The 288358-nt window shown below is 39.7% G+C and overlaps 17 protein-coding genes and 3 long non-coding RNA genes across 34 annotated transcripts in view; 8 read left to right on the top strand and 12 right to left on the bottom strand.

Annotated features, from left to right (window-relative positions):
• The window catches only part of LOC117340518 (KH domain-containing protein 3-like), a 6717-nt gene extending 1862 nt beyond the window's left edge, over positions 1-4855 (top strand). The window contains exon 2 of the mRNA XM_033902281.1: positions 3371-4855. Coding sequence (XP_033758172.1) covers positions 3371-4855 — 1485 coding nt within the window. The remainder of the gene's footprint in view (positions 1-3370) is intronic.
• LOC117344980 overlaps positions 1-9145 on the bottom strand; it is a 20241-nt gene extending 11096 nt beyond the window's left edge. Inside the window, exon 1 of the mRNA XM_033907896.1 lies at positions 9043-9145. The gene's annotated coding sequence lies outside the window, so the exon portion shown is untranslated. The remainder of the gene's footprint in view (positions 1-9042) is intronic.
• A 19238-nt stretch (positions 9146-28383) lies between these two features.
• Positions 28384-34096, top strand: LOC117344968 (ankyrin-3-like). Its single transcript, XM_033907877.1, has 3 exons — positions 28384-29516; positions 29852-30056; positions 31057-34096. Exons 1-3 carry the CDS (start codon positions 28454-28456, stop codon positions 31373-31375), a joined length of 1587 nt encoding a protein of 528 aa, XP_033763768.1. The 5' UTR covers positions 28384-28453; the 3' UTR covers positions 31376-34096.
• A 7530-nt stretch (positions 34097-41626) lies between these two features.
• On the bottom strand, positions 41627-47134 carry LOC117344962. Its single transcript, XM_033907866.1, has 2 exons — positions 46332-47134; positions 41627-42277 (listed from the first exon to the last, which is right to left on the bottom strand). Exon 1 carries the CDS (start codon positions 46887-46889, stop codon positions 46350-46352), a length of 540 nt encoding a protein of 179 aa, XP_033763757.1. The 5' UTR covers positions 46890-47134; the 3' UTR covers positions 41627-42277; positions 46332-46349.
• A 25610-nt stretch (positions 47135-72744) lies between these two features.
• On the bottom strand, positions 72745-91888 carry LOC117344957 (N(G),N(G)-dimethylarginine dimethylaminohydrolase 1-like). 2 transcript variants are annotated; one of them, XM_033907850.1, is made up of 6 exons: positions 91566-91888; positions 90889-90988; positions 75914-76113; positions 75622-75753; positions 74470-74622; positions 72745-73370 (listed from the first exon to the last, which is right to left on the bottom strand). In XM_033907850.1, the coding sequence occupies exons 1-5, from the start codon at positions 91842-91844 to the stop codon at positions 74479-74481; spliced, it is 855 nt and encodes a 284-aa protein (XP_033763741.1). In that variant the 5' UTR covers positions 91845-91888; the 3' UTR covers positions 72745-73370; positions 74470-74478. The 2 variants fall into 2 exon arrangements, with proteins under 2 accessions (XP_033763741.1, XP_033763731.1); XM_033907840.1 differs by lacking the exon at positions 74470-74622 and having other exon boundaries at positions 91566-91881.
• Positions 91889-98990: 7102 nt separating this feature from the next.
• LOC117340508 (spore wall protein 2-like) lies at positions 98991-101346 on the bottom strand. The gene is made up of 3 exons (XM_033902271.1): positions 101343-101346; positions 99836-100276; positions 98991-99526 (listed from the first exon to the last, which is right to left on the bottom strand). Exons 1-3 carry the CDS (start codon positions 101344-101346, stop codon positions 98991-98993), a joined length of 981 nt encoding a protein of 326 aa, XP_033758162.1.
• On the bottom strand, positions 100520-120963 carry LOC117344947 (vacuolar protein sorting-associated protein 52 homolog). Its single transcript, XM_033907835.1, has 19 exons — positions 120905-120963; positions 118553-118631; positions 117699-117751; positions 117247-117322; positions 116257-116324; positions 115451-115564; positions 115119-115180; positions 113068-113218; positions 112649-112749; positions 112203-112335; positions 111094-111151; positions 110760-110893; positions 110453-110608; positions 109798-109916; positions 109425-109548; positions 107657-107860; positions 106354-106531; positions 105287-105405; positions 100520-104943 (listed from the first exon to the last, which is right to left on the bottom strand). Exons 1-19 carry the CDS (start codon positions 120938-120940, stop codon positions 104797-104799), a joined length of 2112 nt encoding a protein of 703 aa, XP_033763726.1. The 5' UTR covers positions 120941-120963; the 3' UTR covers positions 100520-104796.
• Positions 120964-121006: 43 nt separating this feature from the next.
• On the top strand, positions 121007-133273 carry LOC117344923 (40S ribosomal protein S18). Its single transcript, XM_033907810.1, has 5 exons — positions 121007-121059; positions 128265-128363; positions 130841-130927; positions 132803-132996; positions 133153-133273. The coding sequence occupies exons 1-5, from the start codon at positions 121057-121059 to the stop codon at positions 133226-133228; spliced, it is 459 nt and encodes a 152-aa protein (XP_033763701.1). The 5' UTR covers positions 121007-121056; the 3' UTR covers positions 133229-133273.
• On the bottom strand, positions 121277-127816 carry LOC117344934. Of its 2 annotated transcripts, XR_004536299.1 has the most exons (5): positions 126943-127814; positions 123287-123417; positions 122259-122366; positions 121843-122079; positions 121277-121467 (listed from the first exon to the last, which is right to left on the bottom strand). XR_004536299.1 is itself a non-coding variant. In XM_033907820.1 (4 exons), coding segments are annotated over exons 1-4 (360 nt in total). In that variant the 5' UTR covers positions 126957-127816; the 3' UTR covers positions 121277-121466. The 2 variants fall into 2 exon arrangements, 1 of the variants encoding a protein (XP_033763711.1); XM_033907820.1 differs by lacking the exon at positions 123287-123417 and having other exon boundaries at positions 126943-127816.
• Positions 133274-140911: 7638 nt separating the features above from the next.
• LOC117344913 (SUN domain-containing ossification factor-like) lies at positions 140912-179788 on the top strand. Its single transcript, XM_033907800.1, has 15 exons — positions 140912-141046; positions 154099-154195; positions 158224-158286; positions 168167-168249; positions 171246-171407; positions 171811-171937; positions 172177-172300; positions 176187-176373; positions 176986-177093; positions 177299-177466; positions 177586-177664; positions 178195-178266; positions 178393-178464; positions 178712-178820; positions 179680-179788. Exons 1-12 carry the CDS (start codon positions 140955-140957, stop codon positions 178201-178203), a joined length of 1299 nt encoding a protein of 432 aa, XP_033763691.1. The 5' UTR covers positions 140912-140954; the 3' UTR covers positions 178204-178266; positions 178393-178464; positions 178712-178820; positions 179680-179788.
• A 3-nt stretch (positions 179789-179791) lies between these two features.
• Positions 179792-201380, top strand: LOC117344905 (SUN domain-containing ossification factor-like). Its single transcript, XM_033907791.1, has 8 exons — positions 179792-179824; positions 179952-180848; positions 181652-182046; positions 186243-186354; positions 191040-191144; positions 193536-193794; positions 193950-194020; positions 194213-201380. Exons 2-8 carry the CDS (start codon positions 180246-180248, stop codon positions 195029-195031), a joined length of 2364 nt encoding a protein of 787 aa, XP_033763682.1. The 5' UTR covers positions 179792-179824; positions 179952-180245; the 3' UTR covers positions 195032-201380.
• LOC117340501 (extensin-like) lies at positions 195554-196564 on the top strand. The gene has a single exon (XM_033902262.1). It carries the CDS (start codon positions 195554-195556, stop codon positions 196562-196564), a length of 1011 nt encoding a protein of 336 aa, XP_033758153.1.
• A 9452-nt stretch (positions 201381-210832) lies between the features above and the next one.
• On the top strand, positions 210833-246843 carry LOC117344863. 7 transcript variants are annotated; one of them, XR_004536280.1, is made up of 20 exons: positions 210834-211365; positions 214405-214468; positions 216011-216122; positions 216483-216542; positions 222581-222707; positions 223909-224057; positions 225535-225567; positions 226937-227007; positions 228051-228264; positions 228738-228817; positions 229299-231166; positions 231380-231414; positions 232738-232803; positions 236969-237094; positions 237691-237770; positions 242314-242441; positions 243001-243127; positions 244115-245585; positions 245742-245819; positions 245898-246843. XR_004536280.1 is itself a non-coding variant. In XM_033907727.1 (18 exons), exons 1-18 carry the CDS (start codon positions 211039-211041, stop codon positions 244246-244248), a joined length of 3801 nt encoding a protein of 1266 aa, XP_033763618.1. In that variant the 5' UTR covers positions 210833-211038; the 3' UTR covers positions 244249-246843. The 7 variants fall into 7 exon arrangements, 5 of the variants coding, with proteins under 5 accessions (XP_033763618.1, XP_033763608.1, XP_033763639.1 ...); XR_004536279.1 differs by having other exon boundaries at positions 244115-245819; XM_033907727.1 differs by lacking the exon at positions 237691-237770 and adding an exon at positions 239887-239966 and having other exon boundaries at positions 210833-211365; positions 244115-246843.
• LOC117344902 lies at positions 213137-213632 on the bottom strand. The gene is made up of 3 exons (XR_004536285.1): positions 213412-213632; positions 213217-213309; positions 213137-213174 (listed from the first exon to the last, which is right to left on the bottom strand). It is a non-coding gene; the product is annotated as an uncharacterized LOC117344902 (long non-coding RNA).
• A 2048-nt stretch (positions 246844-248891) lies between the features above and the next one.
• LOC117344893 (soluble scavenger receptor cysteine-rich domain-containing protein SSC5D-like) lies at positions 248892-255327 on the bottom strand. The gene is made up of 3 exons (XM_033907769.1): positions 255178-255327; positions 252558-252708; positions 248892-250157 (listed from the first exon to the last, which is right to left on the bottom strand). The coding sequence occupies exons 1-3, from the start codon at positions 255202-255204 to the stop codon at positions 249301-249303; spliced, it is 1035 nt and encodes a 344-aa protein (XP_033763660.1). The 5' UTR covers positions 255205-255327; the 3' UTR covers positions 248892-249300.
• A 9226-nt stretch (positions 255328-264553) lies between these two features.
• On the top strand, positions 264554-266243 carry LOC117344858. Its single transcript, XR_004536270.1, has 2 exons — positions 264554-266039; positions 266100-266243. It is a non-coding gene; the product is annotated as an uncharacterized LOC117344858 (long non-coding RNA).
• Positions 265905-269519, bottom strand: LOC117344836. Of its 7 annotated transcripts, none has more exons than XR_004536259.1 (3): positions 269301-269519; positions 266431-268537; positions 265905-266300 (listed from the first exon to the last, which is right to left on the bottom strand). XR_004536259.1 is itself a non-coding variant. In XM_033907677.1 (2 exons), exon 2 carries the CDS (start codon positions 268498-268500, stop codon positions 267457-267459), a length of 1044 nt encoding a protein of 347 aa, XP_033763568.1. In that variant the 5' UTR covers positions 268501-268537; positions 269301-269519; the 3' UTR covers positions 265905-267456. The 7 variants fall into 7 exon arrangements, 1 of the variants encoding a protein (XP_033763568.1); XR_004536266.1 differs by having other exon boundaries at positions 265905-266207; XR_004536267.1 differs by having other exon boundaries at positions 265905-266176.
• Positions 269520-276303: 6784 nt separating this feature from the next.
• LOC117344833 lies at positions 276304-277227 on the bottom strand. The gene is made up of 2 exons (XR_004536252.1): positions 277147-277227; positions 276304-277090 (listed from the first exon to the last, which is right to left on the bottom strand). It is a non-coding gene; the product is annotated as an uncharacterized LOC117344833 (long non-coding RNA).
• Positions 277228-277669: 442 nt separating this feature from the next.
• LOC117344826 lies at positions 277670-281107 on the bottom strand. The gene is made up of 2 exons (XM_033907663.1): positions 280956-281107; positions 277670-279328 (listed from the first exon to the last, which is right to left on the bottom strand). The coding sequence occupies exon 2, from the start codon at positions 279230-279232 to the stop codon at positions 278042-278044; it is 1191 nt and encodes a 396-aa protein (XP_033763554.1). The 5' UTR covers positions 279233-279328; positions 280956-281107; the 3' UTR covers positions 277670-278041.
• Positions 281108-286782: 5675 nt separating this feature from the next.
• LOC117340490 (repetin-like) overlaps positions 286783-288358 on the bottom strand; it is a 2210-nt gene continuing 634 nt past the window's right edge. Inside the window, exon 2 of the mRNA XM_033902253.1 lies at positions 286783-288358. This exon is cut by the window's right edge and continues 527 nt beyond it. Coding sequence (XP_033758144.1) covers positions 286783-288358 — 1576 coding nt within the window.

Raw genomic sequence — 288358 nt, 5'->3', positions numbered from 1 at the left:
AATATACCCATATAGGGATGGGAAAGTACTACCCGGGGTGTAAATATACCCATATAGGAGTGGGAGAGTACTACCCGGGGTGTAAATATACCCATATAGGGGTGGGAGAGTACTACCCGGGGTGTAAATATACCCATATAGGGGTGGGAGAGTACTACCCGGGGTGTAAATATACCCATATAGGGGTGGGAGAGTACTACCCGGGTTGTAAATATACCCATATAGGGGTGGGAGAGTACTACCCGGGGTGTAAATATACCCATATAGGGGTGGGAGAGTACTACCCGGGGTGTAAATATACCCATATAGGGATGGGAGAGTACTACCCGGGGTGTAAATATACATGTACCCATATAGGGGTGGGAGAGTACTACCCGGGGTGTAAATATACCCATAAAGGGGTGGAAAAGTACTGCCCGGGGTGTAAATATACCCATATAGGGGTGGTGGGAGAGTACTACCCGGGGTGTAAATATACCCATACAGGGGTGGGAGAGTACTACCCGGGGTGTAAATATACCCATATAGGAGTGGGAAAGTACTGCCGGGTGTAAATATACCCATATAGGGATGGGAAAGTACTACCCGGGGTGTAAATATACCCATATAGGGGTGGGAGAGTACTACCCGGGGTGTAAATATACCCATATAGGAGTGGGAAAGTACTACCCGGGGTGTAAATATACCCATATAGGGGTGGGAAAGTACTACCCGGGGTGTAAATATACCGATATAGGGGTGGGAGAGTACTACCCGGGGTGTAAATATACCCATATAGGGGTGGGAGAGTACTACCCGGGGTGTAAATATACCCATATAGGGGTGGGAGAGTACTACCCGGGGTGTAAATATACCCATATAGGGGTGGGAAAGTACTACCAGGGGTGTAAATATACCCATATAGGGGTGGGAAAGTACTACCCGGGGTGTAAATATACCCATATAGGAGTGGGAAAGTACTACCCGGGGTGTAAATATACCCATATAGGGGTGGGAAAGTACTACCCGGGGTGTAAATATACCGATATAGGGGTGGGAGAGTACTACCCGGGGTGTAAATATACCCATATAGGGGTGGGAGAGTACTACCCGGGGTGTAAATATACCCATATAGGGGTGGGAAAGTACTACCCGGGGTGTAAATATACCCATATAGGGGTGGGAGAGTACTACCCAGGGTGTAAATATACCCATATAGGGGTGGGAGAGTACTACCCGGGGTGTAAATATACCCATATAGGGATGGGAAAGTACTACCCGGGGTGTAAATATACCCATATAGGAGTGGGAAAGTACTACCCGGGGTGTAAATATACCCATATAGGGGTGGGAAAGTACTACCCGGGGTGTAAATATACCGATATAGGGGTTGGGAGAGTACTACCCGGGGTGTAAATATACCCATATAGGGGTGGGAGAGTACTACCCGGGGTTTAAATATACCCATATAGGGGTGGGAGAGTACTACCCGGGTTGTAAATATACCCATATAGGGGTGGGAGAGTACTACCCGGGGTGTAAATATACCCATATAGGGGTGGGAGAGTACTACCCGGGGTGTAAATATACCCATATAGGGATGGGAGAGTACTACCCGGGGTGTAAATATACATGTACCCATATAGGGGTGGGGAGAGTACTACCCGGGGTGTAAATATACCCATAAAGGGGTGGAAAAGTACTGCCCGGGGTGTAAATATACCCATATAGGGGTGGTGGGAGAGTACTACCCGGGGTGTAAATATACCCATATAGGAGTGGGAAAGTACTGCCGGGTGTAAATATACCCATATAGGGGTGGGAAAGTACTACCCGGGGTGTAAATATACCCATATAGGGGTGGGAAAGTACTGCCGGGGTGTAAATATACCCATATAGGAGTGGGAAAGTACTGCCCGGGGTGTAAATATACCCATATAGGGGTGGGAAAGTACTACCCGGGGTGTAAATATACCCATATAGGGGTGGGAGAGTACTACCCGGGGTGTAAATATACCCATATAGGGGTGGAAAAGAACTACCCGGGGTGTAAATATACCCATATAGGGGTGGGAGAGTACTACCAGGGGTGTAAATATACCCATATAGGGGTAGGAGAGTACTACCCGGGGTGTACATATACCCATATAGGGTGGGAAAGTACTACCCGGGGTGTAAATATACCCATATAGGGGTGGGAGAGTACTACCCGGGGTGTAAATATACCCATATAGGGGTGGGAGAATACTACCCGGGGTGTAAATATACCCATATAGGGGTGGGAAAGTACTACCCGGGGTGTAAATATAACCATATAGGGGTGGGAGAGTACTACCCGGGGTGTAAATATACCCATATAGGGGTGGGAGAGTACTACCCGGGGTGTAAATATACCCATATAGGGGTGGGAAAGTACTACCCGGGGTGTAAATATACCCATATAGGGGTGGGAAAGTACTACCCGGGGTGTAAATATACCCATATAGGGGTGGGAGAGTACTACCCGGGGTGTAAATATACCCATATAGGGGTGGGAAAGTACTACCCGGGGTGTAAATATACCCATATAGGAGTGGGAGAGTACTACCCGGGGTGTAAATATACCCATATAGGGGTGGGAGAGTACTACCCGGGGTGTAAATATACCCATATAGGGGTGGGAAAGTACTACCCATGGTGTAAATATACCCATATAGGGATGGGAGAGTACTACCCGGGGTGTAAATATACCCATACAGGGGTGGGAAAGTACTACCCGGGGTGTAAATATACCCATATAGGGGTGGCAAAGTACTACCCGGGGTGTAAATATACCCATATAGGGGTGGCAAAGTACTAACCGGGGTGTAAATATACCCATATAGGGGTGGGAAAGTACTACCCGGGGTGTAAATATACCCATATAGGGGTGGGAGAGTACTACCAGGGGTGTAAATATACCCATATAGGGGTAGGAGAGTACTACCCGGGGTGTACATATACCCATATAGGGTGGGAAAGTACTACCCGGGGTGTAAATATACCCATATAGGGGTGGGAAAGTACTACCCGGGGTGTAAATATACCCATATAGGGATGGGAAAGTACTACCCGGGGTGTAAATATACCCATATAGGGATGGGAAAGTACTACCCGGGGTGTAAATATACCCACATAGGGGTGGGAAAGTACTACCCGGGGTGTAAATATACCCATATAGGGATGGGAGAGTACTACCCGGGGTGTAAATATACCCATATAGGGGTGGGAAAGTACTACCTGGGGCGTAAATATATCCATATAGGGATGGGAATGTACTATCCGGGTTTTAAATATTCTTATATTGGGCTGGAAAAATATTGCCGCTTAGGTTTTGGTAAGAACATTTTCTTATGCTGTGTTTTCCAACCAGGATCAGCTGAACAAAAGCTGCAACAAACAAGCTCCAACTGGAGTGCGGTATATCACCAACAAACAAGCTCTAATTGGAGTGCAGTATATCACCAACAAACAAGCTCCAATTGGAGTGCGGTATATCACCAACAAACAAGCTCCAACTGGAGTGCAGTATATCACCAACAAACAAGCTCCAACTGGAGTGCAGTATATCACCAACAAACAAGCTCCAACTGGAGTGCGGTATATCGCCAACAAACAAGCTCCAACAGGAGTTCGGTATATCACCAACAAACAAGCTCCAACTGGAGTGCAGTATATCACCAACAAACAAGCTCTAATTGGAGTGCGGTATATCGCCAACAAACAAGCTCCAATTGGAGTGCGGTATATCACCAACAAACAAGCTCCAACTGGAGTGCGGTATATCGCCAACAAACAATCTCTAATTGGAGTGCGGTATATCGCCAACAAACAAGCTCCAATTGGAGTGCAGTATATCGCCAACAAACAAGCTCCAATTGGAGTGCGGTATATCACCAACAAACAAGCTCCAACTGGAGTGCGGTATATCACCAACAAACAAGCTCTAATTGGAGTGCAGTATATCGCCAACAAACAAGCTCCAATTGGAGTGCGGTATATCGCCAACAAACAAGCTCCAATTGGAGTGCGGTATATCACCAACAAACAAGCTCCAATTGGAGTGCAGTATATCGCCAACAAACAAGCTCCAATTGGAGTGCAGTATATCGCCAACAATCAAGCTCCAATTGGAGTGCGGTATATCGCCAACAAACAAGCTCCAATTGGAGTGCAGTATATCGCCAACAAACAAGCTCTAATTGGAGTGCGGTATATCACCAACAAACAAGCTCCAATTGGAGTGCAGTATATCGCCAACAAACAAGCTCCAATTGGAGTGCAGTATATCGCCAACAATCAAGCTCTAATTGGAGTGCGGTTGATCACCAACAAACAAGCTCCAATTGGAGTGCAGTATATCGCCAACAAACAAGCTCCAATTGGAGTGCAGTATATCGCCAACAAACAAGCTCCAATTGGAGTGCAGTATATCACCAACAAACAAGCTCCAATTGGAGTGCGGTATATCGCCAACAAACAAGCTCCAACTGGAGTGCGGCATATCGCCAACAAACAAGCTCCAACTGGAATGCGGCATATCGCCAACAAACAAGCTCCAACTGGAGTGCGGCATATCGCCAACAAACAAGCTCCAATTGGAGTGCGGTATATCGCCAACAAACAAGCTCCAATTGGAGTGCAGTACATCACCAACAAACAAGCTCCAATTGGAGTGCGGTATATCGCCAACAAACAAGCTCTAATTGGAGTGCGGTATATCGCCAACAAACAAGCTCCAACTGGAGTGCGGTATATCACCAACAAACAAGCTCCAATTGGAGTGCGGTATATCGCCAACAAACAAGCTCCAATTGGAGTGCGGTATATCACCAACAATTCTCACGGAAGGTGTTGACAGACAGCATCAGACAGGAAGACCAAGTGTCAATACTTATACGGTGTAGGTCGGTGTTGATGTTAGGAATGAGCGGCTACTGAGAACAGGTACAAAAAGTGTTGATCTTAATCTGATTACCACCATATAGGGAGCATTAACATACATACATTATTGACCTATTTTTTCAGTGTCACAATGCAAACAATGACAATTCGTGGGGGTTAGTATAAAGTTGTCTTAAAATCTCCAAACACTCATATATATATATAATATGCCATTAGGTACAATATATAGGTCAGTACTCACAATAAACCAAGGTCGCGTTAAAAAAACGGCAGTGGAAATAAGGTGAAAAAGATTACCCGGTGTAATTCTATTTTGAACAGTGTCTGGAGCGACGACGTTTTATAACAGGTAGTTCAGTCGAACTATGAAGTCCAAAGATCGACCCCTTCCCCCTCCCATGGAGATAATCGAGACCCCTCCAACCCATGTCAACAGGTGGTACACACTCAGGGGAAATCAGGACCCCTCCCAACCCGTGTCAACAGGCGGTATACACTCAGAGGAAATCAAGACCCCTCCAACCCATGTCAACAGGCGGTACACACTCAGAGGAAATCAAGACCCCTCCAACCCATGTCAACAGGCGGTACACACTCAGAGGAAATCAGGACCCCTCCCAACCCGTGTCAACAGGTGGTACACACTCAGAGGAAATCAGGACCCCTCCAACCCATGTCAACAGGCGGTACACACTCAGAGGAAATCAAGACCCCTCCAACCCATGTCAACAGGCGGTACACACTCAGAGGAAATCAGGACCCCTCCAACCCATGTCACCAGGTGGTACACACTCAGAGGAAATCAGGACCCCTCCAACCCATGTCACCAGGTGGTACACACTCAGAGGAAATCAGGACCCCTCCCAACCCATGTCAACAGGCGGTACACACTCAGAGGAAATCAGGACCCCTCCCAACCCATGTCAACAGGCGGTACACACTCAGAGGAAATCAGGACCCCTCCCAACCCATGTCAACAGGTGGTACACACTCAGGGGAAATCAGGACCCCTCCCAACCCATGTCAACAGGCGGTATACACTCAGAGGAAATCAGGACCCCTCCCAACCAATGTCAACAGGTGGTACACACTCAGAGGAAATCAGGACCCCTCCCAACCCATGTCACCAGGTGGTACACACTCAGGCGAAATAAGGACTATATATTCGTATGTATTTTCACTGGGGCAAACAACTGCAGATATGATATAAGAACGTGAGCACGAGACCTTATACAGAATACAAAATACATTAGTGATCTTCATTTATCGACATTGAACAGATCAATTTATTAAAATGAAATCCCATTTGACATGTTTTCATGACCGATACCCCAAAAATCTGAAACTGTTTACCGGCATGGCGTTGATCAATCACAGCCAAGGTTTGATCTACTTAATATACAGTGATCGATTCAATACCCAAGGTGCGACATTAAAAAGTGTTTAAAACTCCGTCTTTACAGTTTGACTTTTTTGGAATCAATATACACGCACGCATTTATCAAACATTTTCGTTATTGAAGTTTCAATATTTGAAAAGAGAAGCATGACTTTTAAATCGGCCCTACTGGATTGTGACATCATAAAGGTCTCCTGCGAGGAACATTCCTAACCCGTCCACACGTAATGGTGTTAACTCTTCTAGTTATACTTACCTAAGCGATACACGGGTATAACATACGGCAGGAGACACGGTCAGACGGGTATAACATATGGACAGGAGACACGGTCAGACGGGTATAACATATGGACAGGAGACACGGTCAGACGGGTATAACATATGGACGGGAGACACGGTCAGACGAGTATAACATATGGACGGTAGACACGGTCAGACGGGTATAACATATGGACGGGAGACACGGTCAGACGAGTATAACATATGGACAGGAGACACGGTCAGACGGGTATAACATATGGACGGGAGACACGGTCAGACGAGTATAACATATGGACAGGAGACACGGTCAGACGGGTATAACATATGGACGGGAGACACGGTCAGACGGGTATAACATATGGACAGGAGACACGGTCAGACGGGTATAACATATGGACAGGAGACACGGTCAGACGGGTATAACATATGGACAGGAGACAAGGTCAGACGGATATAACATATGGACAGGAGACACGGTCAGACGGGTATAACTTCGGATGGGAGACACGGTCAGACGGGTATAACATATGGACGGGAGACACGGTCAGACGGGTATAACATATGGACGGGAGACACAGTCAGACGGGTATAACATATAGACAGTAGACACGGTCAGACGAGTATAACATATGGACAGTAGACACGGTCAGACGGGTATAACATATGGACGGGAGACACGGTCAGACGAGTATAACATATGGACGGGAGACACGGTCAGACGGGTATAACATATGGACGGGAGACACGGTCAGACGGGTATAACATATGGACCGGAGACACGGTCAGACTTACACTTTACCGTCTCAGACAGACCTATAGGAGTTATATAGAGGACACACCTAAATCTGACACTTTACCGTCTCAGTCAGACCTACAGGAGTTATATAGAGGACACACCTAAATCTGACACTTAACTGTCTCAGACAGGTCTATAGGGGTTATATAGAGGACACACCTAAATCTGACACTTTACCGTCTCAGACAGGCCTATAGGAGTTATATAGAGGACACACCTAAATCTGACACTTTACCGTCTCTGACAGACCTATAGGAGTTATATAGAGGACACACCTAAATCTGACACTTTACCGTCTCAGACAGGCCTATAGGAGTTATATAGAGGACACACCTAAATCTGACACTTTACCGTCTCAGGCGGACCTATAGGGGTTATATAGAGGACACACCTAACTCTGACACTTTACCGTCTCAGACAGACCTATAGGAGTTATATAGAGGACACACCTAAATCTGACACTTTACCGTCTCAGACAGACCTATAGGAGTTATATAGAGGACACACCTAAATCTGACACTTTACCGTCTCAGACACCCTATAGGAGTTATATAGAGGACACACCTAAATCTGAGACTGAACCATCTCTGACAGACTTTGGAGTTATATAGAGGCCATTTTTAAACGTCTCAGACAGTCCTATAGGAGTTATATAGAGGACACACCTAAATCTGACACTTTACCGTCTCAGACAGACCTATAGGAGTTATATAGAAGACACACCTTAATCTGACACTTTACCGTCTCAGACAGGCCTATAGGAGTTATATAGAGGACACACCTAAATCTGACACTTTACCGTCTCAGACAGGCCTATAGGGGTTATATAGAGGACACACCTAAATCTGACACTTTACCGTCTCAGACAGACCTATAGGAGTTATATAGAGGACACACCTAAATCTGACACTTTACCGTCTCAGACAGGCCTATGGGAGTTATATAGAGGACACACCTAAATCTGACACTTTACCGTCTCAGACAGACCTATAGGAATTATATAGAGGACACACCTAAATCTGACACTTTACCGTCTCAGACAGGCCTATAGGAGTTATATGGAGGACACAACTAAATCTGACACTTTACCGTCTCAGACAGGCCTATAGGAGTTATATAGAGGACACACCTAAATCTGACACTTTACCGTCTCAGACAGACCTATAGGAATTATATAGAGGACACACCTAAATCTGACACTTTACCGTCTCAGACAGGCCTATAGGAGTTATATAGAGGACACACCTAAATCTGACACTTTACCGTCTCTGACAGACTTTGGAGTTATATAGAGGCCACATTTAAACGTCTCAGACAGGTCTATAGGGGTTATATAGAGGCCACATTTAAACGTCTCAGACAGACCAAAATGTGTTGCAAATATATGCAAAGGACAAACAAAAACTAACATAATGATTACAAACAAACGAACCTAGATATATAAAAGACACAATAGGGCCGTAATTACAAAGCTGTTGACAACTTCATATAGGTCCCTCCGTAATTAGCCAACTTAACTGTATACAAGGACAACTCGAAGTTATTTTCTCCTTTTAAAATGTCGTTGTCTACTATCGTTATTTAGTCATCACATAGCTTTATGTCTTCTAACGACACACACATGACGCGCTCTTTAGATAGTTGTGATTAATTAGTAGAGTGTTATTACGCCATGTATACTCACCACGCGCGTTACATCCTCGTCACAGTACAAAACCATATACAGATGGTACCTCACCGACACACCGGGCTATTTATGTTTACAAACCATAATGCCAATACTCGATACGAAAGCGCCTTTAATTATTGTTTAAAAATTATACATATATATTGGTAGGTACTGAAAGGCCAGGTAAATGTGCGTGCTTGGGCTTGAGATGTAAGGAAGATCCGCGTAATAAAAAGCTGTATATACAGGTATATTAATTTGTTCTGCCAGGTAACTCGTGCTGACAAGGTCAAGTATTGATGACTGAACACCAAACATTGAATTGATCTTCGAGACTTGAATGATTGTAAGCGTGCAAAGTTTGTGTAAATAGTGACTACCGATACAAACGATTGTGTATCTTTGTAAGTAATATGTTTTTATAACATTTTAACAACTAACAACGATTAATTATCTTGTCAACTATTGAACATCCGGATAGTAATTCGTTAGGCACCAACCTCCAGTGTAACCCTCTCATACTTCCTCTCTATCTGGAGCCTTCCTTTCTGGACTCAATCTGGAGTCCTTTCTGTCTAACACCCCCGCCCTCCAATCTGGACTCTCCCTGTCTGGAACCTCCTTATCTGGAGTACCCTCCAAACTGAACTCTCGATCCTATCTGGACCCTTACCTTTATCCTATCTGAACCTTCCTTTTCGGACCCTCCCTGTCTGGAACCTCCCTGCCTGGACCCTCTTTGCATGTCTAGACCCTCCCTAACCGTATCTTCCCTATCTAGACCCTCCCTAACCGTACCTTCCCTATGTAGACCCTCCATAACCGTACCTTCCCTATGTAGACCCTCCCTAACCGTACCTTCCCTATGTAGACCCTCCCTAACCGTACCTTCCCTATCTAGACCCTCCCTAACCGTACCTTCCCTATGTAGACCCTCCCTAACCGTACCTTCCCTATGTAGACCCTCCCTAACCGTACCTTCCCTATGTAGACCCTCCCTAACCGTACCTTCCTATTTTAGACCTCCCTAACCGTACCTTCCCTATGTAGACCCTCCCTAACCGTACCTTCCTATGTAGACCCTCCCTAACCGTACCTTCCCTATGTAGACCCTCCCTAACCGTACCTCCCCTATGTAGACCCTCCCTAACCGTACCTTCCGTATATGTAGACCCTCCCTAACCGTACCTTCCCTATGTAGACCCTCCCTAACCGTACCTTCCGTATGTAGACCCTCCCTAACCGTACCTTCCCTATGTAGACCCTCCCTAACCGTACCTTCCGTATATGTAGACCCCTCCCTAACCGTACCTTCCCTATGTAGACCCTCCCTAACCGTACCTTCCCTATGTAGACCCTCCCTAACCGTACCTTCCCTATCTAGACCCTCCCTAACCGTACCTTCCCTATGTAGACCCTTCCTATCCGGAAACTTCCGTGTTTGAGAAGGAGACTTTGATATATACAAAAACTAAAACAGAAACGTTCTTTATTGTTGATATTTTCTTAAAGAATCCAATTGGTCTCAGTCTAATCTGGAACCTTCCACCTGGAACCTCCCTATCTGTATCCTCCTTTTCTGGACCCTCCCTATTTGGACCCTCGATTATGGAAATGGCCTCAAGTGGTAATGGACCTCTAGCTTGTGGGAATCGTAAACTTCAGTCTGTGAGCAGCCACGTAACAACTGGGGGAGGACATCGTTACTTAGAGTCTGTTATGACGACCAACAACTCAGGTGATTAATTTGTCCGGGATCACAACCACCGCCGGAAGAGAGTATGACCGACTACTCAATGATTAATTTGTCCGGGATCACAACCACCGCCGGAAGAGAGGATGACCGACTACTCAATGATTAATTCGTCAGGGGCCTCAACCACCGCCGGAATCGAGGATCACCAACAACTCAGTGCTAATATTTGCTGTTATATATTGTTATAGGAAAACCTTCAACGAACAAAATGAATGATCAATTAAAATAATAGATAAATGATTTTATTTCTCAATAAAACGTTCATTTTCTATCAAAGAGACATTACAGGATAGGACCGGTCGGGGGAGTAACACAGGAACAACACCTTCTAACTATGAAAACTAGGTCAGAAATTAGCCACTTAACTAGATAATGTCCACACACGTGACCGTATAGATAATGTCCAAACACGTGACCGTATAGATAATGTCCACACACGTGACCGTATATATAATGTCCACACACGTGTCCGTATAGATAATGTCCACACACGTGTCCGTATAGATAATGTCCACACACGTGACCGTATAGATAATGTCCACACACGTGTCCGTATAGATAATGTCCACACACGTGACCGTATAGATAATGTCCACACACGTGACCGTATAGATAATGTCCACACACGTGTCCGTATATATAATGTCCACACACGTGTCCGTATAGATAATGTCCACACACGTGTCCGTATAGATAATGTCCACACACGTGACCGTATAGATAATGTCCCCACACGTGTCCGTATAGATAATGTCCACACACGTGACCGTATAGATAATGTCCACACACGTGACCGTATAGATAATGTCCACACACGTGTCCGTATATATAATGTCCACACACGTGTCCGTATAGATAATGTCCACACACGTGTCCGTATATATAATGTCCACACACGTGTCCGTATAGATAATGTCCACACATGTGTCCGTATAGATAATGTCAACACACGTGTCCGTATAGATAATGTCCACACACGTGACCGTATAGATAATGTCCACAAACGTGTCCGTATAGATAATGTCCACACACGTGTCCGTATAGATAATGTCCACACACGTGTCCGTATAGATAATGTCCACACACGTGTCCGTGTAGATAATGTCCACACACGTGTCCGTATAGATAATGTCCACACACGTGTCCGTGTAGATAATGTCCACACACGTGTCCGTATAGATAATGTCCACATACGTGTCCGTATTAATAATGTCCACACACGTGTCCGTATAGACAATGTCCATACAAGTGTCCGTATATATAATGTCCACACATGTGTCCGTATAGATAATGTCCACACGTGTCCGTATAGATAATGTCCACACACGTGTCCGTGTAGATAATGTCCACACACGTGTCCGTATAGATAATGTCCACACATGTGTCCGTATATATAATGTCCACACACGTGTCCGTATATATAATGTTCACACACGTGTCCGTATAGATAATACCCACACATGTATCCGTACAGATAATGTATACACATGTGCCCATATAAATAATATCCAAACATGTATCCGTATAGAACATGTGCCATGTGTCTGTATAGGCGCCCCTCTATGTACATGTAGAAAAGAGGGTCCTAAAATTGAATATGTTCATACCCTTAATTAGGAATGGATGATAAATCTCCTGAGTTCTTTGAAATTGACAATAGGGCTCTGATTAATACAACAGTTGGTTATATGGTGGCTTTGATTAATACAACAGTTGGTTATATGGTGGCTCTGATTAATACAACAGTTGGTTATATGGTGTGACAATGCCACAGTACTTGGTTATATACTGCCACAGTGCCACTGATTTGGTCATATAGTGCTACAATACCACAACCTTTGGTTATACATGTATATTGCCACAATGTCACACGATTTGGTAATATAGTGCCATAGAGCCACTAACCCTGGTTTAATAGTTAAAAAGTACAAATGGTGATTTAGTGCCACAATGCCACAACATCTGGTTATAAGGTGCCACATTGCCACTGTAACCCTGGTTTGCAAGTTAGAAAAATTATTTTATGAAATTGATCTGAATTAGTTGAGCAACTAACCGAAACAGCGATAGAACGTTAATAAGGGTTGATGTTCATTTAGTAAAGGAATGTAACATCATTAGCTAGTGTTTCGTATTTTAAAAAACGTTTAACAGTCGTGATGTTTGTAGACAGTGGTCGTCAGACGTTTTATCGGCAGACAAGTGCAGGTTTTACATCAGGATACCAATACAGAGTAGCTTTCCCTGTTTTTAATGACCCCTGGATTTAATAGGCTCTTAAATGAGTTTAGCGTGTTCGTCTCTGGAAACATTCCATTTGATAGTAGGATTGGCTCGATGTTTCGAGCCCCTCGTGAAACACTCTCTTGGCTTTATAGTCCGAGTGCCTTTGTTACTACATGTCCAGCTCAACCAGAGATGTAAGGAGAAGAATAGGAATAAACTTATATTCTATGACACCATCAACTCATCGGGTATTGCTATCAAAATACGTCATAGTAGATTCCCCCGAGAAGTCTGCTGTAGCATGCACCCGATTCCTAGTCACGTGATGTTTTTACGTACCGATGTATCACATTTTGTCCGCTACTCTCTTGGTTTGAATACCTCGTGCCATATCAGAGCGTGCCTGACATGATTAATGACTAACTTGGGTTTACATTGACTTAAGTGTGTTTGGTAATACGTAAATCTTGCTTCGCTCAGTCATTTTACCTAGGACATGTACACAACATGTTAATACAAACAATCCCGGGATATTGGCCAAGTACCCTGGTCACAATATTACCATACTCCTCAAGGTAATAGCTTTACTCATGGTTGGTTTAGGACTTCTTTGCTTAACTCTGACAAATATCGTAATTATTCTCTATCACAAGTTCTGTATGCAGGTAATATCAAAACAGAACTCCGACTAAGTCAGATGTTGGTAACACGAGTATACATCCCCGACTAAGTCAGATGTTGGTAACACGAGTATACATCCCCGACTAAGTCAGATGTTGGTAACACGAGTATACATCCCCGACTAAGTCAGATGTTGGTAACTACATCCCCGACTAAGTCAGATGTTGGTAACACGAGTATACATCCCCGACTAAGTCAGATGTTGGTAACACGAGTATACATCCCCGACTAAGTCAGATGTCGGTAACACGAGTATACATCCCCGACTAAGTCAGATGTCGGTAACACAGTATACATCCCCGACTAAGTCAGATGTCGGTAACACGAGTATACATCCCCGACTAAGTCAGATGTTGGTAACACGAGTATACATCCCCGACTAAGTCAGATGTCGGTAACACAAGTATACATCCCCGACTAAGTCAGATGTTGGTAACACGAGTATACATCCCCGACTAAGTCAGATGTTGGTAACACGAGTATACATCCCCGACTAAGTCAGATGTTGGTAACACGAGTATACATCCCCGACTAAGTCAGATGTTGGTAACACGAGTATACATCCCCGACTAAGTCAGATGTCGGTAACACGAGTATACATCCCCGACTAAGTCAGATGTCGGTAACACGAGTATACATCCCCGACTAAGTCAGATGTCGGTAACACGAGTATACATCCCCGACTAAGTCAGATGTCGGTAACACGAGTATACATCCCCGACTAAGTCAGATGTTGGTAACACGAGTATACATCCCCGACTAAGTCAGATGTTGGTAACACGAGTATACATCCCCGACTAAGTCAGATGTTGGTAACACGAGTATACATCCCCGACTAAGTCAGATGTCGGTAACACGAGTATACATCCCCGACTAAGTCAGATGTTGGTAACACGAGTATACATCCCCGACTAAGTCAGATGTTGGTAACACGAGTATACATCCCCGACTAAGTCAGATGTTGGTAACACTAGTATACATCCCCGACTAAGTCAGATGTTGGTAACACGAGTATACATCCCCGACTAAGTCAGATGTCGGTAACACGAGTATACATCCCCGACTAAGTCAGATGTTGGTAACACGAGTATACATCCCCGACTAAGTCAGATGTCGGTAACACGAGTATACATCCCCGACTAAGTCAGATGTTGGTAACACGAGTATACATCCCCGACTAAGTCAGATGTCGGTAACACGAGTATACATCCCCGACTAAGTCAGATGTTAAGGTAACACGAGTATACATCCCCGACTAAGTCAGATGTCGGTAACACGAGTATACATCCCCGACTAAGTCAGATGTTGGTAACACGAGTATACATCCCCGACTAAGTCAGATGTTGGTAACACGAGTATACATCCCCGACTAAGTCAGATGTCGGTAACACGAGTATACATCCCCGACTAAGTCAGATGTCGGTAACACGAGTATACATCCCCGACTAAGTCAGATGTCGGTAACTACATCCCCGACTAAGTCAGATGTCGGTAACACGAGTATACATCCCCGACTAAGTCAGATGTTGGTAACACGAGTATACATCCCCGACTAAGTCAGATGTCGGTAACACGAGTATACATCCCCGACTAAGTCAGATGTTGGTAACACGAGTATACATCCCCGACTAAGTCAGATGTCGGTAACACGAGTATACATCCCCGACTAAGTCAGATGTCGGTAACACCAGTATACATCCCCGACTAAGTCAGATGTTGGTAACACGAGTATACATCCCCGACTAAGTCAGATGTCGGTAACACGAGTATACATCCCCGACTAAGTCAGATGTCGGTAACACGAGTATACATCCCCGACTAAGTCAGATGTTGGTAACACGAGTATACATCCCCGACTAAGTCAGATGTTGGTAACACGAGTATACATCCCCGACTAAGTCAGATGTCGGTAACTACATCCCCGACTAAGTCAGATGTCGGTAACACGAGTATACATCCCCGACTAAGTCAGATGTTGGTAACACGAGTATACATCCCCGACTAAGTCAGATGTCGGTAACACGAGTATACATCCCCGACTAAGTCAGATGTTGGTAACACGAGTATACATCCCCGACTAAGTCAGATGTCGGTAACACGAGTATACATCCCCGACTAAGTCAGATGTCGGTAACACGAGTATACATCCCCGACTAAGTCAGATGTCGGTAACACGAGTATACATCCCCGACTAAGTCAGATGTTGGTAACACGAGTATACATCCCCGACTAAGTCAGATGTCGGTAACACGAGTATACATCCCCGACTAAGTCAGATGTTGGTAACTACATCCCCGACTAAGTCAGATGTTGGTAACACGAGTATACATCCCCGACTAAGTCAGATGTTGGTAACACGAGTATACATCCCCGACTAAGTCAGATGTTGGTAACACGAGTATACATCCCCGACTAAGTCAGATGTCGGTAACTACATCCCCGACTAAGTCAGATGTTGGTAACACGAGTATACATCCCCGACTAAGTCAGATGTTGGTAACACGAGTATACATCCCCGACTAAGTCAGATGTTGGTAACACGAGTATACATCCCCGACTAAGTCAGATGTTGGTAACACGAGTATACATCCCCGACTAAGTCAGATGTTGGTAACTACATCCCCGACTAAGTCAGATGTCGGTAACACGAGTATACATCCCCGACTAAGTCAGATGTCGGTAACACGAGTATACATCCCCGACTAAGTCAGATGTTGGTAACACGAGTATACATCCCCGACTAAGTCAGATGTTGGTAACACGAGTATACATCCCCGACTAAGTCAGATGTTGGTAACACGAGTATACATCCCCGACTAAGTCAGATGTTGGTAACACGAGTATACATCCCCGACTAAGTCAGATGTCGGTAACACGAGTATACATCCCCGACTAAGTCAGATGTTGGTAACACGAGTATACATCCCCGACTAAGTCAGATGTTGGTAACACGAGTATACATCCCCGACTAAGTCAGATGTTGGTAACACGTGTATACATCCCCGACTAAGTCAGATGTTGGTAACACGAGTATACATCCCCGACTAAGTCAGATGTTGGTAACACGAGTATACATCCCCGACTAAGTCAGATGTTGGTAACTACATCCCCGACTAAGTCAGATGTTGGTAACTACATCCCCGACTAAGTCAGATGTTGGTAACACGAGTATACATCCCCGACTAAGTCAGATGTTGGTAACACGAGTATACATCCCCGACTAAGTCAGATGTTGGTAACACGAGTATACATCCCCGACTAAGTCAGATGTTAGTAACACGAGTATACATCCCCGACTCAGTCAGATGTTGGTAACTACATCCCCGACTAAGTCAGATGTTGGTAACACGAGTATACATCCCCGACTAAGTCAGATGTTGGTAACACGAGTATACATCCCCGACTAAGTCAGATGTTGGTAACACGAGTATACATCCCCGACTAAGTCAGATGTCGGTAACACGAGTATACATCCCCGACTAAGTCAGATGTTGGTAACTACATCCCCGACTAAGTCAGATGTTGGTAACACGAGTATACATCCCCGACTAAGTCAGATGTTGGTAACACAAGTATACATCCCCGACTAAGTCAGATGTCACAGGATTTGTAGTGATGAAGTGTGAGGATTTGTACTGAGGAAGTGTGAGGATTTGTAATGAGGTTGTGTGATGATTTGTAGTGATGAAGTGTGAGGATTTGTACTGATGAACTGTGAGGATTTGTACTGATGAACTGTGAGGATTTGTACTGATGAAGTGTGAGGATTTGTACTGATGAAGTGTGAGGATTTGTACTGAGGAAGTGTGAGGATTTGTACTGATGAAGTGTGAGGATTTGTACTGAGGGAGTGTGAGGATTTGTACTGATGAACTGTGAGGATTTGTACTGATGAACTGTGAGGATTTGTACTGATGAAGTGTGAGGATTTGTACTGATGAAGTGTGAGGATTTGTACTGATGAAGTGTGAGGATTTGTACTGAGGAAGTGTGAGGATTTGTACTGAGGAAGTGTGAGGATTTGTACTGATGAAGTGTGAGGATGTGTAGTGATGAAGTGTGAGGATTTGTACTGATGAAGTGTTAGGATTTGTACTGATGAAGTGTGAGGATTGGTACTGAGGGAGTGTGAGGATTTGTACTGAGGAAGTGTGAGGATTTGTACTGATGAAGTGTGATGATTTGTACTGATGAAGTGTTAGGATTTGTACTGATGATGTGTGAGGATTTGTACTGATGAAGTGTGAGGATTTGTAGTGATGAAGTGTGAGGATTTGTAGTGATGAAGTGTGAGGATTTGTAGTGATGAAGTGTTAGGATTTGTACTGAGGAAGTGTGAGGATTTGTACTGATGAAGTGTGAGGATTTGTAGTGATGAAGTGTTAGGATTTGTAGTGATGAAGTGTGAGGATTTGTACTGAGGAAGTGTGAGGATTTGTACTGAGGGAGTGTGAGGATTTGTACTGATGAACTGTGAGGATTTGTACTGATGAAGTGTGAGGATTTGTAGTGATGAAGAGTGAGGATTTATACTGATGAAGTGTGAGGATTTGTAGTGATGAAGTGTGAGGATTTGTACTGAGGAAGTGTGAGGATTTGTACTGATGAAGTGTGAGGATTTGTAGTGATGAAGTGTGAGGATTTGTACTGATGAAGTGTGAGGATTGTACTGAGGAAGTGTGAGGATTTGTACTGAGGGAGTGTGAGGATTTGTACTGATGAAGTGTGAGGATTTGTAGTGATGAAGTGTTAGGATTTGTAGTGATGAAGTGTGAGGATTTGTACTGAGGAAGTGTGAGGATTTGTACTGAGGGAGTGTGAGGATTTGTACTGATGAACTGTGAGGATTTGTACTGATGAAGTGTGAGGATTTGTAGTGATGAAGAGTGAGGATTTATACTGATGAAGTGTGAGGATTTGTAGTGATGAAGTGTGAGGATTTGTACTGAGGAAGTGTGAGGATTTGTAGTGATGAAGAGTGAGGATTTGTAGTGATGAAGTGTGAGGATTTGTACTGAGGGAGTGTGAGGATTTGTACTGATGAAGTGTGAGGATTTGTACTGATGAAGTGTGAGGGTTTGTAGTGATGAAGTGTGAGGATTTATACTGATGAAGTGTTAGGATTTGTACTGATGAAGTTTGAGGATTTGTACTGATGAAGTGTGAGGATTTGTACTGATGAAGTGTGAGGATTTGTACTGATGAAGTGTGAGGATTTGTACTGATGAAGTGTGAGTATTTGTAGTGATGAAGTGTGAGGATTTGTACTGATGAAGTGTTAGGATTTGTACTGATGAACTGTGAGGATTTGTACTGATGAAGTGTGAGGATTTGTACAGAGGGAGTGTGAGGATTTGTACTGATGAAGTGTGAGGATTTGTACTGATGAAGTGTGAGGATTTGTACTGAGGGAGTGTGAGGATTTGTACTGAGGAAGTGTGAGGATTTGTACTGATGAAGTGTGAGTATTTGTAGTGATGAAGTGTGATGATTTGTAGTGATGAAGTGTGAGGATTTGTACTGATGAAGTGTTAGGATTTGTAGTGATGAAGTGTGAGGATTTGTACTGATGAAGTGTGAGGATTTGTACTGAGGAAGTGTTAGGATTTGTACTGATGAAGTGTGAGGATTTGTACTGATGAAGTGTGAGGATTTGTACTGATGAAGTGTGAGGATTTGTACTGATGAAGTGTGAGGATTTGTTCTGAGGAAGTGTGAGGATTTGTACTGATGAAGTGTGAGGATTTGTACTGATGAAGTGTTAGGATTTGTAGTGATGAAGTGTGAGGATTTGTACTGATGAAGTGTGAGGATTTGTACTGATGAAGTGTGAGGATTTGTACTGATGAAGTGTGAGGATTTGTACTGATGAAGTGTTAGGATTTGTAGTGATGAAGTGTGAGGATTTGTTCTGATGAAGTGTGAGGATTTGTACTGATGAAGTGTGAGGATTTGTACTGATGAAGTGTGAGGATTTGTACTGATGAAGTGTGAGGATGTGTACTGATGAAGTGTGAGGATTTGTACTGAGGGAGTGTGAGGATGTGTACTGATGAAGTGTGAGGATTTGGGCCGGCGTTTTATCTTGATATTGACAATACTTTTACTGGTACCTATTGTAGTAGAGAGGTTTGTCTACTAAGTATCCTACCACCGTTGGTAGCTTTGTCTCGAAAAGTCACAATTAATCACTTTTGGTCATATACAGTGACCTTAGTCTGGATATTACAATGTCCAATACACAATATATATGTGGCTATCGAGTGACTATTCTAATCCCAGTGTTAGTCGTGCGTATCGTTTGGGTCCCACACGAGGAATGATTGATATGTTGTGAGCCTGGTATTGAAGGAGGTACTCAGGGATGTCCTTTTTAAGTCCTACTATTCTCTGACTATATAGGGATATATAAAGTTCATGATATTGTTATGACTGACAGACGGTTCACAGAAAGATATATAGCCGGTAGAGTTGGCATTTCACAGGAAAGAGTACATTCCATTCTGACCGAGGATCTTGCAATGAGAAAGCTTTCGGCCCAATGGGTACCAGGACTTCTGACAGTTGATCAGAAGCACACCAAGCGCACATTATCCAGTGCTAATCTTAGCCCTTTTGAGGAAAATCCTACCAAGTTTCTTCAGAGATTTGTCACTATGGATGAAACATGGGTCCATCATTTAACCCCAGAGGCCAAACAACAATCGAAACAATGGAAGCACCTTGGCTCTCCCCGCCAAAGAAGTCCGATGATGACGTCATACATGCAGTCTATGACTTTCTGAACAGCCAAGAAAAGGAGTTCTATAAAAGTGGTATTGAGGCCCTTAAACACCGCTGGCAAAAGGGTATATATACTGTAGGGGATTATGTTGAAAAACAATACAACACATTATTTTTGTATGTCCGGCAAAATTCAAATCCTTCTATATGAGACTCACAACATATCAATCAGCCCTCGTATATTCATGAAGACTAAATCTGTGTCTAACCAACCCACAGTGAAACACGCTGGGTACAGTATAAGAATATGATCTGCCTAAGGAGTTAAATATAAATATTTCTCCTTAATATATGAATGACAATTCAAAAGAGGCGTCGTTTAAATAGAGTAGTACAGATATTCGAAACATATTGCTGTCGGCGATGTATCATGTACAACAATATTGTACACGGAGGTGATATCAATGAAGCTGGTAATATATACAAGTAAATCGGTATCACTAGTGGTGACATCAACATGTCGTATAAAACATTAGCTGACATCAGTTAGTCATGAGTCTGTCCCGTATCAATAGTTTACTATCGTTTATCGTAGTGTTCATCTCGTAATTCACTAACCAGATTATTGGCGCATGATGTCGGTCTGTTAAAGGAGTGTCAGACGGCCGTGTTGTTTAGTGACAGTGTTTTGGTATTTATTGTTACAGTGTTGTTGTTTGGTGTCAGACGGCCGTGTTGTTTAGTGACAGTGTTTTGGTATTTATTGTTACAGTGTTGTTGTTTGGTGTCAGACGGCCGTGTTGTTTAGTGACAGTGTTTTGGTATTTATTGTAACAGTGTTGTTGTTTGGTGTCAGACGGCCGTGTTGTTTAGTGACAGTGTTTTGGTATTTATTGTAACAGTGTTGTTGTTTGGTGTCAGACAGCTGTGTTGTTTAGTGACAGTGTTTTGGTATTTATTGTAACAGTGTTGTTGTTTGGTGTTAGACAGCTGTGTTGTTTAGTGACAGTGTTTTGGTATTTATTGTAACAGTGTTGTTGTTTGGTGCCAGACAGCTGTGTTGTTTAGTGACAGTGTTTTGGTATTTATTGTAACAGTGTTGTTGTTTGGTGCCAGACAGCTGTGTTGTTTAGTGACAGTGTTTTGGTATTTATTGTAACAGTGTTGTTGTTTGGTGCCAGACAGCTGTGTTGTTTAGTGACAGTGTTTTGGTATTTATTATAACAGTGTTGTTGTTTGGTGTAAGACGGCCGTGTTGTTTAGTGGCAGTGTTTTGATATTAGTTTTATATAGAAATTATTTAATGAGCTGTTTTCGTTCATTTTGATTTTTGTTATCGTTGAGTGTTGTTTTTACTTTTTTGGTTGATTGTTGATTTTTGTTGTTATTTGTGTGTGTGTGTGTGTGTGTTGTTCGATGTAGAATTTTGTGTTGTTGTTTGGTGGCGGTGTTTAGAGCGCATGTGTTTAATGTTGGAGGCTGTTAAAGGTGGTGATGTTTTGTGGTTTTCAGTGTTTATGTAATGTGTCTAGGTGTCTTGTATGTTTGTAATGTGTCGAGGTGTCTTGTATGTTTGTAACCTGTCGATGTGTCTTGTATGTTTGTAGCGTGTCGTGGTGTCTTGCATGTTTGTAATGTGTCGTGGTGTCTTGTATGTTTGTAATGTGTCGATGTGTCTTGTATGTTTGTAACGTGTCGTGGTGTCTTGTATGTTTGTAATGTGTCGAGGTGTCTTGTATGTTTGTAATGTGTCGAAGTGTCTTATATGTTTGTAACCTGTCGATGTGTCTTGTATGTTTGTAACGTGTCGTGGTGTCTTGTCTGTTTGTTATGTGGTTTTCAGTGTTTATGTAATGTGTCTAGGTGTCGTGTATGTTTGTAATGTGTCGAGGTGTCTTGTTATTTGTAATGTGTCGAAGTGTCTTGTATGTTTGTAATGTGTCGAGGTGTCTTGTATGTTTGTAACCTGTCGATGTGTCTATGTTTGTAACGTGTCGTGGTGTCTTGTATGTTTGTAATGTGCCGAGGTGTCTTGTATGTTTGTAATGTGTCGAGGTGTCTTGTATGTTTGTAACGTGTCGTGGTGTCTTGTATGTTTGTAATGTGTCGAGGTGTCTTGTATGTTTGTAATGTGTCGAAGTGTCTTATATGTTTGTAACGTGTCGATGTGTCTTGTATGTTTGTCACGTGTCGTGGTGTCTTGTCTGTTTGTTATGTGTCGAGGTGTCTTGTATGTTTGTAATTTGTCGAGGTGTCTTGTATGTTTGTAATGTGTCGAGGTGTCTTGTATGTTTGCTATGTGTCGATGTGTCTTGTATGTTTGTAATGTGTCGAGGTGTCTTGTATGTTTGTATTCTGTCGATGTGTCTTGTATGTTTGTAATGTGTCGAGGTGTCTTGTATGTTTGTAACGTGTCGTGGTGTCTTTTATGTTTGTAATGTGTCAAGGTGTCTTGTATGTTTGTAATGTGTCGAAGTGTCTTATATGTTTGTAACCTGTCGATGTGTCTTGTATGTTTGTAATGTGTCGAGGTGTCTTGTATGTTTGTAATGTGTCGAGGTGTCTTGTCTGTTTGTTATGTGTCGAGGTGTCTTGTATGTTTGTAATTTGTCGAGGTGTCTTGTATGTTTGTAATGTGTCGAGGTGTCTTGTATGTTTGTTATGTGTCGAGGTGTCTTGTATGTTTGTAACGTGTCGAGGTGTCTTGTATGTTTGTAACGTGTCGTGGTGTCTTGTATGTTTGTTATGTGTCGATGTGTCTTGTATGTTTGTAATTTGTCGAGGTGTCTTGTATGTTTGTAATGTGTCGAGGTGTCTTGTATGTTTGTTATGTGTCGAGGTGTCTTGTATGTTTGTAACGTGTCGAGGTGTCTTGTATGTTTGTAACGTGTCGTGGTGTCTTGTATGTTTGTTATGTGTCGATGTGTCTTGTATGTTTGTAATGTGTCGAGGTGTCTTGTATGTTTGTAACGTGTCGTGGTGTCTTGTATGTTTGTAACCTGTCGATGTGTCTTGTATGTTTGTAATGTGTCGAGGTGTCTTGTATGTTTGTAATGTGTCGAGGTGTCTTGTCTGTTTGTTATGTGTCGAGGTGTCTTGTATGTTTGTAATTTGTCGAGGTGTCTTGTATGTTTGTAATGTGTCGAGGTGTCTTGTATGTTTGTTATGTGTCGAGGTGTCTTGTATGTTTGTAACGTGTCGAGGTGTCTTGTATGTTTGTAACGTGTCGTGGTGTCTTGTATGTTTGTTATGTGTCGATGTGTCTTGTATGTTTGTAATGTGTCGAGGTGTCTTGTATGTTTGTAACGTGTCGTGGTGTCTTGTATGTTTGTTATGTGTCGATGTGGCTTGTATGTTTGTAATGTGTCGAGGTGTCTTGTATGTTTGTAATGTGTCGAGGTGTCTTGTATGTTAGTTATGTGTCGAGGTGTCTTGTATGTTTGCAATGTGTCGAGGTGTCTTGTATGTTTGTTATGTGTAGATGTGTCTTGTATGTTTGTAATGTGTCGAGGTGTCTTGTATGTTTGTTATGTGTCAAGGTGTCTTGTATGATTGTTATATGTAGAGGTGTCTTGTATGTTTGTTATTGTCGACGTGTGATATATTGTTATGATGTGCCGATGTGTCTAATGTAAAGTGGCGGCTTTGTTAGCCAGGGACTTCGTGGATAGGGTGACTAGGGTGTATAGTGATTTATTCAATTGATCTGTAGTTATTAGGGTGTATTAGAGTTAAGGCTATCTCTATAACTTGTGATCTAACCAGGAGGATAGGATTGGTGCGAGAGTGTTTGGTGGGTCGGAGTGGCCGGGAGTCTAGGTGTAGTGAAATATGACAACCTAACCTACCAGGTATCCCGGACAGAGACTCGGTATCCCGGACATAGATACGGTATCCCGGACATAGACACGGTATCCCGGACATAGACACGATATCCCGGACATAGACACGATATCCCGGACATAGACTCGGTATCCCGGACATAGACACGGTATCCCGGACATAGACTCGGTATCCCGGACATAGACACGGTATTCCGGACATAGACTCGATATCCCGGACATAGACTCGGTATCCTGGACATAGACACGGTATCCTGGACATAAACACGGTATCCCGGACATAGACTCGGTATCCCGGACATAGACTCGGTATCCCGGACATAGACACGGTATCCTGGACATAGACACGGTATCCCGGACATAGACTCGGTATCCCGGACATAGACTCGGTATTCCGGACATAGACACGGTATCCTGGACATAGACACGGTATCCCGGACATAGACTCGGTATCCCGGACATAGACTCGGTATTCCGGACATAGACACGGTATCCCGGACATAGACACGGTATCCCGGACATAGACTCGGTATCCTGGACATAGACTCGGTATCCCGGACATAGACACGGTATCCCGGACATAGACACGATATCCCGGACATAGACACGGTATCCCGGACATAGACTCGGTATCCCGGACATAGACACGGTATCCTGGACATAGACTCGGTATCCCGGACATAGACACGGTATCCCGGACATAGACTCGGTATCCCGGACATAGACACGGTATCTCGAACGTTAAATGTCCCTGGTTAAAGGGGCCGTGTGAGATTATAATATCATGTGTACCTAACGAATTCAGTTCAGTTCATTTTATTCTGTGAACCTATCGGTCCGTAAGTGAAAATAACAACATGAGAATACATAAATATTCAACAGTACAATTAGCTGAAAAACGGAGAGTGATCAACATGATATTGTAAGCTCAGTCTGAAAAACGTGTCGGCGACATGAACGTAATTTGGTGAATGTGAAATTCTGAAAAAGAAAACTAGCAGTTATCTGGCTATAGACAACATTTATCTTGATTTTAGAGATCATACGGATAATAACGGTGACGGGTTTACAGACTTACCTGTAATAACGGTGACGGGTTTACAGACTTACCTGTAATAACGGTGACAGGTTTACAGACTTACCTGTAATAACGGTGACGGGTTTACAGACTTACCTGTAATAACGGTGACGGGTTACAGACTTACCTGTAATGACGGTGACGGGTTTACAGACTTACCTGTAATAACGGTGACGGGTTACATACTTACCTGTAATAACGGTGACGGGTTACAGACTTACCTGTAATAACGGTGACGGGTTTACAGACTTACCTGTAATAACGGTGACGGGTTTACAGACTTACCTGTAATAACGGTGACGGGTTACAGACTTACCTGTAATGACGGTGACGGGTTTACAGACTTACCTGTGATAACGGTGACGGGTTTACAGACTTACCTGTAATAACAGTGACGGGTTTACAGACTTACCTGTAATAACGGTGACGGGTCTACTGACTTACCTGTAATAACGGTGACGGGTTTACAGACTTACCTGTAATAACGGTGACGGGTTTACAGACTTACCTGTAATAACGGTGACGGGTTTACAGACTTACATGTAATAACGGTGACGGGTTTACAGACTTACCTGTAATAACGATGACTGGTTTACAGACTTACCTGTAATAACGGTAACGGGTTACAGACTTACCTGTAATAACGATGACTGGTTTACAGACTTACCTGTAATAACGATGACTGGTTTACAGACTTACCTGTAATAACGGTAACGGGTTACAGACTTACCTGTAATAACGATGACTGGTTTACAGACTTACCTGTAATAACGATGACTGGTTTACAGACTTACCTGTAATAACGATGACGGGTTTACAGACTTACCTGTAATAACGATGACTGGTTTACAGACTTACCTATAATAACGGTGACAGGTTTACAGACTTACCTGTAATAACGGTGACGGGTTTACAGACTTGCCTGTAATAACAGTGACGGGTTTACAGACTTACCTGTAATAACGGTGACGGGTTTACAGTCTTACCTGTGATAACGGTACTTACTTGTAATAACGGTGACTGGTTTACAGACTTACCTGTAATAACGGTGACGGGTTTACAGACTTACCTGTAATAACCTGTAATAACGGTGACGGGTTTACAGACTTACCTGTAATAACGGTGACGGGTTTAAAGACTTACCTGTAATAACCTGTAATAACGGTGACGGGTTTACAGACTTACCTGTAATAACGGTGACGGGTTTACAGACTTACCTGTAATAAAGGTGACGGGTTTAAAGACTTACCTGTAATAACGGTGACGGGTTTACAGACTTACCTGTAATAACGATGACTGGTTTACAGACTTACCTGTAATAACGGTGACGGGTTTACAGACTTACCTGTAATAACCTGTAATAACGGTGACGGGTTTACAGACTTACCTGTAATAACCTGTAATAATGGTGACGGGTTTACAGACTTACCTGTAATAACGGTGACGGGTTTAAAGACTTAATTGTAATAACGGTGACGAGTTTACAGACTTACCTGTAATAACGGTGACTGGTTTACAGACTTACCTGTAATAACGATGACGGGTTTACAGACTTACCTGTTATAACGGTGACGGGTTAACAGACTTACCTGTAATAACGGTGACGGGTTAACAGACTTACCTGTAATAACGGTGACGGGTTGACAGACTTACCTGTAATAACGATGACGGGTTTACAGACTTACCTGAGGTTGGTTTGAGTCTGGGTATGAAGATCTTGATCGTTATATTACAGCACAAAACGTTATTAAAGTATTAATAATTTGAGGTTGAATAAGAGCTGCAGTGGGGGTTTAATAGTAAATACAAAAATGTATTCTTGAGAAAGAGATGCTTTTGCCATATTTGGAGCATTTGGGGCGATTGTTCAATGCTATTTTTAGATCTAGTTTTCCCCAGAATCCCAGCCATAATTCTGTATGATACTAGATAAAGATAAGATAAATTTTATTACCAGTGCAGGACCTTTTGATCCTCTATACCGGCCTCCGAAATATGATTATTACAATAAATAAAATCAATAAATTGTGACAACAGTTACAATTCCTATATAATTTCATACTTGTAGTTATATAAAAGTTAGTGCCTTTCCCAATGATTATCTAGTCTGCTTTTGAAAGAATTTACTGTTGGTGCTAGGACAACATGTTCTGGGAGATCGTTCCATATTCTAACAACGCGCAGACCGAAAAAAAAGTGTTTCCTTATATCAAGCCGAGAATGCTGCGGATATAACTTTTTATCATGTCCTCTTGTTCCGTGTCTTTGAACCTCGTCGCTACAGAGCTTGATACAGTCCGGCGCTTTGATATCGCTGATATTGCTAGTCAATTTGTAGACTTCTATCATATCGCCCCTCATCCGTCTGAAAGCGAGTGTGGTAATTTGAGCCTTTTCAGTCTATCGGAATCGAACATGTCCTTAAATCCAGGTAACTGCTTACTGATACTGTCGATTATGGCAGGTACGCTAAGAATTATCGCGGTGTATCTATCGAAAGTTGTTCCGGGACTGGGAACAACGTTCAATTACCCTGTCGACAATTGAAAAACAATATTGAACGTAAATGCAAAAAATATGACACATTAGTAAAGTAAAGTTTTAAGATACAAATACTAACGTATCGTTTGACATAGGTCCGAGCAGAGACCTATTTTAATTTAGTATATAGGTCTCTGGTCCCTGGTAACACGGACTTTTAACTGTAAACAAGTCCTTTATAACAACAATTGTGGACAATCTTTGGAATATTGTAATGCAAGCGAGATAACTCGTATTTATACGTCAACAGGAAAAATCCGGGGGTTAGTCCGTTCACGTTTCGAGTGGCAGTGCTATTTCATAATTCAACTATCTAATTTCTTTTTCTACTAGTTATTGATTTAAAATCTATTTTATTTTATTTCAATCACGTTTTCTTATTCCAATAATGGCATGTCCCTAGTAATAATGATTAGAATGAAGGTCAAACAACAATAAAACCTCCCTTGTAAACATCGTTCGAAATGTAAAGAGACGAGGAGTTCCGAGTAACTAACAGAGGAGAGTTCCACAACAATGACTCACGGCTTAGGATCTAGTCGACATCGATTTCTTCTAAAACGTACGACGTAGATGTAAATGATGGAATCAGAAGACACCGCCGGTGTTATCACGGCCGTTCTCGACGAGGATGTAGAATCGTTGAGGCGCTGTTTGTCCGCGGGATGTCTCCAAGGCGACATAGATAGGGCTCTATGTGAAGCAGCTCTGAAAGGAAACCCAACCATTGTGAACGTTTTATTACAAAATGACAAACCCAAACCTAATTTACGTTTTACAGATACACGCAATCAACGCGCGATTCACTGCGCGTGTATTGGAGGCAATGTAGAAGTGGTGAAGATATTATATCGGGCAGGATCAGCGATCCATGCAGCAGATGAATTGGGACAACATCCTTTACATATTGCTGCCAAACTTGGCCATGTTGATGTGGTACGATATTTGTTGTCAAGAAGTGCACATATTAATTCTAGCAAAACTTTTGAAGTGCATGCAACGCCACTCCATCTTGCCATACAAGCTGGTCAGTTAGGTAGTGTGGAAGCTTTGCTTGATTCCGGCCGAGCGAACCTCAATTGCCGAACCTCCCGTCAAGAGGGCGGTCATACGCCGCTGCATATGGCCGTCATGTGTAAATTTCTAGATGGTATACGATTGTTATGTGATCGAGGAGCAGATGTAAACGCCCGAAACACAGCCGCTGGGAAATCCCCTCTGTATTTGGCCGCTAGCATGGAGGAGTCAGAATTTACTTTGTGTTTACTGGCGGCTGGGGCGGATGTCGATGCAAAAACAACGAAAGGCTGGACACCATTGATGAACGCATCGTGCAGTAACAGACCGGAAAACACCCTAGCGTTGATAGAACACGGCGCCGACGTCAGCTTTTCGGATAATGACAGCGGACTAAATCCAGTTTCCGCGGCCGTCACAGCGGGGGCCGTCCACTCTCTCAGGGTTCTCTTAGCCGCAGGGGCCGACCCGAACACCTGTACATTTACACGAGAGCACCCCCTGTTGACGGCAGCCTCGCTGGGAAACCCTCAGTGTATAAGACTGTTATTGGAGGCGGGGGCAGACATCGACGTGAGAACTCAGAGAGACGCTACTGTATTACACAGGTGTCAGCGATTGAAATGTAGGTCATTAAAAAAATTTGGAATAAAACACGTTATACAAGCGATCAGAACTAATTATATTCTCTAACACATATGAACATGCAATATGTACTTACTCCAATCAGAGATCTATATACTAACTGTTATTGTTATATAAATCTCTGCTCCAATGTAAATTCACTTCGATGCAGCTACAAAAAATAAAAATCGGTCCTTAATAATTCAGGGGGTGGGAGATCTCTCGTCGAGAGCCACTATGACCTTTTGTTTACCTGTATGGCGAGTATTTTTTTTAAGTCCGTCTCGCTATACTATATAGATTTGTTTCATGCCAGCAAACTTGTTTTTTTTTTAGATGGCGAGACACGTGATGAGGTTGTACGTGCGCTGATTGAGGGCGGGGCTAAACTCAACGTTTACAACATGGAAGGATACACACCCCTCCACAACTGCGTCTTCCAGACCACACTCGATAATTTCTCACTGTCAACACTCAAACTAATAGTCATGGCGGGAGCGAGGGTCGACCTTGGCAAACAAAGTAATAAGAAGATCGGAAGGTATGTAGCTCGGACTCAAATACTGTTGGTAATCAATCTGACATCTGGGTTCATATTTTTAGGTCATCTGACCCGAAGGGTCAGGAGGACCTATAGCCATCGTGCTTCATCTGTCGTCGTCCGCTGTGCACCGTCCGCCGTCCGTAAACTTTTCACATTTCAATCTTCTTCTCAAGTTCCACCAGTGGGATTGAGCTGAAACTTGCCAGAAATGTCGGGTCGGTCAGAAATCCAAGATGGCCACCATGGCCAACAGTGCCACTATATACTTGCTACAGAAAATACATACTACAATGATATTAGGGTCTTTAATTTGGAGTCAGATGACCGTTAAGGCCCTTGGGCCTCTTGTTATGAAAGATTTGAAGGAATTTCGAACAGATCTTACGCTAAATATATACTTTCGAAGTTTGGGTTTCTCTTTTTAATCGCTACTACATAATTTAAACAAGTTTTAAGGAAGTTTGGTTGAGCACAGATTTCATGCTTGAGCACTAGCCCTGATCGAACAGCTACAACAACAGGTTGGTCGATAGCATGGACGAATGTAGCAACAGGAAGTAGGAACTACGCATGGGCAAAGATAGTAACAAATGATATGAAAATTTTATCCATAAAACATTTATCAAATAGGGATTATCAACCTGATAAAAAAAGTATTGATGTATATATACGTAGTAAAATTGTTGTGAAATCTCCGTGCCCAGCAAATATAGAAAAAGTTAAAAGATGGGAAAACACGATTGGCTGTAAAAATGCGCTTTCATTTTGTATTCAGATGTCTCGCATAATGTACATAGATATGAATTATGTCGTCATAGATACTTTTTCTATATATAAAGAAAGAAAAACAAAAACAAGAAAACTCGACAACACATCTTTTGTATTTTCTCATCTATACTATAAGTTCATATGTTGAGCGACGGAAGCGGTAAGTCTACATGGCGCTTCTCTTTCTTCCCTCTTATCGGTCTCTGTCACAGTTTTTGTCTCGTTTTAGGTCTGGACTGTTTAGGAATTCACCGTTGTGTTGGTTAGCATGGAATAATTACATAGAGGCTGCCGAGTATCTTGTCCGCTGTGACTGGTACCTGTATGACGAGAATTGGATGTATCTTCCGGGGAAAACTCGAGAGCATGAAACGTTTAACGAGAGAATACGATACATTTCGAACCAGCCCTTCTCACTGACTTCATGCTGTCGCTTAGCAATACGTGAACAACTCCGCCTTTCCTCGAAAGATCGGGAAATTCTTAGTCGTATAAGTCAACTAGAGCTACCAAACCCCATAAAGGACTTCCTTAGTCTACGGGAGTAGTAGGTATCTCAATTTCTAGGAGTCCTCTATCTGCAGGTCGGCGGGGCTTTCAAACACCCCAGACTGAGAGTCCTCAGTTTGCAGGTCGGTGGGGGCTTCCAAACATCCTTGAATGAGTCCTCAGTCTTCAGGAGTATATTGCTGCTGTATGCTGACCGGAGCCCACGGGATATTCCTATAAGCTTTCCCAATTTATGGTGTAGCAAGCTGCATACTGCCATACAATACAATACAATTTCTTCATAGACGAATTTCGGCCACATGGGATAACATAGGTTACACATATATATATGTATGTAGATAAACGGAGAGTAGAGGAGCCACAAACACAGGTTAATGGGCATTATTATTGATATCATATCTTTATCACACATATATATTTATTAGCTCAGCTCATGGATCCACCAGACTGATATTAGTAAGCTATTTTTACACTTCTGAGTGAAAGGGGAAGGTCGTGGATATGTTATATGCATGGTGACACCAACACATAGCCTCAAACAAAACGTGATAGTCTCAAACCAAACATGATAGGCTTGGTAACACAAACATATAATCTCAAACCAAACGTGATAGCCATGGTAACACCAACACATATTCTTAAACCAAACGTGATAGGCTTGGTAACATCAACACATAGTCTTAAACCAAACGTGATAGGCTTGGTAACATCAACATATAGTCTCAAACCAAACGTGATAGGCTTGGTAACATCAACACATAGTCTCAAACCAAACGTGATAGGCTTGGTAACATCAACATATAGCCTCAAACCAAACGTGATAGGCTTGGTAACACCAACACATATTCTTAAACCAAACGTGATAGTCATGGTAACATCAACACATAATCTCAAACCAAACGTGATAGGCTTGGTAACATCAACACATAGTCTCAAACCAAACGTGATAGGCTTGGTAACACCAACATAGTCTCAAACCAAACGTGATAGGCTTGGTAACATCTACACATAGTCTCAAACCAAACGTGATAGGCATGGTAACATCAACACATAGCCTCAAACCAAACGTGATAGGCTTGGTAACACCAACATATAGTCTCAAACCAAACGTGATAGGCATGGTAACATCAACACATAGTCTCAAACCAAACGTGATAGTCTCAAACCAAACGTGATAGGCTTGGTAACATCAACACATATTCTTAAACCAAACGTCATACTCTCAAACCAAACGTGATAGGCTTGGTAACATCAACACATATTCTTAAACCAAACGTGATATTCTCAAACCAAACGTGATAGGCATGGTAACATCAACACATATTCTTAAACCAAACGTGATAGTCTCAAACCAAACGTGATAGGCTTGGTAACATCAACACATATTCTTAAACCAAACGTGATATTCTCAAACCAAACGTGATAGGCATGGTAACATCAACACATATTCTTAAACCAAACGTGATAGTCTCAAACCAAACGTGATAGGCATGGTAACATCAACATATAGTCTCAAACCAAACATGATAGGCTTGGTAACATCAACACATACTCTCAAACCAAACGTGATAGGCATGGTAACATCAACACATACTCTCAAACCAAACGTGATAGGCTTGGTAACATCAACACATAGTCTCAAACCAAACGTGATAGGCTTGGTAACACCAACATATAGTCTCAAACCAAACACTTGTGCAGAATATTCCCAAACAACACACACCGCAAAAAGGAACAAGTTTGAAACTTGAAAGAACGGGAAAATCGACAATGGAAGGCAAACAAAATGGATGTGTTTGATACACTGTTAGGGGAGATAATTTAGATCAAGTGTAGACGAGTTATTGTCACACTAATGATGAACTGGTACCAAATATCCGATTAGGAATCCTTACTCGACTTAAATGCAGGTCTATGGAAAGCAAAAATTTGGTCTTAAGTGGCCATGCCGAAAACCCGAGAGTCATTGCTAGAAGAATTCAAAGAAACGGAACACCGCAACGTTTGCCGTTGCGGCGGAATAACGTGAAGAACCTCATCAGATCATGGACTTGACAAATCGTAACGTACACAATTTATCCCCCTCTGTCTGAATCACGGTCGCTAGGGCGCGTCACAAGGGACCCCATGTCGCGAGTACGTAATTGAAAATCACATGTCTCGGTGTTTGTAGTATCAAATCACATGTCTCGGTGTTTGTAGTATCAAATCACATGTCTCGGTGTTTGTAGTATCAAATCACATGTCTCGGTGTTTGTAGTATCAAATCAGATGATAAAAAAGAGTCTAACATTCCCAAATCATTAACTTATGTCCAGTAAGTTGCCAGTCCACACGTACTTTTGCTGTGTCGGAATGGAATCAGATAAACCACCAGAGAAGAATTAACAGATAGGTGAGGCATATTGATGATGTGAATTGTTTAATTTGAATTACCTCCCTTATGTCTTTCTACAATATGCGATTCCATACACGGGTAGCATTCCGTACATTAGGTCGATCTGAGGCGGCGTGAGTGTTGTCCTATAACGCCACAATGGTATGAAAGGGATTGTCATTCGATTTTTAAAAAACACGCATACACACACACATCGTCTGTGATCAAAATTAGATTAAAATAAACATTTCCAGAGGAATCTGAAGGGTCCAATGACATTTATTCTATTCCATACATTCCCTCTGTAAATTAGCTAAACATGCAATATTTATCAAACAGTGTTCATTTGTCCAATTAATAAAATATTCTGTATTCAATTGAATTGGGGTTTTTTCTCATAAGAATCGAAGTACCTTCCTTCCATTCAACTAGCGGTTGTCGTAAGGTATTGTTGTTTATAGTTTTAGGTCACCTGAGACAAAGTCTCAAGTGACCTATTCTAATTGCCTTTTGTCCGCCGTCGTCCGTCGTCGTCCGTCATCCGTCCGTAAACAATTTACATTCTCGACTTCTTCTCCGAAACCCCTAAACCAAATTCAATGAAAATTGGCAGGAAGCTTCTATGGCTAGCTAAAGGTCAACCACGATTGTGAATTATATGGTCCCCACCCGCAAGCGGCCTGAGGGGCGGGGCCAAAAAGGGTCAAATTGACTAAAACTTCAGAAATCTTCTTCTCTTCTCTCAGATATGGTGGAATCAAACACTCTTCATAGATGGAAGGGTCTTAAGGTGCTTTACCAAAATTGTGAATTTCATGACCCAGGGGTCTCACGCTTGCCCCTGGGGAGGGGGTAAACTTTACTATAGTTTATTTAGGGAAATCACATTTTTTACTGCTTTTTGACACAAACGTAAGTTTGAGTCTATGTCAGCGCTTTTGAGGTGTAGCTGACAAAATCTACGATGCCCTCTGGCGGATACTGCCTTGGCCAATCTAACCGTTGCTTTACAGTAACTCCGTAATGCTATGCAGTAAATATTTGTAAATATCGTAAATATTCACGATAAAAAATGACATACAGTGAAGTTCAGCTATTAAAAAAAATCACCTTTTGTTTTGTTGTATTTTAGAAGCTGACAGGACAATGTGGTTTTTTTTTTGGCATTTTCGTTCGCTCTGACACAACTTCCACTGCCACTTCACAATCATATTCTATCGCAAAAAAAAATAGTCCCGTGACTTACGGAGTCAAATGCAACACTGCAGTTTCGTTAGATATATGACAAAACAACAGAACCTCACAAATAGATAGTTTTCAAAGTATTTAATTTAAGTATGTTCTGTCGATGATACGTAAGAATATTTTTCCGCGTTGAACGCATTAGATTTCACGCGGAATGATACAATCGACTTTTCGCTGGCGCCATATTGCTGCTTACCTGTGACCCGGAAGAAAAATCTACTAACATCACGCTGAATTTTCATCATCGACATCTAGCCTATGTGTTTTTTTTTCTTTGGTGGCATGTTACTGAATGGGTTATAATATTGATAAAGTTTCGTCGGAATATCGTTGTTATTTTGTACATTGAAAATCACTCATCCAGCATCCGATTTTATCCGCCATATTTCAGTAATGTAAACAATAATAAAAGCAAGAGTAGGTGATCAAACCCAACTTTGACTGTCATTTTCTCACTGAAATATTAACTTGCATGTGATTGATGTAGTCTGCAGATGGTTAGATTATATAGATGTTTTTTTACGAAAGAAAAAAAGTTGTCTATTCATCATGACAATATCACAACAACGGCAGTCGAGTACCATACGCATGTTTGCAAATAAAAAGTTAAATAAATTCTCACTGAATAGGGTTTCGAAATGTCAAATGGACTTGTGAATATTAATATTGACTTCGGATCTATTGATTATATCCTACGTAATGCACATGAAGTTTTTCGTTTGCAGAACGCGTACCGCATTAACGTGGCTGTCTGCATGCATATGTAGACGTCACTGAAAATTTCATCTCTAATTATAGCGACTGATTCTTTTTTTCTAATATTCGTGATGGTTTAAAAAAAAATAGAAAATGATCTATCATTATCATTTGAAATATTACATAACAGTCGAAGCATATTATAAAAAAGAAAGGGGTCTACGATGTACATCTACATAGACCTTTATTATGTTTGGTGGAGTTTTGAACGCTTCAGGGACGGTTAAAGGGCAGTAACTCTTTAGAAAACACAATGGAAATGTACTGATTGCTAAATTTAACCAGAGATATTTAAAGGCAGTGGAAATGTTATATTCCTACATCTGCGGTTTTTTCTGTCTTAAATCATTTCAGCTTCTGAATTAAATTAACCTTTAAACTAATGCACAGTAAAGTATTGATAAATCAATGCAAATAATTTATTATAACTTAGATTTATTATTATTATTTAATCTTTTTTTCTTTACAACACTAGTACATGTACATATTATTTGAGAAGAACAGCAAAAATTACTAAGTTCATTATTCTTCTAAACAACAAAAATTTGTAAAACTTTTTTGTGTTGTGCATATATCCTATTGTGAAATAACTTGGCATGACTAAAGATAATAGTATTGTCTTGATGGCTGTTACATACTATATCATAGGTTGAGTTAAATAATTATTTTCTTCTTATCAATTATGGTCAATGGTGAAAACACATTTTTTTCATTTAAATTGTTAAGTCGGTTTAATGTTCAAATTCAGATTAATTTAATTAAAACTATTAATAATGTATATATGTGTTAACTTTTCTGACAAAGTCTTCAAGTAACCTGATTATATTTGACAGAGAATCAAAATAAGTAATTTTGTTGTTAAGAATAGTGGGCTTAGCCATTTACAACTGTTTAGATTCTACTTAATAAGGTTTGATTTTTAACATTTTGGCAAATTTATCTTATCAATATCCAATATAGTTTTAAAGATAAGCAGTACTTTATGAAAATAAAAATTACTTCAGTGTTCTAATAATTTAAACACATGAACAATTGAAAGAAATACATTTGTATGAAAAGCATTCATAATGGACTTTGAAGAATGCTGCTACATGTACAGTTCATCCAGTTTGGGCATTCGAACTACATTTTCATCTGACAGATGCTGCAGATTAAAAAAAAAACTCTGATTTTGAAATCGACGATATCAATACATATAGCTACATTCACATCTCACTAACATTAATTAACATGATATATATACCATACATATATATATGTATCATGCAGTTACAGTTATGTATGTGGTACATATACTATTGCGGAGAATATTTGATGCAATGTACATAAGTGAAAAACAAAATTCCACTTCAAATTGATTTGAACTGTACATGTGAATGAATGTGTTTTTGTTGTATAGATAATTTGTAGCTACACAGTATGGAGTGTAAACATATAACGTAGAGTGCTATATGAAAATCATGTTCACTCTAATGAGCGATTAAGAAACTGTCTCAAGTCTGAGCTGATATGAGCATGTAATTCTAAGTTTTGAATATAGTGCTTAGTTTAATGTGCCCGTCGTGATGGTATACCCTGCCCTGTCTACATCCACATTCTACGCCTCCAGAGTCTGTTTATCAGACCCAGGTGTTTTTAACCCACCATCATCAGATGGTGGGCTATTCAAATCGCCCTGCGTCCGTGGTCCGTCCATCCCTCCATCCGTAAACAATTCTTGTTATTGCTATTTCTCAAAGTACTGAAGGGATCTTCTAAAATTTCATATATAGGTTTCTCTTGGTTTCTAGTTATGCATATTGCATTTTGAGACCAATCGGAAAACAATATGGCCGACAGGCAGCCATCTTAGGTTTTGACAATTGATGTTTGTTATTGCTATTTCTCAGAAAGCACTGAATTGATCTTTCTCAAATTTCATATGTAGGTTCCTCTTGGTGCTAACATTAGTTATGCATATTGCATTTTGAGACCAATCGGAAAACAATAAGGCCGACAGGCAGCCATCTTGGATTTTGTCAATTGAAGTTTGTTATCACTATTTCTCAGAAAGTTTTGACGGGATCTTTTTCAAATTTCATAAGTAGGTTCCCCTCGGTGCCTGGTTATGCATATTGCATTGAGACTAATCGGAAAACAACATGGCCGACAGGCAGCCATCTTGGATTTGGACAATTGAAGTTTGTTATCGCTATTTCTCAGAAAGTGCTGAAGGGATCTTACTCAAATTTGATATGTAGGTTCCCCTTGGTGGGTGGTTATGCATATTGCATTTTGAGACCAATCGGAAAACAATATGGCCGACAGGCAGCCATCTTAGGTTTTGACAATTGAAGTTTGTTATTGCTATTTCTCAGAAAGCACTGAATTGATCTTTCTCAAATTTCATATGTAGGTTCCTCTTGGTGCTAACATTAGTTATGCATATTGCATTTTGAGACCAATCGGAAAACAATAAGGCCGACAGGCAGCCATCTTGGATTTTGTCAATTGAAGTTTGTTATCACTATTTCTCAGAAAGTTTTGACGGGATCTTTTTCAAATTTCATAAGTAGGTTCCCCTCGGTGCCTAGTTATACATATTGCATTTTGAGACTAATCGGAAAACAACATGGCCGACAGGCAGCCATCTTGGATTTGGACAATTGAAGTTTGTTATCGCTATTTCTCAGAAAGTGCTGAAGGGATCTTTCTCAAATTTGATATGTAGGTTCCCCCTTGGTGGGTGGTTATGCATATTGCATTTTGAGACCAATCGGAAAACAATATGGCCGACAGGCAGCCATCTTAGGTTTTGACAATTGAAGTTTGTTATTGCTATTTCTCAGAAAGCACTGAATTGATCTTTCTCAAATTTCATATGTAGGTTCCTCTTGGTGCTTACATTAGTTATGCATATTGCATTTTGAGACCAATCGGAAAACAATATGGCCGACAGGCAGCCATCTTGGATTTGGACAATTGAAGTATGTTATCGCTATTTCTCAGAAAGTGCTGAAGGGATCTTTCTCAAATTTTATATGTAGGTTCCCCTCGGTGCCTAGTTATGGATATTGCATTTTGAGACTAATCGGAAAACAACATGGCCGACAGGCAGCCATATTGTATTTTGACAATTGAAGTTTGTTATCGCTATTTTACAGAAGGTACTGAAGGGATAGAACAATCTGCCACAAAATATCATTCAAAACCTTGACATAACATCATTCAAACCAGGGCTCACACACACGATAAAATCCTAAAACAATCACACAAGTGTTTTTAACCTGAGCTCTCTCTTATCTAAAAGCTAGTAGCTAGATGGGGCGCTACATCAAATGTATAAATATCTTTTCAATGGCTAATGATAATGATAATTTGTGAAGCGCTTATAGGCATGGGATCCTCAAAAGTTTGAAAAGAAAGGCCTCATTAATTTTACAGGTAATCTAGGACCTTCATATTACATCTACAACTACGTATACATTAACCCATTGAAGATGTCAAATAAGATTACCTGAGTACCTATTCTGACAATTAGCTGCCAAGACGCACTTGCAATCAAAAGTAGATATGAATTTCTTTTCTTGCCAATATTTTGTCCTAGTCCTAATCAGGTATTGGTGATGTTCCATACAAAGTTGACCATGTCCCCACTAAACAAAAGCAGTTAAAATAATTTGTTTTCGTTTGTGTCTTCAGTACTTTCAGTACTTTGATTTTTTATTTCTATTGGAATTCATTCTAACTTTGTTAACATTATCAGCATGGGATGACAGCTTAATGGTATATACATGTTGGCCCAGACTGACTCCTAGAGTGAGTATCTGTCAGTGATTGGTTACCATGGGAGGGACTCTATCTGTCAATGATTGGTTACTATGGGAGTGACTGTATCTGTCAAAGATTGGTTACCATGGGAGTGACTGTATCTGTCAAAGATTGGTTACTATGGGAGTGACTGTATCTGTCAGTGATTGGTAACCATGGGAGTGGCTATATCTGTCAATGATTGGTTACTATGGGAGTGACTGTATCTGTCAGTGATTGGTAACCATGGGAGTGGCTATATCTGTCAATGATTGGTTACCATGGGAGTGGCTACATGTATATCTGTCAAAGATTGGTTACCATGGGAGTGACTGTATCTGTCAATGATTGGTAACCATGGGAGTGGCTACATGTATATCTGTCAATGATTGGTTACCATGGGAGTGACTATATCTGTCAGTGATTGGTTACTATGGGAGTGACTATATCTGGGTATTTACCTGACGACAGTGACGGGAGTATTTGGGTATTTACCTGACGACAGTGACGGTAGTATTTGAGTGTTTACCTGACGACAGTGACGGGAGTATTGGGTATTTACCTGACGACAATAGCGGGAGAATTTGGGTATTTACCTGACGACAGTGACGGGAGTATTTGGGTATCTACCTGACGACAGTGACGGGGGTATTTGGGTATTTACCTGACGACAGTGACGGGACTATTTGGGTATCTACCTGACGACAGTGACGGGGGTATTTACCTGACGACAGTGACGGGAGTAGTGGGGTATTTACCTGAGGACAGTGACGGGAGTATTTGGGTATCTACCTGACGACAGTGACGGGGGTATTTGGGTATTTGCCTGACGACAGTGACGGGAGTATTTGGGTGTTTACCTGACGACAGTGACGGGAGTATTTGGGTATCTACCTGACGACAGTGAAGGGAGTATTTGGGTATTTACCTGACGACAGTGACGGGAGTATTTGGGTATTTACCTGACGACAGTGACGGGAGTATTTGGGTGTTTACCTGACGACAGTGACGGGAGTATTTGGGTGTTTACCTGACGACAGTGACGGGAGTATTTAGGTATTTACCTGACGACAGTGATGGGAGTATTTGGGTGTTTACCTGACGACAGTGACGGGAGTATTTGGGTGTTTACCTGACGACAGTGACGGGAGTATTTAGGTATTTATCTGACGACAGTGATGGGAGTATTTAGGTATTTACCTGACGACAGTGATGGGAGTATTTGGGTATTTACCTGACGACAGTGACGGGAGTATTTGGGTGTTTACCTGAAGACAGTGACGGGAGTATTTGGGTATTTACCTGACGACAGTGACGGGAGTATTTGGGTATTTACCTGACGACAGTGACGGTAGTATTTGGGTGTTCACCTGACGACAGTGACGGGAGTATTTGGGTATTTACCTGACGACAGTGACGGGAGTATTTGGGTGTTTACCTGACGACAGTGACGGGAGTATTTGGGTATTTACCTGACGACAGTGATGGGAGTACTTAGGTATTTACCTGACGACAGTGACGGGAGTATTTGGATGTTTACCTGACGACAGTGACGGGAGTATTTGGGTATCTACCTGACGACAGTGACGGGAGTATTTGGGTATTTACATGACGACAGTGACGGGAGTATTTGGATATTTACCTGACGGTAGTGACGGGAGTATTTGGGTATTTACCTGACGACAGTGACGGGAGTATTTGGGTATTTGCCTGACGACAGTGACGGGAGTATTTGGGTATTTACCTGACGACAGTGACGGGAGTATTTGGGTATTTACCTGACGACAGTGATGGGAGTATTCGGGTATTTACCTGTCGACAGTGACGGGAGTATTTGGGTATTTACCTGACGACAGTGATGGGAGTATTTGGGTATTTACCTGACGACAGTGATGGGAGTATTTGGGTATTTACCTGACGACAGTGATGGGAGTATTTGGGTATTTACCTGACGACAGTGATGGGAGTATTTGGGTATTTACCTGACGACAGTGACGGGAGTATTTGGGTATTTACCTGACGACAGTGATGGGAGTATTTGGGTATTTACCTGACGACAGTGATGGGAGTATTCGGGTGTTTCATAGTCATTATTTAAAAACTGATCTAAGAACAAAACAAAGAGCGTGCTTTATTGTTTTATTTAAGAACTTAAACAAAGTAGTTAAAATGGAGTAGTTTAAATTTTGATATAAAACAATGCTTTATGGACAGAGATGTACATGTATGAGTGTTTGCATACAAGACCGAACAGATACTAAGTACACCGTCCAGACATACAACAGGTTTAGCAGATTTTAATCGATGTACAATAAGACCACACAACTGGACGGTCAGACAGACACAACTGGACTGTCAGACAGACACACAGGACGGCAAAAAAGACACGCAGTACGGCCAGACAGACACAGGACGGCCAGACAGACACACGGGACGACCAGGCAGACACAGGACGGCCATACAGACACACGGGACGACCAGGCAGACACAGGACGGTCAGACAGACACACGGGACGGCCAAAGTTTGATTCCATATGAAATGTACTTCCGATACATACATGTACGTATTGAAGGAGAGTAAAAGTTAGCTTAGAATATTTGCACTGTTCCGTGTATTCGGCTATGTAGCTCCATGCATTGATTAAATATGAAGAAATGTTCAGAAACACCGAATCCAGTTGCTTGTAGTGCAGACTACTTCGGTCCGTATCTAGGTTGTTATGGCGGTGACCAGTGTGACACGATTGGCTGGCTGTACAGAAAAGTTTGACATCTGTAAAACATAATAAACAACAGGTATTGAGTATAAGATATATGAATGGAACAAAGGAGGACAACGTAGATTTGTGGAGTAACAGTTTTCCTGTGGAGTAAGTCTTCCTGAACACCCTGGGTGGGGTATAATACACAGTGTCGCCAACCGAGGGTGACGATCTGGCCGTTTATTCTGGCGAGTCTCTCACACCACAACTACACAACCTTATCATCAGAATTTAATTAATAAATTAAAACCCGGAATGAAATATAGGGTATTTAATCTGACTGATAATCACAAATCCCTCACCAAGAGATAGATCAGGCGATATGTAGATAAGAAATATGGTCTACATGGACACCTAGACCAGGTATATTGTTTTACCTGTATTATTGACTGGCGCGCAATCTTAACGAGAGGTATATATGAAGGGAAAAGTTAGTAGAGATTACAATATAATATATGTAAATTGTACGATATTGCCTGATTAAGTTTCCCGTACATATAAAGTAAACCGCATGTTGTTTATAGCAGTGTTGCACTTTGCAAACCAAGAACCGTTTTATTTTCGGAGGAAGGTTTTTGTACTTTACATGGTCAATCGAACGTTTGTTTTCACGGTAATTACGGTACTCCCACGGGAACAGAACGTTGTATCCATGAAATAAGAACGTGAAATATCGTTAAGTTAGGGACTATGATAAGTATCACATTACGTGTAACGGGGAATCCCCTAATTACCATATTTTGACGTGAGGGACTACGATGAGTATCACATTACGTGTAACGGGGAATCCCCTAATTACCATATTTTGACGTGAGGGACTTTGATGAGTATAACATCACGTGTAACGGGGAATCCCCTAATTACCATATTTTGACGTGAGGGACTACGATGAGTATCACATTACGTGTAACGGGGAATCCCCTAATTACCATATTTTGACGTGAGGGACTTTGATGAGTATAACATCACGTGTAACGGGGAATCCCCTAATTACCATATTTTGACGTGAAGGACTATGATAAGTATCACATTACGTGTAACGGGGAATCCCCTAATTACCATATTTTGACGTGAAGGACTATGATAAGTATCACATTACGTGTAACGGGGAATCCCCTAGTTACCATATTTTGACGTGAGGGACTACGATGAGTATCACATTACGTGTAACGGGGAATCCCCTAATTACCATATTTTGACGTGAGGGACTACGATGAGTATCACATTACGTGTAACGGGGAATCCCCAAATTACCATATTTTGACGTGAGGGACTACGATGAGTATCACATTACGTGTAACGGGGAATCCCCTAATTACCATATTTTGACGTGAGGGACTACGATGAGTATCACATTACGTGTAACGGGGAATCCCCTAATTACCATATTTTGACGTGAGGGACTACGATGAGTATCACATTACGTGTAACGGGGAATCCCCAAATTACCATATTTTGACGTGAGGGACTTTGATGAGTATCACATCACGTGTAACGGGGAATCCCCAAATTACCATATTTTGACGTGAGGGACTTTGATGAGTATCACATTACGTGTACGGGGAATTCCCTAATTACCATATTTTGACGTGAGGGACTAGGATGAGTATCACATTACGTGTACGGGGAATCCCCTAATTACCATATTTTGACGTGAGGGACTTTGATGAGTATCACATTACCTGTACGGGGAATCCCCTAATTAGGGTAAACCAGAAACCTGTGTAATGTTCTGTTCCCACGATTATTTCACAGATATCATCAATATTTTTAAATACACATTATCTCATCGCATGCACAATATATCAGCTAGCTAGCCATACTGTGACACTGACATGGACGGACATGACACAGGTGTGGAATGGACATGAATCGAAATCATAAGACAGGTCTACGTGTAGCTTGAAACGTCGCCGAAAGATGGACCCGACACATGGAACTGCAAAGAGTGCAGACGGACGGACACGTCGATGTAAACCGTTCTCCTAGACACGTCGGTGTAAACCGTTCTCCTAGACACGTCGGTGTAAACCGTTCTCCTAGACACGTCGGTGTAAACCGTTCTCCTGGACACGTTAGTGTAAACCGTTCTCCTGGACACGTCGGTGTAAACCGTTCTCCTGGACACGTCGGTGTAAACCGTTCTCCTAGACACGTCGGTGTAAACCGTTCTCCTGGACACGTCGGTGTTAACCGTTCTCCTAGACACGTCGGTGTAAACCGTTCTCCTGGACACGTTAGTGTAAACCGTTCTCCTGGACACCTCGGTGTAAACCGTTCTCCTGGACACGTCGGTGTAAACCGTTCTCCTGGACACGTCGGTGTAATCCGTTCTCCTAGACACGTCGGTGTAAACCGTTCTCCTAGACACGTCAGTATAAACCGTTCTCCTAGACACGTCGGTGTAAACCGTTCTCCTAGACACGTCGGTGTAAACCGTTCTCCTAGACACGTCGGTGTAAATCGTTCTCCTGGACACGTCGGCATAAACCGTTTTCCTGGACACGTCGGTGTAAACCGTTCTCCTGGACACATCGGTGTAAACCGTTCTCCTGGACACGTCGGACGCATCGCGGACTGATGATGAACATGACAGGCGTGTAACTGGACAGAATGTGGATGAGTGGATACGTCGGTATAAAGCTTACGCGTTCTCCTGGACACGTCTCGAACTGATGGCATGAGATGCGTGTAACTGGTCACGTCGCAGGCAGATTGACATGACCGGACTAATGAACACGACACGTCGCGGATTGGTGGAAACGACATGTCACGGATTGGTGGAAACGATATGTCACGGACAGATGGACACGACACGTCGCGGATTGGTGGAAACGACACGTCGCGGATTGGTGGACATGACACGTCGCGGACATGTGGACACGACACGTCGCGGATTGGTGGACACGACACGTCGCAGATTGGTGGAAACGACATGCCACGGACAGATGGACTCTACACGTTGCGGACTTGTGCGGCTATATTATCATTTCTATTGTAAGGAGGTCCGTTTAGTTCTTGTTTGAACAATAAAATGTAAAGAATCGAATCCATACACACTCACAGAAATACCAAACGTTTACCCACACTAGGCGCACCTGTCAGGGACCACTAATTGTCGAGCATAACCTTTAATCCTATAATTTGTTTACATCCACAAACACACGGAGCCATTACCCCACTCGTGACTAGATCAATATTTCACTTTCGGGTGAAAGTTTTTATTTGATCACACTCACTGAAAAAGTAAATGACTGACTCCCATTGAGGTGATCCGGTAACGTGTTTGGTTCCTACAGTGGGTACTGCCACTTTGTTGGTCCTGCTAATTGATGTCTAACACCAACATTATTGCACCATTTAACTTGTCCGAAATTTTTAAAGTGTTGACTAATACAAATACGTACTATAATATAATGTCTATGACGTCAGCTTCTGTCTTCCTGGAGTCTTTTACCAAAGCAGTTAAACTATTGACGTGTGTTAAAGGATAACATGTAAATCCCTGAGGTACATGAATCGAACTCCGGTCTCCCAGGTGATAATCCATGGCTCAAACAACCAAGTCAGCGAATCATACTTCATCTTATATATAAAACACACTGATCCATTCATTTCACACTTGTGAACCCTTGAATGACCTCACCCCGCATCCTCTCATACCCGTCCTTAGTGTTTTGTTTACTTTTTGAGATGACCCCCTACCCCGTCCTTAGTGCTTTGCTACTTTCTGAGATGACCCCCTATCCCGTCCTTAGTGCTTTTTTTTCTTTCTGAGATGACCCCCTATCCCGTCCTTAGTGCTTTGTTTACTTTTTGAGATGACCCCCTACCCCGTCCTTAGTGCTTTGTTTACTTTCTGAGAAGACCCCCTACTCCGTCCTTAGTGCTTTGTTACTTTCTGAGATGACCCCCTATCCCGTCCTTAGTGCTTTGTTTACTTTCTGAGATGATCCTTACCCTGTCCAATTAACTTCTAAGTACTTTAGTATATTTTTGTGTCTATGATTAAACACATTATGTACACAAAGTAGTATATATACCAATCTAATCTGATATAATTACCTGTAGTTGTCTGTTAGATCACGCCTGGACCATCGGAAGGGGGATGCTGGCTTCCCGGAACAGCGTCATCTTCCCGTCACGCGTGAGGTCAAACTTTTCCCGCCTTTTCATAGCACTCATCTGAGTATTGCGTCCAAACAGTCTGTTGACTATACTATCAACCTCGGGTTTGGGTAGTCTACGATAGCTCACATATTTGTCGGACTTGTCCTCTTCCACCACATCCTCCTTACATCGCAGCAGGTTGATGTTCTCGTCCGACACCCCGACTCGAGCGATGGTCGGCTTCATCAGCCTCGTTACTACACCGCTGACAGCGTGTCGGGAGTAATTCCTCAGGGCCGGTGCCTTTGGGACAAGGTGTCTACCTTCCGTTACAAATTCGCTAGATTTTAAAATGTCTTTCTTTAAGTCCGAGTTTTCCCTGCTGATTCGTAACATGTCGAAGTTAGGGTAATCTCCACTCCCTCGGTACTTCATGGCGATGGGGTAGCCGCTGTACATGTATCGTACATCGTTGTTCAGGATGTATTTGTGAGTAATGTGAAACTCTCCCATGCTGGAACGAAAACTTCACTGTCTTAATAACACTTTTTTTCTGACAACTTAACAAATCACGATGCTCGAATTGTCCTGATCTATTTGGTCGGAGATACCGGACGGAACCTTCACGAACAAGCAGTCTCCGATGGAGCTACGGGACACAGCGTCACACGGACGTTCGTACACGTCCACCCTCGGTACTGATCGCGCCAACTGTTGGGTAGATACGAGCTCTCCACACTATATGTATCGGGCAGTTCCCTGTCAAGTGTGTATAAGTTGTGTCGTAAGTATGGTCTCTCTCACGTGCTGTCGCGATACAACATGCCCGTAGTCATTGTACGTACAATAGACGTATGTATGTAAACTTTAAAATTCTGTATAATTTGAAACTGTGTGAGAGCATAAAGAAGTACAGGTTCTGTGTAAGTGTATAATGGAAGTGGATGGAGTGTCAGACATGTCTTAAGGATTCAGATTGAACGAGTGATACCGTCTGTATAGTACCGGTACAGTAGTGATACCGTCTGACGGGTGTATAGTACCGGTACAGTAGCGATACCGTCTGACGGGTGTATAGTACCGGTACAGTAGCGATACCGTCTGACGGGTGTATGGTACCGGTACAGTAGCGATACCGTCTGACGGGTGTATGGTACCGGTACAGTAGTGATACCGTCTGACGGTGTATAGTACCGGTACAGTAGTGATACCGTCTGACGGGTGTATAGTACCGGTACAGATACCGTCTGACCGGTGTATAGTACCGGTACAGTAGTGATACCGTCTGACGGGTGTATAGTACCGGTACAGTAGCGATACCGTCTGACGGGTGTATAGTACCGGTACAGTAGCGATACCGTCTGACGGGTGTATAGTACCGGTACAGTAGTGATACCGTCTGACGGGTGTATAGTACCGGTACAGTAGTGATACCGTCTGACGGGTGTATAGTACCGGTACAGTAGTGATACCGTCTGACCGGTGTATAGTACCGGTACAGTAGTGATACCGTCTGACGGGTGTATAGTACCGGTACAGTAGCGATACCGTCTGACGGGTGTATAGTACCGGTACAGTAGTGATACCGTCTGACGGGTGTATAGTACCGGTACAGTAGTGATACCGTCTGACGGGTGTATAGTACCGGTACAGTAGCGATACCGTCTGACGGGTGTATAGTACCGGTACAGTAGCGATACCGTCTGACGGGTGTATAGTACCGGTACAGTAGTGATACCGTCTGACGGGTGTATAGGTACCGGTACAGTAGTGATACCGTCTGACTGGGTGTATAGTACCGGTACAGTAGTGATACCGTCTGACGGGCTGTATAGTACCGGTACAGTAGCGATACCGTCTGACCGGTGTATAGTACCGGTTACAGTAGCGTGATACCGTCTGACGGGTTGTATAGTACCGGTACAGTAGTGATACCGTCTGACGGGTGTATGGTACCGGTTACAGTAGTGATACCGTTGACGGGTGTATAGTACCGGTACAGTCGTGATACCGTTCTGACGGGGTGTATAGTACCGGGTACAGTCGCGATCACCGTATGACCGGTTGTTATTATAGTACCGGTAATCGATACCGTCTGACGGTGTGTATGGTACCGCTACAGTAGTGATACCGCTCTGAACGGGTTGTATAGTACCGCTACAGTAGTGCTGATACCCGTCTGACCACGGGTGTATGGTACCGGTACAGTAGCGAGCTACCGTGTCGACGGGTTGTATACCGGATACAGATACCGTTGAGGTGATAGTACCGATACCAGTAGTGATACCGTCTGACCGGTGTATAGTACCGGTACAGTAGTGATACCGTCTGACGGGTGTATAGTACCGGTACAGTAGCGATACCGTCTGACGGTGTATAGTACCGGTACAGTAGTGATAACCGTCTGACCGGGTGTATAGTACCGGTACAGTAGTGATACCGTCTGACGGTGTATAGTACCGGTACAGTAGTCGATACCGTCTGACGGGGTGTATAGTACCGGTACAGTAGCGATACCGTCTGACGGGTGTATGGTACCGGTACAGTAGCGATACCGTCTGACGGGTGTATGGTACCGGTACAGATACCGTCTGACGGGTGTATGGTACCGGTACAGTAGCGATACCGTCTGACGGGTGTATGGTACCGGTACCGTAGCGATACCGTCTGACGGGTGTATAGTACCGGTACGGTAGTGATACCGTCTGACGGGTGTATAGTACCGGTACGGTAGTGATACCGTCTGACGGGTGTATAGTACCGGTACAGGTAGTGATACCGTCTGACGGGTGTATAGTACCGGTACGGTAGTGATACCGTCTGACGGGTGTATAGTACCGGTACGGTAGTGATACCGTCTGACGGGTGTATAGTACCGGTACGGTAGTGATACCGTCTGACGGGTGTATAGTACCGGTACAGTAGCGATACCGTCTGACGGGTGTATAGTACCGGTACAGTAGTGATACCGTCTGACGGGTGTATAGTACCGGTACAGATACCGTCTGACGGGTGTATAGTACCGGTACAGTAGCGATGCCGTCTGACGGGTGTATAGTACCGGTACAGATACCGTCTGACGGGTGTATAGTACCGGTACCGTAGCGATACCGTCTGACGGGTGTATAGTACCGGTACGGTAGTGATACCGTCTGACGGGTGTATAGTACCGGTACGGTAGTGATACCGTCTGACGGGTGTATAGTACCGGTACGGTAGTGATACCGTCTGACGGGTGTATAGTACCGGTACGGTAGTGATACCGTCTGACGGGTGTATAGTACCGGTACGGTAGTGATACCGTCTGACGGGTGTATAGTACCGGTACGGTAGTGATACCGTCTGACGGGTGTATAGTACCGGTACGGTAGCGATACCGTCTGACGGGTGTATAGTACCGGTACAGTAGTGATACCGTCTGACGGGTGTATAGTACCGGTACGGTAGTGATACCGTCTGACGGGTGTATAGTACCGGTACAGTAGCGATACCGTCTGACGGGTGTATAGTACCGGTACAGTAGTGATACCGTCTGACGGGTGTATAGTACCGGTACAGATACCGTCTGACGGGTGTATAGTACCGGTACAGTAGCGATGCCGTCTGACGGGTGTATAGTACCGGTACAGATACCGTCTGACGGGTGTATAGTACCGGTACAGTAGCGATACCGTCTGACGGGTGTATAGTACCGGTACGGTAGTGATACCGTCTGACGGGTGTATAGTACCGGTACGGTAGTGATACCGTCTGACGGGTGTATAGTACCGGTACGGTAGTGATACCGTCTGACGGGTGTATAGTACCGGTACGGTAGTGATACCGTCTGACGGGTGTATAGTACCGGTACAGTAGTGATACCGTCTGACGGGTGTATAGTACCGGTACAGTAGCGATACCGTCTGACGGGTGTATAGTACCGGTACAGTAGTGATACCGTCTGACGGGTGTATAGTACCGGTACAGATACCGTCTGACGGGTGTATAGTACCGGTACAGTAGCGATGCCGTCTGACGGGTGTATAGTACCGGTACAGATACCGTCTGACGGGTGTATAGTACCGGTACAGTAGTGATACCGTCTGACGGGTGTATAGTACCGGTACAGTAGTGATACCGTCTGACGGGTGTATAGTACCGGTGCAGTAGTGATACCGTCTGACGGGTGTATAGTACCGGTACAGTAGTGATACCGTCTGACGGGTGTATAGTACCGGTACAGTAGTGATACCGTCTGACGGGTGTATAGTACCGGTACAGTAGTGATACCGTCTGACGGGTGTATAGTACCGGTACAGTAGTGATACCGTCTGACGGGTGTATAGTACCGGTACAGTAGTGATACCGTCTGACGGGTGTATAGTACCGGTACAGTAGTGATACCGTCTGACGGGTGTATAGTACCGGTACAGTAGCGATACCGTCTGACCGGGTGTATAGTACCGGTACAGTAGCGATACCGTCTGACCGGTGTATAGTACCGGTACAGTAGTGATACCGTCTGACGGGTGTATAGTACCGGTACAGTAGCGATACCGTCTGACGGGTGTATAGTACCGGTACAGATACCGTCTGACCGGTGTATAGTACCGGTACAGTAGTGATACCGTCTGACGGGTGTATAGTACCGGTACAGTAGTGATACCGTCTGACGGGTGTATAGTACCGGTACAGTAGCGATACCGTCTGACGGGTGTATAGTATAGTCAAAGACCTTACGTAACATTATCAGTTGAAATTTCTGTTCTATCTCCCCAAATGTTATCAAACCATTGTGTTCGACTCAAGATAATGGCGTAAATAGAACCGTGAAAGCATAACCATTACGAGTGACACATCCTCCAGTCATAGTGACCACTCTCCAGCATTCCTCACCAAGTAATCTGTCTATTGATATTATAATCACTCATCAAAAATAGAAATATTCTTCTACCAACAGTTTTCAAGTTTAATTCATTTCACTCTACTGTATCTAACTCTTATGAAAATTTTTCGAAAGGTGCTTATAATATCTTGAGTGTTAGTGGTTCTGAAACATGGTAAACCCGCTGTCTCTTGCATGCAAGCAGTATCATATCTCACGATTTTGCGCACTGCTGGGTTTTCTGATTCCTTAGAAAGAGTTCATTGTTTTATTGACACAAAATAAATTAACTGTCTGAATAAATGCAGATAATTCCATAACGTAATGTTCTACACTGCCAAGTACGGGAATTATCTGATGTCAAAGTTGTTCATAAATGTATTACTTGCAATTAAAAGCTGTCCATGTATTGAATTTGTTGCATTGTCTCGGAAGCGAGGGAATACTGATGGTAAAAGTACATACGCACATTCACGTGTTGTTAAACGATGTCAATGTGCCAAACAGAACCAAGACAAACAAGTCCGCCTGGGGAAACAGGCCATTTAATCTAATTAACAATAATATTTAGGATTTCTGTTTTCTCTAGTTAAGGCGTCTACGGAAACCGAAATCCTACTTAATCCCGGGCGGTGATTGGGTATTAGGCTGGACGTGTAGGCTATTCTGTTTTATCTATGTCATTGAACTCTGAATATCTATAATTCTTTATTTACACACTTCACATGTTTCTATTCACGATCACATGGTTATAAGCCTATTTATATCAACCCAACATGGCGTTGACACGTATACCCGAGGGTTCCAGGTGTAGTGAGGTTCCCTTGATGAGTAACCACTTGTAGTTCTCCCGGTTACGTCACAGACTAGTGTCCGTGATTTGGGGTGGCCATGATACGGCGAGACAGAAGCCTCTTATGCTGGATGACATCGTTATAGCTTTGTTTTTCTTATATTAAGACAAATATCAGCGGGATATATATTAAGCTGTCGGAAAACCTCTAACAAAACCAGACAGTGGCGTAGAAGTGAACCATTTGGTCCTTATCTATTGTCCATGTCGTCATTGTCAGGGTGTTAAGTTTGTGTCGTCATTGGTAGGATGTTAATTTGTGACGTCATTGGTAGGATGTTAAGTTTGTGGCGTCATTGGTAGGATGTTAAGTTCGTGGCGTCATTGGTAGGATGTTAAGTTTGTGACGTCATCGGTAGGATGTTAAGTTTGTGGCGTTATTGTCAGGATGTTAAGTTTGTGGCGTCATTGGTAGGATGTTAAGTTTGTGGCGTCATTGGTAGAATGTTAAGTTTGTACCGTCATCGGTAGGATGTTAAGTTTGTGACGTCATCGGTAGGATGTTAAGTTTGTGGCGTCATTGGTAGGATGTTAAGTTCGTGGCGTCATTGGTAGGATGTTAAGTTTGTACCGTCATCGGTAGGATGTTAAGTTTGTGACGTCATCGGTAGGATGTTAAGTTTGTGGCGTTATTGTCAGGATGTTAAGTTTGTGGCGTCATTGGTAGGATGTTAAGTTCGTGGCGTCATTGGTAGGATGTTAAGTTTGTGACGTCATCGGTAGGATGTTAAGTTTGTGACGTTATTGGTAGGATGTTTAGTTTGTGACGTCATCGGAAGGATGTTAAGTTTGTGACGTCATTGGTAGGATGTTAAGTTTGTGATGTCATTGGTAGGATGTTAAGTTTGTGGCGTCATTGGTAGGATGTTAAGTTTGTGTCGTCATTGGTAGGATGTTAAGTCTGTGACGTCATCGGTAGGATGTTAAGTTTGTGTCGTCATCGGTAGGATGTTAAGTTTGTGGCGTCATTGGTAGGATGTTAAGTTTGTGACGTCATCGGTAGGATGTTAAGTTTGTGGCGTTATTGTCAGGATGTTAAGTTTGAGATGTCATTGTTACAATGTAAAGTTTGCGATGTTAAAACGCTTTTATTCTATTTCAATGGTAATATCAAAACAAAGTAGATTAAGGCCATCGATTCCCACGTAAAACACAGCAATTTTCTCACTTCCTATCCACAAACAAGACCGGCCGGCTAACGGACATCAAGATGGCACGTGCCTATTGTCTCGTCATGACGCACGTGAATCGTTTTTGGTAGGGGCTGGGAACGATAAGGGACCGGGCGCTGACCCCAAAAGTCCTAAGTATCTTTCTGCATCAACAGTCAAGAAAGCCATACGGTATCAATAAATATTGTATTTCTGACATTTAAATACCCACCTTTGATAAATGCATTAGGCGTATGTTTGTGTCGGGTAGCATACTCGGGGAATAAAATTGATTTCCATAATCGCCTTGTATGTAAATGTTTGTGATGTTATGGTTCTTAGATTTCCGTATTGTGTTGTAGATTGTTAACTACAAGAGGACAGTCAGGGGTGGGGGTGAGGTAAGGTTAGTTAGGTAACAACAGTGTAATACCCCACCGTCCGTCACCCACACCCGTACGGGCAGGAGGGACAACAGTTGGAAAAATGGGGGGAAATGGGGACTCTGGGATTGTGTCTATTCGTTAGGGGACTATGGTGAGTGATCGGCGGGGACTAGAGGGCGGTGTATGGTCGTTGGGGGACTATGGGGCGGTGTATGGTCGTTGGGGGACTATGGGACGCGGTGTATGGTCGTTGGGGGACTATGGGGCGGTGTATGGTCGTTGGGGGACTATGGTGAGTGATCGGCGGGGACTATGGGGCGGTGTATGGTCGTTGGGGGACTATGGGGCGGTGTATGGTCGTTGGGGGACTAGAGGGGCAGTGTATGGTCGTTGGGGGACTATGGTGAGTGATCGGTCGGGGGACTATGGGGCGGTGTATGGTCGTTGGGGGACTATGGGGCGGTGTATGGTCGTTGGGGGACTAGAGGGCGGTGTATGGTCGTTGGGGGACTAGAGGGCGGTGTATGGTCGTTGGGGGGACTAGGGACGGTGTATGGTCGTTGGGGACTAGAGGGCGGTGTATGGTCGTTGGGGGACTAGAGGGCGGTGTATGGTCGTTGGGGAACTATGGGACGCGGTGTATGGTCGTTGGGGAACTAGAGGGGGCGGTGTATGGTCGTTGGGGGACTAGAGGGCGGTGTATGGTCGTTGGGGGACTATGGGGCGGTGTATGGTCGTTGGGGGACTAGGGGGCGGTGTATGGTCGTTGGGGGACTATGGGACGCGGTGTATGGTCGTTGGGGGACTAGAGGGCGGTGTATGGTCGTTTGGGGGAACTAGGCGGTGTAATGGTCGTTTTGGGGACTATGGGACACGGTGTAATGGGCCGTTGGGGACTATGGGGCGGTGTATGGTCGGTTGGTGGACTATGGGACGCGGGGTATGGTCGTTGGGGGACTATGTGGCGGGTAATGGTGTTGGGGGGACTATGGGACGCGGTGTATGGTCGTTGGGGGACTATGGGCGGTGTATGGTCGTTGGGGGACTATGGGCGGTGTATGGTCGTTAGGGGAATAGAGGGCGGTGTATGGTCGTTGAGGGACTATGGGGCAGTGTATGGTTGCTGGGGGACTATTGGGCGGTGTGTTGTCAAGTTAAATGAAACTATGGGCGGTGTGTGTATTGTTTGGGGATTAAGGGGCGGTATGTGGTCGTTGGGGGACTATGGGGTTGTATGTGTTGTTTGGGGATTATGAGGCTGTGTGTAGTTTTTTGAGAATATGGTATGGCGTGTGTAGTTGTTGGGGGACTATAGGCCGGTGTGTGGTCGATGGAGTCTATGGGGCAGCATGTGGTCGTTGGAGATTATGGGTTTTGTGTGGTTGCTGGGGAACTATGGGGCGGTGTGTGGTCGATGGAAACTATGGGATGGTGTGTGGTTGCTAGGGAACTATGGGGCGGTGTGTGGTTGCTGGGGAACTATGGGGCGGTGTGTGGTCGTTGGTGGAAATTTTGTCTCGTCAAAGAGAATTCCAACCTTCAAAAACGTCTTTATCAGATTTGTATTTGAAATGTAGAAACATCTCTCATATTTCACCAAATGAATTTGTATTTAAATAAACTAGCTCAAATCTTTATTTAAGTTGGATTTTACATAAATGAATATTTATTTCGATCTATCTGAATACCAATAACCCGTATGCATTGTGCTCGTGTATACGATAAACGCACAATTCCTCCTGAACGTTTAAAAAAAATCGACCTCTCAACTGGGCATTATCGACTATTTTATATCTTAAAAGCTGTTGTCTTGTCATTCAACCACTCTCATCACCAAAAAAATTATCATTATCAGTGACTTACCTTTTATTTCTGAAAACTATTGGGATTCCTTATATATGGAATGTTTGAAAGTTAATTAAAGTTTCATTTGTGAAACATTGAACATTGAACATTGAAAGACATGATGGCCGGTGTGGATGGGGATTATGCAGCGTTTGTAGACAGGGATGGTCGTAAGACGATACGGGTACGTGTATTGTTTTGTGAGAGGTTTAGGGACAGGGGGTGATATATAGGATGTTTTTGTGAGAGGTTTAGGGACAGGGGTAATATAGGATGTTTTTGTGAGAGGGTTCTAGGGACAGGGGTATATATGGTAGGATTTGCTGCAGTAGGTTTAGGACAGGGAGTAGATGGAATGGGTTTAGTGTGAGAGGTTTAGGACAGGGGTAATATAGATGTTTTAGTGGGGAGGTTTAGGGACCAGGGTAATATAGGATGTTTAGTGAGAGGTTTGGGACAGGGGTATATAGGGTTTTGTGAGAGGTTTAGGACAGGGGTAATATAGGTGTTTTGTGAGAGGTTTAGGACAGGGGTAATATAGGTGTTTTGTGAGAGGTTTAGGACAGGGGTAATATAGGTGTTTTGTGAGAGGTTTAGGGACAGGGGTAATATAGGTGTTTTGTGAGAGGTTTGGGACAGGGGTAATATAGGTGTTTTGTGAGAGGTTTGGGACAGGGGTAATATAGGTGTTTTGTGAGAGGTTTAGGACAGGGGTAATATAGGTGTTTTGTGAGAGGTTTAGGACAGGGGTAATATAGGTGTTTTGTGAGAGGTTTGGGACAGGGGTAATATAGGTGTTTTGTGAGAGGTTTGGGACAGGGGTAATATAGGTGTTTTGTGAGAGGTTTGGGACAGGGGTAATATAGGTGTTTTGTGAGAGGTTTGGGACAGGGGTAATATAGGTGTTTTGTGAGAGGTTTGGGACAGGGGTAATATAGGTGTTTTGTGAGAGGTTTGGGACAGGGGTAATATAGGTGTTTGTGAGAGGTTTAGGACAGGGGTAATATAGGTGTTTTGTGAGAGGTTTGGGACAGGGGTAATATAGGTGTTTTGTGAGAGGTTTAGGACAGGGGTAATATAGGTGTTTGTGAGAGGTTTGGGACAGGGGTAATATAGGTGTTTTGTGAGAGGTTTGGGACAGGGGTAATATAGGTGTTTTGTGAGAGGTTTAGGACAGGGGTAATATAGATGTTTTGTGAGAGGTTTAGGGACAGGGGTAATATAGGTGTTTTGTGAGAGGTTTAGGACGGGTAATATAGGTGTTTTGTGAGAGGTTTGGGACAGGGGTAATATAGGTGTTTTGTGAGAGGTTTGGGACAGGGGTAATATAGGTGTTTTGTGAGAGGTTTGGGACAGGGGTAATATAGGTGTTTAGTGTTGGGAGGTTTGGGGACAGGGGTAATATAGGTGTTTTAGTGAGAGGTTTAGGGACAGGGGTAATATAGGTGTTTTGTGAGAGGTTTAGGACAGGGGTAATATAGGTTTTTTGTGAGAGGTTTGGGACAGGGGTAATATAGGTGTTTTGTGAGGAGGTTTAGGACAGGGGTAATATAGATGTTTTGTGAGAGGTTTAGGACAGGGTAATATAGGTGTTTTGTGGGAGGTTTGGGACAGGGGTAATATAGGTGTTTTGTGAGAGGTTTAGGACGGGTAATATAGGTGTTTTGTGAGAGGTTTAGGGACAGGGGTAATATAGGTGTTTTGTGAGAGGTTTGGGACAGGGGTAATATAGGTGTTTTGTGAGAGGTTTGGGACAGGGGTAATATAGGTGTTTTGTGAGAGGTTTGGGACAGGGGTAATATAGGTGTTTTGTGAGAGGTTTGGGACAGGGTAATATAGGTGTTTGTGAGAGGTTTGGGACAGGGGTAATATAGGTGTTTTGTGAGAGGTTTGGGACAGGGGTAATATAGGTGTTTTGTGAGAGGTTTGGGACAGGGGTAATATAGATGTTTTGTGAGGGGTTTGGGACAGGGGTAATATAGGGTTTTGTGAGAGGTTTGGGACAGGGGTAATATAGATGTTTTGTGAGAGGTTTGGGACAGGGGTATATAGGTGTTTTGTTGGGAGGTTTGGGACAGGGGTAATATAGATGTTTTGTTAGGGGTTTGGGACAGGGGTAATATAGGTGTTTTGGTTGAGAGGTTTGGGACAGGGGTAATATAGATGTTTTGTGAGAGGTTTAGGACAGGGGTAATATAGGTGTTTAGTGTGAGAGGTTTGGGACAGGGGTAATATAGGTGTTTTGTGAGAGGTTTGGGACAGGGGTAATATAGGTGTTTTGTGAGAGGTTTGGGACAGGGGTAATATAGGTGTTTAGTGTTGGAGGTTTGGGACAGGGGTAATATAGGTGTTTTGTGAGAGGTTTAGGACAGGGGTAATATAGGTGTTTTGTGAGAGGTTTGGGACAGGGGTAATATAGGTGTTTTGTGAGAGGTTTAGGACAGGGGTAATATAGGTGTTTTGTGAGAGGTTTGGGACAGGGGTAATATAGGTGTTTAGTGAGAGGTTTAGGACAGGGGTAATATAGATGTTTTGTGAGAGGTTTGGGACAGGGGTAATATAGGTGTTTTAGTGATGAGGTTTAGGGACAGGGGTAATATAGGTGTTTTGTGAGAGGTTTTAGGGGGGAATGGGGTTTTGGAAGGTTGGAAAGGGGGTTTGGGTTTTGGGGGGGTTTTTGGGGGGGGTTTTTGGGGGGTTTTTGGAGGGGTTAAAAGGGGGTAATTTTTTTTTGGAAGGGGGGGGTAATTGGTTTTTGGGGGTTTGGGGGGGGGTTTTTTTGGGGGGTTTTGGGGGGGAATAAATGTTTTGTGGGGGGTTTTAGGACGGGGTAATATAGGTGTTTTGAGGGGTTGGGACAGGGGTAATTAAATTTTTTTTTGGGGGTTTTTTTGGACGGGGGAAAAATTTTTGGGTGGGGGGTTTGGGGGAAGGGGTAATATGGGTTTTTGTGGGGGTTTGGGCCCCGGGGAAATATAGGTGTTTTGGGGGTTTTGGGGGGAAATAAAATGTTTTGTGAAGGTTTGGGACGGGGAATAGTGTTTTGTGGGGTTTTGGGGGGGGGGTTAAGGGTTTTAGGGGGGGTTTTTGGGAAGGGGGAATTAGGGTTTTGTGGGGGGTTTAGGACAGGGGTAATATAGGGGTTTAGTGAGAGGTTTAGGACAGGGGTAATATAGGTGTTTAGTGAGAGGTTTGGGACAGGGGTAATATAGGTGTTTAGTGAGAGGTTTGGGACAGGGGTAATATAGGGGTTTAGTGAGAGGTTTGGGACAGGGGTAATATAGGTGTTTTGTTAGAGGTTTAGGACAGGGGTAATATAGGTGTTTGTGAGAGGTTTGGGACAGGGGTAATATAGGTGTTTTGTGAGAGGTTTGGGACAGGGGTAATATAGGTGTTTTGTTAGAGGTTTAGGACAGGGGTAATATAGGTGTTTTGTGAGAGGTTTAGGACAGGGGTAATATAGGGGTTTAGTGAGAGGTTTGGGACAGGGGTAATATAGGTGTTTAGTGTTGGAGGTTTAGGGACAGGGGTAATATAGGTGTTTTGTGAGAGGTTTAGGGACAGGGGTAATATAGGTGTTTAGTGAGAGGTTTAGGACAGGGGTAATATAGGTGTTTTGTGAGAGGTTTAGGACAGGGGTAATATAGGTGTTTTGTGAGAGGTTTGGGACAGGGGTAATATAGGTGTTTAGTGAGAGGTTTGGGACTGGGGTAATATAGGTGTTTTGTGAGAGGTTTGGGACAGGGGTAATATAGGTGTTTTGTGAGAGGTTTGGGACAGGGGTAATATAGGTGTTTTGTGAGAGGTTTAGGACAGGGGTAATATAGGTGTTTTGTGAGAGGTTTGGGACAGGGGTAATATAGGTGTTTTGTGAGAGGTTTGGGACAGGGGTAATATAGGTGTTTTGTGAGAGGTTTGGGACAGGGGTAATATAGGTGTTTAGTGAGAGGTTTGGGACAGGGGTAATATAGGTGTTTTGTGAGAGGTTTGGGACAGGGGTAATATAGGTGTTTTGTGAGAGGTTTGGGACAGGGGTAATATAGGGTTTTGTGAGAGGTTTGGGACAGGGGTAATATAGGTGTTTTGTGAGAGGTTTGGGACAGGGGTAATATAGGTGTTTTGTGAGAGGTTTAGGACAGGGGTAATATAGGTGTTTTGTGAGAGGTTTGGGACAGGGGTAATATAGGTGTTTTGTGAGAGGTTTGGGACAGGGGTAATATAGGTGTTTTGTGAGAGGTTTAGGACAGGGGTCATATATGTGTTTTGTGAGAGGTTTAGGACAGGGGTAATATAGGTGTTTTGTGAGGGGTTTGGGACAGGGGTAATATAGGTGTTTTGTGAGAGGTTTAGGACAGGGGTAATATAGGTGTTTAGTGTTGGAGGTTTGGGACAGGGGTAATATAGGGTTTTGTGAGAGGTTTGGGACAGGGGTAATATAGGTGTTTTGTGAGGGGTTTGGGACAGGGGTAATATAGATGTTTAGTGTTGGAGGTTTGGGACAGGGGTAATATAGGTGTTTTGTGAGAGGTTTGGGACAGGGGTAATATAGGGGTTTAGTGAGAGGTTTGGGACAGGGGTAATATAGGTGTTTTGTTAGAGGTTTAGGACAGGGGTAATATAGGTGTTTAGTGAGAGGTTTGGGACAGGGGTAATATAGGTGTTTTGTGAGAGGTTTGGGACAGGGGTAATATAGATGTTTTGTGAGAGGTTTGGGACAGGGGTAATATAGGTGTTTTGTGAGAGGTTTGGGACAGGGGTAATATAGATGTTTTGTGAGAGGTTTGGGACAGGGGTAATATAGATGTTTTGTGAGAGGTTTGGGACAGGGGTAATATAGGTGTTTTGTGAGAGGTTTGGGACAGGGGTAATATAGGTGTTTTGTGAGAGGTTTGGGACAGGGGTAATATAGGTGTTTTGTTAGAGGTTTAGGACAGGGGTAATATAGGTGTTTTGTGAGAGGTTTAGGACAGGGGTAATATAGGTGTTTAGTGAGAGGTTTGGGACAGGGGTAATATAGGTGTTTAGTGTGAGAGGTTTGGGACAGGGGTAATATAGGTGTTTTGTGAGAGGTTTAGGACAGGGGTAATATAGGTGTTTTAGTGAGAGGTTTAGGACAGGGGTAATATAGATGTTTAGTGAGAGGTTTAGGACAGGGGTAATATAGGTGTTTTGTGAGAGGTTTGGGACAGGGGTAATATAGGTGTTTAGTGAGAGGTTTAGGGACAGGGGTAATATAGGTGTTTAGTGAGAGGTTTGGGACAGGGGTAATATAGGTGTTTTGTGAGAGGTTTGGGACAGGGGTAATATAGGTGTTTTGTGAGAGGTTTAGGACAGGGGTAATATAGGTGTTTTGTGAGAGGTTTGGGACAGGGGTAATATAGGTGTTTTGTGAGAGGTTTGGGACAGGGGTAATATAGGGGTTTAGTGAGAGGTTTGGGACAGGGGTAATATAGGTGTTTAGTGAGAGGTTTGGGACAGGGGTAATATAGGTGTTTTGTGAGAGGTTTGGGACAGGGGTAATATAGGTGTTTTGTGAGAGGTTTGGGACAGGGGTAATATAGGTGTTTTGTGAGAGGTTTGGGACAGGGGTAATATAGGTGTTTTGTGAGAGGTTTGGGACAGGGGTAATATAGGTGTTTTGTGAGAGGTTTAGGACAGGGGTCATATAGGTGTTTTGTGAGAGGTTTGGGACAGGGGTAATATAGGTGTTTTGTGAGAGGTTTGGGACAGGGGTAATATAGGTGTTTTGTGAGAGGTTTAGGACAGGGGTCATATATGTGTTTTGTGAGAGGTTTAGGACAGGGGTAATATAGGTGTTTTGTGAGGGGTTTGGGACAGGGGTAATATAGGTGTTTTGTGAGAGAGGTTTAGGACAGGGGTAATATAGGTGTTTTGTGAGAGGTTTGGGACAGGGGTAATATAGGTGTTTTGTGAGAGGTTTAGGACAGGGGTCATATAGGTGTTTTGTGAGAGGTTTGGGACAGGGGTAATATAGATGTTTTGTGAGAGAGGTTTAGGACAGGGGTAATATAGATGTTTTGTGAGAGGTTTGGGACAGGGGTAATATAGGTGTTTTGTGAGAGGTTTGGGACAGGGGTAATATAGGTGTTTTGTGAGAGGTTTAGGACAGGGGTAATATAGGTGTTTTGTGAGAGGTTTAGGACAGGGGTAATATAGGTGTTTTGTTAGAGGTTTGGGACAGGGGTAATATAGGTGTTTTGTGAGAGGTTTAGGACAGGGGTAATATAGGGGTTTAGTGAGAGGTTTGGGACAGGGGTAATATAGATGTTTAGTGAGAGGTTTGGGACAGGGGTAATATAGGTGTTTTGTGTTGGAGGTTTGGGACAGGGGTAATATAGGTGTTTTGTGAGAGGTTTAGGACAGGGGTAATATAGATGTTTAGTGTTGGAGGTTTAGGACAGGGGTAATATAGGTGTTTTGTGAGGGGTTTAGGACAGGGGTAATATAGGTGTTTTGTGAGGGGTTTGGGACAGGGGTAATATAGGTGTTTAGTGAGAGAGGTTTAGGACAGGGGTAATATAGGTGTTTTGTGAGAGGTTTGGGACAGGGGTAATATAGATGTTTTGTGAGAGGTTTAGGACAGGGGTAATATATGTGTTTTGTGAGGGTTTAGGACAGGGGTAATATAGGTGTTTTGTGAGGGGTTTAGGACAGGGGTAATATAGGTGTTTTGTGAGAGGTTTGGGACAGGGGTAATATAGGTGTTTTGTGAGAGGTTTGGGACAGGGGTAATATAGGTGTTTAGTGAAAGGTTTAGGACAGGGATAATATAGATGTTTTGTGAGAGGTTTAGGACAGGGGTAATATAGGTGTTTTGTGAGAGGTTTGGGACAGGGGTAATATAGGTGTTTAGTGAGAGGTTTGGGACAGGGGTAATATAGGTGTTTAGTGAGAGGTTTGGGACAGGGGTAATATAGGTGTTTTGTGAGGGGTTTAGGACAGGGGTAATATAGGTGTTTTGTGAGAGGTTTGGGACAGGGGTAATATAGGTGTTTTGTGAGAGGTTTGGGACAGGGGTAATATAGATGTTTTGTGAGAGGTTTGGGACAGGGGTAATATAGGGGTTTAGTGAGAGGTTTAGGACAGGGGTAATATAGGTGTTTTGTGAGAGAGGTTTAGGACAGGGGTAATATAGGTGTTTTGTGAGAGGTTTGGGACAGGGGTAATATAGATGTTTAGTGTTGGAGGTTTGGGACAGGGGTAATATAGGTGTTTTGTGAGAGGTTTAGGACAGGGGTAATATAGGTGTTTTGTGAGAGGTTTAGGACAGGGGTAATATAGGTGTTTTGTGAGAGGTTTAGGACAGGGGTAATATAGGGGTTTAGTGAGAGGTTTGGGACAGGGGTAATATAGGTGTTTAGTGAGAGGTTTGGGACAGGGGTAATATAGATGTTTTGTGAGAGGTTTGGGACAGGGGTAATATAGGGGTTTAGTGAGAGGTTTGGGACAGGGGTAATATAGGTGTTTTGTGAGAGGTTTAGGACAGGGGTAATATAGGTGTTTTGTGAGAGGTTTGGGACAGGGGTAATATAGGTGTTTTGTGAGAGGTTTGGGACAGGGGTAATATAGGTGTTTTGTGAGAGGTTTAGGACAGGGGTAATATAGGTGTTTTGTGAGAGGTTTAGGACAGGGGTAATATAGGGGTTTAGTGAGAGGTTTGGGACAGGGGTAATATAGGTGTTTAGTGAGAGGTTTGGGACAGGGGTAATATAGGGGTTTAGTGAGAGGGGTTTGGGGCGTGGTAGTATATGTATACATATATATGTTTAGGTACAGGTGTTTTTGTGAGAGGTTTGTGTTGACGGTTTGGACACGGGGTAATATATATGCTTTTCAGCGTTTACTTCAGACTGGTCCCAGCGGTAGCTCGTGGGTCGTTTTGGGGAGGTAGCGCCATAGAAAATGTTGGAACTCGGCGGGGGGAGTCTAGTCCTCAATGGTATCTATATAAAACAAACGAACCGCGTTGTACTAATTTACACAAGGATCAAACCGTCTTACTAAATCACATATTATTTACTTTAACTCTTCACAGTGATTTTTTATTCATAAATCTGTCAAAGGTGTGTGCTTATAGACAAACTATGAGAACCACCTTCGATCCTAAAACAATTCGGTCCACAAACACCTGTCTGTTCGTATGTATGATATTAGCTCAGGTAAATATACTACTTATTCGCTACTGTGGAGGAGCTTACAGTATGTAATTTACACAGCATATCAAACTTACAATGGAAACGAGAGTCGGGGCCGGGGGTCCACTTAATGCGACATCGAGTTCTGGGCATTCTTTACATAATGGGATAAAATTCGCTGTCCAAGAAAAAGACTACTGATTTATTTAACAAAAAACAAGATGTGTGTAATAATGCGCTATCCGGTAACCGAGGCTCAACATCCGGAAGCATTTTTACCCACAATCCGGAAGTATAATACTTATTCACTATCCGGATATACAGTGAACCACTATTCGAAAACTGGTGGATCTGCTAACCGGATTTTTGTCTGTTCTCGCCACTTCCTTTGCACTTTTCTGTTAAAACTCTATCCTTTCAGCTAACGCGCTGTTGCTGCTGGACTTGGAATTTCATTCGAGGGCGAATCTCAACATTAACGTTTATACCAAACCCGAGATGATCGCGGCCTTGACCTTTTTACCTGGCTTATAGAGTTGGTATATCGCCGCGATCACAAACTGCCGGTGAATACACACCGTTCCGCTTTGTGGTCAAATGATGTGTTATGAGATAACGGGACTCGTAAAATACCACTAATTACCGCCCTGCTATCTGTGTATGGTTGTCACTCCGCTACCTAGGCTTAATTTATTGTTTGAAGATTAATGATCTGATGAAAAATATCACATAAAACACAATTCTAACATGTGGCAGACTCTGGCGTATTACGACATACAGGGAGGTAGTAATTAGTGGTAAGGAAGATCGAAGTTCTCTATATATCCCGATTTTGTCGCCCCCTCCCCCTCTCCGACTTGTGAGGCTAGCAGGTCCATTATTATCGGTGACAGTAAATCACGGACACCCTCGCCTTCCATGTCTCCGACACCTCTACTCGCTAGACCTGTTGTCCTTCATTCATCGATAATCGTCCATATGTACAAGTGCATATAGTGGAAGCCCGAGCGGAAAATGCAGGTCACGGCGACCTTATCTACATGGTACGCTTTTAGTTTTGCAGCGGTATATATCGCAAATAAAATATAATTAAAGGATGTATAACACAACAGAAGTGAAAGTTACCACATAGAATAGACGGGCAGACGGGGCTAAATCTGATGGTGATACGGGGCTAAACCTGCTGGCGGTACGGGGCTAAATCTGATGGCGATACGGGGCTAAACCTGATGGCGATACGGGGCTAAATCTGATGGCGGTACGGGGCTAAACCCGCTGGCGATACGGGGGCTAAATCTGATGGCGATACGGGCTAAACCTGATGGTGATACGGGGCTAAACCTGATGGCGGTACGGGGCTAAACCTGCTGGTGGTACGGGGCTAAATCTGATGGCGATACGGTGCTAAATCTGCTGGCGGTACGGGGCTAAATCTGATGGCGATACGGGGCTAAATCTGATGGCGATACGAGGCTAAACCTGCTGGCGGTACGGGGCTAAACCTGCTGGTGATACGGGGCTAAACCTGATGGCGGTACGGGGCTAAACCTGCTGGCGGTACGGGGCTAAACCTGATGGCGGTACGGGGCTAAATCTGATGGCGGTACGGGGCTAAATCTGATGGCGATACGAGGCTAAACCTGCTGGCGGTACGGGGCTAAACCTGCTGGTGATACGGGGCTAAACCTGATGGCGGTACGGGGCTAAACCTGCTGGCGGTACGGGGCTAAACCTGATGGTGATACGGGGCTAAACCTGATGGCGGTACGGGGGCTAAACCTGATGGCGATACGGGGCTAAATCTGATGGCGATACGAGGCTAAACCTGATGGTGATACGGGGGCTAAACCTGATGGCGATACGGGGCTAAACCTGCTGGTGATACGGGGCTAAACCTGATGGTGATACGGGGCTAAATCTGATGGCGATACGGGTTTTTTTTTTTTTTTTTTGTTTGTTTGTTTTTGTTTAGCGTCCTATTAACAGCCAGGGTCATTTAAGGACGTGCCAGGTTTTGGAGTTGGAGGAAAGCCGGAGTACCCGGAGAAAAACCACCGGCCTACGGTCAGTACATGGCAACTGCCGCACGTAGGTTTCGAACTCGCAACCCAGAGGTGGAGGGCTAGTGATAAAGTGTCGGTACACCTTAACCACTCGGCCACCGCGGCCCCTCGATACGGGGCTAAACCTGATGGCGGTACGGGGCTAAATCTGATGGCGATACGGGGCTAAACCTGATGGCGGTACGGGGCTAAATCTGATGGCGATACGGGGCTAAACCTGATGGCGGTACGGGGTTAAACCTGTTGGCGATACGGGGCTAAATCTGATGGCGATACGGGGCTAAACCTGATGGCGGTACGGGGCTAAATCTGATGGCGATACGGGCCTAAACCTGATGGCGATACGGGGCTAAACCTGATGGCGGTACGAGGCGGTAGGCCTCCCCGACTAGATAGTCGATCTGCTTGTCGTACTTCGTCAAACACTGAACAAGTTTCCTCAACCATTTCGTGGGAAAGGTGAGAATTCCGTTATATTAAATATGCCGATATGTAAACAGCTAATTAACCAAATCCACTAATCATGTCATTCGGTTAGCGCTGGTAGTGTTGGGGTCCACTGTTGACGTGTGGGTCTGTCATACACGTTAGATCAGCCGAGATCAGACATACTATAGACCGACTGTCATTGTCTCCCGCCAGACTATCTCAAGATCTCCAACCTAAAACAAAACGTGTTAACTTGGAACGCGGACAAGAATCTGGAGCTGACTGCGACATGGCTGTCAGTGTCTTTCTGTAACACGGAGTCACGTGACACACAACATTGTTTTTACCGTGGTTATGAGAGGACAGCTCTTCACATGAATAGCGACCTTTGAATCTCCACACCTATCGATAGCGATGGTGTCGATAATCAATACCACCTAGCCAAATATGATGACATGACAGTAATGACACTTGTATGGCAGCTGTAAGGGGTTCTGTTTCTAAAACCAGTATATGTCGAGAAAAACTTCTCAACTTCGGACAATGTATATAGGATAATGTATATAGGATAATATAGGGCAATGTATATAGGATAATGTATATAGAATAATGTATATAGGACAATGTACATAGGATAATGTATATAGGACAATGTACATAGGATAATGTATATAGGACAATATAGGGCAATGTATATATAGGACAATGTATATAGGACAGTGTATATAGGACAATGTACATAGGATAATGTATATAGGATAATGTATATAGGACAATATAGGGCAATGTATATAGAGAACGGAATGGTTCGGTTTAGAAAATATTTTGTCGGGATGACAGTAGAGCATATAATTATGGAATATTTCGTTTCTATATGGATTTTGACTTGACCAAGAGGACACACCACGTTAAAGCTCGGGCAGTACTACCATGGTGGTAAACAGTCATTCTTGGCCCCCTTCATCTGTCGGTTGGTTGGATGGTTTAACGTCTCCTTTCACCACTGCCGTTGCCCCCTGCCCTCCCCCTTCCCCCTGCGCCTGCTGTCGCCCAGATAGGGTAAAAGAATGTGCATCTGCTGCCCCCATAGCCATCGAAAGAGGCGACTCAGTTTGGTATCCGACCTTTTCTCTTCTTTCTAAACAACCTTCTTCCTATTGTCTTCCTTGACACTGCCTCACTTTTGGCCTTCAGTTGAGCGTTCAACCCTGTGAGGAAGGCTTTGGGTTCTGTCCTCTGGCCCAGACATTTCTGTTTAGCACTCAGTATATTGGGAGTGGGACGACTGTTTAGCCCACACTCTCAGTAGAATGTTTCGGTCTGTGACGAATTGAATTCGTTTAAAACTTACAGTTGCGAAGGTAGTGAAGGGCACAGAAACGGGAGAAAGAGAAAAACTCCATCATAGCAAACGGAAAATCTCTCTCTCCTTTTTAAAGGCGGGGGGGGGGGGGGGGGGGGGGGGCTACGCCGGGTCTGCCCTCTTGTATCTGCGGCTGTCAAATATGCTAAAAATAACATTTTAAATGACTTCTCACTAACCAAGAGGCCTTGTAATATGATAGCACATTGGGTAAAAGAGCTATCAAAATTGTTATGAATAACCTTGACCTTCATTCAAGGTCACAGGTATCAACTATGCTAAAATCTTCAAACCACTTCTTATTAAGCAAGGATCCCAGAGACCTGCGTCTGTAGCATGCTGGGCTAACACGACTCTTTAAATGATGGAAAATTTTATTGTAGAATGATGTGATATAGTGTCTCATAGGTCGAAGTCGGCCGAGTGTTTTAATGTTATTGTGTAAACTGTGTTTGTATTGAAACATGTGACACTTAAATAAACTATTTTACTTTTTTTTTACTACTTTTACTCTTTAAATGAATTACCTTGACATTCATTCAAGGTCACAGGGGTCAAATATGCTAAAATCTGTAATGACTTCTTCTCACTAAGCAAGAGGCCCAGAGACCTGATATTTGGCTTTTAGCATGCTGGGGTGATCGACATTGACCTCTAATTCAAGTCCAAAAGGATAAAATCTGCCATAATATATCAAAACTCATGAGACTCTTTGGCCCATGGACCTCTTGTTACTTACTAGTTTACCACATCAATAATCAACACCAACAATATAATTAACACAACAACTGGTCAGTTTTCTTTCTAAATGCCATTTTTATTAGAAGAAATAACATTTTGCTTTTGTTTCAGTTAAAAAAGTAGATTTTCGATTTGTAACACAGATTTTGCGCCAATGATTCCTCTGATTAGCAATAAGCTGTTCTATTGACTTTTAATCCAAAAATTAAGGAAAATAGACAAGTAAACGTGTAAAACAACCTAGCTTAACCTGGCCAAATCAGGCAATGTGGTGGTTACGAGATTCACTCCTGATAACATTGATCACCTGACAGGTTTTTTACCTGTAAAAATGCAGTAACAGAGTGGTAAACATCTTCGAGTGACAAAAGCATCTACATTTCCTAATTCTAATTTGAAGCATGCATGCTTAACCTGTCTTCACAACATGTGGGGTGTAATGGTGGGACGTGTGTGTATGACAGAACAACATAGGAATACCTCCTCACACGGTACACCATGTCAGGGTTGTGGCAAGTGTGGCACACCTACATTACTAAACACATCACATCATGTACGTGTGGCACCAGATACTTCAGGAAAGATACTGCTAGCATGAGGTACACGTCACACCTTGTAGTGTTGAAGTACACGTCACACCTTGTAGTGTTGAAGTACACGTCACACCTTGTAGTGTTGAAGTACACGTCACACCTTGTAGTGTTGAAGTACACGTCACACCTTGTAGTGTTGAAGTACACATCACACCTTGTAGTGTTGAAGTACACGTCACACCTTGTAGTGTTGAAGTACACGTCACACCTTGTAGTGTTGAAGTACACGTCACACCTTGTAGTGTTGAAGTACACATCACACCTTGTAGTGTTGAAGTACACGTCACACCTTGTACGTGTTGAAGTACACGTCACACCTTGTAGTGTTGAAGTACACATCACACCTTGTAGTGTTGAAGTACACGTCACACCTTGTACGTGTTGATGTACACGTCACAACTTGTACAAATGAGGCACACATTGACCTTGTACACAACACCTCTTCACAACAGGACGTACATGTAGTTTATATATTGCATTTCAATTTAAAGTCGTGTAAATATAACACAAGCATTATGGACATAATCATGCATTAAATAATGGAATAAAAAAGTACATCAACCATGACTTCTACAGTAACCACACATACATAAAAAATCACAACAAATGTTTTAAAGTGGATTCCCTGTTCTCTGGATGTAGACTGATTCATGGTGTCAAGTTATAAATCAATTCAGAAAATCCAATTATGTAATAATATATTAGGTATCCTTTACTGTAGTCATAGTTTAATTAAATTGGTATATATAGGAAGGCCAAAAATTGTAAAACTCAAGCTTCATTGACACCATTATGGTTTCTAGGGACCAGAGAGCTGGTTTTGGAAGGATACAATTCCATTATCATTACTTGAATTGCATTACCAGGTATTTTCTTTTTCCTTTTTTTGCAATGATCCAATTTTATTTGACAATAAATACATAAATGTTAGAAATATGAAAGTTGTCAACTTAATATGGTAAAAACTTAAAAATCATATGTTAACGAATTAAAAACAAATGGAATACATGTATAAAACAATATAACATTAAAATAAAGGATTTATACAGGTATGAACTGTAGGCCATTAACTACGCGATCGTCTACTCTACATATACAATGGTCCTATACATTCTCACAGCTAACGCCTCACCACAACACTTGCCCCTGACCTTGACTTAAGGTATTTACAACAGTTAAATTCAAATTATTGCTAAAGAAAATAAGCTTCTGAAATAATATTTAAATGACTAACAACTTCCTTCACTATATGACACAGGGATATTTAGCATGAATTAAAACTTCTGAAATAATATTGGCTAACAATACCATCAGACTTCATCTAAAATTCAGGAATCTTAATTTGATTAATTTGCATAATAGGTTTGTTCAATCAAAGGAACATTACAACATGCAAGGAAATCCCTGCGCTAGTTACAGCACCATCCAGACACATAGCTATGCTGCCAAACTAATCTCCAGTAACCATGGTAACCTATACACGACGAATAATAAAACAGGATGATGTAAATTATAAATCAAGATCAGTCACAGAATCAACAACCAGATTATTTAAATTATAAAACCTTATTTAAATCATAAATCCTTATCTAAATTATAAAACCTTATTTAAATTATAAACCTCTGTTTAAATTATCAATCCTGACCAATCCTAGAATCAACAACATGATTATTTAAATCATAATCACTTTTGGCCAAATTCCAAATTTAATGATGCCATGATAATACACAACTGGACAGGGATGATGTTGATATAAATATTAGGTAAGTGTGCTCTGTAAGTTAAACATAGACAAACAAGATAAAATGTCGACTCTACATCGCGTCAGTCCTCATACCCTGCACAGTCTACACCTACATATAGCAGTAATACCTTTTATAAATATGGAATATTTCAAAAGCTGCTAAAACACCAGATCATTGCCCTGTGAAAATGTACCTAGCTGTAACCTTCAGTAAGGCTGTGGCTCTGACACCACTACAGCAAATATTAACTTACCACAACCAAAATGTATACCTATAGCTCTTGTAAAATTAAAATATACTTTCACTAAAATTACCTTTCTATATGACGGTTGTTAAAAAAGACAATTAGTAATAAGAGTGTAATAAATAAAACTCTCAACCCCAGGACAAGTACACTCTCGTTAAACACTCCTTAGTATTACAGTTAAATTAATACATTGACACTGACTAACACTAGAAATGCTTATTTTTATAATGTGTGTGTGAATAGTGATACTGACTTTTATGTGTTAATGGATAGTGGATTCATTTTATATACCTAAAGCGTTCAGTTGATTCAGACATTACTTTGTGTAACTTTATCAGTTGATTCAGACATTGCTATGAGTAACTTTATCAGTTGATTCAGACACTGCTATGAGTAACTTTATCAGTTGATTCAGACATTACTATGAGTAACTTTATCAGTTGATTCAGACATTACTTTGAGTAACTTTATCAGTTGATTCAGACACTGCTATGAGTAACTTTATCAGTTGATTCAGACACTGCTATGAGTAACTTTATCAGTTGATTCAGACATTACTTTGAGTAACTTTATCAGTTGATTCAGACATTACTATGAGTAACTTTATCAGTTGATTCAGACATTACTATGAGTAACTTTATCAGTTGATTCAGACACTGCTATGAGTAACTTTATCAGTTGATTCAGACACTGCTATGAGTAACTTTATCAGTTGATTCAGACATTACTTTGAGTAACTTTATCAGTTGATTCAGACATTACTTTGAGTAACTTTATCAGTTGATTCAGACACTGCTATGAGTAACTTTATCAGTTGATTCAGACATTACTTTGAGTAACTTTATCAGTTGATTCAGACATTACTATGAGTAACTTTATCAGTTGATTCAGACATTACTTTGAGTAACTTTATCAGTTGATTCAGACATTACTATGAGTAACTTTATCAGTTGATTCAGACACTGCTATGAGTAACTTTATCAGTTGATTCAGACACTGCTATGAGTAACTTTATCAGTTGATTCAGACACTGCTATGAGTAACTTTATCAGTTGATTCAGACATTACTATGAGTAACTTTATCAGTTGATTCAGACATTACTTTGAGTAACTTTATCAGTTGATTCAGACACTGCTATGAGTAACTTTATCAGTTGATTCAGACACTGCTATGAGTAACTTTATCAGTTGATTCAGACATTACTATGAGTAACTTTATCAGTTGATTCAGACACTGCTATGAGTAACTTTATCAGTTGATTCAGACATTGCTATGAGTAACTTTATCAGTTGATTCAGACACTGCTATGAGTAACTTTATCAGTTGATTCAGACATTACTATGAGTAACTTTATCAGTTGATTCAGACACTGCTATGAGTAACTTTATCAGTTGATTCAGACACTGCTATGAGTAACTTTATCAGTTGATTCAGACACTGCTATGAGTAACTTTATCAGTTGATTCAGACATTACTTTGAGTAACTTTATCAGTTGATTCAGACATTACTATGAGTAACTTTATCAGTTGATTCAGACATTACTATGAGTAACTTTATCAGTTGATCAGACATTACTTTGAGTAACTTTATCAGTTGATTCAGACATTACTATGAGTAACTTTATCAGTTGATTCAGACATTACTTTGAGTAACTTTATCAGTTGATTCAGACATTACTATGAGTAACTTTATCAGTTGATTCAGACATTACTATGAGTAACGTGGAATCCTATGACGGTGATGTTACCGGTAGTTACATGATGAGTTGGGGCACTTCCTGAGAATGTTTTGTTCTGAGGGCTAAAAAGTATATTCCATTGCATATTTTTGGAATAAACTGACTTCGGTTATTTCCAGATGTGTTTATGCCACTTTTATAAATGAAATATGTAGAAGTACCTCTCATATATGTCAAATAAAATAATAAGATATTTGAGCAAAATAAATGGAAATTTGACTGGAGCTTCAGATATAAAATACAAGCCAATGCCACTAAAAAACAGCAGCTCTATATATACCATGGTACCTCGGCAGTGTGGATAAATCTATATTATATACGCCATGGTACCTGGGCGGTGTAGATAAATCTATATTATATACGCCATGATACCTGGGCGGTGTAGATAAATCTATATTATATACGCCATGGTACCTGGGCAGTTTAGGTAAAACTATATACTATACTACTATATATGGCACCTTATATTTTGCTTACAATGCCCAATTCATGATCTCACTATGAATTCAATTTTTATATCTATAGCATTGATGTTTACAAAATATCAGTTACAGACTGCACATCATAAAGGAAATGCTAGACCTATATCTATACCAGGTTCCAGCCAAGTTTGGAATGTATTTCAATGATAAATGAGTTAGAAGTTGGACACTTCGGTGTAGGCGGTCAGGTCCTGAGGGCCGATGTTAGAGACAATCTCTTTATGGAGTCTGTGTTTACTGATGAACATGACCATACTGGACAGTGTGCCTCGAGCCTTGGCCATTTCACTGATATCCTGTCTGTGTTTAACGTATGTAATCTTCTCATCCAGAACCTACAACATTAAACCACATATTTATACATTGTAGCTATCGGTTTCCTTTTCATATCAGATATATGAAAACAAATCTTCAGCATTCTCCATTTAAGTCTGCCCCTGATGACGATGTGTTCTACTCATTGACGGAACTCAATAGTATACGTAAGTCATATATAAATACAATGGAGACTGACACACTGCCGAATGAATCTTATATTTTCGGTATCATCGATAAAGAGACAACCATGTTAAGTATGGTAACCTTATGTCCAGAATATCATGTGGTCACTTCATAGATGTTCCATTATTATCATTAACATTTTGGCCCCAGTGTTTTTATCTCTAGTTTTATCACTGATGACCTGAAATATTGAAATGTGGAGGCACATAATGAGCATTGATAAATAATCATGATGCTTTGTTACACACAGGCATTCCAGTGAATGAAAACAAACATGCATTTTGTGATAATCTTCTTCTGATCCGACAAGATTGTTATACATACATTCCTAAGCATTTTCCCATAAATGATTTGAATTGTGAAGTAATCTAATTTTCCTATTTCTGTAGTTTTTCTGACACAGGGATATATTCAACTTCTCACCAAGGTTGAATGGTCTTGTATGTCCTATGTACAATATTTATATAAGATGGGAATCATCGCTACAGTATCTGATACCCGATCTCCGACTGTCTAACCAAAGAAACAAAAAATGTCTAAGGAACATTCCCTACACAACATGTATATATCATGCATGTAACTTGTTCAACAGCCATGTCAATGAAGTGTACATGTATGGTTTCTGTAGAAATCAGCAGCTAACAGTTGTCCTGGTTAATGTGTATGGGTCACACAAATTGGTATACAGAGTAAAAATGCTGCATTCAAAACTAAAATTTAAAAAACGTGAAAATCAAGATAACATTCCCATTGCATTCAAAAGTGAAAACAGACAAAAACTGAAGAAAAGGGAAACAGATTAGTAAAACAAAAACAGAACAAAAAACAGAAATAGCTTTTCTTTCAACAGGTACTAGTATAAAATGTCAAATGGAGTGACAAGGCTTCCTGCAGAATTAACGACAAGGCCAGCATGCGGAGAAGATAGAGTACCTGGCCCCGTCACGGTAGAGTGGACACCACACTCTTGTGGTGCTTCATTTTTAACACCAACAGTACACTGTTGATTACACTGCCACCAGCTTTGCTCATTTCCTTGAAGCTGATTTCATGGTGTGGGACCTGGTCAAGCTTATCTTGTATCTCCTGGGGAGGTGACACGGGGAAAGAAAATGTACACATGTTCAATAAATTGGTAGGACTTTGGGAGTTACTGCCCTTGATGATAAATCTGATAAGGAAGAGAGAGTTATTGCCCTTGTTGTAACTGGTGAGATCTTCTCTAAATCAAATAATCTGGTCATACTCCTTTCTTTCCTACACTAATCAGAGACTAATGATGGGATTAAGTAGAAAAAAGACCTGATTTTCCCTTTCATTGATCAGTTCAGTAAGTATCACTAGGGTTTTAAGGTTCATACAATCCTAGCAGGTAATAATTTAATGTCCCATTTCCATACGTAGTGTACCATGAACCAAAGCCCTGCTATACTTATAAAAAGCAGTTAGAAACAAATTAAAAGTGAGAAATTTTAGACTACACACAGGCCCTAGTGCTGATGTAGGTGTGTGATGTGCTTCAATAGCTTGGCAGTGTGATAGTGCAGTACGACACATACGGTATGTACTCCTAGCCAAACACAAGTACCTGTACACAGATGGTATATAGAAACAGTGTTGTATAGTTATAATGTTTGTCTGTTTTTACATCAAGGAATATCAACGAGTTCTATATAATGGTGAAAAGAAGTACAATCCCAACATCATTTTGTTGATCAAAATCTTAATATTGCATTTAAACTGAACTGGAGTTTTAGACATGTGAATATCTTTACAAGCGAATAAATGTTTACCTAAATCAATATTTATATTATACAATGTATTGATATTGATATGGATATAGAGGCTACAAGCCTGCGTCCATTATTTATGCTAATAAAGAGTAATGTAGACATTCTGTGGGTGAAGTAGGCCTACAATGTTTCTCAACCATTACCAGTTATCTTAAAAAGTTTAAAATCAAAAGCAATTATTGAAATTCTGCAATCATGATCTGACCAGAATTGAATGCCATGGTGATTATGTGACATTATCAAATATCAGTAGGACACGTCTATCGTAGCAGTCTGTTGTATAAATACTCACACTGTAACACTTCTCCCCAATCTCATTACGTGTACGATGTATAAGGCGACCGTTGACATACAACATGTTGGCCGCACGGTCGTTGTCCAACTTCAGAATCTTATAGCTGTACTGGGCTGTAGTACGGATTTGCTGTAATCAAAGACATTGCATCTGTGAATACCAGACTAACAGCAGATAAAATTCTAGAATATTTAGGATCAGTTAACTTCTATCATACAGTTCAAAGATAATCTATATATATCTTACTCATGTTTTTACCCTGGATAGCAAATTAACACGGAGGACTTACGTTGAGCACATTGAGGGCTTGGGGACTGTTTCCACATGCGATGATGTCTCTTCCTGCCATACACACCAAGGACTTGAGGCGAACATCCCCCCTCATCTTAATGGGCGTAACATTATACTCGGGAAAAACATTGGCAACTGCATTAGCTCCTCTCTCATTACTCCTCTCATCACTGCCAACACCTACAAAGATCTCCTTACCTGTGGAAATATAACAGGATTACCTCCCTTGGATTACAACTGTATAACAATATAACGATTGTCAATATATAACTGTCGGTAAATACATAACTGTTACTTTGTCCACCATACTAAATAACATATATTAATGTGGCTATGCCTCCAATCAATATGTAGGAGTTCTCAGTATTTTGTCCCAAACAAGGCCTTATAACAATCTCTAGCTACAATCACCTCCTATCTACCCAAGGCCAATATTGTAACATCATGATAATGACACTTGGCCTCATTGTCATGATTTGGGCTGATTTAAAGCTTACTGAAATGGAGGACCATCAAAGTTCAAATTAACAACATCTTTCATCTTCATTCAAGGTCACAGCAAACACCTGATAAAAGGTGAAATTGTAAATGACTTCTGAAGAATAATATGCCTCTTGTATGGTACAGTTTGAATAGGCATTTAGTACATGAAACTTTTTCAATAAAAACAACTACCTAGTGGTAATTCTAACTGATTATTTATGATTGGTCCTATTTTTGAAAGTCAGAACATGTTGAATGTAGAGTGAAAAGTGAGAATTTTCAACAAACACCATTGAAAGCTCTACTTTGAAAAATATCTGACTTTGATTAACAGACACATTTGGGGTTATGGCTTGTGGTCATTGCAGCACAACTGTGGTAGTTTATACATTGTGTGTGATATATTGTAAATGTAACTTTAGGCCCTGACTGTGTATGTGGTCAGTAACTATTGCTGTACATCACACTATAAAATCCCCCAATTCTCTCATCATTTTGCATCCAGATCATGCCTTTATCAATAATCAGCATGTCACCTGTAAAAGTGCCAGACCATTGCCAGGGCAGATGTTAAGTAAGTTTAGCAGATCACAATAAAACCCCACTTACTCGAACATGTTATTACAGTAAAACCCCACTTACTCGAACAGATCTGCATCACTTGAAAACCCTATTGGAGTCATACTTTTCATTTGTCCCAACTGCCTTCTTGTATATTAAACTTGAACCTCTATTCATTGAAGATCCCACATTCCTCAATCTCTTATGTATTCCACTCGTATTTATAAAATCACTACTATTTGAGCGGGGTAAACTATAGAGCATAACTTAATGTTAACATTATATGTTAACTTTGTTAATGTTAATCTTGTTGTAAACATATGATCAGTACCTTACGATCTAGAAACTAGCCTCCGATAACTGGAATACCTTGCATTAATCAAACTATACTGTACTAATAATTTAAAAGCAAACTTGTTCTGACCTACCTTATTGATTAGAGTAGCACTTTTGCTGGTCATGTTCGATAATATTATTTTGTTGTTAAAGAGATATCAATTTACCAAACATTCAGAAATTATTTATCATGCAACCAGAGAATATCAATATACAAGTCTCAGACTACAAAACTTTTGCAAAAAAGTACACAAATGAAACATGTACTGTTTTGGGGCCTACATATAGGATTCTGCTTCACGATATCAAAGTCACTTATCTAATAAGTCTGTGGCAATCTTAATTATGATTATGGGTGCCTCAGTAGCCGTGACCATTATTATTATGGGTGCCTCGGTATCCGTGACCACTAATGTGCTAACAGTTGTCAGTGCAGTCATGCGTGCGCTTCAGACCACTCTGCCCTAGAACGTGGGTTCAAGCCGTGCTGGCGGTGGGGATGATGTCTGTTGGGTTCGTTGTTTCCCCACCGATAGCACGTTTGTTCTCTCCCTTGGGTTTTCCTCCAACATTCAAAACAATATTTGTTCCCTCAGCAGTGTCATATTCTACAGAGCTTATGTTGCTTGTTTACCATGTAAACGACAATAAATAAAGGTTATTTTCATTTCAGTTCAATTCACAGAATAAAACGTTAATTGATTAATGACACAGAGGTAAAGGTGCTATCACCATTTGAGCCATTTATTTATATACAAATGTATACAAGGTCGTTGTTGTAGTTATTTATTTATATACAAATGTTTACAAGGTTGTCGTTGTAGTTATTTATTTATATATAAATGTATACAAGGTAGTTGTTGTGGTCATTTATTTATATACAAATGTATACAAGGTCGTTGTAGTTATTTATTTATATATAAATGTATACAAAGTAGTTGTTGTGGTCATTTATTTATATACAAATGTATACAAGGTCGTTGTAGTTATTTATTTATATATAAATGTATACAAGGTCGTTGTAGTTATTTATTTATATAATATAAATGTATACAAGGTCGTTGTAGTTATTTATTTATATATAAATGTTTACAAGGTCGTTGTAGTTATTTATTTATATATAAATGTATACAAAGTAGTTGTTGTGGTCATTTATTTATATACAAATGTTTACAAGGTCGTTGTAGTTATTTATTTATATATAAATGTATACAAAGTAGTTGTTGTGGTCATTTATTTATATACAAATGTATACAAGGTCGTTGTTGTAGTTATTTATTTATATATAAATGTATACAAAGTAGTTGTTGTGGTCATTTATTTATATACAAATGTTTACAAGGTCGTTGTAGTTATTTATTTATATATAAATGTATACAAAGTAGTTGTTGTGGTCATTTATTTATATACAAATGTTTACAAGGTCGTTGTTGTAGTTATTTATTTATATACAAATGTATACAAGGTCGTTGTTGTAGTTATTTATTTATATACAAATGTATACAAGGTCGTTGTAGTTATTTATTTATATATAAATGTATACAAGGTCGTTGTTGTAGCCATTTATTTATATACAAATGTTTACAAGGTCGTTGTAGTTATTTATTTATATACAAATGTATACAAGGTCGTTGTTGTAGTTATTTATTTATATACAAATGTTTACAAGGTCGTTGTAGTTATTTATTTATATATAAATGTATACAAGGTCGTTGTTGTAGTTATTTATTTATATATAAATGTTTACAAGGTCGTTGTAGTTATTTATTTATATAATATAACAGAGTGGTACAATGTTGTCATGGATACACCACCAGTACTGGTCACCACTAGGAAAAATCCTGTATTACAGAGTGGTACAATGTTGTCATGGATACACCACCAGTACTGGTCACCACTAGGAAAAATCCTGTATTACAGAGTGGTATAATGTTGTCATGGATACACCATCAGTAGTCATGGATACACCACCAGTACTGGTCACCACTAGGAAAAATCCTGTATTACAGAGTGGTACAATGTTGTCATGGATACACCACCAGTACTGGTCACCACCAGGAAAATCCTGTATTACAGAGTGGTACTGTACAATGTTGTCATGGATACACCACCAGTACTGGTCACCACCAGGAAAAATCCTGTATTACAGAGTGGTACAATGTTGTCATGGATACACCACCAGTACTGGTCACCACCAGGAAAGGTAAATACTTAACAGATAAAATAATTACATTAAAATTCCCTCCAGACATCATCAATACATAATGCTTTTAATAACAAGATTGATTTGATGCGTCATGATATATTTTGGTAGAGGACAATTAAATAAATAACAAAATAATTTAAACAGTTGCTGAGGCATGAATAATGAAAACAATGGTGCGTGTCCTAGGCTTGTACTGTGACAGTAATCCCACTATGGAAGGGTGGACGTCAGTACCACAACACACTGATCACACTGATGAACGGCTCACATCATTATCAGATTTCCCTAAGGCAGGCCTCCACAGGTCGTTCTCAAACAGATAAAACAATGGTCACTTTTGTTAACATATACTCTCATTACTGGGGAAACTCGTTGGACAGTGATCTATAGCTAGTTCTTTAATATCACAATAACACTCTCATTATCAAGGTCAAACAAAACTACAAAGTGATTCATTCAAATTGGAAAGTTGATAAGTCAACATCTATATAGAAGGCACAGAGGTGTTACCCACAGCAACAAATTACTGATGATCAGCCACTGGTCTCGTCAACAAACATCATCAACAAAATGGTTTGTGGTCAGCAGTGTGTACCTGATAATCATTGTGAGTCAACAAATGAATTACAGGTAAACACCTGTATCATTACAACAACTGGACAGGGACAGTTTTACTTCAGTCTGACCGCGGACCGGATCAGTCCAGGGTAACATGGAGAAGATACTGTACATGACACTCGTACTACTGTCAATCTTAACTCTGACTCTGTCTCAGTCAGGAGCCATTCTCAAATCTCTACAAAATGAATTATTTAACCAGCGTGAATATAAGAAATTGATTCCTCCACGAGTTGACCTCCAAGTTCTGATTATGGTGCATGTATCTTTCCACTTGAAGGGAATCAACTTTCTGGACGAGGTAGAGGAGAAGCTAACCACAACTGGTTTCCTTGAACTGGTCTGGACTGACCAATACCTAACATGGAATCCAGATAACTACAGTGACATCGACTATTTCTACCTGCCCCAGAATCAGGTTTGGAAACCAGATCTCACTCTACAGAACGGATTCACAAAGCTACAGGAGCTCGGTGATGATGTCATCTTAGTCAAAATCCGTCATGACGGAGCTATCTTCTGGATGCCATATGAAGTATTTGAGACTACATGTTACATAGACATTTTGAAATTCCCATTTGACAGTCAGTCTTGTAAGCTGATATTTGGGGCATGGACTACATCCTCTGTGGACATGACCTTTGACCTTGGTTTAGATGAAGTGGAATTGGAAACTTTCCAACCGAATGGACTGTGGGACTTGGTCTCCTCTGAGGTTAGACGGACCAGCAACCAAAATGGCGTTAATCAGATTGAGGTGTCACTGAACTTGAGAAGGAAACCTCAATATTATTGGATTACGATCATCTGTCCAGTCCTCTTCCTCTCTGTCCTTGCCATCTTCTCCTTCATCATTCCAGTGGACAGCGGTGAAAAGATCAGCTTCAGCATGACTGTCTACCTGGCGTTCGCCGTGTTTCTTACCATTGTGAGTAGCTCTCTCCCTGTCAGCTCCCAGACAACATGTTACCTGAGTACCTACTTACTGGCTTTACTGTCTCTAGGAACACTTATTGTCATGGTAACAGTGATCCAGGTTCGTCTACACAATCGCCTTCAATCTGAGGCTGTGCCATTGAGTGTTCAGCGCTTCATACGATTCTTTAAGAGAATGCAGACTTGTTTTGTTGTAAAATTTCGGACTGCCAAGATAGATGTGCGATCTGATAGTTTGACAGATCCATCCCAACACTCACCCTGCCACCCACCATACTCAGACTGCCACTCAAGCCACCTATCGCACTCAGACTGCCACTCACACCACCCACCACACTCAGACTGCCACTCACTACACCAAGTAAACTCCAGTAATGTATCTAGACCCTTACAAGATGTACATGCAGAAGACAAACCTCCAGAAAATCTTTCCTCCAGCATGGATTCTGGACGAAACAAATTCAACTCAAAATCTACTAGTAATAGCTGTATGAAAACAGAACAAGGTTTTACTACAATCTCCTGTGAAAAGGAAAGTCAAGTGATGACATGGGCAGATTTCGTATCAGCATTAGATGTGTTCTTCTTCTGCCTGTTCTTCATCCTGACAACTATAGCAGCCTGCTTGACCATGTTTCTTATTACAACATAAACACAAGGACAAGCTCAGGATTGAAGACTTCATACATATCATCTTCGTCATTTTAAAAGACAATACTAAGAGGAATATATGAACAATCTGGTGTTGTGACAGTCGAGAGTCTTATAAACAATCTGGTGTTGTGACAGTCGAGAGTCTTATAAACAATCTGGTGTTGTGACAGTCGAGAGTCTTATAAACAATCTGGTGTTGTGACAGTCAAGAGTCTTATAAACAATCTGGTGTTGTGACAGTCAGGCATCTTATAAACAATCTGGTGTTGTGACAGTCAGGCATCTTATAAACAATCTGGTGTTGTGACAGTCAGGCATCTTATAAACAATCTGGTGTTGTGACAGTCGAGAGTCTTATAAACAATCTGGTGTTGTGACAGTCCAGAGTCTTATAAACAATCTGGTGTTGTGACAGTCGAGAGTCTTATAAACAATCTGGTGTTGTGACAGTCGAGAGTCTTATAAACAATCTGGTGTTGTGACAGTCGAGAGTCTTATAAACAATCTGGTGTTGTGACAGTCGAGAGTCTTATAAACAATCTGGTGTTGTGACAGTCGAGAGTCTTATAAACAATCTGGTGTTGTGACAGTCGAGAGTCTTATAAACAATCTGGTGTTGTGACAGTCAGGAGTCTTATAAACAATCTGGTGTTGTGACAGTCGAGAGTCTTATAAACAATCTGGTGTTGTGACAGTCGAGAGTCTCCTATAAACAATCTGGTGTTGTGACAGTCGAGAGTCTTATAAACAATCTGGTGTTGTGACAGTCAGGAGTCTTATAAACAATCTGGTGTTGTGACAGTCAGGCATCTTATAAACAATCTGGTGTTGTGACAGTCGAGAGTCTTATAAACAATCTGGTGTTGTGACAGTCGAGAGTCTTATAAACAATCTGGTGTTGTGACAGTCGAGAGTCTTATAAACAATCTGGTGTTGTGACAGTCGAGAGTCTTATAAACAATCTGGTGTTGTGACAGTCGAGAGTCTTATAAACAATCTGGTGTTGTGACAGTCGAGAGTCTTATAAACAATCTGGTGTTGTGACAGTCGAGAGTCTCCTATAAACAATCTGGTGTTGTGACAGTCAGGAGTCTTATAAACAATCTGGTGTTGTGACAGTCGAGAGTCTTATAAACAATCTGGTGTTGTGACAGTCAAGTCTTATAAACAATCTGGTGTTGTGACAGTCGAGAGTCTTATAAACAATCTGGTGTTGTGACAGTCAGGCATCTTATAAACAATCTGGTGTTGTGACAGTCGAGAGTCTTATAAACAATCTGTTGTTGTGACAGTCAGGAGTCTTATAAACAATCTGGTGTTGTGACAGTCGAGAGTGTTATAAACAATCTGGTGTTGTGACAGTCGAGAGTCTTATAAACAATCTGGTGTTGTGACAGTCGAGAGTCATATAAACAATCTGGTGTTGTGACAGTCGAGAGTATTATAAACAATCTGGTGTTGTGACAGTCGAGAGTCTTATAAACAATCTGGTGTTGTGACAGTTAGGAGTCTTATAAATAATCTGGTGTTGTGACAGTCGAGAGTCTTATAAACAATCTGGTGTTGTGACAGTCAGGAGTCTTATAAACAATCTGGTGTTGTGACAGTCGAGAGTCTTATAAACAATCTGGTGTTGTGACAGTCGAGAGTATTATAAACAATCTGGTGTTGTGACAGTCGAGAGTCTTCCTATAAACAATCTGGTGTTGTGACAGTCAGGAGTCTTCTTATAAACAATCTGGTGTTGTGACAGTCGAGAGTATTATAAACAATCTGGTGTTGTGACAGTCGAGAGTCTTCCTATATCTGGTGTTGTGACAGTCGAGAGTCTTATAAACAATCTGGTGTTGTGACAGTCGAGAGTATTATAAACAATCTGGTGTTGTGACAGTCGAGAGTATTATAAACAATCTGGTGTTGTGACAGTCGAGAGTATTATAAACAATCTGGTGTTGTGACAGTCGAGAGTCTTATAAACAATCTGGTGTTGTGACAGTCAGGAGTCTTATAAACAATCTGGTGTTGTGACAGTCGAGAGTCTTATAAACAATCTGGTGTTGTGACAGTCGAGAGTCTTATAAACAATCTGGTGTTGTGACAGTCAGGCATCTTATAAACAATCTGGTGTTGTGACAGTCGAGAGTCTTATAAACAATCTGGTGTTGTGACAGTCGAGAGTATTATAAACAATCTGGTGTTGTGACAGTCGAGAGTCTTATAAACAATCTGGTGTTGTGACAGTCAGGAGTCTTATAAACAATCTGGTGTTGTGACAGTCGAGAGTCTTATAAACAATCTGGTGTTGTGACAGTCAGGCATCTTATAAACAATCTGGTGTTGTGACAGTCGAGAGTCATATAAACAATCTGGTGTTGTGACAGTCAGGAGACTTATAAACAATCTGGTGTTGTGACAGTCGAGAGTCTTATAAACAATCTGGTGTTGTGACAGTCAGGAGTCATATAAACAATCTGGTGTTGTGACAGTCGAGAGTCTTATAAACAATCTGGTGTTGTGACAGTCGAGAGTCTTATAAACAATCTGGTGTTGTGACAGTCGAGAGTCTTATAAACAATCTGGTGTTGTGACAGTCGAGAGTCTTATAAACAATCTGGTGTTGTGACAGTCGAGAGTCTTATAAACAATCTGGTGTTGTGACAGTCGAGGGGTCTTATAAACAATCTGGTGTTGTGACAGTCGAGAGTCTTATAAACAATCTGGTGTTGTGACAGTCGAGAGTCTTATAAACAATCTGGTGTTGTGACAGTCGAGAGTCTTATAAACAATCTGGTGTTGTGACAGTCGAGAGTCTCCTATAAACAATCTGGTGTTGTGACAGTCGAGAGTCTTATAAACAATCTGGTGTTGTGACAGTCGAGAGTCTTATAAACAATCTGGTGTTGTGACAGTCGAGAGTCTTATAAACAATCTGGTGTTGTGACAGTCGAGAGTATTATAAACAATCTGGTGTTGTGACAGTCAGGAGTCTTATAAACAATCTGGTGTTGTGACAGTCGAGAGTCTTATAAACAATCTGGTGTTGTGACAGTCGAGAGTCATATAAACAATCTAGTGTTGTGACAGTCAGGAGTCTTATAAACAATCTGGTGTTGTGACAGTCAGGAGTCTTATAAATAATCTGGTGTTGTGACAGTCGAGAGTCTTATAAACAATCTGGTGTTGTGACAGTCAGGAGTCTTATAAACAATCTGGTGTTGTGACAGTCGAGAGTCTTATAAACAATCTGGTGTTGTGACAGTCAGGAGTCTTATAAACAATCTGGTGTTGTGACAGTCAGGAGTCTTATAAACAATCTGGTGTTGTGACAGTCAGGAGTCTTATAAACAATCTGGTGTTGTGACAGTCGAGGCATCTTATAAACAATCTGGTATTGTGACAGTCGAGAGTCTTATAAACAATCTGGTGTTGTGACAGTCGAGAGTCATATAAACAATCTGGTGTTGTGACAGTCGAGAGTCTTATAAACAATCTGGTATTGTGACAGTCGAGAGTCTTATAAACAATCTGGTGTTGTGACAGTCGAGAGTCTTATAAACAATCTGGTGTTGTGACAGTCGAGAGTCTTATAAACAATCTGGTGTTGTGACAGTCAGGAGTCTTCTTATAAACAATCTGGTGTTGTGACAGTCAGGCATCTTATAAACAATCTGGTGTTGTGACAGTCAGGCATCTTATAAACAATCTGGTGTTGTGACAGTCGAGAGTCTTATAAACAATCTGGTGTTGTGACAGTCGAGAGTCTTATAAACAATCTGGTGTTGTGACAGTCGAGAGTCTTATAAACAATCTGGTGTTGTGACAGTCAGGCATCTTATAAACAATCTGGTGTTGTGACAGTCGAGAGTCTTATAAACAATCTGGTGTTGTGACAGTCGAGAGTCTTATAAACAATCTGGTGTTGTGACAGTCGAGAGTCTTATAAACAATCTGGTGTTGTGACAGTCGAGAGTCTTATAAACAATCTGGTGTTGTGACAGTCGAGAGTCTTATAAACAATCTGGTGTTGTGACAGTCGAGAGTCTTATAAACAATCTGGTGTTGTGACAGTCGAGAGTCATATAAACAATCTGGTGTTGTGACAGTCAGGAGTCTTATAAACAATCTGGTGTTGTGACAGTCGAGAGTCTTATAAACAATCTGGTGTTGTGACAGTCAGGAGTCTTATAAACAATCTGGTGTTGTGACAGTCAGGAGTCTTATAAACAATCTGGTGTTGTGACAGTCGAGAGTCTTATAAACAATCTGGTGTTGTGACAGTCGAGAGTCTTATAAACAATCTGGTGTTGTGACAGTCGAGAGTCTTATAAACAATCTGGTGTTGTGACAGTCGAGAGTCTTATAAACAATCTGGTGTTGTGACAGTCAGGAGTCTTATAAACAATCTGGTGTTGTGACAGTCGAGAGTCTTATAAACAATCTGGTGTTGTGACAGTCGAGAGTCTTATAAACAATCTGGTGTTGTGACAGTCGAGAGTCTTATAAACAATCTGGTGTTGTGACAGTAGAGAGTCTTATAAACAATCTGGTGTTGTGACAGTCGAGAGTCTTATAAACAATCTGGTGTTGTGACAGTCGAGAGTCTTATAAACAATCTGGTGTTGTGACAGTCGAGAGTCTTATAAACAATCTGGTGTTGTGACAGTCAGGAGTCTTATAAACAATCTGGTGTTGTGACAGTCGAGTCTTATAAACAATCTGGTGTTGTGACAGTCAGGAGTCTTATAAACAATCTGGTGTTGTGACAGTCGAGTCTTATAAACAATCTGGTGTTGTGACAGTCAGGAGTCTTATAAACAATCTGGTGTTGTGACAGTCAGGAGTCTTATAAACAATCTGGTGTTGTGACAGTCGAGAGTCTTATAAACAATCTGGTGTTGTGACAGTCAGGAGTCTTATAAACAATCTGGTGTTGTGACAGTCAGGCATCTTATAAACAATCTGGTATTGTGACAGTCGAGAGTCTTATAAACAATCTGGTGTTGTGACAGTCAGGCATCTTATAAACAATCTGGTGTTGTGACAGTCAGGCATCTTATAAACAATCTGGTGTTGTGACAGTCGAGAGTCTTATAAACAATCTGGTGTTGTGACAGTCGAGAGTCTTATAAACAATCTGGTGTTGTGACAGTCGAGAGTCTTATAAACAATCTGGTGTTGTGACAGTCAGCAGTCTTATAAACAATCTGGTGTTGTGACAGTCGAGAGTATTATAAACAATCTGGTGTTGTGACAGTCGAGAGTCATATAAACAATCTGGTGTTGTGACAGTCGAGAGTCATATAAACAATCTGGTGTTGTGACAGTCGAGAGTCTTATAAACAATCTGGTGTTGTGACAGTCGAGAGTATTATAAACAATCTGGTGTTGTGACAGTCGAGAGTCATATAAACAATCTGGTGTTGTGACAGTCGAGAGTCATATAAACAATCTGGTGTTGTGACAGTCGAGAGTCTTATAAACAATCTGGTGATGTGACAGTCGAGAGTCTAATAAACAATCTGGTGTTGTGACAGTCAGGAGTCTTCTAAACAATCTGGTGTTGTGACAGTCAGGAGTCTTCCTATAAACAATCTGGTGTTGTGACAGTCGAGAGTCTTATAAACAATCTGGTGTTGTGACAGTCGAGAGTCTTATAAACAATCTGGTGTTGTGACAGTCGAGAGTCTTATAAACAATCTGGTGTTGTGACGGTTGAGAGTCTTATAAACAATCTGGTGTTGTGACAGTCGAGAGTCTTATAAACAATCTGGTGTTGTGACGGTCGAGAGTCTTGTAAACAATCTGGTGTTGTGACAGTCAGGAGTCTTCCTATAAACAATCTGGTATTGTGACAGTCGATCGCGAGAGTCTTATAAACAATCTGTTGCATAACTATTTTGTTTCTTACAGGCATTTAATACATAATAAACAGGTTTTAATGGTAAAGTTCACAATTTTTTCTCAGTGACACATTTTAAATCTGTTTTAACAGGAACATCATGCTCATTAGAAGAAAAAAATTCACCAAAATCTTAGGAATGAGAGATCGAGAGTACAACTTCTGCTACATGTACAGTATTACCATCCATATGTAATAACACTGTATTACCAAGAAATAACACCAGAGTTTTATATACAAACTGTACAGTAATTTTCAAATTACAAAAACTTCCCTTTGCAGATTCAGGATTTGATAAGATCATACAACTGCAGGTTCTGCATATTTAATATGACCTTTAGAAAATCTAGTCAGGTCTGGGATCCAGCGTTGGTTTGTAGAGCCAGGTCTGGGATCCAGCATTGGTTTGTAGAGCTAATTCATAGCAAACAAACAAACAGGGATGCTTGGTATGTAACAAGTTATATATTGAATGGAGATAGATACGCACCTGGGAACTGGACCCTAGTTAGGGGGAGGGGGATACATGTCTCTATCAGAACTGGACCTTAGTTAGGGGGAGGGGGATACATGTCTCTATCAGAGCTGGACCTTAGTTAGGGGGAGGGGGATACATGTCTCTATCAGAGCTGGACCTTAGTTAGGGGGAGGGGGATACATATCTCTATCAGAGCTGGACCTTAGTTAGGGGGAGGGGGATACATGTCTCTGTCAGAGCTGGACCTTAGTTAGGGGGAGGGGGATACATGTCTCTATCAGAGCTGGACCTTAGTTATATTAGGGGGAGGGGGATACATATCTATCAGAACTGGACCTTAGTTATATTAGGGGAGGGGGATACATATCTCTATCAGAGCTGGACCTTAGTTATATTAGGGGGAGGGGGATACATATCTATCAGAACTGGACCTTAGTTATATTAGGGGAGGGGGCTACATATCTCTATCAGAGCTGGACCTTCGTTATAATAGGGGGGGGGGGGGGGGTACATGTGTCTTATCAGAGCTGGACCTTAGTTAGGGGGAGGGGGATACATATCTCTATCAGAGCTGGATCTTAGTTATAATGGGGGGGGGGGGGGGGGGGGGGGCGGGGATTACATGTGTCTTATCAGAGCTGGACCTTAGTTAGGGGGAGGGGGATACATGTCTCTATCAGAGTTGGACCTTAGTTATATTAGGGGGGGGGGGGGGGGATACATGTCTCTATCAGAACTGGACCTTAGTTATATTAGGGGGAGGGGGATACATGTCTCTATCAGAGCTGGACCTTAGTTATATTAGGGGGAGGGGGATACATGTCTCTATCAGAGCTGGACCTTAGTTATATTAGGGGGAGGGGGATACATGTCTCTATCAGAGCTGGACCTTAGTTATATCAGGGGGAGGGGGATACATGTCTCTATCAGAGCTGGACCTTAGTTATATTAGGGGGAGGGGGATACATGTCTCTATCAGAGCTGGACCTTAGTTAGGGGAGGGGGATACATGTCTCTATCAGACATACATAGGGTTTTTTAGTAGATAGAGAATGAAACACTCATACTCCTTCAAGGAATAGACCTGCATAAAACAGGTGTTTGTAGAATCAGTTGAACAGCTGTTACACTATTGTACAAATAAACTTTACTTTATCCTTTATACCCAAGAGGGTAAGAAATATAGGCCATAATTGAGCACAACAGCATGTGAATCACAATTCAAGCTTGGTGTTTGTCATCAATTTTAAATCTTGAATACAAATTTTTATTTTCTCATTTTTGCAAATATCCGTGAATATTTCAGACATCGTCCTGTATCAAAATGTCATGGCTGCTGCGTCATGTTTTAGATACGAAGTTTCACTGATTTGGATAATCTTGTGTAAATGTTATTTTATCCGTACATGATGTGAGTGACAAGTCACTGTTAAATGATTTAAACTGGCAGGATCAATAATTCACTTTTTTTTGTTTAAGGACATACATGTATATTCATGCATAGGGTTAGAATTGACACATTTTTTACACATATTTATCCACTATTAAAATATATGTTTCATATCCCAACTTCTTTCTATATTAATGCAGTTGATTAAAATATATATTGAACTAACATTGTTGAGTTATAATTATGTTCATCAAGTAATGGTGGTACTATGACACTTCTCTTTAATGTCGCTGATTTGTTAAATATGTCACTGGTGTTTAGAAATCATGGATTTGAGACGAAACACAAATACAGTTAAGATATAACCACTGCAAAATATAACCACTAAACAGTGTGCTTTTTGGATTAGGATTCTGCTCCATTACCTGACTAACCTGAAGGTTTCTGATGTTTACCTTATGGCAATCAGTATTCAATTGGAAATTCTTGGATTATTACCCAACATTAACCAAGATGGAATCCATTAAATAGTTGCATTATCAATGTAGCCTTAAAAGAGACATCTATGTACTATCTTGATAAGGCTATAAATGGGTAACATGTCTTGTAGCTGAGCAGAAGCAAAATTAAAGTATTTACTAAATTCAAAACATAAGATATAGTTCACATCTCATATGGGAAAAATAGCATTCATAGAATACATGTATGTCTTATTTTTGTCTATACACTTGCGGTGTTGAGTTTCAAAGCTTTCCTTTTTCATTCTTTTTTCAAAATATATTTTCAACTGCTTTAGTTCTAATATTCTTAGACCAAATATAGACTTATTTATGTGTATTCCTGTTTAACCTTTATGCGTTCTGCCATTTTCAAAAACTTAGGCCTGCAGTCTCAGTGCTGGTTTGAAAGTACAAAACGAAAGCTAGCTCTACCTGTTCAAGTGACATTGTTTGGATACTTCCAGTGATAAAGTATGATGTTTTCCTGTGGAATTGTTTGTTTGTTTTTATTTAATGTCCTATTAACAGCCAGGGTCATTTAAGGACAAGCCAGGTTTTGGCAACTGCACCACGTAGGTTTCTAACTCGCAACCCACAGGTGGAGGGCCATAGTGATAAAGTGTCGGGACACCTTAACCACTCTGCCACCGTGGTCCTGTGGAATATTTCTGTCATCTACTAGTCTTTTTTTATTATAAAGTTCTCTGATTAATCGAGCTTTGAAAATCACAATGGAGCACTTGGGTTTTTATTCATAAGCAAACTTTTTTTTTTATTATATTTTGATAATCAGAACACCACAAGCAGCTAGTAACGTCCAATGTACCTACAAACAATAAACATGTCCATAAGCAGCTAGTAACGTCCAATGTACCTACAAACAATAAACATGTCCACTGTGCATGTACTCACCAGTGAAGAAAACATCCCCTCCATTCACATATGCATCGGGATCCTTGATCTCGTAAACATGGAGGTTCAGTTCCTGTAAAAGCTTCCGGATCCCTGCAACCTATGTATGGACAAAATTATATGGCTAAAAGTCATTCACCTCCATTTTATATGGGGCCCCTTTTTACTTTTTATTATCATTAAGTGAAATCCATAAATAACGTAATTAACGAATAAATTATGGATATTTAGAATTATTCATGGATCCATACATTGATTTATGGATATCAATAAAAAGGTGACTTTTTCAACCTTGACTTGCTATACTGTAGATATTTCTTATTCACATGTTATTATTAAATGTTAGACATTTAAGTGATATGCCTATCAGTTAGACTTTATGCGACATCCCTTACTAAAACTTTTAAGTGATATGAGCATGGCCAAATGGGCATAAAAAGTAAAACGGCACCCCATACCATTACTTATGAAAACAAAGGCTATTTTACCTAGATTAATATCAAACTCAATCTGTGAATAACACAGTAAGTTTGTGTCTATATTCCGACTTGTTTACATTTAGGCCTGATCGAGCCAGTACAATGCGATGGTTTGTATGTGTGGAGTCTAGATCCGTGAACATTTCGGAGGAATAAAACTCAATTAAAACCTACAGGTACAAACAAACTAAAAAATACCTCTCCATGTCTGGTCTTAGAGAAGGGTCTGAGGATGAGAGCCACTCCTCCAATAGCCAAAGCACAATCTTCAAGGAATGAACATTCGGGGTACGCTTCGTCCGACGCCAACTCAATCACGCGCACATCGCATTTTTTAAGCGTTTTGATGAATTCTGCATGCTCATCGCGTGCCTTTTCAATATCGATAGGGTCCGCATCTGCTTGCTGCAGCTGGATGTCCTGAAAACTGTCTGGAATACGACAGACGATAGCATAGTTGTAGTGGAAAGCCGCCATGATGAACAGGAAATGAAGCTTCGGCGAGTGGTGTGACGTCACGTACTTTGACAAGAGCGACACCTTTGAAGTATGCCGCCAGGTGTGATTTGTTAGCTTGGGGCGGACGTGGCATTCCAAGGAAATGATTCATAAGATAAACATATATTTTGGTTGAAACTATTGATTGAAAATTAAACAATAAATTAATTAGGTACTGCAGCTTTACGTATATAAACGTCCCTGGGTTATCTGTACCTGGTTGTTGGGTCATAACAGCAAATAAGTGTATGTAAAATGAAGAGATTTGTGTTCACTACTAGACCTATATCCGATCACTATGGCAATAATTAAGATAAAACGTACGTACCAAAATCGTAGTTCATTGTTAATACTGGTTTATAATGATAAATGTTCAAAATTATTGGAGAACATTGACTTAATTGTTCTATCTAGAATCTAGTCCGGATTTATTCTGGCCCTTACACCAGACATGGCCGACAATTGTGCACGGATTTTGCACTTGTTCAAAATACATAATAACTATAGATGAAATGTCGATCAAATGCGAGTGGAATTATTATCTTTAGGAACTCGAGAAGTGTGGGATTTTGTCAACAAGCTATTAGAAGTACAAAGAAAAATGCACCGGTGGCAAATCATTCTACTACCCGAGTACGTAAAACTTTGTGAATAAACCACAATAGATGGACTAACACACACAAAAGGAAAATGTGACAACAATGCCTGAGAAATGAAACTCACGAAAATCACGAACAATACAGGATAGAGAGAAATCGAGCAACAACCGCACAAAGGAAAGACGTTAACGTTGGGGAGTATGGAAGGACGTTAACGTTGGGGAGTATGGAAGGACGTTAACGTTGGGGAGTATGGAAGGACGTTAACGTTGGGGAGTATGGAAGGACGTTAACGTTGGGGAGTATGGAAGGACGTTAACGTTGGGGAGTATGGAAGGACGTTAACGTTGGGGAGTATGGAAGGACGTTAACGTTGGGGAGTATGGGAGGACGTTAACGTTGGGGAGTATGGGAGGACGTTAACGTTGGGGAGTATGGGAGGACGTTAACGTTGGGGAGTATGGGAGGACGTTAACGTTGGGGAGTATGGGAGGACGTTAACGTTGGGGAGTATGGAAGGACGTTAACGTTGGGGAGTATGGGAGGACGTTAACGTTGGGGAGTATGGAAGGACGTTAACGTTGGGGAGTATGGAAGGACGTTAACGTTGGGGAGTATGGAAGGACGTTAACTTTGGGGAGTATGGAAGGACGTTAACGTTGGGGAGTATGGAAGGACGTTAACGTTGGGGAGTATGGAAGGACGTTAACGTTGGGGAGTATGGAAGGACGTTAACGTTGGGGAGTATGGAAGGACGTTAACGTTGGGGAGTATGGAAGGACGTTAACGTTGGGGAGTATGGAAGGATGGGGAGTATGGAAGGACGTTAACGTTGGGGAGTATGGAAGGACGTTAACGTTGGGGAGTATGGAAGGACGTTAACGTTGGGGAGTATGGAAGGACGTTAACTTTGGGGAGTATGGAAGGACGTTAACTTTGGGGAGTATGGAAAGACGTTAACGTTGGGGAGTATGGAAGGACGTTAACGTTGGGGAGTATGGAAGGACGTTAACGTTGGGGAGTATGGGAGGACGTTAACGTTGGGGAGTATGGAAGGACGTTAACGTTGGGGAGTATGGAAGGACGTTAACGTTGGGGAGTATGGAAGGACGTTACGTTGGGAGTATGGAAGGACGTTAACGTTGGGGAGTATGGAAGGACGTTAACGTTGGGGAGTATGGAAGGACGTTAACGTTGGGGAGTATGGAAGGACGTTAACGTTGGGGAGTATGGAAGGACGTTAACGTTGGGGAGTATGGAAGGACGTTAACGTTGGGGAGTATGGAAGGACGTTAACGGTGGGGAGTATGGAGGGACGTTAACGTTGGGGAGTATGGAAGGACGTTAACGTTGGGGAGTATGGAAGGACGTTAACGTTGGGGAGTATGGAAGGACGTTAACTTTGGGGAGTATGGAAGGACGTTAACTTTGGGGAGTATGGAAAGACGTTAACGTTGGGGAGTATGGAAGGACGTTAACGTTGGGGAGTATGGAAGGACGTTAACGTTGGGGAGTATGGGAGGACGTTAACGTTGGGGAGTATGGAAGGACGTTAACGTTGGGGAGTATGGAAGGACGTTAACGTTGGGGAGTATGGAAGGACGTTAACGTTGGGGAGTATGGAAGGACGTTAACGTTGGGGAGTATGGAAGGACGTTAACGTTGGGGAGTATGGAAGGACGTTAACGTTGGGGAGTATGGAAGGACGTTAACGTTGGGGAGTATGGAAGGACGTTAACGTTGGGGAGTATGGAAGGACGTTAACGTTGGGGAGTATGGAAGGACGTTAACGTTGGGGAGTATGGAAGGACGTTAACGTTGGGGAGTATGGAAGGACGTTAACGTTGGGGAGTATGAGGAAACAGTCACAAAATCTCAATATCAATCCAGAGACATTTTTGGAAATATGTCGGATCAAAAACAAAAGTAAAGCAAACCAAGTCTAGAAGCTGATGGAGGCAAGTAGTGTTTTACTGAGGAAAACACAGTGGAGATACCGGAACTAATGTACATGTATAAACATCTAATAATAACCCAAGATTGTCAATAGATTGGATAATTTAAGCTAGACGAAGCAAAATCACCGGGGCCGGACCAACTACGCCCAAAAATTCTCAAGGAGATGAAAAGTGTAATCAGTAAACCCTTATTGTCTTCAATAAATCTATACAGGAAGGGTTCCTACCCGATTCTGGGATAGGCATAATATATTACTCCTATTTATAAAAACGGAAACAAAGGACCACATTTTAGAACATCTTAGTAGTAACAACTTTATAAGCAACACACAGTTTGGATTCATAAAAGGAAAATCTACCGCACTTCAACTATAAGAAATTCTGGAGGACATCAGTAAAGAATTAGACAAAGGTAAAGCATTTGATACCACCTGTTTGGATTTCCAGAAGGCTTTTGACAGTGTGCCTCATACCAGATTTTAAATATTATAAGGTGAAAAACGTTTGCATTAGAGGATATCTGTTAAATTGGATACGTTCATTCTTGAAGGACAAAAAAGCATTGAGTTCTAAATGGATCAATCTCAAACTAGGTCAAGGTCAAGAGCGGTGTCCCTCAGGAAAGTGTCCCTGGACCGACCTTTTAGGAGTAGTATCAACACCTATTGAACTTTTTGCGGACGACAGCAAGATCTATGAAAAAAACAATACAACTAATGAGTCGTGTAACATCCTGAGCGACCTGAATAAACTGTCAGGATGGTCTACAAATGGCAAGTGAAATTTAATGCAGAAAATGCAAAGCACTACATTTAGGATCAGATAATTTATGCATAAAATACATAGTGAGGGAAGGAAACATGGATAAAGAACTAGAAAATGTCAACCAAGAAAAAAAACATGGGCGTCTTATTAGAAAAGTCGCTTAAGTTTACTATATAAAAACAAGAGATCCCAGAGGGATCTTGGCGCCCACCATTGAATGATCTTTATAGGTTCCATGTCAGATTGATCTTTTCTCTACTTTTCCCTTCCTCTAAGTCTTACTAATCTGTGTAAATTCAGAAACAGCCCTGGCTGTCTGTCGGCCATGTTGTTTTCCGACTGGTCCCAATATGCAAAACTATATATAGCTAGGCACTGAGGGGAACCTACATATGAAATTTGAGAAAGATCCTTTCAGTACTTTCTGAGAAATAGCGATAACAAACTTCAATTGTCAAAATCCAAGATGGCTGCCTGTCAGCCATGTTGTTTCCCGATTGGTCTCAAAATGCAATATGCATAACTAGGCATCAAGGGGAGCCTACATATGAAATTTGAGAAAGATCCCTGCAGTACTTTCTGAGAAATAGCGATAACAAACTTCAATTGTCAATATCCAAGATGGCTGCCTGTTGGCCATATTGTTTTCCGATTGGTCTCAAAATGCAATATGCATAACTAGGCACCAAGGAGAACCTACATATGAAATTTGAGAAAGATCCTTTCAGTACTATCTCCGTAATAGCGATAACAAACTTCAATTGTCACAAGAGATCCCAGAGGGATCTTGGCGCCCACCATTGAATGATCTTTATAGGTTCCATGTCAGATTGATCTTTTCTCTACTTTTCCCTTCCTCTAAGTCTTACTAATCTGTGTAAATTCAGAAACAGCCCTCTAGTACTTTGCAAACAATTTAAGATTTAGCGATAATGGCTGTCTGTTGTTTTCGGATTGGTCCGAAAATGCAACACCAGGGACCAAGGGGAGCCTACATATGAAATTCGAGAAAGATCCCTTCAGTACCTTCTGTAAAATAGCGATAACAAACTTCAATTGTCAAAATACAATATGGCTGCCTGTCGGGCAGGTTGTTTTCTGACTGGTCTCAAAATCCAATATGCATAACTAGGCACAGAGGGCAACCTACAAATGAAATTTCAGAAAGATCCCTTCAGCAATTTCTGATAAATAGCGACAACAAACTTGAATTGTCAAAATCCAAGATGGCTGCCTGTCGGCCATGTTGTTTTCCTATTGGTCCCAAGATGCAATATGCAGAACTACAGACCAAGGGCAACTTACAAAAACGTTTGAGAAAGATCCCTTCAGTACTTTCTCAGAAATAGCGATAACAAACTTCAATTGTCAAAATCCAAGATGGCTGCCAGTCGGCCATGTTGTTTTCCGATTGGTCTCAAAATGTAATATGCATAACTAGGCACCAAGGGGAACCTATATATGAAATTTGAGAAAGATCCCTTCAGTACTTTCTGAGAAATAGCGATAACAAACTTCAATTGTCAAAATCCAGATGGCTGCCTGTCGGCCATGTTGTTTTCCGATAGGTCTCAAAATGCAATATGCATAACTAGGCACCAAGGGGAACCTACATATGAAATTTGAGAAAGATCCCTTAGTACTTTCTCAGAAATAGCGATAACAAACTTCAATTATCAAAATCCAAGATGGCTGCCTGTCGGCCATGTTGTTTTCCGATTGGTCTCAAAATGCAATATGCATAACTAGGCACCAAGGGGAGCCTACATATGAAATTTGAGAAAGATCCCTTCAGTACTTTCTCAGAAATAGCGATAACAAACTTCAATTATCAAAATCCAAGATGGCTGCCTGTCGGCCATGTTGTTTTCCGATTGGTCTCAAAATGCAATATGCATAACTAGGCACCAAGGGGAGCCTACATATGAAATTTGAGAAAGATCCCTTCAGTACTTTCTCAGAAATAGCGATAACAAACTTCAATTATCAAAATCCAAGATGGCTGCCTGTCGGCCATGTTGTTTTCTGATTGGTCTCAAAATGCAATATGCATAACTAGGCACCAAGAGAAACATACATATGAAATTTGAGAAAGATCCCTTCAGTACTTTCTCAGAAATAGCGATAACAAACTTCAATTGTCAAAATCCAAGATGGCTGCCTGTCGGCCATGTTGTTTTCCGATTGGTCTCAAAATGCAATATGCATAACTAGACACCAAGGGGAACATACATATGAAATTTGAGAAAAATCCTTTCAGTACTTTCTGAGGATTAGCGATAACAAGAATTGTTTACGGACGGACGGACGGACGGAGGGACGGACGGACGGAGGGACGGACGGACGGACCACGGACCACGGACGCAGGGCGATTTGAATAGCCCACCATCTGATGATGGTGGGCTAAAAAGCCAATAGGATGGCGGTTTAAATAAGAAGAACCTTCACAAACTTTGAATAAGTAAATGTTTGTGACATTACTCAAAGTCCTTGTTAGACTACATGTTGAGTATACCATTACAGTATGGAATCCTATGTTCTTAAAGGATATATAGACCAAAGAGAAAATAGAACAAGGGGACACAACAAGAAAAAACAACGAGCAAGACTAAATTAAATCAGCTTTGAACCGACATTGGAAATACCATGACAGGAAGTTCAACCCAAGTTGCTACCTCACAAATTATATAAGCTACACAGGAGCTGTATACAGTGTAAACAACGTATATAGTGTAAACAACGTATACAGTGTAAACAACGTATACAGTGTAAACAACGTATATAGTGTAAACAACGTATACAGTGTAAACAACGTACATGTATACAGTGTAAACAACGTATACAGTGTAACAACGTATATAGCGTGCGTGATTTAAAGGCAACACTATTAAGCACTAATGATGTGCGACATATTATATATTAATATATATATGTTATAAAATAATTTTCGAACAAAACAAATTAAGAAAAGAAATCGAGGAGCTCCATTGGAATGTGGAGAAACAATATCAAGGAGGTTCAGGAGATTATAACTGATTATAACAGCTGGTATCGTTGGCACCAGCCCCCAACCACCTTGATCAGGAACGTCAGTCTTAGATAATGCAGCCAGTGTCCTGAGACCTACAGTCCCTATAGTGATGAATCTGGCTGCTTTCCTCTGGATGCGCCCAAGTCTGTTAACATTCGACTGGAGGAGATGATTCCGAACTATTGATCAATACTTCAATGTCGAGCGAACAAGAGCAATGTATGCTGTTCTTACCTTGTCCTTCACACCCCTCGTCTGTAATAGTGTGTTTACTTTGACCTTCACCTTCATATCCCTTTTCTGTAGTAGTGAGTTTACATTCACCTTCATACCCCTCGTCTGTAATAGTGTGTTTACTTTGACCTTCACCTTCATACCCCTCTTCTGTAGTAGTGAGTAAACTTTGACCTTCACCTTCATACCCCTCATCTTTAGTAGTGAGTTTACTTTGACCTTCACCTTCATACCCCTCGTCTGTAAGTGAGTTTACTTTGACCTTCACCTTCATACCCCTCTTCTGTGATAGTGAGTTTACTTTGACCTTCACCTCCATACCCCTCGTCTGTAGTAGTGAGTTTACTTTGTCCTTCACCTTCATACCCCTCGTCTGTAAGTGAGTTTACTTTGACCTTCACCTTCATACCCCTCTTCTGTAGTAGTGAGTAAACTTTGACCTTCACCTTCATACCCCTCTTCTGTAGTAGTGAGCTTACTTTGACCTTCACCTCCATACCCCTCATCTTTAGTAGTGAGTTTACTTTGACCTTCACCTTCATACCCCTCGTCTGTACGTGAGTTTACTTTGACCTTCACCTCCATACCCCTCGTCTGTAGTAGTGAGTTTACTTTGTCCTTCACCTCCATACCCCTCGTCTGTAGTAGTGAGTTTACTTTGACCTTCACCTTCATACCCCTCGTCTGTAAGTGATTTTAATTTGACCTTCACCTCCATACCCCTCGTCTTTAGTAGTGAGTTTACTTTGACCTTCACCTCCATACCCCTCGTCTGTAGTAGTGAGTTTACTTTGTCCTTCACCTTCATACCCCTCGTCTGTAGTAGTGAGTTTACTTTGACCTTCACCTCCATACCCCTCGTCTTTAGTAGTGAGTTTACTTTGACCTTCACCTTCATACCCCTCTTTTGTAGTAGTGAGTAAACTTTGACCTTCACACCCCTCTTCTGTAGTAGTGAGTAAACTTTGACCTTCACCTTCATACCCCTCTTCTGTAGTAGTGAGTTTACTTTGACCTTCACTTTCATACCCTCTTTTGTAGTAGTGAGTAAACTTTGACCTTCACACCCCTCTTCTGTAATAATGAGTTAACTTTGACCTTCACCTTCATACCTCTCTTCTGTAGTAGTGAGTAAACTTTGACCTTCACACCCCTCTTCTGTAGTAGTGAGTAAACTTTGACCTTCACCTTCATACCCCTCTTCTGTAGTAGTGAGTTTACTTTGACCTTCACTTTCATACCCCTCTTTTGTAGTAGTGAGTTTACTTTGACCTTCACCTTCAAACCCCTTATCTGTAGTATTCGGTTTACTTTGACCTTCACCTTTGATTCCCTCTTTTGTAGTAGTGAGTTTATTTTAACCTTCACCTTCAAACTCCTCACCTTTTGTAGTGAGTTTACTTTGACCTTCACCTCCATACCCCTCGTCTGTAGTAATGAGTTTTCTTTGACCTTCACCTCCATACCCCTCGTCTGTAGTAGTGAGTTTTCTTTGACCTTCACCTCCATACCCCTCGTCTGTAGTAGTGAGTTTTCTTTGACCTTCATACCCCTTGTCTGTAATAGTGAGTTTACTCTGACCTTCACCTTTATACCCCTCGTCTGTAATAGTTAGTTTACTTTGACCTTCACCTTCATACCCCTTGTCTGCTATAGTGCGTTTACTTTGACCTTCACCTTCATATCCCTCGTCTGTAGTAGTGCGTTTACTTTGACCTTCACCTTCATATCCCTCGTCTGTGATGAGTTTACTTTGACCTTCACCTTCATACCCCTCGTCAGTTATAATGAGTTTACTTTGACCTTCACCTTCATACCCCTTGTCTGTGATAATGAGTTTACTTTGAATTTCACCTTCATACCCCAGAGGTCATTATATCAGGGCCATACTTGTCTACTGAGCAGGATAAACTACAGTTACAAAGGTCAAACAATATATGTCCTACAGAGGTCAATATCTAGGGGTCATACTTGTCTACAGAGCAGGATAAACTACAATTATGAAAGGCAATCAACGTTGTGCTAACCTCAATATCAATACATCAAAAAAAGACAAATAAGTCAATATCATTGACAATTGATTTATTCCATGCATATATCTCTCTCACTTGATATATACATTTATTTTGTATACAGTATACATGTGTGTGAACACTATCTGGACTACAAATCTATATTACATCCCAGAATAGTGATATTTAATAGACCATAGTTTGATGAAAATTAGCTGAAATCAACAACACTTTAAACTTTTTCTGGAGATGTCAGAAAGGATTTACTTGCACCCGGAATATCTATTACAGATTTGATATCATGAAAATAAAACAAAATTCAGGAACTATTCTTGTAGATTACCAGAACACAAGAGGATTTCTGTTTAAAAAAGTTAAGGAATGCTAAAAGCAACATTGATTAGTACTCAGTCAAAGAGAAGAAATGTTTGTTTTTAAACTGATCACAAATATACTGGCAGCATTTTGATTGAACATATTATTTTAATGTGGATAGGGAGTCCTTATATACAAGTGGTTACTTTAACATGTCATACTGTGACATGACACCATATATTACAACTTGTTTGCATTCAGACAAATCTGATTCCCTCACATGCTTGTACCCACATTTAGACAAATCTGATTCCCTCACATGCTTGCACCCACATTCATACAAATCTGATTCCCTCACATGCTTGTACCCACATTCAGACAAATCTGATTCCCTCGCATGCTTGTACCCACACTCATACAAATCTGATTCTCTCACATGCTTGTACCTACACTCATACAAATCTGATTCCCTCACATACTTGTACCCACATTCAGACAAATCTGATTCCCTCACATGCTTGTACCCACATTCAGACAAATCTGATTCCCTCACATGCTTGTACCCATGTTTGTTCTAGGTTTAATTAGCCGTTCAAAAAGAGAATCCTATTTTTGGTTTGGTTTAATATTGTTAATTGTCCTATCAACAGCTAAGGTCATTTAAGGACAGTGAGAATATTTGGACTCTGGGGAAAAGCCCACATCTAAATTCCAGTGACTGTTTTGAAAGGATGAATACCAGATTCTTGCTACAGTTTTTTTGCTGAGAAATGTGCTAATCATAACTGTGTAATGACACGAATTCTGCCTGATAACATACAATGTTATTAATGCCAAATTTTTCTCCAGATATACATGTAGAACATTGACTGGTCAGTGACAGTCACGTGTCTGTTCACTAGAACACTGACTGGTCAGTGACAGTCGTGTGTCTGTTCACTAGAACATTGACTGGTCAGTGAGAGTCACGTGTCAGTTCACTAGAACACTGACTGGTCAGTGAGAGTCACGTGTCAGTTCACTAGAACACTGACTGGTCAGTGAGTCACGTGTCTGTTCACTAGAACACTGACTGGTCAGTGAGAGTCACGTGTCTGTTCACTAGAACACTGACTGGTCAGTGAGAGTCACGTGTCTGTTCACTAGAACACTGACTGGTCAGTGAGAGTCACGTGTCTGTTCACTAGAACACTGACTGGTCAGTGAGAGTCACGTGTCTGTTCACTAGAACACTGACTGGTCAGTGAGAGTCACGTGTCTGTTCACTAGAACACTGACTTGTCAGTGAGAGTCACGTGTCTGTTCACTAGAACACTGACTGGTCAGTGAGAGTCACGTGTCTGTTCACTAGAACACTGACTGGTCAGTGAGAGTCACGTGTCTGTTCACTAGAACACTGACTGGTCAGTGACAGTCGTGTGTCTGTTCACTAGAACACTGACTGGTCAGTGAGAGTCGCGTGTCAGTTCACTAGAACACTGACTGGTCAGTGAGAGTCACGTGTCAGTTCACTAGAACACTGACTGGTCAGTGAGAGTCACGTGTCTGTTCACTAGAACACTGACTGGTCAGTGAGAGTCACGTGTCAGTTCACTAGAACACTGACTGGTCAGTGAGAGTCACGTGTCAGTTCACTAGAACACTGACTGGTCAGTGAGAGTCACGTGTCTGTTCACTAGAACACTGACTGGTCAGTGAGAGTCACGTGTCTGTTCACTAGAACACTGACTGGTCAGTGAGAGTCACGTGTCTGTTCACTAGAACACTGACTGGTCAGTGAGAGTCACGTGTCTGTTCACTAGAACACTGACTGGTCAGTGAGAGTCACGTGTCAGTTCACTAGAACACTGACTGGTCAGTGAGAGTCACGTGTCTGTTCACTAGAACACTGACTGGTCAGTGAGAGTCACGTGTCAGTTCACTAGAACACTGACTGGTCAGTGAGAGTCACGTGTCAGTTCACTAGAACACTGACTGGTCAGTGAGAGTCACGTGTCTGTTCACTAGAACACTGACTGGTCAGTGAGAGTCACGTGTCTGTTCACTAGAACACTGACTGGTCAGTGAGAGTCACGTGTCTGTTCACTAGAACACTGACTGGTCAGTGAGAGTCGCGTGTCTGTTCACTAGAACACTGACTGGTCAGTGAGAGTCGCGTGTCAGTTCACTAGAACACTGACTGGTCAGTGAGAGTCACGTGTCAGTTCACTAGAACACTGACTGGTCAGTGAGAGTCACGTGTCAGTTCACTAGAACACTGACTGGTCAGTGAGAGTCACGTGTCAGTTCACTAGAACACTGACTTGTCAGTGAGAGTCACGTGTCAGTTCACTAGAACACTGACTTGTCAGTGAGAGTCACGTGTCAGTTCACTAGAACACTGACTGGTCAGTGAGAGTCACGTGTCAGTTCACTAGAACACTGACTGGTCAGTGAGAGTCACGTGTCAGTTCACTAGAACACTGACTGGTCAGTGAGAGTCACGTGTCAGTTCACTAGAACACTGACTGGTCAGTGAGAGTCACGTGTCAGTTCACTAGAACACTGACTGGTCAGTGACAGTCACATGTTCCTTCATATCTCATGTACATGCTTTACAGTATACATTATATTATAATAAACAGTGACCTTGACTTTTGGAATTAGTTTAACCCCTATTGCACATTTAAATTTGGTACAAAATATATTGGTGTATCACTGTGATTGATATACCATCAGAACCAGGCCCTAATAAAGCCTACCCCAGTATTCTCCAATGCTGGCCCTAATGAAGCCTACCCCGATATTCTCCAATGCTGGCCCTAATGAGGCGTACCCCAGTATTCTCCAATGCTGGCCCTACTGAGGCGTACCCCGATATTCTCCAATGCTGGCCCTACTGAGGCGTACCCCGATATTCTCCAATGCTGGCCCTACTGAGGCGTACCCCGATATTCTCCAATGCTGGCCCTAATGAAGCGTACCCTGGTATTCTCGTTTTATAAGAAATTATCTAACTTGTTCTGTAATTCAATATCACATGTAGGGTCCTCTATGTATATGTGTGTACCATGAAATTATATACAGTTTATATAGATACTTTTATAAAAAAGAATCGGATATATTTATATAAATACATGTACCCAAATATTTACATATCAAATACATGTACCCCAGTATTTACATATCAGATACATGTACCCAAATATTTACATATCAGATATATGTACCCCAGTATTCACATATCAGATACATGTACCCCAGTATTTACATGTAAGATACATGTACCCCAGTATTTACATATCAGATATATGTACCCCAGTATTTACATATCAGATAGATGTACCCCAATATTTACATATCAGATACATGTACCCCAATATTTACATATCAGATATATGTACCCCAGTATTTACATATCAGATATATGTACCCCAGTATTTACATGTCAAATACATGTACCCCAGTATTTACATATCAGATATATGTACCCCAATATTTACATATCAGATACATGTACCCCAATATTTACATATCAGATATATGTACCCCAGTATTTACATATCAGATATATGTACCCCAGTATTTACATATCAGATACATGTACCCAAATATTTACATGTAAGATACATGTACCCCAGTATTTACATATCAGATATATGTACCCCAGTATTTACATATCAGCTATATGTACCCCAAGTATTTACAATAAAATTATTTATTTACACCATTGCTTACCATCCAGTTTACCCCTCATACTGTTTTGTACTTGATACTGACCTTACAGGAAATGATACACTCTTCATTCCAAATGACACCAGAAGTTAAATTAGCAATTTGTTTTGTATAAACATGATCATTTATGTGATATCGTCTTGGAATGCTTTAGTCTTTAATTTTTTCTAATCAAAATACACTACAGGAATGTACTAGATTCTAATAAGATGGATCCTGACGAGTGAAGCCCAATTCTGTCCATGCTGTATTACAAGGTGAAAACACAAACAGTCCAATTAGAGATGATAATGATGATTAAATCTAAAATGTAGGTTTGTATTTCTTCACCTCCACCATAACATGGTGAATATTGATGAGTTCATTTCTAATTGTCATATTACGGAATGGTCCTTGTGATAGCACTTTCTGGAAGCGATGGTAATATTGAATTAGCTGTGTCAGGGCCCCCTGCAACACACAACAAAAAGGTTCAGTAAATCTGGGATTCAATAGAGAAACCCTAGCTGTATCATTGATACATGTCTTACTAGTATACCTAGTTACCTATATATGATCACCCACCTGTAACATGTCTAGTATACCTAGTTACCTATATATGATCACCCACCTGTAACATGTATAGTATACCTAGTTACCTATATATGATCACTCACCTGTAACATGTCTAGTATACCTAGTTACCTATATATGATCACCACCTGTAACATGTCTAGTATACCTAGTTACCTATATATGATCACCCACCTGTAACATGTCTAGTATACCTAGTTACCTATATATGATCACCCACCTGTAGAATCTGTGTTCCGTTTTTGAAGTTTGTGAACGCTCTCATTACGTCACCGTTGATGACTTCCAGTGCCCGTTTCCAGTCATTGTTGAATCCTCTCACTATCTGCTGTACCCGCCCTGTAAATTACATATCACAATAACACATGGTCTAAACTATTAACATTACCAGTAAAATATTGACTTCTATGTCTACCATCAACAGTTTAACAATGGAATTAGGATACCAATAGTTTAACATTTTCCTACAATACTGAACACATCCCTAAACCAACAAAAACAAAAAAACGGAACAAAAAAAAAACAAAAAAAACTAATGACACAATGGATACAAAGGGATGACCTTTTGACCTTTGATACTCTTCCCTAGATCCAGAGTATCAAGTTCCTACTAATTCTGTGTCGAGAACACCTATACCATCTTAACATAGCGAGGAACGGTGACCAAACTAGGGAGATTTGTATATGCAGACTAAAGTTAATGGACCATAATACAGACCTTGAAAGTCATGACTCACCAGAAGTAAACCGTTATCACAAGTTCTATGCTTAAATGAACAACTAGGCTACGGTTCAAGATGTCCAACAGTTTGGGCCATGACAACAGCTCTAGAATATGTGAATGGTAAAACAATGACCATGTGTGAAGGTTATCGATAGTGATCCTTAACACGGCAAGTCATACAAACAATAGCGATCCTTAACACGGCAAGTCATACAAATCTAGTGCTGATCAGAAATATCCTGCTGTAAGTTCTGAGGTAATCTCATACTCAACTAATATAAAAATCTGTTTAAAAATTCAGTGGCTTTAGGGATGACATAGATTTTATTCAAATTGTAACAGTGACATTGGCTTTGGCACTGTAAAACACAAAGTTGTTTGAGGAAATCTCGTACTTCAGATTAAGTCACTAGAGCACAGACAATAGATGAAGATACAAATTTACACATCCATCAACACATGTACATACAATCAGAACGCTACGTCCCCTCCAACACTATGTCACAAGGGGATAATAATCTTTTATCATAAGGCCTATGATATTCATTATAAAGACAACTTACTCTCCTCATGTTTGAGACTGTCAGTGTGGCCACGCTCCAGAACCACCTCACAATCCTTAACAAAGCTAATCAGACCCCCAAAGTGCGGGGAAAGCACCTCCTCAATGAACTCTGATGTCCGTCCGGTCAACAACTCCTTAAAACTTTCAGATTCCTTTGAATCTTCTGTTGTTCTTTCCTGAATAAAAGATGAACAGCTGGATTGTAAACATGTTAAAATCATAACGAAAGACGTACACCTGGATTGTAAACATGTTTATAATCATAATGAACGACGAACACCTGGATTGTAAACATGTTAAAATCATAACAAAAGACGAACACCTGGATTGTATACATGTCTATATTCACAAGGAAAGAAGAAAACACATAATTTATGGTAATATCATTATGTGACCAGTGTAAAACAATCTGTGGTAATATCATTGTGTAATATTGTGTGATATCATTGTGTGATATCATTGTGTAATATCATAGTGTAATATCATTGTGTGATATCATAGTGTGATATCATAGTGTGATATCATAGTGTGATATCATTGTGTGATATCATAGTGTAATATCATAGTGTAATATCATTGTGTGATATCATAGTGTGATATCATTGTGTAATATCATTGTGTGATATCATTGTGTGATATCATTGTGTAATATCATTGTGTGATATCATTGTGTAATATCATTGTGTAATATCATTGTGTGATATCATTGTGTAATATCATTGTGTGATATCATAGTGTGATATCATTGTGTAATATCATTGTGTGATATCATTGTGTAATATCATTGTGTGATATCATTGTGTGATATCATAGTGTAATATCATTGTGTGATATTGTGTAATATCATTGTGTGATATCATTGTGTGATATCATTGTGTAATATCATTGTGTAATATCATTGTGTAATATCATTGTGTGATATCATTGTGTAATATTATTGTGTGATATCATTGTGTAATATCATTGTGTAATATCATTGTGTAATATCATTGTGTGATATCATTGTGTAATATCATTGTGTGATATCATTGTGTAATATCATAGTGTAATATCATTGTGTAATATCATTGTGTGATATCATTGTGTAATATCATTGCGTGATATCATAGTGTAATATCATTGTGTGATATCATTGTGTAATATCATTGTGTAATATCATTGTGTAATATCATTGTGTGATATCATCGTGTGACCAGTGTAAAAAAATCTGTGGTAATATCATCTACTCTGATAATCCTAACAGTCATAGGTTTATTGTACTTCAAGAATAATGATACAGAATTTTCTTCACCCTGACCTACCATGATGACCCCCAACATCATATCATAGTTGTTGATGAGAAAGATTAGTTGTTCTTTGCGGTGAGGAAACTCAGCAGCCATTTTAAGGATGAAGTTCTCAACCTCAGTTTGAAGCTGCTCCAGGACCCGCTGGACCCGCTCATTCGGAAATGATTGGTTGATTCCCACAATTGCTGCTGAGAATTCTGCATAACGACGTGTAATCTACAAAACAAACATACCACCATCATCTAGAAAATTACTATACTGTCATGATCTTATCAATATGACGTTATGATAGACAAAATAAACACACTGTTCTGTTGGTGGTTATCTGACATTTACTGACGTAGTGAGGTCAGTTGTCCGACATTTACTTACGTAGTGTGGTCAGTTGTCTGACATTTACTTACGTAGTGAGGTCGGTTGTCTGACATTTACTTAAGTAGTGTGGTCAGTTGTCTGACATTTACTTACGTAGTGTGGTCAGTTGTCTGACATTTACTTACGTAGTGTGGTCAGTTGTCTGATATTTACTTACATGGTGAGGTCAGTTGTCTGACATTTACTTACGTAGTGTGGTCAGTTGTCTGACATTTACTTACGTAGTGTGGTCAGTTGTCTGACATTTACTTACGTAGTGTGGTCAGTTGTCCGACATTTACTTACGTAGTGAGGTCAGTTGTCTGACATTTACTTACGTAGTGTGGTCAGTTGTCCGACATTTACTTATGTAGTGAGGTCAGTTGTCTGACATTTACTTACATAGTGTGGTCAGTTGTCCGACATTTACTTATGTAGTGTGGTCAGTTGTCCGACATTTACTTATGTAGTGTGGTCAGTTGTCCGACATTTACTTACGTAGTGAGGTCAGTTGTCTGACATTTACTTATGTAGTGAGGTCGGTTGTCTGACATTTACTTACGTAGTGTGGTCAGTTGTCTGACATTTACTTACGTAGTGTGGTCAGTTGTCTGACATTTACTTACGTAGTGAGGTCGGTTGTCTGACATTTACTTAAGTAGTGTGGTCAGTTGTCTGACATTTACTTACGTAGTGTGGTCAGTTGTCTGACATTTACTTACGTAGTGTGGTCAGTTGTCTGATATTTACTTACATGGTGAGGTCAGTTGTCTGACATTTACTTACGTAGTGTGGTCAGTTGTCTGACATTTACTTACGTAGTGTGGTCAGTTGTCTGACATTTACTTACGTAGTGTGGTCAGTTGTCCGACATTTACTTACGTAGTGAGGTCAGTTGTCTGACATTTACTTACGTAGTGTGGTCAGTTGTCCGACATTTACTTATGTAGTGAGGTCAGTTGTCTGACATTTACTTACATAGTGTGGTCAGTTGTCCGACATTTACTTATGTAGTGTGGTCAGTTGTCCGACATTTACTTATGTAGTGTGGTCAGTTGTCCGACATTTACTTACGTAGTGAGGTCAGTTGTCTGACATTTACTTATGTAGTGAGGTCGGTTGTCTGACATTTACTTACGTAGTGTGGTCAGTTGTCTGACATTTACTTACGTAGTGTGGTCAGTTGTCTGACATTTACTTACGTAGTGTGGTCAGTTGTCTGACATTTACTTACGTAGTGTGGTCAGTTGTCTGATATTTACTTACGTAGTGTGGTCAGTTGTCTGATATTTACTTACGTAGTGTGGTCAGTTGTCTGACATTTACTTACGTAGTGTGGTCAGTTGTCTGACATTTACTTACGTAGTGAGGTCAGTTGTCTGACATTTACTTATGTAGTGAGGTCGGTTGTCTGACATTTACTTACATAGTGTGGTCGGTTGTCAATGTGGCCAAACTTCTGTGGATCACAGTCGCGGACACTCTGTATGTTGAGGTCGAGGATATACTCAAATCGAGGCCACATCATCTGTTGTAGTGCCTCCCAGTACCTAAACAATGTTTTTAAAACTTTAAGAAACATCAAAGGAAATAATCTGTCCATGTTTACCTGATCATGATATATTATTATTTGTGATGTCACAATGTATAACAGATACCCGACAGTTACAGGACATTGAGATATATTAATATTGATAGTGAATACCTGTCCAATGCTGGACATTGAGATACATTAATATTGATAGTGAATACCTGTCCAATGCTGGACATTGATATATATTAATATTGATAGTGAATACCTGTCCAATGCTGGCACCGATCTCTTCTGCATGATGGAATGGAATCGATAAACAATGTGGATGGAGAGGAAAATGGCAATGGAGTCATAGCAGTCATTGATGTAGTCCTCCATTTGTTTCTGTGTAAAGATAAAAGATCAACCAACAAAGATTAACCCTGGAAGCTGCGACTGATCCCCCCCCCCCCCCCCCCCCCAACACACGCCCATTTACCCTCGGGATACCCCCCCCACCACCCACCCCCACCAGACGCCCCTTTACCCTCAGGAAGTAGGTTGGACAATATGGTTATGTTAATTGATTACTCGTCACCAAAGAATATTCCAGAATGGACAGAATTCATTAATTTGTTCTGGCCTAGTAGCAGACCAGACTGGGGACTTACCACGTAGAAAGTGAGAGTTTTGTCTGTAGTAACATTACATATGTACAGACTGGTGACTTATAAGGTAAAGAGTGAGAGTTTTGTCTGTAGTAACATTACACCTGTACAGACAGGGACTTATGAGGTAGAGAGTGAGAGTTTTGTCTGTAGTAATACCACACTCGTACAGATTGGGGACTTACCAGGTAGAAAGTGAGAGTTTGTCAGTAGTAACATTACACATGTACACAATGGTGACTTACTATGTGGAGTGAGTGTTGTGAGACTTACCAGGTAGAGAGTGAGAGTTTTGCCGATTATAGAATTAAAGAGATCTATAGAGGCAGAACCAGATGCCATGTAGAAGTCGACGAGGAAGAGGTATTCTCGACAACAGTTGTCCATCAGGGCGAAGTGTATACTACGGAACAGACACTCAAAGTTGTACTGCAACAGAAACAAGTTTTACATGTCAACCTGTAATTGTATCAATATTGTACATAATAAACTTATTACAATGTTAACACAGATCACACCGACATGAATTTCAGTATAAGAATAACCAACAACCATTTAAGACACTGGTCTGCAATGTTACCTTTGTGTCAGATTTTTGAGCTGCATGAGGAACAATGATTGGCCCTTCCAGATCTGTTCCCAGGATATTGCCACGGTTGCCTACGGTAAACACTGTTGACCTGTTTTTTAAGGTTGGTTTTGTAGAGAAAAAGCTTCCGAAGTGTTAAGGAGAATCATATGTCAATACATATAGTAAATTCACCAGTTGTGCTGATATATAATGTGTTAGACAAATAGATGGATGGGCGACACATTGTCTATTGTCAGACGCAGTGTGAAATTGACACCAATAAATGAGATCTTGGGGAATGGTAGAGTTCCCCAATGCCATTCTTATTTACGAACAAGGATATTTCTCCTGGCAGTATCTTCTACTCCCATCAAGTCCTCTCGCTCTGCTACCTCTTCAAACTGTGAATGAAATTTATTGCTGTCATCAAAGATGTTTTCCTACATTATTTTCTACAGAAGTAGATATACATGTACTTAAATGTTTGTTTCTGCTTTACCATTCCTAAATCCCTTACCTGTATCACCCCACACCTACCCTAAATCCCTTACCTGTATCACCCCACACCTACCCTATACCTGTATCGCCCCACACCAAACTTAATCCCTGACCTGTATCACCCACACCTACCCTAAATCCCTTACCTGTATCACCCCACACCTACCCTAAATCCCTTACCTGTATCACCCCACACCTACCCTAAATCCCTTACCTGTATCGCCCCACACCTACCCTAAATCCCTTACCTGTATCGCCCCACACCTACCCTAAATCCCTTACCTGTATCACCCCACACCTACCCTAAATCCCTTACCTGTATCGCCCCACACCTACCCTAAATCCCTTACCTGTATCGCCCCACACCTACCCTAAATCCCTTACCTGTATCGCCCCACACCTACCCTAAATCCCTTACCTGTATCACCCCACACCTACCCTAAATCCCTTACCTGTATCACCCCACACCTACCCTAAATCCCTTACCTGTATCGCCCCACATCTATCCTAAATCCCTTACCTGTATCGCCCCACACCTATCCTAAATCCCTTACCTGTATCGCCCCACACCTACCCTAAATCCCTTACCTGTATCACCCCACACCTACCCTAAATCCCTTACCTGTATCACCCCACACCTACCCTAAATCCCTTACCTGTATCACCCCACACCTACCCTAAATCCCTTACCTGTATCGCCCCACACCTACCCTAAATCCCTTACCTGTATTTCCCTACACCTACCCTAAATCCCTTACCTGTATCGCCCCACACCTACCCTAAATCCCTTACCTGTATTTCCCTACACCTACCCTAAATCCCTTACCTGTATCACCCCACACCTACCCTAAATCCCTTACCTGTATCACCCCACACCGAACCTAAATCCTTAACCTGTATCACCCCACACCTACCCTAAATCCCTTACCTGTATCACCTATCCCTGTGTCTTACCTGTAGTTTCATCAGTCTGCTGAGGTAGCCTTTGAAGTAGGAGTAGTACATTTTACCCATGGTATCGATGTACTCATCCCTCACCTCTTTGGCAACATGCCTCTCATTAGCCATCAGGAATTCATTAAAAAACCTGAAACACACCGTAAAAAAATTAAGGAGCTGTGATAAATAAATTAGTAATGGAAGAATGGATCAGGGTTATTCCAGTCAAATATATACCGGTATCCTATAGGAGGACTCCAAGTCAGTAGATCAACCTTATTTTTTTTTTTATTTTTTAGAGTTTACAACCTATTTTTTTTTTTTTTTTTTTTTTTAGAGTTTACAGACAAACACTATTACAGCTTGTGCCTGATCATCTAAGTATTAAATATTAAACAGAAGTATACATATTATCATTACCACCAACTGTTTTCATTAATAAAATCTGTTACTAGCCATACCTAAACTTCAGCATTGCGTTTTGTGGAATGGTATAGTTGCTCATAGGCTTGCGGAAGGAGTATATCTTCTGCATAAGGAACTCTCTGATTTTCGCTATAGCCTGTAATAAAATGTTGATTGTAAATAATCACAGACAATATATTATAGGTACAGGTGACAGGTGTAAATAATCGCTATATTAATGTGCTACAGACTTCATACCCATTTTTTTGAGTTTATTTTTCTCTTCCCAACAACAATTAAAGGGGATCAGCATAGAACATGATTCCTACTCACTTTATATTAAACAACTGTAAATACAGAAAACGTACTACAACTTATCCTGTTATCATTTGAAATAGATTAAGTTTGAAGTATACCATGTTTATGATGCTACCCAACCGGCATATTAATGTAATATTACACCATAAAAATTCACCTTTATTTTCAATTTTTCTAGAATATCACGGACATCAAAACAAGATTTGGCATCTCGGAAGGATTGTTCCTTGACAAAATTAATTTTGTGGTTCAATTCATGGAGGTGTTCGAGGAATTCTCTCTCTGTTACTTGTGTATCAAGGATGTGGCTGTAAAGTAAAAAAAAAACTCTCAATACTCCACCCAGTCAATCAATACTCCACCCAGTCAATCAATACTCAACCCAGTCAATCAATACTCAACCCAGTCAATCAATACTCCACCAAGTCAATCAATAATCCACCCAGTCAATCAATATTCCACCCAGTCAATCAATAATCCACCCAGTCAATCAATATTCCATGCAGTCAATCAATACTCCATGCAGTCAATCAATATTCCATGCAGTCAATCAATACTCCATGCAGTCAATCAATATTCCATGCAGTCAATCAGTAATCCACCCAGTCAATCAATTATTCATCCAGTCTATCAATACTCCACCTAGTCAATCAGTAATCCACCAAGTCAATCAATACTCCATCCAGACGATCAATATTCCACCCAGTCAATCAATAATCCATCCAGTCAATAAATAATCCACCAAGTCAATCAATTCAACAAATATATATACAGTGGAACTTCGTTAACTCGAACTCGGATAACTCGAATACCCCGCTTAACTCGAAGTACCTCGCCGGTCCCGGCCGAATTCTCTCTTTATCTTAGTAAAAAAACTCGGATAATTCGAATTCGGATAACTCGAAAAACTCGGATAATACGAAGTAAAAATTTGGTCCCAACAATAAAAATCCTACTTGAAATGTTCGAATAACTCGAAGTATAATTTTCGTCGATCGGTGGCAAACGCCGACATTTTTTAAGAGCTAAATTCCGTTTGTAATACTGAACATATCGGCACTACTAACCTACATGCTATTATAAGTGTTTCATAAATTCATAAAAGAAATTGTCGGTTGAATCTTATAACAACAAGTCTTGGTGATAAAAAGTACTGCTTTACTTACATCAGGTAATTTCCCAAGGCGGTCGCCGATATCAGTACACACGATAGTCAACAACTCATCTACCCGTTCGCTCAAGCGGAACTAATCTCTGACACACCGGTAGATCTACCAGGCTGATGTTTTTACAGGTGTAGAAATGACATAGTCACCGGCGCCTATTAAATCTTTAAACTGCTGAAACAATAGCGTAATTACTAAATCTTTAAACTGCTGAAACAATAGCGTAATTACTGCTGAGGTGTTCAGAGTACAACTGTAACGGTCAGTGCTGTCTATTAAATCGGATAAAACGCTAACTCAGTTACAGTAACATTTTATACGCACATGCGCAGCCCAACTTCCGGTGCTAATACACATGGAAATGGCGTGGTTATCAATAAAAAGTAAGTAGGCCGATCAAACAGTATTTTATATATGTCCAATAAAAGGTAATGGTTCTGTTACGTTTTGTATGCAATCTGTGTTAAACTTAAACGGTTATTTGTTTTGACATTAATAACTTGTTATTTTGTCGAATTCCGTTTTATCGTTTACCTTTTGCAAACATGACTTGCACATCAGATCGTTATTGAAGTGACTAAGTGAAAGACACTTTATCGTGACTTTATATTGGCAAAACTACACCAAATTACAAGTGACATAACGAAACATTACATATATATTTACATGTATTGACCAGTCTTCACACTAAACTGATGAGCGACAGAGCGAAGTTATAATGATTATATAATGTTGACAAATATTGACCAAACTTTTCACCAAAAACGATAACTCGCTGAATTCGAACACTCGGAAAACTCGAAGTTTTTTCGTGGTCCCGTTGACTTCGAGTTAACGAAGTTCCACTGTATATTAATAACGCACATAAATTTATGAGGCTAAGCACAGACTTGAACTTCAACCACAGGCAGTAAGACTCGATGTGAGGAGATATCAGAGTTAAGGCACATCAAGTTTGAAATTCTTAAAGATGATTGATACCAAGATTTATAAAACTACATAGCATTATACTGTTGGTTTGTCCCAATTGTTTGTTACTTACTTAATCATTGTTTCTGGTATAACCATCTCGTCCACAAACTGACTGAGTTCACCCCTCACAGCCTGTAACACAATAGCATAATATAGGATAAAACATATAACATATAAATATCTATATAAAATCTTTGAAACATTAATAAAACATATAACATATAAATATCTATATAAAATCTTTGAAACATTAATGTATCATTTGCATTTGTTAACTATGTGCATTTTTACCCATCCATTTTCATTGATTTATTTGGCGTTTTCCTGTCTTTTTTGACATTTACATTAATTTTTGTGTTTTTCAATTTGAAATTTACTTTTGTTTTTTAACCTGACATTTACCTGTCTGTTTTTCAATTTGACATTCATTGTGACAGACTGCTCCTGTAGAGTCTGAATTTCACTGCTGATGCTGCTGAGGTCACCTTGGAAACAATTCAGCATCTGTTCCATTCTCTGTCAACATAAATGTTTAAATGTTACAGTTTAAAATATAACAGTCAGATTATTCTCAGATTAAAGTAAAGAGGCACAAATCTATCATCAATAGTAAAGCGAACTACCACTATATAATGTACTGGTCATCACTATATAATGTACTGGTCATCACTATATAATGTACTGGTCATCACTATATAATGTACTGGTCATCACTATATAATGTACTGGTCATCACTATATAATGTACTGGTCATCACTATATAATGTACTGGTCATAACTATATAATGTACTGGTCATCACTATATAATGTACTGGTCATAACTATATAATGTACTGGTCATCACTATATAATGTACTGGTCATCACTATATAATGTACTGGTCATCACTATATAATGTACTGGTCATCACTATATAATGTACTGGTCACCACTATATAATGTACTGGTCACCACTATATAATGTACTGGTCATAACTAACAGTTATGGAACATAGATTTTTTATTTGAAACAAGACTTATTTTCAAAAGAAACATGAAAAGTCCATTGTTCTTTTAACAAGAGTATACCCACCTGATGCACTCATAAAGGTTTATAAGTTTTATAAGTACCATATACGTACCATATAAGTAAACATTTCAGTTATATACTATTAACAAACTTTTATTCTGATTCTGGAAACATTTGACACTATCTGTAGGACTCACCTCCAAAATGGTGTCACAGGCAGCAATCTGTTTGTGGAGACTAGCGATGTTCTGGCTCTCCTTAATGTCTGTACCACTTAAGGAATAACTTTACAAATAGGGTAGCTCAAGATTGATAGGTAACTAATCCATCTGTTGGGAAGCTAATTAATCAAATTATTAAAATCAGTCTGACAGGAACCTAATATTCAATCTGATGGGAAGTAAATATTGGGCAACAATTACCAAATCTGGTAAGGGAAGCAAGTAAATCTGAATGGAACAAAAACATACCAGGTATCACATGATACAGGAAACAAATCAACGTAACAAATGGACTCAACTTGGTATAAACCAAGTAAATTTGATATCAATCAAGTAAATCTGATATCAATCAAGTTAGTCTGATGTTAACCAAGTTCATCTGACATAAACCAAGCTAATCTATGTAAACCAAATAAATCTGATGTAAACCAAGTAAATCTGATATAAGCCAAGTAAATCTGATATCAATCAAGTTAGTCTGATGTTAACCAAGTTCATCTGATATAAACCAAGTAAATATGATATAAACCAAGTAAATATGATATAAACCAAGTAAGAGGTAAGTTGTTTGTAAACCAAGTAAAACTGATATCAATCAAGTTAGTCTGATGAAGACCAAGTAAATCTCATATAAACCAAGCAAATTTGATACCAATCAATCAAGCTAGTTTGATGAAAACCAAGTAAATCTGATATTATTCGGCATATTCGATGTTAGTCTTATGTAAACCAAGTAGATCTGATGTAAACCAAGTAGATCTGATGTAAACCAAGTTAGTCTGATGTAAACCAAGTTAGTCTGATGTTAACCAAGTTAGTCTGATGTAAACCAAGTAGATCTGATGTAAACCAAGTAGATCTGATGTAAACCAAGTTAGTCTGATGTAAACCAAGCTAAAAATAAGGTTATCATTTAGTTCCTATATTTACTACATGGAAAAAACAGTGAGAAAGTGACAAGGATACAGTCCTGTATAGAGGCATTTTCGACATCCAGCAGTTCCTTCTCCACTTGTTTAGAGTATTGTCGTAAGTCAACTCCCTACAACACAACACACAATTCTATTTACAATGTAAAGTGACATATCACATCTGATGCATTTATGCGACATTGTACGCAAATACAGGGTTGTAAGGAAAAATTCACAATGATATTATATTTATCTATATTTCATATTGATATTTCAGGCTTACTAATCTTAAGGAATTGTTTGAAAATATATGACAAATGCATGTGTGACAGCTTATCAGCTTTATATTTCTGAAAAAAAGTGATATGTGCGACAGCTCATCAGCTTTATATTTCTGAAAAAAAAAAAGATATGTGCGACAGCTTATCAGCTTTATATTTCTGAAAAAAAGTGATATGTGCGACAGCTTATCAGCTTTATATTTTCTGTAAAAAGGGATGAACTTACTGTGTTGAGGGCTTCTTTAACAATGTCATCCTCTAGATTGCGTTGGATATGTACTGAAAATAGAAATCAATAAATCATGGTACATTGGTTCATAAAACTTAACTATCTCAAACAACATCTTATGATTAGCTCTCATTTCTGATGATCTGTCCCTAAATGATAGTTTTATGAATAGCCATTAAACATATGTAAATATACCTGTGTATAGAATCTGAATCCATTGACATATATAGGTCAGTGTTTCTCTGACTCCCTAGACCATGTTTACTTATATAGGTCAGTGTTTCTCTGACTCCCTAGACCATGTTTACTTATATAGGTCAGTGTTTCTCTGACTCCCTAGACCATGTTAACTTATATAGGTCAGTGTTTCTCTGACTCCCTAGACCATGTTAACTTATATAGGTCAGTGTTTCTCTGACTCCCTAGACCATGTTAACTTATATAGGTCAGTGTCTCTCCGACAACACTATCATGTAGGCTACACCTGGTTTTAGGTATGCTTATGTAATCAATGAGCATTTGTCATAATGTACCAAAATAAACCAATCCACTCAGGCTAAGAAGCTGTCAAGCCTCTATGTTTAAAAAAAACAAGATTTGAAGATGATTTTGGGAATATTGATAACTCCATGGGGAGGGGGGGGGGGGGGGGGGGGGGGGGGACAACAAATACATGAAATGGGGAATTGTGAAATTCCTGCCGGAGTACATTGGAAGGAAAAAAATACCAGCTGAAAGTCGGGTGTGTAGTTGGAGGATAAAGATAGAGACAGAGGAGGTAGGAAGATCAGTGGAAACCAAAAGGAGGCACAAACCAAAGCTGAAATACATTCGTTCAAAATCTTACTCACCATCAGCTTCCTCCAACCAAAAATCTTCTGAAGTTAGGTCCAGCTCACCAAGGTTCAGCTGGATAGTGTCAGCGACCTCCTGTATAAATAAAACCACATTAAACAGATCAAATGTAAGTATGATTGTTGACAGTATATAAAGTTATCTTCTGAAAATTCTAGTCCAGTTCTGATCCACCACATGGCTTGTTCATGAAAACTTGAAGTTGTGATCCTATGTAATTGTAACAAGTCATTATATATGTTTTTTTTTAATTATTATTACAGTGGAGTATTGTGTTATTGAATGTCAGACATGCAATTATGGACACCTTGATTATGTTAATGAATACTAATCAATTTCATAATTCTGTTTTATATTCAACACAAAATCACTTCCTCATTAGGTTGTTAGTTTTTTCCATCATTTTTGAATTCAGTGATAATGTTTACCAGTGGCCGAAAACATTTTTGGACAATGTCATACTTAAATCATGAAATGTTTCAGCTTTTGCACTTGGGCATGGAAGATTGAAACATTAACCCCAAATTTTCCTCGTCAAACCAATGTGCCATCATGATCAATAAAAATATTTAAGCATGCATAATTGGGATAAAAAATAGAACGTATTACTTTAATATTTTCTTTATAAGTTTTTTAAAATCAAATACTCCAATGGCTTCTGCTTGAGAGTACAAAAATATATATGTAATAAGAAAGCAAGCAGCTTGCTTCCTCTGGGTATCGAACCTGTAGTGATCCCCAGCTTGCCAGACTGACACTCTACAGATCAAGCTAAAGGGAAATTCCTCCTAGCGGGAGGCTAGAAGACGACAGTATCACTATGTAAGCAATAGTATATATAGTATACATCATAAATATTCTGACAAATTCATAGACCAATTCATGTAGCTGCGAAAGCGTAGCTCTGGACGACGGACAGACAATTTCTGACAGATGATCGTTGTCAGGAATTGTCAACCTAGAAATCTTTACTTCGCACATTCCAATATTATACTACACTGAGTTGTCTTAATAATCCACCATGATACTTCTGAATAACTCTCGCGAGGATGCTATCCAAATAATATTATATGGTATCCGTGACCATACATGGACGAAGCTACTATGAACAAAAATACTTATCAGATATCTTCAACTAGTCTTTTTGTAAGTCTTTTGAAGAAAGTGCATCTTACTTTGTGTATTTGGTTTGGTTTGGTTTATTTTGTTTAACGTCCTATTAATTAATAACAGCTAAGGTCATTTAAGGACGGCCTCCCGTGCATGCGTGTGGCGAGTACGTATGTGTGTTTTAGGAGGCTGTGGTATGTTCCTGTTAAGTCTCCTTGTGATAGGCTGGAACTTTTGCCGATTTATAGTGCTACATGTACCTCACTGAAACATACTGCCGAAGACACCCAGCAGGACAACCCACCCGGTCACATTATACTGAAAACGGGCGAACCAGTCGTCCCACTCCTTGTATGCTGATGTAATTATTCAATTTCATATATGTTTGACGTAAGCTTGCTCACCGAGGTATATAACTCTGAATCTGTTTATCTTTTGAAATCTTGCGGGAAATCTCATTAGCATAAATTCATTTTGATTGCCTTATAAGGAAATTTACCTTTGCACTTGTATCAAATATGGCGGTATGTTTGAACTGATTTCTCTGGTGTGTCTTGCTCGTTTTGGGACCATTTATTTTCAAAGGAATAACGCATGTGCAGATTTGCGGATTGAATATTGATAACAGATTATGAACTAGAAGCATCAATTTACATGTGTCTTTTTATCCGTGAAAACAATAATTCTAGCCTGATAGTGGCTGATGTGAATCACATCGGGGCTTGCTAGACTATCGGCAATGGGAGGGACTTCATACCCTGCCGGAGAGCAGTGTAGGTAGGGCATGAATATTTTTTCTACACTTCATCTAGTTATGCGAAGCGCCTGGAGTCTCACATGTTTTGGTAACTATTTTTAGTTTTAAAAGTATTTATTTGATTCATAGACATTGCATACAAAAATACAAAATATCAGTTCATAATTTGCAAAAAACTATTTTTCTGACACGTTGACTCCATTGTATTCATAAAAAGAGGTAACTCTAATTGAGAAATGCTGGAAATAATGAAATGGTTATCAGTGATCTACACCACAGACTTAGATACAGTACACTGACACAGTCAAGTGTAATTTTGAAGTCATACTGGACAGTTACAGTAACTGTTGACATTTGACGTGTCCAATCAGCCGCTCCAGCCATGCCAATATGTGTTTACAACATGTTACTTGTTCAAATCAAGATAACAGACGTAAGAGTGTGATTACATCAAATACATAAGAAATAGTTGATATCATACCATACTCTGCTCTCGATCGTCAGCAGTTGACGCCATGTCACCGTCTGCATCTGAATCAATTTTACGTCAAAGTCTTGTTTTCAAGCGGTGCAAACGTTTTCCAGATCAAGAATTCTTACAAAATCGACTTCCTTTTCCGGTAATCCGCCATCATGGTTAGTGTTTACTCCAGTGTTTTTGGCATCAAAATCCGTCATCATCGCGTCAAAACGCACATTTATAAGCTTATAAAATTAAATAAATATATGAAATAGAAGTTGGGTCATTTAGATCATATATTATTAAAGGTCGGAATTCTGTAGTTTTCGTATAATCTTTCATCGAACGGGCGTGTTCAATGGTATTAAGGGTAATGAATACTGCAGAAACTGGTTGAGTTTTTAAAAACTGTATTATATAATATCAGTGTAAAAGTACAGAATGTGATATATGAAAATGTTCGTCTAATTATTATCTTTCTATTGGTGTATATGGCATAACTGTCAGTACTAATGCAATAAAGAAATACCTGCCATAAACTGTTTTCTGTAAAAGTTTCTAATTTTCTTCAAAATAACTGAATTCTGCAAAGAAAGGGGAAAAAAACATTTTTGATGTATTAAAGCAGTTAGTGGGAGCAATAGAAAATAGTTTGTTATTATAAATCTTACAAAATAAGAAGCTTTTATTTCAAGTCACACCATAAACAGAAGCCATTTGTAATTGTTTAAAGGGAGGCAACTCTTATTGGAACTACTTTCAAAGGAATGTATGGTGGCACATAGGTGCAATCTTGTTTAATATATACATATAGGAATATTTTAGAAAATACTTTCATAGTAACTATCATACTGATATTTCAAATCAACAAATTGTATGTTTGAATGAAAATGAAGTACTTCAACTACTTGTCAATGACCACAACAAAAAGTTATATGCATTTACACAAGGATACTTACCACATGAGGTCTATAAATTTAACAGATGCTGACTGAAAATCTGTATGCAGATGATCTATGCTGTATAGCTCTTCATCTCCATCATACATCACTTCGTAAACAGCATCAGGGCTACCATCCTTCCCAGATTCCACACCCATCACAGTCCCATCATACCATTTACGGTGTCCCTCATCTTCTACCCATTCATGGGATATTCGTCTCCCGACAAATTTGGTTCGGTGCAGTCTTTGAGATCTGTAACAATAAGAAATACTGTACAACTGCGAGAAAATTGTTCCATAAAATAATTAACAACAATGGAAAGTAAGTAAAGCATTCATAATTACTGACGATGTATTTTTCTGTTAATAATGTCATATATATATAGGATATTCAATAAGTGTTAGTGCAATATTGGTTTATAATTTATATACCTTGAAGTTGTAGGAATATTCGTTTTATCACCGTTGCCATAAGATGATGGATTCTGACTTGCTTTCACTTTCTGTCCTTCAGTCTTTTTTGTTCTTTGTGTGACTGTCCTTGTAGTTTGTGAAGTACAAGAAAATTAAAAAATTATGAAAAGTAAGCAAAGCATTTATAATTACTGATGATGTATTTTAATGTTAATAATGTCGTATATATAGGATATTACTAAGTTTTAGTGTAATATCGGGTTTTATTACATAGTTGAATTACATTAATCTATATTTGATGTAATGTCATAATTTCAACAATCTTGTCAACAGTTCAATATAACTTGTTATATTGAACGCTTCGAAAAGTTATATTGCACAGTGACGTCCTACAACTCATGCGCAATCCCGTCATAACACTTTAGTCATGACGTTGATGTTTACGATATTTTATTCGACGGGAGTCTATCTTTTTTGTTTCGACCATATAAAAGCTACATACAGCAAGAATATGCATAAGCAAGTACACCTCGTAAAAGTTTTATGGTTTCTTCCCTATCAAAAGTTGTTTAAAATCTGATGTTTAAAAAATCTCAACAAGAACTGATATTATATTGAATACATTAAGCTCTATGTAATAAAACAAATATCTTATGGCTTAGTGTGCTCTGGTCCAAGATATTTCCCCTCGGTGGGTGTAATAAACAATAAGGCCTTGTGCAATATAACACTTGTTGATTACAACCACCTTGGGTTCAATATTCTGGACAAGAGCATGTTAAGCCATAAGATATTTGTATAATATACAATGGAGTTAGGTATACTCTTAAAAAAAAAATACACTACCTTTAGCGAGTGTTATTCTTTAAAGAATTACATAACGAGATTGTATATAAAGTTCATCTCATTCCCCGACAAATATCAACAAAAACACAACCACTAGAGAGTTTCGTTTTTGTATAACGTATAGAAGTTAGCAGATAAAACATAATATTATATTATATTATAACTATTAGACTGCTAATAGACTATTAGAAATTAATTACCCCTGCCTTGAAGTTGTAGGAATATCACTGTTGCCATAAGCTGATGGATTTTGATTTGCAGCTTTCACTTTCTGTCCTTCAGTCTTTCTTGTTCTCTGTGTGACTGTCCTTGTAGTTTGTGAAGGAGTAAACTGCAAGAACAAATATAATATAAACATTAATTACATATGTTGAATCCATTTATCATTGTTTTATTACTATATTTCATATGTTTTACATCTATAATATATTACATATTTGTATTGAATTTTGGTATTTTTTTGGTTATATTGCTAGAAAATAATTTGTACCACAAGTGTTACCACACACATATTTTATGGATACATAAATGAGCACATCACCAAATGTGTGTGTATACGTATGGGTCCATAGTTAACATACCCAAATGCCTGGTTCTCGTATCCCCATAAGAGTGTTATTTGTTGGTGCAGCTAGTTCTGGCAACATTGCTTTGTGATAAAATGCATCCAGTTTCGGTACCATCTTCTCTATCCACAGATTTTGGTCTCTATAGATCCGTTCTAGAAACAGTTGATATGGTTTTTCTGTTCTAACCACAAAATCTGTCCATGGTAAATTGGTTATGTTCATCTGCCCCTGTATTTGGTAGTAGTAATCATGAGACTGCTTTAAATGTAATTTGTTGTCTATCAATTGTAAACAGAAACCATTTACAGTACTTGCGGCTTCATACAAGTTCAAGGGTTTGTTTTGGAGCAGATTTTTAATTTCTAGAAGTCCAGTTTCACCATTTTTTTCATTGACCTTTCCATCAGGACTTGTCGCAAGGAATTTATTGTCAAAATCTATAGAGAGACCTACTTGTTCCACGGTTACTTCAACATGTTCTTCCTTCTTTTTACAAATGTATTCTTTTATGGACATCTGTTCCGCCTGGATGCCATGTCTGGTGTAAAGATTTCCTTTGAATGGACTGTAGAGCATTTTTTTAACTAGGTTCTTCACATTGATTTTGGGATTGCGTTTGACAACAGCACCGAAATTTGAAGATGTTATACGCTTCTTCCTTTCTTTTTGCCATACAGCTGATGCCGACTGCTTTCTTGTGACACGTTCAATTGACTTCATCTTACTATCTTCAAGGTCAATGTGGGTCTTGAAGTACGTGGTTTGCAACTCTGTCAGCCTGTCTGATGAAAGATCAGGTACTGCCTCTAATGAATCTTCGCCATACTCTTTCCGTGCTTTCTTACATTCAGCTTTCTTCGTACTTTCCATTTTCCTCTTCCATCTTCTTGCTTTTCGCTCTGGCTTATTCTGGCCTTTCTTTGTTTGAAGAAGTGCTGTCTGCCTGGTATTATAAAGCCTTTCAAAATGCTTGCCAGCTTTGGTTGAGGTTGTTTCTTGCCAGACCTTTGGTGACCACTGTGGACCATAATTTTTTCGTAATGCTCCACCATAGCATCTAGAGTGCCAGGATCCACGATTGCACCTATTGTAGAGCTTGCCTCCATCGAATTTTGCCCTTATCGCCATCCAAGATTCAGCTAGATTTGTAGTTGTGTTTCCAAGTAATCTTGATGATTTGGCAGCTACTCTTTCCAATATGTTGCTGATATCCTTAAGCATCATCGAATCCAATGTCTCTAATATATTGCAATCCCCTCTGGACAGTTCTTCCTCATTGGCATTCAATGTTTCTGCCCATATATCAGTGACTTCTTCTAGAACATCTGGTATTGTTTCTTCTGCTGTATTGTCAACGTTGTTGCTACTAACTTCTATGTTTGATTGTAGAGACACATTATTACAATCCCTGGCCTTACAAAAGTCACTGCAATTAATGTGGTTTCCAAATACATGATGGACTGAATTGTGTATATCTTTTTGAAGTTTGCGTACAGCTTCTGCTTTATTTGTTTCTTTGGATCGCATTCGAATGGCACTTCTAACACAACTTGCAATTCTCATTCTTGCTGTCTTCGATAGCTTTCCTTTACCTTTGTAGTACTGATTATCAGCAACCAGTTTTTCAAGATTTGTTCGCAAGCATTTGCAAACATGGTTCGCGCATTCTATCTTCGCAACATGGTGTCCCCACACTGGCACTTTCTCCTGGATTTTAGCGTAAACAGATGAATCACCATCAGCTATGAGTCTCGTATACCTTACTCCATGGACCTTTTCTGCTTTTAAAAAACCATCAACAATTATGTCAGCCTCCATTGCCTGTGAACTCTCTTTCCAATTACAAAAACATCTATGAGGAGGTGGATGTGTATGGGTGGTGTCTGCTCTATTACAGAGGTAACAATGTTTATTCCTGACTCCAATATGGAGCAACTTTCCCGTCTCTGCGCCAATGATAACTGCAACCCCACCCAGGGCATTGTAACTATGTTTGTGGGAGCGCTTGCTCCAGCCTCCATCAGCAACCACTGATATGCAAGGTATTCCATAGTCATAATTTCCCTTCTCAATGGCAATGCGTCTTTCTTCTGCACCCGCCTCAAGCATTTCCTTTTGCAGAATTTCACCCCATAAATCTCCTATCTCCTGTTCGATAGTAGTGAATGTGCTCTGTGACATTCCTGGTGCATTTACTGTTCCCAAGAACTCATTTAATTGAGAAAGACCACCTCCCGTCACCATCGTTCCCCATACTGCACGGACATTAATATCATAATGTTTACTACTAGTATTCATGGTATTATTAGACAATGGTAACTGTGCACTTGATTGAAATTTAAATGTCTGTTTGCATCCTTGGCACTCTGTGAGGATAATACTTGCCAACCCATTGCTTCTAATTTCACGTATCAGTTTCAAAGGAGGTACATTTGGACATACTTTATTCAAAACACGAAGACCATTACAATGCATCGAGTGCAAGGTAGTTGTTGCCAGAAAATCTTGAAACTGGTTCAGACTGACCAATCTGTACCCATCATATTCAGTTGAACTGACCCGTTTGATTCTGTATTTGAACCCACCATCCTCTGAATCCACCAGTACCTTGTGTATGCTATACAAGTCTTGGAAATCATGATTGAAATATGTTTTTTTCACCGCATTGTTCTTTGTTTTAGCCCTGATGTTGTAATGCTTTAGTAATCTGTCTCTGAATATTGTCAATTTGTTTTTGTATCTATATGTTTGGCCCTTATATACTGGTCTTCTGTCACAGTTAGCTTTTACTGTATAGTATTTTGTTCTTTTCCATTTTCTTTGAATGGAATATTTTCCTGTTGCTTTACCAAATGGCGTTTTGTTGTGTTTTTTGGATTTGTTTGCCATTCCTTTTCTTATAAAAGTGTATCATACCATCCCACAAACATACAAAACCTGTAGTCTTCACATGTACACCAAACATTACACGAACTTCATCAGTGTTGATATTACACGTGTCACTTATGGCACTCCGTACATTCTTCGTTTGGTTTGTATTAATTGATAAAAAACATACTAGCAACTCATGACTATTCTATAGCAATTATATATTATATAAATGTTGAATTTGTATTTATATTATTTTTGGAAGCAATATTGCACACTATAAACATATCTGAATATGCGGTACTGTCAAGTAACACCCGCATGTCACAATGTCAAAACCTTACCTGTATTCCTTCATATAACATTAAAAACAAACGATCGGATGTTTGCAGTAATGGATAAGGTTACATTTTACTTACCTATATATATTCATAAATACTGCATCGTTGATTAATATCGTGGTTTTGTAAGAAACCTCATGTTTACTCGTCGTGTTGATGTATCAATAGCCGAAGCACAACCGGACACACAATTCCGGAAGTAGTTCCGCTATAAGAAAATTTATGAAATTGAATTGTTATTTATATCTAAATCACACTGACATTTCACCACATATAAACATTTCAATGGTTTGGAATATGATGAATCAAAATCATATAACAAATAAGTACAACAACACTTTAATCCACATTTCTACTAAAATACAACTATATATTATTGCGCGACAAGATGCCGCACAGGAAGTGGAACAACGTAATTACGGCTTTTCAAGAACAGGCCACAAAAGTGATCGAATAGATGCAATCCAACAATGTGACCCACGAATAACAAGTTTAAGGTTTAAATTTCATGTTCAATGCATAATTAAGATGGTATGGCCTGTGATCGGCCTCGATTAGTACTGTAAATTGAGGGTACAAATTTGGAAATACCGACTACAACACGACTCAAATCTTTGACACACAAAAAAGTTTGTGCTGTGTTGTGGATACTGGCCAATTTTTTTTATATAAACGGGCTGGCACGAACTTCATTATAGATATGACTTTATTATTCAAAAAAGATGCTTTATTTATTTACCATATTTTGAGAGCCTTAAAACTTTTCCAGAAATGCATATTTTTTTGAGTTTTTACCCTCAAAATGTCACATAACCTAAACATTTTGGGAATCATTCTTGTATTATAAGGTGTTAATATATGGGATTTCAGTTTTCATCATGGATTTTTTTAAAACATTATTTATTTCCTTATAGTTTTAGCAAGGCATTTTGGCAGAATTTGCTATGTGCATTACCCTTAAACCTTTCCCGAGAATATTCATTCCAGCTTTAAATTATTTGTCTGTATATGTATATTGTGGATTTTATAGAAAAACTTATCTAATTAGAATGGGTTTTTGCTGCAAATATGAAGTATGGATTTAAGTATTTTGGAACGGGTCGAATTCATCTACTTTTTGTGGAACTTAATTTGCCGTACAACACATTTTTCTTCGTCTTGATGCAGCCTCACAAGTAGGGGCGCACAAGAAGTATCAGTACCAACTGCGAAAATTGCAAGAAGTGAAATTTCTTATATATAAGTGTTTTGATTAAATTGTGATTCATTTAAATTTTTGATAAAGAGTTTTGCATATATAGATTCTACCGCGATAACCATATGATTTTATGCTACTGCTAGGTACTACTGTACAGTATAATTTCAATGTTTCATACTTTTGACTTTTACTTTCATTGTAGGCTCTCATCATCCCCGAGAAGTTTCAACACATTCTTCGTGTTATGAACACGAACATTGATGGAAAGAGGAAGATCATGTTTGCCATGACTGCCATCAAGGTTTGTTGTAAAGACATGTACTGTTCCGAATGGTTTTAACTTGCCCATGTACAGTTCTAACTTGCCCGTCTCCATGTTAACAAAATGAATTTATGCAAATTACAGAATTGATAACTTTATCATTGTAACATAAAGATTCAGCACTTCACTTTATGTACAAGTTGGCACCAGATCGGTGTATAATGAGTTGCCACTTTTTATTAATAATAATGTACAAAATCTTACTATCTTTTAGAATCATAAGATGTATCATGAGTTGTAATACATTGGTATGTAATGTTAAACAAACATTGAATTTAAAGTTTTTAGCTCACCTGGACCGAAGGTCCGGTGAGCTTATGTCATGGCGCGGCGTCTGTCGTCCGTCCGTCCGTCCGTCCGTCAACATTTGCTTCAAATCGCTACTAGTCAAAAAGTTCTTATTGGATTTTTACCAAATTTGGTCAGAAACATCCTTGGCAGAAGGGGATCAGAATTTGCATAAATGGTGGCTCTGACCCCCCAGGGGCCGGAGGGGCGGGCCCAATAGGGGAAATAGAGGCAATTCCTTTAAATCGCTACTAGTCATAAAGTTATGAATGGATTTGAACCCAATTTGGTCAGAAACATCCTTGGGGGAAGGGGAACAGATTTTGCATAAATGGTGGTTCTGACCCCAAAGGGGCCAAAAGGGCGGGGCCCAATAGGGGAAATAGAGGTAATTCCTTTAAATCGCTACTTGTCATAAAGTTATGAATGGATTGAACCCAATTGAGTCAGAAACATCCTTGGGGGAAGGGGAACAGATTTTGCATAAATGGTGGTTCTGACCCCAAAGGGGCCAAAGGGGTGGGGCCCAATAGGGGAAATAGAGGTAATTCCTTTAAATCGCTACTAGTCATAAAGTTATGAATGGATTTGAATCCAATTGAGTCAGAAACATCCTTGGGGGAAGGGGAACAGATTTTGCATAAATGGTGACTCTGACCCCAAAGGGGCCAAAGGGGTGGGGCCCAATAGGGGAAATAGAGGCAATTCCTTTAAATCGCTACTAGTCATAAAGTTATGAATGGATTTGAACCCAATTTGGTCGGAAACATCCTTGGGGGAAGGCGAACAGATTTTGCATAATTGGTGACTCTAACCCCTGAGGGGCCAAAAGGGTGGGGCCCAATAGGGGAAAACGAGGTAATTCCTTTAAATCGCTACTAGTCATAAAGTGATGAATGCATGCATGTTCTAAAAACAATTCTTGAGGTCTTTCAGACCTTAGAGAGTCTGGACTTCATTTATCTTTAAAGCAGTTCGGATTCCCACACTATAACCATATATAGCATTGTTAGAGATTTACAAATAAAACAAATTGAATATGAACATTATTTTGACATTTGGTCTAATCCAACCAGGTGAGCGATACAGGCCCCATGGGCCTCTTGTTATCATAGCATTATAGCCATCTGAAATCAACATAAACAAGACAGGAATCAAATCCTATCTAATGAAAAAGTTGTTTTTAATCTGTTTTTAAAATAACATTTAAACAAAAACAAAGCATTGATGCAGAAATGGAACGATGACTTTGTCGGTGTTTATTTTCAATGTCGGATCACAATGTTCACAATTGTCTGGTGATAAGAAAAAAGTAGCCATTACAACTCTTACTGCTCTAATCATGTCCCACTATATACACCCATCAGAAATTTGGGGAAATTATGTGACGTAAAAAAAAAAAAGTAAGTTGATTTGTTTCTCCTTTGATAATATCCGTGCAGGTAGATATATCGTTTAATTGCATAATAACTCAGTAGTTGTGTCGGAAGCAGCTGACAAACACAGCTGACAAACAACTATCACCAAATGTCCATTCCCACCACTTTGTACTATATATAACTGCACCAAACTTTTTACATTGACAATGTCCCACCTCTGTGTATTCTACTTTGTACTACATGTTTAACATGTCCAACATTGTCCTATTGTTAACACGCTTTGCCAAAAATGGTTGTAGATTTCTGTCGTAAGACATATTTGTTGCCACATTCAGGTCATTTATCCCAAACAAACATTTTGAACAGCTTTCGGCAAAGGCAAAAATATCTTTCTTAATTTGAGGAAGAAAATGAAAAAATGTTAAAAAGGCATTAATTTGTTATCCAACAGACTTTGAATATAAATAATCAGTAATTGTTTCATCACTACCATCTCAGTCTTTAATAGATGTAAAGGTTGATATTATTAGTGATGTTTTTTTCCAATATCCCATTCACAGTTGTATCTGTAAAGTATTGGCTGAGCATCAACCCAGAAATAGGAATTTTGTTATAGTCTTATACTGTATAATCCTAAAACAACTGTGATTGCTATTGTATGCCCACAGTCTGTCCATGCTAGCTTTGAATTTTGCAAACTAAATTTATTAAAAATAGATTAAGCAGTACAGTATCTACTACTAAAATTACTGTACTTAATTATTTTCAAATGTGATTTTATATTTGCAGGGAATGGGACGGCGGTATGCCAATGTTGTATGTAAGAAGGCTGATGTTGACATCACAAAACGTGCTGGAGAACTGAGTGAGGAAGAGGTAACTAGCTTACTCAAGTTACTTTAAGAAGTAGTGGTGTAACGATTCACTGATGCATTGATGTAATGGATTGCAGAGTGGTGCATCAATGCATTGTATATCCTTGATTTGTATAGCAATAATTGAAAATTTGTAGTTATCTCCCTTGTCCTCTGTTGGCCTATGTTTTGTAGTAAACGACATGGCTGACAAGGCCGTTCTAACGGCTTAGGCCAAATAACCAAATATAGTTGTTTCCCCTTTCCTGACATACCCTAGTTTTTTTTGCCAACCCTAAAATATTTTATGATATTTTGAGTTGCAATTCCTAAATCACAGATGATCTGTGAATAATTGCCAGTCACATCTTCTGGTCCAGATATTTGGACACTTGCTTGTTTGTGTTAAAGATATATAAAGATCCAACACCACCTGTTATGAATTACTACCCTGAGGTTTGGTGGTGAGGGGTGTCTGTACCACCTGTCCATGGTATCATGGGCAAAACTGTATGGAAGTGAGGTGCAAGTCTTCAGGGATTCATTTGTTGTCAATACATTTTGTGAACAGCACTCCATTACTTGTAAAACACATTTGAAACAACTGTCAGTGAATTTATTTGCTCACATACCGTATTTGACCTAATAAGGGCGCAGGGCGCGGGTAATTGACAGTGGGGCGCCCTTATTCAGATTAATTATTCCGAAGTTTTATGAAACAGACTATACCTTAGAGCAGAATACCCAAGGTTGTGGAAACGGTAAAATATTCAGTCATAAACATATTCCAGATGAAGATATCTGTTCATTATCATATATTAAGCTTTAACATCACTTGAATACTCCTGTAAACTTGTAAACTATGCCAGCTGATATTTAGACCAGAGAACGTGTGTTCCACCATTTGTGTTCTATTTATAGAAACAGGTGATTTCCCAGATCATATCAGACATCTTTTTCTTTTACCTAATAATTGATTTACAATGTCTTTTACTAGCTTTCTGTTCTGAACAAAAGTTATTTATCAACATTGTTACAAGAATGAAGTCTTTACTTTATCTTCAAATAAAGATGGTAAGTTATTATTTGTATGTGTGTTTATTTTTGGGTGCTCTTTGCACTGACATGTCATCTGTAGCCTGTAGGAATACACAAAATGTGGCGAAAACATGTGCTCCAGTTACTTAATTTGCTGAAGAAAATTGAACACAAAAAGTAGCAAAATATTTCACATGAATTATTACTTTTCAACACCATTTTGACAGCATTTTGACACTCGGTCAAAGATTTATTTCCTTGAAAAAAGGTAGGGGCGCCCTTATTAGGGCAGGCGCCCTTATTAGGTCAAATACGGTATTTGTAGGCTTAAGTAGTAGTAGCCTGGACATTGAATTTTATTTCATCAAAAGTGTTTTTCAGATGGAATTTAATGTAACAGTTATGAATAAAACAAAGGGTTGTGAATGTTGATGCTATGTACATAGTCATTATTATATCATAGATCAAGATATGGATTACTTTAAAGTAAAAAATAAATGTTTTGGTTGAGAAAAGAAAATCGAATAAAAAAAAAAACAACGTTTTTCCTACCTATCCTATTTTTTTCTCCGAGCCGAAATGGGAAACAAAACTATAATTTTATTTGGCCTTGTAAAGCTGCCTGTTGGAGTTCTTTCAAATCAAAATTATCTAAATTCAAGAACGCTTTGACAGTGCCATCATACTTGCTACTGTGTATGTATACTACAATAGTACAAGTGTCTTTAGAGTCAGATGACCGTTGAGGCCCAAGGGCCCTTGGGTCTCTTGATTAAGAAATACTGTTTGAAAATATAAAATGACAAGAAGGAAAAAGATACCAATTGTGACAGCATATATCAATATTTCTGCATTTCAGATTGAGAGGGTGATCACAATTATGTCCAATCCCCGCCAGTACAAAATCCCCGACTGGTTCCTCAACAGACAGAAGGATGTCAAAGACGGTAAATACAGCCAGGTCATGTCTAATGCCCTTGACAACAAGCTCCGTGAGGACCTTGAACGTCTGAAGAAGATCAGGGCACACAGAGGTCTCCGACATTACTGGGGGTAAGTTCAGACTTACATCAGATAGACTTAACAGTAATATGGAAAATTTTCTTCATTGTGAGTAAATGGTAACGGTATATTAAGGTTTGCTTTGTATAGTGTTTAATTTGTCAATTGTTAAGACAGAGAGTTATTGAATGTTTTGTTGTGTTTCAGTTTGAGGGTACGTGGACAGCACACAAAGACAACTGGCAGGAGAGGAAGAACTGTCGGAGTGGCCAAGAAGAAGTAAATTATGTGATCACTGAAAAACTAATAAAGATTCTGTCAGGGGACATAACTGTGTCATGTTTATATTTTTAGATCTGACGCTAATATTTAATACAGTAGAATATTTTGAACAAAGCATACTACCAGGTAGTAATAAGACTGTAGAAGAAGTAAGTTCTATGACCTCTTAACTGAAAAACACAATTCTGATACACTATATCCAAGGTATAAACTAAATAGTACAATTTAAATATTTATTCATATTGGAATCGCTTAAAGGGGCATAAAATAGAAGGTACACCTATTATGTAATGAGGGCATTGAAGAAATATGCACAGAGCTCCAACATTGGTCAACTAAAGCTATATTATCAAGAAATCTGTACAGAGTGCCATCATTCATCAACTGAAGCTGTATTATCAAGAAACCTGTACAGAGTGCCATCATTCATCAACTAGAGCTGTATTATCAAGAGATCTGTACATAGTGCCATCATTGGTTTGACAACTAAAGCTATATTATCAAGAAATTTGTACAGAGTGCCATCATTCATCAACTAAAGCTGTATTATCAAGAGATCTGTAGAGTGCCAACATTGGTCAACTAAAGCTTTATTATCAAGAATCTGTACAGAGTGCCATCAATGGTCAACTAAAGCTGTAGAAACCTGTACAGAGCTCCTACATCGGTCAACTAAAGTTGTATTATCAAGAAACCTGTACAGAGTGCCATCATTCGTCAACTAAAGCTTTATGAAGAAACCTATTTTTCAACAGGTGTCTACAGTTGTTTTTAAAATACCTAGATAAAAGTGTAATTTTAAAGAACTATATATGACATTTCATGCCCATTACACCATTGTACTTTTACAATAATATACTGATTATGTGATTGAACTGAATACTATTTGGTATCAATCCTCGGTTTCTATTATGTTCCACTGTTTTGAGTGATTTCCAGTTGTCAACAACCATACATCTGTTCTTTAAGATTGTGACGTTTGATGACTACAGTGTCTTCTTCATCAGACTAATGACCAATGTAAAGCGTACTAGCACCGTACATGTCCGAGATTGTAAACCTATCTCGGAAACTACATATTAAAGACTGCTAGTACATTTCACATAGGTCATTAGTCTGATTAAGGTGACCGTGAAGTCATCGAACAGTCACAATCAGAACAAACCTTAGTCCCTCACTAGAAACCAGAGGGAGATTATAGTTTTGCATTGTCTGCCCTGTCCAGGCTCAATCTGCTGCACTTTTCCACATCGACATTTCATACTTGGGACATGGGTTACCTAAATGAGGTGTGCGTCACATAAGAAAAAAGTAGGTCACTGACCTACAAAGAAAAAAGTTCGCCCAGACTCTTATCTCCTACTAATAAAGGCAATTCATACTAGGAGCATGAGTTCACCTAAATGAGGCAGTGTCGCGTACCAAAAGATCACTCTGACCTACATTGTGACCTTTGACCTACATCACAGATTAAGTTTGTCTGGGCTCTATTTCCTACACTGCTTTACACTGTACTTCATACTTGGGCTGGGGCTTGAGTTCACCAAAATGAGGCAGTGTGTCGCGTACCAAAACTGGTCACTGACCTACATTGTCACCTTTGACCTACATCAAAGATTAAGTTTGTCTGGGCTGTATTTCCTACACTGCTTTACACTGGTACTTCATACTTGGTTGGGCATGGGTTCACCTAAATGTCAACCGAAGCTTAACACTGCACATTTGCGATGTAATATTTTCTTTAAAATAAAATTTCCTGGATTCGGGTATCAAATATTTCTAATTCAGGAAGCACTATATCAACATTATACATTTAAATTAGTAAGATACCATAATTAAATTCGTTATATTAGCAGTTCAAATATTTATTGATTTTATACCCTAAAATGGGTGATACCGTTGATCAAATTAGTCATATTGCTTACTTTGAATTTTTCATTTTTACATCTGAATCCTGATACACGTATAAAATTTACACTGCCAAATGTAATCAAATAATGAGTTGGTGTCACCAGGTCCAATTCCATGGTGAAAGGACACCACTTATAAGTAAATATCCATCAGACTATTTATCATGTGCTTTCTTGACCTATAACTTCACAATCGGTGAGGGCCTGTAATTCATTGATTTGTCTTGTTTTACATATCCAGTAAAATGTTTTAGACCCGCACCGGGGCCAGCGGCAGTTCAGCAGGTTATCCGATATACAATATCGACCTTTTATTTTAACTTGCAAAAGTTGGAGGGAATTTAAATATATTCATTTGGACTAACTTGAATCTGATCAGGAAAACAAAATGGGCACCAAGCAGCAACAATGGATTTTGCCAGTTAAAATCTGTTATTGATTCCTTCTAAGATCTTCCTAAGACTACTTATGTAGGATCCACGTGATAATTATCAAATGATTTTGAGATTTAAAGAAAAATGGGAAAGAAGAGAAAAGTAAGAAAAAAGACGAGTCTTTCATAGGACTGACTTGGATCATTCAATGGCTTGTGCCAAAAATCCCTCTGATTCTATAATGAGGGGAAAAAAGATGACTCTCCATCGCATCCACATTAGTCGAATCTAATAAAATGATGAACCTCTAATTCTACAGGGTATCCACATTATAGAAGCCTAAGGGGACAGACCTCCAATTTTACAGATGTCCATTTTAGTTAACTGATATAATGATGAACCCCCGCTTCCACAGGATATCAACATTAGAAGCCTCGTATGACAAACCTCCCAATATAACAGATGTCCATTTTAGTCAACTGATATAATTACAAACCTCTGATTCTACAGACTGTTATTAGTCGCCTTTGATTATTCAGGGTGTTATTACTCACCTGATTCTAAAGGTTGTTATTACTCACCTCTGATTCTACAGGGTGTTATTATTCGCCACTGATTTTACATGGTGTTATTACTCGCCACTGATTTTACATGGTGTTATCACTCGCCTCTGATTCTACAGGGTGTTATTACTCACCTCTGATTCTACAGGGTGTTATTACTCGCCTCTGATTCTACAGGGTGTTATTACTCACCTGATTCTACAGGTTGTTATTACTCACCTCTGATTCTACAGGGTGTTATTATTCGCCACTGATTTTACAGCGTGTTATTACTCGCCTCTGATTCTACAGGGTGTTATCAGTCGTCTCTGATTCTACTGGGTGTTATTACTCGCCTCTGATTCTACATGATGTTATTACTCGCCTCTAATTCTACAGGGTGTTATTACTCGCCTCTGATTCCAAAGGGTGTTATTAGTCTCATCTGATTCTACAGGGTGTTATTACTCGCCTTTGATTATTCCGGGTGTTATTATTCGCCTCTGATTCTACAGGGTGTTATTATTCGCCACTGATTCTACAGGGTGTTATTAGTCGCCTGTGATTCTACAGGGTGTTATTACTCACCTCTGATTCTACAGGGTGTTATTACTCACCTGATTCTACAGGTTGTTATTACTCACCTGATTCTACAGGGTGTTATTACTCACCTGATTCTAAAGGTTGTTATTACTCACCTCTGATTCTACAGGGTATTATTACACACCTTTGATTATTCAGGGTGTTATTATTCGCCACTGATTTTACAGGGTGTTATTACTCGCCTCTGATTCTACAGGGTGTTATTACTCGCCTTTGATTCTACAGGGTGTTATTACTCGCCTCTGATTCTACAGGGTGTTATCACTCGCCTTTGATTATTCCGGGTGTTATTATTCGCCTCTGATTCTACAGGGTGTTATTATTCGCCACTGATTCTACAGGGTGTTATTACTCGCCTCTGATTCTACAGGGTGTTATTACTCACCTCTGATTCTACAGGGTGTTATTACTCACCTGATTCTACAGGGTGTTATTACTCACCTGATTCTACAGGGTGTTATTACTCACCTGATTCTACAGGTTGTTATTACTCACCTCTGATTCTACAGGGTATTATTACACACCTTTGATTATTCAGGGTGTTATTATTCGCCACTGATTTTACAGGGTGTTATTACTCGCCTCTGATTCTACAGGGTGTTATTACTCACCTCTGATTCTACAGGGTATTATTACTCGCCTCTGATTCTACAGGGTGTTATCACTCGCCTTTGATTATTCCGGGTGTTATTATTCGCCTCTGATTCTACAGGGTGTTATTACTCGCCTTTGATTATTCAGGGTGTTATTACTCGCCACTGATTGTACAGGGTATTATTACTCGCCTCTCATTCTACAGGGTGTTGTTACTCGCCTTTGATTATTCTACAGGGTATTATTACTCGCCTCTGATTCTACAGAGTGTTATTACTCATCACTGCTTCTACAGTGTTATTACTCACCTCTGATTCTACAGGGTGTTATTAGTCGCCTGTGATTCTGCAGTGTGTTATTAGTGGCCTCTTTTTCTACATGGTGTTATTACTCGCCTCTGATTCTACAGGGTGTTATTACTCACCTCTGATTCTACAGGGTGTTATTACTCACTTCTGATTCTACAGGGTGTTATTACCTCTGATTCTACAGGGTATTATTACTCGCCTTTGATTATTCAGGGTGTTATTATTCGCCACTGATTTTACAGTGTGTTATTACTCGCCTCTGATTCTACAGGGTGTTATCAGTCGTCTCTGATTCTACTGGGTGTTATTACTCGCCTCTGATTCTACATGATGTTATTACTCGCCTCTGATTCTACAGGGTGTTATTACTCGCCTCTGATTCCAAAGGGTGTTATTAGTCTCATCTGATTCTACAGGGTGTTATTACTCGCCTCTGATTCTACATGGTGTTATTACTCGCCTCTGATTCTACAGGGTGTTATTACTCGCCTCTGATTCTACAGGGTGTTATTACTCGCCTCTGATTCTACAGGGTGTTATTACTCGCCTCTGATTCTACAGGGTGTTATTACTCACCTCTGATTATACAGGGTGTTATTACTCGGCTATGATTATACAGGGTGTTATTAGTAGCCTCTGATTCTACAGGGTGTTATTACTCACCTCTGATTCTACAGGGTGTTATTACTCACCTCTGATTCTACATGGTGTTATTACTCGGCTATGATTATACAGGGTGTTATTAGTAGCCTCTGATTCTACAGGGTGTTATTACTCGGCTGAGATTATACAGGGTATTATTATTCGCCTCTGATTCTACAGGGTGGTTTTTTTTGTAATTATATTTTTATTCAGTTTTTCAATGCAATATACATTATATTTTCATATTATGCATGCTCACACGTGCACATATTCACGAAATATAGAAACAAAATACTTACAAATCATCTAATTCACACACACACAAAACACCCAGCTCACAAAAGCTATATTGAAGTACACACATGAAACAGCATCATACACACATACACCAGACACACACAGACCCACCCTCCCATGCATGTACCCCTACATATATATTTCAAAAAGCATGTATAGCATATATATTCGAACACGCACACCTCCCCTGACCCCCCACTAAACACCCTCACACACCACGTGTACACACCCTCACACACATTGATATCAGCATGTATATTTTCACAATCAAGATTGTTTACATACAAATACCTAACCTACACATAAACACTTTTTACCAGCAAATTTTACAAGTTACAACATACAGACATTAATGGATCGAAATTTCAGTATTTTGTTATCTTTCAATAGGGAAAAAACGAAGTGACATCAGTAAGGATTAAGTACATTGCATTGATTTTCTACATTGTGTTATTACTCGCCTCTGATTCTACAGGGTGTTATTACTCGCCTCTGATTCTACAGGGTGTTATTACTCACCTCTGATTCTACAGGGTGTTATTACTCGCCTCTGATTCTACAGGGTGTTATTAGTCGTCTCTGATTCTACAGGGTGTTATTACTCGCCTCTGATTCTACAGGGTGTTATTACTCACCTCTGATTCTACAGGGTGTTATTACTCGCCTCTGATTCTACAGGGTGTTATTACTCGCCTCTGATTCTACAGGGTGTTATTAGTCGTCTCTGATTCTACAGGGTGTTATTACTCGCCTCTGATTCTACAGGGTGTTATTACTCACCTCTGATTCTACAGGGTGTTATTACTCGCCTCTGATTCTACAGGGTGTTATTAGTCGTCTCTGATTCTACAGGGTGTTATTACTCACCTCTGATTCTACAGGGTGTTATTACTCACCTCTGATTCTACAGGGTTTTATTAGTGGCCTCTGATTCTACAGGGTGTTATTAGTCGTCTCTGATTCTACAGGGTGTTATTAGTCGTCTCTGATTCTACAGGGTGTTATTACTCGCCTCTGATTCTACATGGTGTTATTACTCGCCTCTGATTCTACAGGGTGTTATTACTCGCCTCTGATTCTACATGGTGTTATTACTCGCCTCTGATTCTACAGGGTGTTATTACTCGCCTCTGATTCCAAATGGTGTTATTAGTCTCATCTGATTCTACAGGGTGTTATTACTCGCCTCTGATTCCAAATGGTGTTATTAGTCTCATCTGATTCTACATGGTGTTATTACTCGCCTCTGATTCCACAGGGTGTTATTAGTCCCATCTGATTCTACAGGAAAAGATGTTTACATAATGTATTTTTGGATTTAAGCATCAAGCGATAACCTTAAAATATATAAAGAATATTCACATTTGAATTCACGGGAATAATTTGTCCGTTCTCGTGGAATAACCTCCTGTCTAATGTACGTAATAAACACAGTGACATACATGTAGGTATACCAAGCACACAAAAAAATGTTTTCAAGAAAAATGGAGCTATACAATCATAATTATAATGATTGTATTGTATTATAATGATTGTATTGCATTATAAGCAGACTGTCAATGGATTGGACATCATGTACATGTTGTGTCGTATATGTTGTCAGAATAAATCGATGTACATGAAAATGCTAAAGTATAATCTTAATTAAATTTCCAGAGATATCATGGACTTTGCTATACAATGTGGAACATACAGGGATTGGAAAGACCGAGATGACATCGAGTTAACTACACTACATTTTTTTTTTTATTTTGAACCATTTTCCTCCAAAAATTTGCGTCCAATCATTTCAATTTTTGAATTTCTAAAAAGCTGAATAAATTCCACGTACATTGATTAAGTTTTTCTAGCAAGTGATTTTAAGCAAATTGTTCAAAATTTGCATAAATAGGCCTAATCACCGAATTTACATTATGGCCGCTTATACTGTTCATAGTAAATAACAAATATTATCGAAATATACTAGGCACCTACGTTATTATGAATAAATTTTCTTCAAAAATACCAATCTTTTTCAATGTTGGATTAGTGAAAATAGTTGCTTCAAAACACAACTAGTCAAAAAGTCCTCAATAGATTTGAGCCAAATTTGATCAAAAACTAGCTTGGGGGAAGGAGAACAGATTTTGCATAAATAGTGACTCTGACCCTCCCCCTTCATTTATTAAACACTGAATCTAATGAACGGTTTCCGCGAGACTGAAACACCTGTTACAGTTCGAGTTCTGTGGAAGTTTCTAGTATGAGGTTTTCATTTTACGACACGTGTACAAACAAAACCACGTGGTCCTTTTTGACATTTGTTGAGGGAATTTCCCTTTACCGCATTTGAACTCAAGGGGCTATCCCAATGACCATGCGCAGTCTATTGAAACACGTTGCCGGAAGTTGCATTTTGAAGCGAACATTGTAGCTCCAGTTACGAGCGAAAAGTCGGTCAGCGATGATGTTTTGTCGATGTTTAAGGAGTGGACAGTTCCAGGATACTTAACAATGAAAGGGAAAAGCTCAATATTGATCGTGTTAATAATAATCGCCGGTCTAGTGATGTAAGTATAGATTTTGATATTTCTGAAAACTGTTTATTCATCTACACTGATCTAGGTTACCGTAGATGACAGAACAGCATGACACTAAAAAGGAGGTCAGCGGATCGACAGTTCAGATATTGGTCAGTGGGTTTACTGAACTGGAACCTCATTTTTTGAGGGGACGACACCAAAGTAATTTCAATGCTTTCTTGTACATTTGTATAGCATTCATCGAAATCAGACCAATCGGTGAACAATTTGTCCTCGTAATTGCCAAATTAGTGAAATTACCAAATCAAAGGCCAGCTATCACACATAGCACGTACATTATACCTTTTCTTTTGTTACATTTGTTTCATCAGCTTGGACCTGCATGAACCACGAGCGATAAAACTCGTCTTCATACTCATGTTGGAGGATGACACGGCGAGAAAACTATGACGGGCGCTTAAATAGCTGATATCATAAATTTGAATAGGCCTAGCCAGAGAGAGTTAGGCCTAGCTGAAGTAGCTAGGTCTGACAAACCTTTATTACGAGTCAGTGTATGCAATAGTCTAGTGATATTTTTATTCATTATTTTCAATCATTTTATTTACCATATTGTGTCAGTAATCAGTATTAAACTCTTCATGAAATACGAAACATGACTTATTACAATCATATTGATAATGCATATTTCTAGATCTGTAGTATATGATGTCACTGACATGAGTTTAATGGCTCACAATCCTTGGTTTCATCAGATGGGAAGATATTCAAATCACTCTGGGTCATCAGATGGGAAGATATTCAAATCACTCTTGGTCAATGCCGGTCTGTCCGTAAACAATCCTCATAACAATATTGCTATATCTTGAGAAGTAATGGAATCAGAAAAGATGAAAGAAGGGAAATGTAGCAAAAATGCCTGTGTTATATAGAACTAGTATAGTAAAGTTCAGTGTATAATGGTGGACGGCTGGACGCTCAGATCACTCTGGTATCAATTTAAGTTTGTGAAAGTCATTTTCTAGATAGTTCTTGAGTGACCTTTCTCAGATTTCATAGTTGGTTCCCATTGTTTTGAATTTCAGGGAAAGAGGAAGATGAGAAAATTAGAAAAAGGATTAGTCTGATATAGATCCAATAAAGGTCATTCATTGGTGGGTGCCAGCTATGAAACTGGCCAGACAAGACATCTGTTTTTGTTCTTAATGTTTAATAGATCTGTTACGTCATTGACATGTAACAGATAAGGGGAGATAAATAAAATGAAAAGGGCATGCGCACCACTAGAAAAAATGTGAGGCATACACTAGCTTCCCCCTCATCCTCCTCTGTCCCATCCTCTTTGTCCTCTTAGTATACACATGTGCATTGTAATGTTGATTCTCTATGTTTGTAAAGATATAGAGAATACATGGCTAGTATGTTACAATAAAAGGTTTATTTTGGTGTGAGGCTTAGGAAAGACGAGGCTTTGTCGTGTCACCTCGGCTTTCCGTGTCGAGCACCAAAATAAACCTTGTATTGTAACATACTATATATATAGTGTATTCTGTTTATCCCGCAACAATTTTCTACTAGTTGGCAACATTCAAAACGAACAAATTTCCGTTTTGTTTACCTTTCTTGGGTTTGAGTGACCCCAATTGAAGTGTACTTCTACATCGTGCAAGAAAATATCCACTGTATATGTATTTACTACCACGAAACTATTAATGCACTATTGCAAATAAGTTCCAGGCTTTTTATGTAAATCAGAGTTCAATTTCACTTAAACATGTATAGAAATATAACACAAATACAAATTATTCCCATCAAAGACCCATTAATTTACTAATTGTTTAAATCTACAATCAACAAAACAAATTAAATTTTGTACATATCTACTGTAGTTGAAAGTAGTCTATCAGGTGTGGAACAAAAATTATTCACGTGAATTGTATCAACATATAAAGCAATCATATTGATGGATGAATCATGCATTTATTTAATTTCAAAATATTTTATTAACAATACACATATAAAATACAGTATTGTCAAAAGAATGAGACAACAGGCTAAGCCTATATCAGTCTTCTTCTTCTTGCATTTATCAGTCAGTAGTTATCGGTCAGTGTGTGCAGGATAAAATGAAATAAACTGTCAGGTCTAACTGAAGCAGTACTAGTGATGGACCAGGTTTCAGCTTGTGTATGATTACCTCTAGGCAGTGTACCAACTTTTGGTGAACAGATGTTCACCATTGCTTGAGGCAAGTTATAACATTGATATTGGGGCTCATGAAAATTATTTTAGTCACCAGCTACTGTTGAAAAAAAATAAATTTGGGGGAAGGGGGGGTGGGGGGATTTCAATTGTTTAACCATTATACTTGTCTGACCAGTTCCAGACCATTACACTTGTCTGACCAGTTCCTGACCATTGTACTTGTCTGACCACTTCCTGACCATTTTATACTTGTCAGACCAGTTCCTGACCATTATACTTGTCTGACCATGCAGTTCCTGACCATTGTACTTGTGTGACCAGTTCCTGACCATTGTACTTGTCTGACCAGTTCCTGACCATTATACTTGTGTGACCAGTTCCTGACCATTGTACTTGTCTGACCAGTTCCTGACCATTTTCCTTGTCTGGCCATGCAGTTCCTGACCGTTATACTTGTCTGACCAGTTCCTGACCATTGTACTTGTCTGACCAGTTCCTGACCATTGTACTTGTCTGACCAGTTCCTGACCATTGTACTTGTCTGACCAGTTCCTGACCATTGTACTTGTCTGACCAGTTCCTGACTGTTATACTTGTCTGACCAGTTCCTGACTGTTATACTTGTCTGACCAGTTCCTGACTGTTATACTTGTCTGACCAGTTCCTGACCATTTTCCTTGTCTGGCCATGCAGTTCCTGACTGTTATACTTGTCTGACCAGTTCCTGACCATTATACTTGTCTGACCAGTTCCTGACTGTTATACTTGTCTGACCAGTTCCTGACCATTCTATACTTGCAATTTGAATTGTCTGACCAGTTCCTGACCATTTTATACTTGTCTGACCATGGCCAGTTCGAATTCCTGACCATTATACTTGTCTGACCAGTTCCTGACCAATATACTTGCCAGACTAATGGAGAGATAGCATATGGAATGGTATTGGACATATAAAATTCCGTCATGGATGGGAATTATAATGAAGATATATATTTGTCATTTTGCAATTGAGCCATTGTCTGAACATTTTAAGGGATGATGATGTAATTAAAGGACAACTCTTTTCATTTATGGTAACCTATCGGTATGATGACCAAATGGAGGCTTTGAATTCTGATTGATTTAAAGGTTTAGTATTAGCACCTGCAGGAGTATTGCTTATCCTTGGGTTGACAGTTTGAGCTGTTCTGGTTCATGTATTAACTGAATAATTTAAACATAGTAATGAGTCTGTACTGTTGTCCTTGTATTGGTGGCCACCAGCATTGGGAATCTGTAAACCACTCCAGACTTATATCGGACAAATTGGTAACATGCCAGCTGGAACTCCAAGACAGATCTATGGAATCGGGCTATATTGGGTTGGAATAATGCTGACTTTCATTCCATTAGCATATGTTTATTTGGAAGCTTTGTACAGGGGTAGTAGTTGTTGGGATTGTCCTTAAGGTCTAATTGGCTGAGCTGGCGTGTAAACTGGAGGTGATACCACGTCTAGAAGTAGAAGTGATATACAACCTGACAGGTCATATAATATTGACTTTAAATTAAAGTTTCAAAGTCAGTCAGTTTACCTTTGGTTATATGGTGTGTAATTTCAACAGTGTATCTAAACGAGATAAAATATTTCACCTAGAGACCTAGATACTATAGGTGTATACAATATCTGTTTACTAGTTCAATGTACCAATAATATAAATAGCTGTTATAGATTAATGTTTTACAGGTAATGTTTTACAGGTACAGGTAATGTTTTACAGGTACAGGTAATGTTTTACAGGTACAGGTAATGTTTTACAGGTATTTTTACTGCAGAGAAATTTTTTTATTCATGTCTGTAGAATAAAAAGTATTTAATCTGAAAGTAAAACACCAATCTTACTTAAAATACAAATATTACCTTATGCATGTTAAAACACTAGTATATAAGGTGATAATTTATTATTAGTTCACTGATATAGTTGTTTGGGGGAATTAAGTTCACCAATATTACCTTAGTAGTGGGAGTCTTTTGTTTATATATACAACTAGGCCAGGGTCAATGTGTCTGAATTTTCCGGAGAGTTTATGAGGGATTACTGCTGAGGACAGAAGATGGCTGACAGAAATCAGTCGCTATAGAAAACAAATGAGCGACCGCCGTTCCAAAAATTGCTGGTCGTTAGTCACATTAGACAGGTGGTCACTGTACAGAGCGTCGATATATAGTAAAATCTCACGGGGAATCTTAAAATTGGTCGTTAGACAGGCAGTCGTTATATATACAGACGGTTGTTAGAGCAAGTTTGACTAGTTATTTGGGAGAATCAAGTTCACTGATGTAGTTGTTAGGGAGAATCAAGTTCACTGATGTAGTTGTTAGGGGGAATCAAGATCACTGATACTAGTTGTTTTGGGGATCAAGATCACTGATATAGTTGGGAGAATCAAGTTCACTGATATAGTTGTTTGGGAGAATCAAGTTCACTGATGTAGTTGATAGGGGGATCAAGATCACTGATATAGTTGTTTTGGGGATCAAGATCACTGATATAGTTGGGAGAATCAAGTTCACTGATATTAGTTGTTTGGGAATCAAGTTCACTGATGTAGTTGTTTTGGGAGAATCAAGTTCACTGATGTAGTTGTTAGGGGGAATCAAGTTCACTGATATAGTTGTTTGGGGGAATCAAGTTCACTGATGTAGTTGTTAGGGGGAATCAAGTTCACTGATATTAGTTGTTTTGGAGAATCAAGTTCACTGATATAGTTGTTTTGGAGAATCAAGTTCACTGATATTAGTTGTTTTGGAGAATCAAGTTCATTGATATAGTTGTTTTGGAGAATCAAGTTCATTGATATAGTTGTTTTGGAGAATCAAGTTCATTGATATAGTTGTTGGGGGGAATCAAGTTCACTGATGTAGTTGTTAGGGGGAATCAAGTTCACTAATATAGTTGTTTTGGAGAATCAAGTTCACTGATGTAGTTGTTAGGGGGAATCAAGTTCACTGATATAGTTGTTTGGGAGAATCAAGTTCACTGATATAGTTGTTTGGGGGAATCAGTCGTTGGGAGGAAGTTCACTTGTACATAGTTATCAGGAGGAAACTCTGATCATTGATAAGTTCACTGATAATTGATAACAGGAAATTCACCAATGATGTGAATTTGATGGCGACAATTGATATTGTTAGGAGGAAATTACTGGTTCTATATTATTTTGACATGTGGGATGGAAGTTAAGTAAAAGGTTGGCATTTCCTTGGAGTTAATAAACTCAGGTACTATATTTGTACACGACATAGGTTGGAAGTAAAATTGAGAGAGATAGTTCACTGATTACTAAGAAGAGCTGGGGAGTGTAGAGTTTAAAATATTGCAAGAAGGCTCATTTTCAGATTGGTGGGGACCACATGTACATGTCTGTACAGAAACTAATCACAAATTGTTGTCTAGTTACTTGGAGGAATGCCAGTACAATGCATCTATTGCATGTCTGGCTTCAGGGGCTCAATGATAAATGATGCCAAAAATAAATCAGATTTGAAAATCTAATTCACGAAGTCTGGAATCTAGAGAGCTAAATCTATACTTATAGACAAAACCTACAGCTGTATCTAATCTGGATTGAGAAATATTACAGATATTGGAGTATAGTTGGTGTCATTAAGTATATTAGATGGTTTTTTTTTCTGATACTATAATTACTTAACATGCTCATAAGGATTAGAAAAAGTTCATAATGGTTTCAGTGAAAAGATTTGGTTTATTTTTAGCCCACCATCATCAGATGGTGGGCTATTCAAATCGCCCTGCGTCCGTGGTCCGTCGTCCGTCCGTCCCTCCGTCCGTCCCTCCGTCCGTCCCTCCGTCCGTCCGTAAACAATTCTTGTTATCGCTAATCTTCAGAAAGTACTGAAGGGATCTTTCTCAAATTTCATATGTAGATTCCCCTTGGTGCCTAGTTATGCATATTGCATTTTGAGACCAATCGGAAAACAACATGGCCGACAGGCAGCCATCTTGGATTTTGGCAATTGAAGTTTGTTATCGCTATTTCTCAAAAAGTACTGAAGGGATCTTTCTCAAATTTCATATGTAGGTTCCTCTTGGTGCCTAGTTATGCATATTGCATTTTGAGACCAATCGGAAAACAACATGGCCGACAGGCAGCCATCTTGGATTTTGACAATTGAAGTTTGTTATTGCTATTTCTCAGAAAGTACTGAAGGGATCTTTCTCAAATTTCATATGTAGGTTCCCCTTGGTGCCTAGTTATGCGTATTGCATTTTGAGACCAATCGGAAAACAACATGGCCGACAGGCAGCCATCTTGGATTTTGACAATTGAAATTTGTTATCGCTATTTCTCAGAAAGTACTGAAGGGATCTTTCTCAAATTTCATATGTAGGTTCCCCTTGGTGCCTAGTTATGCATATTGCATTTTGAGACCAATCGGAAAACAACATGGCCGACAGGCAGCCATCTTGGATTTTGACAATTGAAGTTTGTTATCGCTATTTCTCAGAAAGCACTGAAGGGATCTTTCTCAAATTTCATATGTAGGTTTCTCTTGGTTGCCTAGTTATGCATATTGCATTTTGAGACCAATCGGAAAAACAACATGGCCGACAGGCAGCCATCTTGGATATTGACAATTGAAGTTTGTTATCGCTATTTCTCAGAAAGTACTGAAGGGATCTTTCTCAAATTTCATATGTAGGTTTCTCTCGGTGCCTAGTTATGCATATTGGGACCAATCCGAAAACAACATGGCCGACAGACAGTCATTATCGCTAAATCTTAAATTTTATATATAGGTTCCCCTTGTTTGAAATGTACTAGCTATAGAGGTCTGTTTATGAAAATACACAGATTAGTAAGACTTAGAGGAAGGGAAAAGTAGAGAAAAGATCAATCTGACATGGAACCTATAAAGATCATTCAATGGTGGGCGCCAAGATCCCTCTGGGATCTCTTGTTAGGTAATTCCTGCTACTTTTAAGACCATCTGGTTTGACTTTACAATTTTGAACATGTTACAAAGTTCTTTTATGTACTGTTATATGTAGGAAATAATCTTATATTATTAAAAAAAACACTTGTGACAGTACTTGATCCAGAGATAAATGGTAAAACATTATGTTTCTAGTTCTAGAGTCATAGATTTCAATAGATATGTACATGTATGTCTGTTGTTTGGAAGCTGATAATTTTATACTTTGGCTATGTTTTATTTCAGTAGACAGGTCTGTTGTTTGAAAGCTGATAATTTTATACTTTGGCTATGTTTTATTTCAGTAGATATGTCTGTTCTTTGGATCATGATATTCGATTCTATTAACGTGGGCCAAGTAGTGAAGCTTTTAATATTACATTGGTAACACCTGCTGTCAATACTGTTTTGATATTTAGCTGAAATATTCAAATTGAGTATTAAACATATGTGGGATAAATACAGGTAGACTAGACTGGGTCAGTCGCCGATGATATGGACCTTGTAACACAGTAGGTGTGTTAGACTGACATTAGACTAATCTGGGTACATTGGCTAGAGTGACAGAGCATTACACTCTGGGTACATTGACCGGTAATCTCACACATCTACATTATCATTAAATTATACCATCACTACTGCCACGTAATGATAACCTCTGTCTGGTAACGTCTGTAGTGTCTTACCTCTGTCTAGTAACGTCTGTAATGTCTTACCTCTGTCTAGTCACGTCTGTAGTGTCTTACCTCTGTCTAGTAACGTCTGTAGTGTCTTACCTCTGTCTAGTAACATCTGTAATGTCTTACCTCTGTCTAGTAATGTCTGTAATGTCTGTAATGTCTTACCTCTGTCTATAGTAACATCTGTAATGTCTTACCTCTGTCTAGTAACGTCTGTAATGTATTACCTCTGTCTGTAATGTCTGTAATGTCTTACCTCTGTCTAGTAACGTCTGTAATGTCTTACCTCTGTCTGGTAACGTCTGTAGTGTCTTACCTCTGTCTAGTAATGTCTGTAGTGTCTTACCTCTGTCTGGTAACGTCTGTAGTGTCTTACCTCTGTCTAGTTACATCTGTAATGTCTTACCTCTGTCTAGTAATGTCTATAGTGTCTTACCTCTGTCTAGTAACGTCTGTAGTGTCTTACCTCCGTCTAGTAACGTCTGTAATGTCTTACCTCTGTCTAGTAATGTCTGTAGTGTCTTACCTCTGTCTAGTAATGTCTGTAGTGTCTTACCTCTGTCTAGTAATGTTTATAGTGTCTTACTTCTGTCTAGTAACATCTGTAGTGTCTTACCTCTGTCTAGTAATGTTTATAGTGTCTTACTTCTGTCTAGTAACGTCTGTAGTGTCTTACCTCTGTCTAGTAACGTCTGTAGTGTCTTACCTCTGTCTAGTAACGTCTATAATGTCTTACCTCTGTCTAGTAACATCTGTAGTGTCTTACCTCTGTCTATAGTAACATCTGTAGTGTCTTACCTCTGTCTAGTAACGTCTGTAGTGTCTTACCTCTGTCTAGTAACATCTGTAGTGTCTTACCTCTGTCTATAGTAACATCTGTAGTGTCTTACCTCTGTCTAGTAACGTCTGTAGTGTCTTACCTCTGTCTAGTAACGTCTGTAGTGTCTTACTTCTGTCTAGTAATGTCTGTAGTGTCTTACCTCTGTCTAGTAACGTCTGTAGTGTCTTACCTCTGTCTAGTAACGTCTGTAGTGTCTTACCTCTGTCTAGTAACGTCTGTAGTGTCTTACCTCTGTCTAGTAACGTCTATAATATCTTACCTCTGTCTAGTGTCTGTAGTGTCTTACCTCTGTCTAGTAACGTCTATAATATCTTACCTCTGTCTAGTAATGTCTGTAGTGTCTTACCTCTGTCTAGTAATGTCTGTAGTGTCTTACCTCTGTCAAGTAACGTCTGTAATGTCTTACCTCTGTCTAGTAACATCTGTAATGTCTTACCTCTGTCTAGTAATGTCTGTAATGTCTTACCTCTGTCTAGTAACATCTGTAATGTCTTACCTCTCTCTAGTAACGTCTGTAGTGTCTTACCTCTGTCAAGTAACGTCTGTAGTGTCTTACCTCTGTCTAGTAACATCTGTAATGTCTTACTTCTGTCTAGTAATGTCTGTAATGTCTTACCTCTGTCTAGTAACATCTGTAATGTCTTACCTCTGTCTAGTAATGTCTATAGTGTCTTACCTCTGTCTAGTAACATCTGTAATGTCTTACCTCTGTCTAGTAACGTCTGTAATGTATTACCTCTGTCTAGTAATGTCTGTAATGTCTTACCTCTGTCTAGTAATGTCTGTAATGTCTTACCTCTGTCTAATAATGTCTGTAGTGTCATACCTCTGTCTAGTAACGTCGGTAGTGTCTTACCTCTGTCTAGTAATGTCTGTAGTGTCTTACCTCTGTCTAGTAATGTCTGTAGTGTCTTACCTCTCTCTAGTAACGTCTGTAGTGTCTTACCTCTGTCTAGTAACATCTATAGTGTCTTACCTCTGTCTAGTAACGTCTGTAATGTCTTACTTTTGTCTAGTAACGTCTGTAATGTCTTACCTCTGTCTAGTAACGTCTATAATATCTTACCTCTGTCTAGTAATATCTGTAGTGTCTTACCTCTGTCTAGTAATGTCTGTAGTGTCTTACCTCTGTCTAGTAACATCTGTAATGTCTAACCTCTGTCTAGTAACGTCTGTAGTGTCTTACCTCTGTCTAGTAATGTCTGTAGTGTCTTACCTCTGTCTAGTAACATCTATAGTGTCTTACCTCTGTCAAGTAACGTCTGTAATGTCTTACCTCTGTCTAGTAACATCTGTAATGTCTTACCTCTGTCTAGTAATGTCTGTAATGTCTTACCTCTGTCTAGTAACATCTGTAATGTCTTACCTCTCTCTAGTAACATCTGTAATGTCTTACCTCTCTCTAGTAACGTCTGTAGTGTCTTACCTCTGTCTAGTAAAGTCTAGTGTCTTACCTCTGTCTGGTAACGTCTGTAGTGTCTTACCTCTGTCTAGTAACGTCTGTAATGTCTTACCTCTGTCTAGTAACATCTGTAGTGTCTTACCTCTGTCTAGTAACATCTGTAGTGTCTTACCTCTGTCTAGTAACGTCTGTAATGTCTTACCTCTGTCTAATAACATCTGTAATGTCTTACCTCTGTCTAGTAACATCTGTAGTGTCTTACTTCTGTCTAGTAACGTCTGTAGTGTCTTACCTCTGTCGCGTAACGTCTGTAGTGTCTTACCTCTGTCTAGTAACGTCTGTAGTGTCTTACCTCTGTCTAGTAACGTCTGTAATGTCTTACCTCTGTCTAGTAACGTCTGCAGTGTCTTACCTCTGTCTAGTAATGTCTGTAGTGTCTTACTTCTGTCTAGTAATGTCTTTAGTGTCTTACCTCTGTCTAGTAATGTTTATAGTGTCTTACCTCTGTCTAGTAACGTCTGTAGTGTCTTACCTCCGTCTAGTAACGTCTATAATATCTTACCTCTGTCTAGTAATGTCTGTAGTGTCTTACCTCTGTCTAGTAACATCTATAGTGTCTTACCTCTGTCTAGTAACGTCTGTAATGTCTTAGTTTTGTCTAGTAACGTCTGTAATGTCTTACCTCTGTCTAGTAACGTCTATAATATCTTACCTCTGTCTAGTAATGTCTGTAGTGTGTTACCTCTGTCTAGTAATGTCTGTAGTGTCTTACCTCTGTCAAGTAACGTCTGTAATGTCTTACCTCTGTCTAGTAACATCTGTAATGTCTTACCTCTGTCTAGTAATGTCTGTAATGTCTTACCTCTGTCTAGTAACATCTGTAATGTCTTACCTCTCTCTAGTAACGTCTGTAGTGTCTTACCTCTTTCAAGTAACGTCTGTAGTGTCTTACCTCTGTCTAGTAACATCTGTAATGTCTTACTTCTGTCTAGTAATGTCTGTAATGTCTTACCTCTGTCTAGTAACATCTGTAATGTCTTACCTCTGTCTAGTAATGTCTGTAATGTCTTACCTCTGTCTAGTAACATCTGTAATGTCTTACCTCTCTCTAGTAACGTCTGTAATGTCTTACCTCTGTCTAGTAACATCTGTAATGTCTTACCTCTCTCTAGTAACGTCTGTAGTGTCTTACCTCTGTCTAGTAACATCTATAGTGTCTTACCTCTGTCTAGTAACGTCTGTAATGTCTTACTTTTGTCTAGTAACGTCTGTAATGTCTTACCTCTGTCTAGTAACGTCTATAATATCTTACCTCTGTCTAGTAATGTCTGTAGTGTCTTACCTCTGTCTAGTAATGTCTGTAGTGTCTTACCTCTGTCTAGTAACATCTGTAATGTCTTACCTCTGTCTAGTAACGTCTGTAGTGTCTTACATCTGTCTAGTAATGTCTGTAGTGTCTTACCTCTGTCTAGTAACATCTATAGTGTCTTACCTCTGTCAAGTAACGTCTGTAATGTCTTACCTCTGTCTAGTAATGTCTGTAATGTCTTACCTCTGTCTAGTAATGTCTGTAATGTCTTACCTCTGTCTAGTAACATCTGTAATGTCTTACCTCTGTCTAGTAACGTCTGTAGTGTCTTACATCTGTCTAGTAATGTCTGTAGTGTCTTACCTCTGTCTAGTAACATCTATAGTGTCTTACCTCTGTCAAGTAACGTCTGTAATGTCTTACCTCTGTCTAGTAATGTCTGTAATGTCTTACCTCTGTCTAGTAATGTCTGTAATGTCTTACCTCTGTCTAGTAACATCTGTAATGTCTTACCTCTCTCTAGTAACATCTGTAATGTCTTACCTCTCTCTAGTAACGTCTGTAGTGTCTTACCTCTGTCTAGTAAAGTCTAGTGTCTTACCTCTGTCTGGTAACGTCTGTAGTGTCTTACCTCTGTCTAGTAATGTCTGTAATGTCTTACCTCTGTCTAGTAACATCTGTAGTGTCTTACCTCTGTCTAGTAACATCTGTAGTGTCTTACCTCTGTCTAGTAATGTCTGTAATGTCTTACCTCTGTCTAGTAACATCTGTAATGTCTTACCTCTGTCTAGTAACATCTGTAATGTCTTACCTCTGTCTAGTAACATCTGTAGTGTCTTACCTCTGTCTAGTAACATCTGTAGTGTCTTACCTCTGTCTAGTAACGTCTGTAATGTCTTACCTCTGTCTAGTAACGTCTGTAGTGTCTTACCTCTGTCTAGTAACGTCTGTATTGTCTTACCTCTGTCTAGTAACGTCTGTAATGTCTTACCTCTGTCTAGTAACATCTGTAGTGTCTTACCTCTGTCTAGTAACGTCTGTAATGTCTTACCTCTGTCTAATAACATCTGTAATGTCTTACCTCTGTCTAGTAACATCTGTAGTGTCTTACTTCTGTCTAGTAACGTCTGTAGTGTCTTACCTCTGTCGCGTAACGTCTGTAGTGTCTTACCTCTGTCTAGTAACGTCTGTAGTGTCTTACTTCTGTCTAGTAACGTCTGTAATGTCTTACCTCTGTATTGTAACGTCTGCAGTGTCTTACCTCTGTCTAGTAATGTCTGTAGTGTCTTACTTCTGTCTAGTAATGTCTTTAGTGTCTTACCTCTGTCTAGTAGCGTCGTAAAACAGACTGATTCTGGATTTGATGATCCTGGCTTGTTCTGAAAATAAAAATTAATAAAAAATTAGCTCCATTTTGAATTGAAATTAATTCAGTTTATTTCTGAAAATCCATTTCCCAGTTATATTTTTTTTCTCCAGGGAGACAAATAGTCCTAATCCAGTAAAAAAAAATCCTCCTCTACTGTATCCCTGGTCAGTCATGTCAGTAAATCCCTGATGTGTGTGTGTACCAATGTCTTATAATCTGTCTCAATGATCCACTGCCGTACAGCTGTCTCAGGAGAAATATATTATTGATATTTTTGCTGATTTTGTGTTTTTAGAGTTGGCGTTTTATCAGAAAATGATGGAGCAACTGTCACCAAAGTAAAGACTCCTATAGAAACAGAATCCCAGGCTGCAGAAGGAGACCAAACAAATGTAAGATTAATTTCTCGTGTCTTATCGATAAGGGGAGTCAGCCAGCTTTTGTTGTTTATTTGTTCACAGTGGACTCTTTTAAACGTCTTTCTCTGCTTATTACCTGAGAATTAAAAAAAAAAACAACGAAAAAAAGCAGATCTAAATATGATAGAAAACAAGGTTTGAATACTAAGTAAATGTATATGGATTTGAAATTTAAATCTAATTTATTGTTTGTTGTTGAGAGTGATCCCCTGCAGCACAAAAAGGAAGTATTAAAACCTGTCCACTATCCTGTGTATAGATAATATCAGGAAACTGTCACAATACACATGCTAGTGAGAGTGTGTACATGTATTTGCTTAAGTAGAAAGAAACTTTTGTTTCATCCTGACTGTTACCTTGAAGTGTACAGTAAGGTTCTTATAATAATGCTGAAGCTCCAGGCTGTCATTACTTGTATATACACTAAGTATTGAGGGGTCTGTTTTTTATAATGATCAACTTTTAACTAAGGTAATGTAGGGATGCCTTTAAAAGGTTTACACCATTAATCAATCAGTAGCTTAAAGGGAAATTGAAAGAGAGGTCTGCCATTAACTGCATACATTTTTGAAAACATCCATATATACAAATGAACTGTGTATAAAACAAACATAATAATTTGAAGCCTGTCATTAATTTGCATAAATATAAAAAAATTATTAACTTATTAATACTGAAGTGTGACAGTATGTGTAGTACTGAAGTGTGACATAAACTGTAGTATTGAAGTGTGACATAAACTGTAGTATTGAAGTTTGACATTAACTGTAGTACTGAAGTGTGACATTAACTGTAGTACTTACTGAAGTGTGACATTAACTGTAGTAGTGAAGTGTGACATTAACTGTAGTACTAAAGTGTGACATTAACTGTAGTATTGAAGTGTGACATTAACTGTAGTATTGAAGTTTGACATTAACTGTAGTATGGAAGTGTGACATTAACTGTAGTACTGAAGTGTGACATTAACTGTAGTTTTGAAGTGTGACATTAACTGTAGTATTGAAGTATGACATTAACTGTAGTACTGAAGTGTGACATTAACTGTAGTACTGAAGTGTGACATTAACTGTAGTATTGAAGTGTGACATTAACTGTAACACTGAAGTGTGACATTAACTGTAGTACTGAAGTATGACATTAACTGTAGTACTGAAGTGTGACATTAACTGTAGTACTGAAGTGTGACATTAACTGTAGTACTGAAGTGTGACATTAACTGTAGTACTGAAGTGTGATATTAACTGTAGTACTGAAGTGTGACATTAGCTGTAACACTGAAGTGTGACATTAACTGTATTATTGAAGTGTGACATTAACTGTAGTACTGACATGTGACATTAACTATAGTACTGAAGTGTGACATTAACTGTAGTACTGAAGTGTAACATTAACTGTAGTACTGAAGTGTGACATTAACTGCAGTACTGAAGTGTGACATTAACTGTAGTACTGAAGTGTGATATTAACTGTAGTACTGAAGTGTGACATTAACTGTAACACTGAAGTGTGACATTAACTGTAACACTGAAGTGTGACATTAACTGTAGTACTGAAGTGTGACATTAACTGTAGTACTGAAGTGTGACATTAATTGTAGTATTGAAGTGTGACATTAACTGTAGTACTGACATGTGACATTAACTGTAGTACTGAAGTGTGACATTAACTGTAACACTGAAGTGTGACATTAATTGTAGTATTGAAGTGTGACATTAACTGTAGTACTGACATGTGACATTAACTGTAGTACTGAAGTGTGACATTAACTGTAACACTGAAGTGTGACATTAACTGTAGTACTGAAGTGTGACATTAACTGTAGTATTGAAGTGTGACATTAACTGTAGTACTGAAGTGTGACATTAACTGTAGTACTGAAGTGTGACATTAATTGTAGTATTGAAGTGTGACATTAACTGTAACACTGACATGTGACATTAACTGTAGTACTGAAGTGTGACATTAACTGTAGTACTGAAGTGTGACATTAATTGTAGTATTGAAGTAGTGTGACATTAACTGTAGTACTGAAGTGTGACATTAACTGTAGTATTGAAGTAGTGTGACATTAACTGTAACACTGAAGTGTGACATTAACTGTAATACTGAAGTGTGACATTAACTGTAGTACTGAAGTGTGACATTAACTGTAACACTTAAGTGTGACATTAACTGTAATACTGAAGTGTGACATTAACTGTATTATTGAAGTGTGACATTAACTGTAGTATTGAAGTGTGACATTAACTGTAATACTGAAGTGTGACATTAACTGTAGTATTGAAGTGCAACATTAACTGTAGTATTGACTTGTGATATTAACTGTAACACTGAAGTGTGACATTAACTGTAGTAATGAAGTGCAACATTAACTGTAGTACTGACATGTGACATTAACTGTAGTACTGAAGTGTGACATTAACTGTAGTACTGCCGTGTGACATTAACTGTAGTACTGAAGTGTGACATTAACTGTAGTACTGAAGTATGACATTAACTGTAGTACTGAAGTGTGACATTAACTGTAGTACTGAAGTATGACATTAACTGTAGTACTGAAGTGTGACATTAACTGTAGTACTGACTTGTGATATTAACTGTAGTACTGAAGTGTGACATTAACTGTAGTACTGAAGTGTGACATTAACTGTAGTACTGTCATGTGATATTAACTGTAGTACTGAAGTGTGACATTAACTGTAGTACTGAAGTGTGACATTAACTGTAGTACTGTCATGTGATATTAACTGTAGTATTGAAATGTGACATTAACTGTAGTACTGTCATGTGATATTAACACTAGTATATTGAAATGTGACATTAACTGTAGTACTGAAGTGTGGTGTGACATTGACTGTAGTATTGAAGTGTGATATTAACTGTAGTAGTGAAGTATGGCATTAACTGTAGTACTGAAGTATGACATTAACTGTAGTATTGAAGTGTGACATTAACTGTAGTATTGAAGTGTGGTGCGACATTAACTGTAGTATTGAAGTGTGACATTAACAGTAGTACCGAAGTGTGGTGTGACATTAACTGTAGTATTGAAGTGTGACATTAACTGTAGTACTGAAGTGTGACATTAACTGTAGTACTGAAGTGTGACATTAACTGTAGTATTGAAGTGCAACATTAACTGTAGTACTGACTTGTGATATTAACTGTAACACTGAAGTGTGACATTAACTGTAGTAATGAAGTGCAACATTAACTGTAGTACTGACATGTGACATTAACTGTAGTACTGAAGTGTGACATTAACTGTAGTACTGAAGTATGACATTAACTGTAGTACTGAAGTGTGACATTAACTGTAGTATTGAAGTATGACATTAACTGTAGTACTGAAGTGTGACATTAACTGTAGTACTGACTTGTGATATTAACTGTAGTACTGAAGTGTGACATTAACTGTAGTACTGAAGTGTGACATTAACTGTAGTACTGTCATGTGATATTAACTGTAGTACTGCAGTGTGACATTAACTGTAGTACTGAAGTGTGACATTAACTGTAGTACTGTCATGTGATATTAACTGTAGTATTGAAATGTGACATTAACTGTAGTACTGTCATGTGATATTAACACTAGTATATTGAAATGTGACATTAACTGTAGTACTGAAGTGTGGTGTGACATTGACTGTAGTATTGAAGTGTGATATTAACTGTAGTAGTGAAGTATGGCATTAACTGTAGTACTGAAGTATGACATTAACTGTAGTATTGAAGTGTGACATTAACTGTAGTATTGAAGTGTGGTGCGACATTAACTGTAGTATTGAAGTGTGACATTAACTGTAGTACTGAAGTGTGGTGTGACATTAACTGTAGTATTTGAAGTGTGACATTAACTGTAGTACTGAAGTGTGACATTAACTGTAGTACTGAAGTGTGACATTAACTGTAGTATTGAAGTGTGACAACTGTAGTATTGAAGTGTGATATTAACTGTAGTATTGAAGTCTGTCTGTAGCTGATAATGTTTTTTACAGATTCCTGTGGACCCTGGGGGATTACAGCATGATCTGTTGCGGGGGACAACTAAGGACACTGAAGTAGGTGGCTTTGTCTTATCAAACTATAAGTGACAGGTAGTAGGTTTATGTCTGTATAGATATTGTTTGAACAGATAGCTGCAGTGTTGATATATTAATATGGTATACTGAAGTGTCAATGTTATCAGGATATAGGAATGAATGGAAATTTGTACTGGAACCTTCAGTTAATTGTTGTGTTTGATGTCGATCAATCAATCCTAGCCTGGCTGTATTAAAACATTATTCAGTATCTAGGAACTCAAGCTAAGTTCAAGCTGTGGTAGCTTTCATCAATCAACTTTTAATGGTGAGTTAAATTGGAATAGTGGTAAAGGAAAGAAGTGAAACGTTACAAATTATAAAGGTTTACCAAACATTATAATTTTAAAGGTTTACTAATGGTTACAAATTATAAAGGATTACTTGTAAGTCAGTTTATAATGTTGTAAGTCATGATGGCCAGTCCTCCTGTTGGAACTCTCTACTCGTGTGAGTCTGTATGTAGAATATGACGTGTTTGACCTACTCTCATCGACATACCCTGATTGACAGGACAAATGTTTGATGAATTGTAGCAGCTGTCACATTGATTATTCTGATAGGTCTAATCTACATAAACATTGTAATTTTGATGAGGATCCCTTTCTGTTTTAATTGTGTATCACATACAAGGTCTCTTGATGTACTGGTGTTATCGACATGCTGGTAAATCATATGGTTACAAGCATTGTCAACACTGACTGTAGAGAATGTTCAATTTCTGATGAGATGAAGTACACGTCTTACCTGAAACAAATTACATATGTTTTCATAATTAGTATTCCATTTTACAATAGTACAGGTATATTAGTACAGTACATGTATATTAATATGACACCAGTACAGGTACCGTATTTGACCTAATAAGGGCGCAGGGCGCGGGTAATTGACAGTGGGGGCGCCCTTATTAAGATTAGTTATTCTGAAGTTTTATGAAACAGACTATACCTTAGAGCAGAATACCCAAGGTTGTGGAAACGGTAAAATATTCAGTCATAAAAATATTCCAGATGAAGATATCTAATCATTATCATATATTAAGCTTAAACACCACTTGAATACTCCTGTAAACCATGCCAGCTGATCTTTAGACCAGAGAACGTACGTGTGTTCCACCATTTATGTTCAAATGGAACTCTTTTGTGTTTTATTTATAGAAACAGGTGATTTCCCAGATCATATCAGACATCATTTTCTTTGACCTAATAATTGATTTACAATGTCTTTTACTAGCTTTCTGTTCTGAACAAAAGTTATTTATCAACAAGAATGAAGTCTTTACTTTACCTTCAAATAAAGATGGTAAGTTATTATTTGTATGTGTGTTTAGTTTTGGGTGCTCTTTGCACTGACATGTCATCTGTAGCCTGTAGGAATACACAAAATGTGGCGAAAACATGTGCTCCAGTTACTTAATTTGCTGAAGAAAATTTAACACATAAAGTAGCAAAATATTTCACATGAATTATTACTTTTGAACACCATTTTGACACTCAGTCAAAGATTTATTTCCTTGAAAAAAGGTAGGGGCGCCCTTATTAGGTCAAATACGGTATATTAATATGATACCAGTACAGGTATATTAATATGACACCAGTACATGTATATAAATATGACACCAATACAGGTATATTAATATGACTGACACCAGTACAGGTATATCAATATGACACCAGTACAGGTATATTAATATGATACCAGTACATGTATATAAATATGACACCAGTACAGGTATATTGATATGACACAGTCCAGTACAGGTATATCAATATGACACCAGTACAGGTATATCAATATGACACCAGTTCAGGTATATCAATATGACACCAGTTCAGGTATATTAATATGACACCAGTACAGGTATATCAATATGACACCAGTTCAGGTATATTAATATGACACCAGTACAGGTATATTAATATGACACCAGTACAGGTATATTAATATGACACCAGTACAGGTATATTGATATGACACAGTCCAGTACAGGTATATCAATATGACACCAGTACAGGTATATTAACATGACACCAGTACAGGTATATTGATATGACACCAGTACAGGTATATTGATATGACACCAGTACAGGTATATTGGTATGACACCAGTACAGGTATATTGATATGACACCAGTACATGTATATTAATATGACACCAGTTCAGGTATATCAATATGACACCAGTACAGGTATATTAATATGACACCAGTACAGGTATATTGGTATGACACAGTCCAGTACAGGTATATTAATATGACACCAGTACAGGTATATTGATATGACACCAGTACAGGTATATTGATATGACACAGTCCAGTACAGGTATATCAATATGACACCAGTACAGGTATATCAATATGACACCAGTACAGGTATATCAATATGACACCAGTACAGGTATATTAATATGACACCAGTACAGGTATATTGGTATGACACCAGTACATGTATATTAATATGACACCAGTACAGGTATATCAATATGACACCAGTACAGGTATATTAATATGACACCAGTACAGGTACAGTGCATTCCGCTTAATCGGGTTGCCTATTTGCGGGGGCTTTTTACCCGATTAACCGACTTACCCGATAAGCCGAAATGCACGTCGCCATCTTGGATTTGGTCCGTAATGGTTGTCAGACTTGGGTCGATTTTGGATGAAAATATTTGCGTTATTATTGTTAATAAACGGTGTTTTTGTTTGTGCTTTTACTGATGTCAAATTGTCAGATTACTATTACTTATTGTATAAAAATGTGTGTATTAAAATAACAAAACCTTAATGATTTTCTTATTCGCGGCACAGTACAATCGTAGCACCTCAAATCGGAGGGTCATACCCGTTTCATCCATGTGTTCCTAATTTGACATACGATCTAAGGACTCGCCGACAAGTACAGCTAAAATCATTTATGTTTATCATAGAGACATTCTTATGTTCGCTTTGAAGTTTAAAATACTCCATATTATTTCCAATTACCAAAGCACAGAGATCGGAGAAACCGAGTTTATTTAGGTGGTTTCCTGTGGTATGAATTTATATACGAACTTGACACTGGCAGTCACTGATAAAACAACACGAAATCCAATGTAATGTTTTTATTAACCAGTTCTAATCCTTACCTGAATAGGAATTATGAGCTAACGTCGGGCGTCTGTCCTTTAACTGCTCGCTACTGATTTTTAACTCACCTGTGTACCGGTGTCGTCACATTTCCCCGTGGCGAACCCCTCTTTTTGGATTCGCCACATACAGTAAGCGGTGATATCAATCGATCTGTAGCAATATCAGACCCAGGTCAAAACCTATTGTTTTGGTTTCTGCTTCGAAGATTTTACATCCCAGACGTAAAAGTTTAATTGTCTAGTCGCTTAATTATGCTTTTAAAACCCCATTACGTTTTGCCTGCTGCTGACTCTAAAAATAACATTTAATTTTACCCACAATTCTTAGTCGACTTCCTGTTGGGGGGAAAACCACACGAGGCAGAATCAACAACACAGTTCTGAACATGACAAAACCCCGACATAACATTACCGTTTAAGGTAATATTTAACCGTTTTTTTGACATTTTAACCATCAAAATTACACTATTTGTTGATAAATGTCTAAAACTTAAAGAAATACGCGATGACTTTCGTGAAAATCGGAGCATTTCTATTTTTTGTCCCGATTGTTCTATTCGAATAACCGAAAAATACGACTTTTCCAACCCAATTAAACGAATTTTTTTAACATGATTTAAGAGAAAATGGTTTTGGTTTTTGAAATTTTACCCAATTAAACGAAATACCCGATTATGCGTTACCCGATTAAGTGGAATGCACTGTATATTGGTATGACACCAGTACATGTATATTGGTATGACACCAGTACATGTATATTAATATGACACCAGTACAGGTATATTAATATGACACCAGTACAGGTATATTGATATGACACCAGTACAGGTATATTGATATGACACCAGTACAGGTATATTAATATGACACCAGTACAGGTATATTGGTATGACACCAGTACAGGTATATTAATATGACACCAGTACAGGTATATTAATAGGACACCAGTACAGGTATATTGGTATAACACCAGTACAGGTATATTGGTATAACACCAGTACAGGTATATTAATAGGACACCAGTACAGGTATATTGGTATAACACCAGTACAGGTATATTGGTATAACACCAGTACAGGTATATTAATATGACACCAGTACAGGTATATTAATAGGACACCAGTACAGGTATATTGGTATAACACCAGTACAGGTATATTGGTATAACACCAGTACATGTATATTAATATGATACCAGTACAGGTATATTAATAGGACACCAGTACAGGTATATCAATATGACACCAGTACAGGTATATTGGTATAACACCAGTACAGGTATATTAATATGACACCAGTACAGGTATATTAATATGACACCAGTACAGGTATAATATGACACCAGTACAGGTATATTAATATGACACCAGTACAGGTATATTGCTATGATACCAGTACAGGTATATTAATATGACACCAGTACAGGTATATTAATATGACACCAGTACAGGTATATTGGTATGACACCAGTACAGGTATATTGATATGACACCATTACATGTATATTGGTATAACACCAGTACAGGTATATTGGTATGACACCAGTACAGGTATATTGGTATAACACCAGTACAGGTATATTGATATGACACCATTACATGTATATTGGTATAACACCAGTACAGGTATATTAATATGACACCAGTACAGGTATATTAATATGACACCAGTACAGGTATATTGCTATGATACCAGTACAGGTATATTGGTATGACACCAGTACAGGTATATTGATATGACACCAGTACAGGTATATTGGTATGACACCAGTACAGGTATATTAATATGATACCAGTACAGGTATATTAATATGACACCAGTACAGGTATATTAATATGACACCAGTACAGGTATATTAATATGACTGACACCAGTACAGGTATATCAATATGACACCAGTACAGGTATATCAATATGACACCAGTACAGGTATATTAATATGACACCAGTACAGGTACATTAATATGACACCAGTACAGGTATATCAATATGACACCAGTACAGGTATATTAATATGACACCAGTACAGGTATATTAATATGACACCAGTACAGGTATATTAATATGACACCAGTACAGGTATATTGATATGACACCAGTACAGGTATATTGATATGACACCATTACAGGTGTGAACCCAAGAAAGTATAAGGTATTCCCATATTACAATCAGTTATGTGAAATATTTTGTAATTACATGCTAATATATCTTAGGTATCATCAGTTAATTCATATTCGTGTCATGATTGAATATTGAATTAGTTGTGTAACTGTTGGGAACAACACTACCCCTACGATGTCTGATTACGAGGTGGATATTGAATTAGTTGTGTAACTGTTGGGACCAACACTACCCCTACGATGTCTGATTACGAGGTGGATATTGAATTAGTTGTGTAACTGTTGGGACCAACACTGCCCCTATGGTGTCTGATTACGAGGTAGATATTGAATTAGTTGTGTAACTGTTGGGACCAACACTACCCCTACGATGTCTGATTACGAGGTAGATATTGAATTAGTTGTGTAACTGTTGGGACCAACACTACCCCTACAATGTCTGATTAGTGATTACGAGGTGGATATTGAATTAGTTGTGTAACTGTTGGGACCAACACTACCCCTACGATGTCTGATTACGAGGTTGATATTGAATTAGTTGTGTAAATGTTTGGACCAACACTACCCCTACAATGTCTGTTTACGAGGTGGATATTGAATTAGTTGTGTAACTGTTGGGACCAACACTACCCCTATGGTGTCTGATTACGAGGTAGATATTGAATTAGTTGTGTAACTGTTGGGACCAACACTACCCCTACGATGTCTGATTACGAGGTGGATATTGAATTAGTTGTGTAACTGTTGGGACCAACACTACCCCTACAATGTCTGATTACGAGGTAGATATTGAATTAGTTGTGTAGCTGTTTGGACCAACACTACCCCTACGATGTCTGATTACGAGGTGGATATTGAATTAGTTGTGTAACTGTTGGGACCAACACTGCCCCTACGATGTCTGATTACGAGGTGGATATTGAATTAGTTGTGTAACTGTTGGGACCAACACTACCCCTACGATGTCTGATTACGAGGTGGATATTGAATTAGTTGTGTAACTGTTGGGACCAACACTACCCCTATGGTGTCTGATTACGAGGTGGATATTGAATTAGTTGTGTAACTGTTGGGACCAACACTACCCCTACGATGTCTGATTACGAGGTGGATATTGAATTAGTTGTGTAACTGTTGGGACCAACACTACCCCTACTGTGTCTGATTACGAGGTGGATATTGAATTAGTTGTGTAACTGTTGGGACCAACACTACCCCTACGATGTCTGATTACGAGGTGGATATTGAATTAGTTGTGTAACTGTTGGGACCAACACTACCCCTACGTATACGATGTCTGATTACGAGGTGGATATTGAATTAGTTGTGTAACTGTTGGGACCAACACTACCCCTACGATGTCTGATTACGAGATGGATATTGAATTAGTTGTGTAACTGTTGGGACCAACACTACCCCTACGATGTCTGATTACGAGATGGATATTGAATTAGTTGTGTAACTGTTGGGACCAACACTACCCCTACAATGTCTGATTACGAGATGGATATTGAATTAGTTGTGTAACTGTTGGGACCAACACTACCCCTACAATGTCTGATTACGAGGTGGATATTGAATTAGTTGTGTAACTGTTGGGTATGTTAACACTACCCCTACGATGTCTGATTACGAGATGGATATTGAATTAGTTGTGTAACTGTTGGGACCAACACTACCCCTACGGGTCTGATTACGAGGTGGATATTGAATTAGTTGTGTAACTGTTGGGACCAACACTACCCCTACGATGTCTGATTACGAGATGGATATTGAATTAGTTGTGTAACTGTTGGGACCAACACTACCCCTACAATGTCTGATTACGAGGTGGATATTGAATTAGTTGTGTAACTGTTGGGACCAACACTACCCCTACGATGTCTGATTACGAGGTGGATATTGAATTAGTTGTGTAACTGTTGGGACCAACACTACCCCTACGATGTCTGATTACGAGGTGGATATTGAATTAGTTATGTAACTGTTGGGACCAACACTACCCCTACGATGTCTGATTACGAGGTGGATATTGAATTAGTTGTGTAACTGTTGGGACCAACACTACCCCTACAGTGTCTGATTACGAGGTGGATATTGAATTAGTTGTGTAACTGTTGGGACCAACACTACCCCTACGATGTCTGATTACGAGGTGGATATTGAATTAGTTGTGTAACTGTTGGGACCAACACTACCCCTACGATGTCTGATTACGAGATGGATATTGAATTAGTTGTGTAACTGTTGGGACCAACACTACCCCTACGATGTCTGATTACGAGGTGGATATTGAATTAGTTGTGTAACTGTTGGGACCAACACTAACCCCTACGGTGTCTGATTACGAGGTGGATATTGAATTAGTTGTGTAAATGTTGGGACCAACACTACCCCTACGGTGTCTGATTACGAGGTGGATATTGAATTAGTTGTGTAACTGTTGGGACCAACACTACCCCTACGGGTCTGATTACGAGGTGGATATTGAATTAGTTGTGTAACTGTTGGGACCAACACTACCCCTATGGTGTCTGATTACGAGGTGGATATTGAATTAGTTGTGTAACTGTTGGGACCAACACTACCCCTACGATGTCTGATTACGAGGTGGATATTGAATTAGTTGTGTAACTGTTGGGACCAACACTACCCCTACGGGTCTGATTACGAGGTGGATATTGAATTAGTTGTGTAACTGTTGGGACCAACACTACCCCTACGATGTCTGATTACGAGGTGGATATTGAATTAGTTGTGTAACTGTTGGGTATGTTAACACTACCCCTACGATGTCTGATTACGAGATGGATATTGAATTAGTTGTGTAACTGTTGGGACCAACACTACCCCTACGGGTCTGATTACGAGGTGGATATTGAATTAGTTGTGTAACTGTTGGGACCAACACTACCCCTACGGGTCTGATTACGAGATGGATATTGAATTAGTTGTGTAACTGTTGGGACCAACACTACCCCTACGATGTCTGATTACGAGGTGGATATTGAATTAGTTGTGTAACTGTTGGGACCAACACTACCCCTACGGGTCTGATTACGAGATGAATATTGAATTAGTTGTGTAACTGTTGGGACCAACACTACCCCTACGATGTCTGATTACGAGGTGGATATTGAATTAGTTGTGTAACTGTTGGGACCAACACTACCCCTACGGGTCTGATTACGAGATGGATATTGAATTAGTTGTGTAACTGTTGGGACCAACACTACCCCTACGATGTCTGATTACGAGATGGATATTGAATTAGTTGTGTAACTGTTGGGACCAACACTACCCCTACGGTGTCTGATTACGAGGTTGATATTGAATTAGTTGTGTAACTGTTGGGACCAACACTACCCCTACGGGTCTGATTACGAGATGGGAGGCATGTTACCTTGACTCATCATACTCACAGCTTTACTGGATATTGATAATGATCTGTAAGCTGATGATGTGTGTTCTGATGACTACAAATATATTGTCACCTTATCAGACATATAAATCAGACAGTGATTTATACGAACTCTGAAGTGTGAAATTGAATAATAGCCTCACTCAGTTGACAAAGCATAAATCAAAACATAGCCAAATCCAACAGATTTGAAAATAAAATCTGGCCTTAAAAAGAGTCCTAATTCCTTGCAGACAAAATGTAACTGACGGTCCTAACTCTATTTGGACAAAATGTAACTGACGGTCCTAACTCTATTTGGACAAAATGTAACTGACGGTCCTAACTCTATTTGGACAAAATGTAACTGACGGTCCTAACTCTATTTGGACAAAATGTAATTATAAATGAGAGTTCAACTAATGTGAACAAAATGTACCTGAGAGTTCTAATTGGGAACTCTAACTGTGTGTGGACGTAATCCTTCAGAAACATGTATATTTCACAGTTTGATTGTTTAGGTCAGGTGATAAATACTTTAGTCGAAGATTTTTTTTAGTAAAAATATGGTTCTTCACTGTCTAGAGGTCAAAGTATTTAATATTCTCACATCAAGGATGTTATCTGGTTATACAATTTCAGACCAGGTAAGATACAAATTCAGACTAGGTAAGATACAATTTCAGACTAGGTAAGATACAAATTCAGACTAGGTAAGATACAAATTCAGACTGAGTGAGACACAAATTCAGGCTAGGTAAGATACAAATTCAGACTAGGTAAGATACAATTTCAGACTAGGTACGATACAAATTCAGACTAGGTAAGATACAAATTCAGACTAGGTAAGATACAAATTCAGACTAGGTAAGATACAAATTCAGACTAGGTAAGATACAAATTCAGACTAGGTACGATACAAATTCAGACTGGGTGAGACACAAATTAAGACTAGGTATACATTTTCAGACCAGGTAAGATACATTTTCAGACTAGAAAAGATACAAATTCAGACTAGGTAAGATACAATTTCAGGCTAGGTACGATACAAATTCAGACTGGGTGAGACACAAATTAAGACTAGGTATACATTTTCAGACTAGAAAAGATACAAATTCAGACTGGGTAATTATAAGATACAAATTAAGGCCTGTGAATAGTTTGTTGTTTTTTGAGAATGATTCTAACTGGCTGTAATTCCATTGCAGGGTGTTGGAACTGAAGATGAGTTGGATGTGTGGAAGGAGGCTGTTGTGGAGACAACAAAGGATGAAGAGGAAAGTAAACAAAGGTAAAGTTTATATGTCTCTGGAGTCTTACACTTAAAATAAAGTTTCATCTTCGTCCATCGCTGACCGCCAGTGTGTGATAGGTTACATCTCCTATCACTGACCACCAGTGTGTGATAGGTTACATCTCCTATCACTGACCACCAGTGTGTGATAGGTTACATCTCCTATCACTGACCACCAGTGTGTGATAGGTTACATCTCCTATCACTGACCACCAGTGTGTGATAGGTTACACCTCTGTCCATCACTGACCACCAGTGTGTGATAGGTTACATCTCCTATCACTGACCACCAGTGTGTGATAGGTTACATCTCCGTCCATCACTGACCACCAGTGTGTGATAGGTTACACCTCTGTCCATCACTGACCACCAGTGTGTGATAGGTTACACCTCCTATCACTGACCACCAGTGTGTGATAGGTTACATCTCCTATCACTGACCACCAGTGTGTGATAGGTTACATCTCCTATCACTGACCACCAGTGTGTGATAGGTTACATCTCCTTCCATCACTGACCACCAGTGTGTGATAGGTTACACCTCTGTCCATCACTGACCACCAGTGTGTGATAGGTTACACCTCCTATCACTGACCACCAGTGTGTGATAGGTTACATCTCCTATCACTGACCGCCAGTGTGTGATAGGTTACATCTCCTTCCATCACTGACCACCAGTGTGTGATAGGTTACACCTCTGTCCATCACTGACCACCAGTGTGTGATAGGGTACATCTCCTATCACTGACCACCAGTGTGTGATAGGTTACACCTCCGTCCATCACTGACCACCAGTGTGTGATAGGTTACATCTCCTATCACTGACCACCATTGTGTGATAGGTTACATCTCCTATCACTGACCGCCAGTGTGTGATAGGTTACACCTCCGTCCATCACTGACCACCAGTGTGTGATAGGTTACACCTCTGTCCATCACTGACCACCAGTGTGTGATAGGTTACACCTCCTATCACTGACCACCAGTGTGTGATAGGTTACATCTCCTATCACTGACCACCAGTGTGTGATAGGTTACACCTCTGTCCATCACTGACCACCAGTGTGTGATAGGTTATACCTCTGTCCATCACTGACCGCCAGTGTGTGATAGGTTACATCTCTGTCCATCACTGACCACCAGTGTGTGATAGGTTACATCTCCTATTACTGACCACCAGTGTGTGATAGGTTACATCTCCTTCCATCACTGACCACCAGTGTGTGATAGGTTACACCTCTGTCCATCACTGACCACCAGTGTGTGATAGGTTACATCTCCGTCCATCACTGACCACCAGTGTGTGATAGGGTACATCTCCTATCACTGACCACCAGTGTGTGATAGGTTACATCTCCTATCACTGACCACCAGTGTGTGATAGGTTACATCTCTGTCCATCACTGACCACCAGTGTGTGATAGGTTACATCTCTGTCCATCACTGACCACCAGTGTGTGATAGGTTACATCTCTGTCCATCACTGACCACCAGTGTGTGATAGGTTACATCTATCACTGACCACCAGTGTGTGATAGGTTACATCTCTGTCCATCACTGACCACCAGTGTGTGATAGGTTACACCTCCTATCACTGACCACCAGTGTGTGATAGGTTACATCTCCTTCCATCACTGACCACCAGTGTGTGATAGGTTACACCTCCTATCACTGACCACCAGTGTGTGATAGGTTACATCTCCTATCACTGACCACCAGTGTGTGATAGGTTACATCTCCTTCCATCACTGACCACCAGTGTGTGATAGGTTACATCTCCTTCCATCACTGACCACCAGTGTGTGATAGGTTACACCTCTGTCCATCACTGACCACCAGTGTGTGATAGGTTACACCTCTGTCCATCACTGACCGCCAGTGTGTGATAGGTTACATCTCCGTCCATCACTGACCACCAGTGTGTGATAGGTTACACCTCTGTCCATCACTGACCACCAGTGTGTGATAGGTTACACCTCTGTCCATCACTGACCACCAGTGTGTGATAGGTTACACCTCTGTCCATCACTGACCACCAGTGTGTGATAGGTTACACCTCTGTCCATCACTGACCACCAGTGTGTGATAGGTTACATCTCTGTCCATCACTGACCACCAGTGTGTGATAGGTTACACCTCTGTCCATCACTGACCACCAGTGTGTGATAGGTTACACCTCTGTCCATCACTGACCACCAGTGTGTGATAGGTTACACCTCTGTCCATCACTGACCACCAGTGTGTGATAGGTTACATCTCTGTCCATCACTGACCGCCAGTGTGTGATAGGTTACATCTCTGTCCATCACTGACCGCCAGTGTGTGATAGGTTACATCTCCTTCCATCACTGACCACCAGTGTGTGATAGGTTACACCTCTGTCCATCACTGACCACCAGTGTGTGATAGGTTACACCTCTGTCCATCACTGACCACCAGTGTGTGATAGGTTACACCTCCTATCACTGACCACCAGTGTGTGATAGGTTACATCTCCTATCACTGACCGCCAGTGTGTGATAGGTTACATCTCCGTCCATCACTGACTGCCAGTGTGTGACTTACTCCTGGAGATGGGTCACTCCAAATGATGATGGACAGGAGAGATGTTTATCACATGATCGCTATATATTTCATTTTATCACAAGAACTGGCTCAGTCTTCCATGTAATACAGCAACATCATCGTAAAATATCATATAACACGTGTAATAACACTACTATGAAAAAATCATGATGTCACAATAGAAATATCGCACCACATGTCTTTGTAGAGTTTGAGTAAAAATTTGCCCATCTTATATAGAAGGAAATTGTACTTTTCTCTTGCATTCTCGTAAATATGAGTCATGTGCCAAACAGACTATCACTCTTAATTATGACTGTGTGGTCTGGAATAACTCTAATTCCCTATGACACAGCCACTCATGTAAGATCCTCGATGGAGTACATTACCAATACAGATTCATTCTAACTAGTAATACATCTCACCAGGTCTGACAATTCTGACACTGAGAAGAATTCTAAAGAGGCGATCCCTTCAACATTAACTGATGATAGTCCTAGTGAAACAGCTACAGCAGCCAATGAGGATGGACCTAAGACTGAGCAGGAAAGGGATTCGGTAAAACCGGGGGAGGAATTAGAACCGAAAAGGTAGGTCATGTGAGATATTGATTGTGATTGGTTGTTAACATTTTTATGTAGGTCATGTGAGATATTGATTGTGATTGGAGGTACAGTCAAACTTGTAATAGCGGACACCCTTATATAGCGGACACCTGTCCATAACGGACACTTCCAGGAATCCCCAATGAAAATCACTATATAAATATCATGTTCGACTGTAATGTTTTGAATAAAACATACAGGTTGTGTGAGAACTAGATTGTGATTGGATTGATTTCTTGTAAACTTGACCCACAATAATAAGAATAGAATTTTAACCTGGATTAGGAAACCTCCTGCCATATGTGACCTTTTTAATGCCTCCTTTGGAAAGTCACTCTACTTTAATAAGAAATATAATTTGAATGCCACATGTATGTAATGGTTGTAGTGATGACCAGACCAGCCCTCCTGTAAACAAAGAAACAGAGGATTTACATGTCTCAGAGGACATTCCAGTCAGTCCTGAAGTTCCAGATTCTGAGGTGGTAGACACGAGTCCAGAGGTTGAGAGTACGGTAAGGTGCTGTCTATAATAATATTACCTTGTGACCTAACATGTGGTCTTATTTCATAACTTGTATAAACATTAAGTATTATATGTGTTTGAGAATGATTAAATTTGTTGTTGTTTTCAATGAAGTTGCTGGAATAATTGTTAAAAAGATTTAGATATTTTCTGACATTATAATTATGAGGCCAGTCTCATCCTATTGTTGAATGGTGTTGTTTGATAGGGAGACTTATTTATTTCCAGGATACCAACAAGTCTGAAGAGAAGATGGATGATGAACCTGTACATGTCGACCCCGAGTTCCAGACATTCACAGAATTCTTTGAGCAGAACAAACAGGCTGAGGAGGAGAAAAAGAAACAAAGCAGTAGGTTCACTTACACGATATTCCACAACGTCGTTACTTTTATACGACACATTTACCTCATTAAGTCCATTAGTGAGGGGATGTCTCCATTTCCTATATTCTCTAACTCTCTAATGACCTGAACTCAAAACAACTAGTGTGTATGTTATTCTGATACTCTTGCTGTATTAAGAGTTATAACCCTTTGTTCACCCTGTGACACATTGACAATTTCATATCTAACCTGTTAGCTATTGGTGCTAATTATGAATTTAAGTATGTTGCCTGAAACTGAATTATGGTTATTAATATAGTTTATACTGAGCTGTCTGATATGACCCTACCTACTTATTGTATCACAACTAGATGTAAATGGCTGTAAATATTTATTATAACAGAGCTGGCCGTGATGGCTGTAAATGTTTATTATAACAGAGCTGGCCGTGATGGCTGTAAATGTTTATTATAACAGAGCTGGCCGTGATGGCTGTAAATGTTTATTATAACAGAGCTGGCCGTGATGGCTGTTAATGTTTATGTTACAGAGCTGGCCGTGATGGCTGTAAATGTTTATTATAACAGAGCTGGCCGTAATGGCTGTTAATGTTTATGTTACAGAGCTGGCCGTGATGGCTGTAAATGTTTATTATAACAGAGCTGGCCGTGATGGCTGTTAATGTTTATGTTACAGAGCTGGCCGTGATGGCTGTAAATGTTTATTATAACAGAGCTGGCCGTCATGGCTGTACATGTTAATTGTTACAGAGCTGGCCGTGATGGCTGTAAATGTTTATTATAACAGAGCTGGCCGTGATGGCTGTTAATGTTTATGTTACAGAGCTGGCCGTGATGGCTGTTAATGTTTATGTTACAGAGCTGGCTGTCATGACTGTTAATGTTAATTGTTACAGAGCTGGCTGTCATGACTGTTAATGTTTATGTTACAGAGCTGGCTGTCATGACTGTTAATGTTAATTGTTACAGAGCTGGCTGTCATGACTGTTAATGTTTATGTTACAGAGCTGGCTGTCATGACTGTTAATGTTTATGTTACAGAGCTGGCTGTCATGGCTGTTAATGTTTATGTTACAGAGCTGGCTGTCATGACTGTTAATGTTTATGTTACAGAGCTGGCTGTCATGACTGTTAATGTTTATGTTACAGAGCTGGCTGTCATGGCTGTTAATGTTAATTGTTACAGAGCCGGCTGTCATGACTGTAAATGTTAATTGTTACAGAGCTGGCTGTCATGACTGTTAATGTTAATTGTTACAGAGCTGGCTGTCATGACTGTTAATGTTTATGTTACAGAGCTGGCTGTGATGGCTGTACATGTTAATTGTTACAGAGCAGGCTGTCATGACTGTTAATGTTAATTGTTACAGAGCTGGCTGTCATGACTGTTAATGTTAATTGTAACAGAGCTGGCTGTCATGACTGTTAATGTTAATTGTTACAGAGCTGGCTGTCATGACTGTTAATGTTTATGTTACAGAGCTGACTGTCATGACTGTAAATGTTAATTGTTACAGAGCTGGCTGTCATGACTGTTAATGTTTATGTTACAGAGCTGGCTGTCATGACTGTTAATGTTTATGTTACAGAGCTGGCTGTCACGACTGTTAATGTTTATGTTACAGAGCTGGCTGTCATGACTGTTAATGTTAATTGTTACAGAGCTGGCTGTCATGACTGTTAATGTTTATGTTACAGAGCTTGCTGTCATGACTGTTCGTGCTAATTGTTACAGAGCTGGCTGTCATGACTGTTAATGTTAATTGTTACAGAGCTGGCTGTCATGGCTGTAAATGTTAATTGTTACAGAGCTGGCTGTCATGACTGTTAATGTTAATTGTTACAGAGCTGGCTGTCATGACTGTTAATGTTTATGTTACAGAGCTGGCTGTCATGACTGTTAATGTTTATGTTACAGAGCTGGCTGTCATGACTGTTAATGTTTATGTTACAGAGCTGGCTGTCATGGCTGTTAGTGTTTATGTTACAGAGCTGGCTGTCATGACTGTTTATGTTAATTGTTACAGAGCTGGCTGTCATGACTGTTAATGTTAATTGTTACAGAGCTGGCTGTCATGACTGTTAATGTTTATGTTACAGAGCTGGCTGTCATGACTGATAATGTTTATGTTACAGAGCTGGCTGTCATGACTGTTAATGTTTATGTTACAGAGCTGGCTGTCATGACTGTTAATGTTAATTGTTACAGAGCTGGCTGTCATGACTGTTAATGTTAATTGTTACAGAGCTGGCTGTCATGACTGTTTATGTTAATTGTTACAGAGCTGGCTGTCATGACTGTTAATGTTTATGTTACAGAGCTGGCTGTCATGACTGTAAATGTTAATTGTTACAGAGCTGGCTGTCATGACTGTTAATGTTAATTGTTACAGAGCTGGCTGTCATGACTGTTTATGTTTATGTTACAGAGCTGGCTGTCATGACTGTAAATGTTAATTGTTACAGAGCTGGCTGTCATGACTGTTAATGTTTATGTTACAGAGCTGGCTGTCATGACTGTTAATGTTAATTGTTACAGAGCTGGCTGTCATGACTGTTAATGTTTATGTTACAGAGCTGGCTGTCATGACTGTTAATGTTTATGTTACAGAGCTGGCTGTCATGGCTGTTAATGTTAATTGTTACAGAGCTGGCTGTCATGACTGTTAATGTTAATTGTTACAGAGCTGGCTGTCATGACTGTTTATGTTAATTGTTACAGAGCTGGCTGTCATGACTGTTAATGTTTATGTTACAGAGCTGGCTGTCATGACTGTAAATGTTAATTGTTACAGAGCTGGCTGTCATGACTGTTAATGTTAATTGTTACAGAGCTGGCTGTCATGACTGTTAATATTTATGTTACAGAGCTGGCTGTCATGACTGTTTATGTTAATTGTTACAGAGCTGGCTGTCATGACTGTTAATGTTAATTGTTACAGAGCTGGCTGTCATGGCTGTAAATGTTAATTGTTACAGAGCTGGCTGTCATGACTGTTAATGTTTATGTTACAGAGCTGGCTGTCATGACTGTTAATGTTTATGTTACAGAGCTGGCTGTCATGACTGTTAATGTTTATGTTACAGAGCTGGCTGTCATGCCTGTTAATGTTAATTGTTACAGAGCTGGCTGTCATGACTGTTAATGTTTATGTTACAGAGCTGGCTGTCATGGCTGTACATGTTAATTGTTACAGAGCTGGCCGTGATGACTGTTAATGTTTATGTTACAGAGCTGGCTGTCATGACTGTTAATGTTTATGTTACAGAGCTGGCTGTCATGACTGTTAATGTTTATGTTACAGAGCTGGCTGTCATGACTGTTAATGTTTATGTTACAGAGCTGGCTGTCATGACTGTTAATGTTTATGTTACAGAGCTGGCTGTCATGACTGTTAATGTTTATGTTACAGAGCTGGCTGTCATGACTGTTAATGTTTATGTTACAGAGCTGGCTGTCATGCCTGTTAATGTTAATTGTTACAGAGCTGGCTGTCATGACTGTTAATGTTTATGTTACAGAGCTGGCTGTCATGGCTGTTAATGTTAATTGTTACAGAGCTGGCTGTCATGACTGTTAATGTTAATTGTTACAGAGCTGGCTGTCATGGCTGTTAATGTTAATTGTTACAGAGCTGGCTGTCATGACTGTTAATGTTTATGTTACAGAGCTGGCTGTCATGACTGTTAATGTTAATTGTTACAGAGCTGGCTGTCATGCATGACTGTTAATGTTTATGTTACAGAGCTGGCTGTCATGACTGTTAATGTTAATTGTTACAGAGCTGGCTGTCATGACTGTTAATGTTTATGTTACAGAGCTGGCTTTCATGACTGTTAATGTTGATTGTTACAGAGCTGGCTGTCATGACTGTTAATGTTTATGTTACAGAGCTAGCTGACATACCTGGTACTGAGGTGCTCCAAATGAAGCAACAGAAGCGTGTGGTTAATGTTGCATCAAAGGAATGTGGGGCGAAGATCATATCCAGTAACCCCGAGGTAGAGAACCCAGGGGGTGTGCTTACCTCCAACAAGGATGACTACATGATCAACCCCTGCAAGGCAGCCAAAAAATGGTGGGTCTTAATAATATATCATGGTGGGGGGTAGTGATATATAATTATGGATCTTAATGATATATCATGGTGGGGGTAGCGATATATAATTGTGGGTCAAAAATCGTAATGTTGGTTCTACTGGAAATCAAGGATTTAAATAAATATCAAAATATAATATAAAGATGATATTTAGAATGATGAAGATGTAATATATATATATATGGGATGAGTCAAAGAAGTAATAGTAACGGTAATAATCTGGGTAACACTGGATCCTTCAAAGGTTTGTCTGCAGGATACGAATTTCCTTGAAATGTTAATAGGGATATATATAGATAGATTTATAATAGTAAATGTCATATGACCTATTACAGATTTATAGTAAACATCATGTGACCTGTTACAGGTTTATAGTAAATGTCATGTGACATGTTACAGATTTATAGTAAATGCCATGTGACCTGTTACAGATTTATAGTAAATGCCATGTGACCTTTTACAGATTTATAGTAAATGCCATGTGACCTGTTACAGGTTTATAGTAAATGTCATGTGACCTGTTACAGGTTTATAGTAAATGTCATGTGACTTGTTACAGATTTATAGTAAATGTCATGTGACCTGTTACAGGTTTGTGATTGAACTGTGTGAACCTGCTCGTGTCAAGTCCCTGGAGGTGGCCAGCTTTGAGCTGTTCTCATCACAGCCCCGGACATTTCGTGTCCAGTTCAGTGAAGGGTAAGTGAAAGGTTCAGTTATGTTCACTGTGTAGAGTTTCCAAATAATCCTAATTAATACTTAAAGTATTCATTGCCAATCATTTATTCATTCACCCGAAAAACAAAACACAATGGTATCATATACCATGTAATGGTGTATTGTCTGGAGGCCATTATGATAACTATCGACCAATCAGTTGGTTATCGTGACTTGATGGTTATAGGTACCCTACCAAAGACTGGCAGGTGATGGAACCGTTCAGTGCTACAGAAGCCCGGGTAATACAGACATTTACCGTACCGGAGGACTTCAATGACTACGTCAAGTTTATCAGGGTAGAAATGTTGGACCACTTCGGGGAGGAGCATTTCTGTCCACTCACTATATTCAGGTAAGTGTATTACTTCTTAACTACATCAGTTAAATATTAACTAGTTCACTTTTGGAGAATTTTTGAGGTGAAAAATTCTATAACATGCTAAATGTAGAATTAATGTTGTATTTATTTAGGGTTTTGGGTGTACTGGTGGAATATGATGCCTACATGGGCCAGCAGATAGACGACACCGCCTCAGGACTATTGAATCAGGTGAGAAACCTCTTATATCTCTCAATTTATTAATGCTGTTTACCAGAATAATTATGGTAGATACAGAAACATTGGTTACAAATGAAGTGAAGTAAGTCAAAGAGAGCAGTTGGAGATCTGGGAATCTGTGAGAATAATGATGCATTGTAGTATACATAATATGTAGTATACATTTAATAGTGATAGTATATTCAAGTTAGCCAAGGGTCAAAATGCTCATGGCTACAAATTTGTGGTATATCACATAAGTCACAATTAAAAAAATTACTTGTTAACTATATTTAAAATGTTATCTGAAGGATATAATGAAAGTTTGTGTCTGTAACAAAATATAATTACAAAAGTATGTGTCTGTAGCAAAATATAATTACAAAAGTATGTGTCTGTAGTAAAATATAATTACAAAAGTATGTGTCTGTAGCAAAATATAATTAGTTAACTTTGAGTGGAAATACCAATATATAATGTATATAGCAAACTACCACCTTACAGTTAACAGGTAGAGATACTGTCTCATTCTTTTACTACAGCTATGGTGAATGATGTGGAAGATATGGAGGGGGACTCAGACGCACCGAAAAATCTCTTCGCAAGTGCTACAGGTAATGGCAAGGTCAATTAATACATGTTAGTGTTGGCGACTCGGATGATAAGTGTTAATTTTCAAAAACAGTGACTTGATGTTGATGCTCTTTCATCTTGAGTGACCTCCTGTGCTTTTGTTTCAGAATCGATGATCAAGATCGTGAAGAAAGTATTGAATGTCGGGGACAAATCCGGTCAGAAGGACCTGGGACTAAGTAAGACATGTACTCCTGTATTGTAAACCCAAACAGTTGTAATGTTCAACTGATACCAATTTGATAAACAGATAATTTAGGATCTGTTACTTGCTTGCTGTTTTTTCCAGGCTATTACAATGTGATAGGGTTTCGTCTCTACATGTTTGTTTAAGTCAAGAGACGTAGATGTAAGAATGTATGTGTTACTCCTGGACATTCATTTTTTTCTTGGTTTTATCGATATTTGTGATGTTTGTAATTGTAGATAATACCGTCAATACAAATGACACGGACACATCTAACGTAACGGGGACAGCACTTCCTGTCAATGTAACCAGTGAGGGCTACATGTTACCTTGTGTACCACACCTCAGGTGAGTTATCTCATATTACAACTTCTTCATTCTCTACAAAGTTGTATAAGTCTCCTTAGATCAGTTTCCAGATATTCTGAAAAAAATATTGACAATTTCTCTCTTGTTACAATGTTTATTTTTGTGAAAGCAGACTTTTTTCTAATGAAACTTCCCAATTTGAAGTAAAAACAAAATTGTTGATTAATAAACTGATAGAAATCAGTCCTTTATGTATTGACTGTGTATATTTTTAGAAATCAGTCCTTTATGTTGCTGATGTTTCAGTAAGTAGTGCTTGGATTAAAGAGTTTGCCGTGGTCCCTGGAAGGGAACGTTTAATCTGTCCCCTCCCACTAACATGGTATTCTGGTCAGACTTGTAGACCAGTTAAAATGATACTTATATTGAAATGTTTATGCTGAGATGTGACCATTTCTCTGATACATGTAGGTGGCTGGTTTGTGATAGCATTCTGTATTATGTTTCAAATATATCAACAATTTAATGTTTGTCTGTGATGGAGGAATATTGTGTTTGCTGTTTGTACTAACAAGCCATATATATACAGAGACATTTGTACAAGGCCAGGGTTGATTTGTCACTTTGTCCTTACAGAATTGAAATAATTTATATGTTATTGTTTCAATTATTCTCCATTTGATTCAGAAATTTTCTGACAAATATTAATACATTGTATTGAATAAAATATAATCTTTATTTGTTTTCTGGTGTCATTGATTTACAATTGTAATTGCTATGGTAATGATTTTACTCCTGTGTTCTATACATCTGCTCTATCCTTTATGTAGATTAGCATCTTTAAGAAAACTTGAGTCATGTACATGTAGTCAAGAGATTTTTTGAATTTTCATTTTAGTGAGGAACAAGTGTCTCAGCCATCAAGCATTGTTGACCAGCCAAACACACCTGTTCCTGGAGAAACAGGAGCCAACACACACAGTGGCACACAGAGCACCTCTCATTGTACTAGAGTGGCACACAGAGCACCTCTCATTGTACTGGTAAGTATGGTGGCCATGACAATGCTATTGTATTGTGTTTTGTAACAAAGTGACAGAAATTACATTGATCATGTTGATCTGTTGCAGGTTTAATTAAGTTATTAGTGTTGTGATTGTTATGTTACAGGATCACAGCCTACTGACAAATCTGCGTCTATTGTTACAAAGCTGGAGGACCATGAACAGGTTCCTAGTAGTCAGGACGACCAGCCATTAGTGACTCTCCTGGATAGGGAGGACTCTGAGGTATCTCTGTACGACCTCATCACCAAGTGTCTCACCAAGGCACCACGGAAGAATGTAGCAAGCAAGAAAAAACTTAACTCAACAAAGAGAGCAAGTGTTTTCTGTACCTACGTGCAGATTCTGTTGCGAAACTCGCTACCAGGTACCTGTCCTGTGAAGAGAGCTCCCGGGGGGGATGAGACTAGATGTTGGAGAACAGAACAAAGGCAGTCCATCGTCAGATCAGAAGGTTGTCAGTAGCACTGACTTCATTATTATCACTAAGGATGTGTTGTCTGAGGCTGCACAGTCGTCTGTTAGTAACGTTACACAGTCCAACAGTACACAACCCGCCCTGTCTACTCCGCCCTCCCAGACTGTCCAAACACCTAATGAGGAATCCACTGTTACATCCATCCTGTCCGACATCGACGTCTCATCTCAGCTGCTCTCACCAACCCATGATAACAGTGAGGATAAGGTAGCTGTGCCAACTGTGTCTGTGCCTGTAGCTACAGTAGCCACCATCAGCATAGAGCCATCAAAAGTTGTACCATTGGAGGAGGTATCTACGACTGTGAGTATGGTTGATATTGAGGAGACTCAGAAGTCTGAAGTCAGCAGTCAGAAGATCCTGACTCCAGGGGAGGTAATTCTTGATCCAAGTATTGCGACTGTATCAAATCCAGCGGACACCTCTCAGAAAACTCCATCTCTCGACTCTGGTACTGTGGTGGGGTCACAGCAGAAGGAGAGCAAGCCCTTAGAGTCTACTGCCAGTCAGCCAGTCCAATCTCAGGTGAGTAATTATAGGTCTCAGAGTCAGCTGTCAGTCAGCCAGCCCAGTCTCAGGTGAGTGATTAGGTGTCAAAGTGAACTGTCAGTCAGCCAGCCCAGTCTCAGGTGAGTGATTAGGTCTCAGAGTCGGCTGTCAGTCAGCCAGTTCAGTCTCAGGTGAGTGGTTAGGTCTCGGAGTCAACTGTCAGTCAGCCAGTCCAATCTCAGGTGAGTGGTTAGGTCTCGGAGTCAACTGTCAGTCAGCCAGTTCAGTCTCAGGTGAGTGGTTAGGTCTCGGAGTCAACTGTCAGTCAGCCAGTTCAGTCTCAGGTGAGTGATTAGGTCTCGGAGTCAACTGTCAGTCAGCCAGTCCAATCTCAGGTGAGTGGTTAGATTTCAGAGCAATCTAATATAAGCCTTACCATCTACTGTCAGTCAACAAATCCAGTTTCAAGTGATTCATTAGGTCTCACAACAATCCCTGCCTGTCCTTGTAATGAGCACAGACACATGTATGGACTTATAATTATATACTTTAATTGCCTGTGGCTGATTCTTGTATATTACCTAAAGTTGGTCAATATTGAAATGGAATTAGTTGATTATGAGTACAGAAGGAATATCTTTGGTATTTTTGTCTCATGTGTGATGGAGTATTATTTTGATGATGTTTTGACAGCTAGATGTTCAGATTAAGTTTTTGGATGTAATCAGGTAGATACAAGCCATTTGATTTTGGATGTAATCAGGTAGATACAAGCCATTTGATTGTTTCTTTAATTTTTAATTTTTTTTTTTTTTAATTTTTAAATTTTAATTTTTTAGGAATCAAAGAAAAATGATCAAAGTCCTGATACTGAAATGGAAGTGTCCTCTGCAAAAATGGAGATTGTTTCTACTAAGGTCTCCATGACGACAGAGTCACCGAACACCAGGGACAGCCTGGAGCTTTTCGACAGTGATGCCGAGGTCATGTCCAGTATAGTGGACAAGCTAGCTTCAGCCATCCTAGATGATCCTCAGAATGGTCACTCGAGGATTATCAATGACACAGTGATGGCAGCGAATACCACACAGAAGAGCACAGGAACCCCACAAAAAGACCTTGGCCTCGTTAATGTAAAAGTCCCAGTGCTGCCTCACTCCAAACGGGAGATTGCACTCATGAGGCTGGCAAACAGAATCAATGCCCTGGAGATGAATGTTACCCTTAGTATCAGGTAAATAGACCCAGTCTTATTGTCCCCTCACTGTTGTAGTGACTCAGTCTTATTGTCCCATCACTGTAGTAGTGACTCAGTCTTATTGTCCCATCACTGTAGTAGTGACTCGCTCTTATTGTCCCATCACTGTAGTAGTGACTCAGTCTTATTGTCCCATCACTGTAGTAGTGACTCAGTCTTATTGTCCCATCACTGTAGTAGTGACTCGCTCTTATTGTCCCATCACTGTAGTAGTGACTCAGTCTTATTGTCCCATCACTGTAGTAGTGACTTGCTCTTATTGTCCCATCACTGTAGTAGTGACTCAGTCTTATTGTCCCATCACTGTAGTAGTGACTCAGTCTTATTGTCCCATCACTGTAGTAGTGACTCAGTCTTATTGTCCCATCACTGTAGTAGTGACTCAGTCTTATTGTCCCATCACTGTTGTAGTGACTCAGTCTTATTGTCCCATCACTGTAGTAGTGACTCAGTCTTATTGTCCCATCACTGTAGTAGTGACAGTCTTATTGTCCCATCACTGTAGTAGTGACTCAGTCTTATTGTCCCATCACTGTAGTAGTGACTCAGTCTTATTGTCCCATCACTGTAGTAGTGACTCAGTCTTATTGTCCCATCACTGTAGTAGTGACTCAGTCTTATTGTCCCATCACTGTAGTAGTGACTCAGTCTTATTGTCCCATCACTGTTGTAGTGACTCAGTCTTATTGTCCCATCACTGTAGTAGTGACTCGCTCTTATTGTCCCATCACTGTGGTAGTGACTCAGTCTTATTGTCCCATCACTGTAGTAGTGACTCAGTCTTATTGTCCCATCACTGTGGTAGTGACTCAGTCATATTGTCCCATCACTGTAGTAGTGACTCAGTCTTATTGTCCCATCACTGTTGTAGTGACTCAGTCTTATTGTTCCATCACTGTAGTATTGACCCAGTCTTATTGTCCCATCACTGTAGTAGTGACTCAGTCTTATTGTCCCATCACTGTGGTAGTGACTCAGTCTTATTGTCCCATCACTGTAGTAGTGACTCAGTCTTATTGTCCCATCACTGTTGTAGTGACTCAGTCTTATTGTCCCATCACTGTAGTAGTGACTCAGTCTTATTGTCCCATCACTGTAGTAGTGACTCAGTCTTATTGTCCCATCACTGTAGTAGTGACTCAGTCTTATTGTCCCATCACTGTAGTAGTGACTCGCTCTTATTGTCCCATCACTGTAGTAGTGACTCAGTCTTATTGTCCCATCACTGTAGTAGTGACTGAGTCTTATTGTCCCATCACTGTTGTAGTGACTCAGTCTTATTGTCCCATCACTGTAGTAGTGACTGAGTCTTATTGTCCCATCACTGTAGTAGTGACTGAGTCTTATTGTCCCATCACTGTAGTAGTGACTCAGTCTTATTGTCCAATCACTGTAGTAGTGACTCAGTCTTATTGTCCAATCACTGTAGTAGTGACTCGCTCTTATTGTCCCATCACTGTAGTAGTGACTCAGTCTTATTGTCCCATCACTGTAGTAGTGACTCGCTCTTATTGTCCCATCACTGTGGTAGTGACTCAGTCTTATTGTCCCATCACTGTAGTAGTGACTCAGTCTTATTGTCCCATCACTGTTGTAGTGACTCAGTCTTATTGTCCCATCACTGTAGTAGTGACTCAGTCTTATTGTCCCATCACTGTAGTAGTGACTCAGTCTTATTGTCCCATCACTGTAGTAGTGACTCAGTCTTATTGTCCCATCACTGTAGTAGTGACTCGCTCTTATTGTCCCATCACTGTAGTAGTGACTCAGTCTTATTGTCCCATCACTGTAGTAGTGACTGAGTCTTATTGTCCCATCACTGTTGTAGTGACTCAGTCTTATTGTCCCATCACTGTAGTAGTGACTGAGTCTTATTGTCCCATCACTGTAGTAGTGACTGAGTCTTATTGTCCCATCACTGTAGTAGTGACTCAGTCTTATTGTCCAATCACTGTAGTAGTGACTCAGTCTTATTGTCCAATCACTGTAGTAGTGACTCGCTCTTATTGTCCCATCACTGTAGTAGTGACTCAGTCTTATTGTCCCATCACTGTAGTAGTGACTCGCTCTTATTGTCCCATCACTGTAGTAGTGACTCAGTCTTATTGTCCCATCACTGTAGTAGTGACTCAGTCTTATTGTCCCATCACTGTAGTAGTGACTCAGTCTTATTGTCCCATCACTGTAGTAGTGACTCAGTCTTATTGTCCCATCACTGTTGTAGTGACTCAGTCTTATTGTCCCATCACTGTAGTAGTGACTCAGTCTTATTGTCCCATCACTGTAGTAGTGACTCAGTCTTATTGTCCCATCACTGTAGTAGTGACTCGCTCTTATTGTCCCATCACTGTAGTAGTGACTCAGTCTTATTGTCCCATCACTGTAGTAGTGACACAGTCTTATTGTCCCATCACTGTTGTAGTGACTCAGTCTTATTGTCCCATCACTGTAGTAGTGACTCAGTCTTATTGTCCCATCACTGTTGTAGTGACTCAGTCTTATTGTCCCATCACTGTAGTAGTGACACAGTCTTATTGTCCCATCACTGTAGTAGTGACTCAGACTTATTGTCCCATCATTGTAGTAGTGACTCAGTCTTATTGTCCCATCACTGTAGCAGTGACTCGCTCTTATTGTCCCATCACTGTAGTAGTGACTCAGACTTATTGTCCCATCACTGTGGTAGTGACTCAGTCTTATTGTCCCATCACTGTGGTAGTGGCTCAGTCTTATTGTCCCATCATTGTAGTAGTGACTCAGACTTATTGTCCCATCACTGTAGTAGTGACTCAGTCTTATTGTCCCATCACTGTAGTAGTGGCTCAGACTTATTGTCCCATCACTGTAGTAGTGACTCAGACTTATTGTCCCATCATTGTAGTAGTGACTCAGACTTATTGTCCCATCACTGTATTAGTGACTCAGACTTATTGTCCCATCATTGTAGTAGTGACTCAGATTTATTGTCCCATCACTGTTGTAGTGACTCAGTCTTATTGTCCCATCACTGTAGTAGTGACTCAGACTTATTGTCCCATCACTGTATTAGTGACTCAGTCTTATTGTCCCATCACCGTTGTAGTGACTCAGTCTTATTGTCCCATCACTGTAGTAGTGACTCAGTCTTATTGTCCCATCACTGTAGTAGTGACTCAGTCTTATTGTCCCATCACTGTAGTAGTGACTCGCTCTTATTGTCCCATCACTGTAGTAGTGACTCAGACTTATTGTCCCATCACTGTAGTAGTGACTCAGACTTATTGTCCGATCACTGTATTAGTGACTCGCTCTTATTGTCCCATCACTGTAGTAGTGACCCAGTCTTATTGTCCCATCACTGTAGTAGTGACTCAGTCTTATTGTCCCATCACTGTAGTAGTGACACAGTCTTATTGTCCCATCACTGTAGTAGTGACTCAGTCTTATTGTCCCATCACTGTAGTAGTGACTCAGTCTTATTGTCCCCTCACTGTAGTAGTGACTCAGTCTTATTGTCCCATCACTGTTGTAGTGACTCAGTCTTATTGTCCCATCACTGTAGTAGTGACTCAGTCTTATTGTCCCATCACTGTAGTAGTGACTCAGTCTTATTGTCCCATCACTGTAGTAGTGACTTGCTCTTATTGTCCCATCACTGTAGTATGCTTAGCTATGTTACTCTCTAGGATTTGTATCATCCTAACATTCAAAATAATTAGTATCTTTCTAAGGGGAGTTAACTCTTAACTAAAGTTGGAAAAAAGGACTATTGGAAAAAAAGTTTCTTAAACAGAATGAATTACTCCCAGTCAGCACACACTTGTGTACTGTTATTAGTGGTGTAACGATAGGTTGACTTATCTATGTATATATTGCGATAATATTGTTTTTCATAGCCAAAGATCAAACGCATAATTTTCAAGTCTGTAACTATCATGATTCTCACTTAATTATCAATTGTTAAAGACAGTTTCTTTTTTCTAAACAAAAAAGCTACTTGAAAGCAAGCTCTTTTACTGAATCTGCCATCTGCATATAACGTTTCACTATTGTGAAAATTGTTTTGCCTCAATAGTCACCCCTAACTGTTATACTGTTATACCATTACAAGGCCTCATGTTGTCCCCAGCCTCAGCCTGGTAGGAAAGTTTCATATGTGTGTTTGGATGATGTGTAGACATTATATTGTACAGATTTCTGGAGAGAATGAGCCAGAAGTTCAAAACCAAGTCGGATGAGATGATTAAAGCACTCAACAAAACTGACACCAAGCTGGAGGAGACGATGTTGGAGACCAATACTAGGGTAAGTTATCACCTTATATAGACACCAAGGTGGAGGAGGTCAATACTAGGGTAAGTTATCACCTTATATAGACACCAAGGTGGAGAGACCAATACTAGGGTAAGTTATCACCTTATATAGACACCAAGGTGGAGGAGGTCAATACTAGGGTAAGTTATCACCTTATATAGACACCAAGGTGGAGAGACCAATACTAGGGTAAGTTATCACCTTATATAGACACCAAGGTGGAGGAGGTCAATACTTGGGTAAGTTATCATCTTATATAGACACCAAGGTGGAGGAGACCAATACTAGGGTAAGTTATCATCTTATATAGACACCAAGGTGGAGGAGGTCAATACTAGGGTAAGTTATCACCTTATATAGACACCAAGGTGGAGGAGGTCAATACTAGGGTAAGTTATCACCTTATATAGACACCAAGGTGGAGGAGGTCAATACTAGGGTAAGTTATCACCTTATATAGACACCAAGGTGGAGGAGGCCAATACTAGGGTAAGTTATCATCTTATATAGACACCAAGGTGGAGGAGGTCAATACTAGGGTAAGTTATCACCTTATATAGACACCAAGGTGGAGGAGACCAATACTAGGGTAAGTTATCACCTTATATAGACACCAAGGTGGAGGATGTCAATACTAGAGTAAGTTATCACCTTATATAGACACCAAGGTGGAGGAGGTCAATACTAGGGTAAGTTATCACCTTATATAGACACCAAGGTGGAGGAGGTCAATACTAGGGTAAGTTATCACCTTACATAGACACCAAGGTGGAGGAGGTCAATACTAGGGTAAGTTATCACCTTATATAGACACCAAGCTGGAGGAGGTCAATACTAGGGTAAGTTATCACCTTATATAGACACCAAGGTGGAGGAGGTCAATACTAGGGTAAGTTATCACCTTACATAGACACCAAGGTGGAGGAGGTCAATACTAGGGTAAGTTATCACCTTATATAGACACCAAGGTGGAGGAGGTCAATACTAGGGTAAGTTATCACCTTATATAGACACCAAGGTGGAGGAGGTCAATACTAGGGTAAGTTATCACCTTATATAGACACCAAGGTGGAGGAGGTCAATACTAGGGTAAGTTATCACCTTACATAGACACCAAGGTGGAGGAGGTCAATACTAGGGTAAGTTATCACCTTACATAGACACCAAGGTGGAGGAGGTCAATACTAGGGTAAGTTATCACCTTATATAGACACCAAGGTGGAGGAGGTCAATACTAGGGTAAGTTATCACCTTACATAGACACCAAGGTGGAGGAGGTCAATACTAGGGTAAGTTATCACCTTATATAGACACCAAGCTGGAGGAGGTCAATACTAGGGTAAGTTATCACCTTATATAGACACCAAGGTGGAGGAGACCAATACTAGGGTAAGTTATCATCTTATATAGACACCAAGGTGGAGGAGACCAATACTAGGGTAAGTTATCACCTTATATAGACACCAAGGTGGAGGAGGTCAATACTAGGGTAAGTTATCACCTTATATAGACACCAAGGTGGAGGAGGTCAATACTAGGGTAAGTTATCACCTTACATAGACACCAAGGTGGAGGAGGTCAATACTAGGGTAAGTTATCACCTTATATAGACACCAAGCTGGAGGAGGTCAATACTAGGGTAAGTTATCACCTTATATAGACACCAAGGTGGAGGAGACCAATACTAGGGTAAGTTATCATCTTATAAAGACACCAAGGTGGAGGAGACCAATACTAGGGTAAGTTATCACCTTATATAGACACCAAGGTGGAGGAGGTCAATACTAGGGTAAGTTATCACCTTATATAGACACCAAGCTGGAGGAGGTCAATACTAGGGTAAGTTATCACCTTATATAGACACCAAGGTGGAGGAGGTCAATACTAGGGTAAGTTATCATCTTATATAGACACCAAGGTGGAGGAGGTCAATACTAGGGTAAGTTATCATCTTATATAGACACCAAGGTGGAGGATGTCAATAATAGGGTAAGTTATCACCTTATATAGACACCAAGGTGGAGGAGACCAATACTTGGGTAAGTTATCACCTTATATAGACACCAAGGTGGAGGAGACCAATACTAGGGTAAGTTATCATCTCATATAGACACCAAGGTGGAGGAGGTCAAAACTAGGGTAAGTTATCACCTCATATAGACACCAAGGTGGAGGAGGTCAATACTAGGGTAAGTTATCACCTTATATGGACACCAAGGTGGAGGAGACCAATACTAGGGTAAGTTATCACCTTATATAGACACCAAGGTGGAGGAGGTCAATACTAGGGTAAGTTATCATCTTATATAGACACCAAGGTAGAGGAGACCAATACTAGGGTAAGTTATCACCTTATATAGACACCAAGGTGGAGGAGACCAATACTAGGGTAAGTTATCACCTTATATAGACACCAAGCTGGAGGAGGTCAATACTAGGGTAAGTTATCACCTTATATAGACACCAAGGTGGAGGAGGTCAATACTAGGGTAAGTTATCACCTGATATAGACACCAAGGTGGAGGAGGTCAATACTAGGGTAAGTTATCACCTTATATAGACACCAAGCTGGAGGAGGTCAATACTAGGGTAAGTTATCACCTTATATAGACACCAAGGTGGAGGAGGTCAATACTAGGGTAAGTTATCACCTGATATAGACACCAAGGTGGAGGAGGTCAATACTAGGGTAAGTTATCATCTTATATAGACACCCCAGGTGGAGGAGGTCAATACTAGGGTAAGTTATCACCTTATATAGACACCAAGGTGGAGGAGACCAATACTAGGGTAAGTTATCATCTTATATAGACACCAAGGTGGAGGAGACCAATACTAGGGTAAGTTATCACCTGATATAGACACCAAGGTGGAGGAGACCAATACTAGGGTAAGTTATCACCTTATATAGACACCAAGGTGGAGGAGGTCAATACTAGGGTAAGTTATCACCTTATATAGACACCAAGCTGGAGGAGGTCAATACTAGGGTAAGTTATCACCTGATATAGACACCAAGGTGGAGGAGGTCAATACTAGGGTAAGTTATCACCTGATATAGACACCAAGGTGGAGGAGGTCAATACTAGGGTAAGTTATCATCTTATATAGACACCAAGGTGGAGGAGACCAATACTAGGGTAAGTTATCATTTCATATAGACACCAAGGTGGAGGAGGTCAATACTAGGGTAAGTTATCACCTTATATAGACACCAAGGTGGAGGAGGTCAATACTAGGGTAAGTTATCACCTTATATAGACACCAAGGTGGATGAGGTCAATACTAGGGTAAGTTATCACCTTATATAGACACCAAGGTGGAGGAGGTCAATACTAGGGTAAGTTATCACCTTATATAGACACCAAGGTGGAGGAGACCAATACTAGGGTAAGTTATCATTTCATATAGACACCAAGGTGGAGGAGGTCAATACTAGGGTAAGTTATCACCTTATATAGACACCAAGGTGGAGGAGGTCAATACTAGGGTAAGTTATCACCTTATATAGACACCAAGGTGGATGAGGTCAATACTAGGGTAAGTTATCACCTTATATAGACACCAAGGTGGAGGAGGTCAATACTAGGGTAAGTTATCACCTTATATAGACACCAAGGTGGAGGAGACTGTGCTGGAGACCAATACTAGGGTAAGTTATCACCTTATATAGACACCAAGGTGGAGGAGACCAATACTAGGGTAAGTTATCACCTTATATAGACACCAAGGTGGAGGAGACCAATACTAGGGTAAGTTATCATCTTATATAGACACCAAGGTGGAGGAGACCAATACTAGGGTAAGTTATCACCTTATATAGACACCAAGGTGGAGGAGGTCAATACTAGGGTAAGTTATCACCTTATATAGACACCAAGGTGGAGGAGACCAATACTAGGGTAAGTTATCACCTTATATAGACACCAAGGTGGAGGAGACCAATACTAGGGTAAGTTATCATCTTATATAGACACCAAGGTGGAGGAGGTCAATACTAGGGTAAGTTATCACCTTATATAGACACCAAGGTGGAGGAGGTCAATACTAGGGTAAGTTATCACCTTATATAGACACCAAGGTGGAGGAGACCAATACTAGGGTAAGTTATCACCTTATATAGACACCAAGGTGGAGGAGACCAATACTAGGGTAAGTTATCACCTTATATAGACACCAAGGTGGAGGAGACCAATACTGGGGTAAGTTATCACCTTATATAGACACCAAGCTGGAGGAGGTCAATACTGGGGTAAGTTATCACCTTATATAGACACCAAGGTGGAGGAGACCAATACTAGGGTAAGTTATCACCTTATATAGACACCAAGCTGGAGGAGGTCAATACTGGGGTAAGTTATCATCTTATATAGACACCAAGGTGGAGGAGACTGCATGAGGCCAATATTAGGGTAAGTTACCTTTGACCTCCATAGATGGTGTAAACAGTACTACAAGTACATGGTGACTCATTGTCTCTGTGGATGGGTAAATAATACCACATGGTGACCTTTGACCTCCCTAGGTGGCGTAAACATTACTACAAGTACATAGTGACTCAGGTCTCTATTGAATTATACCACATGGTGATTTGTATAGTATGATGTGTACTTATCCAAAAAAATCTAGCCAATTATACTTTGATTTTGATTTGATAAAGAGATTTGTGTATACAGGGAAAGAAACAAGAGGATGATATGAAGAGGATGGAGCTGAAACTGAGGAACCTGACAATGATAATGGAGGAGATGGTGCACAACATGGATACCCTGAACCAGAAGGTCAGTAGAGGCTGGTATACGTGTTGCTTCATATAGAGGACTTGTTACAGAGGATAGTGTAGAGGCTGGTATACGTAATGCTTCATATAGAGGACTTGTTACAGAGGATAGTGTATAGGCTGGTATACGTAATGCTTCATATAGAGGACTTGTTACAGAGGATAGTGTATAGGCTGGTATACGTATTGCTTCATATAGAGGACCTGTTACAGAGGAAAGTGTATAGGCTGGTATACGTAATGCTTCATATAGAGGACCTGTTATAGAGGATAGTGTATAGGCTGGTATACGTAATGCTTCATATAGAGGACCTGTTATAGAGGATAGTGTATAGGCTGGTATACGTAATGCTTCATATAGAGGACCTGTTACAGAGGATAGTGTATAGGCTGGTATACGTAATGCTTCATATAGAGGACTTGTTACAGAGGATAGTGTATAGGCTGGTATACGTAATGCTTCATATAGAGGACTTGTTACAGAGGATAGTGTATAGGCTGGTATACGTAATGCTTCATATAGAGGACCTGTTACAGAGGATAGTGTATAGGCTGGTATACGTAATGCTTCATATAGAGGACCTGTTACAGAGGATAGTGTATAGGCTGGTATACGTAATGCTTCATATAGAGGACCTGTTACAGAGGATAGTGTATAGGCTGGTATACGTAATGCTTCATATAGAGGACCTGTTACAGAGGATAGTGTATAGGCTGGTATACGTAATGCTTCATATAGAGGACCTGTTACAGAGGATAGTGTATAGGCTGGTATACGTAATGCTTCATATAGAGGACCTGTTACAGAGGATAGTGTATAGGCTGGTATACGTAATGCTTCATATAGAGGACTTGTTACAGAGGATAGTGTATAGGCTGGTATACGTAATGCTTCATATAGAGGACCTGTTACAGAGGATAGTGTATAGGCTGGTATACGTAATGCTTCATATAGAGGACCTGTTACAGAGGATAGTGTATAGGCTGGTATACGTAATGCTTCATATAGAGGACTTGTTACAGAGGATAGTGTATAGGCTGGTATACGTAATGCTTCATATAGAGGACCTGTTATAGAGGATAGTGTATAGGCTGGTATACGTAATGCTTCATATAGAGGACTTGTTACAGAGGATAGTGTATAGGCTGGTATACGTAATGCTTCATATAGAGGACCTGTTACAGAGGATAGTGTATAGGCTGGTATACGTAATGCTTCATATAGAGGACCTGTTACAGAGGATAGTGTATAGGCTGGTATACGTAATGCTTCATATAGAGGACCTGTTACAGAGGATAGTGTATAGGCTGGTATACGTAATGCTTCATATAGAGGACCTGTTACAGAGGATAGTGTATAGGCTGGTATACGTAATGCTTCATATAGAGGACTTGTTACAGAGGATAGTGTATAGGCTGGTATACGTAATGCTTCATATAGAGGACTTGTTACAGAGGATAGTGTATAGGCTGGTATACGTAATGCTTCATATAGAGGACTTGTTACAGAGGATAGTGTATAGGCTGGTATACGTAATGCTTCATATAGAGGACCTGTTACAGAGGATAGTGTATAGGCTGGTATACGTAATGCTTCATATAGAGGACCTGTTACAGAGGATAGTGTATAGGCTGGTATACGTAATGCTTCATATAGAGGACTTGTTACAGAGGATAGTGTATAGGCTGGTATACGTAATGCTTCATATAGAGGACCTGTTATAGAGGATAGTGTATAGGCTGGTATACGTAATGCTTCATATAGAGGACCTGTTACAGAGGATAGTGTATAGGCTGGTATACATATTGCTTCATACAGAGGACTTGTTACAGAGGATAGTGTATAGGCTGGTATACGTATTGCTTCATATAGAGGACTTGTTACAGAGGATAGTGTATAGGCTGGTATACGTAATGCTTCATATAGAGGACCTGTTACAGAGGATAGTGTATAGGCTGGTATACGTAATGCTTCATATAGAGGACTTGTTACAGAGGATAGTGTATAGGCTGGTATACATATTGCTTCATATAGAGGACTTGTTACAGAGGACGCCATGTTTGTTTCCGTATTATGTGACTGATGAAACAAAGTTTAGAATATTTCACAAGCTTCTGCTGAGATGAAATGAAAACATAATATGAGTTTCCTGTCAAATTTATGTAAAATGGAAGATTATTTTTATCACTAAAGCAGCATTTTACCAGACTGTTATGAAATAATAAAGGTAATATTTTAATTCCATTTCTCTTTGGTGATATCACAATGCATGAGTTACTATAGACAAAATACAAGTGCATGGATACCTACAACCACTAACAGCTGTTTAAGGTGTTATATGGCTGATAACAAGGCTGTAATAAAAGTCTATTGATGTTTAATGTTTTACAGGTGACAGACAGACAGATGGTATGGACCTCGGTGGAAGTTGTTATTTTGATGTTAATATTTATGGTATGTCTTAAACGGGGGAAATCAACACCATATATACCAATGTCACCCGAAGTACAAAAGATTCTGGAGAAATTTCCAAATGAAATGGATCTAACAGCTTTGCCCAGAAGAAATTCATTTCATGGCACAAGTCAATGCAGCTCTGCTGAAAAAGTGACAGGTTCTCTTCAAAAATACAACAGTGAAACGGCATTATGTGAGTATCTTACTATGTATGAGTCTGATTACAATGAATTATGGGAACACTTACTGTAACAGAGAATGTTTGCATACTTTTTGAGTATCTAGTGTTGTATTTGGTACATAACTGTCTATAATCTGATAACACATAATGGTCTTATATTATTGCAGCTTGTAATCGACCAGAAATATCCAGCTATGATCGAGGTGGAGCCAGCAAAGAATCTTCATTTATCAACCAGGTAAATGTCCTTATCTTATTTATTTGATCTGAATGGAACAACTGCAAAGTGTGTCTCCTTTCAACCACATTTTTCCTTGACAACCACCTAGATTTCCTTTGTCATGTTATAAAATTTTGTCAAATTATACAACTGAAAAGTTGATCCATTCATTCTGACATTTAACTTTAACTTCATTAATTTTTATTTCAGCAAAAAGATATACCAAAGAAGAAAAAACGAAAGAAGAAAAGTCCTGATGCTAAAACATGTGATGCCCCCAGCAGTTCTGATTTTAAAGACAAGCCTTCTCTGGTGGAGTCACATACAAATTTTAACAGTGCAGGGCTTTTGTTTGGTGCAAGTCCAGGGGAGGCAAGTGTGTGTGAAAAGTTAGACAGGACAAGTAGTGAATGGAATCGTACGCCTGACAGTAATAATATGTGCCAGTCCCAGGTGGATTCCACATGTTGTAAAACTGCTTATTCAGATACGTTGGTTACCACAAAAGGTCAGGGTTCAAAGGTCAGAGTGTCCAGTTCCACCAATGATATCCCCGGTAGTGTTCCTTGGGGTACTAATAAAGGCATAAAGGTGAAAGCCCATTCTTTTACAAATGAGTTACCAGTTTCTGTGATATCTTCCAAACCCCCTAAATGTCCTGTGGCCCCTCAAGGGGGAGGTAAGTCCAAGCGAGGCAGCCCACCAATGATGCGGGCCCTGGCTGACCCAGGGGGAGGAGGAGGAGGAGGAGGAGCTTCAAAAAAGAAACGACACACTTATGGTCACAGCATTCAGCTGGACAATAACACCCAGGCACCACCTGAGGTTGAAACTGTGCGGCCAAATATCAATGGTATCCATATCCCTACTAACCAGACAACGGTCAGCGAAAATAATAAAGAAAACTTGTCTCAGCAACCTCGACCAAAACGGAAGTCACATAAACGGGCATCAAGTGCGGACATGTCGTCCTCATTAGGGACAGACACCAACGCCACCTCCTGGAAAAAAGTGTTTGGCTGGAAGTGAGATTTACCGAGTGTGTGTTGTTACTGGTATGATAAAAGAGCTGTGTATAATTACCTAGTGTTGTTATTGGTATGATACATCTCCTATGATGTGAGAAGTTTCTGTTGACTGAACTACTTTGTTTCAATTTATACATAACATGTTGTTCATTTCAGGAATATATACACAAGTAAGTGCTAGGGGAACCAATAGGTATTCAGAGATTTTCACATAATTCTATCTTTAGTTATACTTTCATGAATATAATGTTGAAAAATCAGAAACAATTTGTGCAATAGTGTTTGAAACAGCAGATACTTTTAAGTTATTAAGTTGATGCGGCACATGTCCATTCAAAAAATTAGTGTTCAGTACCATGTGTAGATGATGCTGATGTGGACTGTTATTTAAGATACATTATGATGTGATGTCACATCAATATTCTCTGTTGTTAGTTGAAATGGATGATTTTATGTTTATTTGATTATTTATATGAGAATTAACACTAATAATAATAGTTTATATTTAAGATTTATACACACAATGTTTGCTACACATACAACCATCAACACCCCAGTACAACCATCAACACCCCAGTACAACCATCCACACCCAAGTACAACCATCAACACCCCAATACAACCATTCACACCCCAGTACAACCATCAACACCCCAGTACAACCATCCACACCCCAGTACAACCATCAACACCCAGTACAACAATCCACACCCCAGTACAACCATCCACACCCCAGTACAACCATCCACACCCAGTACAACAATCCACACCCCAGTACAACCATTCACACCCCAGTACAACCATCCACACCCCTGTACAACCATCAACACCCCAGTACAACCATCAACACCCCAGTACAACCATCCACACCCCAGTACAACCATCAACACCCAGTACAACCATCAACACCCCAGTACAACCATCCACACCCCAGTACAACCATCAACACCCCAGTACATCCATCAACACCCCAGTACAACCACCAACACCCCAGTACAACCATCCACACCCCAGTACAACCATCAACACCCCAGTACAACCATTCCACATCCAGTACAACCCTCCACACCCCAGTACAACCATTCACACCCCAGTACATCCATTCACACCCCAGTACAACCATCCACACCCCAGTACATCCATTCACACCCCAGTACAACCATTCACACCCCAGTACAACCATCCACACCCCAGTACAACCATTCACACCCCAGTACAACCATTCACACCCCAGTACAACCATCTACACCCCAGTACAACCATCCACACCCCAGTACATCCATTCACACCCCAGTACAACCATCAACACCCTAGTACAACCATCAACACCCCAGTACAACCATTCACACCCCAGTACAACCATCAACACCCCAGTACAACCATCAACACCCCAGTACAACCATTCACACCCCAGTACAACCATTCACACCCCAGTACAACCGTCCACAACTCCCAATACATCCATATACCACCCCAACACTTCTCCCCTGAATTAATCCCAATCTTTTTTTTAATGTTTGCAATATCAATTTAGTATCAAATCTTTAGATGTTGCTAACTGTTTACTGAACAGTCTTGAGATAATTGATGAAAGATTTTCAAGTGTCCATTGTTTAAAACCTTCCTACTTGATATTCAACTTAGTAAGAAAATCTATAGAATTCTAGCGATGTGTCAGCTGCCATCATCACACCTGTAAAATTGTACTTAGATGTACTGTATACATTAAGTGTCTTTGGTAACCGCTATACTTACATCTTCTGGCAAATCCTACTTACCCAGGGTTTATCATGTATCAAGTTTCAGTGCTTTCATATGTAAATTGTAATTTGAATTGTGCAATAGTGATGAAAATCAAACAACACATGACCACATCCTCATAGCTTCAATCTTGGTGTGTGTTCCAAACATTTTCACATTAATGGAGTGAGCACTGCATAGATTATTTAATCGAAAATATATTTCTACTTACATTGCTTTAAAGGCTTAAATACAATAGGCATTGTTTACCTGTATCTACAGCCTAGCCTTTATAGTCCAACTCCGTGCCCCTAGACATTACCAGGTAATAACTATAAATGTTTTATCTGTCATTTTTGATGGGAATGATTAATAGATAACATATATGATTGTATGCTGTAATAGATAACATATATGATTGTATGCTGTATTCACAAATCATCTGAATCTCATTTAATAGCCTTTGTGAGATTTAATGTAATAAAACTACTCCTCGTTCTGTGTGAGATTTAGTCCTGGTTTACCCCGGTTTTACTTGTGAGATTTAATCACAGCCGGTGTTTGGTTGGTCAGTTGGTGAAGTCTTTGTAGATACTTAAAAATAGACTTTATTTGCCTTTTTTTCTGGCAATGATTGTTATCACCAAAGCTGATATATTATTTGATATAAAGGTGCATTTATTTCTTACAAATCTATATTTTACTGCTCTGAATTTGTTATTGTCAACTAAAGGATAGATGTATGTACCCTGTTCTTAGTGGAACCTGTAGTAAGTGTACCCTATTCTTAATGGAACCTGTAGTAAGTGTGTCCTATTCTTAGTGGAACCTTTCGTAAGTGTACCCCATTCTTAGCGGAACCTTTCGTAAGTGTCTCCCATTCTTAGTGGAACCTGTAGTAAGTGTACCCCATTCTTAGTGGAACTTGTAGTAAGTGTTCCCCATTCTTAGTGGAACCTGTAGTAAGTGTACCCCATTCTTAGTGGAACCTGTAGTAAGTGTACCCCATTCTTAGTGGAACCTGTAGTAAGTGTACCCCATTCTTAGTTGAACCTGTAGAAAGTGTTTGCCCCATTCTTAGTGGAACCTGTAGTAAGAAATTGCCCCATTCTTAGTGGAACCTGTAGTAAGTGTACCCCATTCTTAATGGAACCTGTAGTAAGTGTACCCCATTCTTAGTTGAACCTGTAGTAATTGTACCTCATTCTTAGTGGAACCTGTAGTAAGTGTTTGCCCCTTTCTTAATGGAACCTGTAGTAAATGTACCCCATTCTTAGTTGAACCTGTAGTAAGTGTGCCCCATTTTTAGTGGAACCTGTAGTAAGTGTACCCCATTCTTAGTGGAACCTGTTGTACCTGTAAGTGTTGTATATTTTCGAAAACTTTTGGTGTTGTATCCAGTGTTGAACTTTTAGTGACTGATTAGTGCTAGCTAGTGTATCATCTCTTCTGTTAAGATGTTATACAATATATGGTGCATGTATCTGTTGATTATTATTTTGAATCATAATCTGTTTTTTTTAATCCAGATTTTCAGTTTGATAATTGTGTTACCTTGAGCAAGCTTTCTAACAGTCATTTCTTGTCTTAACCCTGTTTGAGATAACTTGCATGTATACTTATATCGTTTATATTGTTAGGATCCTCACAAAATGTAGGTCATTACAAATTTAGGAGGATGAGTTAAGATCATGACAAATTAAGGGTGGTGTGACGTGTAGATTGTACTAAATTGAGGGCGGGATGAAGTGTAGGTCATGTTTGAATGTTGAGATTATAGAATTTGATTGAATAGGAGAGATGAATGACAAAGGATGTAATGGAGTTGTATAGTAACGCAGGATGTAATGGAGTTGTATAGTAACAAACGATGTAATGGAGTTGTATAGTAACACAGGATGTAATGGAGTTGTATAGTAACACAGGATGTAATGGAGTTGTATAGTAACACAGGATGTAATGGATTTGTATAGTAACACAGGATGTAATGGAGTTGTATAGTAACATATCGGACATAATGAGGAGAACAATGGTGCTGGCCATGAGGTCATTATGGAATTTTCATAATGCCTTCTTTAATAATTTTGAGACAAGATGTTAATGTGCCAATGACGTGTTGTGTATATGTGCAAATCAGTTTTAAATATTTGACCTTGTTCTGAGGTTTTAGCTACAGTGATCTATCGCTGGAGCCTGTTTTTGAAATCTGTGATATGAGTATTGTTCAAATTTAATTTTGTAACTTAATTGTTAACCTTGGTCAGCTGTTTAACCAGCTGGGTGATCAGCTGTTTCAACCCTGGTGGTCAGCTGTTTGACCTGCTGGCCATTCAGCTGTTTGACCCCTGGTGGTCAGCTGTTTGACCCGCTGGCCATTCAGCTGTTTCACCCCTAGCTGGTCAGCTGTTTCACTCCTGGTGGTCAGCTGTTTGACCCGCTGGTCAATACCTTTATGACTGTTGCGAGATGTATCCGAATCTGGTTGGTACAGGTTGTATAGGTTTCATTGACAATGATTTAATGGAGGTTTGTCTGTTGGGTTTATTACCCCATGAATAACCAGCGTCATCTTGAGATGGGGTCTCTTTGTAGTAGCAGGTGGCTAAAGCTAGGTTAAAGTGTCTTCCTAAGGACACAACCACAACAGTACAAACTGGTCCGTTTCTCAGCTTCCTGAGAAACACAAACTGCCACAGTTGGGAGCGTCGAACCACATATCTCCGATTCTTCACCTGAGGTTATGTAGGCCAATGCTCTGACCAACTAAGCTATCGCAGCCCGTTAAATGGGGGTCCGTAGTAAAAAAAGAATAGAATACCATACCAGAGTATTGGTGTACATGCCCTCGATAATCCAGGACCTACATTCCCTTGTGTTCTCTGCACCCCTTAATATATGTCATGGAAAAATAGGAGGGACACATCTAGCTACTTGATTGGTGTCAGGAAAAGTCCTGACCAGTTGCTAAGCTGATGCTATTTTTTTAAGATTACAGAGAAATTAAAAGCGAGACAATATAAAGGTATGGTGATCACTACCTGGAGAAGTGTTTGGTGTCATATCCCAGGGGTACATAGGGCAAAAGTAAATGTAACACCTGGAGTATCGAGGATGAGATATCAATGTACAGATTTTTTGTACAGATTTTTGTTGTTACTGTTTTATGTCAATTATTTGTACATTTCGTGTATAAATGTTGTACATCTGATGTTGCTGTAGATGAAATGAATCGGTGAATTGAGAGGATATATAGACGGATCACCTCCATAGGAGTCGTCCAGTATGTGTCCTCTCAGTATAAAGTCACTCCGACTGTTGCTCCTTTTCCCCAGTTTCTGTCTTGCTCTATATATAGCTGTATATTAAGTATAATTAGACTATAAAGGAAATCCAACACTCCTGATGTCTCTAATAGCAGTAATGTTCTGGGATATCCAGTAGGTATCCAGTAGGGCTTCTCTAGTGAACCACTGACATCTAGGTAGATGTCATCAGGATATTTGAAATCCATAGATTTTGTGATGAGGAAATACATGGTATATTTGACAATTGTGTAGCGAGGTTGATGTGATATAGAGGGTCAGGTACTTTTCAAATTTGAAGGTTTCTGATGTTTATCGGCCATTCCAAAATCTGATATGGTTCTATTTAACGTTCGTCTGCCCATATCAGATTTTAAAAAGGCTGACTTTATTTTTAAAACATCAGAAACCTTTGGATTAGTACTGACCTGGTACCCGACATTTATAACATCAGCCTTGTAAAGTTCTGTCTTTCAGTGAGATTTGTACAATTTGTCTCACATATCATTGTTTGTGCTGCCTGCCATTATCTTGTACAAACACCAGATCCACAATATTTCTTTTTCTCTGGTATTTTAATGAACAGTTCAAATTCTTAATTCCATGATTTATTGAATGATTCCAAAGATGTGTTTCTACAATATAATGCTACATATATATCAAAGTTATATATAGTTAATACACCATTCCAAATATTGATTAAATAGAAAAAATTTATGTGTATATTGAATTATTATTTAACCTAATTTGTAAAACATTTTCTGTATTTAAGCAGTCTTTTTTTTTATATAATACTTATCAAATATCACTTAAGACATTTAGAACTTTTCCTTCTTTTTCTTTCCTTATTTTGGACACTTTTTTTTATTGAATGTCTTTATGTTACACCTCCTTCAGAAGCTGATGATTGACTGTTGTTTGATGGCTACTATGTAACTTCCACACGATGGAGTCCAAGTCTGAGTTAGGGATTCAAGCTGAGAGAGATTAACATTGAAAACTTCCCTATTCAGCTTTACCTAACATGTTGTTGTTAAAATGTTTTGAGTAATTAAAATGAATGCTAGGCCTTGTACTATGTATAGCGAGATGTTGTGTATGTGGTGTGAAGCTTTGTATACAGCCTGAGTTCTGCTTTGCAGAGTGAGGCCACAGAGTGAATTAGGAGATTTAGGCTGATATTGTAACTGTGTGTAAGTTAATTGTAAATTTTATGGTTACTGGGTCAAAGCTGGCCAAGTCTCTTTGTTATATTGTTAAGGCATTATAATTTATTGTCATTGATGCATCAATAAAATATATTACCAACTTGGGACTTTGTTTTTCTGTTTCTCCTTGTACAACTCAGGACTTTGTATTCTGTCTCACCTTGTACAACTGAGGACTTTGTTTTTCTGTCTCACCTTGTACAACTGAGGACTTTGTTTTTCCGTCTCACCTTGTACAACTGAGGACTTTGTTTTTCCGTCTCACCTTGTACAACTGAGGACTTGGGTTTTCTGTCTCACCTTGTACAACTGAGGACTTGGGTTTTCTGTCTCACCTTGTACAACTGAGGACTTTGTTTTTCCGTCTCATTTTGTACAACTGAGGACTTTGTTTTTCCGTCTCACCTTGTACAACTGAGGACTTTGTTTTTCTGTCTCTCCTTGTACAACTGAGGACTTTGTTTTCTGTCTCACCTTGTACAACTGAGGACTTTGTTTTCTGTCTCACCTTGTACAACTGAGGACTTTGTTTTCTGTCTCACCTTGTACAACTGAGGACTTTGTTTTGTCTCACCTTGTACAACTGAGTACTTTGTTTTGTCTCACCTTGTACAACTGAGGTCTTTGTATTCTGTCTCACCTTGTACAACTGAGGACTTTGTTTTGTCTCTCCTTGTACAACTGAGGACTTTGTTTTCTGTCTCACTTTGTACAACTGAGGACTTTGTTTTCTGTCTCACTTTGTACAACTGAGGACTTTGTTTTCTGTCTCGCTTTGTACAACTGAGGACTTTATTTTGTCTCACCTTGTACAACTGAGGACTTTGTTTTGTCTCACCTTGTACAACTGAGGACTTTGTTTTGTCTCACCTTGTACAACTGAGGACTTTGTTTTCTGTCTCACTGTGTACAACTGAGGACTTTGTTTTCTGTCTCACTTTGTACAACTGAGGACTTTGTTTTCTGTCTCACTGTGTACAACTGAGGACTTTTTTTTCTGTCTCACTTTGTACAACTGAGGACTTTGTTTTCTGTCTCACTGTATACAACTGAGGACTTTTTTTTCTGTCTCACTTTGTACAACTGAGGACTTTGTTTTTCTGTTTCTCCTTGTACAACTCAGGACTTTGTTTTCCCTTCTCACCTTGTACAACTGAGGACTTTGTATTCTGTCTCTCCTTGTACAACTGAGGACTTTGTTTTCTGTCTCTCCTTGTACAACTGAGGACTTGGTTTTCTGTCTCACTTTGTACAACTGAGGACTTGGTTTTCTGTCTCACCTTGTACAACTGAGGACTTGGTTTTCTGTCTCACTTTGTACAACTGAGGACTTTGTTTTCTGTCTCTCCTTGTACAACTGAGGACTTTGTTTTCCCTTCTCACCTTGTACAACTGAGGACTTGGTTTTCTGTCTCACTTTGTACAACTGAGGACTTGGTTTTCTGTCTCACCTTGTACAACTGAGGACTTTGTTTTCTGTCTCACTGTGTACAACTGAGGACTTTGTTTTCTGTCTCACTGTGTACAACTGAGGACTTTGTTTTTCTGTTTCTCCTTGTACAACTGAGGACTTTGTTTTGTCTCACCTTGTACAACTGAGGACTTTGTTTTGTCTCACCTTGTACAACTCAGGACTTTGTATTCTGTCTCACCTTGTACAACTGAGGACTTTGTTTTCTGTCTCTCCTTGTTCAACTGAGGACTTTGTTTTCCCGTCTCACCTTGTACAGCTGAGGACTTGGTTTGCTGTCTCTCCTTGTACAACTGAGGACTTTGTATTCTGTCTCACTTTGTACAACTGAGGACTTTGTTTTCTGTCTCACTGTGTACAACTGAGGACTTTGTTTTCTGTCTCACTGTGTACAACTGAGGACTTTGTTTTCTGTCTCTCCTTGTACAACTGAGGACTTTGTTTTCTGTCTCTCCTTGTACAACTGAGGACTTGGTTTTCTGTCTCACCTTGTACAACTGAGGACTTGGTTTTCTGTCTCACTGTGTACAACTGAGGACTTTGTTTTCTGTCTCACTTTGTACAACTGAGGACTTTGTTTTCTGTCTCACTGTGTACAACTGAGGACTTTGTTTTCTGTCTCTCCTTGTACAACTGAGGACTTGGTATTCTGTCTCACCTTGTACAACTGAGAACTTTGTATTCTGTCTCACTTTGTACAACTGAGGACTTGGTTTTCTGTCTCACTGTGTACAACTGAGGACTTTGTTTTCTGTCTCTCCTTGTACAACTGAGGACTTGGTTTTCTGTCTCTCCTTGTACAACTGAGGACTTTGTTTTTCCGTCTCACCTTGTACAACTGAGGACTTTGTTTTTCTGTCTCACCTTGTACAACTGAGGACTTTGTTTTTCCGTCTCACCTTGTACAACTGAGGACTTTGTTTTTCCGTCTCACCTTGTACAACTGAGGACTTGGGTTTTCTGTCTCACCTTGTACAACTGAGGACTTGGGTTTTCTGTCTCACCTTGTACAACTGAGGACTTTGTTTTTCCGTCTCATTTTGTACAACTGAGGACTTTGTTTTTCCGTCTCACCTTGTACAACTGAGGACTTTGTTTTTCTGTCTCTCCTTGTACAACTGAGGACTTTGTTTTCTGTCTCACCTTGTACAACTGAGGACTTTGTTTTCTGTCTCACCTTGTACAACTGAGGACTTTGTTTTCTGTCTCACCTTGTACAACTGAGGACTTTGTTTTGTCTCACCTTGTACAACTGAGTACTTTGTTTTGTCTCACCTTGTACAACTGAGGTCTTTGTATTCTGTCTCACCTTGTACAACTGAGGACTTTGTTTTGTCTCTCCTTGTACAACTGAGGACTTGGTTTTCTGTCTCACTTTGTACAACTGAGGACTTTGTTTTCTGTCTCACTTTGTACAACTGAGGACTTTGTTTTCTGTCTCGCTTTGTACAACTGAGGACTTTATTTTGTCTCACCTTGTACAACTGAGGACTTTGTTTTGTCTCACCTTGTACAACTGAGGACTTTGTTTTGTCTCACCTTGTACAACTGAGGACTTTGTTTTCTGTCTCACTGTGTACAACTGAGGACTTTGTTTTCTGTCTCACTTTGTACAACTGAGGACTTTGTTTTCTGTCTCACTGTGTACAACTGAGGACTTTTTTTTCTGTCTCACTTTGTACAACTGAGGACTTTGTTTTCTGTCTCACTGTATACAACTGAGGACTTTTTTTTCTGTCTCACTTTGTACAACTGAGGACTTTGTTTTTCTGTTTCTCCTTGTACAACTCAGGACTTTGTTTTCCCTTCTCACCTTGTACAACTGAGGACTTTGTATTCTGTCTCTCCTTGTACAACTGAGGACTTTGTTTTCTGTCTCTCCTTGTACAACTGAGGACTTGGTTTTCTGTCTCACTTTGTACAACTGAGGACTTGGTTTTCTGTCTCACCTTGTACAACTGAGGACTTGGTTTTCTGTCTCACTTTGTACAACTGAGGACTTTGTTTTCTGTCTCTCCTTGTACAACTGAGGACTTTGTTTTCCCTTCTCACCTTGTACAACTGAGGACTTGGTTTTCTGTCTCACTTTGTACAACTGAGGACTTGGTTTTCTGTCTCACCTTGTACAACTGAGGACTTTGTTTTCTGTCTCACTGTGTACAACTGAGGACTTTGTTTTTCTGTTTCTCCTTGTACAACTGAGGACTTTGTTTTGTCTCACCTTGTACAACTGAGGACTTTGTTTTGTCTCACCTTGTACAACTCAGGACTTTGTATTCTGTCTCACCTTGTACAACTGAGGACTTTGTTTTCTGTCTCTCCTTGTACAACTGAGGACTTTGTTTTCCCGTCTCACCTTGTACAGCTGAGGACTTGGTTTGCTGTCTCTCCTTGTACAACTGAGGACTTTGTATTCTGTCTCACTTTGTACAACTGAGGACTTTGTTTTCTGTCTCACTGTGTACAACTGAGGACTTTGTTTTTCTGTCTCTCCTTGTACAACTGAGGACTTTGTTTTCTGTCTCTCCTTGTACAACTGAGGACTTGGTTTTCTGTCTCACCTTGTACAACTGAGGACTTGGTTTTCTGTCTCACTGTGTACAACTGAGGACTTTGTTTTCTGTCTCACTTTGTACAACTGAGGACTTTGTTTTCTGTCTCACTGTGTACAACTGAGGACTTTGTTTTCTGTCTCTCCTTGTACAACTGAGGACTTGGTATTCTGTCTCACCTTGTACAACTGAGAACTTTGTATTCTGTCTCACTTTGTACAACTGAGGACTTTGTTTTCTGTCTCACTGTGTACAACTGAGGACTTTGTTTTCTGTCTCTCCTTGTACAACTGAGGACTTTGTTTTCTGTCTCACCTTGTACAACTGAGGACTTTGTTTTCTGTCTCACTGTGTACAACTGAGGACTTTGTTTTCTGTCTCACTTTGTACAACTGAGGACTTTGTTTTCTGTCTCACTTTGTACAACTGAGGACTTTGTTTTCCGTCTCACCTTGTACAACTGAGGACTTGGTTTTCTGTCTCACTTTGTACAACTGAGGACTTTGTATTCTGTCTCACCTTGTACAACTGAGGACTTTGTATTCTGTCTCACTTTGTACAACTGAGGACTTGGTTTTCTGTCTCTCCTTGTACAACTGAGGTCTTTGTTTTTTTGTCTCACCTTGTACAACTGAGGACTTTGTTTTCTGTCTCACTGTGTACAACCGAGGACTTTGTTTTCTGTCTCACTTTGTACAACTGAGGACTTTGTTTTTCTGTCTCACTTTGTACAACTGAGGACTTTGTTTTCTGTCTCACTGTGTACAACTGAGGACTTTGTTTTCTGTCTCACTTTGTACAACTGAGGACTTTGTTTTCTGTCTCACTGTGTACAACTGAGGACTTTTTTTTCTGTCTCACTTTGTACAACTGAGGACTTTGTATTCTGTCTCACTTTGTACAACTGAGGACTTTGTTTTTCCGTCTCACCTTGTACAACTGAGGACTTTGTTTTTCCGTCTCACCTTGTACAACTGAGGACTTTGTATTCTGTCTCACCTTGTACAACTGAGGTCTTTGTATTCTGTCTCACCTTGTACAACTGAGGACTTTGTTTTCCGTCTCACTTTGTACAACTGAGGACTTTGTTTTCTGTCTCACCTTGTACAACTGAGGACTTTGTTTTCTGTCTCACCTTGTACAACTGAGAATTTTGTATTCTGTCTCACTTCGTACAACTGAGGACTTTGTTTTCTGTCTCACTTTGTACAATTGAGGACTTTGTATTCTGTCTCACCTTGTACAACTGAGGACTTTGTTTTCTGTCTCACTTTGTACAACTGAGGACTTTGTTTTCCGTCTCACTTTGTACAACTGAGAATTTTGTATTCTGTCTCACTTCGTACAACTGAGGACTTTGTTTTCTGTCTCACTTTGTACAACTGAGGACTTTGTTTTCTGTCTCACTTTGTACAACTGAGGACTTTGTTTTCCGTCTCACTTTGTACAACTGAGAATTTTGTATTCTGTCTCACTTCGTACAACTGAGGACTTTGTTTTCTGTCTCACTTTGTACAACTCAGGACTTTGTATTCTGTCTCACCTTGTACAACTGAGGACTTTGTTTTCTGTCTCACTTTGTACAACTAAGGACTTTGTTTTCCGTCTCACTTTGTACAACTGAGAATTTTGTATTCTGTCTCACTTCGTACAACTGAGGACTTTGTTTTCTGTCTCACGTTGTACAACTGAGGACTTTGTTTTCTGTCTCACTTTGTACAACTGAGGACTTTGTTTTCTGTCTCTCCTTGTACAACTGAGGACTTTGTTTTCCCGTCTCACCTTGTACAACTGAGGACTTTGTTTTCTGTCTCTCCTTGTACAACTGAGGACTTTGTTTTCTGTCTCACCTTGTACAACTGAGGACTTTGTTTTCTGTCTCTCCTTGTACAACTCAGGACTTTGTTTTCTGTCTCACTTTGTACAACTGAGGACTTTGTTTTCTGTCTCTCCTTGTACAACTCAGGACTTTGTTTTCTGTCTCTCCTTGTACAACTGAGGACTTTGTTTTCTGTCTCACCTTGTACAACTGAGGACTTGGTTTTCTGTCTCACTGTGTACAACTGAGGACTTGGTTTTCTGTCTCACTTTGTACAACTGAGGACTTTGTTTTCTGTCTCACTTTGTACAACTGAGGACTTTGTTTTCCGTCTCACCTAGTACAACTGAGGACTTGGTTTTCTGTCTCACTTTGTACAACTGAGGACTTTGTTTTTCTGTCTCACTTTGTACAACTGAGGACTTTGTTTTCTGTCTCACTGTGTACAACTGAGGACTTTGTTTTCTGTCTCACTTTGTACAACTGAGGACTTTGTTTTCTGTCTCTCCTTGTACAACTGAGGACTTTGTTTTCTGTCTCTCCTTGTACAACTGAGGACTTTGTTTTCTGTCTCACCTTGTACAACTGAGGACTTGGTTTTCTGTCTCACTGTGTACAACTGAGGACTTGGTTTTCTGTCTCACTTTGTACAACTGAGGACTTTGTTTTCTGTCTCACTTTGTACAACTGAGGACTTTGTTTTCCGTCTCACCTAGTACAACTGAGGACTTGGTTTTCTGTCTCACTTTGTACAACTGAGGACTTTGTTTTTCTGTCTCACTTTGTACAACTGAGGACTTTGTTTTCTGTCTCACTGTGTACAACTGAGGACTTTGTTTTCTGTCTCACTTTGTACAACTGAGGACTTTGTTTTCTGTCTCACTGTGTACAACTGAGGACTTTTTTTTCTGTCTCACTTTGTACAACTGAGGTCTTTGTATTCTGTCTCACTTTGTACAACTGAGGACTTTGTTTTTCCGTCTCACCTTGTACAACTGAGGACTTTGTATTCTGTCTCACCTTGTACAACTGAGGTCTTTGTATTCTGTCTCACCTTGTACAACTGAGGACTTTGTTTTCTGTCTCACCTTGTACAACTGAGGACTTTGTTTTCTGTCTCACCTTGTACAACTGAGAATTTTGTATTCTGTCTCACTTCGTACAACTGAGGACTTTGTTTTCTGTCTCACTTTGTACAGCTGAGGACTTTGTTTTCTGTCTCACTTTGTACAACTGAGGACTTTGTTTTCCGTCTCACTTTGTACAACTGAGGACTTTGTTTTCTGTCTCACCTTGTACAACTGAGAATTTTGTATTCTGTCTCACTTCGTACAACTGAGGACTTTGTTTTCTGTCTCACTTTGTACAACTGAGGACTTTGTTTTCCGTCTCACTTTGTACAACTGAGGACTTTGTTTTCTGTCTCACTTTGTACAACTGAGGACTTTGTTTTCTGTCTCGCTTTGTACAACTGAGGACTTTGTTTTTCCGTCTCACCTTGTACAACTGAGAACTTTGTTTCCTGTCTCACCTTGTACAACTGACAGTATTCTGTCTCACTGTGTACAACTGAGGACTTTGTTTTCTGTCTCACCTTGTACAACTGAGGACTTTGTTTTCTGTCTCACCTTGTACAACTGAGGACTTTGTTTTTCCGTCTCATTTTGTACAACTGAGGACTTTGTTTTTCCGTCTCACCTTGTACAACTGAGGACTTTGTTTTTCCGTCTCACTTTGTACAACTGAGGACTTTGTTTTTCCGTCTCACCTTGTACAACTGAGGACTTGGTTTTCTGTCTTATTTTGTACCAATGGTACATGGAATCGTTTAGTCTGAGAAACAGCTAGTGCTCTAATTGTAGGAAGTTGGAATGAAGTAAAACTCTGTTACATGTGTGAACATTTTAGTATTACTAGTGTAATAATTCAGTAATTTTGGGAAAATACCTCCTTACATGTCTGTTAAGATTTCATGGCATCATAAACATTCACATCTATATTGTTTTACAAGGCCAGAAGCCTGGTATAGCCCAGACAACACTGATGAATATACAGCAGGGCCACACACAGTGGGATTTGATCCCGGGACCTCCAAACACCAGATGAACTGTCTGAACAAATTGAGCTGACTGATATTGTCAAACACCTGTCTCGAGTTTGGAGGCCTTCTGGTTTGAAAGTCGGGCCTTATCGTAATCTGAAGGTTTCTGACGTTTTATCAGCCTTTTAATTAAAACTCTGATAATAGGCCGACTATGTAAAAGTACTCTAGACCATTAAAACATCAGAAACTTTCGGATTAGTCTAGTCGTTGTATTTTACCTCTGCTGTTCTGTTTGCTCCCTGATGGTATTACCTATGTAAACTGGTATAGGGGTCAAGGATATTTGATGAAGGAAGAAGGAATTTAATTAATGTAGTTGAACTTAATTGGTCAATCACTGATGACTAAATTATAGTAATTAATACCTCAGTTGCATACATGTATACTAGGTTGTATCAGTACATTCGGTTAATCTGTGATGACTGGTTACTAGAATGAGCTAATGGGGAATTCTCCTTAAGTCCAGTTAGCAGCTACATGTACTTTTATTCAATCTGATCAAAATAAGCTGTTACATGGCTACATTTACTATATAATATGTCTGATGTTCATGTGTAGTACATAATAAATGTAGCCATGTAACAGCTAATTTTACTCAGATTACTATTTTTGGTAATTACTTGCTCCTCCTTCATGATTATAATTAATTATACTCCCGCAACGAAGTTAGGGGGGGTATACTGGAATCAGGTTGTCCGTCTGTCTGTAGACACATTTTGTCCGGACAACTCCTCCTTAACCGATGGGCCGATTCCAATGAAACTTCACACACATATTAATGATCATGTGCAGATGTGCATGCCACTTTCTTTTTCTCAAAATTATAGTTGCTATGGCAACTAGTCACTATAAACAGGTTTTCCGATAAGAACCATAACTTTAAGTTTGTCCGGACAACTCCTCCTAAACCGAAGGGCCGATTTCAATGAAACTTCACACAAATATAGAGGACCATATGCAGATGTGCATCTCACTTTCTTTTCCTCAAAATTATGGTTGCTATGGCAACTGGTCACTATATTACTGGGTTATCTTAGTTAGCCTCTAACTTACAATCTGCATGAGTCAATGGTGAATTGGAACTCTTTAAGAGTTCCAATTCACCATTGACTCATGCAGATTGCGGGGGTATTAGTCAGCCATCCTGGCGACAGTTCCAGTTATTTTTTAGTTTCTCGGATATTTCATCTACATGTACAAAAATGTATTTTAATGGGGAGCAAACCAGGCTGATCTAAATTATTTTGTTTTGTTTCCCACCATGCAGGCCGGCGTAAGTTACAGATATATTTTATTCAATGACTTTACCAGGGATCGACACATGTTGACCTTAAGCTCTATCAGATCAGTTTGCTGGGCCTAAGGCGAAGTTTGGAGATCACTGGTGTGCAACCTTATATAGGATTTAACTGGTTAGCTCCCTTGATTAGGCGTAGTGATACGTTGTACTTTCGTTTACATGTCATACGCCAATTGTTAGCACATGACACCTTTTAACATATGAAAACTGATTTAAAACGCATTAAAATTAACTTATCTGTTTATTCCATTACCATTTACCGCTTTAAACGCCATCATGGAATTACATTTCTAAGCGGATGTAATTGAAAATGAGAGTGAAAAAATGTAAACAACATGGTTGACAACGTTGCTGCAATGACCGGATAATACAGTACACCTAAGAGTGCACAGGTGCTTTGGTACCTTGTCCGTCATATCCATGTCTCGTCTTATTTTAAACTTGTTGGCACACTTTCAGTTTTGAATTACGTCCATTGTCATAATCCTATGTTCTAAGTAGACAGATTAGACATGGCTGATTTGAAAGGGCAGGGTTCGCCCGGTCACTCGGAAAACTTTCACCGTGTCCAAAATAATGGTAGTGAACCTTGTGGTCAGGACCCTACGATACCGTCCGACAATAACGAGTACTCGTACATGTTATTTGAACACGACCCAGATTTGATTGTAGAGATCGACATCCCCCTAGATGATGGACCCGTCGTAAATGGTCACTCGAGGGAGCCTACCAGCATCAGATCCAATAAATCGGTCGGGTTTTCTGGCAGAAAGACTTCCTCCAAGATCAAACAACATTCATCAGTGAAAACTAGGGGACGTCCTATTAAATCTCACGAGGTAGGTGGTGTTAGGTGAAGAACTCGTCGTGCTGGTACATTTACAGAGATAGATGTGTATTATTTTTTAGGAATACATGTAAATTGGAATACTGTATGTACGGGTGGCGGAGATAATCCATTTGCCTGTTGGTACTGCGGTAATCCGAAGGGTTCTGATGTTAAAGCTGCCTTGTGGCGATTTACATAGTAAGATCGTCAGAAAATTCGGACTAGTACTGCGGCTGATGCTGCTATACAGATATACTGATGTGAAAAGGGGGGGGGGGGGGGGGGGGGGGGGGGGTCATTAAAATTAGTACTTTGTGTCAAGTACAGTATGTTGCTGTCACTGGTCAGCTGGCTGACAGAGAATGTTCTTTGGCTCAGTAGATAGCATTAGAGGCATGGATTATAACACCAGACCAAGGTTTGATCCCTGTAAAGCACTCAGCAGGAATATGTGTTCTTTAATTCCTGTTCTGATTCAAATAAAATGGTGCAACATGCCAAACAGGCTGATTGGTATAGCGAAGGGAAAGAAAAAAACTACTAATTTTATACATACATTGTAAACAAAAGTAGTTCTTATAAAATGTTTCACACAGTAGTATTCAATACTATTTCTGTATTTTCTTATTGTTTATCATTAAGTATTATCCCCTAAATATGTCATTTTCAACATTTCTGTGAGTAATTGTAAAATAAGTTTGATCTAATTATTAAATCTAAATCACTAGATGTGTTATTTCCACTCCTCTACGATCCTCTTCAATACACTAAAAACTCTACACGAACTGCACACGGACTGAATGCCAGTAGCCTGGTAGCTGAAATGGTTAGAGGGTCAATCTAGAGTTTGATGGTTCTGGGTTAGAGTCCCAGTGTGGTCACTGCATTCTTTCTCAACTGTTAAAATATGATTATCAGCCTATTGTCATATGCCAGAATCAGAACAAACAGCTGTCTGTTCTTTGTACCAGAAAAAGATACTTCAATAAAGAATCAATCTGTAGCTTTAAACCTGAACAATCTTTTAATAATTAGATGAAAAATAATCTGAATCCCATTAACTTTATCATTCATTGTCCCAAATGTAAACCTTTGAAGCCACAATATATATATATATTTTATTTGAGAAAATGAAATGAAAAATGCATCTAGATATTTAAAGAATTTACATTACTTTAGTTTGAAGTTGAAGTGTCACAGAATGTAAACAATGCTTCTATCGAAAGTGTTGTTTGCCCTTATTTTGACATATAGGCCTATATATATAATGACAGGGAATTTTCCTACAAAGTTACTTGCTAATGGAAATCAATGTTATGTGTCTTGTGACATTAGACACTTTAATTTAACATACTTTGATTTGGTAGAAAATGTCTTAGGTTAAAATACACTCATGCTAACTATCAACTAAATAACTTTTACCACAGGTTGAGATATCTCATAACACAAAAGCTCTACTAGTGTTACAAACCACACTTTATCTCTGTACCACACAATGTCTGTCCATACAACCACACTTTACCTCTGTACCACACAATGTCTATCCATACACTCTGTACAAACCACACTTAACCTCTGTACCACCCAATGTCTGTCCATACACTCTGTACAAACCACACTTTACCTCTGTACCACACAATGTCTGTCCATACGAACCACACTTTACCTCTGTACCCCACAATGTCTGTCCATACACTCTGTACAAACCACACTTAACCTCTGTACCACCCAATGTCTGTCCATACACTCTGTACAAACCACACTTAACCTCTGTACCACCCAATGTCTGTCCATACACTCTGTACAAACCACACTTTACCTCTGTACCACACAATGTCTGTCCATACGAACCACACTTTACCTCTGTACCCCACAATGTCTGTCCATACACTCTGTACAAACCACACTTTACCTCTGTACCACACAATGTCTGTCCATACAAACCACACTTTATCTCTGTACCCCACAATGTCTGTCCATACACTCTGTACAAACCACACTTTACCTCTGTACCACACAATGTCTGTCCATACACTCTGTACAAACCACACTTTACGTCTGTACCACACAATGTCTGTCCATACAAACCACACTTTATCTCTGTACCACACAATGTCTGTCCATACAAACCACACTTTATCTCTGTACCACACAATGTCTGTCCATACAAACCACACTTTACCTCTGTACCACACAATGTCTGTCCATACACTCTGTACAAACCACACTTTACCTCTGTACCACACAATGTCTGTCCATACACTCTGTACAAACCACACTTTACCTCTGTACCACACAATGTCTGTCCATACACTCTGTACAAACCACACTTTACCTCTGTACAACACAATGTCTGTCCATACACTCTGTACAAACCACACTTTACCTCTGTACCACACAATGTCTGTCCATACAAACCACACTTTACCTAGGTATCACACAATGTCTGTCCATACACTCTGTACAAACCACACTTTACCACTGTACCACACATCTGTCCATACACTCTGTACAAACCACGCTTTATCTCTGTACCTCTCAACGTCTGTCCATACAAACCACACTTTATCTCTGTACCACTCAATGTCTGTCCATATACTCTAAAATACAAACAAGCTTTACATGACAGCTTTATCCTGTTAACTCTAACCAGTAAATTGTTCCCTTACATATTTCACCATAATTCCTGTGTGTCCATCAGAAACTGGATAGATATAGAAATGACACATCCTCTGGTAATCCAGAAGTGAAGGTGTAGATTCTAGATAATGAATTGTAATGATAAGGTGAATCCATTCGCTGAGAGTTATAATATCCTGAACTTGCTGCTTCAACCTTGATTATTAACAACTCTACTAATGTCTTCATGCATTTGATCAAATTCAATGTACACATTTCTGTTTAGTTTTCATTGTTGCTTTAAATCCCCGCGAGTCAGGTCTCCTGTTTTATATATTGGGGCCATGTTTATAGTCGGTCACCGAACTGTGACCAGATTACCAATAGATTAAAATGACATTATAATGAGAGGCTTTGTCTTTACCAACAGATGGAACCATTCCTTAGTGTAGACAATCTACCACCAGAGAAGCAGACGTCTCGGACATGTACAGGTATGTATAGGGGCAGCCCAGGGAACAGTTAAACCAAACATAAACAACCGCTTAAGACAAAGTTTTAAACAAATTAGATATTTTGATGAGTATGACTAGATGAAGTTTATTTTGCCTACTATTATCACTGCTATAATTTGAGGGTTTTCTGGTGTTATTGGAGAAGTATGTATGTGTTACCCTGTAGATTGCCCCTCTGTTGCTACAATTAACATGAACCAATCTCGGTAGTGGCTATGTCAATCTAAGGTGATATTTGAGACAGAGCAGGTTTAATTAAGTTTTCAATGCCAAGGTACAGATTAATTAAAGCTGTAGGATTAACATGTCAGTAGTGAATGACGAAGAGCTCGAAAAAAGGAGCGAATTTCTTGTGGAAATCTTAAAATGGAGAAACGACCCATCATTCAATCAGCTTGCGAAAGTGTTCCTCAGGGAGCACGCTTCTGGTACAAGATCTAAGTCTGCAGCCCCCAAAAGTATTCGGGAGCACGCCTCTGGTACTAGGTCTAAGTCTGCAGCCCCTAGAAGTATTCAGGAACACATAAGTGTGACACAATCTACAACTCAAAAAAGTATCGGAGAATTTACTGGTGGGACTCGATCTAAATCAGCAGCACCTAGAGGTTAGTGTCAGCGGTGATTAAGGCACAGATAGCCAGTTTGGGCTTTAATCAAATAGACAAATGATCACCAAGATGGTTTTATTTTTGAGTTGTCGGACAGATAGCCAGTTTGGGCTTTAATTAAATAGACAAATGATCACCAAGATGGTTTTATTTGGAGGTGTCCTCAGGATCAAAGTCATTTGCTATCTGACTAGATTTATTCTATAAGAGTATCCTATTTTTGTTCTTTTTTTTTTTCAGTGTTTAATAGTACCAGGATTTGGACCATCATGTATTATTACCCTGTGTATCAGTGTACTGGATGTTGTGTATTATTGTCTTATCAGAGGTGACACTGTCATTGTTTGATCAGCAGGTTGTTATTTTGTTACCGTAATACAATGTGACTTATCTAGTCATTGATATCTCCCTGTGTAGTCCAGTACCAACAAATAGACTTGTCAACTGTCCAAACTACAGCTCTGTAGTATAGACACATACTCATTATATACGGATTACAGAATGTTGATACACCAACAAAATGTTTTAACTCTCAGAGGAAAATATTGCTTAAAATGGATTTAAGATGTTAAAAACATATACATGTAAATAATTTACCAGAGGTAAGGTTTAAAATCATCTGGACTATGTTTGGTGGAACTTTACAAAGTGTGGCAGTGTCATGGAATGACCCGTAACATTTTTTATGCTGAAATAACCAGGTATAACTGACAAACTAGGTTACTGTAACCCTGTTCTGTATATAACCATGTATAACTGACAAACTAGGTTACTGTAACCCTGTACTGATTATAGCTGATATAACTGACAAACTAGGTTACTGTAACCCTGTACTGATTATAACCAGGTAATATAACAGACAAACTAGGTTTAGGTAACCCTGTACTGACTGTTGTCATAACTCTTTTTTTAGCGAATTCTGGGAGTTCAAAGTCTCATCGCAAGATCAAATCCTCTCCTGGTCCAGAAAATCGTTCCTCATTGTCTGGCCGTTCACCTTATGGGTCTCCTGCCTTCTTCCTTAGGTAAGTCTGATTATATCAGTCTTGTCATTGTTGTCATAATAACATAATATGTGAAAAGTGTTTTGAAATTCATTATTGATTACAATACAATTAATGTATTAAAATTTTGATGTTTTTTTATTTTGATTTCCCAATAAAACAAGGTTTAGAATGACAAAATCAACTGTATGATAGAATCACTGACAAGGTTTTAGAATGTCAAAATCAGCTTTATAATGTCCCTAGAATCATTGATAAGGTTTTAGAATGTCACAATCAGCTGTATGTGCAGTCTTACTAATTATTCATTGAATCAGACTATAAATGAATGTTTCTCCTGTGTTGAACTGTGTGTTGATGTTACATTGTGTATGTAAACAGACCCAGTGGGGAGATAGGTAAACATGCGCGGGTACCTGACAGGAAGGGAGTTAAGTTAAGGTGAGACTTCTACACAGCTCTCACACTAACAGCACTGTGTTAGATAGCTGTCCTTATAGAACACCATACTTATACACATCCACAACTCTCACACTAACAGCACTGTGTTAGATAGCTGTCCTTATAGAACACCATACTTACATCCACAACTCTCTCTTCTCTCATGAGACTATCATAATTACTGCTGTTTATTTCATTCTATGCTATACTGCTGTAGATTTGTTTACCATGTCGTGAGTTAGAAACTATTTTAAGTAGAACTCATTGCATATCGCTTTCATGTCTGTGTATTTCTGATAAATTAAAACCAAAAATCTATTCTAAAAAAGTGACTTATTGATAAGTTTAATGATATATCTAATTGTTTTGTCTTTCTGAGTGATTCTATGATGGTAAGATTTCATATGATACTAAGCATCAATTAATCACTCTTGTCTGTAATCATACCACACCTGTCTGTAAACATATCACACCTGTCTGTAATCATATCACACCTGTCTGTAAACATATCACACCTGTCTGTAATCATATCACACCTGTCTGTAATCATATCACACCTGTCTGTAAACATATCACACCTGTCTGTAAACATATCACACCTGTCTGTAGACATATCACACCTGTCTGTAGACATATCACACCTGTCTGTAAACATATCACACCTGTCTGTAAACATATCACACCTGTCTGTAAACATATCACACCTGTCTGTAATCATATCACACCTGTCTGTTATCATATCACACCTGTCTGTAATCATATCACACCTGTTTCACTGTTAAAATATCACACCTGTCTGTTATCATATCACACCTGTCTGTAGACATACCACACCTGTCTGTAATCATATCACACCTGTTTCACTGTTAAAATATCACACCTGTCTGTTATCATATCACACCTGTCTGTAATCATATCACACCTGTCTGTAATCATACCACACCTGTCTGTAATCATATCACACCTGTCTGTAATCATATCACACCTGTTTCACTGTTAAAATATCACACCTGTCTGTTATCATATCACACCTGTCTGTAAACATATCACACCTGTCTGTAGACATATCACACCTGTCTGTAGACATATCACACCTGTCTGTAAACATATCACACCTGTCTGTAAACATATCACACCTGTCTGTAAACATATCACACCTGTCTGTAAACATATCACACCTGTCTGTAAACATATCACACCTGTCTGTAATCATATCACACCTGTCTGTTATCATATCACACCTGTCTGTAATCATATCACACCTGTTTCACTGTTAAAATATCACACCTGTCTGTTATCATATCACACCTGTCTGTAGACATACCACACCTGTCTGTAATCATATCACACCTGTTTCACTGTTAAAATATCACACCTGTCTGTTATCATATCACACCTGTCTGTAATCATATCACACCTGTCTGTAATCATACCACACCTGTCTGTAATCATATCACACCTGTCTGTAATCATATCACACCTGTTTCACTGTTAAAATATCACACCTGTCTGTTATCATATCACACCTGTCTGTAATCATATCACACCTGTTTCACTGTTAAAATATCACACCTGTCTGTTATCATATCACACCTGTCTGTAATCATATCACACCTGTCTGTAGACATATCACACCTGTCTGTTATCATATCACACCTGTCTGTAATCATATCACACCTGTCTCACTGTAAAAATATCACACCTGTATTATCTGTAGCTTATAATATCTCATTGACATACATGTATGCAATGCTCACTCAACACACCTGGTATATCCAGTAGGTATATGTTTATTTCCACTGAAATGATAGAACAAAAACACTTCTATATTTGATTAATTTATGGCGTATGTCTTTTAGTAAATTGAATTGTTTATAAAAGTGATGGTATTTAAGATAAAGTTCAATGTTGATATATTAAGTTTACTGCCACACTCACAATTTTATATATCATACTTTCATATATGACAACTGTTTGGTGTTACAGGAATGGTAGACTGTACATTATATGACAACTGTTTGGTGTTACAGGAATGGTAGACTGTACACTATATGACAACTGTTTGGTGTTACAGGAATGGTAGACCGTACATTATATGACAACTGTTTGGTGTTACAGGAATGGTAGACTGTATATTATATGACAACTGTTTGGTGTTACAGGAATGGTAGACTGTACACTATATGACAACTGTTTGGTGTTACAGGAATGGTAGACTGTACATTATAAGACAACTGTTTGGTGTTACAGGAATGGTAGACTGTATATTATATGACAACTGTTTGGTGTTACAGGAATGGTAGACTGTACATTATATGACAACTGTTTGGTGTTACAGGAATGGTAGACTGTACACTATATGACAACTGTTTGGTGTTACAGGAATGGTGGACTGTACACTATATGACAACTGTTTGGTGTTACAGGAATGGTAGACTGTACATTATATGACAACTGTTTGGTGTTACAGGAATTGTAGACTGTACATTATATGACAACTGTTTAGTGTTACAGGAATGGTAGACTGTACATTATATGACAACTGTTTGGTGTTACAGGAATGGTAGACTGTACACTATATGACAACTGTTTGGTGTGACAGGAATGGTAGACTGTATATTATATGACAACTGTTTAGTGTTACAGGAATGGTAGACTGTACATTATATGACAACTGTTTGGTGTTACAGGAATGGTAGACTGTACATTATATGACAACTGTTTGGTGTTACAGGAATGGTAGACTGTACACTATATGACAACTGTTTGGTGTTACAGGAATGGTAGACTGTACATTATATGACAACTGTTTGGTGTTACAGGAATGGTAGACTGTATATTATATGACAACTGTTTGGTGTTACATGAATGGTAGACTGTACACTATATGACAACTGTTTGGTGTTACAGGAATGGTAGACTGTACATTATAAGACAACTGTTTGGTGTTACAGGAATGGTAGACTGTATATTATATGACAACTGTTTGGTGTTACAGGAATGGTAGACTGTACATTATATGACAACTGTTTGGTGTTACAGGAATGGTAGACTGTACACTATATGACAACTGTTTGGTGTTACAGGAATGGTGGACTGTACACTATATGACAACTGTTTGGTGTTACAGGAATGGTAGACTGTACATTATATGACAACTGTTTGGTGTTACAGGAATGGTAGACTGTACATTATATGACAACTGTTTGGTGTTACAGGAATGGTAGACTGTACATTATATGACAACTGTTTGGTGTTACAGGAATGGTAGACTGTACATTATATGACAACTGTTTGGTGTTACAGGAATGGTAGACTGTACATTATATGACAACTGTTTGGTGTTACAGGAATGGTAGACTGTACACTATATGACAACTGTTTGGTGTTACAGGAATGGTAGACTGTACATTATATGACAACTGTTTGGTGTTACAGGAATGGTAGACTGTACATTATATGACAACTGTTTGGTGTTACAGGAATGATAGACTGTACACTATATGACAACTGTGTGGTGTTACAGGAATGGTAGACTGTACATTATATGACAACTGTTTGGTGTTACAGGAATGGTAGACTGTACATTATATAACAACTGTTTGGTGTTACAGGAATGGTAGACTGTACATTATATGACAACTGTTTGGTGTTACAGGAATGGTAGACTGTACACTATATGACAACTGTTTGGTGTTACAGGAATGGTAGACTGTACATTATATGACAACTGTTTGGTGTTACAGGAATGGTAGACTGTACATTATATGACAACTGTTTGGTGTTGTTACAGGAATGGTAGACTGTACATTATATGACAACTGTTTGGTGTTACAGGAATGGTAGACTGTACACTATATGACAACTGTTTGGTGTTACATGAATGGTGGACTGTACATTATATGACAACTGTTTGGTGTTACAGGAATGGTAGACTGTACATTATATGACAACTGTTTGGTGTTACAGGAATGGTAGACTGTACATTATATGACAACTGTTTGGTGTTACAGGAATGGTAGACTGTACATTATAAGACAACTGTTTGGTGTAACAGGAATGGTAGACTGTACACTATATGATAACTGTTTGGTGTTACAGGAATGGTAGACTGTACATTATATGACAACTGTTTGGTGTTACAGGAATGGTAGACTGTACATTATATGACAACTGTTTGGTGTTACAGGAATGGTAGACTGTCCACTGTATGACAACTGTTTGGTGTTACATGAATGGTAGACTGTACATTATATGACAACTGTTTGGTGTTACAGGAATGGTAGACTGTACACTATATGACAACTGTTTGGTGTTACAGGAATGGTAGACTGTACATTATATGACAACTGTTTGGTGTTACAGGAATGGTAGACTGTACATTATATGACAACTGTTTGGTGTTACAGGAATGGTAGACTGTACACTATATGACAACTGTTTGGTGTTACAGGAATGGTAGACTGTACACTATATGATAACTGTTTGGTGTTACAGGAATGGTAGACTGTACATTATATGACAACTGTTTGGTGTTACAGGAATGGTAGACTGTACATTATATGACAACTGTTTGGTGTTACAGGAATGGTTGACTGTACACTATATGACAACTGTTTGGTGTTACAGGAATGGTAGACTGTACATTATATGACAACTGTTTGGTGTTACAGGAATGGTAGACTGTACATTATATGACAACGGTTTGGTGTTACATGAATGGTAGACTGTACATTATATGACAACTGTTTGGTGTTACAGGAATGGTAGACTGTACACTATATGACAACTGTTTGGTGTTACAGGAATGGTGGACTGTACACTATATGACAACTGTTTGGTGTTACATGAATGGTAGACTGTACATTATATGACAACTGTTTGGTGTTACAGGAATGGTGGACTGTACACTATATGACAACTGTTTGGTGTTACATGAATGGTAGACTGTACATTATATGACAACTGTTTGGTGTTACAGGAATGGTAGACTGTACACTATATGACAACTGTTTGGTGTTACAGGAATGGTAGACTGTACATTATAAGACAACTGTTTGGTGTTACAGGAATGGTAGACTGTACATTATATGACAACTGTTTGGTGTTACATGAATGGTAGACTGTACATTATATGACAACTGTTTGGTGTTACAGGAATGGTAGACTGTACACTATATGACAACTGTTTGGTGTTACAGGAATGGTAGACTGTACATTATATGACAACTGTTTGGTGTTACAGGAATGGTAGACTGTACATTATATGACAACTGTTTGGTGTTACAGGAATGGTAGACTGTACACTATATGACAACTGTTTGGTGTTACAGGAATGGTAGACTGTACATTATATGACAACTGTTTGGTGTTGTTACAGGAATGGTAGACTGTACATTATTAGACAACTGTTTGGTGTTACAGGAATGGTAGACTGTACATTATATGACAACTGTTTGGTGTTACATGAATGGTAGACTGTACACTATATGACAACTGTTTGGTGTTACAGGAATGGTAGACTGTACATTATATGACAACTGTTTGGTGTTACAGGAATGGTAGACTGTACATTATATGACAACTGTTTGGTGTTACAGGAATGGTAGACTGTACATTATATGACAACTGTTTGGTGTTACAGGAATAGTAGACTGTACATTATATGACAACTGTTTGGTGTTACAGAATGATAGACTGTACACTATATGACAATTGTTTGGTGTTACAGAATGATAGACTGTACACTATATGACAACTGTTTGGTGTTACAGAAATGGTAGACTGTACATTATATGACAACTGTTTGGTGTTACAGGAATGGTAGACTGTACATTATATGACAACTGTTTGGTGTTACAGGAATGGTAGACTGTACATTATATGACAACTGTTTGGTGTTACAGGAATGGTAGACTGTACACTATATGACAACTGTTTGGTGTTACAGGAATGGTAGACTGTACATTATATGACAACTGTTTGGTGTTACAGGAATGGTAGACTGTACACTATATGACAACTGTTTGGTGTTACAGGAATGGTAGATTGACACCTGGTTCTTCTGTTTTCATCACTCCCGAGGATTCATTGAAAAAAGTCAACCACTGTATCAAGAACCCATTCAAACATTCAATTAACTACACCACAGACGACTTAAATATTGTAAGTATACATAAACGGTTTGTAGACAGCTTTTATCTCCAGCATGACTCTCTGATGGTGCATATTGATAAAAATGGTGTATTCAGTTGTACTCATTCACTAAAGCCCTAAAGGGATCCTGGTCTAGCTGTGTGTAGACTCCTAAAGGGGTCCTGGTCTAGCTGTGTGTAGACTCCTAAAGGGGTCCTGGTCTAGCTGTATAGCTGTGTGTAGACTCCTAAAGGGGTCCAGGTCTAGCTGTGTGTAGACTCCTAAAGGGGTCCTGGTCTAGCTGTGTGTAGACCCTTAAAGGGGACCTGGTCTAGCTGTGTGTAGACCCTTAAAGGGGTCCTGGTCTAGCTGTGTGTAGACCCTTAAAGGGGTCCTGGTCTAGCTGTAGAGCTGTGTGTAGAATTAAGCATGTGTCATCATTGATGTTTCTTGGGTAGAGGAATTTAAGAATCTCTAGTTCAAGACAGTCCATGTGTATCTGTACTCTGATCATGCTTCAAGTTTGGATCTCAGTTTCATCAACATGCCTATGCTTTAGGAAATGCTTTCAAGTAAGATTTTCCGTTTGAATTTGAAAGCAATAAAAGAGTGAGGGACAGTGTCCTCAGCTTGGATTTTTATACCCCCGCAACAAAGTTAGACAACTCCTCCTAAACCTCCTAAACCGATGGGCCAATTCCAATGAAACTTCACACACATATTAATGATCATGTGAAGATGTGCATGCCACTTTCTTTTTCTCAAAATTATGGTTGCTATGACAACTGGTCACTATAAACAGGTTTTCTGATAAGAACCATAACTTTAAGTTTGTCTGGACAACTCCTAAACCGAATGGCCAATTGCAATGAAACTTCACACAAATATAGCGGACCATATGCAGATGTGCATCTCACTTTCTTTTCCTCAAAATTATGGTTGCTATGGCAACTGGTGACTATATTACTGGGTTATCTGAGTTAGCCTCTAATTAAGAGTTCCAATTCACCATTGACTCATGCAGATTACGGGGGTATTAGTCAGCCATCCTGGCGACAGTTCTAGTTTTACTTAAATCCAAGAAAGCGATTAACAGGAAATTAAGTTCTTAATTTAAGGAACATTGATGAAACTGGGGAAAGGGCTTCTTTGGTGACTGCCATCCTAACTATTTCTAACTAAACTCAATATGTGTAGTAGTTATAGCCATGTAAAACTTTTCTCATCTCAGGAGAAAGGAAAATCACCTGACCATTGTAAAACACCATCTGGCGAGATGAAACAGAGGACCACATTCGCTACCTTCCATATGGGGAAGGTCCTCGCCAAGAGCAATACGGAAAGTCCAAACAAGAAACAGGGAAAGCTATTGAAGGGAAAGTAAGTATACTTTGTTACTGAACTTTAGCTTGACCAGAGATGACCCTCTAGATCTTCTGTACTGAACTTTAGCTTGACCAGAAATGACCCTCCAGATCTTCTGTACTGAACTTTAGCTTGACCAGAGATGACCATTTAGATCTTCTGTACTGAACTTTAGCTTGACCAGAGATTATCTTCCAGATCTTCTGTACATTTTATGTCCTTTTAAATCAGCAATCTATTTTACCCTAGAAACCCTGGAACAGGAACGTTTAACAATAAATGTACTGGTCAGTAATTGTTTGAACACTTTGAACCCAGCAACTTTTCTACAAAAACGTTTTTATAGAAGAAGATATTCAATATATCAACTGATACTTTGTATTTTACTGGCGTTGAACCCTACCTGTGGACGACAGAAGTACCTCACTATCTTGATGAGTGTTGATTGTATTGAAACGGTAATCCGTACACCACTCATGTTACGGTGGTGAATTAAAATGTTGACAACACCGGAAAATGATATATAAATTCGGCACATGTTTTTATAAAAATAACCACAGAAATAGGGATTTGGACTATCCAGAGGAACAATAATATTGACAGCATATTCTATTTGTCTTTTAGCCATTCGAGTTCAGATTGCAGTTAGAACTGCTACTACCCCGAGGTGTTTTATACCACGTTGATCAGGCCTACCGTTAATACTAGTAGTAGTAAACTAAATCTACGATCTTTATCGGCATTGATGTCGTTGTTTAACTCAAGTTGCGGTTTACCTCATGGCCAGGGCTGTTTTTTACCAAAAAGTTGTCACATGGGTACTGAAATTATTCAACCCAAAGTGAGGTAGTAAACTAGTTAGGGATATTCGTCATCTTGGTCTAACTTGTTTCAAATGAGAAACAATATGTTTTTCTAACCTGAGAGAAGCTTCCTAGTAACTAATCAACCATTGGGTTAAGCCTTAAAATTGGCATCAGGGTGAGAAGGAAATCATAAAATTAAGAGCATTAGACAGACGAGTCAAAGAACAAAAAAGAAGCGAGACTGACAATAATTAAAGAAATCAGAAAACGAGGGGACTATAACCACAACGTCAGTGTGTTGGAGACGGGTGAAGGGGAAGTTGTGACCAAAAAGAGTTTGAGCAAGGAACAAAATACAGATTCTTTATTTAATTTTGTATTCAATCATACGGATATTGTAATTTAGGCAAATACTGCAAGTTCAAATTCTCCCTACGTGGGGAACTCCTGTACACAGCCGGACATGTGTGCACAACTAGTCTGTGTCCTTGAAGCCCCGCCTACTTTAAGCGAGCTGTCCAATGACAAAACATTTTACTCTCTTAGCCCCAGTTTAATTGTACTATTGATACTGTTCACAATAGTGATATTCTTTCGTTGTCCACGGATAGAATTCAACAGCAGTGAAATGATTCATTGACTATATGATGTGACTATTTGAAGATTTGTGCTGTTTTCCTTTCTAGTACTTGTAGGCCTTCTTCTGAACATTCCCGCAGGTAACATTACTGGCATGTGTATACCCTGTAGTAATGGTCACAGACTGTGTCACGGCCCAGAATATCATACACACTGTAACATACTGACTGTTTAACTGTCCATATGTAACACCAAGACTTGTGTCCGTTGTAACATCCTTATTCCTCCCCTCACTTTCTGACACTACTCCCTCACACTCACTATTTTGTTGAGGTAAATTATCTCCCTTTCCATCACCAGTCCATCCATGGCTGCCATTTTGAAAATGAGAGAGGTAATTGTCCTGAACCTCCCGTATCTTGTCAGGCTTTTCAGTAATGAGTTGTCTATAGTCCATCTGATCCTGACTGGATTTCAATATCCTAAAATGTTTTCAGAGAACTTTAATTATGCATATAATAGTCCATGAAATTCTGACTTGTGAATTATTCACAATCCTGGCAACCATATTAGATTTTGAAAGTTTGTAATTTCTCTATTATAGGATTAAATCCTTTTCATCCCCAAATCATTCATATCTGTAGGTATACTGCTCGTTATTAGCCTCATTTGACTACCAGGGAAAACCAGGGAAAACCAGAAAAAAACCAGGGAAAACCAGGAAAAACCAGATAGATGCCGATGGCCATCTTTGATTTATGAAATAAAAAAATTATTAGGACAATTTTTGGAAAATCACTCGATGGACCTTGGTCCGTAGATTTCAGAGTTGTGAACCTTGGCTGATGTAGAGCTGTTAACGGTCCTACACACAGGACAACAATAAAGCCATCAACTGTATCTGGTACCTCTGTCTCTTGTGTTCATAATAATTCCTTATACAGCGTATATGTTATTACACCACCCAGAAGTGTCTTGTTTTCTACACTGCATGATCCCAAACACAGATTTGTCTCATACTTACACTGATCTCTAGAGCCTATTATAACTTTGACATGTACTAGCATGCAGCATGGCTTTTCATCGGGAATGTGATTAAAATCGCAGTTATAATCCATTGATAATCCTTTACTTGTACTAACAAAGGAAAATAAAAGCTTGGAGAAGCTGATCTGTTTGTTTAGTCCAAAAATTAAAAACATACTGCGTACCAAATCATCACTCATCAACACTTCAACATATGTTGTGTTATTGCCGACAGAAAAAGATCAGAAATAGAGAGATAGAAAATAATACATGTAAACATATTATCAGACATTTGCCATTTAACAGTTGAAATAAGCAATCAAACATCAAATAAGAATCAACTGAGTTTAGCTATATATACCAATAATCTGTTATTCATCCAGTCTCTCCCTATCTTGCAATTGTTGCCGCTCTCCCTCTTCTGAAATTATTCCTCTGTAAATTTTAGACCTCTCTTTTTATTTTATATGATTTTTTTTCTAGATTGCAGCCTTTGAAGCCAGTGGCCCTAGGCGGTGGTCCCACCATCAAACAGTGTCGTGGCATCGTAGCAGGTAAGTGGCCCTAGGCGGTGGTCCCACCATCAAACAGTGTTGTGGCATCGTGGCAGGTAAGTGGCCCTAGGCAGTGGTCCCACCATCAAACAAGGCTGTGGCATTGTGGTAGGTAAGTGGCCCTAGGCGGTGGTCCCACCATCAAACAGTGTCGTGGCATCGTAGCAGGTAAGTGGCCCTAGGAAGTTAAATTGTTCCACCATCAAACAGTGTTGTGGCATCATGGCAGGTAAGTGGCCCTAGGCAGTTGTTCCACCATCAAACAGTATTGTGGCAGGTAAGTGGCCCTAGGCAGTGGTCCCACTGTAAAACAGTGTCGTGGCATCGTGGCAGGTAAGTGGCCCTAGGCAGTGGTCCCACTGTAAAACAGTGTCGTGGCATCGTGGCAGGTAAGTGGCCCTAGGCAGTGGTCCCACTGTAAAACAGTGTCGTGGCATCGTGGCAGGTAAGTGGCCCTAGGCAGTGGTCCCACTGTAAAACAGTGTCGTGGCATTGTGGTAGGTAAGTGGCCCTAGGCGGTAGTCCCACCATAAAACAGAACCGTGGCTTCGTGGCAGGTAAGTGGCCCTAGGCAGTGGTCCCACCATCAAACAGAGTTGTGGCATCGTGGCACATATGTGGCCCTAGGCAGTTGTTCCACCATAAAACAGTGCTGTGGCATCGTGGCAGGTAAGTGGCCCTAGGCGGTGGTCCCACCATAAAACAGTATCGTGGCAGGTAAGTGGCCACAGTGTCGTGGCATCGTGGCAGGTAAGTGGCCCTAGGTGGTGGTCCCACCATAAAACAGTATCGTGGCAGGTAAGTGGCCACAGTGTCGTGGCATCGTGGCAGGTAAGTGGCCCTAGGAGGTGGTCTCACCATAAAACAGTGTCGTGGTATTATGGCTGGTAAGTGGCTTTAGGCATATCATTATGTTGACCATTGTTTTATGTTTAGATAGGTATGTACATCAAGCTTAATAAGTCTCCACTGTGCTGAATGAGTATGGGAAACTCTGTGAACTGTATAAATAAACCTATTGTTTTGCATGTTGTTTTTTTCAGAAACAAAAAGCTATGGTGCACCACCTAATCGCACGCTTGCCCGCCGTAGGGAGATTGTCCAGCAGGTACCGAACATTCATGAGTATCTGTATGAGCGCCCACATACCGTGGAGAGTATCCATCGCACTTCAGAGGCATCCAGTGTGGATGAAAACCGAGACAACAATGTCAAGGTGGATTTTTCTGAGCTTGACCTGGCGGATAGACTTGACAGGTATTCATGTTGTATCTTCACTGTGACTGATTTCTGTTTACAATTCCTGTCAGCAGTTTTACTGTTTGTCATGTTCAATATCTATGAAACTTTGTGTACAAGTTTGTATTGTCTATATTTGTGTATAACATACAGATTTACTGTACAAAACGTTCTATTTTTTTGTGGGGTGAGGATTTGAATCTGTGTATCTTTCCTTTCAGTTTGTCTTTTTTATTTCAAGATGTTTTTATTTTTTTATGCAATTTATGCCCCTTTGTTGAAAAATCAGATCATTCCTTCACCAGACAACTCTTCCTAAAAATATGCCAATTTTAGTGAGACTCCATGCATCTCATGACATCCCTTTGATATTTAAAATTGTGCATCTGGTAAAAAATGTTTCATTTTGACCCTTTTTATGGATTTTCACTAAATTCCAACAATTTCCTGAAATTGGTGAATGTAAATCTTATTTCCATGTCGGTTTACAGATCAACTCCTACCCCCACGGACAGAGATGTACCGGTGGTGCCCCCTGCCAGTGCTGCCTCAATGGAACGCCGCAAACAAGGTGACTTATCACCCTTATAGATCAGTAACCAGATCCTTGTTTCATCATACGAGAAAGTATTATTGGCTTTAAGGAACAAAGCTTAATTTTCATGATATTGTGTTAGGCTTTCCTATGGAATTTATATTTAGAGGGAAAAACCAGAGCCTGAGTGTATCAATTTCTGTCACTTTGAACACCCAGCCTTTCCTGTATCTTTTACTATTGTACATAGGATCAGATCTGATTTATAGATTTCCTGTAACTCTATCCAACAAAGTCTCTATCTATGACTGGATTATAAGTATTGCTACCATGTCTAATATATTTACCAAGCAATATGTATCCCCTGATCCACGAGTATTATAAGTATTATGACCATTATTTACCAAGCAATGTATCACCGGATCCACGAGTATTATAAGTATTATGACCATTATTTACCAAGCAATGTATCACCGGATCCACGAGTATTATAATTATTACAACCATTATTTACCAGGCAATGTATCCCCGGATCCACGAGTATTCGCCACAGAGATCAGTACTGGAAGAACAGTTCCTGAAATCACAGAGGAAATACAAGTTGAAGAACTACACAACAAATTAAATCTACAAAACAGTTCCAGCAATGCCAAAACTGGAGATAGTCCACAGTCAAAAAACGCTGATTCAGACACTGGACTTGTCAATGAACAAAGTCCAGTCCTTTCCAGACCACAGACAGCCGTTAGTGGACAAAGTCATTCTCAGTCTGCCGACAGCAGTTCTCGACCACATACAGCTGGTCAGCTCCAGTCTCGACCACAGACAGCAAGCAAGTCTGTTCGTTTTGCCGAGGATCCTACCAACCCAACCAATAAAAGGAAGGAAAAATCTGGAAAGGAAACCTGTAAACCTACTGATCTTGGTAATGGTGTCAAGAGGGATGAGGACCCAGATCACAAAGATGGGCCTAGTGGTCAGAGACCGGGTCAGGGTGAAATCAGATTAATTTCTGCAGGCAGTGCTGGACAAAGTTCTGCAGAAAACGATAAAAAAGCCTCTTCATCAAAGAGTGACAATCAAGGGAAACAACAAAGTTTGAAATATTTTCAAAGTGATAGACATGAAAATAAACAAGCAGTGTGTTCAAGATATGATAAGGGTAAAGATTGTAGAAAGCCTTCTACCCTACAGGTACAGGCTGTAGGACACGGAGGACAAGTTCACACGTTAATCTGTCCTGAAAGTCCCTCTAACAGAAGTAGGTCTCCAAGTCCTCAAAGGAGGGGTCAGAGGTCACCTAGTCCACAGCAGAGAGGCCCAGGGTCACTGATAACCAATCAGAAACAGCAATCTAAACACAATAAGAGTAACCGACTTGTGCGACCATCATCTGCCAACATGTCAACCAGACAACTAACGTCGTCCAGGTCACGCAAGTCCAGTAACACAAAAGTTTGTTTTGAAGATGACAAACCCCAACACGAGTCTATCTTTGTACAAAAGGGGGAGGGTGATGAGTTATATGTAGGAATCCGAGAGGACCGGACTCTCACTTTTGAGGACATCGAGGCTGAGCTGAGGGCGCTGCAGGAGGACATTCAAGAGAGGCGAGTAACAGAGGAACACTGGGATGTACTACAGGACGACAGCAGTGAGGACGGTAGTGATGTCAGCACTGTGGTGGAGGATAGGATCAACCAATCAGATGATAATTTACTGGGTCTGAGTCAATCAGAGGAGGATCTGCTGGCAGACATCAGGGGTGATGAGGTGGTGGTGGACGAGGCTGTGGTGGACGAGGATGTCCAGCAGGATTGTTGGGGAGACTACTCCAGCCTGTTAGATATTTACAGGAGAAAGTGTATGGATGTTAGTGAGAACTGTGGTCAAATCAGTAACAAACTGACCACTCCACGTAGGTCAAAGGTCAAACGGCGCTGTCATAGTGCTGGTAGGGATTCACTGACAAGTGACAGTTTAAAACGCAAAGGTAGCTGTCAGTCTGTGTACACATTGGATAGTGGGAAGGGTGAGAGTTGTGAGGGGACCACAAGAGATGACAGTGCAGTCGGTCTGTCTCATGCTACCTCTAACCTCACACTGGACAGTGGCCTCGGCAATAGTGAAATAAATGACCAGCCACACCTAGACAATATCAAAGAGGTGAAAAACTCCTGTGTGATGGATGGACAAGTGCTGTCTGGTCCTGGGGAGCAATCCATGAAAGAAATGGTGCCTCCATTGGTACTCCACTCTGCACCACAAGTGGAGCCACAGGAAACTGAGCTTGTAGAGGATGTGGATGAAGATCAGACAGTTGTGGACACAAAGAAACTGTTGGAGATTGTATGTGATGAACTGGTCACACACCAGGAAAAACTGGTTTGTACTTTATTATCAGACATGATGTATATTTCTGGTACATGATAATCCTAGAACATTTTGTCAAACTGCATTAGAAAATATAATTCTGTTTTAAAAAGGGCACATTCTAGTTTTGACTACATATTGATACAAGTGAAAGTTCTTATTGTATAACATTGTCAGTTTACTCCAACTGTCTCGTGATAAAACAAGTCAATATTTTGTTTACAGAAGGAGGATGCCGATATGCCACCTATACCTAAAGTGTAAGTATTGGATACCACTTGGTCCAGGGTTGGAGGAGAAGTATTAACTCACTCCTCTAAGACTTCTGAAAAGATGCTGTTGTCTTAATACGATAAAAACATGTAACATTTTTTCAGTAATTTTCTATTCTACCAGCTGATGAATTTTAACCACATCCCTTATAAATGTTCCTATTGTAATTGTATTGTCATTTAGCCAACTACTGATTTCAAATCTAGGAGTCAGTAAACAATCAGGGATGGCTACTGTATTATTAATATAACTGTATTATTAATATGCCTGTAAATGCTTTTTTCGAAAAAATTATTTTTACATAGTTATGGCCCCTTTATTTGAAAAATGGTTATAATTTTGTCCAGTTATGCATTTCCTTAGTTTTCACAAAGTTGGTGTATAGTTAAAAGACCATATGGTGTTGTGATTTTCTCCAAGTAGTCCTTTTAAACAAATTATGTCACTTTAGCCCTTTTTAACAGAGTTATGCCCCTTTTTCATACAAAATGTGTCATAATTTTGTCTGGCTATGCAATCACTTAGTTTTTGATGGATTTTCTTGAAACTTTATACAGAGTTGAAGGATGGCATGAAATTGTGTCTCCAGTAACGGCTTCTTCCCGAAAAAAAACCCTTTTTACAGAGTTATGCCCCTTTATGTAAAAATTGTTAATAGCTTGTCCGGCTATGCATTTGCTTTGTTTTCAATGGATTTAACTAAAATTTGGTATGTAGTTAGAGGATCCTATAAGGCTTAGCTCTATGCAAAGATTTTGCCAAATTACCAGTTCTAATAGAGTTAGGCCCCTTTTTCTTTAAAAACGAGCAAAATTTTGTTAAGCTATGCATTCACTTAGTTCTTACCTAAACATAGAACATTTTGGATTTGGTTATAGTACCATAAATAGGCAGCTTCACAAAGTATCCAAACCAATCATGGAAAAACGGGGGTATACTTGTCACCCCCTCGGTGACAGCTCTAGTTAATATAACTGTATTATTAATATAACTATTATTTATACAACATAATTACATAGACACCGAAACCATGTGGCCTGATATCCACACCCCACTCAGCATCCTCATCTTTACACATAAACCTGAACCAACCTGGTACTCCGCATCCTCATCTTTACAGTATTATACAGTACCAGCCCAGTCCTCAACATCTTCCTTGTTACAGTATAATACTGTTAAACCTGATTTCGTGTACTGTTAAACCTGATTTCGTGTACTGTTAAACCTGATTTTGTGTTCTGTTAAACCTGATTTCGTGTACTGTTAAACCTGATTTTGTGTACTGTTTAACCTTGTATTGTGAATTGTAGTGAGCCTGTACCACCAAAAGAAGACCTGAAGATTGTAGCCGAGGTGAAGACATTGAACAAACAGAAGTGAGTGTTTAAATCAGTTTAGTGATCACACTCGAACTAATAACCACACCTGCCCCTATTAGTGCTTCTCTGTCTGTTCTCTGTGAAAGAGGATGGTTGGCTTAATCAAAGCACATAAAAACCTCATTGATCGGCAACTACACACCACAGTCTTTTAACTGAAGGCTTCCTAGAAATTGAAAGAGTAGCCAATTTCTTAAACCAAATTCAACGTGAGATATTTACAGTAAGAAATTTTATTAAATGCCCCGCCACTGCTTTTTTTGTAGACACACAGTCACTTTTTATGTAGAATCTGTGCACTAGCTATATTACATGTACAACCCCTGAACTACAATAGCTATACTACATGTACACCCCCTGAACTACAGTATCTATACTACATGTACACCCCCTGAACTACTATAGCTATACTACATGTACACCCCCTGAACTACAATAGCTATACTACACGTACACCCCCTGAACTACAATAGCTATACTACATGTACACCCCCTGAACTACTATAGCTATACTACATGTACACTCCCTGAACTACAATAGCTATACTACATGTACACCCCCTGAACTACAGTATCTATACTACATGTACACCCCCTGAACTTCAGTATCTATACTACATGTACACCCCCTGAACTACAGTATCTATACTACATGTACACCCCCTGAACTACAGTATCTATACTACATGTACACCCCCTGAACTACAGTATCTATACTACATGTACACCCCCTGAACTACTATCGCTATACTACATGTACACCCCCTGAACTACAGTATCTATACTACATGTACACCCCCTGAACTACTATAGCTATACTACATGTACACCCCCTGAACTACAGTATCTATACTACATGTACACACCCTGAACTACAGTATCTATACTACATGTACACACCCTGAACTACTATCGCTATACTACATGTACACCCCCTGAACTACTATAACTATACTACATGTACACCCCCTGAACTACTATAGCTATACTACATGTACACCCCCTGAACTACAGTATCTATACTACATGTACAGCCCCTGAACTACTATAGCTATACTACATGACCATCCCCTGAACTACTATAGCTATACTACATGTACACCCCCTGAACTACAGTATCTATACTACATGTACACCCCCTGAACTACTATAGCTATACTACATGTACATCCCCTGAACTACTATAGCTATACTACATGTACACCCCCTGAACTACAGTATCTATACTACATGTACACCCCCTGAACTACAGTATCTATACTACATGTACACCCCCTGAACTACTATCGCTATACTACATGTACACCCCCTGAACTACTATAGCTATACTACATGTACACCCCCTGAACTACTATAGCTATACTACATGTACACCCCCTGAACTACAGTATCTATACTACATGTACACCCCCTGAACTACTATAGCTATACTACATGTACACCCCCTGAACTACAGTATCTATACTACATGTACACCCCCTGAACTACTATAACTATACTACATGTACACCCCCTGAACTACAGTATCTATACTACATGTACAGCCCCTGAACTACTATAGCTATACTACATGTACACCCCCTGAACTACTATAGCTATACTACATGTACACCCCCTGAACTACAGTATCTATACTACATGTACACCCCCTGAACTACAGTATCTATACTACATGTACACCCCCTGAACTACAGTATCTATACTACATGTACACCCCCTGAACTACAGTATCTATACTACATGTACACCCCCTGAACTACTATAGCTATACTACATGACCATCCCCTGAACTACTATAGCTATACTACATGTACACCCCCTGAACTACAGTATCTATACTACATGTACACACCCTGAACTACTATAGCTATACTACATGTACATCCCCTGAACTACTATAGCTATACTACATGTACACCCCCTGAACTACAGTATCTATACTACATGTACACACCCTGAACTACAGTATCTATACTACATGTACACACCCTGAACTACTATCGCTATACTACATGTACACCCCCTGAACTACTATAACTATACTACATGTACACCCCCTGAACTACTATAGCTATACTACATGTACACCCCCTGAACTACAGTATCTATACTACATGTACACCCCCTGAACTACTATAGCTATACTACATGTACACCCCCTGAACTACAGTATCTATACTACATGTACACCCCCTGAACTACTATAACTATACTACATGTACACCCCCTGAACTACTATAGCTATACTACATGTACACCCCCTGAACTACAGTATCTATACTACATGTACACACCCTGAACTACAGTATCTATACTACATGTACACACCCTGAACTACTATCGCTATACTACATGTACACCCCCTGAACTACTATAACTATACTACATGTACACCCCCTGAACTACTATAGCTATACTACATGTACACCCCCTGAACTACAGTATCTATACTACATGTACAGCCCCTGAACTACTATAGCTATACTACATGACCATCCCCTGAACTACTATAGCTATACTACATGTACACCCCCTGAACTACAGTATCTATACTACATGTACACACCCTGAACTACTATAGCTATACTACATGTACATCCCCTGAACTACTATAGCTATACTACATGTACACCCCCTGAACTACAGTATCTATACTACATGTACACCCCCTGAACTACAGTATCTATACTACATGTACACCCCCTGAACTACTATCGCTATACTACATGTACACCCCCTGAACTACTATAGCTATACTACATGTACACCCCCTGAACTACTATAGCTATACTACATGTACACCCCCTGAACTACAGTATCTATACTACATGTACACCCCCTGAACTACTATAGCTATACTACATGTACACCCCCTGAACTACAGTATCTATACTACATGTACACCCCCTGAACTACTATAACTATACTACATGTACACCCCCTGAACTACAGTATCTATACTACATGTACAGCCCCTGAACTACTATAGCTATACTACATGTACACCCCCTGAACTACTATAGCTATACTACATGTACACCCCCTGAACTACAGTATCTATACTACATGTACACCCCCTGAACTACAGTATCTATACTACATGTACACCCCCTGAACTACAGTATCTATACTACATGTACACCCCCTGAACTACAGTATCTATACTACATGTACACCCCCTGAACTACTATAGCTATACTACATGACCATCCCCTGAACTACTATAGCTATACTACATGTACACCCCCTGAACTACAGTATCTATACTACATGTACACACCCTGAACTACTATAGCTATACTACATGTACATCCCCTGAACTACTATAGCTATACTACATGTACACCCCCTGAACTACAGTATCTATACTACATGTACAGCCCCTGAACTACAGTATCTATACTACATGTACACCCCCTGAACTACTATAGCTATACTACATGTACACCCCCTGAACTACTATAGCTATACTACATGTACACCCCCTGAACTACTATAGCTATACTACATGTACACCCCCTGAACTACAGTATCTATACTACATGTACACCCCCTGAACTACTATAGCTATACTACATGTACACCCCCTGAACTACAGTATCTATACTACATGTACACCCCCTGAACTACTATAACTATACTACATGTACACCCCCTGAACTACAGTATCTATACTACATGTACAGCCCCTGAACTACTATAGCTATACTACATGTACATCCCCTGAACTACTATAGCTATACTACATGTACACCCCCTGAACTACAGTATCTATACTACATGTACACCCCCTGAACTACAGTATCTATACTACATGTACACCCCCTGAACTACAGTATCTATACTGCATGTACACCCCCTGAACTACAGTATCTATACTACATGTACACCCCCTGAACTACAGTATCTATACTACATGTACAGCCCCTGAACTACAGTATCTATACTACATGTACACCCCCTGAACTACAGTATCTATATTACATGTACACCCCCTGAACTACAGTATCTATACTACATGTACACCCCCTGAACTACAGTATCTATACTACATGTACACCCCCTGAACTACAGTATCTATACTACATGTACACCCCCTGAACTACAGCATCTATACTACATGTACACCCCCTGAACTACTAATTTTTCCTCTTGTTTATAGGAAGAAGAAGCAGGCACGTAGTGGTCCCATCGCTCCGTTTGCCCCAGTTTGTTTTGAGGTCAATGCCAGACCACCGAAAGGCTACCTGTATTATTTTGCCTATGGGACAGAGATGAGTCTATCCAGGTGAGCCATAGCTACAACTCGTTAATTTTGCCCTCAGTCTTCTCCTTGCCATAGCTACAACTCTTTATTTTGCCCTCAGTCTTGACCTTGCCATATAGCTACAACTCGTTATTTTGCCCTCACCCTCAGTCTTGACCTTATTATATTTACAAGTCTTTTTTTATCTTAGATTTGATCTCATTATTAGTCCTTATTTGGCTATCAGATTTGATATCATGTCCTTATTTGGCTATCAGATTTGATCTCATGTCCTTATTTTGCTATCAGATTTGATCTCGTGTCCTTATTTGGCTATCAGATTTGATCTCACTATAAGTCCTTATTTGGCTATCAGATTTGATCTCGTGTCCTTATTTGGCAGATCAGATTTGACCTCATGTCCTTATTTAGATATCAGATTTGATCTCACTATAAGACCTTATTTGGCTATCAGATTTGATCTCACTATAAGACCTTATTTGGCTATCAGATTTGATCTCACTATAAGACCTTATTAGGCTATCAGATTTGATCTCACTATAAGTCCTTATTTGGCTATCAGTCATGTGTGACCTTGTTGCCTCGAGTGTATGATTGTTGACCCTTCTGTGTTACAGACTGACCACCTACATAAAGAGAGAGCCACAACGTTACTGGGGTCTTTTATTTGGATTCCAGCTGGTATTCAATAAGAAAGGTGAACTATATTATAATTAAAAAGTTGTCTGATAAATATGACTGTACCCTGTAGGTAAGACTTCCTTTTGCACCCCCAACTCAAACTGAAATTAGGTTGCATACACATTAAGGGAAATATATTTACCTTGCTTTTATGTGTTGTATGTGTATTTTGAGGCATCCATTAGGAAAGTTTCAAACAAATTGGATCAGTATCTCATGCACCTCCACATGTATTTGACTAAGTGTTTCTTTTCTTTGATATGAGTATAACCAAGCATTGACAGGTCAGAGTAGGAGGTCCCGTTTCTTGTGTCTCTGCAGATTCCACCTAAAACCCAGGTCCCTTCCACTATACGGCCACGATTGTATTTACGCTTTCCAAATTTTGCCTCATCAATTTCAACAATTGTGCCTGATCCCCCAATTTTTTTTTCTGGCTGCTGCTTTTTACCTTTTTCGGAACATATATAATGGCAGTAATTATAGTAATCAGAGTTTCTGAGGAAGTCTCAAACTTATGTTTTTAACTGCTGTCTGCACTTCCACATCTGTGTCTACTTCTGATGCAGATGAATAATAGAATCTATCATGGGTCTGTTCCGTGGACAGGGATATCTCAACCAGAGTGTAAGAGTTTGGCCAGTCAGCACGAGGCTTGCCGAGTGCTGGCCAGCCAAACTCTTACACGAGGGTGTTTCCTGTATAGTGATATCATAACTAAACATATTTACAAAACAGTATATTAATAAAATACTCAGAGAGAAAGGTGTCCACCATCAAACCACATATTTTTTCTCAACAGTACATGATTTTGGGTTTTTCTTTTTACAGTTAGATTTGTTGCACTGAAACCTCCTCTGTTTCCTCCTCTGTTTCCTCCTCTGACCACGTATAGTGTACAGTTTGTCACCTTCACATTTACAAGTAGGAAATGTACCAGATAATGGCAACAATTTCAAGTCCTCGCAAAATTTTATGCTATTTTCTTTTCCAATATAGCAACACAAACCCCCCTATTTTATCACGGCCCCCCTGAACTAATTTTATTAACCCCCCCCAAACTTAACATCTCTGAACCCCCAACTCAAAAAATTTTCCAACCCCCCCGAATATTTTTTAAATTAATTAACCATAATTAAAAAAACCCCCAAAAAATTTATCAATATACCCCCCAATTTTCTTCATTAAAACACTTATTAAAAAAACCCCCCCCTTTTAAAAACCCCTAAAACATTCCCCCCCTAAACAGTTTTTTAACCTTAAACCCCCTAATCCATCTCGTCCCAATGCTCTTTTATTTAAAAAAAAAAGGGAATAAGTTTTATATAACCCCGGGAATTCAAAAAATTTTAACCCCGAACTAAAAAATTTTCTATTTTGAAAAATAAACAAAACTTCTACAAAACCCCCCCGGAAATTCAATCAGACCCCCCTGAATTTTAGCAACTCTTTCCCCCCCGGGTCCGTATTATCAATACATAAAACAAATTAAAAAAAAACCCCCCTAACCACTTATTTTCACATTCATTTTTTTTTTTTCCCTTTGTTTTGGAAAACCCTTTTCCCCCCCTTTTCCTTTGCCCCTTTTTTTGTTTGTAAATCCAAAAAAACCCAAATTCTTTTTTTTTAGGGCAAAAAATTTTCTTCGTTTTACCCCTTTTTTTTACCCACTTGCCCTTTTATATTTAAACCTTTTTTTCCCCCCCCCCCCTTTTTTGAAAACAAAAATTTTTGGGGGGCCCACCCTTAAATTGCCAAATTTAAAATCTTATTTTGCCCTCACCCTCAGTCTTGACCTTATTATATTTACAAGTCTTTTTTTATCTTCAGATTTGATCTCACTATAAGTCCTTATTAGGCTATCAGATTTGATCTCACTATTAGTCCTTATTTGGCTATCAGATTTGATCTCATGTCCTTATTTGGCTATCAGATTTGACCTCACTATAAGACCTTATTTGGCTATCAGATTTGATCTCACTATAAGTCCTTATTTGGCTATCAGATTTGATCTCACTATAAGACCTTATTTGGCTATCAGATTTGATCTCACTATAAGTCCTTATTTGGCTATCAGTCATGTGTGACCTTGTTGCCTCAAGTGTATGATTGTTGACCCTTCTGTGTTACAGACTGACCACCTACATAAAGAGAGAGCCACAACGTTACTGGGGTCTTTTATTTGGATTCCAGCTGGTGTTCAATAAGAAAGGTGAACTATATTATAACTAAAAAGTTGTCTGATAAATATGACTGTACCCTGTAGGTAAGACTTCCTTTTGCACCCCCAACTCAAACTGAAATTAGGTTGCATACACATTAAGGGTAATATATTTACCTTGCTTTTATGTGTTGTATGTGTATTTTGAGGCATCCATTAGGAAAGTTTCAAACAAATTGGATCAGTATCTCATGCACCTCCACATGTATTTGACTAAGTGTTTCTTTTCTTTGATATGAGTATAACCGAGCATTGACAGGTCAGTGTAGGAGGTCGAGTATAACCAAGCATTGACAGGTCAGTGTAGGAGGTCGAGTATAACCAAGCATTGACAGGTCAGTGTAGGAGGTCCCGTTTCTTGTGTCTCTGCAGATTCCACCTAAAACCCAGGTCCCTTCCACTATACGGCCACGATTGTATTTACGCTTTCCAAATTTTGCCTCATCAATTTCAACAATTGTGCCTGATCCTCCAATCTTTTTTTCTGGCTGCTGCTTTTTACCTTTTTCGTAACATATATAATGGCAGTAATTATAGTAATCAGAGTTTCTGAGGAAGTCTCAAACTTATGTTTTTTAACTGCCGTCTGTACTTCCACATCTGTGTCTACTTCTGATGCAGATGAATAATAGAATCTATCATGGGTCTGTTCCGTGGACAGGGATATCTCAACCCGAGTGTAAGAGTTTGGCCAGTCAGCACAAGGCTTGCCGAGTGCTGGCCAGCCAAACTCTTACACGAGGGTTGAGATATCCTTGTTCACGGAACAGACCCGTGATTGATTATTTTTCTCACATACTTGCAACCAAACGTAAGTTTTTATGAAAGTTTTCATTGCACCATCTTCAATGCTCCATGGAATGTGCGTCAAAATTGATGACGTCATCATTTACGACTTGGTTACTCAACGTAAAATGATGACGTTATGTTATTGTGAGCAGCGTCATACAGCGTGTGCCAGCTGTCTTTATCCAGCCTGTGTAAGATCGATTTATCTTTTCCCTAACAACCGTCGGATAACCCTGTGTAAGATCGATTTATCTTTTCCCTAACAACCGTCGGATAACCCTGTGTAAGATCGATTTATCTTTTCCCTAACAACCGTCGGATAACCCTGTGTAAGATAGATTTATCTTTTCCCTAACAACCGCCGGATAACCCTGTGTAAGATCGATTTATCTTTTCCCTAACAACCGTCGGATAACCCTGTGTAAGATCGATTTATCTTTTCCCTAACAACCGTCGGATAACCCTGTGTAAGATAGATTTATCTTTTCCCTAACAACCGCCGGATAACCCTGTGTAAGATCGATTTATCTTTTCCCTAACAACCGTCGGATAACCCTGTGTAAGATAGATTTATCTTTTCCCTAACAACCGCCGGATAACCCTGTGTAAGATCGATTTATCTTTTCCCTAGCAACCGCGGGATAACCCTGTGTAAGATCGATTTATCTTTTCCCTAGTATCCGCGGGATAACCCTGTGTAAGATGGATTTATCTTTTCCCTAGTAACCGCGGGCTAACCCTGTGTAAGATGGATTTATCTTTTCCCTAGTAACCGCAGGATAACCCTGTGTAAGATGGATTTATCTTTTCCCTAGTAACCGCGGGATAACCCTGTGTAAGATCGATTTATCTTTTCCCTAGCCACCGCGGGATAACCCTGTGAAGTATGGGAGAAATAGATGTTTCCTGTATAGTGATATCATAACTAAACATATTTACAAAACAGTATATTAATAAAATACTCAGAGAGAAAGGTGTCCACCATCAAACCACATATTTTTTCTCAACAGTACATGATTTTGGGTTTTTCTTTTTACAGTTAGATTTGTTGCACTGAAACCTCCACTGTTTCCTCCTCTGACCATGTCGATTTATAGTGTACAGTTTGTCAACTTCACATTTACAAGTAGGAAATGTACCAGATAATGGCAACAATTTCAAGTCCTCGCAAAATTGTATGCTATTTTCTTCAGTATCTAATATCTGTCCGTCTGTCCATCGTAAACAAAACCGCTAGACCAAATTTAATGAAATTTGGTAGGAAGCTTTCATGGCCAAAGGTCAACCAAAAGTGTAAATTATATGGTCGCAACCTCTCAGGGGCCTGAGGGGCGGCGCCAAAAAGGGTCAAATTGACTAAAATTTTAAAAATCTTCTAAACTCCAAGATATGGTAGAATCAAATACTCTGTGTAAAAGGAAGTCTTTCCCAGACGGTGACCTAGTATTTATCTGACTTTAACCCAGTACTTATCTGACCTTAACCCAGTATTAATCCGACCTTGACCGAGTATTAATCTGACCTAATGTTGGTGTGCTGGTACTTACAGGTGCTGACCTAGAGGCAGGAGGTTTTGCCAACATAGAGTTTAATCCCTACTCCTCTGTGGAAGGGTGTGTCTACCCAATTACACAACAGGAACTGCTTCTACTGGACAAGCATGTTGGCTATCCTCAGGTAACTAGAGAGGCACAATATACATACAGGTAAACTAAATACACAAGTAACCTCTATATGAAGGTCAATTCTACATACAGGTAAACTGAATACACAAGTAACCTCTATATAAAGGTCAATTCTACATACAGATAAACTAAATACACAAGTAACCTCTATATAAAGGTCAATTCTACATACAGGTAAACTAAATACACAAGTAACCTCTATATAAAGGTCAATTCTACATACAGGTAAGTTATACATACAGGTAAACTAAATACACGAGTAACCTCTATATAAAGATCAATTCTACATACAGGCAACCTAAACATTCAAGTAACCTCTATATATAGGTCAATTCTACATACAGGTAAGCTATACATACAGGTAAACTAAATACACGAGTAACCTCTATATAAAGATCAATTCTACATACAGGTAAGCTATACATACAGGTAAACTATGTAAAGGTAAATTCTGCATACAGGTAAATATGAACAAATGAAGATATTCTGTATTGTACTCTCATAAATTAAATATCACAGCTTTGATCTGTTGAACTGTTTTATTTTTGTAGCATTATGAACACCTTGTGACCCCTCTCTGGCTGATGAACTCCCACGAAGACCCTAACGAGTATGGTGTGGCTCAGTATTGTGTACCTGCACTCACCTTCATTGCCCAGGACAGGTGGATAGAGACAGGTATATCACACATATCCATTTATACATCCTCACACACACACATACCCTCATCCATACTCTTAGCAATGCCCTCAAATCATCACACATAGCCTAAGAGATGCCCTCACATCATCACACAGAGCCTTAGCGATGCCCTCACATCATCACACAGAGCCTTACTGATGCCCTCACATCCTCACACAGAGCCTTAAAGAGATGCCCTCGCATCATCACACAGAGCCTTACTGATGCCCTCACATCATCACACAGAGCCTTAGCGATGCCCTCACATCATCACACAGAGCCTTAGCCATGCCCTCACATCCTCACACAGAGCCTTAAAGAGATGCCTTCGCATCATCACACAGAGCCTTACTGATGCCCTCACATCATCACACAGAGCCTTAGCGATGCCCTCACATCATCACACAGAGCCTTACTGATGCCCTCACATCATCACACAGAGCCTTAGCGATGCCATCACATCCTCACACAGAGCCTTAGCTATGCCCTCACATCCTCACACAGAGCCTTAGAGATGCCATCACATCCTCACACAGAGCCTTAGCTATGCCCTCACATCCTCACACATAGCCTTAGAGATGCCCTCACATCCTCACACAGAGCCTTAGAGATGCCCTCACATCCTCACACATAGCCTTAGCTATGCCCTCTCAGCATAACACATAGCCTTAGAGAGGGTTAGAAATACAAATACATTCTCCAAAAGTTAATTAAGTCACACATGTTGTAATCATAACTTGTCAAATACACCAATTTCTACATGTTATATTAGCTTTACTGGGAAAGCTGTGCCTGTAAAATCTAGCTGCTATACAGTATAACATTTGGCCAAATATTAGAGAGCTGTATATTGTCATTATAATCAAGTTACTAACGACTGACAAGGCCATTGGTCTTCTGTTTTATATTGTACAGCTTACAAATGTACCTACCTTCACCTTTTTCTGATTGATTGATTGATTGATCGTTGTTTGTTTTTTTCAGAAGAGAAGTTGGATTACAGTGGTTCCCTGTCACAGTGTATAAAGAATTCTGACATTGTTACCCCTGGTTACCATGATCACCTGACCAATCTGGCCACCGTGAACAGTGGCAGAGAGCAGATTGCTGCAGCCTAGTTCAAAAATCCAGTCTTGATAGTTCACTGGTATTTTGGTGCATAAATAGATAAATTAAATACCAGGCAGGTATTCAATACAATTACAAAAACAGAAAGTTTTCCATATGTATTTTAAACAGAAGTATACAAGCAGTATATTACCTGTAGACTTGTCTACTAACATGCTCGCTCATCAATATTGGCAGTTGACACAGTGCCTTATACACAGACCAAATGACATCTGTGTGGAATGTCTGGAAGATCAACGGGTTAAGTTGCGGACACCAAATAGGTGAATGCTAGGACATCTCAAAAGAGTCAAGGACATAGAATCTTGTCTAAGTCATGGACTTTATACAATATCCTGTCAGCTTTCTGTCAGACCTGCTACACTATACTGTAAACAGGATGGCTGCTTAGAGAGGAGTGTCTTCCTCAAAACTATTTGCTCAATCTGAATATTTTGTGTATTTCTAGTGCCCAGTATTAACACCTGTCAGTAAGGTACAGACCACTGTACCTATTTTTGTTACCATATCATTTACTAAAAATATTGTCAAAATATCTCTTATGTCAAGGCCAACGATTATCATGTATAATATATTAATGTTTACTATAGTTTGATATTCATGTTCCTGAAACAAAATCTGCCCCAGAATACATAGTTACAAGGCATTACCTCCTTTGTCAATCTGGTGTCCAGGAGGTTATGAAGGGTTGTCTCCCTTACGTGACTGATGCGTCCGTAGTAGTAGTATGTATGTCCGTTATAGAGAGAAGGTACTAAATGGGATGATGTCGACGACAAATTATGTCTATGACCACCATATCGTGTTGACTCATTCCACTCGGTATGGATAAAGGTGTGACTATGTTTTCTCATTCCCCTACATATTTACGCATTCTTTGATATTGATATTGTGCTTACAGAGTTATATCTATTTATATATACAGTATTGTAATACATACCTCTCTTACTTCAAGTGTTGTGATGTTAATAATCCTATGTGTTGCTTGCTTGTTTTCTATCAAATCGATGGACATGGTGTAGACCGTTTCTATATGTATAAGAAAGAAAGTCCTAATATGTTGAAAACTGATAATTATTTATTAATAACAAAATATATTAATGTTTAATTGAAATATACATGTAATTGTATTGTTATTAATTACATTTAAAAGAAAGTAGGTATTTAACGTTAAATGTTATTAAGAGTTGTGTCCATTTGGATTAACGTGGATCTGTGCTTTTTACTTGCTGTTTTGATTATTAATTCCCTCCATAATTACCGTCTATGCGGTAGTAATCACGTGAGATTTCCTCACCTCTACCGTCTATGGCGGGAATCACGTGAGGTTCCTCACCTCTACCGTCCATGGCGGGAATCACGTGAAGTATTCCGCCTTAACCGTCTATGGCGGGAATCACGTGAGGTTCCTCACCTCTACCGTCTAAGGCGGGAATCACGTGATGTTCCCCGCCTTTACCATCTATGGCGGCAACCTCGTGAGGTTCGCCGCCTTTACCGTCTGTGGCGGCAACCACGTGATGTTCCCCGCCTTTACAGTCTATGACGGCAATCACGTGAGGTTCGCCGCCTTTACCGTCTGTGGCGGCAACCACGTGATGTTCCCCGCCTTTACAGTCTATGACGGCAATCACGTGAGGTTCTATTTCCCTCCTTTGCTGTATGACGGTTAATACCTGATACATAAAGTCTGATGTGATAATCACATCCTATTCCCCATGATCATTTATCCGTCCAGCCAGATATTAGTGTCATTGTTAGTAGATATGATTTATTTTTGACATTTACTTACTTTAAGAAAGTTTCATATACAAATGTAACCAATTTATTTACACTGTTTACTTGTTTTTCTTAAATAAAACGTTTTTGTTTTCTCTGCTTAATTCATTAGTTTACTTTTATATTTTCATTGTTTCCTGCAAGTCTCGGGCGCAATGACATGAAACAAATGAAGCATAATGGAAAAACTACCAGTATTAAGTCACCAAACCACAATCAAAATAGTTTGTTTTATTTAGAAGATTCACATATAATATTAAGTGCATGTATGTGTTGGGCCCTTGAGGCGAACCATTGTTTCCTTTGAGACACATTTGGCCTGGAGTGTTGTCCTGTGTCTATACAAGTGAAACTTTACGTGTACCTGCCTGCTTGTTGCATCAATCTGCACTAAACATGTCAGTTATACTGACGTTTTGGTGACAACTGTGATTCGAACGTAATAGCTGCCCGACTACTCACCATACAGTTATACATGTATACTTATAGACAGAGAGGTCCCATCATACCAGTGTTGTATCGGTAACGAACATTTATCACCAACCCCATCACAGCAGGTAACTGACAATTATCATCAACCCCATCACACCAGGTAATTAACGATTATCATCAACCCCATCACACCAGGTAACTGACAATTATCATCAACCCCATCACACCAGGTAATTAACGAGTATCATCAACCCCATCACACCAGGTAACTGACAATTATCATCAACCCCATCACACCAGGTAACTGACAATTATCATCAACCCCATCACACCAGGTAACTGACAATTATCATCAACCCCATCACACCAGGTAATTAACGAGTATCATCAACCCCATCACACCAGGTAATTAACGAGTATCATCAACCCCATCACACCAGGTAACTGACAATTATCATCAACCCCATCACACCAGGTAACTGACAATTATCATCAACCCCATCACACCAGGTAACTGACAATTATCATCAACCCCATCACACCAGGTAACTGACAATTATCATCAACCCCATCACACCAGGTAACTGACGATTATCATCAACCCCATCACACCAGGTAACTGACAATTATCATCAACCCCGTCACACTAGGTAACTGACAATTATCATCAACCCCATCACACCAGGTAATTAACGATTATCATCAACCCCATCACACCAGGTAATTAACGATTATCATCAACCCCATCACACCAGGTAACTGACAATTATCATCAACCCCATCACACCAGGTAACTGACAATTATCATCAACCCCATCACACCAGGTAACTGACAATTATCATCAACCCCATCACACCAGGTAATTAACGATTATCATCAACCCCATCACACCAGGTAATTAACGATTATCATCAACCCCATCACACCAGGTAGCTGACAATTATCATCAACCCCATCACACCAGGTAACTGACAATTATCATCAACCCCATCACACCAGGTAATTAACGATTATCATCAACCCCGTCACACCAGGTAATTAACGAGTATCATCAACCCCGTCACACCAGGTAATTAACGATTATCATCAACCCCATCACACCAGGTAACTGACAATTATCATCAACCCCATCACACCAGGTAATTAACGAGTATCATCAACCCCGTCACACCAGGTAATTAACGAGTATCATCAACCCCATCACACCAGGTAACTGACAATTATCATCAACCCCGTCACACCAGGTAACTGACGATTATCATCAACCCCATCACACCAGGTAACTGACAATTATCATCAACCCCATCACACCAGGTAACTGACAATTATCATCAACCCCATCACACCAGGTAACTGACAATTATCATCAACCCCATCACACCAGGTAATTAACAATTATCATCAACCCCGTCACACCAGGTAATTAACAATTATCATCAACCCCATCACACCAGGTAATTAACAATTATCATCAACCCCGTCACACCAGGTAATTAACAATTATCATCAACCCCGTCACACCAGGTAATTAACAATTATCATCAACCCCATCACACCAGGTAACTGACAATTATCATCAACCCCATCACACCAGGTAATTAACAATTATCATCAACCCCATCACACCAGGTAATTAACGAGTATCATCAACCCCATCACACCAGGTAACTGACAATTATCATCAACCCCATCACACCAGGTAACTGACAATTATCATCAACCCCATCACACCAGGTAATTAACGATTATCATCAACCCCGTCACACCAGGTAATTAACGATTATCATCAACCCCATCACACCAGGTAATTAACAATTATCATCAACCCCATCACACCAGGTAACTGACAATTATCATCAACCCCATCACACCAGGTAACTGACAATTATCATCAACCCCATCACACCAGGTAACTGACAATTATCATCAACCCCATCACACCAGGTAACTGACAATTATCATCAACCCCATCACACCAGGTAACTGACAATTATCATCAACCCCATCACACCAGGTAACTGACAATTATCATCAACCCCATCACACCAGGTAACTGACAATTATCATCAACCCCATCACACCAGGTAATTAACAATTATCATCAACCCCGTCACACCAGGTAATTAACAATTATCATCAACCCCATCACACCAGGTAATTAACAATTATCATCAACCCCGTCACACCAGGTAATTAACAATTATCATCAACCCCGTCACACCAGGTAATTAACAATTATCATCAACCCCATCACACCAGGTAACTGACAATTATCATCAACCCCATCACACCAGGTAATTAACGAGTATCATCAACCCCATCAAACCAGGTAATTAACGAGTATCATCAACCCCACCACACCAGGTAACTGACAATTATCATCAACCCCATCACACCAGGTAATTAACAATTATCAAGAAAGCATTTATAGTACATGTTTATTAGAGTATAACTTAACACCACATATCTGAAAACATAGACCGCGCCACGTGAAACACTCTTCCGTTGTCTGTTGGTTAGTATAAACAACGGTAGACGGCGCGAGAGTCGATATATATAGTCTCGTGTACTGTAGAAAGGGACTCTTCAATCGTACAACCTTGGTTTTCACAGTGTACTTATTGGTTGAATTGGATTGATTGATTGATAGCTTGATTGATAGAAATTCAACTAGCTGCTTTACACTATTATGAACTTCAAGTATTTTTAAAATCAAATGTCAACTTTCCACTTGGCTGTTAGATCTATATAGACCTTATCATAAATAAATGACGTCGTATGGTTATTTTAGGCAGATGTGACGTAGGGAACATGAAAATCAATTCAATATTCACGGCATTTCATTCTGTATTTCTTGTGATGGAGGCATGTCCCACAGAGACGTCATAAAGCTTTCTACTTCCGTTGGTCTACGAGCGTGACAGCAGCCATCTTGCCTGCCTGATCCGTCGTTACAACATTTCCAGTCCTGGGGACATTCCGTGTCCCGGTAACACCGGTGACCACATTTCGCGCCAACTACGTTCGGGGCGGGACATTGTCCGTATTTGATACCTGGGTCTGCCGTTGTTTGCTGTGGTTGTTGATATGCGATTTCCCAATACGAAGGTGTTCCAAAGTAGCCCGGAGTATTTCCGAAATAACCCATTGTGTTTGTATATCCATATAAGAAAGGATTCGGGGCAGTTGTTGCCGCGTATTGGACGTATGGTGCCGGAGTGTAGTGAACAGGGGCTCTTGGAGTAGGTGTGACTATCCAGTTCCAGTCAGACGATCTTGTCTGTGTCGGCGGCGAGGGCGTGGTTTTGGGGGTCGGGTTGACAATCAAATTCCAATCAGTCGGTCCGGTTTGTGCCGCCGGCGAGGGCGTGGTTTTGGGGGTCGGGGTGACAATCCAATTCCAATCAGTCGGTCTGGTTTGTGCCGCTGGCGAGGGCGTGGTTTTGGGAGTCGGCGTGACAATCCAATTCCAGTCGGTGGTTCCGGTTTGTGGTGGTGGTGGTGAGGGCGTTGCTTTGGGAGCTGGAGTGACTATCCAATTCCAGTCGGTCGTTCTTGTCTGAGCCGGTGGTGAGGGTGTGGCGTTCGGCCCGGTTTCCACGGTGACGACAATATTGTCTCCCCCTGCCTTCACCGCGGTGATGTCCTGTGGCGTGGTGCTGTTCGTGTCGACTATCACCAGTTTACCTACATGAAGCAAGGACAATGAGATAGTGAGTCACAATTAAAAGAATATATTATGCCAGCATTTTTAATTAACAATCTGTCCACTTTTCTAAAGGTGTTTAGGTAACGGTATCAGTTATCTAGATATTCGGAATCATTCAGACTAACCAGACTCTTTAATCATTGCGTCTTCAGATCATACACACACAAGCTTGTTACAGTACACAGACATATGTTAATGTTTGGACTGGTGTCAGTACATATACAGACGTATGTTAATGTTTGGACTGGTGTCAGTACATATACAGACGTATGTTAATGTTTGGACTGGTGTCAGTACATATACAGACGTATGTTAATGTTTGGACTGATGTCAGTACACAGACGTATGTTAATGTTTGGACTGGTGTCAGTACATATACAGACGTATGTTGACTGTGTCAGTACACAGACGTATGTTAAGTTGGACTGGTGTCGGTACATACACAGACGTGTGTTAATGTTTGGACTGGTGCCAGTACATATACAGACGTATGTTAATGTTTGGACTGGTGTCAGTACACAGACGTATGTTAATGTTTGGACTGGTGTCGGTACATACACAGACGTGTGTTAATGTTTGGACTGGTGCCAGTACATATACAGACGTATGTTAATGTTTGGACTGGTGTCAGTACACAGACGTATGTTAATGTTTGGACTGGTGTCAGTACATATACAGACGTATGTTAATGTTTGGACTGGTGTCAGTACACAGACGTATGTTAATGTTTGGACTGGTGTCGGTACATACACAGACGTATGTTAATGTTTGGACTGGTGTCAGTACACAGACGTATGTTAATGTTTGGACTGGTGTCAGTACACAGACGTATGTTAATGTTTGGACTGGTGTCGGTACATACACAGACGTATGTTAATGTTTGGACTGGTGTCAGTACACAGACGTATGTTAATGTTTGGACTGGTGTCAGTACACAGACGTATGTTAATGTTTGGACTGGTGTCAGTACATACACAGACGTATGTTAATGTTTGGACTGGTGTCAGTACACAGACGTATGTTAATGTTTGGACTGGTGTCAGTACACAGACGTATGTGAATGTTTGGACTGGTGTCAGTACACAGACGTATGTTAATGTTTTGACTGGTGTCAGTACATATACAGACGTATGTCAATGTTTGGACTGGTGTCAGTACACAGACGTATGTTAATGTTTGGACTGGTGTCAGTACACAGACGTATGCTAATGTTTGGACTGGTGTCAGTACATACACAGACACATGTTAATGTTTGGACTGGTGTCAGTACACAGACGTATGTTAATGTTTGGACTGGTGTCAGTACACAGACGTGTGTTAATGTTTGGACTGGTGTCAGTACACAGACGTGTGTTAATGTTTGGACTGGTGTCAGTACACAGACGTGTGTTAATGTTTGGACTGGTGTCAGTACACAGACGTGTGTTAATGTTTGGACTGGTGTCAGTACACAGACGTATGTTAATGTTTGGACTGGTGTCAGTACACAGACGTATGTTAATATTTGGACTGGTGTCGGTACATACACAGACGTGTGTTAATGTTTGGACTGGTGTCAGTACACAGACGTATGTTAATGTTTGGACTGGTGTCAGTACACAGACGTGTGTTAATGTTTGGACTGGTGTCAGTACATATACAGACGTATGTCAATGTTGGGACTGGTGTCAGTACATACACAGACGTATGTTAATGTTTGGACTGGTGTCAGTACATACACAGGCGTATGTTAATGTTTGGACTGGTATCACTACACAGACGTATGTTAATGTTTGGACTGGTGTCAGTATATACACAGACGTATGTTAATGTTTGGACTGGTGTCAGTACACAGACGTATGTTAATGTTTGGACTGGTGTCAGTACATACACAGACGTATGTTAATGTTTGGACTGGTGTCGGTACATACACAGACGTGTGTTAATGTTTGGACTGGTGCCAGTACATATACAGACGTATGTTAATGTTTGGACTGGTGTCAGTACACAGACGTATGTTAATGTTTGGACTGGTGTCAGTACACAGACGTATGTTAATGTTTGGACTGGTGTCAGTACACAGACGTATGTTAATGTTTGGACTGGTGTCGGTACATACACAGAATAAGTTAATGAATGATGGAGCAAACTATTTACACATTATATATTGAATGTAATGGCCGCACGAGACGTCAAGTGTATGAATTCTTTCTGAATGAAATGCGGGCTTTTTCATAGGCAGTTGATTAATTTACGTTTTACTATATCTTGAAATTATTTGACATTTCTCGTATAAAAAATTGCATGTAATTCTATCAATTTTACAAAGTAGGTAACATGAGTGTCATTGGCCTGTATGATTAACATTATGTATGCCACTTAGGGAATTGATGCCTCACCTCTATTACGGGTGTCGGTGATATCGTTTGGTTGGACGCCCCTGGATGTACTTATTTGGCCCTCAGCAGTCAGTGGTGCAGTCGGGTTGGTGGGTGTGTATCGAAACAGGGAGTTGTTAGCAGACACCACCACACCCAGATAAACACAGATCTGTAAGGAACAAGACTTTATATCACACTGATCGCGACAAGATCTGTAAGGAACAAGACTTTATATCACACTGATCGCGACAAGATCTGTAAGGAACAAGACTTTATATCACATTGATCGCGACAAGATCTGTAAGGAACAAGACTTTATATCACACTGACCGTGACAAGATCTGTAAGGAACAAGACTTTATATCACACTGATCGCGACAAGATCTGTAAGGAACAAGACTTTATATCACACTGATCGCGACAAGATCTGTAAGGAACAAGACTTTATATCACACTGATCGCGACAAGATCTGTAAGGAACAAGACTTTATATCACACTGACCACGACAAGATCTGTCAGGAACAAGAATTTATATCACACTGACCGTGACAAGATCTGTAAGGAACAAGACTTTATATCACACTGACCGTGACAAGATCTGTAAGGAACAAGACTTTATATCACACTGACCGTGACAAGATCTGTAAGGAACTAGACTTTAGATCACACTGACCGTGACAAGATCTGTAAGGAACAAGACTTTATATCACACTGACCGTGACAAGATCTGTAAGGAACAAGACTTTATATCACACTGACCACGACAAGATCTGTAAGGAACAAGACTTTATATCACACTGACGACGATAAAGGAGGCTTATGTCCACCCTCAACATCACTGTTATATTGACCGCTAAATGTCCAAGATGGTAAATCTTATTATTAATCAGTAATTATAATTGATTGAAACTAAGTATAGACTGTTGTCTAGTTTTATTATTGTTGTATTGTTTATTGTATTCTCTGTATTGCCTCCAAAATGTATTGTTTGGTTTATTTTGTTTAACGCCCAGTTAACAGCCAGAGTCATTTAGAACGAGCCAGGATTTAGAGGTGGAGGAAACACCAGAGTACCCGGAGAAAAACCATCGGCTTATGGCCAGAACCAAGCAAATACATGTTGTATATATACAAAGCATTCGGTACAATAACACCATAAACATTACGTATACACTTTATATGTATGAATTTGCGCATAAAGTGTAAAAACAATATTAGAGTATGCCTAAAGCTTTACACTTAATTAAGATATATTTATATGTGACACATAACACTTATAAATGACAATGTATAGACAATGTTTCGATGATTTTTTGTAAATACATTCAATGAAAATTTCTCTTTATGTATATACTCTTCTCGTACTCCTCTCCTACTCCTCTCGTTCTTTTCTCGTACTTCTGTCATACTCCTCTCATACTCTTCTCGTACTCCTCTCATACTCTTCTCGTACTCCTCTCATACTCCTCTCGTTCTTTTCTCGTACTTCTGTCATACTTCTGTCATACTCCTCTCGTTCTTTTCTCGTACTTCTGTCATACTCCTCTCGTTCTTTTCTCGTACTTCTGTCATACTTCTGTCATACTCCTCTCATACTCCTTTCGTTCTTTTCTCGTACTTCTGTCATACTCCTCTCGTTCTTTTCTCGTACTTCTGTCATACTTCTCTCATACTTCTCTCATACTCCTCTCGTTCTTTTCTCGTACTTCTGTCATACTCCTCTCGTTCTTTTCTCGTACTTCTGTCATACTTCTCTCATACTTCTCTCATACTCCTCTCGTTCTTTTCTCGTACTTCTGTCATACTCCTCTCGTACTTCTGTCATACTCCTCTCGTACTTCTGTCATACTCCTCTCGTACTTCTCTCCTTAACCTCTTGTACTTCTCTCATACTTCTCTCATACTCCTCTTCTCCTTCTCTCGTACTTCTCTCCTATTCTTCTCGTACTCCTCTCGTAAACCTATCGTACTCCTCTCGTACTTCTCTCATACTACTCTCCTACTTGTCTCTTTAAATGACGATTTTTTTCGTTGTGTTTTTTTTTTTTTTATTTGTTAATGTTAAGTAGATAATTTATACTATTGGTGTCATTTTATGATTAATTTTGCGACTGGCAGCAGTACTAGTGTGCATAGGCTGTTGGCGAAGTATCACTTTAAGATAACATTAGGTTTCTACAAAGAAAAGGGAAGTCAAACAGAAAACTAATGACGTCGTTATTGAATGCGAGAAACGTCATCAATGATCAATTTATGGAACTTACTTTAATTTCATGTTTTCAGAATGATGAATAACTTTTTGACGGTCAAACTGACGACGAATACTTCCAGAGGTCAATTCAGTTTTTTTATTGAGAATAGTTTTGACATAAATATTTGGTGTTTTTCATTCAAACGTGTTAATTATTTAGAACAATACGAAAATAACTAATACTATGTTTAACTGCGATGTCTAAAATATACAAATATTGTGTCAATTGACATATAAATAACCAATAGAGAAGATACATGTATTCGGTATCAAACACGCTGAAAGCTGTGGGGAAACCTTCAAAGAAACAGTGAAAACATTTAAAACATTGTCACTTTCATCACTCTACTGGATAATTAGTTTGAAATGTAAATAATCAGACTTACGGAGAGGACGAGGCGATGACGATCCATGTTGAAGTCGGCACTGAAGGTGAGAGGAGCCGTGGCCTATAAGGTTTATACCCCTAGGTGTAATTCTGACTGACCACAGAGTGGACGACAGGCGACACCGTGTTACATGCTTTATGTGTACGAAGATTCCGACTAAAACGCCCCGTAAATTAATAGCGGACGTCAAACGTCTGTGGTGGAGAGTTCTTTTATCCTGGGATGGGTGTCAGACAAGACAGTCGGTGCCGTTAAGAATACGAGCTGGCTTACATAACTATCACCTACCACACAAGTATACTGACACCATACATTATGTATATAGTACTTACTAATACGTGTGTACGCGGAACAATGAATGGGGTTCTCATATACTGTCACTGAAACTTTAAAAGAATGTAAAAGCGCGCTAAGCCACCAAATGTGTATATTATATTATACGTCCCTGATTATATGGTTAATAATCACCACTTGTTCTCGTGATAGTGTTGTACTTGATTTTTTTAATGTTCATTGGGAAACAATGCTGTAACATCTGAAATAATGAAGTATCTCGGTTGTATTAGATCTAACGTGCACCGTAACGCTTAATTAAGAGCCACGTTTGTCTCATCTACCTGTTAAAAATTCCATCAAGTATCGTTTGCACCTCTAAGTCCATTGTCGGTATCCACGGTTGATTGCACTACGCTACATCGATCACGTCATCAGTGTAGCGTAGCGGCTGTCTGTCCAGATTTTGACATTTCTTTCTACCAAATTTAAGTTTTTTGATGTCTCTAACATCACGAGTCCTAGAAGGGCGAAACAGCTGTATGATGTCAATTCAATTCAATTTATTTATTCCAAATGCAACACAGCATATAGGATAACACAATATTCATATAATATGTATACATATTGCAAATTGAATGACAAGATGGCCGAGGGCCCAACACAGGCAATATACTTACGACACATAATAATGAATAACATAATGATTTTGAAAACTTGTAACTGATGCATAACAATTACAGCGTTTACGTATTGCATGCCTATGACGTCATGACAGTATGACGACATAATTTAAACACGTACTATTCAATATAAATAACATACTTTCTAAATATACACAAGAACACTATATATGAAAACTGTGATCATAATTTCTATTACTCGTGATGTCTCTAACATCACGAGTCCTAGAAGGGCGAAATAGCTGTATGATGTCTCTAACATCACGAGTCCTAGAAGGGCGAAATAGCTGTATGATGTCTCTAACATCACGAGTCCTAGAAGGGAGAAACAGCTGTATGATGTCTCTAACATCACGAGTCCTAGAACAGCTGTATGATGTCTCTAACATCACGAGTCCTAGAAGGGCGAAACAACTGTATGATGTCTCTAACATCACGAGTCCTAGAAGGGCGAAACAGCTGTATGATGTCTCTAACATCACGAGTCCTAGAACAGCTGTATGATGTCTCTAACATCACGAGTCCTAGAAGGGCGAAATAGCTGTATGATGTCTCTAACATCACGAGTCCTAGAAGGGAGAAACAGCTGTATGATGTCTCTAACATCACGAGTCCTAGAACAGCTGTATGATGTCTCTAACATCACGAGTCCTAGAACAGCTGTATGATGTCTCTAACATCACGAGTCCTAGAAGGGCGAAACAACTGTATGATGTCTCTAACATCACGAGTCCTAGAAGGGCGAAATAGCTGTATGATGTCTCTAACATCACGAGTCCTAGAACAGCTGTATGATGTCTCTAACATCACGAGTCCTAGAACAGCTGTATGATGTCTCTAACATCACGAGTCCTAGAAGGGCGAAACAACTGTATGATGTCTCTAACATCACGAGTCCTAGAAGGGCGAAACAGCTGTATGATGTCTCTAACATCACGAGTCCTAGAAGGGCGAAATAGCTGTATGATGTCTCTAACATCACGAGTCCTAGAACAGCTGTATGATGTCTCTAACATCACGAGTCCTAGAACAGCTGTATGATGTCTCTAACATCACGAGTCCTAGAAGGGCGAAACAACTGTATGATGTCTCTAACATCACGAGTCCTAGAAGGGCGAAACAGCTGTATGATGTCTCTAACATCACGAGTCCTAGAAGGGCGAAACAGCTGTATGATGTCTCTAACATCACGAGTCCTAGAACAGCTGTATGATGTCTCTAACATCACGAGTCCTAGAACAGCTGTATGATGTCTCTAACATCACGAGTCCTAGAAGGGCGAAACAACTGTATGATGTCTCTAACATCACGAGTCCTAGAAGGGCGAAATAGCTGTATGATGTCTCTAACATCACGAGTCCTAGAACAGCTGTATGATGTCTCTAACATCACGAGTCCTAGAACAGCTGTATGATGTCTCTAACATCACGAGTCCTAGAAGGGCGAAACAACTGTATGATGTCTCTAACATCACGAGTCCTAGAAGGGCGAAACAGCTGTATGATGTCTCTAACATCACGAGTCCTAGAAGGGCGAAACAGCTGTATGATGTCTCTAACATCACGAGTCCTAGAAGGACGAAACAGCTGTATGATGTCTCTAACATCACGAGTCCTAGAAGGGCGAAACAGCTGTATGATGTCTCTAACATCACGAGTCCTAGAACAGCTGTATGATGTCTCTAACATCGCGAGTCCTTGAAGGACGAAACAGCTGTATGATGTCTCTAACATCACGAATCCTAAAAGGACGAAACAGCTGTATGATGTCTCTAACATCTCGAGTAATAGAACAGCTGTATGATGTCTCTAACATCACGAGTCCTAGAAGGGCGAAACAGCTGTATGATGTCTCTAACATCACGAGTAATAGAACAGCTGTATGATGTCTCTAACATCGCGAGTCCTTGAAGGACGAAACAGCTGTATGATGTCTCTAACATCTCGAGTAATAGAACAGCTGTATGATGTCTCTAACATCACGAGTAATAGAACAGCTGTATGATGTCTCTAACATCGCGAGTCCTTGAAGGACGAAACAGCTGTATGATGTCTCTAACATCACGAGTAATAGAACAGCTGTATGATGTCTCTAACATCACGAATCCTAAAAGGACGAAACAGCTGTATGATGTCTCTAACATCTCGAGTAATAGAACAGCTGTATGATGTCTCTAACATCACGAGTCCTAGAAGGGCGAAACAGCTGTATGATGTCTCTAACATCACGAGTCCTAGAACAGCTGTATGATGTCTCTAACATCACGAATCCTAAAAGGACGAAACAGCTGTATGATGTCTCTAACATCTCGAGTAATAGAACAGCTGTATGATGTCTCTAACATCACGAGTCCTAGAAGGGCGAAACAGCTGTATGATGTCTCTAACATCACGAGTCCTAGAACAGCTGTATGATGTCTCTAACATCACGAATCCTAAAAGGACGAAACAGCTGTAGAAGAAGAGGAAACTATTGAAGATTTTGCGATACAAAACTTTAGATACATGTATATCTAGAAGCCGAACTGTACGGTGACCAGATCTGTACGTGGATTGTAATTAATATACTGTATTACGGAGGTACGATGACCAGGTCTGTACGTGGATTGTAATTAATATACCGTATTACGGAGGTACGGTGACCAGGTCTGTACGTGGATTGTAATTAATATACTGTATTACGGAGGTACAGTGACCGGGTCTGTATGTAGATTGTAATTAATATACGGTATTACGGAGATACGGTGACCAGGTCTGTACGTGGATTGTAATTAATATACTGTATTACGATGACCAGATTTGTACGTGGATTGTAATTAATATACTGTATTACGGAGGTACGGTGACCAGGTCTGTACGTGGATTGTAATTAATATACTGTATTACGGAGGTACGGGGACCCGGTCTGTACGTGGATTGTAATTGATATACTGTATTACGAAGGTACGGTGACCAGGTCTGTACGTGGATTGTAATTAATATACTGTATTACGGAGGTACGGTGACCAGGTCTGTACGTGGATTGTAATTAATATACTGTATTACGGAGGTACGGTGACTAGGTCTGTACGTGGATTGTAATTAATATACTGTATTACGGAGGTACGGTGACCAGGTCTGTACGTGGATTGTAATTAATATACTGTATTACGAAGGTACGGTGACCAGATCTGTACGTGGATTGTAATTAATATACTGTATTACGGAGGTACGGTGACCAGGTCAGTACGTGGATTGTAATTAATATACTGTATTACGGAGGTACGGTGACCAGGTCTGTACGTGGATTGTAATTAATATACTGTATTACGAAGGTACGGTGACCAGATCTGTACGTGGATTGTAATTAATATACTGTATTACGGAGGTACGGGGACCCGGTCTGTATGTGGATTGTAATTAATATACTGTATTACGGAGATACGGTGACCAGATCTGTACGTGGATTGTAATTAATATACTGTATTACGAAGGTACGGTGACCAGATCTGTACGTGGATTGTAATTAATATACTGTATTACGGAGATACGGTGACCAGATCTGTACGTGGATTGTAATTAATACACTGTATTTTCTTATCAAGAAAAGCTATAAGAAAGTGATGAATATGCACCAGTGCCTTCATTATTGAATTTAAGAGCGACTATTCAAGTTTTCAACATTTCCAGAAACATTTTAATTATACTGATCTGGCATATCATGGTAACCACACTGTAAATAAAAGGCAGCTAATTTATTAGCTAAATTTATGCTTACAAAACTTAAGAATAATAACTAATATTATTAGTTTGATGTATAATGTAATGAGACACAAGTTCTAATTTGTTTACTGATTTGCTACAAATGTATGGGCTAAGCATCTTTAACATGAGATTTCTGTAAAAAGTACGGGTTATGCATCTTTAACGTGAGAGATTTTTGTGAACAAAGGGGTACATAATTCTGGTTAATCCGATTGGTCTAAAATCATAGCTCAATGTTACAGCCTTCGGCGCATGCGCTTTCATATAAAGAAAAGAGAAATCCTTTTTTACGCCATTTTGATCATCATCAGTTTTTTCATCTATTTTGTGCCTTTGGTCAATTTTCTTAACCCACCCACTTGCCAACCCATTCAATAAATGATTTAACTTGTGTTTTAGTTATGGCGGATTTTCACATCCCTACTAAGGCGAAATGTAATGTAACTTACTTGTGGAGAAAAAAAAAATTACTTTGAATTTATGCTTTGTTACGTAATTGTTTTAACTGTTCTAGAATTATTATTAAAATGTCACTTATGGTGGCCATTTCAATGTCTATATGTATTTGCTATTTTTAAGTTTGAGGAACATAAATAACATTATAGTCTTGAGGTTGGCTTCTTTTGTACAATACTTGCCATGGCCGTTATAGACAGTGTTTTACTGTATTCAGAATGTTTTCCCGAAGTTAGGCTACAGATCCACCGACATTGTTTATACAATACAGAACACATATTGCCATCTCAGATTCTACGGGGACACATTTAATCCGACATCTTTATTGACACTACCGAGAAAAAAGCCTCTTTATAAATATTTGTATTTCAATCTTCGTTGACAAAGTTAAGTTGTATCAAAGATAGAAAAGTTGATTTGTAACGCTGGAATACGATGTCGGTCACTACGACATATAGGGCAAACTTGATATATCTAGGGCACACATGTCAGTGAAGAAAATTAGTTTTAGGCGAATCATTTTTCACCAAGAAGTATGCAAGTACGTTGGAAATATTACTAGAATATCTAGTATGTCTAAAATTGGATAAAACATGGACATTGGCGACAAAAAGTAACATTTAATCGCGGGATTTTTTTCCAGGCGCAAAAGACTTTAGATTATAACTTGTAAAATACTAACTATACATATCTCTCTCTCTGTCAGTGAAGAAAATTAGTTTTAGGCGAATCATTTTTCACCAAGAAGTATGCAAGTACGTTGGAAATATTACTAGAATATCTAGTATGTCTAAAATTGGATAAAACATGGACATTGGCGACAAAAAGTAACATTTAATCGCGGGATTTTTTTCCAGGCGCAAAAGACTTTAGATTATAACTTGTAAAATACTAACTATACATATCTCTCTCTCTGAAATATCTTTGTAGTGTTTAGCAACGAGAAAGTTGTAAGGACATTCTTCAAATGCCAAGAATGACATATCTCTTTCATTTACGTATAAAAATAAGTTAATATTAGAATAACAATAGGTTAATACTAGGATAACAATAAGTAAATATTAGGATAACAGTAAGTTAATATCGGAGGATAATAATAAGTTAATATCAGGATAATAATAAGTTAATACTAGGATAACAATAAGTTAATATCAGGATAACAATAAGTTAATATTAAGATAACAATAAGATAATATTAGGATAACAATAAGTTAATATCAGGATAATAATAAGTTAATATCAGGATAATGATAGGTTAATATCAGAGGATAACAATAAGTTAATATCAGGATAACAATAGGTTAATATCAGAGGATAACAATAAGATGATATTAAGATAACAATAAGATAATATTAGGATAACAATAGGTTAATATCAGGATAACAATAGGTAAATATCAGAGGATAACAATAAGATAATATTAGGATAACAATAAGTTAATATTAGGAAAACAATAAGTTAATATCAGAAAAACAATAGGTTAATATCGGAGGATAATAATAAGTTAATATTAGGATAACAATAAGTTGATATCAGAGGATAACAATAAGTTAATATCAGGATAATAATAAGTTAATACTAGGATAACAATAAGTTAATATTAGGATAATAATAAGTTAATATCAGGATAACAATAAGCTCATATCAGGATAACAATAAGTTAATATCAGGATAACAATAAGTTAATATCAGGATAACAATAGGTTAATATCAGAGGATAACAATAAGTTAATATCAGGATAACAATAAGTTAATATCAGAGGATAACAATAAGTTAATATCAGGATAACAATGATCTCACAAGCCACATCAGAATATATGGCCTAGCCTGTCATTTGTTCAGCTTACGGGTAAAATTATACAAACCGATGTCACGTACTTTTACCTGCAGTCCTCCTTGTCCGCCGGAGTATACGTAGTCAGCCTCGTTGGCCCCATAATTAGACTTCAGTAATTTGTTGTGTATCTAACGTAAATGTGTTTCGTCGTTGCGGTTTGAAGCATTTCTCTATAATTTCAACGCTAATGTATACTACACATCAGTAAGAAGGATGCTATCATCGTATAAAGTTTGATCTATTAACGGCAGATTTGTGGGGGTAAAGTGTTTGATCAGACGTCACTTCTCAGACAAACACAGAACAACATTATCACCGATGGCCATAATTTGTTTTGATACACAATCACCAAACTGCTCTTCAAACCTTTTTTTTTTTTTTTTGGTTTGCGGATAGAGTATGAACAATTTTTCTACACTGACATATGAAAAGACAGAATATATTATATTATGTATGGAAAGACAGAATATGTTATATTATGTACGAAAAAGCTAGGTCTGTTTATTCTGTATTTTTTATACTGCAGTTAGCAGCGGATTCTTTATTCGTTATTGGGGATTGGAACACAGGGGCTTGGCACGATTTGGAAAATCGTGCCAAGCCTACTATATACATATATATATGGACTATCATTTGGAAAATCGTGCCAAGCCCCTGTGGATTGGAATAACGAATACGCTGCCACCAGTGGATTGGGGATTCAGTTCTTTATGTACAATTGATATTTCTTATTATTGACATTTTGACATTGGGATTCAAATAACGAATCCGCTGCGGAACGGATTGAGGATTCAGTTTCTTATGTTCAATTGGTAGATTCGACTATGACCTCAGGAATGAGTATATAGCTGAGGTGTCCAGGTAAACACTGTGAGATATGGGGTAAACACTGTGAGGTATGGTCAAAAGTCGGTAAACACTGTGAGGTATGGTCAAAAGTCGGTAAACACTGTGAGGTACGGTCAAAAGTCGGTAAACACTGTGAGGTATGGTCAAAAGTCGGTAAACACTGTGAGGTATGGTCAAAAGTCGGTAAACACTGTGAGGTATGGTCAAAAGTCGGTAAACATTGTGAGGTATGGGGTAAACACTGTGAGGTATGGTCAAAAGTCGGTAAACACTGTGAGGTATGAAGTAAACAAAAGTCATTTGCTTCTGAGGCCGCTCGGGTGTGGAAAAGTCTCCCAATGACTTTCAAAGAGTAGAAAACTTCAGGGTATTCAGGAGACTGGTCCACTCCTGGGATGGTCCCATCTGTTTGTGCAATATCTGCAAATCATGAGTCTTCCGGTTGTTTGCTTTGGCCATGTCTATAGGCATTTTATTTATTTTTTAAAATTTTTACTTTTTACTTTTTACATGTAGCCTTATTTCAGGAAACTTTCTATTTGTTATTCATTTAATCATGTATTTATTTATTTACAAGCTAACCGGTAATAAGTATTTATATATTAAAGTATTTAAAAGGTAAAAATTGTAGTAATCCAGACGATTCTGCCGTTGATACATTTATTATGAGGTGTTTACAAAAGGATACGATAGTAACGTGGCCCTGTGGTCGGGGTCAGCTGAGGGAGTCAGATCAGACCTGTAGACCAGTCAATTTTAAACAAAGATGCACTGTATATGAGAAGTACAAATATTCTTAAAAGAAAAATCCCGCGGATAAGTAATTAGATCGACTATGGTTGAGAAGATGAATTATTTAATATGATCATATCTGTAAACTGGAAAAAGAAAGTAGGTCTAGCCCAACTAGGTGAAGCAAATACTTCTATTTTCGCAATAACTGTTCGTTTTACTTGATACGATAGCTATGAACAAAAACAGTGTTACCTTCCGTTGTATTTTAGCACATTGGTGTCTTAAAAATGCGAAAATAATCCGGTAATGTTCAAGAACTTCTTTTATTATCGTCATGTTTTCCGGGTCACATTCTAATAGCATGTGAGCTTCCGGTTACGTCATCAAATTCATTTCCGGCGAATTTATTGGGAAATCTAAATCAACACTTAAAATGAAATAAAGTGAAAGAAATAAAAAAAACGTCTGAATAGAAATATTGTGATCAGTATTGAGTGCAACATTAAAGTTCCATCGTAAATAATTGCTACGATTCGCTAACCTAAAGCATAAGTAATTGAAATTAGATTATTTTAAAATTCATATTTCGTTTCTATTATAATCTTAAAATTTGCATTACAAGATCGTTCAGAAGCTTTGCATTACTGACTTTTTCAAACGCACAGATGCTTTGATTTGAACAAAGATGGTGACCAGAAGCTGTGAGGCGGTTTGGATTGGAATTAAATTCCGTATATTTCGGCAAGTAAACATCGTACAATGTTCCCGTGTGGTCAGATCATCTAATTTTGTCATTATGTATTCAGAACTGTTGTTGTTTAGTCGCTACGGTCATTAACATAAAAATTCGGATTATTATATAAATACTTATTTAATTAAGTCAGAGAGTACGGTAGGTAGGGGCTTCCCAACCATACATATGTTTGTCTCAACAATAGCTCGCACGAGCTTGTGTTCTTTCTTTATATGTATGCGACGTTAAAACAAGTTTCTAAAGAATCCGCTGTCAGCATCAGATTGGAGATTCAGTTCTTTATATTAAATTCAATAAGGCCCGTCCTTACATTACCTTATTGTATTGTTAGGACGTTAAATTCAATAAGGCCCGTCCTTACGTTACCTTATTGTGTTGTTAGGACGTTAAACTCAATAAGGCCTGTCCTTGCATTACCTTATTGTATTGTTAGGACGTTAAATTCAATAAGGCCTGTCCTTACCTTACCTTATTGTATTGTTAGGACGTTAAATTCAATAAGGCCTGTCCTTACCTTACCTTATTGTATTGTTAGGACGTTAAACTCAATAAAGCCCGTCCTTACATTACCTTATTGTGTTGTTAGGACGTTAAACTCAATACGGCATGTCCTTACATTACCTTATTGTATTGTTAGGACGTTAGCTCAATAAGGCCCGTCCTTACATTACCTTATTGTATTGTTAGGACGTTAGCTCAATAAGGCCCGTCCTTACATTACTTTATTGTATTGTTAGGACGTTAAACTCAATAAGGCCCGTCCTTACATTACCTTATTGTGTTGTTAGGATGTTAAACTCAATAAGGCCCGTCCTTACATTACCTTATTGTGTTGTATGGACGTTAAACTCAATAAGGCCCGTCCTTACATTACCTTATTGTGTTGTTAGGATGTTAAACTCAATAAGGCCCGTCCTTACATTTCCTTATTGTGTTGTTAGGACGTTAAACTCAATAAGGCCCGTCCTTACATTTCCTTTTTGTGTTGTTAGGACGTTAAACTTAATAAGTCCCGTCCTTACATTACCTTATTGTATTGTTAGGACGTTCAACACAATAAGGCCCGTCCTAACATTACCTTATTGTGTTGTTAGGACGTTAACCTCAATAAGGCCCGTCCCAACATTACCTTATTGTGTTGTTAGGACGTTAACCTCAATAAGGCCCGTCCTTACATTACCTTATTGTATTGTTAGGACGTTAACCTCAATAAGGCTCGTCCTTACATTACCTTGTTTTGTTGCTAGGACGTTAAACTCAATAAGGCCCGTCCTAACATTGCTTTATTATGTTGTTAGGACGTTAAACAGTAATAGTAAAGCAGTTATTGATGTAGTAAACGCCACATTATTTCACTTCCACACATGGCAGTCAAAAACATGGATAAAGGGGCAGATTAATATATGTTTATTAAAATAATTCAATTGCAAATAATATTTTAAACCGGAAAATATACCTGAATAAATGTATGGTAATTACACGTATGCTAATGGGCCACGTCTAGACAACACGTTCATACAGTAACAGGTCACTAAACAACACCTCCATACAGTAACAACACCAGACAGCACCTCCATACAGTAACAGGTCACTAAACAACACCTCCATACAGTAACAGGTCACTAGACAACACCTCCATACAGTAACAGGTCACTAGACAACACCTCCATACAGTAACATAACACTAAACAACACCTCCATGCAGAAACATGTCACTAGACAACACCTCCATACAGTAACATGTCACTAGACAACACCTCCATACAGTATCATGTCACTAGACAACACCTCCATACAGTAACATAACACTAAACCTCCATACAGTAACATGTCACTAAACCTCCATACAGTAACATGTCACTAAACCTCCATACAGTAACATGTCACTAAACCTCCATACAGTAACATGTCACTAAACCTCCATACAGTAACATGTCACTAGACAACACCTCCATACAGTAACAGGTCACTAGACAACACCTCCATACAGTAACAGGTCACTAGACAACACCTCCATACAGTAACAGGTCACTAGACAACACCTCCATACAGTAACATGTCACTAAACATCACCTCCATACAGTAACATGTCACTTAACATCACCTCCATACAGTAACATGTCACTAAACAACACCTTCATACAGTAACATGTCACTAGACAACACCTCAATATAGTAACAGGTCACCAGATAACTCGTCCATACACTAACACATCACCAGATAACTCTTCCATACAGTAACACATCACCAGCCAACTCGTCCATACAGTAACAGGTCACCAGATAACTCGTCCATACACTAACACATCACCAGCCAACTCGTCCATACAGTAACATGTCACCAGCCAACTGGTCCATACAGTAACACATCACCAGACAACTGGTTCATACAGTAACACATCACCAGCCAACTCGTCCATACAGCAACACATTACCAGCCAACTCGTCCATACAGTCACACATCACCAGACAACTCGTTCATACAGTAACACATCACCAGCTAACTCGTCCATACAGTAACACATCACCAGACAACTCGTCCATACAGTTACATGTCACCAGCCAACTCGTCCATACAAAACACATCACCAGACAACTCGTCTATACAGTAACATGTCACCAGACAACTCGTCCATACAGTAACACATCACCAGATAACTCGTCCATACAGTAACATGTCACCAGACAACTCGTCCATACAGTAACATATCACCAGACAACTCGTCCATACAGTAACATGTCACCAGACAACTCGTCCATACAGTAACATATCACCAGACAACTCGTCCATACAGTAACATATCACCAGACAACTCGTCCAAAGTGTAACACATCACCAGACAACTCGTCCAAAGTGTAACACATCACCAGATAACTCGTCCAAAGTGTAACACCAGATGATTCGTCCACACTGTAACATAATAATAAACACTTTACTTTAACCCTATGATTGCACTGTCTCGGGTTTCCTAATCTGGTCTATAAACACTTTTCCAGACCGCAGAGCCGCTACAGCAGGAACCACCGATTGGTTCCGAGCCAATTTGGCTGATGATTTCAGTTTTGAAGCCATCCGCACGAGTTTTTGGAAGTCTTCCTTGTTCCTGTCTAAACAGAAGTTATCAAACGCGTTAATGAGTTTATCGTTGTTTACCGAAAGAGTGGAGTATCTCTTGGCGATTAGCGGTGTGTTTGATCCAGATCTATTATTTACCCTGTATTGTTCAGCACTACCTATCGGTGGTCGCTTATTGAACTCAACCTGAGTCTTCACGAATTGTTCTACTAAGCCGCTTACATTTGATTGGCGGGAATATGTATCTGTTTGCTGATTTTCAGGAAGACGGTTGTCGTCAAACCTCACAGACTTGATTCTTCTCGAAGAACGTTTAGGTCCGAAAGGCGAGATTACTCGACGCGATGATGCCGATAGCTGAGAGGCCGAGCCGGCAACCTGCATACTGAGATTACCATGAGAAGGGGATGGAGTTACGCCCCATTGTTTGTCCTTTTCCGGTATGGCTACGGATTGGGATCGAGACTCTCCTGATATTTCCGTTGTGGTTACAGATTGAGAACGAGTCTCTCCAGACACTTCCGTTAAAAACACGCTTTCACTGGGATTTTTATCAGGCCAGCCGATCTTTGCTGGGGCCGACCCGCCCCGTTTTGAGGGCAGTTTGAGGACGGCTGTAGTATTTTGTCTGTGAGAAGACACACCAGAGGACACACGATTCATCATTATATCCGATTTCTTCCTCAACAATGCCTGATTCTTTCTCTCCATTATCCGCTTCTCAATAAGTATGTTCTTCAGCATGGATTCCCGCTCTTTCTCGTAAAGACGCTGTGCCTTCAGACACTTACTACCAAGCGTTTTGTGTTTATTCATGAGGAGCTGATTCCTGGCCGGCGCGAGCATCACTTCCACATTGACCGTCCGGTCCTGCCACGAGGGGTCATTCGTTTTAAGTAGCAGAAGTGCCATATTCACTTCCGGTTTTGTCTCCACGTCAAATAAACATCTGTAATGATGAAGATAAATTTGAGATTCGTACCAAAAGACAATTAATAATTTCGTCAACCCCTACACAATCCACCGGAGAACAAGACAGCAACCTCCCCACCTTCATGGACACATACACCAGTACGCGAGCACCTCAGACAGTGTTATCCCAAATAGTACATATCACATAGAAAACCCTTTTTTTTTGTCAAACACTCTTTCGTTATGAATGCATATTGGACCTAATTAAAGCCAAAACAATACCCTCACACATACACCCTCTCAGACATACCAGTTACTGTACTTACAACAAAGTCGATCTTCAACTCTAAAGACACATGTACTGTACGAACGATACTACTAATATATCATCTCCCATGGGTACTTTGGGTAAGGTGTTAGTCTGACAGGCGAGTACAGTACATCACACGTCAAAACATCTCTGTCGGCACAGATATCACGTCATCACATATTTAACGTCAAACATCCCCGTCATCTCACCCATGAAGTCAAACCTTTCCGTATTCACATAATCAACGTCACATATCTCCCTTTTTATACGTCTGACCTCACACGCCTCTCCAACACGTCGATACTAAACGTTACCCCAAATGTGAAGCAACATCACTTCGCGTTCATGTGACATAAAGTACTCGGGAATGTGTTCGTAAATGATGTAATATTATAATATAACATTCTACTAAATCTTCTCTCTTTACACATAAATGTAGGCACAGTAGGCCCAGGGTTAAATCTTGTAAATACAATAAAAGTTTACTTACTGTTGTGAGTAGTCCAACTGGACAGAGTGGATTCCAGACAACGTGTACCTGCTGACCAGTACTGGACAGTGGTGGTACGTACGTAGTATAGCACGAGAACTGACTTACTTTACATTTCAAACCAATGTCCTTCACGGAATTTAGCCATTTACTGTTGTCTATTAACCAACAACAGGGAGATTAGTCTATCCGTTGCACGTGCTGTGTCTAAGTGGTCTTAAAGTGTATCTCGCCACCCGCCTTACCAACCAGCTAACCGGATCACTATAATCCTGAGCCGGATTATATTGTACTCGTACTATTGAATAATTCAAACGTTTGGAAGATTGGTGGTGCTTTCCTAATATGCTTTGAGAATTTGGCCATACATTATTTTAAATGCATTCGTTAAATATCATTATGTTACCAAAAGGAGAACAATGGAAACTGAAACGTTCCCGATTATATCGTGATCGTAAACACACGGCACCGACCCAATCCTCACTGGAGTTTAAATGTCAACGGTTTATACACTCACAATTATAATATCAAATTACTAGTTTTGCATCCATTTAACATATTTTTCATTTAATGTCAATAATTTCAATTCATCAAAGCTTGTCTTCAATGATACGCTGGTCAGATTATAATGGCCGCTTAGGTAATTACAAACGTATCCGGTACATGTACAGGTGCAGGCGGAGCCAGGCTAATGACCGAGAGTTTAAAACAGACCAAAAACAAGTACTTTAAGGTTTGACCTATTTAACACATAATGGTGAATTTATAAACGGTGTTATGATATTAGTTACAGGCTTTCAGTGAGTAGAGTGACGTTAGCGAGGTATACCTGTGACAAACCAACATAATTACAAGTCCCCGACGTACTTTGTTGTGTAAGGGACTGGGAGTATATGATTTAGAGAAGATACGTATAGTATACAAAGGGTGATACCTGATAGCATTAAAATAAATCAAATAATTTAAACCAGGTATCACTTACAAAAACTCGATCAGTATTTGATCCGAATTGAATTATTCATAGTTGTAATATGATATTTTTTAATCTAAAACGTGCTCCACCTAAACGTAATGTCACTAGGTTACTGTTGCTAACTAAAACGTACTTCATCTAAACGTAATGTCACTGGGTTACTGTTGCTAACTAAACCGTACTTCATCTAAACGTAATGTCACTAGGTTACTGTTGCTAACTAGACCATACTCCACCTAAACGTAATGTCACTAGGTTAATGTTGCTAACTAAAACATTCTCCACCTAAACGTAATGTCACTAGGTTACTGTTGCTAACTAAACCGTACTCCATATAAACGTGATGTCACTAGGTTACTGTTGCTAACTAAACCGTACTCCACCTAAACGTAATGTCACTAGGTTACTGTTGCTAACTAAACCGTGCTCCAACTAAACGTTATGTCACTAGGTTACTGTTACTAACTAAACCGTACTCCACCTAAACGTAATGTCACTAGGTTACTGTTGCTAACTAAACCGTACTCCAACTAAACGTAATGTCACTGGGTTACTGTTGCTAACTAAACCGTACTTCATCTAAACGTAATGTCACTAGGTTACTGTTGCTAACTAAACCGTACTCCACCTAAACGTGATGTCACTAGGTTACTGTTGCTAACTAAACCGTACTCCACCTAAACGTGATGTCACTAGGTTACTGTTGCTAACTAAACCGTACTCCACCTAAACGTAATGTCACTAGGTTACTGTTGCTAACTAAATCGTACTCCACCTAAACGTAATGTCACTAGGTTACTGTTCCGTAACTACATGTTATATCCAACGTGCTATTTTACTTTATTATCCCAATATATTCCATCTTTGTTCTTAAAAGGAATATTCCGGACACGTGAGGATTTCGTAAACTGTTTTTTTTATATTAGAATGTACACACGTACAGAAGGTATGTAATGAATATTTACAGTGAGGAATTATTATTAATATTCTTTAGTGTTGTGCATTAAATACTGTGTGGGAGGGCGTGTGTTTTGTGTGTATATATATACTTATATACAGGTTCAGCCGTAGAACGCCTGATATAATATAATGTTCGTTACATCATAGTTCCATGTACTTATAATTATGTAATTACATATAAAAAATCATGTATTTATTATTATGTACCTAACATATTAAAAAGTATGTGTACACATAAACATATTTCTATGAGGTAGTAATTCTAACCTTGTCTTATTAGCAAGCTTTCTATAATTTCCCAAACTTCTCAATTCTTCAGAGCTATTTGTAGAAAGTAAGTTCACTAGTTTGTATACACTTGGATACATAATACCGTTTCAAGAATGTATTTCTTAAATTTGCAAAACAAGGACATACTGATACAAAATGGAACTCGTCTTCAATATCATTAATATTCACATAAATAACGAACTCTTTGGTGTCGCTCAATCGGATGATATCTACATTTTTGGGTTGGAAAAAGTGTGTTCATGTGTGTGCGCGTGTGTGGCGTCGTGAGTGTGCTAGTGTGTGCGCGTGTGTGGCGTCGTGAGTGTGCTAGTGTGGCGTCGTGAGTGTGCTAGTGTGTGCGCGTGTGTGGCGTCGTGAGTGTGCTAGTGTGTGCGCGTGTGTGGCGTCGTGAGTGTGCTAGTGTGTGCGCGTGTGTGGCGTCGTGAGTGTGCTAGTGTGTGCGCGTGTGTGGCGTCATGAGTGTGCTAGTGTGTGCGCGTGTGTGCGCGTGTGTGGCGTCGTGAGTGTGCTAGTGTGTGCGCGTGTTTGACGTCGTGAGTGTGCTAATGTGCGAGGGCTTCAAAGGCTGTGTATTTAATTGTGCTTTAAAGGAACTTAATGGTTAGATTTCAATAATTTCTTCATGCATTTGATTACGGAAAGCGTTGTGGTACTTGGAATTAGACTGTTTACAAAATTAAGGCATTTCTTTTGAAATATTGGCATGTTTATCGCTGAACAACGCTGGAAGTTGTATCTGTCGCCATTTGCTATTTGTATCGGAGTGCATAAGTTTTTACATAATTTTAAATCTTATACCCTTTTATATATGTTATTTAAATGAAAATCTAGCCATTTAGTCCCTTTAATGTCCTCGAGTGTAGTGCATTTTTACGAGAAGGAAGTTTTATTGCGTAACTGTAAAAAAAAAGAACACTTGTAAGTGTATTTTGTAGCAGATGTGTATTTGTGTGAGTAGGGGTAGACGGGTGTTCAACAATTCAATGCTGTCATACAAGGTTTAGATAGGACTAATACACAACCCTGTTATACCGTGACATTGAGACCTTTTCCACACCAGGTTCCGGTCCGGATTGGATTATAGAATAGCCACTTTTCATTCAATAGTTAATCCCAATGAACGAAATGTTAATTCTAAGTATTAGTATCAAAGCGGGAACGGATTCACATTTGGAATAATATAATTTGTGTTTTGTCTACCGGGTCTCGACCGATATTTACCTTATGTATTTATAGGTTACGGGTCACGTGTCATACACCGGTATATTACTGACGGGTACATATAACTTTAACGCTTATAAACCATTGTCATACTAATGTTTATGACATGGTACAGGAACTGACACGGTAACTAGGGAAGGGTGGCAGCACAAATATTTGTTAACCTATAAAAAGAAGTGAAAATAATTATCATATTTATTTCCTTCAAAATGAAGAGCATGGACAATACATAAAAAGACAACAATCATGACGTACATACCTGTACAAGTATTTAAACATGTATATATGGTAAACATCAATGATATATTACTGGTTTATCTAAACAGTACCCAATGGAACTATACGTACAATGTAGGTACATTGTTAGTGATATCCGGAATGAAATACAGTAAAAAAATCAGCTTTTGTTTAGATTAAACAGGCAGCTTGTTTCCATATCCTGTTTCTGTTTGTTGTTGTTACTAAAATGCTGTCATATACTCTACCAAAAGAAACTAAATAAAGTTTACATCAAACAGGCAAGTGTTTGTGTGGTTTTCTTTTTATAGCATATATACATTATAGAGTGATAGGGTTATTGGACATCCTCCTAAAATTTTGATAACAATATCTGTGTAGAAGTAGCCACGGTGATGACATAACAATATATGTGTAGAAGTAGCCACGGTGATGACATAACAATATCTGTGTAGAAGTAGCCACGGTGATGACATAACAATATATGTGTAGAAATAGTCACAATGATGACATAACAATATATGTGTAGAAATAGCCACAATGATGACATGAAAATATCTGTGTAGAAATAGTCACAATGACAACATAAAAATACCTGTGTAGAAATAGTCACAATGATGACATAACAATATCTGCGTAGAAATAGTCACAATGATGACATAACAATATCTGCGTAGAAATAGTCACAATGATGACATAACAATATCTGTGTAGAAATAGTCACGATGATGACATAACAATATATGTGTAGAAATAGCCATAACGATGACATAACAATATATGTGTAGAAATAGTCACGATGATGACATAACAATATCTGTGTAGAAATAGTCACGATGATGACATAACAATATATGTGTAGAAATAGTCACGATGATGACATAACAATATCTGTGTAGAAATAGTCACGATGATGACATAACAATATATGTGTAGAAATAGTCACGATGATGACATAACAATATCTGTGTAGAAATAGTCACGATGATGACATAACAATATCTGTGTAGAAATAGTCACGATGATGACATGAAAATATCTGTGTAGAAATAGTCACGATGATGACATAACAATATCTGTGTAGAAATAGTCACGATGATGACATAACAATATCTGTGAAGAAATAGCAACAATGGTGGCATAAGAGTTTATAATACTTACACTTACAGATTCAATCAATTTCATTGGCTATCCGATAATGGAATTGCACTATCATTAGATACGATAGCTAATTAATGAGCCAATTCTGAGAGTATTTATTCATAAACTGATATGCTGTTTACCTATGTTATACAAAATGTATAAAGCTTTTGTGTGATATGCTGTCAAAACGCATGCATGAGGAAAAACTGAAAGCAAAAATGGACGAATATCTCCGCCCATCAAACGTTGCCATTTTACAGGCGCCAAGAACAAACCCAGAAATATGGCGAAAGATTAGTCACAACACAAAAGGTAGAGATCTGAGCTTTCAGAAAGCTCAGTACAAAATGTTGAAAGGGTTAGTTCCTTTGGTCAGAACTCTCCAAAAATTAACCTCGGCTCGGAAAGAGATCATCGTCGACAATGTAAAAGCCGTTTTGGATGAAGTCATGAAATCTACGCTGGACAGTTTCGTGCTAATTAGCACTGCTTCTCAGGACACAAGTCCACAAAGGTGTGAGCTCATTAAGCCTGACTTAAATAACCAATTTTCATCTCTTTGTTCTACGAACAATCCTGTCACTACACAACTGTTTGGAGACGATCTTTACCGATCTATGAAAGAGATCTGCGAAACGAATCGGGTTGCATCCCAAGCTTCATATGGGAATTATTATGTAAAAAATGAAGGCCAGTCCAAGTATTCATACAGAGGGAAATATGGTGGACACCGAGGACGATTTCAACCGTATGAGCGAAACCGACGTGGTTTCCAAGGGTTTCAATACCAAGGAAAAGGACCCCAGACAGGTGGTTTTGGTAATCAACACAGACCAAAAACGGGGACAGGCACAAGACTGGAAGTAGAAACACCTCTGTCCCCAGTTGATGAGGTAAGTGGATTAAACTTACGAGAACAAAATCTCAAAAAATCTCGGTATGATGTTGAGAATAGTAAGAGAGATTTGGACAAGTTTATAAGTACAATTTAAAGTGAATTGCCAAAATATGTTAACTTGGCAGGTTGTATATGTGATCATCTGTCATCATGGACAAAAATGACCACTGATTGTATGTTGCTAAACAATAGAAAAGGGTGTCAAGCTTGAATTTAATGAGACAGATAATATCAAAGATAGACACACTGACCTTATAGTACCACACTATGAATCCAAAGAATCTTAAAAAGTAATGATTAAAACTGAGATTGAGAATCTTCTCAGAAAGGGAGTTATAGAAGTAGATCATGTCCAGGGGATATATATATCAAACATATGCACGAGACCTAAGAAGGATGTTACCTGTCGTCTTATACTAAATCTGAAAAAAGTTTAAATGAGTCAATAGTGTATAGACATTTCAAGATGGATACATTAAAAATGTCCTGAATCTAATGACAAAAGATTGTTATAGGGCACCAATTGATTAGAAGGATGCCTATATTACTCAGTCCCTGTTCACAAAGATTACCAAAAATATTACTATTCACGTTTTAAAGCAAGCTGTATCAGTATAATTTTACCTTTGTCATCAGCACCTAGGATGTTTACAAAAATTACCAAACCATTTTTTTCGGAATTGAGAAAAATGGGTGGGTCATATGAATACATATATATTGACGATTCCTTATTGTTAGGTACTTCGCTAGCGAATGTCATCAAAATGTTAAAGAAACCGTTTAACTGTCTGACAAGGATGGTTTTATAGTACATCCAACAAAATCAGTGTTTGGACCAACACAATATCTAGGGTTTGTTTTGAACTTCAGGACCATGACAGTTACTTTACCATCTAGGAAATCTGACACTATTTGAAATGTATGTCAAAAGTTTTTGTGTTGTAGGACAAGTTGTTGTGTAGTAGGACACTAACTATTCAGGAAATTGCGCAATGTATCGGTTTACTTGTATCAAGTTTTCCTACAGTGCAATACGGTCCGTTACATTATAGACATCTGGAAGCAAACAAAATCACTGCGCTTAAACAGAATAAGGGCAATTACAATGTAAAAAACAGAATTATCTTTACAGAGTAAAATAAACTTAAAATGGTGGATTGATAATATTATGACAGCCAAAAATGTCAAATCACATGGTCTACCTGTTGTCACTCTTGCGTCTAATGCTTCCAAAAAAGGAGGAGTGTTATACATGACAGATACTCGACAAAAAACTGGTGGTAATTGGTCAAAAGGTTTATTAATTGATCATATCAACTATCCTGAACTCAAAGCAGCATAAATCAAAAATATGCACATACGGATGAACTTAGATAGCACTACAGCTATAGGTAACATTAATCATATGGGTGGCAGACATGCATAGTGTGATTTGTTAGCCAGGTAAATCTGACATTGGTGTAGAGAGAGTGGTGTAGTGAGAGATATATGGCTGTCAGCTGCTCATATTCCTGGTAGTACACATATTGAGGCCGAAACAGAGTGCAGATTAGACCATGATAACACAGAGTGGAAAATAGATCAAAACATTTCAAAATGCTTTTGAATATTTGGGAAATGCCTGAGCTAGACTTATTCGCATCTAGACTTAACTACCCATTATAAAGATATGTTTCTTGGAAACCTGATCCATATGCTGAAGCAGTGGATGCCCTTTCTTCTGTATGGGATAAGTTTGTGTACATTTCCCCCACCATTTTCACTTATTGGGACAATACTTACAAAAGTTAAGGAAGATGAATCCGAGGTAATAATGACCTTTCTGGACTACACAAACATGGTTCCCATTTGGACTACACAAACATGGTTCCCATTTGGACTACACAAACATGGTCCCCATTTGGACTACACAAACATGGTTCCCATTTGGACTACACAAACATGGTTCCCATTTGAACTACACAAACATGGTTCCCATTTGGACTACACAAACATGGTTCCCATTTTTGTTGAGATTGATCATTGTGTGTTTTTGTTACCTAGGAGGAAGGACACTCTGTATCATACCTAGGAGGAAGGACACTCTGTATCATACCTAGGAGGAAGGACACTCTGTATCATACCTAGGAGGAAGGACACTCTGTATCAACCCAGCAGATCGATGGAATCCCTACCAAAGATGCAGCTCATGGCTTGTCGCCTTTCCGGAAAACTCCCATAGACATTGGATTTTCAAAAGAAGCTGAGGGAATGTTGTTGTCATCATGGCGCCCAGGAATACAGAAACAGTATGACGTTTACACCAAAATGTGGTATTCATATGCAACTAAAAGGAATATCGACCATTTTCACCATCTGTGAAAAATATCATTGAGTTTTTAACCGAACTGATTAACTCAGGTCTGGGTTATAGTACCATCAATACCTCCAGATCTTCTCTGCCTACTTTCATTGTAATACGTGTACAGCCATGTGGAACTTTGCCATTGGTGAAACGATTTTTAAAGGGTATTTTAGGGAGAACAGGGATTCCCTCGAGAGGGTAGGCGGTGACCTAGATACTCGATCTATTACTTTACTTACCTTTTAGTATTTATAAGACTAAGGTATGATATATATATAGATTTTTACAAATTAAGCATGCAATTGTAATACAATAATTTACTCGTCTATAACATAACATTTTAATCAGAAACATCATAATCATGTCCACAAGTACCTGTGATATCAATGCGCAAAAAACGGATTTAATTTGGAGGCTGACTGGCCGACATTCCATTTATCTGTCACCCAAATCGATTGATTGATATCAACTCTATACTAGTATAAAAGTTCAATGTTAAAATGAGTTATTGTTTTATTTAAATGACAATACAGAATCGTTTATCAACAGGCATTTTTAATCCAATGTTCTTGACAGAGATTCCGGGGGATCTATACTACCCCCTGGTTAAACAACATAACATCCAGACATCGACACACAAAGATCGTTATATATATATTCCAGAGCTGTCGGAGTTAGGACCTCACAAGTACTTCGTTCAAGCGCCTGAATGTCTGCGAGTTTTTGAAGGATGCGATTGATGGCGCGAGAGACGTACTCGATGTAGCTGTACTTCTTTTGACTTTCATTTTGGCAGCCATCTTGACAAGCTTATGCATCTGCTGCTTACCTCCTGTTTGACAAAACGCGTCAAACATCTCGATAAGATTTCCTTTGTTTGAAATTTTACCGTCCTCCGTCGTGTTGACGACTCGCTTATCAAAGTGAGATATTCTATTGGACTGGTTAAATTTTAACTGGTCCATCATAAATCCTTCTATCTTTTTGTCTAAGTATTTTATTTTGTGTTTCTCTTTGGTCTGTGTTTCTTGCCACTTTTTGTAACCATTTTGATCCTTTGTTGACACAAATTTAACTTTCTTTATTTCCGTTCGGGACGGAAATATCTTATTATGGTCCCGTAGGACTGGTTGTGGTGATGGATTCGGATTGGTTGGTGTAATAACATCCCTAGTGATATTGTGTGTCGGCGAAACTGGAGGGAAGTATTCTGGGACGGGCGAGATGCAATTCTGTTCTTTAGATCTGATTTCATTTTGAAAGCGACCTCCCTGGATGGTTAGCTTACCCCCCTTTACAGCCACGCTCGAACGACCAAACGAGTTTGTCTGTTTTACAACCGTGTCTTTATCTTTCGCTCTCTCGTGAAAACCTACAGATGATTTAGATTGACGTCTGTCAGTCGGAATCAGAGGAAAGCTTGAACTTAAAGAACCTCGTGGTGTGCATGGTTCTGATTTGACTCTTGGCTTAGTGTTCGGTTTTTTTACTTTCTCCGCTTCTGTTGCCTGTTTGTTTTCGTACTGTATTTTATTTAAACTGGGAGAGAAGGACTTTCTGTCGAGGACGGTAGTGCGGGTGTTCGGCGATAACTGATTGAGGAACATGTTGACCCGTTTGATGTAGAATTCCTGGTTCCGGCGGTCCACGAGACGTTTCTCGGAGATGTACGAGTGTGTGGAGGAGTCTCGCTGTCTCTCTACATCATGATTTTGTTTGTTACTCTTGGCGTTCAGAGTTTTGTGTTTGTTCATCAATAAGTAAGTCCTATTTGGTGCCAGCATCACCTCAATGTTCATACTGTGATCCTGTACGGTTAAGTCACGTGTCTTCAACAGAAACAGCGACCTCGAGGACATCGACATTTTTGTAGTTTGTATGAGGAACTATTATCGAGTTTGGAAATGTATTAAGGACACAGCCAGCTACTTCCTATGACGAAACAGTCATGGACGAAATACCTGCAGCGAAGAAAAAAACATATTAACAAGTCTTCAATTCATTTCTTTGATGGAATAGGATTTATACCAGACCATTTTATACAATTTCTTAACTATCATGATGTTTGCATTTAAACCATAATTTACCCATAAATGTACAGTGTGACGCTCCAGATTCCAAATAACCCATTCGATGGCATTTTACTAAAAATTAACGCGAATTGCTTTCATATTAAAATCTGATTATTTTGTAGGCATAATTAGAAATGAATTATTTAATTTCAAATAAAGGAGGACAAATAGTCACTAGAATATTTCAGTTTTAGAGACTGAAATATTTATGGCACAAGGCAGGCATCATATGACTATGAACTTGAATCATACGGTTTATCCTGAATACAATCAGTCAAGCCGTATGACGTCATGTCACAATCAGGAGAAACTGTGCTAACACTGACGTGAAAACTCTACAGGATGACACTAAATCGACATTTCGAGTTAGCTACACTTAAAATGGGTGTACAGAATGACGAACCAATGAAAACAGACACTGTCAGGCTAGAACTGGCCCGTTATAACGTATTGTTTATACTAGAAGAATCCCCCGTCTAGAGAACTGGCCTATTATAGCGTATTTTTTTAGAATAGAAAAATCCTCATCTAGAAATGACCCGTTACGGCGTATTGTATAAACTAGAAGTTACGGCGTATTGTATAAACTATAAGTTACGGCGTATTGTTAGCACTAGAATAATCCTCCGAACTGTCTCGTAACGGCGTATTGTTTAGTCTAGAAGAATCCCCCATCTAGAACTGGCCCGTTATAACGTATTCTTTAGACTAGAAAACCCCCCATCTAGAACTGGCCCGTTATGACGTATTATTTAGACTAGAAAATCCCCCATCTAAAACTGGTCCGTTATAACGTATTCTTTAGACTAGAAAATCCCCCATCTAGAACTGGTCCGTTATAACGTATTCTTTAGACTAGAAAATCACCCATCTAAACTGGTCCGTTATAACGTATTCTTTAGACTAGAAAATCCCCCATCTAGAACTGGCCTGTTATAACGTATTCTTTAGACTAGAAAATCACCCATCTAAACTGGCCCGTTATAACGTATTCTTTAGACTAGAAAATCCCCCATCTAGAACTGGTCCGTTATAACGTATTCTTTAGACTAGAAAATCCCCCATCTAGAACTAGCCCGAACTTGCGCTGATTGATAAGTCGTGAGCCTCTTATTGAAGGATGTACTCAAGGATGATTTTTTAAAGTCCTACTATTCTCTGACTATATAGGGCCATGTACCAAAGGACTGGTCTGATTTGGTTAGTTTATATCGAAGAGGTAGCGCTCTAAAGGAAACAAGACAAGCGGGTTTTGCAAATGGACAAAATCGGTAAGGGTTAAGGTGAAAGAGTCTGTCATTGCTATGGCTGCCATTCACGATTGTGGTTTTAATTTGATTGAGCATCCGTTTTATCTACCCGATCTCGCTCCATCAGACCTTCATCTATTTCCAAAACTGAAAACATCTATTTCAGGCACCCTAACCCTACCACAGTAGTTAGTCATCAACTGACTAGACACATACATTGGTTGTACTATATAAAAGCATATCTACATAAGATTATGGTTACTTACCTTATAAGGGCATGCGAGGAAGATATTGTTCCCAGCTAGACTTTGAGCTATCCATTGCGCAATATTGTCAAGAACTCGTCCAGATGAAGGCCAACGCGTCCCGACCCTTGGTAAGAAACTGGTGGATACAGAGCTCTGATAATACAATTAAATATGAAAACTTTCCATACTCAGGACAAAGTGGATTGTTCTTTGCCATAATCGGTTGATCGGATGAGAGTGTTATATGGAGATTTTGATCCGAGACGGGATTTACGCTGCTGGGTTTATGTTCGGGATTAATCTGTTTGGTTCTGAACAACTAATTGCGATCAAGGTACAGTTAGAGACGAGCGTGAGATTACTCTACATATGTACGGTTCTATATCCAAATGTGTGGTCAAAATCAGTAGTTTTATTCTTGTTTTTTTTCTCCCCATTTTAATGTCTTACGACCATAATATACCTGTATCATTTGTTATTGGTCCTGATTTCATGTAAACAAAATATCCTATCGAGATCCTTCCACCCGCCGTCTTATAATCTGTACTATCGAGATCTTTCCGCCCGCCGTCTTATGATCTGTAATATCGAGATCCTTCCGTCCGCCGTCTTATGATCTGTGCTATCGAGATCCTTCCGTCCGCCGTTTTATGATCTGTACTATCGAGATCCTTCCGCCCGCCGTCTTAAGATCTGTACAGCCAAGATCCTTCTGCCCGCCGTCTTATGATCTGTACTATAGAGATCCTTCCGCCCGCCGCCTTATTATCTGTACTATCGAGATCCTTCATCCTGCCGTCTTATTGTCTGTACTATCGAGATCCTTCCGCCCGCCGTCTTATTGTCTGTTCTATCGAGATCCTTCCGTCCGCCGTCTTATGATCTGTACTATCGAGATCCTTCATCCTGTCGTTTTATGATCTGTACTATCGAGATCCTTTATCCTGCCGTCTTATTGTCTGTACTGCCAAGATCCTTCCGCCCGCCGTCTTATGATCTGTACTGCCGAGATCCTTCCGCTCGCCGTCTTATTATCTGTACTATCGAGATCCTTCCGCCCGCCGTCTTATTATCTGTACTATCGAGATCCTTCCGCCTGCCGTCTTATGATCTGAACTATCGAGATTCTTCATCCCGCCGTCTTATAATCTGTACTATCGAGATCCTTCCGCCCACCGTCTTATAATCTGTACTATCGAGATCCTTCCGCCTGCCGTTTTATGATCTGTACTATCGAGATCCTTCATCCTGCCGTCTTATAATCTGTACTATCGAGATCCTTCATCCTGCCGTCTCATGGTCTGTACTATCGAGATCCTTCCGCCTGCCGTCTTATGATCTGAACTATCGAGATTCTTCATCCCGCCGTCTTATAATCTGTACTATCGAGATCCTTCCGCCCGCCGTCTTATAATCTGAACTATCGAGATCCTTCATCCTCCCGTCTTATAATCTGTACTATCGAGATCCTTCCGCCCGCCGTCTTATGATCTGTACTGCCGAGATCCTTCCGCCCGCCGTCTTATGATCTGTACTGCCGAGATCCTTCATCCTGCCGTCTTATAATCTGTACTATCGAGATCCTTCCGCCCGCCGTCTTATGATCTGTACTATCGAGATCCTTCATCCTGCCGTCTTATAATCTGTACTATCGAGATCCTTCATCCTGTCGTTTTATGATCTGTACTATCGAGATATTTTATCCTGCCGTCTTATTGTCTGTACTGCCAAGATCCTTCCGCCCGCCGTCTTATTATCTGTACTGCCGAGATCCTTCCGCCCGTCGTCTTATTATCTGTACTATCGAGATCCTTCCGCCCGCCGTCTTATGATCTGTACTATCGAGATCCTTCATCCTGTCGTTTTATGATCTGTACTATCGAGATATTTTATCCTGCCGTCTTATTGTCTGTACTGCCAAGATCCTTCCGCCCGTCGTCTTATGATCTGTACTATCGAGATCCTTCCGCCTGCCGTTTTATGATCTGTAGTATCGAGATCCTTCATCCTGCCGTCTTATGATCTGTACTGCCGAGATCCTTCCGCCCGCCGTCTTATTATCTGTACTATCGAGATCCTTCCGCCCGCCGTCTTATGATCTGTACTGCCGAGATCCTTCCGCCCACCATCTTATGATCTGTACTGCCGAGATCCTTTCGCCCGCCGTCTTAATATCTGTACTATCGAGATCCTTCCGCCGCCGTCTTATGATCTGTACTATCGATATCCTTCCGCCCGCCGTCTTATTATCTGTACTATCGAGATCCTTCATCCTGCCATCTTATGATCTGTACTGCCGAGATCCTTCCGCCCGCCGTCTTATTATCTGTACTGCCGAGATCCTTCCGCCCGCCGTCTTATTAGCTGTACTATCGAGATCCTTCATCCTGCTATCTTATGATCTGTACTATCGAGATCCTTCCGCCCGCCGCCTTATAATCTGTACTGTCGAGATCCTTCCGCCCGCCGTCTTATGATCTGTACAGCCGAAATCCTTCCGCCCGCCGTCTTATTAGCTGTACTATCGAGATCCTTCATCCTGCCATCTTATGATCTGTACTATCGAGATCCTTCCGCCCGCCGCCTTATGATCTGTACTGCCGAGATCCTTCCGCCCGCCGTCTTATGATCTGTACTATCGAGATCCTTCATCCTGCCGTCTTGTGATCTGTACTATCGAGATCCTTCCGCCCGCCGTCTTATGATCTGTACTATCGAGATCCTTCATCCTGCCGTCTTATGATCTGCACTGCCGAGATCCTTACACCCGCCGTTTTAAGATCTGTTTTATGGAGATCCTTACACCCGCCGTTTTAAGATCTGTACTATCTAGATCCTTCATCTTGCCGTTTTATGATCTGTACTATCGAGATCCTTCATCCTGCCGTCTTATTGTCTGTACTGCCAATATCCTTCCGCCCGCCGTCTTATGATCTGTACTGCCGAGATCCTTCCGCCCGCCGTCTTATTATCTGTACTATCGAGATCCTTCCACCCGCCGTCTTATGATCTGTACTGTCGAGATACTTCCGCCCGCCGTCTTATGATCTGTACTGCCGAGATCCTTCCGCCCGCCGTCTTATTATCTGTACTGCCGAGATCCTTCCGCCCGCCGTCTTATTATCTCTACTATCGAGATCCTTCCGCCTGCCGTTTTATGATCTGTAGTATCGAGATCCTTCATCCTGCCGTCTTATGATCTGTACTGCCGAGATCCTTCCGCCCGCCGTCTTATTATCTGTACTATCGAGATCCTTCCGCCCGCCGTCTTATGATCTGTACTGCCGAGATCCTTCCGCCCGCCGTCTTATTATCTGTACTATCGAGATCCTTCATCCTGCCATCTTATGATCTGTACTGCCGAGATCCTTCCGCCCGCCGTCTTATTATCTGTACTGCCGAGATCCTTCCGCCCGCCGTCTTATTAGCTGTACTATCGAGATCCTTCATCCTGCCATCTTATGATCTGTACTGTCGAGATACTTCCGCCCGCCGTCTTATGATCTGTACTGCCGAGATCCTTCCGCCCGCCGTCTTATTATCTGTACTGCCGAGATCCTTCCGCCCGCCGTCTTATTATCTCTTCTATCGAGATCCTTCCGCCTGCCGTTTTATGATCTGTACTATCGAGATCCTTCATCCTGCCGTCTTATGATCTGTACTGCCGAGATCCTTCCGCCCGCCGTCTTATTATCTGTACTATCGAGATCCTTCCACCCGCCGTCTTATGATCTGTACTGCCGAGATCCTTCCGCCCGCCGTCTTATAATCTGTACTATCGAGATCCTTCCGCCGCCGTCTTATTATCTGTACTATCGAGATCCTTCATCCTGCCATCTTATGATCTGTACTGCCGAGATCCTTCCGCCCGCCGTCTTATTATCTGTACTGCCGAGATCCTTCCGCCCGCCGTCTTATTAGCTGTACTATCGAGATCCTTCATCCTGCCATCTTATGATCTGTACTATCGAGATCCTTCCGCCCGTCGCCTTATTATCTGTACTATCGAGATCCTTCCGTCCGCCGTCTTATTGTCTGTACTATCGAGATCCTTCCGCCCGCCGTCTTATCATCTGTTATATCGTGATCCTTCGCCTGCCGTGTTATGATCTGTTCTATGGAGACTACACACGCTTTGTGTGGCTTTGTCAGGTGTTCTGGGTGTTAGGGTGCCCTAGTGTGGGGAAGATACTTGGTTAGCTTGAATAAAGTTTAACCATCGGAGTGAATCAAAGAAGATTACAAATATCATTTATTAACATATTAGCATTTATTAGCATAAATAATGGACGCAGGCTTGTAGCCACTATATCCATATCAATATCAATACATACAAAAATATAGTATAATATAAATATTTCCTATGTAATTAATGGCTTTATATTAGTTCCCGTACATTCATGAATAAAAACAGTTATTTTTCCAATGATCATCTAACATTATTTCAAATTTTATGACAGAATCAGCTTTGACAACAATTTGTGGCAAGCTATTCCATAAATCAATAACTCGGTAACTGAAAAAATGTTTCCTTCCATCAAGACGACATCGCTTTTTGAACATTTTCTTATCGTGACCTCTGGTTCTACTCATCTTGTCCATTTGGAAAAAGTTTTTTTTGTTATTCTATCGTATATGTTATTTACTATCTTAAAAACGTTAATCATATCTCCTCTGGTCCTACGGTGCTGTAGCGTTGGGAGATTTAACCGTTGTAGCCGTTCCGGGTACGAGATATTTTTAAATCCAGGGATCAGTTTTGTTGCCCTTCTCTGCACATTTTCAATGAGTTCTATATCTTTCAATTTTGATGGGTTCCAAACACTTGCAGCATACTCAAGGTGGGGTCTAACTAGAGCTTTAAATAGCATTTTGAACATGAGTTCGTCCAGATACACGAAAGATCTTCTTATCAGTCCAACTATACTGTTAGCTTTATTGACAATTAACTGTATGTGCGTTTTGAAGTTTAAATCCTCATCTATGGTGACACCAATGTCCTTTTCGTTCTTGACATGTTCCAATTGGATTCGTTCTCCTCCCGATCCTTCCATATAGTATTTTCGTTTTTGAGTTGCTTTAAGCGAAATAACAGCAGTGGTTAAAATTAAACATCCAACCTGTTACTGTTATAGATAACATATACTGCTATCTAAACCAACAGGAAATACAATTCTGTTGTAATAGTTCATCTGTATAGTTACAGTTGTGAACCGGTCACGAAATATACATTTTTTTTTGCATAATTCCGAGAATAAGTCACTGTGTTGTGAGACTCAAGAACATAGAAAACTGGTATACTAATATATAATGAATGTCAATAAAGCAAACATGTGATATACTAATACATGTATATAATGAATGACAATAACTCAAATTTGTGATATACTCAAGGAAAATAACTCGCCTTTGTAGAATATATAACGTATTAATTTTAACGTGATAGTCCCGAGTTGTTGTTGCAGGGTATAACACGTGAGTACTGTGTGACCCCCGGGATCACTTGTTCGATCTCTGAAGACACAAACCAATCGAAATCACTTACAGCCTTATCGTGAGGTGACTCCTACCTCTATCTGTCTGTCTAGATAAGGGTGGACTAAGCACGACCCGGACACTTCCTCAAGGAGGCCGATATCTTACACAACAGTCATTTGTTCATCGAGAGAAAAATGTTTAAAGAAGCACACTCAACAGACGTACATGTATATAAAGCACAAGCAACCGAGACGAAATTGCGTCACTCGACATATTTTATTGTAAGATGATGGAAATACTTCAAGACCACTTGACCTGCCTAATACGACTTCAATTATTTATTTTCACGATTTTTCAGATATAATAATTACATTGCAGGTGTTCTCAATATCAACGAGGGAGCCCATTCCCATGTGTCCTTAATACTAATGTGGGAACCTCCATCCCATGTGTCCTTAACACTGAAGTGGGAACCTCCATCCCATGTGTCCTTAACACTAAAGTGGGAACCTCCATCCCATGTGTCATTAACACTAAAGTGGGAACCTCCATCCCATGTGTCCTTAACACTAAAGTGGGAACCTCCATCCCATGTGTCCTTAGAACTAATGTGGGAACCTTCATCCCATGTGTCCTTAACACCAATGTGGGAACCTCCGTCCCATGTGTCCTTGGTACCAATGTGGGAACCTCCATCCCATGTGTCCTTGGTACCAATGTGGGAACCTCCATCCCATGTATCCTTAACACCGATGTGGGAACCTCCATCCAATGTGTCCTTGGTACCAACGTGGGAACCTCCATCCCATGTGTCCTTGGTACCAATGTGGGAACCTCCATCCCATGTGTCCTTGGTACCAATGTGGGAACCTCCATCCCATGTTTCCTTAACATCAATGTGTGAACCTCCATCCCATGTGTCCTTGGTACCAATGTGGGGACCTCCATCCCATGTGTCCTTGGTACCAACGTGGGAACCTCCATCCCATGTGTCCTTGGTACCTATGTGGGAACCTCCATCCCATGTGTCCTTGGTACAAATGTGGGAACCTCCATCCCATGTGTCCTTAACATCAATGTGGGAACCTCCATCCCATGTGTCTTTGGTACCAATGTGGGAACCTCCATCCCATGTGTCCTTAACATCAATGTGGGAACCTCCATCCCATGTGTCCTTAACATCAATGTGGGGACCTCCATCCCATGTGTTCTTGGTACCAATGTGGGAACCTCCATCCCATGTGTCCTTAACATCAATGTTGGAACCTCCATCCCATGTGTCCTTGGTACCAATGTGGGAACCTCCATCCCATGTTTCCTTAACATCAATGTGTGAACCTCCATCCCATGTGTCCTTAACATCAATGTGGGGACCTCCATCCCATGTGTCCTTGGTACCAATGTGGGAACCTCCATCCCATGTGTCCTTGGTACCAATGTGGGAACCTCCATCCCATGTGTCCTTAGAACCAATGTGGGAACCTCCATCCCATGTGTCCTTGGTACCAATGTGGGAACCTCCATCCCATGTGTCCTTGGTACCAATGTGGGAACCTCCATCCCATGTGTCCTTAGAACCAATGTGGGGACCTCCATCCCATGTGTCCTTGGTACCAATTTGGGAACCTCCATCCCATGTGTCCTTAACATCAATGTGGGAACCTCCATCCCATGTGTCCTTGGTACCAATGTGGGAACCTCCATCCCATGTGTCCTTGGTACCAATGTGGGGACCTCCATCCCACGTGTCCTTAACATCAATGTGGGAACCTCCATCCCATGTGTCCTTGGTACCAATGTGGGAACCTCCATCCCATGTGTCCTTAACATCAATGTGGGAACCTCCATCCCATGTGTCCTTAACATCAATGTGGGAACCTCCATCCCATGTGTCCTTAACATCAATGTGGGGACCTCCATCCCATGTGTCCTTGGTACCAATG

This window comes from Pecten maximus, chromosome 2 (assembly GCF_902652985.1).
Source record: "Pecten maximus chromosome 2, xPecMax1.1, whole genome shotgun sequence".
NCBI classification, from domain to species: Eukaryota; Metazoa; Mollusca; class Bivalvia; order Pectinida; family Pectinidae; genus Pecten; species Pecten maximus.
Note: the sequence above shows the minus strand (reverse complement) of the source record. Positions and strands in the feature narration are given on the sequence as shown.

What these genes read in the sequence shown, in the direction of transcription:
- LOC117344947 (XM_033907835.1), bottom strand. Translation starts at nt 120,940, where the DNA reads ATGGCGTCAACTGCTGACGATCGAGAGCAGAGTATG. An exon ending in CTCAAAAATCTGACACAAAG is followed by an intron (nt 110,609 to 110,759) that starts GTAACATTGCAG and finishes TTTCTGTTGCAG; the next exon opens with TACAACTTTGAGTGTCTGTT. An exon ending in TTGACAACCGACCACACTAT is followed by an intron (nt 107,861 to 109,424) that starts GTAAGTAAATGT and finishes TTTGTTTTGTAG; the next exon opens with ATTACACGTCGTTATGCAGA.
- LOC117344836 (XM_033907677.1), bottom strand. Translation starts at nt 268,500, where the DNA reads ATGGCACTTCTGCTACTTAAAACGAATGACCCCTCGTGGCAGGACCGG.
- LOC117344934 (XM_033907820.1), bottom strand. An exon ending in AATATTCCTACAACTTCAAG is followed by an intron (nt 122,080 to 122,258) that starts GTATATAAATTA and finishes TTATTGTTACAG; the next exon opens with ATCTCAAAGACTGCACCGAA.
- LOC117340508 (XM_033902271.1), bottom strand. An exon ending in AAGTAAACTCACTACAAAAG is followed by an intron (nt 99,527 to 99,835) that starts GTGAGGAGTTTG and finishes TCATTATTACAG; the next exon opens with AAGAGGGGTGTGAAGGTCAA.
- LOC117344893 (XM_033907769.1), bottom strand. Translation starts at nt 255,204, where the DNA reads ATGGATCGTCATCGCCTCGTCCTCTCC. An exon ending in GTCATCGCCTCGTCCTCTCC is followed by an intron (nt 252,709 to 255,177) that starts GTAAGTCTGATT and finishes TGTTCCTTACAG; the next exon opens with ATCTGTGTTTATCTGGGTGT. An exon ending in CACCGACACCCGTAATAGAG is followed by an intron (nt 250,158 to 252,557) that starts GTGAGGCATCAA and finishes TGCTTCATGTAG; the next exon opens with GTAAACTGGTGATAGTCGAC.
- LOC117344905 (XM_033907791.1), top strand. Translation starts at nt 180,246, where the DNA reads ATGAGACTAGATGTTGGAGAACAGAACAAAGGCAGTCCATCGTCAGAT. An exon ending in AATGTTACCCTTAGTATCAG is followed by an intron (nt 182,047 to 186,242) that starts GTAAATAGACCC and finishes TATATTGTACAG; the next exon opens with ATTTCTGGAGAGAATGAGCC. An exon ending in CAACAGTGAAACGGCATTAT is followed by an intron (nt 193,795 to 193,949) that starts GTGAGTATCTTA and finishes ATATTATTGCAG; the next exon opens with CTTGTAATCGACCAGAAATA.
- LOC117344957 (XM_033907840.1), bottom strand. Translation starts at nt 91,844, where the DNA reads ATGGCGGCTTTCCACTACAACTATGCTATCGTCTGTCGTATTCCAGAC. An exon ending in CTAAGACCAGACATGGAGAG is followed by an intron (nt 90,989 to 91,565) that starts GTATTTTTTAGT and finishes GTCCATACATAG; the next exon opens with GTTGCAGGGATCCGGAAGCT. An exon ending in TTGGGGAGAAGTGTTACAGT is followed by an intron (nt 73,371 to 75,621) that starts GTGAGTATTTAT and finishes TTAATGTTGTAG; the next exon opens with GTTCTGGATGAGAAGATTAC.
- LOC117340501 (XM_033902262.1), top strand. Translation starts at nt 195,554, where the DNA reads ATGTTTGCTACACATACAACCATCAACACCCCAGTACAACCATCAACA.
- LOC117344913 (XM_033907800.1), top strand. Translation starts at nt 140,955, where the DNA reads ATGTTTAAGGAGTGGACAGTTCCAGGATACTTAACAATGAAAGGGAAA. An exon ending in GGAGAAAAAGAAACAAAGCA is followed by an intron (nt 172,301 to 176,186) that starts GTAGGTTCACTT and finishes TTTATGTTACAG; the next exon opens with AGCTAGCTGACATACCTGGT. An exon ending in TGTCCACTCACTATATTCAG is followed by an intron (nt 177,467 to 177,585) that starts GTAAGTGTATTA and finishes GTATTTATTTAG; the next exon opens with GGTTTTGGGTGTACTGGTGG.
- LOC117344826 (XM_033907663.1), bottom strand. Translation starts at nt 279,232, where the DNA reads ATGTCGATGTCCTCGAGGTCGCTGTTTCTGTTGAAGACACGTGACTTA.
- LOC117344968 (XM_033907877.1), top strand. Translation starts at nt 28,454, where the DNA reads ATGATGGAATCAGAAGACACCGCCGGTGTTATCACGGCCGTTCTCGAC. An exon ending in CAGGTGTCAGCGATTGAAAT is followed by an intron (nt 29,517 to 29,851) that starts GTAGGTCATTAA and finishes TTTTTTTTTTAG; the next exon opens with ATGGCGAGACACGTGATGAG. An exon ending in AGTAATAAGAAGATCGGAAG is followed by an intron (nt 30,057 to 31,056) that starts GTATGTAGCTCG and finishes GTCTCGTTTTAG; the next exon opens with GTCTGGACTGTTTAGGAATT.
- LOC117344923 (XM_033907810.1), top strand. An exon ending in TTGCCATGACTGCCATCAAG is followed by an intron (nt 128,364 to 130,840) that starts GTTTGTTGTAAA and finishes TTATATTTGCAG; the next exon opens with GGAATGGGACGGCGGTATGC. An exon ending in GAGAACTGAGTGAGGAAGAG is followed by an intron (nt 130,928 to 132,802) that starts GTAACTAGCTTA and finishes TCTGCATTTCAG; the next exon opens with ATTGAGAGGGTGATCACAAT.
- LOC117344863 (XM_033907727.1), top strand. Translation starts at nt 211,039, where the DNA reads ATGGCTGATTTGAAAGGGCAGGGTTCGCCCGGTCACTCGGAAAACTTT. An exon ending in TCTTCTGAACATTCCCGCAG is followed by an intron (nt 225,568 to 226,936) that starts GTAACATTACTG and finishes TTTTTTTTCTAG; the next exon opens with ATTGCAGCCTTTGAAGCCAG. An exon ending in AAGACATTGAACAAACAGAA is followed by an intron (nt 232,804 to 236,968) that starts GTGAGTGTTTAA and finishes TCTTGTTTATAG; the next exon opens with GAAGAAGAAGCAGGCACGTA.
- LOC117344962 (XM_033907866.1), bottom strand. Translation starts at nt 46,889, where the DNA reads ATGGGAGAGTTTCACATTACTCACAAATACATCCTGAACAACGATGTA.